The following is a 288,358-nucleotide window of genomic DNA, read 5'->3' on the forward strand; positions in this document are numbered from 1 at the left end:
ATACCGTTGGGTATTGAAGGAGGTCCTACTAAATTTGACCCAGGTCCTTTGCAGGATCTATACACTGAACAATGGCAAGACTCTTACCAAACCGTTCCCTTAACCCCCGACCAGGTAGCCAACATACCTCCATATAGACCGTGGAGATATGAATGGTGAAAATCTTTTATTTTATATAGACAGTAAAATAATGCCAAGACACCACGGACAAACGATAAGGAAGAATCACCTTCAACATAAGAAACTAGTAATTAAAGTCATTAATACAAAACCAATTAAAAAGTGCAAAAGATTAAAAATAAAAAGTATTACACTAAACACTTGTCTTCACCAAGTGATGTAAGAGACTTAGGCAAACATGGCCTTTGATTGTCAAGAACTCTTACGATCAATCTTGGATCCCGAGACGACTCACACACTCTATGATGGACAATGGATGATGGTGGTGGATGATGGTGTTGTGATGGTGGTGGGTGAAGTGTGAGAGAGGTGGTGTGCCAAGGGATGAGTTGCAAGAGCTCCAAGCACTCCTATTTATAGGCTGAACAGAAGCTTGCTCACGGCCCCGTGTCCACTGGCAGGCCCCGTGTCCATCCGATTCTCTCTCTTCATTAATTGCAATTCGCAATTTCGTTAAATGCATCTGCAACAGTTGACCACGCCCCCGTGTCCGCTGAGCACGGCCCCGTGGTGGGCAGTAGAAGCTTCTATCACTTTGTCTTTTCTGCTGACACTTGGGCACGCCCCCGTGCTCACTGAGCACGGGGCGTGTTCAGTCTTCAGTCTTCTGTCTTCTTGTTTTGCTTTGGGAAGATGCTGTCGGGAGGTCGGGCATGCCACGTTTGTTCCTTTTCTTGTATTTATGTTAGATTTAGCTGTATTTTTGCTTCTTTTGTTCATTTGAGCTCATTTAATTCTGTAAATACAAAAGGAAGACAAAAGCACACTTTTTCCAACATTAGTACTAAAAAAGGGTGAGTTTTATGCCACAATTGATGTAATTTATATGTTGCATTTTGTGCACATCATAGACTTTGACCTGACTTTCGCCGTCGAAGTGTCGGTGGCCAGTTCCAGGTCCCGGCGATATACTTCCGACCACCACCTCCATCACGTCGAACGGTCGGCAATTTCTCTCTGTCTTGCTCGAAACAGGGGCTGACCCCATCGTTTCTCCGGGCCACTGTTTTGACGGTGGTGGTGGGTTTTAACGGCGACGTTGCCGGTGAGGATTGACGGCGACGGTGAGGGGGGTGGGTTTTGATCTTTGATTTTGGCTGGTTTGATCTTTGATTTGACGGTGACGGTGAGGGGGGTGGTAAGCTGTTTGAAAAAGTGAGTTTTAATGATTTATTTTGGCTGGTTTTTGTTCCTTCTGTTTAAATATTTGATCCCCCTGTTTTGTATATTAGATATTTTGGGTTTAAATTAAAGATATAGGGATTTCAAGTTGGCAGTGATAGGGCGAGAACTTTTTTTCCGACAATTTGATGACGATGGCGCGGCAATGACGGTGGAGGGTAGGTTTTTGACCTGCAACCTCACTTTTGCAGCCATGAGTATTAGAAACTTTAAACCAAACCCCGTTTTTTCAAGATCCCACACATGATTTTTTAGTTTGTTTGTTTTTTTTTTGTTGGTTTTTTAGATTTTTTGTTGTTTGGAAAAAAAGTTTTTTGTAAAAAAATGTTTTTTTCTACAACCGTAAAATTTTTTTGCAAAAAATATTTCTTTACAACCGCAAAAACTTTTTGTAAAGAATGTTATTTTACAACCGTAAAAATTTGTTTTTTAAAAAAATGTTTTTTTACAGCCGTAAAAAACTGTTTTTTGTCAAAAAAAAAAAAAAAAACTTTTAACCGTTAAAAAAGTTTAAACCGTAAAAAGTTTTCATAAATGTTTTGTTTTCCATAAAAAAATTTTCCATAATCAAAAGTTCTTTTTTTTGTAAAAAAACTTCATCGTAAAAAAAGTTTTCGTAAAAAAAGTTTTCGTAAAAAAAGTCTTTTGTAAAAAAGTTTTCGAAAAAAAAAGTTTTTCGTAAAAAAACCTTTTCAAAAAAAAGTTTGTCCGTAAAATTTGTTTTTCGTAAAAAATGGGGTGTAAAAAAACACGGCGCGTAAAAAACAGCGAGTAAAAACAGGGCGTAAAAAACGCCGCGTAAGAAAAAACGGCACGTAAAAAAGGCACATTAAAAACGGGGCATAAAAACAGGGTGTAAAAAACGAGGCGTAAAAAACGGCACGTAAAAAGCGGGGCGTAAAAAAACGGTGCGTAAATACGGATCTTAAAAAAAGGGGCGTAAAAAACGACGTGTAAAATACGGGGTGTAAAGGGGCGTAAATACGGCACGTAAAAAAACCGAGCGTAAAAACGGCGCGTAAAAACGAGGCGTAAAAAACTGGGCGAAAAAACGACGCGTAAAAAACGGAGCGTAAAAAACCGCTCGTAAAAACGTTTTTTTGTAAAAAAAAAATTGTGTTTTTTTGTAAAAAAAATCAGATTTTAAAATGTTTTTGATTAAAAAAATCTGATTTTATTAAAAAAAAGTAATTTAATAAGACAAAAAAGTAATAAAAACCATAAATACAATAAAGACAAAACAAGCAAATTTACTAAACTAACCTTTTAACATTAAAATATTAAAAACATAATAAGGCAAAAAGAAGTTAATATTGTTTTTATTACTTTTAATCTCATCTATCCATCTCCCAAGATCAATGGTTGGAAAGTGGTTCTCGTGGTTCCCTTAATTGTGGGTGGTTTTCATTTTAGCGGCCCCCATATACATATATATATATATATATCTGTGTGTGTGTGTAGTTTACATATGTGTAATTATAAAATTACATATAAAAAATGATAAAATTACTCTTAACATGTATGTAATCGTAAAAATACACATAATAAATGATAAAATTATCCTAAACATAAAAGTATATAAATAAAAAGATTGTTTATTAGGAGTTCTGCGAGTTCTGTAAATATTTATGGTTCTGAAATGATCCTGGCCATATATATATATATATATATATATATATATATATATATAGTGGAGAGTTCAAATGAGAAGAAATTTTTTGTAAGAAAAAAAGAAGAAATTTCAACCAATAAGAATGATTTATTTAACTTCATTTAATATAAGTATTTAATGTTACTATAAGGGTACATTGGTAAATCTAAATAGGTCATTAATTTGTAGTCTTCCTCTTTAATAGCTAACTACATTAAACTTTTTGTAACTTATCTTCAAAAAATATATTTTTTCAAAAAAATAAAATAATTTAAAGTGTAAGATAAATTACGAGTTGTGTAGGATAAATTACGAGTTGTGTAGGATAAATTTCAATGTGTAGGATGAATTTCGAAATATGTAGGATAAGTTTTGATGTGTGTAGGCAAAAAAAGTTAGCGTGAAGGATAATAGTCTTTATGACTAATTAATTAGTCAAAAATGATAATAAATGAGATAAGTAAAAAAACTATTTAATGTTTTACAAAATTACCCTTTGTTCTTTTTCTTCTCAATTAAATATATATATATATATATATATATATATATATATATATATATATATATATATAGGGTCGGGATTTAGAGAAAACGGTAGAAAGTGTGAGAACGGTGATAACACTTATCGATCGTCCGATCAAAACAATCTATGGACTAGACTGGTGCGGTGGCGTTTTCGTGAATAACATAAATTTTCTTACGTGGACGCGCTTCATTAAGGGTAAAAGGGTCTTTTGACTTCTCCACACAAAACACCATCTCATGAAATAAAACGCCAAAAACAAAAATCACAGACCATTCCCAGTAAAAACGCCATTATATATAAAACGCCAAACTTAATTAGAGTAAAATCCCGCCTAAAAAAACCGCCAAAAAAATCCTATATATACAACATCTCAGACCTTCAATTAAAAACACACACAAAAACCCAAACGCCGTATTTCATATATCCCATTCGCCTTAGAAACGCCAAAAAACCCAAACATCAAATCCCTTCTAACCCTAAACGATTTTTTGAAATTCAGTTTGGTTGTCTATAAGATTTCGCTCAATGAAATGGACAAATTCCTTAAGTGAGGATGATGTCCATTTCATTGAGTAAAATCTTATTGACTAATCCTCAACTTCCATCCAATTTATAACGCCAAAACATACAAAAACATTATTGAGCTTTGTTGTCAATAAAGTTTAGCTATATGGGGTGGACAACATTGTCAGTTATCTTTCTTAACAAAGGATTAACAATGTTGTCCATCTCATACAGCAAAACATTATTGATTTTAGCATGATCAAATTTTGAGTTTTAAGGTGCTCTTATTTCGTGGCGTTCTTTTTATCGATAAAACGTCAAAAAAGTTAACAAATCAACATCGTTCATTGTGAAATTCAAGATTGTTGGCTGAAGGGTCTAAACTCAATAACATTTTGCTGAGATGGACAAATCTTCAAGAAAAAGATGCTGATGTCAGACTGTGTGCTTCCAAACAGCCACACATAAAACTACTTGAAAAACAAAAAAACAAAATGAATCATACGAAAGTCGAACCAGCCAGTTAACATGATTCAGAAAAGAAGAAAGAGACTGGTGACAGTGAAGATTTGTAAGATCAATTGTTTATGTATTCTTTTTTTTATTTTCCTTTTCAGTTGATTGTTGTATAATAAAAACGCCATATATAACAAAAACGCCAAAACAGCCAAAATGCTTGTTTAAATGATATCATCCCGTTAAACGCCACCAAAAACTCCCAAACTATAATAAAATTACTTTGAAAAAGTATTATAAAAAAACCCAAAAAAACTATAAAATAAAAAATAAAAAGCAAACTTGAAAATGTAATTAGAAACAAAAAATACAAATCAGTAATACTGAAGATAGGGAAAAATTATTATATTAGAATCTAAAACGCCAAACTTGAAAGATGGGACGTGTTACAGACTTCAGAGATAAAGCTTATCAAAAAAAATAATTACAAACAGTAACTGAAAGATGAATACTTTATTATAATAATGCACCGCCTAACTTAGGCGCCAAAAAGACATCCTATAAAATGATACGTTTCAGCAACTTCCATTTGATCAAACAAAAAAACAAACGCCAATACTACTAATTACCTCTCACTGAAAAACGCCAAAAAAAATCAAAGATGGCTAATATGCTTTCTTGGATATTCATAATAGTTCTTCGTGAAGTTTCACTGCATGAATTATTATCAGAAGGGAGTAACTCAGAAAGATTTTGCTGCATGAGATGGACAAAAATTCAAGAAAAAGATACTGATGCCAGTCATATGGCATTTTGTATTTTTTGTTCTTGAAGAAAAGTTTGGATTACGAGAAGAGATCAATGACAATGAAGAGTGGGTTGATTATAAAGATGAAGATCAAGATAAAGAAAAAGTGAAAAACCCACTCACACGACATAGATCTATGTCCCCAAACATTCACAAAAAAGCTAGATCAAAAGACGAGCAGGCAAAAAAATCAAACCAATGGGTTTGTTAAGTTTTACATAAAACGCCATATATTTGGTGACAGTTCTAATACTATTAAAGAAAAGAGAGACTGATGAAAGTGAAGATTGGGAAGAGATATCCGATTAGGATTTTTAATTTATTTTCTTCGCTTATATTTTTTTTCCTGTGATTGAAATATAATATAACAATAGTAAAACGCCAAGATAACACAAACGCCAAAAGTTTATAAAAAAATAGAACAATGGGCCATCTTGCTTAAAACGCCTTGGAAAACGCCATTCAAATAGATAATGGCATACGATTTGAATAAACGCCATAAACGCCAAAATGTTAATACAATGAAACCATTAAACGCCATTAAATATTGAATTTGGTTAACGCCAAAAATCTTAAAAACCAACAATATTGGGAAAAGCGGAACTGGAAAAGCAAAAGATGAAAGGACAAAAAAGCCACTCCGCCCTTTTCTAAGCGGTGGGACACGTGTTGGGTCAGGAAGCGTTCTCACACTTTTGAGCGTTTTCTCCTGATCCCGTTTCTCTCTCTCTCTCTCTCTCTCTATATATATATATATATATATATATATATATATATATATATTGGCAAGATTGAGAGAAAATGCCAATAAATGTGAAAACGTTGAGAACGCACCTCATCCGTTAGATTAAAACAATCTATGGATTAAATTGGCACGGTGGCGTTTTCATAAATAACATCAACTTTATTACATGGGCGTGCTTCATTAAGGGCAAAAAGGTAAATGTGCATCTACAAAACCCATCAAAACGTGACTGAAACATATATACTTTTCAGAGAAACCTCCCCAATTCCAACAAACAACGCCAAAACCCTAGAAAACGCGAAACCACAATATTATGGCATCTAAAGATCAAACAAGATACAGAGGCAAAAAAACAGAGTAAGCTAACTTCGATTTACATTATGCTAGTTTTATGATGTTTTTGGCATTTTAATTTTATCAATAAATGTGTAGTTTCTAGGGTGTGGAATCTGGAGAGTCACCTGCTCCAAATCTGTTAGTGCACATGTGTGTCGACTTCGTCTTGTATCGAGTCTTGTACTAGATTAGAAAGATCAGGGCACGTTATTCGAGAAGTTGTATAGGTTAGAGGTATTTCGCACGAAATAAGAATCAGGTATTTCGTATGAAATCAATTGTTCATTTCGCACGAAATGACTATTTCGTGTAAAATTGATTTCGTTTCAACTGTTTCGTGCGAAATAGGCCGGCCTATAAATACTAGCCTTGTGATTTCATTTGTAATTTTCCGGTTTCAGTATCGAACTGCTGCCGAAGTGTCTACTCGTTCTGTAAATCGTTGTTATATCAATCAAATAGATAATTAAAGTATATATCAAGCTGTTTCTACTCCGATACGTCTGTTTCCGCCTTTCGTATTGGACAAAAACTCTTCTGAACGACTCATTTGGTCGTGCAAACGTTCCTACATGTGGTATCAGAGCTTAGGAGGAAGTGTTCTTATCGAATTCAGCTTGATTTCATCATTTTTCTGACTTCTACACCTTCTTTTCAAAATTTAAGATTTGACGGTAAAAATGATTTGAATTTTACACATTATACGCGCAACATTGTTTTAACAAAGCCTTGAAAGAATTGGACCTAAAATCAACCTAAAACCTGATTAATTTGACAAAAACTTGGCCGGTATGATGACATCAGCAGTATTTCGCACGAAATGAATCTTACATTTTGCTTGGAATAGCATTTACAGGTTCATTTCGCACGAAATCGTCTCAGTTTGGTTCATTTCGCACAAATTGGAAGGTTTTTACCCATTTCGTACGAAATCACTTCATTTCGCTTGAAAGTTCAGCTATTTCGTACGAAATCATCTATTTCGTACGAACCCAGTTATTTTGCACGAATCAGTCATTTCGTTTCAAAAGGCTTTTCGTTTGAGTTGTCATTTCGTTTGAAAATTGTGTTTGTGAATTTTTATGAACCGAATCATGGAAGAAGAATTTTACAACGCATTTTCTACTGCTCCGAGTACTCCTGTTACCATTGCTCAGAGCGTAAACATGGAAAATAAAACAGGAACCTTACAAAAACCCCCTAAACTGATGGGTATTGAAGAGTACTATAGTTGGAAAGATCAGTTTGAAAACTGGGTTCAAGCAAATCATTTGAGATCTTGGGAATGTATTGAGAAGAAGTATGTTAAGCCTCGTACATATTTGGGTGTTAACAAAACGATTTCTGAGTTGTCAGTCAAAGAACGAGACATGTACAAAGCAGAAAAGATGATGATCAGTCTGTTACAGCAAGCTGTGAAAGAAGACATCTTCGTATTACTTCAACATGATAACACTTCACGTTCAATTTGGGAAGCACTTCGAGTTAAGTTTGAGGGAAGTGAGAAGATGATCAGGAGCAAGAAATCACTATTAAAGAAAGAATTTGACTTGTTTACAAGCTTACCGAGTGAAACAACAAACATGCTGATTGAAAGATATTGTCATTTAGTGCGATCTATGTCACTGTTAGATATTAACAAAGATCGTGAAGAATGGGTTGACAAATTAGCTGATGCTCTACCTCAAAAAGAATGGGGTACCTATCTGATGATCTTAAAGAACACTGGAGAATATGATAAATTGACAATCTCCCAGTTTATTGAAAAGATTGAAGGACAAGATCTTGAACAACAAAAGATTGCGAGAATGAATAATCCTAGTGGTCAACAGGATGTTAAGATGTACTTCAAAGGTGGTGTTCAGAATGTTGAAGCAAGTCTGAAAGTCCAAACTGCTTTTAGCGCAGAAAATTCATCTGGATCAGTTAATCAAAGCCCGAACAGTAGCAGTGGATTTTCTCCATACTCGAATGTTAGTCCGAAGGTTTCAACCTCAAGTTATCAGTCTCAGGGTTCAAACAACGGAAATGGTTATGTGATACAGTGCAACATCGCATTGCAACTTTAGAATGGTCAAAGTTTTTCTGAAGAAGTTGCTAAAAGTCATATGGCTTTACTTGCCACAGTGTTAGAATCATATTAGGGGTTGGTTGCAGGAAGGATCGGGAATCCTATGTTGACAAAGGAGGATTACGATCGAATTGATGCTGAAGAGATGGAGTTAATGGATATAAAGTGATGTTTGGCAAGTGTGTTGAGGAGAGCTGAGAAATTTAAGATAATCATAGGCAGAGATGATTTTTGTGATGCAAATGTTTCTACTTTAGGTTTTGATAAATCTAAAGTTACTTGTTTTCGATGCAGGGAAAAAGGACATTTCAAGAGGGAATGCACAAATAGAGAAGCTGGTGGAGCACATAATCCGTTCGGGAATAATGATTATTATCGAAAAGCAATATATCAACAAGTTGCTCAACAACCATCATCATCAAATGTTATTGAAGATGGAAAGAAGAAAGCAATCGAAGAGTCAAATAAGAAAGCTTATTATGGTATAATAGGTCAAGATGATGAGAAAGTGGCAGAAGGTTTTAGTTGGGACTGTTGGTGCATACATCTGTCGACCTCGTCTTGTATCGAGTCTTACACTAGATATGTTAGATCAGGGCACGTTGTACAAGAAAATAGCAGATTTATGTGTTAATTAGGCTGATTCCGCTTGAACATGTTGATTCCGCTTGAAATGACAAGTGATTGTTTCAAGCGAAATCACAAGTAATTCATTCCGCTTGAAATGTTTCCTGTCACTTTCAAGCGGAACCCTTTGTCTATATAAAGCCACTCGAGCGGAATCATATGTAACGATTCTGAATTTGGAAACCGAGGTGCTGCCGGTTTATCCCGTGATTGTAATTGCTGTTATATCAATCAGAAAGCTGTTTAAAATGATTTGCAAGCAATTTCGAAATCTATTTCTTAGTTTCCGCCTCTGAAATAGATAAAAACTCCTCTGAACGACTCGTTCGGGTCTGAAATCGATCCTACAAGTGGTATCAGAGCTCAGGAGGAGGAGTTCTTTCCGATTCAGCTCAAAATTTTTGTTTTCAACACCTTCTTTGCAAAATTAACAAGTTTTTATAGTTAAAATCGGCTATTTTTTCCACATATTGTGTAAAACTGCATTTTAACAAATCCTTGAGAGTTTCAGAACAAAATTCGGCTTAAAAATGACTAAAATGGACTGAATAGGTGATTCCGCTTGTACGAGTACCTTCTGATTCCGCTCCAAAATTGTTATTTCGCTTGAGATTTTCAAGTGAAATCAGAGATTCCGCTTGAAATAGCCTGATTCCACTCCAAAATTGCTATTCCGCTTGAAATTTCAAGCGAAATCTGATATTCCGCTCCAAATTGCCTGATTCTGCTCCAAAGTTGATATTCCGCTTGAAACTATTAGTTGGGTATTCCACTTGAAAACATTATTTCAGGGTATTCCGCTTGAGAGTGTATTCCGCTTGAACTTGATTTCGCTTGAAAAGTGTTGTTTTTAGAAAAACGTGTTGCCGAATCATGGAAGAAGAGTTGTATAACGCGTTTGCTACATCTTCGACTACTCCGGCTGCCATTGCTCAAGACATGAATGTAACACCTCGAAAATTCCTGTCCTTTAAAATAAAGACACGTGTCATAAGAGACAGACGTGTCAGGAAAACCGGGTTAAATAAAAAGATGTATGGTAGGATTTTTAATAAAAACGGCGTCATGTTATGAAAATACCTCTGAACGACCCAAAGGGCGACATGTTATTAAAACACCTCTGAGCGACCCGAATTCATAAATCCCAAGACCCTTAAATTGTTTGATAAACATCTTATATGCCAACCGGTTGTTCCAAATAAATAAAATTCCATCTTTATTATGGACTTCAGATTAGTAGGTTTGTTACTACTGAAAAATGCTAAATAAAGTCCTTGTAAATAGGGAATCAAGAATAGTTATGTAGCTTATTAAACTATTATGAGAATCCAAGACATGTTCTTCGTATTTCCGTCATCTTGCAAGTCCCTTAAGAAGTCAAATAAAGGAGGGGACATGTAAGAACCATCCAAGCATGCAATGGCTGAGCAGATGGCCCCACAACTGAAAAAGATGGACTGAATTCGGAATTGTTTTGGTTGCATGATCATGACTTAAAAGTTTTAAAAGTTTTGTCCTCTGATCACCGGTTACGGACCGCAAGGCCCCAGTCTTAAGGTCCGTAAGGAGGGTACCTGGGCGATTTCAGCAAGGGTCGGCTACAGACCGTAACAGTTTCAGCATACGGTCCGCAAGAGGAGCTTACGGACCGCAAGGCCTTAAGCTTACGGTCCGTAAGGTAGTCGCTGGCAGCAGAAAATGGACAGCTGCCTGTTCAGCCTGTTTCACCGACTTAAATGAATGGTTTTCGAAACCAGGGACTTGCTAGGCAGTACATAGCATCATAGAGACACCTGGGATGATCTTGTAACCACTCTAGACTATCTTGGCATCATCTTGGACCTCAAGGTTCACTACATAAGAGCTTGAAGTTGTGAACACTTTACATGCTCACTTGCAACTTTGGTTCAAGACTTCTCTGGAATTTCCTTGGACAACAACAAGCTCTCATTAAATCCCTAATCCTTCTTAGGACTCTTGTAAGTGTCCTTAACCTCTTTTAAGTTGTTTTAGCTTAGTTATTTAGCTAAAAGTCAAACCATCGTAATTAAGGTTTGACTTTGGGATTAGTCTATAATTACTCACTAATATCCCGAATTAAAAATACCTATAAGTAGGTAATTATGTGGGTAATAAACCCTTAAAAGGGTATTTCCAGATTCCCACTATAACTATGCTAATTGTCGAGTCAAAGCTTATTATAAAAAGTCAACAGAAAGGTTATTTGCGAATTAATGCATAATTAGCAATGTAGGTTACATGCAATCTGGTTGATCATTAAAATAACTTGGTAATTAATGTAAGAACATGTTCCGACATGTTCAACTCGACAATTTTCAGTTTAGGCTCGGTTTGGAACCCAAAGTCGCGAAGTTTGACTTCTGCTTTGACTTTCAGTTCTGACCCGTTTAAGCCAAGATTAGGATTGCCTTAGAGCTTCTTTTGAACCTATTTACATGATAGTATAACTCTCTGAGATTATACAACTTGGTTCATTAGGTATCATATTCACATGCATGTTTCCGTTAATCGCTTATATGTTGACCATTATGCCCATTTGACCTTAAAACGTGATTTTTGGAAATGTAAAAGGGTAGGCACATTAGCTACTGATTTATAAACTTGCACCCAAAATTTGAAGTCAGTTTGAGGTCTAGATTAAGGGTTATGCTTGATAGCGTAATTAAGAGCTTCTTTACTAATTAAATGGCATAAATTACGTATAGCCTATCAGAACCCAGATTTTTATACCAAACTTTTTACCCACTGTTATAAAATAATATTTTGGGATTCTTGGTGATTTTTATTTATTTTTAGGCTGAGCATAACTTAGAGTTCTAAGGTTTATTCGGTTATGCCGGCCAGTTTTACCCTTTTTAGCCATAAAATGAGTTTTACAAATCCTTTTGACCTCAAACCAATTTCTACTGATTTGTTATGATAAATAAATTATTTTGAGCCTTCTGGAATATTAAAAATATCATCTTTTTACAGAAAACCCGGAAATGGCTCCAAATCGCCTTTTAGGCATTTTTAGCGCATAAGTGTGCACTAGAACCTTATTAAGCTTAAGGGTTTGAACCTACTGATGTAATCAGTGAATTTTTATATTTTAAACAGTAGGCAAATGTTTTGAACTCAGAATTTCCGAAATTGACCTTTTAGGCACATGTGAAATTACCAAAATGCCCTTACGGTGCATAGTAAGGTTAAAGATAATAAATTTCACATAAATTTGATACCCTACTGTTATAACTTAGTAAATTAAGTATATTTACTAATATATTCAGACCTGTAACTCAGGTTATCATTTTAACCCTTTTTCACCTTATAAAATGACCAAAACGCCCTTATGAGGCATAGTTTTGGTTTAAAATCATTTAGGGCATAATGGAAGGTATCATTCTGATATCACAACATATTTTGAGCATATTGACTTCAGAAACTTGTATTTGACTCTTATGGTTACTCGTTACGCATTATACGCATTCGGATCGGCTTATGTGACTAGTTTGGCCATATTAGCCGAAACGGGTCAAACCATGACTTTTTGGTCTCAAAATCCAGAATGTGATTATGTTACCCATATAAAACAAGTGTGCAAGCTTGTTGGGACAAAACCACATTCTAAAACGGTCTTCCCTTATTGTGCGTTTAAAACCGTAATCTTTATATAAAGCTAACCGGTCTAAGCTTAAGACCCGTTAGGATTCTAATAGGTTATTAAAACCTTAATTTCTAGATCTAGGAGCCCAGTAAAAGCTACGTGCACTCGTTATATTTGGTTTATACTTTGCTCAGGTAAATACGTTTAACTTATTTTCCCTATACGGGCTTGGGATACGGTATATAAAATACCGCTTGGTCGGGGAATTGACCTTAACCGGTCTTGGTTATGTGCAGTCAAATTAACCCGTTTGAAAATGCTGTTTTGTTTGTTTAATGCCTTTGGGGGCTTAATGACCATGTCCCAGATATCCTTGGCATCATTCAAAGAATGGCCACGACCTTAGCACTCGGGTGTAGGCGTACACCCATAGTGTTGTACAACATGTATAATCGTCGGTACGAGAGAAGTCTCGCGGCGGAATTATATTAAGTGGTGTGTCTATTGATCTTTAACCCGGCACGACCCGGGCTACCGAACGCAGAACGAACATGTAATTCTTTTACAAGATTATTAAGCAAATAATTATCCCAAGTTATAAAAAGTTTTATGCCACGAGCATTTAAATCAATTTTAAACATTTTCAAAATGAGTCAGTTAAATTGTATTTTCCAGTGTAAACTGACGTATTTTCCAAAAAGACTAAGTGCAGGTACTACGCGTAATAGGCTGGTCACTCCTTAAGCATCCATAGAAGTCTCGCAAGCTTAGGATGCATGAAGTCTCTTGAAATGAAGTTTCCTTTTTATTTGATTCTGCCTGTGGATTCTATTTCGACATTTTGTGATACTCGAATATTACAATAATTTAAGTTGAAATGAATCTATCTTTGCTTCCGCTGTGCATTATAATTTGTTTTGTTTGACTAAGACGATATCAACTACGTCACGTTAATCCCCCACCGGGCCCACCGGTGACACGTGGAAATTAGGGGTGTGACAGGTTGGTATCAGAGCCAACACTGAGTGAATTAAACACTAGCCTTTTGTGTTTAGTCTCAGTGCATGAATTGCACATTCTTCGAGTTCCGAGTCTAGACAAAGAACATAGGACAAACTCTGTTTTGTTTTATTTTTGGGTCTTATTATTGTGTTGTTGTTGTTATCTAAAACTTGTATGCAGGTCAACATGCCACCAAGATTTCTTCGCGGTCGAGGCAAAGCACCAGTCACGGGTCACGATCACGAAGCCGGGCCTTCGCACCGGCGTACCCCATCCATCACCATGAGCACTAGTCCACAAGAGCCGTGGAGGCTCTATGTTGAACCCGGGAGACGGTCAGTTTCCCTCAGCTCTTCACCTTCTTACCAGCACTCCTTTGGGCCCCAATCGGAAAATGAGCCCAACGAACAACCACCCTCTTTCATACCGTTACAGAGATCCAACTCGCACCATTCCTTTGGTGACCCAACCCCAGTTTTCCAAAGCCGATTCAACCCGGCCAACGTTTTTCCAGAACCCGGGGGTTTTAACCCACTCGGACCGGAAGACCACTTCTCTGGGGAAAATGACATGGACGAGGATACTGATCCAATGGAGCCTGCTACAGGAACGCCGAACCACCCCATCGAAATCTCGGATGGGTCATCTTTCCACGGATCACCATACCGCGGTCCGGATAGTTATCAAGAGAGGTTCAAGCAGTGGGACTGGTACTTCACGCCTTCTGAGCACTCGTCCCCGTATCAGCAACAGCAGCAGCAGGATCCTTCTGAGGATCAACGTTTCGTGGCAGTCACTCCGCCACCACCACCACCAGTGGAGCAGCAGCCGCCTCCGGAGCCACTGAGGCGGAGGAGGTCGAACGCACAGATCTCCGTGCGAGGGGGTGTCTGTATCAGCACACCCCAACCATCAAGTGGCAGTCATTACCCGCCACTTCAGGAGGAAGAAGAAGAACCACAGATGGGGGTTCCATCAAACCCCATTCCAGATGTCAACTCAGTGCCTGGGGCGCCTCCGTTGGGTTTTGACAACCCAATTCCTGCTTATTCTGCGGCATACAACCCGTTTGAAATGTCGGGCCACAACAGCTTTAACTATGCCAACGTGGACCCATATCAGGAGGCTTGGGATTACAACGCTCGACACCCTGAAGGGCCCTATGGTGGTCCTTGGACTACCGGGTACCCTCCGTATGTGTTCCAGTAGCCACCACCTCCTCAGCCGTTGTACCAGCCGCCGCAGCCACAGCTTATCCCGCCGGAGCGTCAGCAGGAGGTTCTTGATAGGTTGAACCAGGTCGAACAAGAAGTTCGAGAAGACCGCAGAGAGCGGCAAGGCTTCTTCAAGGGTCTGTCAGACTTGCTAAAGGGGAAGTCCAAGAGGAGGGGTCACTGAAGACCTTGTTGTTTGTTGCTTAGTTGTAATCAGTCCCTGCGTGGACTTGTTGCTTCTGTATTCAGCTCCTGCGCGAGCTTGTCTTTTTGTATACTGCCCCTGCGTGGGCTTGTCTTTCAGTTAACCCCTGCATGGGTTTGTTTGTTATTTTGTTTATTGCTAGTTGTATTTCGCCCCTGCGTGGGCATGTTGTTTGTAGAAGTCCCGTTTAGGGCAAGTATTGTATTGTTGAATCTTTATTTAGTGAAATGTTGCATTTAAATTTTCATGATTTTTGTTATAAATAAGTATATGAATAAACTTAAAATAAAAAGGTAAAAGAATGAAAATAACATTTCATAAATTAAAGAAGACCTACCATTAATATAAATGGCAAAATCTAAAAAGGGACAAGACCTAGCCACATGTCATTTTAAGACAAGGCCAAGATGGTATCTCCATAATTAGATTCAGGTCCATAATTAACGTCTCAACTTAGGATTGATCTGCGTTATAAAGAGAATCTAAGGGGTAAGGCCTAGCCACGTGTCGTCGCAGACATGGCCAAGATGGTAGAACCTGTCTAGAAGATTCCAAATTCTGTTAACATCTGTAAGTATGTTAACATACTGGGCAAATTGTGACACAGTAAAAGTCACATAAGCCATCATTGAAAATTGGGTTAATTTAAAATTCCCTGTAAGTAAATGTCCATTCCTTGAGAATGAAGTGCCTACGGGTAATAATTAATGTCCTAGGGACTAAGAGACAGTTTGAGTCTGCAACTCACTGTCTAGAATAGGGTAATGAACTGTGATTCAGACCCTAATACCTTGATTCTGTAAGAATCCGGGTTATAAACTAACACTGTCCTTGTGACTAAGTTATATGTTAATTCTTAACTATAATATAGGATTACAATACAGATCCTGAATTAATATTTGATTAATAAATTAACCTGCAATGGCTATTTAAAACCATGGTTAATAAAATGCATAAAATACTGTATTACCTGTTAAATAAAACCTTGCCCATTATTGTTATATGTAGCATTTGAAGCTACATGGCGGGGTCGGATGAAGTGAATAGTCGTCCGGTGGAAAACCACGATAATGCAAAGATACAGTTAACTGGTGCGGAGTTGAAAGCACTGGTAGATGATGCGGTTACAAAGGCATTAGAAAGACAGTACAGTGAGTACAGTAGAACCCTGTCTACACCGCATAATAAGTCTAAGACTCATTCGGAGGCTCACAGCAAGCCACCTTCTGTCCAACCCAAGTCTAAAAAGGAGGAATCTAAGAAGGAGGATGATAGACATTCTTCGAATGAAAATGATAATCAGTCCAAGAAGATTGTGCTTTATGATGCCCCACGTGCCAAGGGTTGCACGTATAAATACTTTGTGTCTTGTAAACCCCGGGATTTCACTAGGGAGAAGGGGGCAGTGAACTGGATGACTTGGCTTGATGAAATGGAGACAGTAGTAGACATAAGTGGCTGTGCTGAAAGAGATATTGTGAAGTTTGTGACACAATCTTTCAAAGGTGATGCACTTCAATGGTGGAAGTCACTAATTCAAACCACCGGGAAGTTACCTCTTTACAACATGTCTTGGGAACAATTTGTTGCCCTAATCAAGGAGAATTACTGTCCCCAACACGAGGTGGAAAGGATAGAATCTGATTTTCTGTCCTTAGTCATGAAGAACCTGGACTGCCAGGCGTACCTCACAACCTTCAACACCTTGTCAAGGCTGGTTCCCTATCTTGTAACACCTGAACCAAAAAGAATAGCCCGTTTCATTGGGGGTCTGGCCCCAGAAATTAAAGCGAGTGTCAAGGCCTCTCGGCCCACTACGTTTCGATCAGTAGCTGACATATCTCTGTCCCTTACGCAAGACGCAGTTAGACAGAGATCCCTGAGAGCTGCAGATGCCGAAAAACGAAAACGCGAAGATGATGGTTCGCGACGCTCAGATAAGAAGCGAAAGGGCAATGACGACCACAAGAAAGGGTCGGGATCCAGGAAGGGGGATCAACAGTCGAGTGAAAAGCCTAGGTGCAAAGTTTGTAAGAAGCACCATTTCGGGAAATGCAGGCAGGAGTCTAGATCCCAATCTCAGCAGAAACTACGTGGGATTTGCAAGTCCCCGGATCATAAGGCATTAGATTGCAAGAAACTTAAGGATGCCACCTGCTACGATTGTAATGAGAAGGGACATATTAGACCCAATTGCCCGAAGCTTGCCAAGAAAACGGAGGAAGGAAAGAAGACTAATGCAAGAGTCTTCCGCATGGATGCAAAGGAAGCTATTCAGGACGATAATGTCATAACAGGTACTTTTCTCATTAATGATGTCTACGCAAGGGTATTGTTTGACTCTGGGGCGGATAGATCCTTTGTAGATAATAAGTTCTGTGAACTGTTGAAATTACCTGTTAAAGTTTTAAGTATGAAATATGAAGTGGAATTAGCTGATGGAGCGATAGAAACAGTTTCGACTGTGTCAGATGGATGTGTCCTATCCATTAGGAACCACTCTTTTCCTTTGTCCTTGTTACCCTTTAAGCTAGCAGGCTTTGATGTAGTAATAGGAATGGATTGGTTATCGCGTAACCAAGCCCAGATAGTGTGCAACAAGAAGCAGGTAGTAATCAAGACCCCATCTGATGAGCCGCTCACTATTCAGGGAGATACTCAACACGGAATACCAGAGCATGTGGCCATGCTTAAGGCATCAGGATGCACGAGTAAGGGTTGCGTCATTTATATGGCACAAGTAACCATTGACGAGAAGAAGCCCAGGATCGAAGACATACCAGTCATTTCTGACTATCCAGAGGTTTTTCCGGAGGAACTACCTGGTTTGCCACCAGATAGGCAGGTGGAATTCAAGATTGACAACATCCCCGGAGCTGCACCAGTAGCTAGAGCACCATATAGATTAGCACCAACAGAGATGAAGGAATTAAGGACACAGCTAGATGATTTACTAGCTAAAGGTTTTATTAGACCTAGTTCATCTCCATGGGGAGCGCCAATTCTGTTTGTTAAAAAGAAGGATGGATCAATGCGTCTATGCATTGATTACCGTGAGCTAAACAAGGTTACTATCAAGAACAGATATCCTTTGCCTAGGATCGATGATCTATTCGACCAGCTGCAGGGAGCGAGTTACTTTTCTAAGATAGATCTCAGGTCAGGCTATCATCAATTGAAAGTTAAGGAGGAGGATGTACATAAGACCGCGTTTAGGACTCGTTATGGTCACTACGAGTTCCTAGTGATGCCTTTTGGACTCACTAACGCACCTGCCGCATTCATGGATCTCATGAATTGCGTATGCAAGCCTTATCTGGATAAATTTGTCATCGTCTTCATTGACGACATCCTCATCTATTCAAAGAACCAAGCTGACCATGAGAGGCACCTTCGGTGCATTCTTAAGCTACTCCATCAATAGAAGCTCTATGCCAAGTTTTCAAAGTGTGAATTTTGGCTTCGCGAAGTCCAGTTCCTTGGACACGTTGTGAGTGAGCGTGGAATTCAAGTGGATCCAGCAAAGATAGAAGCTATCATGAACTGGCAGGAGCCCAAGACACCCTCAGAAATTCGTAGCTTCCTAGGTTTGGCTGGATATTATAGGCGTTTTATTGAAAACTTCTCAAGGATTGCTGCACCCTTAACTTCGTTAACGCGTAAGAACATTAAGTTTAATTGGGGGCCTAAGCAGCAAGAATCTTTTGATATCTTGAAGCAGAAGTTAAGTAACGCACCAGTGCTGACTCTACCTGAAGGCATTGAAGAATTTGTGGTGTATTGTGATGCATCACACACCGGAATGGGTTGTGTGTTAATGCAAAAGGGCAAGGTCATAGCCTACGCTTCACGTCAATTAAAGGTGCACGAGAAGAATTACACCACCCATGACTTGGAGTTGGGTGCCGTTGTATTTGCACTAAAGCTTTGGAGGCATTATTTGTATGGGACGAAGTGTGTAATCTATTCCGACCATAAGAGCCTTCAACACCTGTTCAATCAGAAGGATTTGAACATGAGGCAGCGACGATGGATGGAAACCTTGAACGATTATGATTGTGAAATAAGGTACCACCCAGGCAAGGCCAATGTAGTCGCAGATGCTTTGAGCAGGAAGGAAAGGGTGAAGCCGATAAGGATCAATGCCAAGAGCATTGAAATCAAGAGTAGTTTGAATGAAAGGTTGTTAGCCGCACAAAAGGAAGCTGTGTTGGAAGCTAACTATCCTGAGGAGAAATTAGGAGTAACTGAAGAACAGTTGTCCTACGACAAAGACAGGATGTTGAGATTAAATGGACGAATATGGGTTCCTGTATATGGAGGACTTCGAGATGTTATCCTCAAGGAAGCCCACAGTTCCAAGTATTCTATCCATCCTGGGGCTGATAAGATGTACCAAGATTTAAAGGCGAATTATTGGTGGATAGGCTTGAAAAAGTCTATAGCTGCTTATGTAGCTAAATGCTTGATGTGTGCTAAAGTCAAAGCTGAACATTAGAAGCCATCAGGTTTACTACAACAGCCTGAAATTCCCACTTGGAAATGGGAAATGGTGACGATGGACTTCATCACCAAATTGCCTAAGACGCCGAAGGGAAATGATACTATATGGGTCATAGTTGATAGACTGACTAAGTCAGCACATTTCCTGCCCATTAGATAGACCTTCAGCTCTGACATGCTAGCCCAATTGTACGTAGATAAGATTGTGGCCTTGCATGGCGTACCAGTATCTATTATCTCAGATCGGGATACTAGATACACATCTCATTTCTGGAAGAGTTTCCAATAGTCTCTGGGCACTCAATTGAATTTCAGTACGGCTTACCATCCTCAAACTGATGGGCAGAGTGAGCGTACCATTCAAACGTTGGAAGATATGCTGCGTGCATGTGTAATTGATCTAGGAGTAAGTTAGGACAGGCATTTGCCGTTGGTTGAGTTCTCCTACAATAATAGCTACCATACTAGCATTAAGGCTGCGCCTTTTGAGGCACTATATGGTAGAAAGTGCAGAACGCCCATTTGCTGGGCAGAAGTGGGAGATACGCAATTATCAGGTCCTGACTTAGTCTTCGAGACATCGGACAAGATTGTCCAAATTCACGACCGTCTGAAAGCTGCTCGAGACAGGCAGAAGAGCTATGCGGATGAAAGGCGAAAGCCTCTCAAGTTTGAGGTTGGCGATAAGGTTTTGCTCAAAGTATCACCTTGGAAAGGGGTGATGCGATTTGGTAAGAAAGGTAAGTTAAGCCCAAGGTATATAGGACCATTCGAGATCATCGAATGTGTAGGATCAGTGGCTTATAAGTTAAACTTACCTGAGGAGCTCGATGGTATTCATAATGTATTCCACGTCTGCAATCTGAAGAAATGTCTAGCTGACGAGTCACTAGTCATACCACACACGGATGTGCATATAGACGAGAGCTTAAAATTTGCGGAAAAACCTGTGTCGATTGAAGATCGACAGGTGAAAAAGCTTCGAAGAAAGCTTGTACCTATTGTCAAGGTAAAGTGGGACGCCCGCAGAGGTCCTGAATATACGTGGGAGTTAGAGTCCACGATGAAAGAAAAATACCCTCAATTATTTCCATAAATCTCGAGGTCGAGATTTCTTTTAAGGGGGTGAGGATGTAACACCTCGAAAATTCTTGTCCTTTAAAATAAAGACACGTGTCATAAGAGACAGACGTGTCAGGAAAACCGGGTCAAATAAAAAGATGTATGGTAGGATTTTTAATAAAAAGGGCGTCATGTTATTAAAATACCTCTGAACGACCCAAAGGGCGACATGTTATTAAAACACCTCTGAGCGACCCGAATTCATAAATCCCAAGACCCTTAAATTGTTTAATAAACATCTTATATGCCAACCGGTTGTTCCAAATAAATAAAATTCCATCTTTATTATGGACTTCGGATTAGTAGGTTTGTTACTACTGAAAAATGCTAAATAAAGTCCTTGTAAATAGGGAATCAAGAATAGTTATGTAGCTTATTAAACTATTATGAGAATCCAAGACATGTTCTTGGTATTTCCGTCATCTTGCAAGTCCCTTAAGAAGTCAAATAAAGGAGGGGACATGTAAGAACCATCCAAGCATGCAATGGCTGAGCAGATGGCCCCACAACTGAAAAAGATGGACTGAATTCGGAATTGTTTTGGTTGCATGGTCATGACTTAAAAGTTTTAAAAGTTTTGTCCTCTGATCACCGGTTACGGACCGCAAGGCCCCAGTCTTACGGTCCGTAAGGAGGGTACTTGGGCGATTTCAGCAAGGGTCGGTTACGGACCGTAACAGTTTCAGCATACGGTCCGCAAGAGGATCTTACGGACCGCAAGGCCTTAAGCTTACGGTCCGTAAGGCAGTCGCTGGCAGCAGAAAATGGACAGCTGCCTGTTCAGCCTGTTTCACCGACTTAAATGAATGGTTTTCGAAACCCGGGACTTGCTACGCAGTATATAGCATCATAGAGACACCTGGGATGATCTTGTAACCACTCTAGACTATCTTGGCATCATCTTGGACCTCAAGGTTCACTATATAAGAGCTTGAAGTTATGAACACTTTACATGCTCACTTGCAACTTTGGTTCAAGACTTCTCTGGAATTTCCTTGGACAGCAACAAGCTCTCATTAAATCCCTAATCCTTCTTAGGACTCTTGTAAGTGTCCTTAACCTCTTTTAAGTTGTTTTAGCTTAGTTATTTAGCTAAAAGTCAAACCATCGTAATTAAGGTTTGACTTTGGGATTAGTCTATAATTACTCATTAATATCCCGAATTAAAAATACCTATAAGTAGGTAATTATGTGGGTAATAAACCCTTAAAAGGGTATTTCCAGATTCCCACTATAACTATGCTAATTGTCGAGTCAAAGCTTATTATAAAAAGTCAACAGAAAGGTTATTTGCGAATTAATGCATAATTAGCAATGTAGGTTACATGCAATCTGGTTGATCATTAAAATAACTTGGTAATTAATGTAAGAACATGTTCCGACATGTTCAACTCGACAATTTTCAGTTTAGGCTCGGTTTGGAACCGAAAGTCGCGAAGTTTGACTTCTGCTTTGACTTTCAGTTCTGACCCGTTTAAGCCAAGATTAGGATTGCCTTAGAGCTTCTTTTGAACCTATTTACATGATAGTATAACTCTCTGAGATTATACAACTTGGTTCATTAGGTATCATATTCACATGCATGTTTCCGTTAATCGCTTATATGTTGACCATTATGCCCATTTGACCTTAAAACGTGATTTTTGGAAATGTAAAAGGGTAGGCACATTAGCTACTGATTTATAAACTTGCACCCAAAATTTGAAGTCAGTTTGAGGTCTAGATTAAGGGTTATGCTTGATAGCGTAATTAAGAGCTTCTTTACTAATTAAATGGCATAAATTACGTATAGCCTATCAGAACCCAGATTTTTATACCAAACTTTTTACCCACTGTTATAAAATAATATTTTGGGATTCTTGGTGATTTTTATTTATTTTTAGGCTGAGCATAACTTAGAGTTCTAAGGTTTATTCGGTTTTGCCGGTTTTACCCTTTTTAGCCATAAAATGAGTTTTACAAATCCTTTGGACCTCAAACCAATTTCTACTGATTTGATATGATAAATAAATTATTTTGAGCCTTCTGGAATATTAAAAATATCAGCTTTTTATAGAAAACCCGGAAATGGCTCCAAATCGCCTTTTAGGCATTTTTAGCGCATAAGTGTGCACTAGAACCTTATTAAGCTTAAGGGTTTGAACCTACTGATGTAATCAGTGAATTTTTATATTTTAAACAGTAGGCAAATGTTTTGAACTCAGAATTTCCGAAATTGACCTTTTAGGCACATGTGAAATTACCAAAATGCCCTTACGGTGCATAGTAAGGTTAAAGATAATAAATTTCACATAAATTTGATACCCTACTGTTATAACTTAGTAAATTAAGTATATTTACTAATATATTCAGACCTGTAACTCAGGTTATCATTTTAACCCTTTTTCACCTTACAAAATGACCAAAACGCCCTTATGAGGCAATAGTTTTGGTTTAAAATCATTTGGGGCATAATGGAAGGTATCATTCTGATATCACAACATATTTTGAGCATATTGACTTCAGAAACTTGTATTTGACTCTTATGGTTACTCGTTACGCATTATACACGTTCGGATCGGCTTATGTGACTAGTTTGGCCATATTAGGCGAAACGGGTCAAACCATGACTTTTTGGTCTCAAAATCCAGAATGTGATTATGTTACCCATATAAAACAAGTGTTCAAGCTTGTTGGGACAAAACCACATTCTAAAACGGTCTTCGCCTTATTGTGCGTTTAAAACCGTAATCTTTATATAAAGCTAACCGGTCTAAGCTTAAGACCCGTTAGGATTCTAATAGGTTATTAAAACCTTAATTTCCAGATCTAGGAGCCCAGTAAAAGCTATGTGCACTCGTTATATTTGGTTTATACTTTGCTCAGGTAAATACGTTTAACTTGTTTTCCTTATACGGGCTTGGGGTACGGTATATAAAATACCGCTTGGTCGGGGAATTGACGTTAACCGGTCTTGGTTATGTGCAGTCAAATTAACCCGTTTGAAAATGCTGTTTTGTTTGTTTAACGCCTTTGGGGGCTTAATGACCATGTCCCGGATATCCTTGGCATCATTCAAAGAATGGCCACGACCTTAGCACTCGGGTGTAGGCGTACACCCGTAGTGTTGTACAACATGTATAATCGTCGGTACGAGAGAAGTCTCGCGGCGGAATTATATTAAATGGTGTGTCTATTGATCTTTAACCCGGCACGACCCGGGCTACCGAACGCAGAACGAACATGTAATTCTTTTACAAGATTATTAAGCAAATAATTATCCCAAGTTATAAAAAGTTTTATGCCACGAGCATTTAAATCAATTTTAAACATTTTCAAAATGAGTCAGTTAAATTGTATTTACCAGTGTAAACTGACGTATTTTCCAAAAAGACTAAGTGCAGGTACTACGCGTAATAGGCTGGTCACTCCTTAAGCATCCATAGAAGTCTCGCAAGCTTAGGATGCATGAAGTCTGTTGAAATGAAGTTTCCTTTTTATTTGATTCTGCCTGTGGATTCTATTTCGACATTTTGTGATACTCGAATATTACAATAATTTAAGTTGAAATGAATCTATATTTGCTTCCGCTGTGCATTATAATTTGTGTTGTTTGACTAAGACGATATCAACTACGTCACGTTAATCCCCCACCGGGCCCACCGGTGACACGTGGAAATTAGGGGTGTGACAATGAACTTGGAAAACGAAACCGGAACTTTACAAAAACCCCCGAAACTTATGGGAATTGAAGAGTATCATGGATGGAAAAATCGTTTTGAGAACTGGCTTCAGGCAAACCATCTGAGAGCTTGGGAAAGTATTGAAACCAAGTATGTTAGACCACAGTCTGTGTGGGAAGTTGATAAAATCATTTCAGAATTCACAGAACAAGAGAGAGACAGTTATAAAGGAGAGAAAATGATGATTAGTCTCCTACAACAAGCTGTCAAAGAAGACATTTTTATTTTGCTTCAGCATGATGGGAGTGCGTTTTCGATCTGGGAAGCACTTAAGAAGAAATTTGAAGGAAGTACAGAAATGCTCAAGAGTAAAGCATCTTTGCTGAAAAAGGAGTTTGAGTTGTTTACTAGTATGCATGGAGAAACTACAAAGACTCTCATTGAGAGATATTGTCATCTTGTGCGTACCATGTCTCAGTTGAAAATTACTAAAACTCCAGCAGACTGGGTTGAAAAGCTAGCTGACGCTTTACCGCAAATTGTCGATTGGTCAGTTTATTGAATGGGGTACTTATCTCATGATCTTAAAGAATTCTGGAGAGTTTAGCAGATTGTCGATTGGTCAGTTTATTGAAAAGCTTGAGGCACAGGATCTTGAACAACAGAAGATTGCCAGAATGAACAGCTCAAGTCATCAACAAGATATCAAACTGTACTACAAAGGAAATGTTCAAACTGTTGAAGCTAGTCCAAATATTCAAACCGCGTTTAGTGCAGGAAATTCATCTGGAACAGGCAGTCAAAGTTCAGTCAACACTAGTGGATTTTTAAATGTTAATCCTCCAAGTGTTCAAAGTGCAAATGTTGGTAATGGGCATATGATTCAGTGCAATGTGGCATTGCATCTGCAAAATGGACAAAATTTTTCTAAGGAAGTTGTTAAAAATTATATGGCATTACTGGTCACTGCTTTGGAATCTTATGAGGATTGATTGCCGGAAAAATTGGTAATCCGATGCTAACAAAGGAAGATTATGATCAAATTGATGCAGAGGAATTGGAGCTTATGGACATCAAATGGTGTCTAGCAAGTGTTCTGAGAAGAGCTGAAAAGTTCAAAATGATTACAGGAAGAAATGACTTTTTGGATGCTCATCTTTCAGCTTTGGGTTTTGATAAATCTAAAGTTACTTGTTTTAAATGCAGGGAGAAAGGTCACTTCAAAAGAGAGTGCAAAAATCAGAAGACTAGTGGAGCAAAGAGTCCTTTTGGAAAAGATGATTACTATCGAAAGGCTATCTATCAACAAATCACCAATCAACCGCATCAACAAAAGGATTCACAAACGGCACATGGAAAAATGATCGAAGATGCAAATAAGAAAGCTTATTATGGCATTATTAATCAAGATGATGAGAAAGTGGCTCCAGGTTTTAGCTGGGACAAGTACATTCCAGCTGATACAAATCTTAAAGCTTTCATTGCTCCGATGTTCAAAAGCCAGAGTTGATGAGGGAATGGATAGCTGTGTTATCTGATGAAGTGAAAAGTCAAGATGAAGAATCTGGTTCTTCAGAAAACAGTTCAACAGAAGGCAGTGATGATGATGAAGAAATTGAACAGATAAATGTTAGAAAAACTCATTTATCTTCTAACAGTTTTGAATTTTATTTTGAAGATAAACTGAAGAAACTCAAAGAGAGAAAAGCTGCAAAAGAAATGAAAGAAACCAAGATTGTTGAGAAGATAGTTGAAGTGGAGAAGATAGTTGAAGTAGAGAAGATTGTGGAGATTGAAAAGATTGTTGAAGTCACAAAACCATGTCTTACATGTTTGGAATCCTGCAAACAATGTGAAGAAAAAGACGAGAGGTTTAGTGAATCAGAAAAGTTAAAAGAAAAGTTGCTGTTTGATGTCAAGAATTTGAAAGAGTCGTATGATGTATTGAACAGAACTGTAAATAGTTTGCAGAAAACAAATTCGGAGAGAGAAGATGCTTTGAAAATGATGAATGCAACAATGATGTCAAAGCAGAAAGAGATAAATTTTTACATCGAAGAATGTGCGAAATGGAAGCAAGAGTTGGAAACTCAGAAAGCTGAAAATGAAAGAATCAGACGATTACTAAGAAGTTATTCGAGTTCTGATTACTTAATTGACCGAATTTATCCAACAGTTGCAGGTTTTGAAGCTTTTGAAGACGAACAGCCGAAGAAGAAAAAGGATACTAGTAAGAAACAGAGTGTCTGTTATAATAAGTGTCTGCCTCCAATTTGGGAAGGGTATTCACCTAGAAAACTGAATGAGGAACAAGTAAAAAAAGGCAGTCAATATAAAGTTAGAATCCGAGTTAACTGATGTATTACCAGACAACATTAACATCACATTCACAGCGTCCGACACAGATCATGAGTCCGAATTAATAAAAAGAGTGGTCGATCAGGTGTTGGATAAGGACGAGGAGTCAGGGTCAAAGTCCGAGCCCGAAAGTTCGTGTTTGTCAGTCGGGAGTTCGAGTTTGTCTGGAAAAAGTTCAAAGTCGTCGGGAAAACGGGTGTATAGTAAAGAATTTTTGTTGTCAAAATCTAATTTGAATGATGAAACATTTGAAGTAGCATATACTTTGAATGATTCTGACAAATTATATTTTGATAAAGAATTTCCAATAAGAAGTGTTAGATTTGAAATGATCAAAAAGGTTTTTAAAATGACAGAAATTAATATTTCTGAAATAAAAGATTTAAATCTTACTGAAAAACCTAAAAAATACACTTCAAGAGTTCAACAAAGGATAAACAAGAAAATGGGTTACAATTATGGTTCGGAATTTCGAAAGAAACCAAACCATAATGGTAATTTCAAAAAGAAAGGTCTTGGTTTTATTCCACCTGAAAATTATAAAAATGAGAAAATTTCTAAAAATACAAAATTTGTTTCAGGTCCGTCAGGTCCGTCTGCTGAAGAAGAAAAGAAGAGCTCATTTTGGAGACAATCAAATCAAGAATTTCTTGCTGAGAAGAAGAAAAGTGAAGCTCATCAGAGAAGAGAGACTAGAACCTGTTATAGATGTTAGGAAGTTGGACACATCGCATGGAAATGTCCCAAAGCAACTAACACAAAACAGGGAGTCTCAGAAAAACTCAAAGAAGTAGTTGTTGATAAAACCGAACCACTAACTGAGAAATTTAAAGTGTTTAAAAATTCAACATATGAAGTTGGTGAATGTTCGAAAAGGTTTTACAGGAGAAGTGTGAAGCTTGACAACCAAAAGTGAGTTGTTAAGAAATCTGAGGCAAAATCTGGTGATGAATCTGATTCCACAAAATCAGAGGAGCCACATGTTGTTAAAAAGAGTGAAAACTCAGTTCCTCCAATGGACGATGAGAACTTTCCACCATTGAGGACTGAGAATTTTAAACAAAAAATTGGGAAAGTTGAGATCTCTAATCTATTTTATTCTGAAAAAATGAATTTGATGTTGAGAAAGCGTTTAATGGGAATGTAAAGAAAATTTTTGGAAAAATGATCGATGGGAAGGCTAAAGGGGTAAAAGACTTTTATGCTACAAAGAAAGCAACCTACACCCCGACTAAAGAAGACTTGATATCACCCAAGGCTGGTCAAGTTTGGGTGGACATTTTCTTTCATTGAAAAACCTGACTTGCCGGAGATCCCAAGTTTGTAATCGCGGATCAGGAATCGGCATCTTTCTTAAATTGATTTTGTGAATTGAATCTTAAAATTTTTAAATTTTATAGGTTAAGTGTGACTTGTTGGAGCTTCCAGGTTGGTAAGTGTGAAGCAGGAATCGGCATCTTTATGGTTAAATGAATTTGTGTAGATGTTTTATTCCTACATGTGGTTAAATGATTTGGATAAACTTACAAGTGGTAAGAGATTGGATCTTATTAATGATTCGTCAAGGTCAATAAGTTGAACTTGATGTAATCTTCATGCATGTGATATTTCTGAAAAAGCAAGATGATGAACCCCGAACCTACAAGTGGTTAAAACAAAACTTATTTTCCGGAAAAACCATTTTGATTAAAACAAACTTAAGTGTTTTGAAATCTAAATCAGAAAATGTTTTGTTGAAAGGGGGAGTTCTGATTGTTTATGCCAAGTGGATGGTGATTTGAAGCAATTCGATATCTGTTGTCAATTTTCTTGTACAGTTTATTTTCAATTTTTCTTTAAATGTGTTTGAATTTTAGGGGGAGTAAGAATTTCAGAAAGTCCAAAAACATTAGAAAATTTGAAAAAGCCAAAAACATGGTAAATGCAAAAATGAGTTTTGTGAAAAGAGAAAATGATAGTACGTCAGTGGACTATCACAACATGCTAAAGAAATGGAAAGTTAAAAATGTGATAAACAATCTCACTGTGGATGTGCCAGTGGGGTTTTACACATTCAGTAGACTATATTCGAGATATAAACATAAATTTCAAACTTGCTTATATCGTGGGTAACATTTCTTGGATATATGGGTAACCCCCGAAATCTTGTTTGAAAGGTCCCTCTTTCTGAGATACTATGTCTTTATGCTTAGTGATATCTGGGGTATTATTCCGGGACTTCTGCTGAATGGAAATTCTGACCTAGTCCCCGTATATTACTTTGCAAATTGCTTGAAATATAGCGCCGCCCTCAGCATAAAAAAATGATGAAACATTGAAAAATGCTACGTGATCGAATTCGTTGCTTAAAAATTACAACGTGGCAAAGTGCGGAAGCATGTAACTGTATCGTGTTCGGTTCTTCGTTGAGCTTGATCGTCTTCCGGCATCCGTGGTGTACCTACATTTCATAAACATGAAATGCTTTAGTCATACGAGGTTTAAAATGTGTCTAAACGAGTTCGAGAAACAATCGATCACCAAAACAAAATTTTCAATCCTGGCCTCCACCGTAACTTATGGTGGAACCGTAAGTTACGGTGGCCTCTGGTTTAATCTGTTTCTACCGTACAACAGTAGAAACCCACCGTATCATTTTCATCTCCACCGTAACTTACGGTGGCACCGTAAGTTACGGTGGACTCTGTAACAGCCCAGTTTCCTTTTTGCCGTAATTGACACGAAATCTTTCGTATCTTTCAAACCGCTTGTCCGTTTAACCTACCGTTTCTTCCTACGTGATTGTAATTTGATTCTCCATCACATGGAGTTAAAATTCGACGTCCGGCTTAAAAAAATTTAAGACTTTTAAGTCTTCGTCTTATTACCCTTTTTACCAAATTTTTACCCATTCGCGGTTTTACCAAACAAACGTATTTGTTTGATTCCTATGTCACATAAATCTGTAATTTCAATGTTGTCTATCTTATTAGGTTCAATTCACGAGTTCATGTATATTCTTAAACCCGTTTGTACTCAAGTGCTTATTTTGACCCGTTAAGGGTATTTAAGCACTTCTCCGCATAATTCATAATTATTTATTTCTAGCTTCTTAATTTCGCAATATTTGTTAAATGATCTTCCACCACAACTATATTTATGGTGTGTTACTAAGGTAATCTATGCAAACCGAGTTTTACCCCTCTACTCACTATTTTACGGCAAGGACTCAAATAGAGCCGTTTGACTAACGTATTACATCTTTCAACTTCTATACTTGTCCTATGTATTTATTTAATCGTAAAAATCATTTCCAAACAACTTTTAAAGGTTGTTTGTTCAATTTAGCCTCCAAGGGCGTTTTGGTCCATTTTAGTCTTTTATTAACAATGAAGGACCTTTGAAAGTATATTTGACCCATAATTCCTCTTTTAACCTATGATTTTGTTTGAAAAGTCATTAAGCTTTCCAAACGCTATGTTCATTACTTAAAACATTTGGTTTACTCATCAAGTAACCAAATGTCCATTTGACCTCTTTTAACACTCTTGAACCACATGTTCTAAATGAGTGTTACCCTATTTCACATACCTGGCGCAGATCAATCTATTGACCCGTTTTTAATACCTTGCTTTTATAACCGCTAATTCATAGCGTTGCTAATACCCATTTGACATTTACACCTGAAATAATATAGCTCGACAATAATCATTAGTCGTTATTGTCAAAGGGTGATATATTTTTTTTTCACCTTTTGACCCATTTGGTCTAAGTGACCGATTAAGTTGGCGAGATGATATTTATGACCATCTCATCTATATGACTCGCTTCGGTTTACACCGTGTGGTCATTTCACGTACTAATCGTTTTCTTAACGCTTTTTAGCCTATCATGGCTTACGCCTTACAGTGACTTTCAAAACAAATAGTTATGGTCAACGCATGACCAATTTACCGTTTTAATTTCTTTTAAACCATCAACACGGTTTCTTGTCATGCTCGACTACCTTGTTCCGTACGTTTACACGTCGGAACATCATACTTAAATTATGTATTTATCTTATTCGTAACTAATACGATAAGAGAATATTCTAACATATAAGACTAGTGTAAGCTATACTTACCTTGCATCCGAATTATGCTTTTTCCTTCATTCTTGATTCGTTTGACCCGCTTCCTTCCCCAAGCCTTTCACCTAGCTCGTTGAGCGTCAAACTATTTTCAAGATTTACAAGGTGGTTAGATTAGTCATTAACAATCATGACTATTCCACCGTACTTATTTTCTTTGTCGAAACTAATATTCGACTTCATCACTAGTTAGTTTGACTTTCTAAAGTCAACTACCTTTAATCATATAATATGCACGATCAAGGCAATTCAACATTATGATTGGAACCCGTTTTATCCCATGTCTCATGTAATTAGTCAAACTTGCCAATTACACGTTTTAATTGAATTTCAACACTTTACTTCTCATTTAGGCATTTTATCAAACACCTAATAGGCATACTTCTACACATTTGCTAACTAGTTCACAACTAGTTATTTTTAACCAAGATTAACATCAAAATTCAAACTTTCATGTCTAGTGTTCATGAACTACACTTAGTACTAGTATCATAACATCAATATTCATCAATTTAACACTCTAATTCAAGTGTTCATCTTCTTGTCATAAAACCCACTTAGCACACATAGGGGTAATCATCAAATTTTTATTTTTCAACACTAGTTTATCAAATTATTAACTAGGGTTGTTCCTAAACATGGATTTCATCACAATAACACTCATAGATTCAACATTCATTCCAGAATTTTGATTATGATTGCTCATCATAATTTCAAAGTATCACTAAATCATAAGATTCAACATACCTTGTGATCCCCATGACTTGGTGATCATTAATATGTGTTCATGCATCCGATTTGGACCAGATTTGACCTTCAATTTGATGGATTTGTTGAAGTTAGGGTTTGAGCTCCCTAAAGCTCTTCCTGGTCGATCCTCACACACGCACACATACTCTTGTGTGTGTGTTTGTGTTTTATTTTTAAGTTTGTAATTCATTTTCAAGTTACCCGGCTTTGGTCCCTCGTGTTTGGTTAGTTATTAATTAGGTTACAACCTAAATTACTTTCAATAATATTCCCACTTATTAACTAGGTTTTACATTTCTAGTTAACTTAGCGGGTTCGGGAATATTTATGACTAAGTTTATTTTAGGTCCCGCTAACTCGGGCCTTTTATCCATTTTGTTTCCTTAAAAGCTTTTATTCACCTTTTAGTTAATATTAGGATTATTTATTTAAGTCCTAATATTCACCAGGTTAAATTTTACCACTAACGGTATTTTACCAAGTCATTAATATTAACGTGGTTTGATTACCAAACCCGTTTTTGGGGTGTTACAAGAATCAAGGTATTCGGGCTGAATCACAGTTCATTACCCTTCTTTAGACAGTGAGTTACGGACTTCTACTGTCTTTTAGTCCCAGAGGACGTTAGTTATTACCCGAAGGCACTTCATCCTCAAAGGATGGTTATATAACTACAGGGAATTTAAATTAACCCAATTTTAAAGATGGCCTGTGTGATTTTTACTGCATCACAATTTGCCCAGCATGTTAACATACTTATAGAGATTAACAAAATTTTGGAATCTTTTGGACAGGTTCTACCATTTTGGCCATGTCTACAATGACACGTGGCTAGGTTTTACCCCTAAGATTCTCTTTTAATATCAAATGCAGAACAATCCTAAGTTGAGATGTTAATTATAGATCTGAATCTAATTATGGAGATACCATCTTGGCCTTGTCTTAGAATGACACATGGCTAGGTCTTGTCCTTTTTAGATTTTTGCCACTTTAATATAATGGTAGATCTTTTATAGGAATGTTATTTTCATTTTACTTTATGTTTTAAGTTTATGCATATACTTAATAATAAACAAATATGAAAATTTAAATTCAACCGTTCCATTACCAAAATGTAACAAGTACAACAATTGCCCTAAACGGGACTTCTACAAAAATAACATGCCCACGCAGGGGCGAAAACAAACAACAAACAAACCCACGCAGGGGTTAACTATAAGACATGCCCACGCAGGGGCAGAGTACAAAAAGACAAGCCCACGCAGGAGCTGAGTACTGAAACAAAAAGTCCACGCAGGGACTGATTACAACTAAACAAATAAACAACAAAGGTCTTCAATGACCCCTTCTTTTGGACTTCCCTTTGAGCAAGTCTGACAGACCCTTGAAGAAGCCTCGGTTGTTTACGCGCACCGTTCGGATTTCCTTTTCACATTGGCCCAATCTATCGAGGACCTCTTGTTGACGTTCCGGCGGGATTAGCTGCGGCTGCGGCGGCTGGTACAGAGGTTGAGGAGGTGGTGGACGCTGGTACCCATAAGTTGGGTAACCAGTGGTCCAAAGACCACCATAGGGTCCCTCTGGGTGATGAGCATTATAGTCCCATGCCTCCTGGTATGGGTCCACATTGGCATAGTCGTAATGGGTATGAGCCGGCTGCTCAAAAGGGTTATATGCCGCTGAACCGGCATAAGCAGGGATTGGGTTATCAAAACCCAATGGTGGCACCACAGGTGCAGAGTTCGCCTCCGTGACGGGGTTTGATGGTCCCCCCATTTGCGGGTCTTCTTCTTCCTTGAGTGGCGGATAATGACTGCCATTCGAGGGCTGAGGAGTGCTGATGCGGACTCCCCCTCGCACGGACATCCGCGCGTTTGACCTTCTCCACCTCGGTGGCTCCAGAAGCGGTTGCTCCACTGGTGGTGGTGGCGGAGTGACTGCCACAAATCAGGGATCCTCGGAAGGATCCTGCTGCTGTTGCTGCTGCTGGTATGGGGATGAGTGTTCAGAGGGTGTGAAATACCAGTCCCACTGGTTAAACCTCGCCTGGTAGCTGTCAGGACCGCGGTAAGGTGATCCGTGAAACGATGACCCATCGGAGATTTCGATGGGATGGTTCGGGGTCCCGGTTGCAGGCTCCACGGGATCCGTATCTTCATCCATGTCATTTTCACCCGAGAAGTGATCCTCGGGTCCTAGTGGGTTAAAACCCACGGGTTCTTGAATGAAATTAGGGTTGAACCGGCTTTGGAAAGCAGGGGTGGGGTCACCAAAAGAATGGTGCGAGTTTGACCGCTGCAACGGTATGAAGGAAGGCGGAGGGTTGTCGGGCTCGTTTTCGGATTGCGGCCCGAAAGAATGCAAATAGGACGGTGAGGAACTTAAGGAGACTGATCGTCTCCCGGGTTCGACGTAAACCCTCCACGGCTCCTGAGGGCTAGTGCTCATTGTAATCGATGGGGTACGCCAGTGCGAAGGCCCGGCCTCATGATCATGGCCCGTAACTGGGCCCTTGCCTCTTCCTTTAAAAAATCTTGGCGGCATTCTTAACCTGCAAACATGATTAAGATAACAACAACAAATATATAAAATAAAGACCGAATAAAACAAAACAAAACAGAGTTTGTCCTATGTTCTTTGTCTAGACTCGGAACTCGATGAATGTGCATTTATTAAACTGAGATTAAACACAAAAGGCTAGTGTTTAATTCACTCAGCATTGGCTCTGATACCAACCTGTCACACCCCTATTTTCCACGTGTCACCGGTGGGCCCGGTGGGGGGTTACGTGACGTAGTTGATATCGTCATAGTCAAACAATACAAAATATAAATGCACAGCGGAAGCAAAAGAAAGATTTATTTCAACCAAACAAAATTGTAATATCCAGTATCACAAACAGTTGAAATAGATCCACAGGCGGATCAAAACAAAGAGGAGACTTTTATTCATTAGACTTCATGCATCCTAAGCTTGCAAGACTTATACTGATGCTAAGGAGTGGCCAGCCTATTACGCGTAGTACCTGCACTTAGCCTTTTTGGAAAATACGTCAGTTTACACTGGTAAATACAATTTAACTGACTCATTTTGAAAAGGTTTAAAATTGATTTGAATGCCCGCAGCACAAAACTTTTTATAACTTCAGATCATTATTTGCTTATAATCTTGTAAAAGAATTACATGTTTGTTATGCGTTCAGTTGTCCGGGTCGTACCAGGTTAAAGATTAATAGACACACCACATAGTATAGTTCCGCCGCGAGATTTCTTCTCGTACCGACTGTTATACTTTATTGATTTTAATGCACTACGGGTGTACGCCTACACCCGTGTGCTAAGGTCGTGGCCATTCTTTGAATGATGCCAAGGATATCCGGGACATGGTCATTAAACCCCCAAAGGCGTTAAACAAACAAAACAACATTTTCAAACGGGTTATTTTGACAACACTTAACCACCGACCGGTTAAGGTCAACTACCTGTCCAAGCGGTATTTTATATACCGTACCCCAAGCCCGTATAGGGAAAATAAGTTAAACGTATTTACCTGAGCTAAATATAAATTTAATCCCAGCCGTATCAAATCAGTAAGTACAGATAGCTTTTACTGGGCTCCTATATCTGGAATGAAGGTTTTTAATAACCTATTAGAATCCTAACGGGTCTTTTAATTTAGCCTTAGCTTAGACCTGTTAGTTTTAAACGAAGATTACCTGTTTAAACGCACGATAAGGCGAAGACCGTTTTAGAATGTGGTTTTGACCCGACAAGCTTGCATACTTGTTTAATATGGGTAACTTAATCACATTCTGGATTTTGAGACAGAAAAGATATGGTTTCACCCGTTTCGGCTAAAATGGGTAAACTAGTTACATAAGCCGATCCGAACGCGTAAAGTGCGTAACGAGTAACCATAAGAGTCATATACAAGTTTCCTAAGTTAATATGCCTTAAACATGTTGTAATATCAGTAAGATACCTTCCATTATGCCCCAAATGGTTTTAAACCAAAACTATGCCTCATAAGGGCATTTTGGTCATTTTAAAGGGTGTAAAAGAGTTTAAATAATAACCTGAGTTACAGGTCTGATTAAATCAGCAAATATACTTAATTTACTAAGTTATAACAGTAGGGTATCATATATATGTGAAATTTATTACTTATAACCATACTATGCTCCGCAGGGGCATTTCGGTAATTTCAAATAGGCCTAAAAGGTCAGAACCGGAAATTCTGAGTTTAAAATATTTGCCTACTGTTAGAATATAAAAATTTACTGAATACATCAGTAGGTTTCAACCCCATATGCTTAAAAAGTTCTAGTACATACTTATGTGCTAAAAACGCTTAAAAAGGCGATTTAGAGCCATTTCCGAGTTTGGTATAGAAAGCTGATATTTTTAAAATTCCAGAAGGCTCAAAATACTTTATTTAACATATTAGATCAGTAGAAAAAGGTTTGGGGTCAATAGGATTTATAAAACTCATTTTATAGCCCAAAAGGGCAAAACCGGCCGAATTAAGCTTAGAACACTAAGTTATGCTCAGCCTAAAATTAAACAAAAATTTCTAAAAATCCCAAAATATTATTTTATAATAGTAGGTATAAAGTTTTGTATAAAAAATTGGGTTTAGATAGGCTATATGCAATTTACGCCATTTAATTACTAAAGAAGCTTCTAATTACGCTAATGAGCATAACTCTTAATCTATACCTCAAACTAATCTCAAATTTTAGGTGCAAGTTTATAAATCAGCAGCTAAGGTGTCTACCCTTTTACATTTCCAAAAATCATATTTTAAGGTCATTTGGTCATAATGGTCAACATATAAGCATTTAACGGAAACATGCATGTGAATAGGATATCTAATGGACCAAGTTGTATAATCACAGGGGTTATACTAACATGTAAATAGGTCCAAAAGAAGCTCTAAGGCAATCCTAACTTGGCTTAAACGGGTCAGAACTGAAAGTCAAAGCAGAAGTCAAACTATGTGACTTTCGGTTCCAAACCGAGCCTATACTGAAAATTGTCGAGTTGAACATGTTGGGACATGTTCTTAAAATGTTTACCAAGTTATATTAATGATCAAACAGGTTGCATGTATCCTACATTGCTAATTATGCATTAATTTAAAAATGAACATTCTGTTGACTTTTTAAGGTAAGCTTTGACTCGACAATTAACATAGTTAGAGTGGGAATCTAAAAGTACCCTTTTAAGGGTTTGTTACCCACATAATTACCTACTTATAGGTATTTTTAATTCGAGATTTGACTGAGTAATTATTGACTAATCTCGAAGTCAAACCTTAATTACCATCGTTTGACTTTTAACTGATTAACTAAGCTAAAATGGATTAGAAAGGATTAAGGACACTTACAAGAGTCCTAAATAGGATTAGGGACCTAAGAGAAGCTTGTTGAAGTCCAGAGAAGTTCCAGAGTAATGCTCCAAGTGAGTTTCAATATGAATGAACAAATGTTGAAACCTTCACTTCTTTATATAGTAACCAAGATGCCACAAGATGATGCCAAATTAGTCTACTAAGGTTGCAAGATGATCCCAGGTGCCCCTGTGTGGCTATATACTGCCTATCATGCTCCTGATTTCGAAAACCACATTACTAAGGCGGTGCAACAGGCTGAACAGGCAGATGTCCATTTTCTGCTGCCAGCGACAGGCTTATGGACCGTAAGCCCAAGCTCTTGCGGTCCGTATGCAACTCTTACAGACCGTATGCTTGTACGGTTGCGGTCCATAACCAACCCTTGCTCAAATCGCCCAGGTATGCTCCTTGCGGACCGTAAGCTTAAAGCCATACGGTCCGTAACCGATGGCCAGAAAACAAAAATCTTGCAAACTTCCACAATTTGACCATGCAATTGTGTGGTGACCAATTCCCATGTATGTTCTGTAGTAGGGGACCATATGGGTAGGCCTTTGCATGCCTTGCATGCCTTTACACTCCTTTGGCAATTAGTGGCAAGTTTAAAGTGACGGATATATCAAGAATTCATGTTTGGACAAGAATAATATTTCAAGTGTAGTTCTTTAAATCCAGAATTTATTTACCGAGGGTTGTAGTAACAATTCATAGAATCCAAATTTCCATATAAAGATGGAATTTTATTTATTTAGAACAACCAGCTAATATATCAGATGTTTATCAGAATGATTTAAGGATCTTGGGATTTATAATTTGGGTCGCTCAGAGGTGTTTTAATAACATGTCGCCCTTTTTAAATCCTACCATACATCTTTATTTGATCCGGGTTCCTGACACGTTTGTCTCACATGACACGTGTCTTCATTTTATTGGACATGAATTTTCGAGGTGTTACATCACATCGCCATCGCATCGCAATTCGAATCGCAAGTTATTGGTTTTGTTCTATGTGTGTGTGTTATTATGTGCTTTACTTGTGCATGTTTATATTTGTTTGAGGTGTTATTCGCAAACGCAACTGCAACTCTATCGCAACGCAATCTCATCGCAAACTCGAAACGCAAATTTACTTACTGGTATGCTTTTATGTGTTAGTTATGTTATTTGTGCAGCTATTGTTTAATACTATCGCATCGCTTCCTCGTAACTCGCTTGAACGCAACACAACGCTCAACGCATGAAACGAAAGTTGGAAAACTAACCCGCACGAGCCAACCGATCGAACGACCATTCGATCGAATGGACATCCGACCGGATGACCATCCAATCAGATGGCCATCCGATCGAACGGACGTCCGACCCATTAACCCTACATCGCCTCTCACCCCTTCACCTATAAATACCCCTCCTGTCACATCAACTGTTCATTGATGTGACATCTCCGTTCGACCCACGCACTCCGAAGCACTTTTCACTCGATTCCTCGCGATTCTTGTAAGTTTTCTTCCTAAATCTTGTACTTCCATCTTCATTACACACTTTCTCATCATCTTCTCCAACAAATCTTACATTTTCACCATGAAATCATCTGATTTGGGGCTGTTCTAGAGTGACGTCACCATGGGTTCTTATGAACACTGAAGTGTAACCTCATCTCATCAAGAACGGTTCGGATCTAAAGGATTTCCACATGTTTTTACACTGATTTCGACTAAATCTAAACATTTTCAACTAGATTCAAACTTTTCTTCAACATTCATCACTTTTTACTCGAAAACAGTTGGAGTTCAAACTCGTTCAAGTTCTCTACTCATTCTCTAGTGGAGAACCGATCTGAGAATGGATTTCTACCAAAGAGACGACCGATTCACGGGTTGAATATGAAACTCCGTCAAGGACAGTTGGGTCTGATCGAACGGGGTGATTCCCGTCCGATCGGACGAGTTTGACTTGATGTGAATTCTGTTGTTTAACACGCCATCATGCCGTCTCCGTCAAACCGCAAACTTTTCAACTTAACTGGTTTCACAAAGTTTTCAAACAGAAGGTTGCTCAATCGAATAGTCGTCCGATCGGACGACCATCCGATCGAACGACTATCCGACCAGGTAACTTAACTTGATAAGCTCAACACTTTAACTTCTTGCAAAACTTCAAAGAATATCAGCTTTCAATCGAACGGCCATCCGTCCGAATGACCATCCGATCGAATGCCTTTATTCATACTACAACGAAAACTTCAAAAGTTCAAACATTTCACAAATACACTCCTTCAGTCGAATGACCAACCGATCGAATGGTCATCCATTCGGATGACCATCTGTCCGGATAACCATCCGTCCGGTCGGTCATCCGATCGAACCACCATCCGATCGACACGTTGTTTCACGCACTGTTCAACGCTTACACTATCGTTCTCTGATTAGGCTAATCTCTCAAGCACTCCCTTCAATCCAAGACTATGTTTATTTACTAAACACGCTTTGTGAGTATACTCAATCCCTTTTTGCTTAACGCAATTTTGGGTGTTACATACATTACCTATATCAAAATCACATCAACACACAACGCAACCACTTTTATACGCTAACCGCTCTGCATGTTATACGTGTTTTCGATGAATGCTTGTATGTTATGTTTACACAGTGATTGTTGCCTGACACCTTAGCATCGATAGTACTATAGTTTGACTCAGCACCTGTCGTGGACAGGGGTTGTTAACGGTTTTACTTCACATGGTCGTAGTGGTGATAATGTGTTGCGCATTCTACAACTCGCAGTCATGTCTGTGCATATTTCATTGTCGATAGCCTACTTGCTTCACATTTCTACGTGTTACATGATGGTTATGCGTAAATCGCTTTTCGCTACTATATGCTATTAAACTTGTGTACTCACCTTTACACTATGTGTATTGACTTTATTTTAATGTATGTGACAGGTGTTTAGGATGCTCGCTTGCTATGGTGAAACGAATAGGTGGTCTAGAAACGTTATTTAATAAAATTTGAGTTGTCGGAACAATTATTTGTCTTTGAGAACAATGTCTGTAATAACTATTTATGCTTTATATGTTTATGGTATGGGACATGAACGCTAAATATATTGTCACTTATAATGTTATGAATTCTCTTGGACAATCTGTTTTGCTTAGTGACTCACCCCGATGTTTCCGCCATCGGTTGGAGTGTGACACACAAAATGCCCCTACCACCCTTAACTGATCTACAATCTGTAGTTGTAGCTACACATTCTTCATTTTAAAAGACTAGATGTCCATGCATGCAAACTAAACATTTGTGATCCACTTAACTAGGTGTCATGTTTGAGTATCCGATCACTTATATTTTGTACAATATGGGGTCACAATTTTATTAAAATTATATTATCAAAATAATAAAAGATAATCTCTTTATACATTTAGGAAATTATAGTACTGAACCGTGTACAAATCCAAACGAAAAATAAACATAGATGCAATTTTATATAAATATAGTGATTCAGACCGTTATATTCAATAAGAACTTAAGCCGCGTCTTCTTGTACAATTTCTGCTTCGTCTTTGTACTATCCTTCTTGGGTGCAAGAATGAACAAACTAATGTTGACGGTTGTGGCTGAGGATTGGTGTTCAACACGGGTCCCTTAAAACAGATTTCACGCCTTACTTAGACCACGCGTCCGTCTCCTGTAGTACAACAATAGAAGCAGTATGTATTGTCGGAGAAGGGCATACGCCTGATGTTACATCAGATAAATTAGTGTATTAGAAGTTTGAAAAAATGGAGTTGAACCTATAGAGAGTGACCCTCTCTAGTTTCGTGTGGAACGAAGAAATATACTAAGGTTTCTTAGTTGGTGTAATTTTTAGTAAAATCCATAGATTTTTTTCTCTGTACATAAAATGAACCTTTATATTCATTATAAAATTACACGAACCAAAACTTCTATGCCCACTAATCAAGAGTTGAATGAAATACTGAATTGTAATAAATTACTTTTGAGATTTATGAAACATCTTTAAGACTTAAGAGCTTATATTGACCATCCAATTTATTGAAAATAAGTTATTAACCATACAATTTATTGTAAAATAAGTTAAAATATGTCATGACATGTTTAGTGACACAACTAATCGATTTCCCATTCATCATTGCATCAGTAAAACCACATTTTACTAAATTTTCCAACAGATTTTTTAGTCGATCAAAAACTTAGAATTAGTATTCAACACTTTCCCTTATACATTAAATTGCATAACTAGCCATTTGAAATTCCAAATTATATAATTTAATTCTTGTAGCTATTGAACACCCAATACCATATTGTAATTTTTTAGCGATATTATTAGTTCATCAGTTGTAAACTAAGTACTTTGCGTCACCCATTGAAATTCGTTACATATTTTAGCACACGGAAGATCACTATCATTAGCAATTATTATTTTCATGAATTTACTTCTCCAGATGGACATTTTAGTTTGGTAGCAAGTAGTTTGTCTAAAAAGTTTGGGGAAACTCGAATTTGTTATGATTTGAAGCTCTTTGTTCCCATTACTACTAGGGGTGTTCATCGAATCGAATATCAAATTTTCGAATTATTCGAATCGAATTGTTCGAATAATTTTTATTTTTCCTTGAATTCGTATTCGATTCGAATTCGATTAAAACCTACCGAATTCGATTCGAATTCGAATTCGTATTCGAATAAAAAACCCAATTCGTATTCGATTAAAAATTTGAATTCGAATCGAATTCGAATAGATTCGATTTAATTCAGATTCTTTAAAGACATGTAAAAAGCTTTCAAAATGAAACATAAATTTTAAAGCAGCCATAAAGCACGATATCACATTAAAAAGTTCCAAATAAAGTACCACAAGTCTAAAATTCAAAACGAGAAGTTGAGAATAACCACTCCACATTATAAGTTAATATTTTTATGGTTAGAAATCTATTGATAGATTTGTTACTTAGGTTTTAGTTATGGGTCATGTAGTGGGCTTGGTAATGGGTAATTTAAATACTTGGAAAAAAATTTGGAAATAATTTATAGTATAGCTTAATAAAAGTTATATATGTATTATATATAAAATATTAAATAAATATGTATAATTTTTATTCGAATTTCGAATCGAATCAAATTTGAAATTATAAATTCGTATTCGATTCGTATTTGATTTACTTGACTCGAATTGAATCGAATTCGAATTCTTATAATCGAAACGAATACTTGATAATCGAATCGAATTTAAACGAATTTCGAATTTTTCAAATTCGAAACGAATTCTGCACACCTCTAATTGCTACCCATAACTTTCATAATGGAGTACGAGGGTATACCTATTATTGCATATAAATTAGAAGGTATGGGGAGGGTCATCTCTATGGGGATGGACCGCCACGTAGGACGCCACATCCCCATCTTTCATAGGATGACCATCCAAGCAATAACAAGGGGGTGGAGGATGGGGCTACCCCACACCAATTATTTATAATTGTATAACTTTTTTATTTGGTTAACTTTATAAAAACAATTCAAAAATTAAATAAAAATAAGACATAAAACAAGATAATTAAATCCAACATAACATAAATAAAAATTACATAACCTAAAAAATAAAATTACGAATCTTAAAAAAAGAAAACATTATTAACCTACGAGATCCATTTTTTCTTAACTTCCTCTTTCATCCTCCTGTAAACCTCGGATGGTTCGGGTTGGGATTGTTTGGGTTGAAGGGATTCATGATTTTTTTTATAAAAAGATGGAGTTTTTTTAAAAAATGGATGAGAGAAGTGGGTAGATTTTGGTTGAATGTGGGTATTATTTAAAAAAAAAGGAAGAGGGAGGTGAGTATTTAAAATAAGAAAAAAAACTTTTTTTAATAATATAGCCGTTGTAAACGGCTAGATTTTAAAAAGGGGGGCCGTCGAGAGCGGAAACGGGGAGACGACAAGGACGTCGACGGGCCAATGGGGCAGTGTTCCGCCTCGACGCTGGGCCTGGACGTGGCCAAACTGTCCCCCATACCGTCTGGTCTAAGAAGATTAATGATTCTTGCACGGGCGGGTTAAGTTAAAGTAACTTCCACTTTCCAACTTATTCTTCCTCGACACATACTTCTAGCATGAAACCATCATGTTTATGCATCAATGGTTAGGAACAAAAAGCTCATTACATCAAAAATATTCACCACAAAGCTCGTTTGTATTCCAATTCTTTGCTTGAGAATCTTCTTGAACCCTTACTCTTTTGTGTGTTAGTTGAAGTTCTAGGTGGTGGTTATAGGGTTAGTTTAGACGCATTGATGGGCACTAACACTTTAGCTGATGTACCACTCCTTGTAGTGTTTCGTTGGTAACCCAAACTTGTTCTAATCCCCCTATTCCCTTGTGATGTAGCTACCGTGATATATAAATCATCCAGCAGTTTGGCTAAACGATGAGTGACGTGATGGTGTATATACTTATTTTTTAATAAAGATTTTCATGCAATTAAGGTTTAAATTTTTATGAGTGGTTTTCACCTTATAACTAAACCACACACAAATAGGCAATCGTATCTATCGTATATGTATTGCAGAGTTCCATTGTTGCCTCAGTCTAGACTTGTTATGAACCCTTGGTTCACCTACGGTGTAACTAGTGTGAGATTGGAATCATCTTATAGTAAGTGGCGAAGCTTGAGATTTCTGACCGGGGTCGAAAACGTATATACCTAATAAAATTATAAATCCGGGGGGTCGAAAACGTATATAACCTAAAAAATACTACCTACACATTGACATGAGAGATCCAGATACTAAACCTTTATCATTATTTAGTCAACGATATATATGATTTGGTATTTTTGTAAGTTTAAACTAAAATAAACATAAACAGAAACGGGAAATGTAGTTAAGCAAAGGAAGTGTTGACTTAGACTTCGAATCCACCTAGCAAAACAATGACAACATACACAAGTTCATGATGAGATCATTCTCTACACATATAACACAGTAGTTAAAATATGGAACGATATGTATAATTAACATGTAGTAATATTCATATACTAGTAAGCATCTTTGAAATTGGTGGGTTTAAGCATCCGTACTAGACATCTGACTTCTGAATTTAGACCCTTTACGGATATGTTTATTGCATATTCGTCACACATAGTGACTTTATGTAATAGGGAGTCAAAAGCCATACAATAATTAGTCGGTTGATATTCGCTAATTTACACATATTTTAGTCCCCCATTTTATCCCCATTTTATGCGTTTTCGGCCGTAAAACCGTCATGCGGATACTTAATCATGTATACTTTTGTTTACAGGCCTAAAACAACATACCAGACAAGATGATAGTGAAAACGAGGATTTTCCGGGCGAAACGAATGAACTGCGAACATTCTGTGGAAAATTCTGACCTGGGCAAGTTGCACCCCCGTGCAACTGGTGGCACCCCCGTGCGGATGCGACAACAAGGCTCAGATCGGCGTTGCACACCCAGTGCGATCAGGAGTGCAATGAAATCCCGGCAACGCACCCCCGTGCGACTGGTTGCACCCCCGTGCGAAAGGTTGCACCCCCATGCGGATTCGATGACCAGCCCCGATCCCGGATATGCACGCCCGTGCACCCCATGGCACGCCCGTGCGAGACCGAAGACCAGTCAACTCTGCTGATGTCACACGGTATGGTGGACCACCACCAATAATTGCTTAAAGTGCACGGCCGTGCCAAACCAAGAACGACCGTGCAACTTCGAAAAAGCATAAAAACAGAACAGAACCATTCTATTAGTAACTCTGGACATTTTGGGAGCTCTGCAGGCGATTTTGAGGCTCCGAAGGCTTCTGCTTTCACTCGGATTCAAGCCACATTGCCCGGTTTTGCTCATTTACTATCCAGATTCTCATTCTTATGCTTGTTTATGGTTTGGTTTCTCAAATCTTTCCATAATTTTGTTATGTTTCAAGCATTTAGACTGATTATTATGTATTAATGTAAGCCTTTGGGCAAAAACACAACAATCCCTTGCTTGATTATAACCATTAGTATGTTGATCTATGTTTGTAATGAAAGTTGGAAGTGTTTTCTATGATTATCTTTGATGATTAGTTTGCAACCTTGTTATTGATATTGATTTCTTGATTATAAGTAATTGTGTTGGATGATTGGTGCTTGGTTAGGTAAGATAGTTGCAAAATGAAGCTTATTTAATCATGTATTAGTAAACTTTTAATTTGGTTAACTAGTTTAACTTGGTTAAAATGTAGGCACCATGATACTCTAACGGGTTAGTGGTTTAATAAAATGTAATTATTATTAATCAAGAGAGCTTGCCCTCACGGAAGGACTCTAACGGGTTAGATGGTGTTGTTACGAATTCTTGCCATGATTTGTTAGCTTAGTTAGTAGTTTCGGCCAAAATTGCTATCTTGGTGAATTTATGCGCAAGATTTGTAAAATGAACTCGGTTGTGATTTAATCTAGTTTATGCTTGTCTCGGTGGTTGCATTGTGTTTATCGGTGTTGCTTTCCTTGATTAAGTGAGGTTAGAAAACTCCTAACGGATGACTAACTTATTTTTAGGAGATTTTTGTAGACATTAATCAATCGCACGTTAAAGAACAATTTTAGGTGGTTAAAGTGTGTTTATCGTTTTAACTTTCCGAATGATTGTCATGTTAGGATTCCCGAAAGGGATACTAATTGTCTCAAAATGGAAAATTGACCGAATGCTTCTAGTGCCAAAACTGACTTAGTTGACATGCTTTGGTTGTGTATTAAGGAAGGCTATTTATATATAATTTACTATGTTTTATATGTATTTATTTATGCTTACTTTAGTTTAATTAAAACCAAAACAACGTATGTTTTTACCGGTAATTTAGTGGCAAAGGTCTAGTATTATTTCTCCGCCCATTTCCGTGGATCGATACTTGGTTCTTACCGATACTTTACTACATATATGACGGGGTACACTTGCCCTTTCGTGTGTGTTTTGATGTAAAAGTAATAATCACTTTTATAAATTTAAAACCAATTCGTGTGTAATTTCATTGTAAAAATATGTATAGTCACGCACGTACCAAGTTTTTGGCGCCGCTGCCGGGGAAGTGGCGAGTTTTAGGAACGACCCGAGTCATTGTGTTATCGGTGTATATACTTGTTAATATTTGTGTATACTTTCGTGATTATTTATTCGTTGATTTATCTGTTAATATTTCTTGTTTTTAATTTAATTTATTCGTTTTCATGATTCTTTTGTACACTTGTAAATTTTTATTCTATTTATTTGTTCTAATCCGGATTTATTTATTCATATATTCGTTGAATTTTCGGCTCTTAAAAATCGTTTTTGCACTAGCCGATTCGATTATTTTCTTTGCTTTAATTTTTATAAAAATTTCGGCCCATTTTCGGATTTTTATAAATTTTTCAGCCCATTTAAAATAATATTCTGTTTCTTTGCAGCAAAAAAAAAAAAAGAAAAAAAACAGCCTTATTATAATAATATAATATTCTTGTCGAGCAATTTTTCGTGTCCTCAACCCCTGCTCCTGACGCTGCTGAGCCTTCAGACGAACCCGAGCGTGATCTGAGGAGACGTCTTCATTAGAGATCCCGTGCGGTTACGCTGCAACTCGCAGCAGCTGTGGACGAGCAGGTGGTATCCGCTGAGACAGAGGGCCCAGCCGACGAAGGACACATCATCATGGCTAACGACAAGAAGCGTGTTTACGAAAAAGCTTCATTCACGTTGGACAGGACCATACACAGTAAAAGAGGTATTTCCTTATGGGACTGTTGCAATAGAGAACGCGGACGGCGTTATTTTCAAGGTAAATGGGCATCGGTTAAAGGTTTACATTGGAGGGCCGATCGAGTCGGCGGTGGAGGTTATCGAGCTCCACACCCCGCATACAGCTTAAGTGTGGGGACATGAGTCTTGCTATCGACTCGCCGACAAAAATTTAGCATGAGTCTTGCTATCGACTCGCCGACAAAAATTTAGCATGAGTCTTGCTATCGACTCGCCGACAAAAATTTAGCATGAGTCTTGCTATCGACTCGCCGACAAAAATTTAGCATGAGTCTACGCTACTGACTCGCGGATTAAAAATGTAGCAAGAGCGTCAAAAGCGCTTTAGGGGTAGTATCGTCTTTTTATGTGTTTTTCTAGTTTTAGCGTAATTTAGGAGTGTTTGGTAGTTTCCGTTTGTTTGTACAGTTTTTATACGTGCCGAGTGAAGGGTCTACGTGGGAATATTGTTAAAACATGTTGCGGATGGTAAAAATGGCGAAAAATGGCCAAAAAGAGTGCTGAAACTGGTTTCTGCAGCAAACAGACACATCTGCAGATTTGGCATGACCGTGCCATGGGGCGCACGCCCGTGCGATTTCGGGCTGGCCTGCACCTCGAGTCGCACCCCCGTGCATTACCGAGGTCAACGTGCAAGAATGGGTCAACATCGGATCCGCACCCCCGTGCGAAAATCTGCACCCCCGTGCGAAAATCCGCACCCCCGTGCGAAAATCCGCACGACCATGCGCATGGTCAGGGGCATTTTGTCATTGTTCCATATAAAAGCCCTCATCTGCATCCACTTCTCACATTCGCGAAACCCTACTGCACTCTCGTTCCTGGTCGATATTTCCCCAAAATCGCACCATTTTTCGCACGGTTTCTCAGATCTTCTCGCACGGTTTGTTTTTTTTTTCTTGTCGATTTCCTGTTTTTATCGCTTTCTAGGGTTAGATTCTCCGATTTCTTCAAGGCTTTTTAGGGTTCCCTTCATAAACAAATCGAAACCCTAGCCCTTGCAAGAACTTCACAAATCATGAACACCCGGCTGATTTCCTAAACCCCTGTCACTAGAAACTTGAAAAATTTCAAAAAGATTTGACTGTTCTGATTCGGGGTTAAGAATCTGCAGAAAACGGGATCACACAGTCGTTCTGTACATGGAACGGTCGTGCGTATGCGGGTCGTCCATGATTTTTAACTGTGGTGTTGGATGTGCACGGTGATGTGACCAGTCGCATGTCCGTGCAATCCCGTCATGTTTCGATAATCAAGACCGCACCACCACTGATCTCGGTGACGCATGACCATGCGTCCATTCGCACGCCCGTGCGAAACACCCAGATCAGTTTGACAGAATCTTCATAACTGTGTGTTCGGCTGAGCATGAAGCACGAGCAGCACCAACCACACACACCACCACATTCACCACAGCACCATGATTACCACCAGCATCAGGAGTGGCCAGAGTTTTACCAGCAGTTCCAACAAATGCGAGTTACGCAGGAGCAGCGTGGGACTTATATCGACCAGATTAGGACTAGTCAGGATCAGCTCAGGGCCACTCAGGATCAGCTTAGGCATAACCAGGAGAGTTTGTACCAGGGAGTGAGTGCTGGATTTTCATACTTATTCGGGGAGATGCATCATGCATATCCCGACTACTTTCAGCACCCCCCACAGTTCCCACCGTGGAACCCACCTGGTTAAGGTGATGCGGGCCCGTCCTTCACAAGAGATGATGATGGTGATGACGAGTAGGAGATGGTGGTGTTGTTCGTTGATGGTTTTTATTATTTCAGTACTTTATATTTCGGGTGTTCATTTTGCGTAGTATTTCAAACAACCCCGGATTGTATTTTATTTTCAAACACTTTACTTTATCTCTTGTCTTTGTTGGGATTTCTAGTATTTCTATTTATGTACATTATGGTTTTTATGTTTATTCTGTTACTGCTCTGTTTTGGTGTACATGTGACATACTTGCAGATCCGACATATCTTGGACCGGAGCATATGACAGACACAGCTTTGGAAGTCTTGTTTCATCAGATATCATCTTGAGGGGAGTACTATTATCCTTTTTCTCTATATTTCGGTTTCGCATTGGGGACAATGCGAAGTTCAAGTGTGGGGAGGGGGTTAACTTTGTTAACTTTGTTTGTCCTCTAAAAAAAATCAGAAAATCAGAAAAATCATTCAAAAATACCTGTATTTTGTATATATTTTAGTAAATAAACCGGTTGATTGTGTTTTAGAAAGCATCGGACTTGATAAAAACCCGACAAGCAAAATAAATTTTGAAAAAGAAAACCGGAAAGCGTGACAAACAAAAAAAAGACTTGCATGATAGTTTTCACACTTTTACCCATTCCTTCCGTTACGTGAGCATATTTGAGCCTTGATATTGTCATGTATTTGTTCATTTCGGAGTAGGAGTGAGCCGGATGTCATGTGTAATTTAGAACTTGTCACTAGAATGCTTGTTAAGACCATGAACTTGCGGAATTGTGTAGAAGTGATAGAGGCACTTAGATTACCCCTTTGTTGTTAACCTTGTTCTTTGTGTTATGTTTCCCGTAAACCGTACATTACCCTTTAGGATTAACCATGTCGAGCCTTCCCGTTTACCTTTGTTTACCCAACATAATCGCCCACTTAGCCAAATTTAGCCTTTTTATGTTTTAAACCTTTTAGTGTTGAAACTCGGTCAAAATAATCGTTTAACTAGCGCTTGTTATAGTTTATTATTCATTGTATAAATCCATTAGTTTGCAAAAAAAAAAAAAAAAAAACCAAAAAAAAAAACAAAACAAAACAAAACAAAAAACAAAAAAAAAAACAGAAAATAAAACACCCTAAAATAGGGTGAAGTAGACAAAATTCGAGCAATTTTGATTGATAAAATGATGAAATCTTGTTTATGAGCTCGTTGTCGCATAAGTCGCCTTTTTAAGGCATTTGTATGTATAGTTTTGTTGTATTGCGCTTGTTAAACGTAACTACCGAGTTTTAACCGTTTCACCACTTTAAATATCCCTTTCCATACCCTTCGCCCAAGCCTAACGTTACACCCCGTAAAGACCTCTTGATTTACACTTTTTCACATGTTAGTTGGTGGAGACGAGATCTTATGACAAGCTTATGATATTGCACATTTCATTGACAAGGCATTGAGTGTTTACACGTACACATTTTATGTATGTTTCACAAAGAAAACCGAGTGTGTGTGAACATTGTGAGTTGTGTGAAGATTAGCATGTTAAGTCAATTGAAAGTGAGTCACGGCTTTTTGGTTATCACCATATATTTGCATATGCTTGTTTGGGTTTGATTCATTTGATGTTGTCTTTCGAAAAACCGGCTAACCGTTTGTAGTTCTTTTAATAAATAGTGTGTAAATTATCGTTCTTGTTTGATTCTATCTTTTATTGCATTTTAGTTTAGCTTGCTTGAGGACAAGCAAGGTTCAAGTGTGGGGAGATTTGATATTCGCTAATTTACACATATTTTAGTCCCCCATTTTATCCCCATTTTATGCGTTTTCGGCCGTAAAACCGTCATGCGGATACTTAATCATGTATACTTTTGTTTACAGGCCTAAAACAACATACCAGACAAGATGATAGTGAAAACGAGGATTTTCCGGGCGAAACGAATGAACTGCGAACATTCTGTGGAAAATTCTGACCTGGGCAAGTTGCACCCCCGTGCAACTGGTGGCACCCCCGTGCGGATGCGACAACAAGGCTCAGATCGGCGTTGCACACCCAGTGCGATCAGGAGTGCAACGAAATCCCGGCAACGCACCCCCGTGCGACTGGTTGCACCCCCGTGCGAAAGGTTGCACCCCCATGCGGATTCGATGACCAGCCCCGATCCCGGATATGCACGCCCGTGCACCCCATGGCACGCCCGTGCGAGACCGAAGACCAGTCAACTCTGCTGATGTCACACGGTATGGTGGACCACCACCAATAATTGCTTAAAGTGCACGGCCGTGCCAAACCAAGAACGACCGTGCAACTTCGAAAAAGCATAAAAACAGAACAGAACCATTCTATTAGTAACTCTGGACATTTTGGGAGCTCTGCAGACGATTTTGAGGCTCCGAAGGCTTCTGCTTTCACTCGGATTCAAGCCACATTGCCCGGTTTTGCTCATTTACTATCCAGATTCTCATTCTTATGCTTGTTTATGGTTTGGTTTCTCAAATCTTTCCATAATTTTGTTATGTTTCAAGCATTTAGACTGATTATTATGTATTAATGTAAGCCTTTGGGCAAAAACACAACAATCCCTTGCTTGATTATAACCATTAGTATGTTGATCTATGTTTGTAATGAAAGTTGGAAGTGTTTTCTATGATTATCTTTGATGATTAGTTTGCAACCTTGTTATTGATATTGATTTCTTGATTATAAGTAATTGTGTTGGATGATTGGTGCTTGGTTAGGTAAGATAGTTGCAAAATGAAGCTTATTTAATCATGTATTAGTAAACTTTTAATTTGGTTAACTAGTTTAACTTGGTTAAAATGTAGGCACCATGATACTCTAACGGGTTAGTGGTTTAATAAAATGTAATTATTATTAATCAAGAGAGCTTGCCCTCACGGAAGGACTCTAACGGGTTAGATGGTGTTGTTACGAATTCTTGCCATGATTTGTTAGCTTAGTTAGTAGTTTCGGCCAAAATTGCTATCTTGGTGAATTTATGCGCAAGATTTGTAAAATGAACTCGGTTGTGATTTAATCTAGTTTATGCTTGTCTCGGTGGTTGCATTGTGTTTATCGGTGTTGCTTTCCTTGATTAAGTGAGGTTAGAAAACTCCTAACGGATGACTAACTTATTTTTAGGAGATTTTTGTAGACATTAATCAATCGCACGTTAAAGAACAATTTTAGGTGGTTAAAGTGTGTTTATCGTTTTAACTTTCCGAATGATTGTCATGTTAGGATTCCCGAAAGGGATACTAATTGTCTCAAAATGGAAAATTGACCGAATGCTTCTAGTGCCAAAACTGACTTAGTTGACATGCTTTGGTTGTGTATTAAGGAAGGCTATTTATATATAATTTACTATGTTTTATATGTATTTATTTATGCTTACTTTAGTTTAATTAAAACCAAAACAACGTATGTTTTTACCGGTAATTTAGTGGCAAAGGTCTAGTATTATTTCTCCGCCCATTTCCGTGGATCGATACTTGGTTCTTACCGATACTTTACTACATATATGACGGGGTACACTTGCCCTTTCGTGTGTGTTTTGATGTAAAAGTAATAATCACTTTTATAAATTTAAAACCAATTCGTGTGTAATTTCATTGTAAAAATATGTATAGTCACGCACGTACCATCGGTGTACCTGACTGTACAAATGATGTTTGCTTACCCATAGCATCTTCCAATAATAAATCCAAAAACTTTTGTCAATGATCGTATGTTATTATTCCATGCCAAGTGTGACCCACTAGTTCACATGTATGAATGGTTCTATTGTAAACCAGTCCAATCTAGATAAATAGTCGTGTATGATAATTCTAAAATGCTCACGCCTTATCAGTTATAAAGAACTAGTCACAATGATTTAACCAACCCTTCATATCCTTACCATTGAACTCTGAAAATTTGGGTTTTACAAAATTGATTGATGGTTTAATCTGATCTTACCTTGTCTATTTTTGGGCTATTTCCACAAACTTATATGGTTATTACCAAGATTTTGATTGCCATTGTAGCTAAAAAATGAAAATTACGAACTACTTCTTTTAATTGTCGCATTTTTGCCATCTCCACATTTTACTAAATTTTCCAACATATTTTTTAGTCGAACAAAAACTTAGAATTAGTATTCAACACTTTCCCTTATACATTAAATTGCATAACTAGCCATTTGAAATTCCAAATTATATAATTTAATTCTTGTAGCTATTGAACACCCAATACCATATTGTAATTTTTGAGCGATATTATTAGTTCCTCAGTTGTAAACTAAGTACTTTGCGTCACCCATTGAAATTCGTTACATATTTTAGCACACGGAAGAAAACTATCATTAGCAATTATTATTTTCATGTATTTACTTCTCTAGATGGACAGTTTGGTAGCAAGTAGTTTGTCTAAAAAGTTTGGGGTAAATTCAAATCTATTATGATTTGAAGCTCTTTGTTCCCATTGGTACCCATAACTTTCATAATGGAGTATGAGGGAATACCTATTATTGCATATAAGGAGATTAATGATTCTTACACGGGTTAAGTTAAAGTAACTTCCACTATCCAACTTATTCTTCCTCGACACATACTTCTAACATGAAATCATCATGTTTATGCATCAATGGTTAGGCACAAGAAGCTCATTGCATCAATAACATTCACCACAAGTTCGTTTGTATTCCAATTCTTTGCTTGAGAATCTTCTTGAACCCTTACTCTTTTGTGTGTTAGTTGAAGTTCCAGGTGGTGGTTATAGGGTTCGTTTAGACGCATTGATGGGCACTAAGAGGGTGTTTGGGATTACGTTTTGAAGTGATTATTTGATTATTGTGTTTGTAAAACATAAATAATCTAAATAAGTGTTTGGATGAAAAAGTGATTATCTGCCTCCAAAACGCAGTTTTGGAGAAGCATGTACCTACATGCTTTTTCAAAACGCAGTTTTGAAAATGCAAAATCTATTTTGAAAACGCAACACCAAACACCCCCTAACACTTTAGCTGATGTACCACTCCTTGTAGTGTTTCGTTGTTAACCAAAACTTGTTCTAATCCCCCTATTCCCTTGTGATGTAGCTACCGTGAGATATAAATCATCCAATAGTTTGGCTAAACTATAAGTGATGTGTTGGTGTATATATTTATTTTTTAATAGATATTTTCATGCAATTTAGGTTTAAATTTTTATGAGTGGTTTTCACCTTATAACTACACCACATACAAATAGGCAATCGTATCTATCGTATATGTATTGCAAAGTTCCATTGTTGCTTCATACAAGACTTGACACACAAATAGACAAGTATACTCATCGTATATGTAGTACAATATCGGTAAGAATCAAATGTCCATCCATTGACATGAGAGATCCAGATACTAAACCTTTATCATTATTTAGTCAACGATATATATGATTTGGTATTTTCGTAAGTTTAAACTAAAATAAACATAAACAAATAAAAATAGACAGAAACGGGAAATGTAGTTAAGCAAATGAAGTGTTTACTTAGACTTCGAATCCACCTAGCAAAACAATGACAACATACACAAATTCATGATGAGATCATTCCCTACACATATAACACAGTAGTTAAAATATGGAACAATATGTATAATTAACATGTAGTAATATTCATATACTAGTAAGAATCTTTGAAATTGGTGGGTTTAAGCATCCGTACTAGACATCTGACTTCTGAATTTAGACCCTTTACAGATATGTTTATTGCATATTCGTCACACATAGTGACTTTATGTAATAGGGAGTCAAAAGCCATACAATAATTAATCGGTGTACCTGACTATACAATTGATGTTAGCTTACCCATAACATCTTCCAATAATAAGTCTAAAAACCTTTGTCAATGATCGTATGTTATTATTCCATGCCAAGTGTGACCCACTGGTTCACATGTATGAATGGTTCTATTGTAAACCAGTCCAATCTAGATAAATAGTCGTGTACGATAATTCTAAAATGCTCGACCCTTATCAGTTATAAAGAGCTAGTCACAATGATTTAACTAACCCTCCATATCCTTACCATTGAACTCTGAAAATTCGGGTTTTACAAAATCGATTGATGGTTTAATCTGATCTTACCTTATCTATTTTTATGCTATTTCCACAAACTTATATGGTTATTACCAAGATTTTGATTGCCATTGTAGCTAAAAAATGAAAATTACAAACTACATCTTTTAATTGTCGCATTTTTGCCATCTCCAAAGAAAAAAAATTATGTTTCTTGTAAATCTTCGAATGATTTCTCTGTTTTCTTTGCAGAGTATTCGTTCATACATGCTCCATGAGCGGCTTCTCTAATTCCTAGTTGCGAGTATTTGTTTCCATGATTCGTCTTGGGTGTCTTGATTAGGTTGCCACCGGTGATAAGCAGTCCAAAAGGGTAGAACTGCTCTCATACGACTATTAGGTAGAGAGAGGATGCTAGTGAGAGGGAGTACATTCTATTTATGAATGAGTGTTACATAGTCGTTTCTCGTATATGCACCTGAGCTAACGATTAACTACCAATTCAAACGGTAGTTGAAAACTTGAAATTGTTATCACATCAATAATATTAGCCCCTTGACTATTATACTATGATATAGGGAGTGTTTGGGATTCCTTTTCAACTTCTCCTTCTCAAAAGCAATAAGTAAGAAATCCTGACTTCTTCTTTTCTCTTTTTTGAAGACATAATTAGCTCCAAAAGTCCTTCTTTCATAGTGTTTGGGATTTCTTTTGACTTTAAAAGTACTTCTCAGATGGTGTTTGTGATTCCTTTCCTTCTCAAAAGTCCTTCTTAGCTCCAAAAGTCATTTTCAAAACGAATCCCAAACACCCACATAACTAGCTAACTTTTTATTAACGCCTATACCGGATAAGTTAAGGAATAGGATCAAATACAAAGGCTCCTAATTGTAAGAAGTGTACAAAAGCTTCTAAAAAACCCACTATATAAAAAAAAACCCCTAAACACCCACCACCACCCAAAAACCTAACCCCCTGGGCAAAAAAAAATTGGTTTAGGGTTTTGGGTGGTGGTGGATGTTTAGGATTTTTTTAGGTTTTTTTTTTTTTTTTTTTTTTTTTTTTTTTTTGGGGGGGGGGGTGAGGGGGTTAGTTTTTTTTTTTTTTTTTAGGTTTTTTGGCGTAGGGGGGGGGGGGGGGAGATTAGGTTTTTTTTTGTGAGGTGTAGTTTTTTTTATTTTTATTTTATTTTTGCGGGGGGGGGGGGGGGGGGGGTTTAGGTTTTTGGGTGGGGGTGGGGGGTTTAGGTTTTTGGGTGGTGGTGGAGTGATGGTGGGTGTTTAGGTTTTGGGTGGTGATGTAGTGTATTTAGGTTTTAGGTTATTGGATATTTATCACTCTATAAATCCTTTTTATACTTCTTATAATTAGAAGTTTTTGTAGAATAATTTAATAGGAACAAAAGCGTAGTAATATATATGTTAAGGGTGTGTATTGTAACATAATAAGATATTAGATGAAAAGCAAAGAGTTCCAACTAATTTCCCCTCCATTTCTATGATTTCCAATTTTGTTTTCCAAGAAAAGAAAGCTTACATCTTTCTCCTCCAACGAGCCAGCAAATCAAAGGGGGCTCTGATCTGTTTCTTTCCTTTAAAGGGTGTCTCCCAAATGCCGTTTCTTTCTTCTTCTTCTTCATAACAAAGATTTTTGTCAAGAAACCTTCGTTTTATCTTGAAAACATTTTAGGGTTTTCAAAATGCCGGGTCACAGATCGAAATCGGAGAAGAATAAGGGAGAAAATCAATTAAGGAGAGACCCATATGAGGTTCTTGGTGTTTCTGTTAGCTCCACAGATCAAGAAATCAAAACCGCTTACCGTAAATTGGCTTTGAAGTATCTTCTTTTCCCTATTATATATTCTGAATATTCTTCTTGTGTTGTTGTTGTGATTGAGCTATTTACAAGATTCAGTTTTAAGATGTTGGTTGCAAAATCTGTCTGTAATAAATGGGTTGCCAATTTATAATTGCTGCTGCCTATAAATACTTGTTGTTCCCTTTTCATGTAAATTTATAATCTGCCTTTTTTTAATCTTTGATTTGGACTTTTGAGTCTCAAAAATATGTTTGTTGATGTTTTATCTTAGGTACCATCCTGACAAGAATGCAAATGACCCTAAAGCTGCTGATATGTTTAAGGAGATCACATATTCATATAATATATTATCTGATCCCGATAAACGGAACCAGTATGACAGTGCTGGTTTTGAGGTAACATTCCACTGTTGAATTTGAATTTGAATTTTAATATGTAATAATTCGTGCTGACAGTATAATCTTGTACTCAGGCGATTGAAGCTGAAACCCAGGATTTGGAGCTTGATCTTTCAAGTTTGGGAGCTATGAGTACCATGGTTGCTGCATTTTTTAGGTTTTTTCTTGATTCATTTCATTTTATTCATGCCGAGTTTGTTGGTTCAGGCCCAGTTTTCCTGAACCATATATGTATACGACCCAGTTCAGATCGGACCCGCTGACCCGAACTGAAACATGTAACCTGCAACCTGTGTGACCCGTGAACAAACTCGATTAACCCAACAGAGTTACTATAAAAACTCCTAATTTAAGTTTCTTCTTTTTGGAAATGTGACAGCAAACTTGGAGTTCCAATAAAAACTCTTGTATCAGCAACCGTGTTAGAGGAGGCTATAAATGGTACAGTCCCGACCCATCCCCTTGCTTTGGGGAAGCCTGTTTCTAGAAAGGTTTGTTTCTGCTTCCATTATTATATTTTATTTCATTTGTGTGTGTTCATATGGCATCTCACATTTGTTAACAGGTCGAAAAGCAATCTGCCCATTTCTTTTCTGTTAGGATAACCGAGAAGGAAGCACAGGCTGGAATAGTTTGCCGAGTGCAATCAGCAGAAAAGAGCAAGTTCAAGGTTCGTAATTATATGAGTTAATGATTTCTCTATGCATTTACATTAGTGTCCATGGTTTGACACGTTGACTAATAAGATATCTGTTTTGCAGCTTTTATACTTTGAGCGGGACGAAAACGGTGGACTGAATCTTGCTCTGCAGGTGTGCAGTAAACTTGTTTATATCTTGTGTTTTAGTACTTTAATAATGTGATTATATTATTAAAGTTATATATAAAACTGAAGTTTATGATTTTTCCCATTTCAGGAAGATAGTGCAAAAAAAGGAAAGGTGACTATTGCTGGAATGTATTTCCTTGGTTTTCCTGTCTATAAATTGGATCAACAGTCTAGCTTAGTGAGTACCAACACACACTCAGTTATCTTACTCTTACAGCTTGTATGTAGCTCATTTCAACTTATATATTCGTCTGATGAGTGGCTCCAGATGGCTAAGAAGGATCCGGATACTGCTTTCTTTAGGAGGCTGGAAGGATTTCAGCCCTGTGAAATTACCGAATTAAAAGCTGGCGTTCATACATTCGCTGTTTATGGTTAGATTTATGATTTTTCTTTTTTTTTTTAAATAAAAAAAACGTCTTATGTTTGCATATCTGACAAAGGTCTTTTTGTTTACAGGCGATAATTTCTTTAAAAGTGCTAGCTACACAATTGAGATTCTTTCTACAGCTTCTTTTGTTAACGAAAAGGAGAATCTGCGTGCTGTGGAAGCACATATTTCTACGAAACGAACGGAAATCTCCAAATTTGAAACGGAATATAGACAGGTTTGGTTTAGACGTTGAAGAATACTACATCTGTATTTTCTTTTAATTTCGTTATAAAATTTGCTGATGCATTCTCTCTCAGGTTCTTGCACAATTCACGGATATGACAAGCAGATACACAAAAGAAATGCAAACGGTATTGAATTCAGACATGCTTTTGCAAACTGTTTAAAGTTACTTATTTCAAATTGCGTCTTAATTATTACATACTAAGATTTGTGGTTGATAAAGGGTATCTATCATTCTATCTTGTAGATCGACGAGCTTCTTAAACAAAGACACGAGATACAAGCTTCATACACAACCGCCCCACAAATAAATAGCAGTAGCAGTAGTAGTAAAAAACGGGTTATTTTGAAAGACGACAAAAAGGCAAAGAAAAAGTGGTATAATCTTCATGTAAAGGTGGACAAGAGAAAGCCTTGAACGAGTTAAGAGTCTACAGAAAGATAAAACTCACCGGTCTAAATATGAGCAGGTGTGTACAACTGCACAAGACCATGACCATGTTTCCGAATAACGAATATGGTCGGGCCGTGCCGGGCCGGCCGGGTGTATAGCTGCTAAAATCTATATACTTGTTTTCCTTTTGTGTTGTGCTTTTTGTTTCTGGTATTTTAAAACAATATATGCAGTTGTAAATTAGCTAGGCCAACTTACTTATTCCAGTCAACACCTTTCTTACGACACATAGCAAAAAGTCAACACCTTTCTTTCTTTCTTTCCTTTTTTTTTTTTTTTTTTTTTTTTTTGACAAAAGGCGAAAATTTCAAAATACCTTTCTTGGTAACCTTTGTTTTTTTAAGACATATTTAATATACATGTTATAATTTTTAATTTTAGGAAATGGAAAAGAATAATAAAAAATTTCAAAATGATAGAAATAGGAACAGGAAGGATGTCTGGTATAACAACGACAACCATCAACTGTCCATGTGAAGGCTTCAATTCTTTTTAGGTGAGATCGTCTATCCAAATTCATAACAAGATAATACATTATATTGTGTCACCAAAAAATTTTTCTCACTTCATTCAAAGGGTAAAGTAATAAATGTAAACTATATTTATTTAAGTTTTAAACATCTACCTAGACCATTATTAGAACATAGTTATTTTATAACGGCTTAAATTTTTGTTACTAATGAGATTTGAACTCTCACTATATGGAAAGGCTAAATCTTATTCAAGACTTTGATACCATGGCATTAGGACAAAAACCCTTTGGTTATTAGAACATAAGTTACTTTCTTTATCAATTGTACTATGTTATAAATTGTACTAGGTTATAGACATGTGTATTTGTAAAATTGGTATAAAGAGTTTTATGCAAAGCAATCAACAACAATAACACCAGAAATAGCGATAAAACGGTGACATAAAACTTTTATTATTTACCAACCCAGAAAAACACCCAACCACCCTTGATCTTACAAAATGTAAGATCGAAGAACAATACAAGAACAATAGATCAACTGATGATAAATCAGTTGATCATATGAAACGATACAACCAAACAGACGAAGATCCACAGGATCTAACTATACAACAAACAACTAAAAGAAGATCAACATCAGATCTTCAACAAGCTCCAGACCTTCAACACGAATCCAGAGAAATAAACGAACAGGAAAGTGAGATGTGAGAGAGTGAACAGAATGATCTGGAAACCCTAGATCAACAACAACCAGCCTTTTATATAAAATATCTAGCAATGTTACACATAAGTCCCTGAAATCTTCCACATTCACCCCTGAACAATGTACAAAATACAAACTTGGAACATGATTAGTTGCAACAACTTTTGAGCCCAAAACCAACAACCGACATAGCCAGTTGAACAACAGCCCACAACACAAGCCCAACAATACATCAATGAGCCCAATAACTTAAACATAAACTGTATGAATTAACAAGAGAAAATAATAAATGTAAACATGTTACATTTTAACATCCCCCCTTCATTCATACAGTTTAACCAGCAAACAAGTCCAACATTCCCAACTTACTACACAAACTATCATGCTGCAAACTGTTTAACCCTTTGGTAAACAGATCAGCCAACTGATCTTCAGACATAACCTTTTCAGGAACAATAACACCATTTGCAATTTTTTCTCTCAAAAAATGCAAATCAATCTCAAAATGTTTTGTCCGTTCATGAAATACAGGGTTAAAAGCAATAGAGATGGCAGATTGACTATCACAAAATAACTGAACAGGCAATTTACAATCAACACCTAACTCTTTTAACACATTTAAAACCCATATCACTTCACAAGATGCAGAACACATAGCCCTATATTCTGCTTCTGCAGTTGATCTAGCAACAACACTTTGTTTTTTCGATTTCCAAGATATAAGTGAACTACCTAAGAAAATCCCATAACCAGTAACAGACTTTCGAGTGGCCAAACATTTGGCCCAGTCAGAATCCACAAACCCCTTTAAAACCAAATCATTTTCCCTTCTAAACAAAATTCCTTTACCTGGAGACATCTTCAAGTATTTTAATAGTCTAAGTGCAATTTGCAAATGACACTCTTGAGGGGAATGCATAAACTGACTAAGAAATTGAACGGCATAACTTATATCCGGTCTGGTTATGGACAGATATATAAGCTTACCAATCAATTTCTGAAAATTCGTGACATCTTTAACAACACTTTGATTTAGACTCAATTTATTAGCAATAATATGACTTTGTTCTATGGGTGTGTTAACTGGTTTAACACCAAGATATCCAAATTCACTAAGTAACTCAAGGCAATATTTACGCTGATTCAAACATACACCATCATCAACATACATCACCTCAATACCTAGGAAATACTTTAACACACCTAAATCTTTAATTTGAAAACTGTCACTTAATTGCTTTTTAATTTTAACAATCTCAACATCAGAATTTCCAGTGACAATTATGTCATCAACATATACTAACAGCACAACAAACACAGACTTAGCAGACAGAATGTACATAGAATGATCACACAAACTCTGCACAAAACCCATTTTAAACAAGGTTTCATTCAATTTTTCATTCCACTTCCGAGGGGCTTGTTTCAGCCCATACAAAGATTTAACCAACTTGCAAACCCTAGTTTCATTTTCAGGAAAATATCCAGGAGGTAACTTCATATACACATCTTCTGTAATCGAACCATAGAGAAATGCATTATTAATGTCCAATTGATACATTTGCCAATTATTCTTAACAGCCATACTTAATACACATCTAATAGTGACCATTTTTACCACAGGAGAGAAAGTTTCTCCGAAATCAATCCCTTCACGTTGACTATAACCTTTGGCCACTAATCTGGCCTTAAACCTCTCAACCTCACCATTAGATTTGTATTTAATTTTGTAAATCCACTTGCAACCTATGGCTTTTCTGTCCTTTGGCAAATCTACCAAAACCCAAGTACCATTTCTATATAATGCCTCCATTTCCTTATTCATTGCATCTACCCACCTAGGATCTTTTATTGCATCAGTAAAACATGCAGGTTCACAAGTTTTATTCAAGTTTGACACAAAACAAAAATTATCAATCGACAAACTAGAATAATTCACAGACTTTTCTATACCATACTTCACTTTGCCCTCTACAACATACTCATCAAATCTTTTAGGCAAATTAACACTTCTAGAAGAACGTCTAACATACGGTGTGCCCTCAGATTGGACAGTGTCACCATGCGATCCTGAAGTGTCCTCTACCCTACCACTGTTACCAACACCACTACTGCCAGCCTGTTCTGTGTGTTGTCCAGGCTCAACTCCAGAAACAGGGGCTGATGTAGAGGGTGACAGTGGTTGCTGATCATCACTAACAGGATCATGTGCACCACTTGTACCCTCTTCATCATTGGGCATGTTAGGAACTTCAGATGTTATAATATCAAAAAAATTTAAATGATTCAAATTCAATTCAAATACTTTTTCTTGATTATCAATTGTTTTAAGTTTAAAAGGGTATATATTTTCATAAAATTTCACATCTCTAGAAAAATAAATTTTCTTATTATCTAAACTCCACACTTTATACCCTTTTTTTATGTTAGAATAACCAAGAAAAACACACTTGTCTGCATGAAATGCAAACTTATCAGGTTCATTTAAAACAGTACTGAAACACAAACATCCAAAGTTCCTTAGATGAGACAAAGAGGGTATAAAGCCAAACATAACCTCAAAAGGACTCCTACTATTCAACACAGAAGAGGGTAACCTGTTAATCAGGTATACAGCAGTTAGAACACAATCTGGCCAAAACTTTAAAGGAACACCACTCTGAAACATCAACGCCCTAGCTGTGTTTAAGAGATGCCTATGTTTCCTTTCCACCACACCATTTTGCTGTGGTGTATAGGAACATGTGGTTTGATGTAAAATACCATTATTTTTACAAAACATATTTATGTTATTATTTACAAACTCAGTCCCATTATCACTTCGGAACACTTTAATTCTTTTTTTAAACTGAGTTAAAATCAATTCATAAAACCCTTTTAAATTCTCAAAAACTTCAGTTTTACTTGCCATAAAATAGCACCATACTGACCTGGAAAAATCATCAACAATTGTCAAAAAATACTTAAAACCTTCATAACTTGTGACTTTGTATAGACCCCACAAGTCCAGATGTACTAAGTCACCTACACATTTGGTTTTATGCTCACTTAAAGGAAATGGGACCCTAACTTGTTTTGCCCTATGACAAATATCACAAGGACTATGATCACTTGAATTCAATTTAAGATGTTGTTTTAACACAGCCAAGACTTGATCAGAGGGGTGCCCTAACCTAGAATGCCATGTGACAGACTTCACAGAACTATTGAAACAAGCATGAGAAAAATTACCATTATTTCCTACAACATACAGACCACTATCTTGTCTACCACTCATCAGGACTTTCTTTGACTTGGAATCCTGAAGTAAACAACACTCCTCATTAAACACAACAGATACACAATTATCCTTAGCTAACTTGTAGACAGACAACAAATTCACACAATAGTCTGGAACATAGAACACATCTTGTAAAACAACACCTTCAGTTAGTTTAAGGTTACCAATTTTCAACACTTTAACCTTTGTACCATTAGGATGACTAACAGTAATGTTAAATTCAGAAACATCAACACTATTTATCAAATGTTTATCAGAATTAACCATATGTTGACTCGCCCCTGAGTCAACAATCCATTCATAACTATTGTTAAACACATTAGAACTTGAACAACTCACAAAATTAGACACATTAAAGCACTCACCTCCTATATTAGAATTCTGTGACTCTGACTGAGAACTTTCACCAACAAGATTTAACAGCTTGGTAATCTGCTCAGAAGTAAATGGCAATCCAGACACAGAAGAAGCAGCAGATTTACCAACAGAAGAATTAGACTTATTATTATTATTAACACTAGTGGAATTAACTCTATTAGAAGAGTTATTATTAGTATTATTGTTATTTCTTCTTCTAAACCCTGATGGATAACCAATAATCTCAAAACATCTGTCTATGGTATGACCTAACATATTGCAGTGAGAACATTTAAGATTGTTAGGTCCTCTAGTTGATCTTTTCTTATTCTCAAAACTTTGGCTAGCCTTAGAGACAAATGACACATTCTGACTTTTAGATCCATTACTAGAAAGCCTGTGTGACTCTTCTCTAGATACAATAGAGAAGGCCACTTTTACTGAGGGAAATGATTCTCTTGTCAAAATATTAGTTCTCACAGGCTGATACACATCATCAAGCCCCATGAGAAACTGCATTAACTTTATAAGAGCTGAAAAATCATTGTAATCCTTAGCAGCTTGACAAGAACATGAAGGCAGTTGAAGCATTGCATCAAACTGCTTCCACATTGTTGTCAACCTGTTATAATATTCTGCAACTGTACTACCATTTTGTGAAATACAGTTTATTTTTGTATACAAATCATAGACAACTGACCCATCAATCTTATCAAAGGATTCTTTTAAATCAGTCCAAACTTCAGAAGCTAGTTTAGAAAAAACTTGACCAAGAAACAATTCTTCTGAAATAGAATTTAATAACCAAGTAAGCACTACAGAATTGCATCTATCCCATTGGGCTGCCAAAATTTCATCATCTTTAGATTTTTCAACCTTACCATCTATAAATCCATACTTGTTTTTAGCTTCTAAAGCCAATTTCATGGCACTAGACCACACAGCATAATTCTCAATTCCTTTGAGTTTAATACTAACAATAGTTAAACTACTGGAATCACTAGGATGTAAGTACAACGGATCTCCTATATCCAATTTACTAATCAACGTCTGAGAAGTACTAGGAGCAGTTTCAGCAGGCATAATGACAAGCAACAATAGACACCAAATATACAAACAGACAACAACAGGTTATCAACAAAAACACACACAAAGAATCAAACAACCAAGACACAGGCGAAGCTGAGTCAGGGACCAGATTCCAGGTTCATCACTCAAGGTGCCTGGACAAGCCTTTACTCAGGAGCCGAACCCTAATAGTAAACCAACAGCTAACAATAATCAACCAAAAAACAAACCAAACAATACAAATATGTGCCGGTCCTCACTACCCCGACTTCAACTATCCAACAACAGAAAAAAAAGGATAGAACGATCTTACAGAGGGTGCAAATCCTTGAAAATATATCAGATTCGTAGTTTTCAAGAACTACTAAACCTGATGTCCAGAAGACCAAGTGTCACACAGGTCAGTTTGCCCTAAAACCTTCAAGAGTTTTAGAGACCAACGCAGTATGAACACCAGCAGCAAACGAACCCTCACACAAGACAAGAAACCCTAAGATAGGGTTTCAGTAAACAGATCTGAACTAATATGCCCAAGATCAAGCCGATCCAAACCCTAGAACACTAGGGAATAACCTAAACACAAACACCAAACAAAAAATCAGAATCGAACAGCGGAAATAACAGATCAGGAGCGATGAAGCTCTGATACCATGTAAAATTGGTATAAACAGTTTTATGCAAAGCAATCAACAACAATAACACCAGAAATAGCGATAAAACGGTGACATAAAACTTTTATTATTTACCAACCCAGAAAAACACCCAACCACCCTTGATCTTACAAAATGTAAGATCGAAGAACAATACAAGAACAATAGATCAACTGATGATAAATCAGTTGATCATATGAAACGATACAACCAAACAGACGAAGATCCACAGGATCTAACTATACAACAAACAACTAAAAGAAGATCAACATCAGATCTTCAACAAGCTCCAGATCTTCAACACGAATCCAGAGAAATAAACGAACAGGAAAGTGAGATGTGAGAGAGTGAACAGAATGATCTGGAAACCCTAGATCAACAACAACCAGCCTTTTATATAAAATATCTAGCAATGTTACACATAAGTCCCTGAAATCTTCCACATTCACCCCTGAACAATGTACAAAATACAAACTTGGAACATGATTAGTTGCAACAACTTTTGAGCCCAAAACCAACAACCGACATAGCCAGTTGAACAACAGCCCACAACACAAGCCCAACAATACATCAATGAGCCCAATAACTTAAACATAAACTGTATGAATTAACAAGAGAAAATAATAAATGTAAACATGTTACATTTTAACAGTATTACACGTATTACACAGATTATACAATAGAAACTATATAATTATATAATCTATAAAAAATTCACATAAGTGATGTATTTTTATTAGCTTATGACAATTTACACAACTAATTTTATTTATCACAAAACCAGTATATGTTAATTAGTAACACTGAAATACCATGACAGCTTGTGTATTACATGAGTTGAATACTGAAAAATTTGTAATACATACAAACATACATATAGGGGAAGGTTAACGTATAATATTCATTAACGTGCAATGCGTACGATATTAAATCACGCATGCTATAAAAAAAAATCAAACCCTAATCACACATGAACAAAAACAAATAATCATGAACGAACAAAATTAGAAATCACGCATGAACAAAATCAAAAATCACGCATGTTATAAAATTATTATGCACGTTATAATTTTCATGCGTACGCATCGCACGTTAATAAATATTGTATTTTACACTTTCACTACATATATATTCTTCAATAAAATTACGTATTACATTACATATAATAGTGTATGCAAATAATAATTTTTATTGTTTTGTATCTTTTAAATATAACTCCTAATTAAAATGAATGAAAATAAATTTATTGGTATGTCATAAATTAGATTTGTTATTTTTGCTAATAAATGTTTTGCAAATTTAATTAATAATTAGTTATTATAAAATTATTATCTAAACAAGCTTTTCTAGGTTATGCGTTGAGAGATTCCAACTTTGTATGGTCCGCCACAGTTGATGAATGGAATCATGCTGAAAGAGTTTGCAATCTACTTGTAGTTTATGCATTAACATTTGTATTTTGTTTTTGCATTAACATTTGTATTTTGTTTTTTTAATGTTTAGCAAGCTACAAGAGATGAAGAAAAATTGGAAATTGATGTGTTGACTCCAGACGGATCTAATAATAAATGAAAGGTATTTTTATAATTAACAAACCATAAAAGTTGTTATGTAATGTGTAGAACTTAATGGTTTTGTTTAATGCTTGTGTTTGTAGGTTATATATGTTGATTTGAAGTTGAATTTTGTGGATGGAGATGATCAAGCATAAAGAAGAAGTTTATGGCTTTTGAGCTAAATGACAATTTGTATTTCGCACTTTATTTTGTGCTTCTTGATATTGCTAAGAACATTTTTAGGATCATGATTTTAGTTATGTATTGCTTTTGTTAGTAAGGTGTTGGACATGTTTTAATTATGTTAGGATTTGTTTTTGTTGAATGCAACCTTGTAATAGTCTTGATTTCAGTTTTTTTTGTTGCTGCACATGTTTTAATTTAGGTGCTGAGAAAAACCGAGCAAATATGATCCGCTCGATTAAAATTCGAACCGAGCACGAGTATCACTTTTGTACTCGGTTTTGCAAATTCGATCCGATCTGATCGGCTTGGTTGTAATTCAATCCGAGCACGAGCAGACCCTCGCTCGGATCTGATCGGCTCATGAACACCCCTAGTTAGTGGTTTATATTTGACGAATAAAATATTTTCAAAATTAATGGTTAACTTACTATGTCATAGATGGGTAAAAAAGAATTGATAATATTAAAATATGATTAGTTACTTTTTCCTGCTTTGCAATACATTTCTTTATTTAGGTTTACAGATTGATTTGGGCTAAAAAAATGATGGTTAGGCCTGTAAACGAATCGAACGTTCATGAATTTTCGTAAACTGGTTTGGCGAAAAGTTCATTTATGTTCATTTATTAATAAACGAACGAACATGAACACGGTTTTTTGTTCATTTAATTAAAACGAACATGAACATATGTTTTGTTCGTTCATTTTATGTTCATGAATGTTCGTTTATGTTCATTTATTTACATTTGTTTATGTTTATTAGTTATTTATATTTATATAAATACTAAACATAAAAGGATCTTTCTAACTATTTATATAAATATAACTGATTGGTAATTGAGTATTCTAGTAATAAAAATAGGTTTTCTAATGGAATATATCGAAATTAGTCATCAATTTTGTATAAATATTACTTTATATTCGTTTAGGTTTAGTCAATTATGTTCATTTGTGTTGTTTATTATTTGTTAAATTATGTTCGTCTAAGTTTGTTTATTTTCGTGAACTGCTCATTTAGGTTCTAAGTGAATGAACATAAACTAACACGAACATGCCCATTTTCTTAATAAACGAACATGAACAATAAAAATGTGTTTGATTATATGTTCGTGTTCGTGTTTGGTTTAAAGTTAAATGAACGAACATGAACATGCCTATGTTGGTGTTCGTTCAGTTCATTTACTTGCCTAATGGTAGTAACACGTGTCTAACATTTCCCCTACATTAATCCTCAAATTTGGTTTTTGAGGAAAAATACTGTTCAATTTTTACCAACATTAAAGCTAGCTTTACAAGTACATAATGCATTAGTGTTTCTTTTTCTTCCTACCTAACTATCAAATCTTATCTTATCTCAATATATTTACATACCTTCACTCATAAAAAGAAACCAAAATAATTTAACTATTGTATTTGATAAAATACTACAACCCCTTTAGTTTTCATTTTTCATATTTAACTCCAACACTTTTCCATTTTCAACTTTAGTCCTCTATTCTTTTCATCGTTTACCAATTTGTCATTTTACGTTTCGGTCTAAATCTTGCGAGTAAACACAATGCAACGCACATGTGTGATTCAACATTAATATGTCTATTTTTTTACGATTTGCGAGTCATAAGCCGACTCATTTATTACTTTCTATATTTTACGTTTCGGACTAATTTTTGGAAGGCTGCATCGCATGTGCGTAGTTCAACGAACCCGCCGCAAAGCGCGGGTCCTAAATTCTAGTTATATTTATTTATCAGGTAATAGATTAAATAAGATAAACAAATTCAAAAAATATCTTGAATTTGAAATTTAAATAGAGTAAGGTCTATGCTGTAAAATATCGGATATCGGTCAAGGACCAATATTGAGATATAGGTTATGTCGGTGATTTTTATATAACGCAGAATCTATATATATATATATATATGTATATATATAGGTACGGGATCAGGAGAAAACACCCAAAAGTGTGAGAACGGTGAGAACGCATCCTGGCCCAACACGTGGCGTGAGATATGATCAGCGTGTGAGGGGTTTTTTTGTCTTTTCAATCTTCTTTTATTTTCCCAATTTATGCTGCTTTATTTTTTGCGTCTAAGATTATTTTGGCGTTAAATGCATTCATTAACTAATTGGCGTTGAATTAATTGTTTTTGTGTCACATAGATAATTTTTTTGGCGTTATAGCTTTTCTCTGGTCAATTTTTTTGGCGTTTTGTGGCATTGTATAATAATTCACTACGAGTCATTAATATTTTCATAAGATTACAATAAGACCAAATGTTTTTTATGGCGTTAGGTCAATATTTTTGGCGTTTAATACATTGAAAAGGTGCTTTGCCAGCACCCGTTCTCACTGTTTTCTCACTGTTTTCATACTACTAGCGTTTTGTTGTTTGTAGTGTTTGGCATTTTATATAATAATGTATTTTATTTGTAGAGAATTAGATAACAAACAACAAATAATTTGATTACAAAACAATATAAAATGAAAAAGAAAAAAAAATTAAAAATGGTAATCTAATCTCTCATCCGAATCTTCACTGTCATCACCCTCTTCTTCTTGAATTTCTTTTGGCGTTTTGAACCTTTGAATACCTTATCTAGATGGCAAATTTCCTACATAAACCCCGTCTTTTTTAGACGAAGCTTTCTTAGTGGCATCTTGTTTTTTGGTGTGATATTCTTGTTTGATGGCATGTCATTGAAGATCAACTCTTGCTTGAATGCTATTTATAATAATGGAGTCCAAAATAGCATTTTACACTTGTGTTGATCCCTTTATGCCATGCATATAGTCATCAAGAACAAAGCTCACATGATGACATATCACTGTCATCAGTATTTTTTTCTTGAATATTTGTCCATCTCATTCAGCAAAAGATTATAGAGATAACCCCCTCAAAGAAGAATGCATTCATTGAAAGCTTTGCCATCTGTGGTATTTTTAACTAACTTTTTGGCGTTTTAAAGTGAGTGATTTCTAGGGAACATGGCGTTTGTTTTGCTGGGTGTGATCAATTCATTGTGTAGAGACCCCTCTCTTATAGGAGTTTTTTGGCGCGTAGTTTAGGGTGATTTTTTATTATAATAAATGATAGTAATAAAGTAACCGTCTTTTTAGTTACTGTGTGTATTTACTGTTTTGTTCAGCTTTATCAGTTTCTAGGGTGATAGACGTCCCATCTTCCAAATTTGGCTTTTTTTTAAATGGCGTTATGCAGACCAAGATGACAAAATACAATAACGGAGAAAATATTAAGCAGGAAAAATATTTTTTTATTATTTTTGGTGTTTTGTAAGCAATAACTTTTTGTAGTATTTTTTGGCGTTTTGCAAATAAATAGAGAAATATATCATTTAATTATCTTAATAAAAAAATTACATAGAAGAAAACTAACAAAAAAAAAAAATTAAAACTCTTTGTCAGAAGGTACTTTATCCGAGAAGTATCCATCAGTTGCGTCATCTTCTACCTCGGAGTCTTCATCTAGACCTTCATCCATGTCATCACCTTCACTTTCATCGGCTTCTTGTTCCTGAAGATTCTCAAGCCTCCATTTGAACATGTCTTGCATTAACACCATTTTTGAGTCCATGTCTGTGTTCAAACAAGTGGCATTATGCAATTCTTCCATGAACCCAAGCCCTTGCTTTGTCATGATTATTAGTGCATGCATCTGTCGACTTCGTCTTGTATCGTGTCTTAGTCTTAGAATGTTAGATTAGGGCTCATTGTACGAGATTTCCCGACATGTCTGTATGTGGGAAACTATTAGTTCCGCTTATGTGTACATGTCCGTATGTGGGAAACTATTAGTTCCGCTTATGTGTACATGTCCGTATGTGGGAAACTATTAGTTCCGCTTATGTGTACATGTCCGTATGTGGGAAACTATTAGTGCCGCTTATGTGTACATGTCCATATGTGGGAAACTATTAGTTTCGCTTATACGTACAATAGGGGGTTTCGCTTTTGTGTACATGTCCATATAAGCGAAACCTAGTCCCTATATATACCACATGAGTGAAATCATTTGTAACGTTCTTGTTTTCCATACCGAGGTGCTGCCGGTGTGAGATTTGGTTGTAAACGCTGTTATATCAATCAATAAAGTGATTTAAGTGAAGATCTAGCTATTTCTACTTCAGGTGATACAGGTGTATTACGAGGTGAACCAGTTAGAAACATGGATTCTGAATTCTACAATGCGTTTGCTACAACTCCGACTAGTCCATCCGACATTACTAAGACCATGACAATGGAGATTGAAACCGGAACAATGCAAAAACCTCCGAAACTTATGGGAATTGAGGATTATCACGGATGGAAGAAACGGTTTGAGAATTGGGTTCAGGTGAATCATCTAAAAGCTTGGGAGAGCATCGAAACTGAATATGAGAGGCCAAAGAATTCAATGGGAGTCGGTAAAATCATTTCAGAATTCACGGAGGAAGAAAGATAGAGTTATAAAGCAGAAAAGATGATGATCAATTTGTTACAACAAGCTGTTAAAGAGGATATTTTTGTGTTGCTTCAACATGATGAAAATGCTTATTCTATCTGGGAAGCTCTTAGAAAGAAAGTTGAGGGAAGTACTGAAATGTTACAGAGTAAAGCAGCTTTATTGAAAAGGGAGTTTGAACTGTTTACGTGCATGCCTGGTGAAACAACAAAGACTCTTATTGAAAGATACTGTCATCTTGTACGCACCATGTCACAGTTGAAGACTACTAAAACTCCAGTAGAATGGGTTGAAAAACTTGCTGATGCGTTACCGCAACAGGAATGGGGTACATATCTGATGATATTGAAGAATTCCGGACAGTTTAGCAGGTTATCAATTGCACAATTTATAGAGAAGTTGGAGGCACAGATCTGGAGCAGCAGAAAATTGCTAGAATGAACAGTTCTACTCATCAACAAGATATTAAATTGTACTATAAAGGAAATGTTCAAACTGCTGAAGCAAGTCCAAAGATACAAACTGCATTTAGTGCTGGAAATCAATCTACACCAAGCAGTCAAGGATCAGTCAACACTAGTGGGTTCTCAACGGTGAATCCTCCAAGTGTTCAAAGTTCATCTGCTGGAAATGGTCATCTAATTCAGTGCAATGTGGCTTTACATCTTCAAAATGGACAAAATTATTCTGAAGAGATTGTAAAGAATCATATGGGATTATTGGTTACTACATTGGAGTCTTATGAAGGGTTGATTGCCGGAAGAATTGGCAATCCGATGCTCACAAAGGAAGATTATGACCAAATCGATGCAGAGGAGCTGGAACTGATGGATATTAAATGGGCATTAGCTAGTGTTTTGAGGAGAGCAGAAAAGTTTAGATTGATTACAGGAAGAAATGACTTCTTGGATGCAAATCTTTCTAATCTAGGATTTGATAAATCTAAAGTTGTCTGTTTTCGTTGCAGGGAGAAAGGCCACTTTAAAAGAGAGTGCAAGAATCAGGAGCCAAGAGGAGCAAAGGAGTCGTCTGGGAAAGATGATTATTATAGAAAAACCATTTATCAGCAAATCACTCATCAACCGCATCAACAAAAGGAAGCTCAAATGGCACATGGAAGAATGATCGAGGATGCAAACAGGAAAGCTTATTATGGCATCATTGATCAAGATGATGAGAAAATGGCTGAAGGTTTTAGCTGGGACAAGTTTATTCCAGCTGATTCAAATGTTCAAGCGTTTATTGCACATATTGTTCGAAAGCCAGAAATGCTGAAGGAATGGATGGAGGTGTTATCTGATGAAGAGAAAAGTGAAGATGAAAGATCTGTTTCATCTGAAAACAGTTCATCAGATCAAGTGATGATGAAGAGATGGAAAAGATAAATCTTGGAAAAACACATTTATCTTCTGACACTTTTGAATTTTATTTTGCAGAAAAATTGAAGAAATTGAAAGAGAAGAAAGCTGCAAAGGAAATGAAAGAAGTCAAAGTGATTGAGAAGATTGTGGAAGCTGAAAAGACAGTTGAAGTCGAGAAGATCATTGAAATCACAAAACCTTGTCTTACATGTTTAGTGTCTTGTAAACAATGTATCGAAAAAGATGAGAGGTTTAGTGAGTTAGAAAAGTTGAAAGAACAATTGTTGTTTGATGTAAAGAATTTGAAAAAGTCGTATGATGTATTGAACAGATATGTGAGTAGTCTGGAGAAGACTAACTCAGAAAGGGAGAAAGCTTTGAAGATGATGAATGCTACCATGATGACAGAGCAGAAAGAGATCAACTTGTACATAGAAGAATGTGCAAAGTGGAAGAAAGAGTTGGATAGTGAAGCAGCTGAGAATGAAAGAATCAGAAGATTGCTGCAAAGTTACAAAGGTTGTGACTACATAATCGATAGAATTTATCCGACAGTTGAAGGTTTTGAAGCGTTTAAAGATGAAAAAACAAAGCCGAAGAAGAAAAAGGATACTGGTAAGAAACAGGGTGTCTGTTATAATAAGTGTCCGCCTCCGATTTGGGAAGGGTACTCACCTAGAAAACCTAATGAAGAAGAACTAAACAGGCGGTCAATATTAAGCTAGAATCTGAGATAACCGATGTTTTACCAGACAATATTGACGTCACGTTCACAGCATCCGACACAGATCATGAGTCCGAACTGATAAAACGAGTGGTCGATCAGGTGTTGGATAAGGATGAGGAGTCAAAGTCAAAGTCCGAGTCCGAAAGTTCGTGTCAGTCAGTTGGGAGTTCGAGTTCGTCCGAAAAGAGTTCAAAATCGTCGGGAAAACGGGTTTATAGCAAAGAATTTTTGTGGTCAAAATCTAATTTGAATGATGAAACATTTGAAGTTGTGTATACTTTGAATGATTCTGACAAATTATATTTTGATAAAGAGTTTCCAATAAGAGGTGTTAAAAATGAATTGATCAAAAAGGTTTTCAAACTTACAGAAATTAATATTTCTGAAATAAAAGATGAAAATCTTAAAGTAAAACCTAAACCTTACACCTCAAGAGTACAACAACGTTTAAACAAGAAAAAGAGTTACAATTTTGGTTCTGGTTTTCAAAAGAAACCAAACCAAAATCGTAGCTACAAAAAGAAAGGACTTGGTTTTATTCCACCTGAAAACTATAAAAATGAAAAATTTTCTAAAAATACAAAATTTGTTTCAGGACCATCTGCTGAAGAGGAAAAGAAGAGCTCATTCTGGAGACAATCAAATCAAGAATTCCTTGCTGAGAAAAAGAAGAATGAAGTTCAGAGAAAAGAAACTAGAACCTGTTTTAGATGCAATGAAGTTGGACACATTGCATGGAATTGTCCTAAATCAACCAAGACAAAACAGGGAGTTTCTGGAAAACTGAAAGAAGTTTTTGTTGATAAATCCGAACCACCAACTGAAAAATTTAAAGTTTTCAAAAATTCAAAATTTGAAGTTGGTGAGTGTTCGAAGAGATTTTACAGGTGAAGTGTAAAACTTGACAACCAAAAATGGGTTGTTAAGAAATCTGAAGTAAAATCTAGCGATGAATCTGATTCCGCAAAATCAGGGGAGCCACAGTTTGATGAGAGTGATGAAAACTCAGTTCCTTCAATGGATGACGAGAACTTTCCACCATTGAGGACTGAGAATTTTAAAAGAAAAGTTGGAAAGACTGAAATCTCAAGTCAGGGTTATTCTGAAAAGGATAATTTTGATGTTGAGAAAGCATTTAATGGGAAAGTTAAGAAGATTTTCGGAAAAATGGTTGATGGAAAGGTGAAAGTGGTAAAAGACTTTTACGCTACAAAGAAAGCAACTTACCCTCCAACAAAATCTGAATTGAAATCACCCAAGGCTGGTCAGGCTTGGGTGGACATTTTCTTTGCTTGAAAAACCTGACTTGCCGGAGATCCCAAGTTTGTAATCGTGGATCAGGAATCGGCATCTTTCATGTTTAATAAGGTTGTTTTTTAAAATACTTGAAATTGTTAAAATTTTACAGGTTGAATGACTACGCCGGAGCTTCCAGGTTGGTAAGTGCGAAGCAGGAATCGGCACTTTGATGGATAAAATGTAGATGACTCATTCCTACAATTGGTATTGATTGGTTATACCTACAAGTGGTTATTCTTACAAGTGGTTTAGAGGTTGCTTGACTGCAAACAGTGAATCAAGGACATTAAGTTGTACTTGATTTACTACATTTGATAAAACTGACATGATGATGAACCATATCCCCGTACTTAAACAAGTGATAAACTTACAAGTGGTAAAAACAAACTCATTTTCCGGAAAAATCATTTTGATTAAAACAAACTTAAGTGTTTTGAAATCTAAATGAGAAAATGGTTTGTGAAAGGGGGAGTTCAGATTGTTTATGCCTAGTGAATGGCGAATTGAGGCAATTTGATATCGGTTGTCATGTTTCTGTATAGTTTGTTTTGAATTTTCTTCAAGTGGGTCAAAAGCTTAGATAGTTTTCAATTTTTTTTAATGTGTTTGCATTTTAGGGGGAGTAGAAAATTTCAAAAAATCCAAAAATATTAGAAAATTTGAAAAAGCCAAAAACATGATAAAATTCAAAATTGAGTTTCGTTGTGAAAAGAGGAAATGATAGTACATCAGTGGACTGTCACAACATGCTAAAGAATTGGAAAGTTAAAATGTGATAAACAATCTCACTGCGGATGTGCCAGTAGGTTTTTGCACATTTAGTAGATTGTGACGAGATATAAACCTAAAAATTCAAACTTGCTTATTCTGTGGGGAACAACATCTTGGATATATAGGTAACCCCTGAAATCTTGTTTGAAAGGTCCCTTATTCTGAGATACTAGGTCTTTATGCTCAGTGATATCTGGGGTATTACCCCGGGACTTCTGCTGTATGGAAATACTGACCTAGTCCCCGGATAATGCTTTCTACAAATGCTTGAAACATAGCATCGCCCTCAGCAAGCTGATGAAACAATAAAATTGATACTCGCTGCTGTTGAAATCAAAAGATCCTCTAAAGGGGACACACCGAAAAGTCGAAGCCGTCATCTCTCTGCGTATACGGAAGTATCGACCTGAGCTCTCACGGCCCTCGCATCTAACCCCTTTACAGATATCATCTGTGGTATACTCACCTGTAAGACTGAATATTGGGATCTGGATACGGGAGTATATTCAAGAAGTGGGACACACAGATAAGTTCAAGTCATTAAAACATTAACATTGTATCTCGGATCAATTGAAATTTGTGTGGAAATTTAAGTGGACAAATATACTGACAATCTAGGTGAATTGTTTAGAACTTAAAATGAAATGAAGCTTAACGGTGTTGGTGACCCATCTCAAAAACTGATATGATCCTCTTACACGAACTCACAAAAATATTGTTTGTAAATATTTCTTTACTGCATTTCATGTTTTTTTATTACAAAATCCAAAAAGATTTTCAGTGTGTTTTAGCATAAAGTTTCAAAAACTCAAAAAGATTTTTGACAACTGATATTGGAAAGCTGATTTTCAAAATTCTGAGTGCTAAACATGATGAGTATAATTTGAGGGGGAGTTAGTTTTAACACTGATTATTTTTATCAAACCTTCAAATGGTTCATCAGATTGAAAAATCATTTTGTTTGGATTTTGAGAGTAAGTCTGAGTTATTGCATTTGTTTATTTTGAAATATGTATGTAAGAGAAATTTACTTTGAGGTAGAGTTTTTGCAGGATAAGATGAGCCAGGTTATTCATTCCTGAGATCCGAGCTAGATGAGAGCCAGGTTCCAATACCTGAGGACTCTGATTGGAGATAGCCAGGCAATGATCTTGAGACATGAAGAGCCAAGCTGATTGATATTGAGAAGCTGTTAGATGGAAAGCCAGACAACGATCCTAAAGCTGATGATGCTGATGAACTAAAGAAATGCCAGCATATCGCAAGGGGGAGTTTGAAGACCTGCAAGAAAAGATTGAGAGAGTAAAGCCAAGAGACAGATCAAGTCTGAAGATGCGAAGACTCGACACTTAAGACTCGTCAACATCTGAGGGGGAGTCTGTTAGTGCATGCATCTGTCGACTTCGTCTTGTATCGTGTCTTAGTCTTAGAATGTTAGATTAGGGCTGATTGTACGAGATTTCCCGACATGTCCGTATGTGGGAAACTATTAGTTCCGCTTATGTGTACATGTCCGTATGTGGGAAACTATTAGTTCCGCTTATGTGTACATGTCCAAATGTGGGAAACTATTAGTTTCGCTTATACGTACAATAAGGGGGTTTCGCTTTTGTGTACATGTCCATATAAGCGAAACCTAGTCCCTATATATACCACATGAGCGAAATCATTTGTAACGTTCTTGTTTTCCATACCGAGGTGCTGCCGGTGTGAGATTTGGTTGTAAACGTTGTTATATCAATCAATAAAGTGATTTAAGTGAAGATCTAGCTATTTCTACGTCAGGTACTTGTTTTCCGCACCTGTATCTGATCAAAACTCCTCTGATAGACTCGTTCGGGTCAGAATTCGATCCTACAATGATGTTTTCAAGCAGGTAGTCTTCCTGCTCTCCGCTGTCGTATATAACGGTCACCATGTCTATTTCATCATCAAAACGCATGATGTCATGATAGGGTCCAGCTTTCCATCTGCTTTGATTGGTCCAAATTTCCTTGTTAATGCTTTCATAAGCATATGTGTTACATAGCATTCGTTATCCAGAGCGATGCCAAGAGATTGGATACCCCTCTGTACCTCTTATTCCATCTTCAAAATTGCCTTGATCGTCCTAACATACACCCTCCTTCTGTTGTCAAAACGCAGGACGAATCGCCTGATTGCCAGAGTGTATCTCCACCAAAAGATGGTTGCCATTTTTGGCGTTTTGGATAAATTGGCGTTTTTGGTAAAAGGTGTTTTTGTAGAAATGATAGATTGAAGTGATTATGGATGCGACGTTTTACGTCGTTTATATAATGATGTTTTTGGCGCGTAATTTAGGAGGGAATTTCTTCTAATAAATGTTAATAACTGAATTTCAGTTACTGTGTTGTTTCCTCTTCCTGTAATCTCTAACGCGTTTTATCACTAATTTTTGGCTCTTTTTATTTAATGGCGTTTTATTTTTTTTAATGGCGTGTTATCATTTTTGTTGGCGTTTTGAATTTGAGCGGTAAATGACCCTTTTACCCTTAATTAAGCGCGTCCACATAATAAAATTGATGTTATTTATGAAAACGCCACCGCGCAATCTAGTCCACGGATTGTTTTGATCTGACGATCCATAACCGTTCTCACACTTTCCCCCGTTTTCTCTAAATCCTACCCCTATATATATAGGGGGTCGCTAAAATGAAAACAACCCCCAGTTGTAAGAACCGAGAGAACCACTTTCCAACCATTAGATCTTCAAGATGGATGGACGAGATTAAAAGTAATTAAAACTAATATTAAATACTTTTTTGTCTTATTATGTTTTTAATATTTTAATGCAAAAGGGCAGTTTAGTAAATTTACTCTTTTTTGTCTTTTTGTCTTTATTTTTTATTACTTTTTTTGTATTATTATATTACTTGTTCTTTTTAAAACAGAATTTTTTATTAAAAACAATTTTAGATCTAGATTTTTAAAGAAAAACAATTTTTTGCACGTTGTGTCTTCACGCCGTTTTTAAGCCCCGGCGTTTTCACACGCCATTTTTAAGCCTGGCATTTTCACACACCGTTTTTTTACGGGAGGTTTTACGTGTCGTTTTTTAATGCGCCGTTTTTACGCCCCGCTTTTACGCGCCGTTTTTTACACCCCATTTTTACGCGCCGTTTTTTATGCCCTGTTTTTACGCGCCGTTTTTTATGCCCGGTTTTATGCGCCGTTTTTTACCACGTCGTTTTTTACTTCACGTTTTTTCGCGCCGTTTTTACGCCCCGTATTCACGCCCTTATTTATGCGCCGTTTTATCACCCGGTTTTTTTACGAGCCATTTTTTACGCCCCGTTGTTACACACTGTTTTTTACGCGCCGTTTTTTTACGTTTAACGTTGTACGTTTTACAATTTACATAATTATTTTTTTACGTCTATGTTAAAAAGTTTTTACATAAAAGTTTACGTTTTACGTTTTACGTTATACGTTATACGTTAAAAAGTTTATGTTTTACGTTAAAAAGTTTATGTTATAAGTTTTACGTTAAAAAGTTTTTACATTTTACGTTGTACGTTTTACAATTTACATAAAAAAGTTTTACGTATTACGTTTTTACACGAAAATGTTTTACGTTTTACAGTTTTACGTTTTTTACATAATACAATGTTTTACGTTTTGCGTTTTGCATAAAAATGTTTTACGTTAAATTTTTAAAGTTTCACGTTTTACGATTTACTTTTTTTTACAAAATCTTTTTTACACAAAACGAACTCACCCAAGAATCGCGACTCAGTAGGTGTCTCAGATAGATTGAACTTATCATTATCGACTGAAAAAAATATAAAAAACCAACAACAAAAATCCAAACAATGTGTGGAACTTGAAAAAAACGGGGTTTGGCTCAGAGTTTCCAATAATCAAGGCTGCAAAGTGGGGTTGCAGGTTCAAAAAACCTACCCTTCACCATCCTTGTCGCGCCATCGTCATCAAAATATTCTTTTTTTTTTGCATCATCACTGTCCCAATCCAACAGATCAAACCCACATAATTGCAGTTAGTACAAAATACCAACAGAATCAAGAATACAAATCAACAGAATCAAGAACACAAATCAACCCCTAACATACCAAAATACCAACAGAATCAAGAACACAAATCAACGTCCAACGTCAAAACGAATCAACACATAATCAAAAATTGTTTCAAAGAACTCATCAGAAAATCACTGTATGGAAAACCAACTTCTGAAAACCAAGAGAGAGAAACAAACCCACCATTTCTAGAGAGAGAAACCCACAGTATCCTGTTCATCATCTTCATCTTCTTCTGATCGCGGCGGCAGACGGAAGACGGGGGTCCGGCCACCACTATTACGGTGGCGCGACGGCAGAAGGCAGACGGTAAGGCCCCCTATTTTCGAGCAAGAGAGAGAGAACGTGATGACCGTGTTCCCCACCAACCACCTCCTCCACCACCGACTGCGGCGGCCACCACCCGTTCACACACCCCTATTTTGCCGGAGAAACGATGGGGTCGCCGGAGAAACAATTGGTCGCCAAGGTGTCACCGTAGAAACGATGGGGTCACCATCAACAGTGGCGGCGACACTAGTGTCGCCGGAGAAACGATGGGGTCAGCCCCTGTTTCGAGCAAGACAGAGAGAAAGTGCCGATCATCTCCAACCACCGTCTTCCATCCAAACCACCTCCCACCACCGTCTTCCCCACCGACCACCTCCCCACCACGTTCTTGAAAATGATTTTTGTGGTTTCTTTGAAGATAAGAGATGAGTGGTTTCAATAGAGAGAGATGATCTGTGGTTGCAAGTTTGATTTTTCAAAAGAGAGACATGAAAGAAGGAGGAGCAAAAGTCTTTTAAAGAGACAGAGAAAATGACAGACGATTAGACAATAGGAGTAAAATACCAAAATACCCTTTAAGATGATTGGTGGAGAGTGGTTCTTCCGGTTCTCACAACTGGGGATGGTTTTCATTTTAGCGGTCCCCTATATATATATATATATATATATATATATATATATATATATATATATATATATATATATATATATATATATATATATATATATATATATATATATATATATATATATATATATATATATATATATATATATATACAGAGTGAAAGTGTAAAATACAATATCCCTTAACATACAATACGTACGATATAGTGAAATTGCATGTTATAAAAAAGAATGTTGGAAATCGCAAGTTGGTATATAAAGCAATTTCGCATGTTTGTTTTTCAGCATAAATCGCATGTTCAAAATTGAATTCGCACCAGATCGAACGGCTCGGACGGCTGAGGTGAGTGCGTACATATTGTACGATAAGGGCTATTGTATGTTAACCTGACCCTATATATATATATAGTGGAGAGTTCAAATGAGAAGAAATTTTTTGTAAGAAGAAAAAAGAAGAAGTTTCAACCAATGAGAATGGTTTATTTTACTTCATTTAATATAAGTATTTAATGTTACTATAAGGGTACATTGGTAAATCTACATTGGTCATTAATTTGTAGTCTTCCGCTTTAATAGCTAACTACATTAAATCTTTTGTAACTTATCTTCAAAATATATACTTTTTCAAAAAAAATAAAATAAAATAATTTAAAGTGTAGGATAAATTACAAGTTGTGTAGAATAAATTACGAGTTGTGTAGGATAAATTTCAACGTGTAGGATGAATTTCGAAATATATAAGATAACTTTTGACGTGTGTAGGCAAAAAAAGTTAGTGTGGAGGATACTAGTCTTTATGACTAATTAATTAGTCAAAAATGATAATAAATGAGATAAGTGAAAAAACTATTTAATGTTTTACAAAATTACCCTTTGTTCTTTTTCTTCTCAATTAAATTTTCTTCTCAAATGAACCTTCCTCTATATATATATATATAATGTAAGTATCTATAGAAAACCCACTTTAATTTAGAAAACCCGGGAAACTCAAAGCTCCCGATGTTTTTTTTTTTTTTGGAAAATTTACACATGTTATATACATGTTTTTAATGGTTTTGGGCAAAAAAATCAAAAAAGCGCCGAGTAGATATTTAAAAAAAAAATAAACAAGTTTTGGTGTAACACATGTTACAAATATGTCAGATGAATGTAACATGTGTTACACCAAAACTTGTTTATTTTTTTTAAAAATATCTACTCGGTGCTTTTTTGATTTTTTTGGCCAAAACCCTTAAAAACATGTATATAACATGTGTAAATTTTTTCAAAAAAAAAAAAACATCGGGAGCTTTGAGTTTCCCGGGTTTTCTAAATTAAAGTGGGTTTTCTAGACATCCTTCCCCTATATATATATATATATATGTATATACAGGGGGAGGTTCATTTGAGAAAAATCTTCTTAGAAGAAGAAAAAATGAATTAATCTAGATCATATATTTTTTTGATCAATGGTTGTGAATCAAGATATTATTTTATCAACTTTTAATTAATGTTTTAATTACTAAGGGTAGTATAGACATTTTTATGTAGAATATTAATAAATATTTTAAAGAGTTACTCGATTCTTATTAATGCAACCATAAATTTCTCCTTCACCATCATTAATGTATTGGCTCCTACACAAATTTTATTAGAAGTGATAAAATTATTTAAATTTTTGTTTCCTACACATATTCTATTATGAGTCCCAAAATTATTTAAAAGTGTCCGAGTCCTACACATTCTGTATCCTACACCAATATATTGTTTTAATGGTGTAGGAAACGTTGAAAATGTAAGATCATGTGCATGATTGTTTTTATGTGTAAGGTGCACAACTATTTTATAAGATAGGCCCATTTGATTAGAGTTCATTAATTTGAATAATAAAAATAAATAATAAATTCATTAAATGATTTGTTCAAATTACCTTTGTATCATTTATTCTTTTTATTCTTAATTTTTAATTCTTCTCATCTGAACTCTCCACTATATATATATAGGGTCAGGATTTATCGAAAACGATAGAAAGTGTGAGAACGCTTAACGATCGTCCGATCAAAACAATCTATGGATTAGATTGGCGCGGTGGCGTTTTCGTAAATAACATCAATTTTATTACGTGGACGCGCTTCATTAAGGGTAAAAGTGTTTTTTGACTACTCCACATAAAACACCAAATCATGAAATAAAGCGCCAAAAACAAAAATCACAGACTATTCTAAGTAAAACGCCATTAAATATAAAACGCCAAACTTAATTATAGTAAAATCCTGCCTTAAAAAACCGCCAAAAAAATCCTATATATACAACATCTCAGACCTTCAGTTAAAAACACACACAAAAACCCAAACGCCATATTTCATATAACCCATTCGCCTTAGAAACGCCAAAAAACCCAAACATCAAATATCTTCAACCCCAAAAACGTTTTTTTTTTTTTTTTGGAAATTCAGTTTGGCTGTCAGTAAGATTTCGCTCAATGAAATAGACAAAATCCTAAAGTGAGTATATAGTCCATTTCATTTAGTAAAATCTCATTGACTTATCCTAAACTTCCATCAAATTTATAACGCCAAAACATACAAAAATATTATTGAGGCTTGTTGTCAATAAAGTTTAGCTGTATGGGGTGGACAACATTGTCAGTTATCTTTCTTAACCGAGGATTAACAATGTTGTCCATCTCATACAGTAAAACATTATTGATTTTAGCATGATCAAAATTTGAGGTTTAAGGTGATCTTATTTCGTGGCGTTCTTTTTATCGGTAAAACGCCCGAAAAGTTAAAAAATCAAACATCGTTGATTGTAAAAATTCAAGATTGTTGGTATAACAACCCTCGGTAAAACCGACATCCTCATAATAATTCTGATACCCTAATATATCTTTAAATGTATCTATGTGTCTTTATATGTACCCGTAGGTGAAAACCGAGCCCTCGAACTAGATTATATTATATAAAACAAATAAAAACAATAAAAGTTAAGTTGAGGCGGGCCGCATAGACCTCACCTCAACCTAATGCGGGCCGCGCGAGTAGTAACCAGGATTTGCCAAAACCCTAAGCCCAAGCGGGCCGCGTACATGGTGGATTAAGTCCATGCGGGCCGCGAGTGTTCGAAATTGTGGCATGACCCGGAGCGGCCACGTGTCCAACTCGTGTCGAACCTATAAGATGACCCGGATCAGCTAAGCCTAGGCCCTAGGCCATGCGGGCCGCGTAGAACCAGGCCCAAACTCCACGCGGGCCGCGTGGGGACGCGATTTCACAACTATAAATAGAGGGCATCGGGCCTTCAGTCTGCTCGCTCAAATCTTTTCTTTCTTTCTTAATTTCTGAGTAGTGTACACTATACCCGGGTATTATACCCCCTAAAATAGCGAGGTTCTGCTACGATGTAAGTATTATAACCCCTGGAGACGTACTAGATACGCAGCCCGATTGATCTAGGGTTCCGTAACGGCTGTCGTGGTTCTGCCCGACGTAGTCGTTGGAATGCCGTCTCGGGGAGGGTATTACTAATGTTAAATTGGGTTATTATACTAACACACGTGCATTTGTGTAAATTATAGATATTCACCAGGAAATCATAAAGGAAAACCCTAAAATAGCAATGTGAGTAATCTCCTTTTTGTTAACAGTTTTTACAAAACCTTAACCTTTTTACAATGCAATTTAGCAGTGATTGAGTCTTTGTAATTCTACAATTACTGCCGGTAAGTTGGGGTTTTGTATACAAAATTTGAGTAACGTTACCATTGGACGAAGAGTCAGCCAATGCGTAATATGACCCTCTAGTCAGACTTGACACTACTGAATGAGTAATTGGGTAGATATAAACATTGTAATCGCCCTCAATACTGTTTAAATTGAATTCATTAAATTGAGATTATTCACCAGTATTTTCCACTGACAAAATGTTTTTAAAACGCGTTTCAGGTAACGAAATATGAAAGCCAAATAGAAGCCAGCTGGACAGCACTGGAGGCTTGGAAAAGTGGCAATAAAAGTTACCTAAATAAAAGAAAGCGTTTTATTTCAATAAAGTGGGATTTATCCCTGTAATTCAGTTTGTAATAAAAACTTGGGTTTTACCCATGTGTTTAATATTATAAAATATGGTGGTTTACTCTGATTTAAATATTTCCTAACTACGATCCTGATGAAAATTTCCGCTGCCAAAATTGAATAAAATAATAACGTGATACCACCGCAACTGGCTCACGGCCGCCCGTTCCTGGAAACTAAGGATCGGGGGTTGTGACAGGAGGTGGTATCAGAGCTATGCCACTGATTCAGCCACAGAAATGTTCTGCTGACATCAAAATTTAAAGTGTTAGGAAATAAATTATGGAAATACGTGTATAATTGTATTTCTTGCTATGTGTTATCTGACTATTTGTTAGTTTACAGTATGAGCGACCAAGGACCTTCTGACGCCTATCGTCAACTGTCTGGTTCGCCTAGGAGCGAAGGCATCTCCTCTTCTCAGCCTGCCCTCTCAGGGTATTCTGCTGACACAGAAGAAGGAATCTTTGTGTTTAAGGCTCAGTCTGAAGAGCCATTTCCTCAGAAAAAGAGGGGATGGTTCAGTAGGGGAGCGCACGAGCGTAGGAAAAGAATGAAAAAGTTGCAGGAACAGCGAGTGTTAGCTGCAGCAAAAAGAGAAACTGATGCTTATAATCAGGATATGCTCAATAGGGGTATCGCTAATATTCATATTTTAGCAACCACTGCTGCTGACCCAAACCTGGAACAAATGCTAGCACCCCAACCACAAAATCCTGATCAACCCATGGAAATAGAAAACCAGATAGAAATGCCTGATTTCAACCCGGAGGAGATACCTAGGGTACCTGCACCTGATCCTCTAGACCCAAACAATTACGACCCCTGGTGGGACGATGTTAGAGACTATGTGCAACAAAACCCAATACAGGAAAATGTGCCAATGCCCAACTTAGGAGCTTATCCAGGGTTAGATCCTCAAGATCCCTACAACATTAGTGATGCATATGTTAGGGAAATTTTAGAGAATCCATACCCATACCAGGCCCCTATGCCTCCGTATCAGGAACCCATACCTCAGTTTCCAAACCCAGTCCTAGAACCTGCACCCCCAATGAGTGCAGAAAATGTCCAGGAACTTAGGACTTTTGGGGAGGAAATTTTAGAAAACAGTGAGAGAATGCGACAGGTGGGAGAGCGTCTCGTCTGGAAGTATGACGAGCGCAATATGGATTTCTGGATGAATCCATATCAGTGAATGTGATGGTAAAACGGTAGTAGTAATAATAATAATAATATAATAATATATGTGTGTATGTGTTAGAAAAAAAAAAAAAAACTACGGATACATACTATTAGTATTGTAACTTTACATTTCAGTCGGTACTGTAATTTTAAATTCTGTACTGGTGTGTATTGATGCATAGTATATAAAAAGAGTAAAGTCGCAATGTTCGACGCTTTTGGTTAAAAAAAAATGCGTGTCATGTGATTGGCTATATATAAATATTATTTGTGTTATTAATATTTGGATAAATGTCTAAAATTCAGATGGCCGACGCGGGAAATCAAGAAAATCTGAATAACGATAACCAGAGTAACAATAACGTGGTTAACGAGAATCTGAACAACGATAACAACGGAAACCAAATGGATAATAGTGCCGTTCAGCATATTGTGGCACAAGGAATTATAGATGCAATGCCCTTTATTATTCAAACTGTTCAAGAAGCGAATAATAAAAGTAAGCATAGCAGTAAGCGACCAACTGAACCAGAAAACAGCGTGAACAATGAACTTGTACTTCAAGCGCCCATTCCTAAAAGAAGAAGAACCATTCCACATGGTTGTTCTTACAAAGAATTCTGGTCCTGCAAACCAATAGAATTCTCGGGCAATGAAGGACCCATTGCAGCTTTACGCTGGATAGAGAAAACTGAGGCAGTTCTGAAAATAAGCAAGTGTGCTGAAGAAGATAAAATAATGTTTGCCTCAAATTTGTTTAAGAATGCAGCCCTAGAATGGTGGAACACTATTCTCCAAACCAGAGGAAGTGATAGGGTTTATAACATGGAGTGGGAGGAATTTAAGAACATGGTAGAAAGGAAATTCTGCCCTCCCAATGAAAAAGAACAAATAGCAAATAAGTTTCTAAATCTTAGAATGACTGGGGTAGACAGTAAAGGTTACACTACCACATTCTTTGAATATGCTAGGATAGTACCAAGCCTTGCATCACCTGAACCGGTATTAATTTCCCGTTACATCTGGGGATTAATTGGAGAAATTAGGCATGTAGTCAAGGCAGCTAGGCCTCAAACCATAGAAGAAGCTGTAGAACTAGCTAATACTTTGACAGATGAACTAATCCGTACTAGGGAAGAAGATCAGAGGAGAAATTTATCCCAACGGCTTACCCAAGAATTCCGTTCTAGGAATTTCAACCGTAAGAATGTAGGTTCTACATCTGCACCTTATTGCAAGTATTGCAAAAGGAAGCATTCTGGAAAATGCCCCATATACTGCAATTTCTGCAAATTCTCAGGTCACAAGGAAGAAGATTGCAGGAGGAAAGCTAATAGCAGGGTCTGCTTCAATTGTGGAGAACCAGGTCATATCAAAACAAACTGCCCAAAATTGACCCCAGCTGCAAACAACAAGAACCCTAGAAATGCTAGAGCATTTGTTTTAACTGCAAACGAAGCCAAGCTAATTCCAGACGTCATTGCTGGTACGTTTTTAGTTAATGATATTTTTGCTAAAGTATTATTTGACTCTGGTGCAAACCAAAGTTTTATTAATACTTCATTTTGCAAACTCCTAAATAAATCATTAACTAAACTACCACAAGAATGTCTAGTAGAAACCGCAAATGGAGAAACTGTTAGGATTTCTGAAATCTTGCAGGGGGCAAGAATAGAAATTTTAAATCAAAAATTTATGGCAAACCTTTACCCAATGAATCTGGCTGGATTTGATGTTGTGCTAGGAATGGATTGGTTAATAGCCAATAAAGCCAGTATTTTATGTGATCAAAAGACAATTCAATTAAAATCACCAAGAGGTGAAAAGATTTCAATTAAAGGAGATAAACCATTTAGATCCACTAAATTTATCTCTGTGATGAAAACTGCAAGTTGTATAAGGAAAGGATCTATAGTGTATTTGATTTCTATAATCACTAACACTAAAGGAAAAGAGTTAAAAGATATCCCAGTAGTATCCCAATTTTCAGATGTCTTTCCAGAAGAATTGCCAGGACTACCGCCAGACAGGGAAGTTGAATTCAGAATTCATCTGTTACCTGGAACAGCACCGATTGCCAAAGCCCCTTATCGTTTGGCACCCGCAGAAATGCAAGAACTGAAGAAACAACTAGACGAGTTGTTGGAAAAAGGATTCATACAGCCAAGCTCATCGCCATGGGGAGCGCCGATTTTATTTGTTAAAAAGAAGGACGGATCAATGCGTATGTGCATTGACTACCGTGAATTGAACAAAGTCACAATTAAGAATCGGTACCCATTACCGAGGATCGATGATTTGTTTGATCAACTTCAAGGAGCTCGATTTTTCTCTAAAATCGATTTAAGATCAGGATATCATCAATTAAAGGTACAGGAAGAGGATATTCCTAAAACCGCATTCAGAACAAGGTACGGTCATTATGAATTTACTGTCATGCCATTTGGTTTAACCAATGCCCCAGCCGCATTTATGGACATGATGAACCGAATATGTAAGCCATATTTGGATAAATTCATAATTGTCTTCATAGATGATATTCTAATTTACTCTAAAAGTAAAGAAGAGCATGCTAAGCACTTGCACTTACTTTTAAGCTTGTTAAGAAAGGAAAAACTTTATGCTAAGTTTTCAAAGTGTGAGTTTTGGTTAGAACAAGTGCAATTTCTCGGACATTTAGTGAATCATGAAGGAATTCATGTAGATCCAACAAAGATTGAGGCAATCACCAAATGGAAAACCCCAGAGTCACCAACCGAGGTTAGAAGTTTCTTAGGATTGGCCGGTTATTATAGAAGATTTATTCGAGATTTTTCTAGAATAGCCATTCCTTTAACTAAGTTAACTTGTAAATCTGTTAAGTTTGAATGGGGACCAAAACAAGAAGAAGCCTTTAGAATCCTTAAGCAAAGATTAACCCATGCACCAATACTAGCATTACCAGAAGGAACTGAAGACTTTGTAATCTTTTGTGACGCTTCTAAATTAGGTTATGGATGCGTATTAATGCAACGTCAAAAGGTTATAGCTTATGCATCCAGACAGCTTAAGAGTCATGAAGGAAATTATTCGACTCATGATTTGGAATTAGGAGCTATAATTTTTGCCCTTAAGATTTGGAGACATTATCTTTATGGTAGTAAGTTTACCATATTCACTGATCATAAAAGTCTAAGATATGTTTTCGGGCAAAAAGAGCTGAATATGAGACAAAGACGCTGGATGGAATTACTTAGTGATTATGATTGTGATATCCAGTATCATGCAGGAAAAGCAAATGTGGTGGCTGATGCTTTAAGTCGGAAATATCACGAAAAGCCAAAAAGGGTACGTTCTTTTAAATTAAATCTACAAGTAGATTTAAACAATCAAATTAGAAAAACACAAGAATCAGTAATCAAGGAAGATACTGAAAAATTAAAAGGAATGATTAAGGAATTAGAACAAGGAACGGATGGAATTTGGAGATTCCATAAGAAGAGAGTCTGGATACCTAAATTAGGAAATTTACGTCACCGTATATTAGAAGAAGCCCATAAGTCTAAATATACGATGCACCCAGGAAGTGATAAAATGTACCAGGATTTAAGGAAAAATTTCTGGTGGATAGGAATGAAAAAGGATGTAGCAGCTTATGTTTCTAAATGTTTAACTTGCTCACAAGTTAAAGCTGAACATCAGAAACCCTCAGGATTGTTACAACAATTAGAAATGCCAGTGTGGAAATGGGAATTGATAACAATGGATTTTGTTACTAAATTACCCAAAACAAGAAAAGGTAATGATACAATCTGGGTGATTGTAGATAGGTTAACCAAATCAGCTCATTTCTTACCAATGAAGGAAACCTTTAGCATGGAACAATTAGCCAAATTATATGTAAACGAAATCGTTTCTTTACATGGCATTCCTTTATCAATTGTTTCTGATAGAGATAGTCGTTTTACTTCTCATTTTTGGTCAAGTTTTCAAAGAGCAATGGGAACCAGGCTAAACCTAAGCACCGCTTATCATCCTCAAACAGACGGACAAAGTGAAAGAACAATTCAGACGATGGAAGATATGCTTAGAGCTTGTGTAATTGACTTCGGAGGTAATTGGGACGAACACTTACCTTTGATAGAAATTTCTTATAATAACAGTTATCACACAAGTATCAATGCTGCACCATTCGAAGCACTTTATGGACGAAAGTGCAGAACCCCAGTCTGTTGGGCAGAAATTGGAGAAAAACAATTATCTGGACCCGAGATAGTACAAGAAACAACCGACAAAATTATCCAAGTCAAAGAACGACTGAAAGCCGCACGTGATCGCCAAAAGAGCTATGCTGACAATAGACGCAAACCGTTAGAATTTCAAGTGGGAGATAAAGTACTATTAAAAGTTTCACCCTGGAAAGGAGTGGTAAGATTCATCAAAAGAGGAAAGCTAAGCCCCAGGTATATTGGACCTTTTGAAATTATTAGAAGAATAGGACCTGTAACCTATCAGCTACGACTACCAGAGGAAATGGCAGGAATACATGATGTGTTTCATGTATCTAATCTTAAAAAGTGTCTAGCTGACGAATCACTCATAGTACCTCTTAAGGATATAGAGGTTAATAAACAACTCAAGTTTGTAGAAAAGCCACTGCAAATTGAAGATAGGAAAATTAAGAATCTCAAGCATAAAAGACTAGTTTTGGTCAAAGTGAAGTGGGACTCCAAAAGAGGACCCGAGTATACGTGGGAGCTTGAGTCAGAAATGAAAAAGAAATATCCACACTTGTTCAGTAGATCTCGAGGACGAGCTCTAAAACAAGGTGGGGAGGATATAACAACCTTCGGTAAAACCGACATCCTCATAATAATTCTGATACCCTAATATATCTTTAAATGTATCTATGTGTCTTTATATGTACCCGTAGGTGAAAACCGAGCCCTCGAACTAGATTATATTATATAAAACAAATAAAAACAATAAAAGTTAAGTTGAGGCGGGCCGCATAGACCTCACCTCAACCTAATGCGGGCCGCGCGAGTAGTAACCAGGATTTGCCAAAACCCTAAGCCCAAGCGGGCCGCGTACATGGTGGATTAAGTCCATGCGGGCCGCGAGTGTTCGAAATTGTGGCGTGACCCGGAGCGGCCACGTGTCCAACTCGTGTCGAACCTATAAGATGACCCGGATCAGCTAAGCCTAGGCCCTAGGCCATGCGGGCCGCGTAGAACCAGGCCCAAACTCCACGCGGGCCGCGTGGGGACGCGATTTCACAACTATAAATAGAGGGCATCGGGCCTTCAGTCTGCTCGCTCAAATCTTTTCTTTCTTTCTTAATTTCTGAGTAGTGTACACTATACCCGGGTATTATACCCCCTAAAATAGCGAGGTTCTGCTACGATGTAAGTATTATAACCCCTGGAGACGTATTAGATACGCTGCCCGATTGATCTAGGGTTCCGTAACGGCTGTCGTGGTTCTGCCCGACGTAGTCGTTGGAATGCCGTCTCGGGGAGGGTATTACTAATGTTAAATTGGGTTATTATACTAACACACGTGCATTTGTGTAAATTATAGATATTCACCAGGAAATCATAAAGGAAAACCCTAAAATAGCAATGTGAGTAATCTCCTTTTTGTTAACAGTTTTTACAAAACCTTAACCTTTTTACAATGCAATTTAGCAGTGATTGAGTCTTTGTAATTCTACAATTACTGCCGGTAAGTTGGGGTTTTGTATACAAAATTTGAGTAACGTTACCATTGGACGAAGAGTCAGCCAATGCGTAATATGACCCTCTAGTCAGACTTGACACTACTGAATGAGTAATTGGGTAGATATAAACATTGTAATCGCCCTCAATACTGTTTAAATTGAATTCATTAAATTGAGATTATTCACCAGTATTTTCCACTGACAAAATGTTTTTAAAACGCGTTTCAGGTAACGAAATATGAAAGCCAAATAGAAGCCAGCTGGACAGCACTGGAGGCTTGGAAAAGTGGCAATAAAAGTTACCTAAATAAAAGAAAGCGTTTTATTTCAATAAAGTGGGATTTATCCCTGTAATTCAGTTTGTAATAAAAACTTGGGTTTTACCCATGTGTTTAATATTATAAAATATGGTGGTTTACTCTGATTTAAATATTTCCTAACTACGATCCTGATGAAAATTTCCGCTGCCAAAATTGAATAAAATAATAACGTGATACCACCGCAACTGGCTCACGGCCGCCCGTTCCTGGAAACTAAGGATCGGGGGTTGTGACAGGAGGCTGAAGGATATAAACTCAATAACATTTTGCTGCATGAAATGGACAAATATTCAAGAAAAAAATATGCTGATGTCAGACTGTTTGCTTCCAAACAGCAACACAAAAAACTACTTGAAAAACAAAAAAACAAAATGAATCATACGAAAGTCGAACCAGCGAGTTAACATGATTCAAAAAAGAGAAAGAAAGAGATTGGAGACAGAGAAGATTTGGAAGATCAATTGTTTATGTATTCTTTTTTTTATTTTCCTTTTCAGTTAATTGTTATATAATAAAAACGCCATATATAATAAAAACGCCAAAACAACCAAAATGCTTGTTTAAAACGATATCATCCAGTTAAACGCCACCAAAAAACTGCCAAACTATAATAAAATTACTTTGAAAAATTATTATAAAAAACCCAAATAAAAAAATAAAAATAAGAAAAAAAATAAAAAGCAAAATTGAAAATGTAATCAGAAACAGTAAATACAAAATCATTAAATACTAAAGAATCTAAAACGCCAAACTTGAAAGATGGGACGTGTTACAGACTTCAGAGATAAAAGCTTATCAAAAACATTAATTACAAAACAGTAACTGAAAAGACTAAATACTTTATTATAATAATGCACCGCCTAATTTAGGCGCCAAAAAGACATCCTATAAAATGATACATCTCAACAACTTCCATTTGATCAAACCAAAAAAAAACAAACGCCAAATACTACTAAATACCACCCACTGTAAAACGCCAACAAATAAACTGAATGAATTATTATCAGAGGGAAGTACCTCAAAAAAGATTTTGCTGCATGAGATGGATAAAATTTCAGGAAAAAGATACTGATGCCAGTCATATGGCATTTTGTATTTTTTGTTCTTGAAGAAGGTTTGGATAAGGAGAGGAGGTCAATGACACTGAAGAGTGGGTTCACTATAAAGCTGAAGATCCAGATAAAGAAAAAGCGAAAAACCCACTCACACGCCATAGATCTATGTCCCCAAACATCCACACAAAAATACAGTTCAACAGACGAGCAGGCAAAAAAAATCAAACCCATGGGTTTGTTAAGTTTTACATAAAACGCTTGTACTATTAAAGAAGAGAGAGACTGATGACACTAAAGATTGGGAAAAGAGATCCAATTAGGATTTTTAATTTATTTCCTTCCCTTGTATTTTTTTTCCTGTGGTTGAAATATAATTTAACAATAGTAAAACGCTAAGATACCACAAACGCCAAAATGTTTATAAAAAATAACAGATCATTAGGCCAACTTGTTTAAACGCCATGGAAAACGCCATTCAAATAGATTTCCTGCCCCCTGGGTTCCATTGGCATACGATGTGAATAACGCCATAAACGCCAAAATGTTGATACAATGGAACCATTAAAACGCCATTAATTATTAAATTTGGTTAACGCCAAAAATCTCAAAAACCAAAAATTAAAACAACATTGGGAAAAAGCGGAACAGGAAAAGCAGAAGATGAAAGGACAAAAAAGCCTCTCCGCCCTTTTCTAAGCGGTGTGACACGTGTTGGGCTAGGAAGCGTTCTCACCGTTCTCACACTTTTGGTCGTTTTCTCCCGATCCCGTTTCTATATATATATATATATATATATATATATATATATATATTATATATATATATGTATATAGGTAAGGTTCATGCGAGAACCACCTTTATTGCGAGAACCGCGAGAACCAATGTGAACATAACCAAAAATACCTAAAATAACCTAACCCCCCCCCCCAAGCTAAATGCTAAAAACTAAACCCTCCAAAAAACCTTAAACCCCACCCCCCTCACAAAAAAAACCTAACCCCCCCCCCAAGCTAAAACGCTAAAAACTAAACCCCCAAAAAACCTAAAAAAAATCAAAACACATAATTTTTTTGTTACTATTTTTTACATTAAAATCGCTACTTTTAGTAGCAAAAAAAAAAAAAAACTTTTTTTTGTAACGAAATCCAGCGATTTTTTTTATAGAAAATATTAAAAAATTTGTGTGTTTTTCAGCTATTTTTATGTATTTTTGGTTGTGTTCACATTGGTTCTCGCGGTTCTCGCAATAAAGGGTGGTTCCTAACGGATCCTTCTCCTATATATATAGGTTTAGGATTTAGAGAAAATGGTAGAAAGTGTGAGAACGGTGAGAACGCTTATGGATCGTCCGATCAAAACAATCTATGGAGTATGTACTAGATTGGCGCGATGGCGTTTTCGTAAATACACGAATTCTATTAAGTGGACGCACTTCATTAAGGGTAAAAGGGTCTTTTACATTTCTTAACCAAAACGCCAAACTAAAGAATAAAACGCCATTACGGGCCAAAACACATCCTTATATAAACAAAACATCTCAGATATAAAAACACCCCCCCCCCAAACCTGAAACGCAATATTTTCTACTATATACCATTCATCTTACAAACGCCAAAAACCCCAAAACTTCAAACATACCTACTCAAAAACGCCATATTTTACTATATACCAATTATCTTAGAAAACGCCAAAACACTCAAACATCATGATCAAAGATTACAAAAAATCAACGATTCCTTCAGATACACTATTTCCTCTGTAAAAGGCCAAAAATGGCAAACATCGTTTCTTGTATATTCAATATTGTTCTACGCGAAGTTTGGCAGAACGCATTCTTCCCTAAGGTGCTGTGACTCAATAACATTTTGCTGCATGAGATGGACAAATCATAAACAAAAAACTGCTGGTGTCAGACTTATGTAATTTTTTGTGTTTTGTTATTGATGAATATTATAATGGCATGAAGAGACGAATGACACTGATGAGTGATTTAAAAATACATATTCAAACAAAAAACTCACGTCATTATGTCTTTCCAAACGGCCACAAAAACACAAGCATGACAAAGTCAAACCGCCAGTGAACATGTTTCGAAGAAGAAAAAGACTGATGACAGTGAAGATTTGGAAGATGAATTGTTTCTCTTTTTATGTTTTTAATTTTCTTTTTCTGTTGTTTGTTATGTATTTTTCAGCTAAGAACAATAAAATACATTATATTAATAAAATGCCAAACAGTCATAATGAATGTGAAACGCCATAACGCAGTAAAACGCCAAAAACTCCCAAACTATAATAAAAGTAATTTGGAGAAGTTTTATTAAAAGCTAAAAATGAAAAAAACACCAAAAACTACTTAAAGCCGTTAAAAACGCCAAACTTGGAAGATGGAACGTCTGTCAGCCTAAAAACTCATAAAAACAGAATAAAAACAGTAAAAAGTACACACAGTAACTGAAAAGACGGCTACTTTATTAATATCATTTATTATAAATAAAATCCCGCCTAATCTACGCGCCAAAAACATCCAATAAGAGAGACATCTCTGCACAATCAACTGATCACACACCAAAAACGACGCCATGTTTCCTAGAAACCATTCACTTTAAAAACGCCAAAAAATAGTTAAGAAAGCCACAGATGGGGAACCTCGTTTCTTCTATATTGAGTATTGTTCTGAATGAAGTTTCACTAAATGGATTCTTCTCTGAGATGGGTATCTCTATAAGCTTTTGCTGAATGAGATGGACAAATATTCATATAAAAGAGACTGATGACACTAATATGTCATCATGTCACTTTGTTCTTGATGGATATATGGATGGCATGAAGGGATCAATACATTCGAGCAGGCGTTGATCTTCAACATGTCACTAAACAAGTATATATCAAACCACAATAAAGGACGCCACAAAAAAAGCATCTTGTAAAGACGGGCGTTATGTAGGAAAATAAGGATCTACATAAGGTATTCAAAACAGGTTCAAAACGCCAAAAAGGTTAAAGTAGAAGAGGCTGATGACAGTGAAGATTTGGATGAGAAATTAGATTAGAATTTTTAATCTTTTTTTTTCATTTTCTATTGTTTGTTATCTAATTCTCTGCTGTTTATTATCTAATTCTCTACTAATAAAAAAATTGAGTATAAAACTCCAAAAACTACAAACACCAAAACGCCTGATATTGTGAAAAATGTGAGAACGGATGCTAGAAAAGCACGTTGTTGCTATATAAAACGCCAAATCCAAACAAAGTATTACTGGAAAAAATAACACTAATTGACAGATGAAATTGAACGAAACAATAATTGCAAAACAGTAAAATGAAGAGACGGTAACATTATTGCCAAACATTTATTATATTAAAAGCCACTACATAGAAAATTGAATTTGTTTATCTTTTCAAAACGCCATAATTTCCTGTCACATTATAGGCATGCATCCTACATGGCAAACACTTGATAGAAAAAAAATCAAGAAAATTACTGATGTTTTTTACATTATAGGCCCGCATCCTACTTGGCACAACAATCAAAGCCATACTTAGTTAAAACGCCAAAACGTTTACTATGATCCTGATCTAAAAACAATAAAAACACAACGTATTTGTTAAACGCCAAAAAATGGAAAGCTGATGTGACACGCGTTTAAAAAAGAATTTAAAAGGACAAAAAAGCCCCTATGCCCTTCTCTATGTCGCGTGACACGTGTTGGGCCAGGATGCGTTCTCACCGTTCTCACACTTTTGGGCGTTTTCTCCTGATCCCGTTCCTATATATATATATATATATATATATATATATATATATATATATATATATATATATATATATATATATAGGGTAGGGATCCTAAGAGAAGTCCACCCTATATGAGAAACTTGAGAAGCATTCTGGATCACACATTTTTCTAAGCCTTTTGTAATATACACATATGTATAGTTTAAAATTGACTATATACATATGTGTATAACTCAATATACATATATGTATATAGTCAATTTTAAACTATACATATGTGTATATTACGAAAGGCTTAGAAAAATGTGTGGTCCAGAATGCTTCTCAAGTTTCTCAACTAGCCTATCACTTCTCACATGATCCTTATCCTATATATATATATATATATGGTCAAGATTAAGGGAGAACCCTTCCGAGTTGTGAGAACTTAGAGAACTCGGCCTTCCCGTGCGGGGTTTGCCCCCTTTTTTCTCACACCCCTAAATTAAATGTTAATTAAGACTGTCGTAAAAAAATTTAAAAAAAAATTCGAAGTGGTGTTTTTCGGCTCCTTACAACAGCTGTATAAAGCTGATAACATACGCATGACATTACTTTTTACAGTATTTACGTCTACCGTAAATGAAAAAAAACCAGTTTTTATTATTTTTTAACTTTTTTGGAAAAGTTGATTTTTTTTAGAATTTCAGGTAAAAAAATTTGAAAAAACCTTTCGTAAGACCGAGTTCTCTAAATTCTCACAACTCGTATAAGTTTTCATTTTACCCTAATCCTATATATATATATATATATATATATATATATATATATATATATATATATAACATGAAAAATCTATAATCTATAAATTAAATTATGTTGTCAAATCCTACAATCTGGTCTGTTTATGCGGCCATTTTTCGATATAAACCATAAGTGTCACAACCCGACCATGTAAAACAACAAATCGTGGCGGAAACGTCGGGGAGTGTTGTAACAGAATCATTGTTTCATAACATATGGAAATTTAAAATGTTGATTTATTGATTAAAAGAGTTACAATGTCTTAACAACAAGGAAGCATAACATAATTAACTACTCTTGCATCTTTTATTGTCACTAAGGCCCGAGTCTGCCTATGTGTAACTTGATCAATCCTATGCATCATTTCTTGAAAACACATGTGAAAATAGGTACGTCAGCATAAAAATGCCTGTGAGATACATAGGTTTTATTGATTTAGGATTCATGACTTATAAGTTTAGAAAAAGATGTTTAACAAAAGTCAGTCATGATCCTTGTAAAATGTTTTCTTTTATAATTATAGAAAAGTGATAAGAAATCAGATAATATAAAAGAACAATGCATAATGAAATGAATAACCAAGTAAAATGAGTTTGTATAAAATATGTTGTTTGAAAAACATTGTTTCATGAAGATATGCTATGAGTGTAAAAATGTATTATGTCTATCTTGAAATGGTTTAAATAACGCTACGATATGTAATACCATAAAAGCACTTATATATAGGAAGTACCAACGGCGTATCCACTATGCATTTATCATATTACACACGCCTCGTTATTTAAATCACTTACCAAAACAAACCACCAATGTTAAAATGTTCATGTATTAAACAAATGTAATGTATAGTGAATAAAAGCATTTATTGATTAAAAGCATTTACTCAACCCTATAAGAATGAAATGTACAAAACAATGTATTTGATAAATTATAATCAAAAGTTATGTTTTGCAAAACAATGCATGCTTTACTGATACAAACATCTATGCGGTCTTGTGAAAATGCATACATTCAAGCCTTGAGACTGTGGCGATAAACCCTTAAACGAATTAAAGGTTTATCTGAGTTATGTGTATCGAATTCGGTCATTCCTTCCATCCAAACATACCTAGGATGTTTGGAAGGGGAGTTGTTAATTCCTATGGTACCACTACCTACTAACGAACGGCGTAGCTAATGTTAATGAATGTATTTTTGAGCCATTTAAAAATACCAAATGTCATACCAAAATGTAAGCATGTTTTATGAAAATAATGTACTAAGTATGCAACAAATGAACATATATAGCATGAAATGTAATGTAAAACAATGTACTAAGTATGCACTAAATGGGGCATAAAATGAAATGTAAAACAATGTACTAAGTATGCGCTAAATGGACATACATAGCATAAAATGTAATGAAAAACGATGTACTAAGTATGCACTAAGTGGACATACATAGCATAAAATGTAATGAAAAAAGATGTACTAAGTATGCACTAAATGGACATACATAGCATAAAATGAAATGTAAAATGATGTACTAAGTATACACTAAATGGACATACATAGCAAAAACATAATGAAATCATGTACTATAAGTGTACTAATGAACATAGCAAGTATATAATACGAAAACATGGAAAACACGAAAGTAACAAGTACGCACATGTTTTTCACCCCAAAACGTTTGAAAAACAGTAAAAAAAAGGGACTATGTACTCACTTGAGGGTGCTTAGAAGTCTTGAACAACAACCAAGCAAAGCTAGATGGATCACGGAATCAAATGGCACATAATATAGGTAACTATGTAAATAAATGGACCTAAATCGGAAGATTGGATAAAATGAGGTTTTGTAAACCAAATGAGTATAGGAACTCATGTAATATGGTTTAACAAAGCCTACATTCTAAAACGAAACCTATCCTAAGTGCTTATGACCCATTACGACCCGTTTAGGTAGCTTATGCCACTTTAACGCGTCGTTCGCGTAAAACGCGTTCGGCTGCCTAACTAGTCCTGTGACAAGTAATATATGCCTTAACATGTCTAATAATGTTGACTAATCAGTTTAGATGTCAAAATTTAGGTTACATATGCTTAAAATGAATTTATGCGCAAAAAAAGGCATTTTGGTAATTTTCTTAAGGCATATAAACTACCTATCATACAACTAGCTAAACGTAGTGACCATAAGGTATAACCTCGGAAGGTTATTCCCTATACAACTATGGTCACCTGATGTGTCTGGTCGGATCCTAATGATCGACCAAACCGGGTCGGGTTCGAAAGTATAAGCAATTGATTAGAACGCTTACCTTACGACCCTATATAAGCAAAAATCTAAAAGTGACGAGCTAAACATGTTAAAACATGTTTAACGAGGTTTAAAAACAGGTTTGGTATCAAAACAAAGGGTCTTGATACATGAAAGTAGTTTGGTTACAAAATACGCAAGAATACACATTTTGGCCGAAACTACGACTCGTCACTATGCCTAGATAACGTGGTAATCAGTAGGTATAGTCACAAGAGACTAAAACCATCGTGATTATGCTCACGTTATGAAGTTCAAACGAACTTCGTGTTGACCATAAACTGGTCAATGCAGAAAGTCAAACAAAGTTTGACTTTCACGCTAAAAACGCGTAAAAGAACGAAAGAATACTTACAAAAGGTCCAAGAATGGAAGTTTGATCCGATTATTCTCAGGTATGAAGTGTAATCACTTCAACTTAGAGAGCAATCAGATCAAGTGTGGGTTTGATGGCAAATGGGTGGGGGTATTTATAGGAAAACCAAGACCGTTAGGATCATTTATTGAAAAACGTGCTTCGATCTAGGCCGTCCAAGTGTGCCCCCTGATTTGTGAAACCATGGGAGCCCCTAAAAGAGCCCATAGAAACCATAAAACCATTTGCACAAGCCCAAAACAGCTGGAACAGCTGGGAAAAATGATTCTGCAGATCTGGGCACTTTTAGCGCCCCGCGTAAAAGCCAATACAGGCTTACGCGGCCCGCCTGGGCCATCTTTGGCAGAAATGCAGTTTTAGTCCCTGCATGTAGTTCAGTCCATTTTCGATGCGTTTAAGGCCCGTTAAGCCATTTTCAAGGGCCAACAATGATGCCTAATCATAGTGGACATGAAAGATGCTCAAAAATATGTCGGATGTCGGTTCGTTTGGCCGCACGATCACGTTATTCGCTTAATTACGACGAAATACGCACGAATGCGAAAAATGATCCAAATTACGCGACGAATGGATTTTTATCATGCCAATCACTAAAATAAAATATTTTAAAGGTTACATAAATTTTTGGATGTCCGGATGTATTCGGAACGTAAGATATGCGCGAAAATGCAAACTTATGCACTTTTTGACGCTTTTAGTCCCTGAATGACAAAAAAGTTTTTTTTAGCACACCGAACCCTCCAAAGCCTATTTCTAAGCTATGTAAAGGATATTTAGGGTATGTTTAACTTATGATCAACTTCTGGAATGTTCGTTACAGTACGAATCGGCATACTTTCGCAGTTTGTCGAAATTAGTCCCTGTAAGCGAATAAACTTGATTTTGCCATACCAAATCCTTCAAAACTTATTTCTAATTTATGTAAAGGTTATTTAAGGTATTTTAGGCATATGTTGATGTTCCGGGGTGTTTGTCGCATTAAACTGATTATGTTTACGCATCAGTGCGCGTATACCTTTCTAGAAAGCGATTTAGAGCTCGAAATCGAACAAGAATTGATATGTGGAAATGATACACATATTTATACAAATCCCAAGTATGAAATACAATATTTCCTTGGTTTGGTATTTGTTTGATGGCCGTGGAGGCACAGGTGTCACAGTCTCCCCTACTTTAGGAAATTTCGTCCTGAAATTTATTTAGAGGAAACTTGTGAGAGCTTGAAACATGAAGTTGAAAAGATAAAACAATATTGGTTAGGGTCCTAAACTTCTAGTAATTTTAAATAACATCCTGCTTGCAATATGAGAGGGACACTTATATACAAGTATATAAAGCGTTATTGGTGCGTCCACCGTACCTCCATTACATTGTTTACGTTTTGTTATTGTTGTTACTATCAGTTCTAACACATGACAAATCTTACTGGGTTCCTGTGCACTGAATTTCATAATTATGTACGCGTCCATAATTACAAAATTCCTTGCATAGTTCACACAGTGTATTTTATTATGTGTAGGGGAAGAAAATAATGAACAAACTGGTGATGATTGCGTCTAGACCACCATAGGGTCCTTTTAATTAAATCAATGAATGATCTAAATAGACTACCAAGGAGTCTGTTCAGCCATATCACCATATGTCATTCCTAACCAGATTCTGAATCAATCTTTTGACTTAGACCACTCAAGGGGTCTCTTTGAAATCATGGAATGGTACTATATAATCCAAGGGTCTTAACTATTACGTAGAAGCCCATTAAGGATTTAAGGTAGTACCTTTGGATATCCTACTGTGAATCACTCATATGAAGATATGGAAGATTCTACGAGGATTTGGATAACGAAAATAAAACCATCAAAAGGAAACACATAACACATAATCACATAACCACAAAATTGTTTGTCTTGATCTTTAATTTGTTATCATTTTGTTAATTTGTTTTGTTAATTGTGCACATGCATTTAAAGCACACCAGGTATCCAATCCGTGGATTTCGATTGGTACTTTAAACATTATCAAGAATCTAATTATGAAGATAGCAAGATTTTAAAAAGAAAAATTCAACTTCGATTACAAGGAATTGCAGTATTCGAATTAAGGTATACAAAGAATCCAATTAAGGACTCTGATTTGAATGATGATCATCCACAAGGATCTAATTGTAAAGATAAAAAGATCCCATATAGGTTTTGGGATTTGAAAAGCGGGAGACGTTTCAAAACCTTGCATTAGACGTGCTTAAGTCAAAACATGAGGTAAAGTGCTTCGACATATGAAGCAGATTTTGAAGGTTAAGTCAATGTATGAGAAAATGTTTTTGAAAACTATGCATGGGGTTCTTTTAGAAATGTGTTTAATGTTTTTGAAACCTTACATAATACTTTTGAAATCATAAAATAGGTGTATAAGTATATTTATAAAATGCTTTAAAATCATGCGAGATAAATTTTGAAATTAGGTATAAGGTTTTTGAAAACATGAATAATGCTTTTGAAATCATGCACTTGATATGTTAAGTAAATATACTACGTTAAAAATGTTTTCAAACTACATGGAATATTTTGAAATCATGAAGGTTGTTTTGAAAACTTATACTATGCATGTTGTTATGAAAACCAAAATGTAATGGGTATGAGGTCGAAGGATTACCCCTAGTTATCTAACCAAGGATTTAAAGATACAGATGTGCGAAAAACACGACCACTCATGATATCTCTTTATTTCCTGTACTTTATTTATTAGAATGAAACGAGTACTTTTAAAATTTTCGAGGAAATTATGAGCGATCACTTGAATGGGAGAATCACAAGAGTAGTTTGTAAGAACACAGTTCCTTGTTGTAGGTATTATAGAGGAATGCCATACACACATGTAACTACACTTGTACATCAGAATTGTGAACAACAATTTATTTATAAACAAAACAGATTATTTCAGGGTTCAACAAAAGATACAAAAGCATAAGATTCAAATTATTCAAAGCAGCAGCATCTTTTAATCAACCAAATGCTTATCCGTGGGTCAGATTTGCATTAGCAAGCTTTGGGCATTTATTCATGAAATGACCCATCTCACCACAGTTGTAGCACGATCCAGGTGGAAAGCGAGCTTGAGCATGGTTGGCTCGGAGCTGAGCAGCAGCAAGATTTGCAACAACTTTGTTTTGGATAGCAAAGCGGCATATGTCAACCAAACGTCCCCATCGTCCACAATAGGTACATTTGAAACACGGTGTTTGATCTGGATGATGACAGTTGCATTGATTGCATAAGGGAGCAGTTCCCTTGTACCGCTTCTTGGCTGGTGGTGCTACCACTTGGCTAGATCCTACCTGTTTTAGTGCATCTGCTGCGGGTTTCTTTGAAGCTTTACGTTTCTTCGGTTTTGGTGAAGGCTTGGCTTCTGTTTCTTTCGATGCTTCTTGGTGGCTTCATTACTGAGACGAGACATGGCGACACCTAAATCCACTGACTTTAGGATTACTTCGCCTATTCGCTAGGCAAATTTGGCAGTTTGCTCGGACATTTGAGTGTTGCTGAGATGAAGAGACATTCTAGAAGAAATGAAAGGCATAGGAAGAAACAAGTGAAATGCTATCGGATAATCAAAACAGAATGGCAATGCATAAAAATTTGTGATCATTTGTTTGTTTCCTAAGGCAAACAAATGAGACAGTGACTAATCAAAGTAATCGGGTCATATTAATGTATCGCGAAGACATGCTTTAGCCTATAAGTGGACACTCACCCCAAGAGTTCCCAGGTAAGAGTGACTGGTCCGATTATGTGGATTTGTACGAACACTCTAGCCTTAGACAGAAAACTCAGAGTACAGGCATCCACCCTTCCAGATTGCACGTGTTCACATTATAAGACCCAACTTTGACGAGATTTTGAAAACTTAGAGGGTTCAAAACCATATAATAAATCATCCTAGAATAGATGATTACTTTTCAAAGCAGATTCAAAATTTGTGTTCTTGTTGTGGTTGTCGCCTAAGGATAGATGACGGTATTGTTTTAAGATCTAAACGCAAGTAAACTTGCGTTAGGGTCCTAGGAGGGTTATAGACTAGGTCAAAGCATTACTAATAACCTAATTCCGTATAACCATGAGCTCTGATACCAACTCTTCTGTCACACCCCGACCACGTAAAACAACAAATCGTGGCGGAAACGTCGGGGAGTGTTGTAACAGAATCATTGTTTCATAACACATGGAAATTTGAATTGTTCTTTTATTGATTAAAAGAGTTACAATGTCTTAACAACAAGAAGCATAACATAATTAACTAGACTTGCATCTTTTATTGTCACTAAGGCCCGAGTCTGCCTATGTGTAACTTGATCAATCCTATGCATCATTTCCTGAAAACACATGTGAAAATAGGTACGTCAGCATAAAAATGCTTGTGAGATACATAGGTTTTATTGATTTAGGATTCATGACTTATAAGTTTAGAAAAAGATGTTTAACAAAAGTCAGTCATGATCCTTGTAAAATGTTTTCTTTTATAATCATAGAAAAGTGATATGAAATCAGATAATATAAAAGAACAATGCATAATGAAATGAATAACCAAGTAAAATGAGTTTGTATAAAATATGTTGTTTGTAAAACAATGTTTCATGAAGATATGATATGAGTGTAAAAATGTATTATGTCTATCTTGAAATGGTTTAAATAACGCTACGATATATAATACCATAAAAGAACTTATATATAGGAAGTACCAGTGGCGTATCCACCATGCTTTTATCATATTACACACGCCTCGTTATTTAAATCACTTACCAAAACAAACCACCAATGTTAAAATGTTCATGTATTAAACAAATGTAATGTAATGTATAGTGAATAAAAGCATTTATTGATTAAAAGCATTTACTCAACCCTATAAGAATGAAATGTACAAAACAATGTATTTAATAAATTATAATCAAAAGTTATGTTTTGCAAAACAATGCATGCTTTACTGATACAAACATCTATGTGGTATTGTGAAAATGGATACATTCAAGCCTTGAGACTGTGGCGATAAACCCTTAAACGAATTAAAGGTTTATCTGAGTTATGTGTATCGAATTCGGTCATTCCTTTCATCCAAACATACCTAGGATGTCAGGAAGGGGAGTTGTCAATTCCTATGGTACCACTACCTACTAACGAACGGCGTAGCTAATGTTAATGAATGTATTTTTGAGCCATTTAAACAAAACCAAATGTCATACCAAAATGTAAGCATGTTTTATGAAAATAATGTACTAAGTATGCAACAAATGAACATACATAGCATGAAATGTAATGTAAAACAATGTACTAAGTATGCACTAAATGGACATACATAGCATAAACTGAAATGTAAAACAATGTACAAAGTATGCGCTAAATGGACATACATAGCATAAAATGTAATGAAAAACGATGTACTAAGTATGCACTAAATGGACATACATAGCATAAAATGTAATGAAAAACGATGTAATAAGTATGCACTAAATGGACATACATAGCATAAAATGAAATGTAAAACGATGTACTAAGTATGCACTAAATGGACATACATAGCAAAAACATAATGAAATCATGTACTATAAGTGTACTAATGAACATAGCAAGTATATAATATGAAAACATGGAAAGCACGAAAGTAACAAGTAGGCACATGTGTTTCACCCCAAAACGTTTGAAAAACAGTAAAAGAGGGGACTATGTACTCACTTGAGGGTGCTTAGAAGTCTTGAACAACAACCAAGCAAAGCCAGAGGGATCACGGAATCAAACGGCACCTAATATAGGTAACTATGTAAATAAACAGACCTAAATCGGAAGATTGGATAAAATGAGGTTTCGTAAACCAAATGAGTATAGGAACTCATGTAATATGGTTTAACAAAGCCTACATTCTAAGACGAAACCTATCCTAAGTGCTTATGACCCATTACGACCCGTTTAGGTAGCTTATGCCACTTTAACGCGTCGTTCGTGTAAAACGCGTTCGGACAGCCTAACTAGTCCTATGACAAGTAATATATGCCTTAACATGTCTAATAATGTTGCCTAAACAGTTTAGATGTCAAAATTTATGTTACATATGCTTAAAATGAATTTATGAGCAAAAAGGGCATTTTGGTAATTTTCCTAAGGCATATAAACTACCTATCATACAACTAGCTAAACGTAGTGACCATAAGGTATAACCTCGGAAGGTTATTCCCTATACAACAATGGTCACCTAATGTGTTTGGTCGGATCCAAATGATCGATCAAACCGGGTCGGGTTCGAAAGTATAAGCGATTGATTAGATCGCTTACCTTACGACCCTATATAAGCACAAATCTAAAAGTGACGAGGTAAACATGTTAAAACATGTTTAACGAGGTTTGAAAATAGGTTTGGTATCAAAACAAAGGGTCTTGATACATACAAGTAGTTTGGTTACAAAATACGCAAGAATACGCATTTCGGCCGAAACTACGACTCGTCACTATGCCTAGATAACGTGGTAATCAGTAGGCATAGTCACAAGAGACTAAAACCATCGTGATTACGCTCACGTTATGAAGTTCAAACTAACTTCATGTTGACCATAAACTGGTCAATTCAGAAAGTCAAACAAAGTTTGACTTTCACGCTAAAAACGCGTAAAAGAACGAAAGAATACTTACAAAAGGTCCAAGAATGGAAGTTTGATCCGATTATTCTCAGGTATGAAGTGTAATCACTTCAACTTAGAGAGCAATCAGATCAAGTGTGCGTTTGATGGCAAATGGGTTGGGATATTTATAGGAAAACCAAGACCGTTAGGATCGTTTCTTGAAAAACGTGCTTCGATCTAGGTCGTCCAACTGTGCCCCCTGATTTGTGAGACCATGGGAGCCCCTAAAAGAGCCCATAGAAACCATAAAACCATTTGCACAAGCCCAAGACAGCTGGAACAGCTGGCAACAGCTGGGAAAAATGATTCTGCAGATCTGGGCACTTTTAGGCGCCTCGCGTAAAAGCCAATACAGGCTTACGCGGCCCGCCTGGGCCATCTTTGGCAGAAATGCAGTTTTGGTCCCTGCATGTAGTTCAGTCCATTTTCGATGCGTTTAAGGCCCGTTAAGCCATTTTCAAGGGCCAACAATGATGCCTAATCATAGTGGACATGAAATATGCTCAAAAATATGTCGGATGTCGGTTCGTTTGGCCGTACGATCACGTTATTCGCTTAATTACGACGAAATACGCACGGATGCGAAAAATGATCCAAATTACGCGACGAATGAATTTTTATCATGCCAATCACTAAAATAAAATATTTTAATGGATACATAAATTTTTGGATGTCCGGATGTATTCAAAACGTAAGATATGCGCGAAAATGCAAACTTATGCACTTTTTGACGCTTTTAGTCCCTAAATGACCAAAAAGTTTATTTTAGCACACCGAACCCCTCAAAGCCTATTTCTAAGCTATGTAGAGGATATTTAGGGTATTTTTAACTTATGATCAAGTTCTGGAATGTCCGTTACAGTACAAATCGGCGTACTTTCGCAGTTTGTCGAAATTAGTCACTCTAAGCGAATAAACTTGATTTTGCCATACCAAAGCCTTCAAAACTTATTTCTAAGTTATGTAAAGGTTATTTAAGGTATGTTAGGCATATGTTGATGTTCCTGAGTGTTTGTCGCATTAAACTGATTATGTTTACGTATCAGTGCACGTATAACTTTCCAGAAAGCGATTTAGAGCTCGAAATCGAACAAAAATTGATATGTGCAAATGATACACATATTTATACAAATCCCAAGTATTAAATACAATATTTCATTGGTTTGATATTTGTTTGATGGCCGTGGAGGCACAGGTGTCACAATAAGAGCCTAACAGTTTCACTAGTCACCGTGCATATACACATAAGGGTGTGTGTGATGTGTATACCGAAGAATTGTTTGCGCTTAAGTGTGATGGTTCTGGTAAGTGAAAAATCAACAACAACAATTATTAACGATACCTAGTACTTTTAAAAATTACAAGTATTTTTGCATTTGTTTAACATTCAAAATTATAAAGTTGGATGAATTGTTTTGATTGGTATACATATCAATTGTTGGTACTGGAAAAGGGCTTGTAGCAAAGATAAAGTAGAGACATGTGTTGTTAATTGTGATTGGCAACAGAAGATTAGTATAGAGAAATAAGTAAGGCTGTAAATGAATCAAACATAAATGAATTGTTCGTAAACTTGTTTGGCAAGAAGTTCGCTTATTAATAAGCAAACGAACATGAACACGATATTTTGTTCATTTAAACGGACAACATTGACACACATTTTGTTCTTTTATTTATGTTCGTGAACGTTCGTTTATGTTCATTCGTTTACATTTGAATATGTTCATTCGTTTATGTTCGTTTTAATTTATTTACATAAGTAGTTATATTTATATAAATATTAGACACAGAAGGATCTTTTTAACTACTTATATAAATATAACTTATTGGTAATCGAGTTTTCTAGTAATTAAAATAGGTTTTCCAATGGAATTTATCAAAATTAGTCACTAATTTATATAAAAATTACTTTATATTCATTTATGTTTAGTCAATTATGTTCATTTATGTTGTTTATTGTTTGTTAAATTATATTTGTTTTAACTTTGTTTCTTTATGTTCGTGAACTGTCCATTTAGGTTCTAAATAAACGAAGATAAACGAACACGAACATGCCTCTGTTCGTGTTTGTTTAGTTCATTTACAGACCTATGAAATAAGAACAAAGATTCTTCAAACATAACTTTTTTATTAATGGAGAACAATTGTACACACACAACCCTAGAGAAATCTAAGGGGTGTTGTCACTCAATGCTCTACTGGGGTTTTTACAACTAAGGACACGATACCTTCAAAGCGGAGGCATGTAAAAATAGAGAAGAATTTCCTTATTATTAGAAATTTTCCAATAATGAGGAAAGTACTAATTGGACAAACATATTTTTTGTATTAAGTGAGGACTGGTACGGTGATATATCTCTTGGTCCCCACACAAGATTTCTTCATTGAAGTCTTAAGAGTGTGTGACGGAATTTCCATAAATTTTTTTGATGTGTCTTTGGAGATGTTCGTCTCTTGGTCCCCACGCAAGATTTCTTCATTAAAGTCTTAACAACGTGTGACGGAATTTCCATAACTTTTTTTTTTTGATGTGTCTTTGGAGATGTTCGTCTCTTGGTCCCTAAGCAAGAGTGTGTGGCAAAATTTCCATAACTTTTTTTTTGACGTGTCTTCGGAGATGTTCGTCATAAGTATTCATGAGAAGAGTGTAGAATTTCATGAATGGTTATAGCTGGTCTCCAAACGTGTATAAATCTTTATAGTGTTTTGCTTTCATTGTGAAGCCTCAGTTTCTGGTTTCTTGAGTAGTTAGGATTAGAGTGCGTAAGCATTCAGAGATTAGTTGATCTCTAGAGGCAACTTTAAGTGAATAAACATCTGGAAGACACATGCTTTGTTGATCATAAACATTCGAATCATGTTTGTTTACTTTATAAATTCTTGTACCTAAAACAGGCTCGACGGGAATGGTTCATCGCATGTCACAGGCTCTTCATTTTTCGAGCCAGTCGAATATTAACAGCTTCTTGGAGTTCTTCAATATATCACACTGTCTAAACCAAACCTTACAATTGCTATCAACAAAGCGTGTCAGCACATGCGTGCACTGTTCAAAAATCAATGGTCTGTTAAACAACTTCTCTGGTATTTGAAAGGCACCATCAATCATGGCCTACTCATTCGCCATAATTATGGTTCTACGGTCCACCGGGGGGGGGGGTTGCTATCTACATTGGATCTAACATCATTTTCTGGACCGGTCCATTTTTCAAAAATAGCCAACTGAAATGACTCCACGTGCCGTTACATGCCACTGAAATGGCTTAACGACCCACCAATCCATGTATGCCACGTATCCGACAACTCATGAAACGGCTCAAAGCCGTTTTATGCGTCGTCATTCATATTGAAAGTTCTTTGCCGAGCCGTTTTAGTTGGCTTGTCCCTTGAGCCGATACAGTGGATGGCGAACCGGTTGAAAGTTCTCAACCGAGTACTTTCCACACGGCTCAAGCCGTTTTAAAATCTCAAGCCGGCTTGAAAAGTCAAGCCGGTTCCACTGAAGTTGAGCTGTTTCCGTACACTTCTAAGCCTTTTTAATAAATTTCTAAGCCATTTCCGTACACTCCTAAGCCTAAGCCGTTTCAATAAATTTCTAAGCTGTTTCCGTACATTTCTAAGCCGTTTCAAAGTGATCGAGTTTGTAGGGCATGTTTTAACTATTTCTTTGAATTATGTGAAAGTGCAAAGTGATCAAATCTAAATTTAAAAGTTTCTTTGTCACACTCAGTAAAATCACGTTTTGAAGTAGTTAATTTAAAATAGAGTAAATTGCTAAAATCGTCCCTGACGTTTGTTCACATTTGCTAGATCCATCCAAAAAAGGTTTTTTTCTCATAGGAACCACTGAGGTTTCAAAAAAGTTGCTACATCCATCCAAAATGACTAACACTCTAACAAAACTAACTTGAAAGAGGGGTAATTTAGTCATTCTTTTACTTTATTTAATTTACCTTTTTAACAGGTCATTCTTTTAATTTATTTATAGCTACGGTTTATATTAAGGTTACGTTATAATATTTGATTATTTTCTTTGGTTTGTTTTTATAACTGCAGGGATAACACGATGCTAACTGATGACCTGCCTGATTTGCTTCCTGAGCTTAGACCATATCAAAGGAGTGCAGCTTTCTGGATGGTTCAACAAGAGAAACGAACATTGGAATACCTTGTTGGAAGTCAACCTAGTCAACAATCTGTTTCACCCCTATGCACGCCAGTGGATTAGTTGATTCCTTCTCTAAAATATATTACAATTCATTTAGGTACAAAATCTTATGTTAATATTCTTTATCTTTAATGTAGATCAGTACAAGTTAATCCACAAAAACATTTTCGTCATTTGACATTCTTTTTTCGTTTCACAGGGCAGTGTTTCAATGAATCCTGAGAACGATTCATCTTACTTTGCTGGTGGGATTCTTGCAGAGTTGCAGGTTAGTCCTGCTTTATGTTATCAGCTTTTAAGTGTTTTTTTTTTTAATAGTTATAATCTTTAACGTTATGTCGATTTGTATTTGTGACAACAGATGAGATGGGCTTGGGAAAAACTGTTAGAACTTCTTGCTTGTATATTTGCTCACAGAAATCCCGACTCCAAAGGTGTTAAAAAAGGGTAAATTAAATAAATTAAAAGAATGACTAAATTACCCCAGTATCAAGTTAGTTTTGTTAGAGTGTTAGTTATTTTGGATGGATTTAGCAACTTTTTTGAAACCTCAGTGGTTCCTATGAGAAAAAAAACCTTTTTTGGATGAATCTAGCAAATGTGAACAAACGTCAGGGACGATTTTAGCAATTTACTCTTTAAAATATGAGGGTTAAGTTTGTTGTATATAGCGGGGGAAAGTGGCAGGTTGTTAACGGGAACATCGAGTATGTTGCTAATGCCAGTACAAGTAGACGTGGTTTAGAAATTGAAACCAATCATTCATACGTCAGTTTTTTAAGTTATGTTTCTAAGTTTTGTGATATTCCAAACATTACACGGTTGTCCTACCGGATGTGTATGTTTACTGATCCGATCGATATAATTAATGATCATGATCTTACATTTTTATTTAATTTGGCGATGCAGAATCATTTTGAATTATGTAAATTATACGTTATTGAAGAGTCTGGTGTTGGTTCATCTAGTTTTGCATCTTTAAACCATTTCAAAGTTCCTGATTTAAATATTTCTGTTAATGAGCGAAACGTGAATCTATTTCGTCCATAGTACGATTGGTCTGACCAACTTGAGCATGAAAGTCACGTAATATCCTGTTCCAAAAATTAGTACGTCGAGTCAAAGATGTTGATTTTTCCTGGATTACGACATAACACAAAGCCAAGGCTGTGTCTTCTTCTTCTTCGGTCCATGGGCTTGCCATTTTTGGAGGGAACAAAAGGTAAAGAATATTGTGAAGATGTTGAATGAGAAGAATGAGGTAAAGGATATTGTGAATTAAAAAGATAGGAGATGTTATTGAATGAGAAGAATGAGTTGTTTAAATAGGGGAAGAAGGTTGAGATAACATAAACATTTATATTATTTTTTACTGATTATTATACTTTTAAACTTGTTTTTTATTATGTATTTTTCTAAAATACATTGTTATGGAACACCAAAATTTATTCTTTGACATTCAAAAAATACTAACTTATACAAAAAATACAAACCTATACAACAGGTATAAATTGTGATACAAAATTTGTGATAAATTTTGTATTATTATCTATAAAAAAAGTTAAAAAATTTAAACAATCTTCATATCCATCTTTGTCAAAAAAGAACCAAAAGAGAACCCTTATATTCTCCATCTCTCGTCCCGTATAGCCTCGTTTAACGATACCTGAAGTTACATAATAATAACAAAATTAATTATAGATATGGGATCCGATTTTAGATATTATAACATAATAAAGACGAAATTAACTTTAACTTGAAACTTAGTGTTACTTCTTTATTATAACATAATAAAGACGAAATTAACTTTAACTTGAAACTTATTATTACTTCTTTGTCAATGAGAGATAAGAGGTAACGCTCTGAAGGATCACGTTAATCCAAGAACAAATATTAAAAAAATATTGACAAACACATCAATTTTTCTTTGATCTGAACTGACTAGAAAAAAAGTGAACATCGAAATTTAAAGCTCAAGAACACGTCATTAACATTAAGAGTATGTGCAGATACTTTTTTCTCGGAAAAAAATATATTTTAGATGAATATAAATATCAATGAAAAACAAATACTTGAATGTGCATAACATTTTCGTGATTGTATGGAGCAGATGGGTAGATGGGCATTTATATTGACAAATATTTATAATGGCCTGAGAACTTTCCCGAAACGTCTTAGAACTGCGTGTAACGGCTTTGATGTGTATGGAAACGGCTCAGGTTCAGTTCAACCGGCACAAGTTATGTTGAAACGGCTTAACTTTGTACGGAAACGGCTTAGCTTTGTACGGAACCGGCTCAAGTTATGTCGAAATGGCTTGGGGTTTGTACCAAATGAAACAGCTTGAGCAGTGTGGAAAGTTCTCGGCTGAGGTCTTTCAACCGGCTCCAGAGGACAAGCCATCCACTTACCGGCTCAAGGGACAAGCCGTGTGGAAAGTTCTCAGCTTCTCAGTTGAGAACTTTCAAACGAATGACAACGTTTGAAACGGCTCATAGCCATTTCAGGTTTTGTCGGACACGTGGCAATCAGTGGTTGGGGGGACTTGAAAGGATTTTGTTAAGCCGTTTTAGTGGTTTGTAACGGCTCGTGGAGCCGTTTCATTTGGATACTTTTGAAAAGTCGACTCGTCAATGACTACTCTTTTGTTGTTTTCCTTTCAATATATCTCACTGTCTAAACCAAACATTACAATTGCTATCAACAAAGTGTGTCAACACATGCGTGGACTTTTCGAACATCAATGGTCTATTAAGCAAATTCTCTAGTATTTGAAGGGCACCATCGATCATGGCCTACTCATTTGCCACAATTATGGTTCTACGCTTCAGGCTTTCACTGATGTTCAATTGCAAGACACCTCCTCTCTTCAGGCCTTTTCCAAGGGTGATTTAGGCTAGGTGCTTGGATGACCCTCGGTCCAACCGGGGGGGGGGGGGGGTTGCTCTCTACATTGGATCTAACATCATTTTCTAGACCACATGAAAAAAAAAGTTTCTCAATCATTGTAAAATTATATGAATCAAAGCACAAACACAGAATAACAGAAGAAATAGCGACAAAACAGGTGACAAAATCTTATTAACCAACCCAAAATATTTGCCCCCCAAAATACCCAGAAGATCTTACAAATGTAAGATCAAAACAATACAAACAGTACAATGATGATCATCAACAGATGATCATCTACAATAGAAGAAATACAAAAGAACCACAGAATAATCTCTCAGATACAGTTGAGAGATTATTCGTATACAATCTCTGAGCCAAACCCTAGCAGAGAACAATAACAAGAGAGAGCGAGTTACAAACTGAACTACTTGAATGATTGAAGATCAAAGCCTTTATATAATATGAAACATGTAAAGTTTCACTTCAGCCCAAAAGCTTAAACTAACAGCAACCGTAGTCCTCCATTTTACACAAACACCCCTCTAGATATTTTCATCAGTAGTTAAGCCTGTTACAACAGCCCAACAACTTAAAATCATATTAGCCCAGTTGGAACAGATAAGCCCAACAATAATAACAACCCAATAACAAATAAACCGATTGAATGACCAGTTGACTAGAATTGTAATCAGTTGACCTGATTACAAAACCAATAATTTTAACATCCCCCCTTCATTCAATTGGTTTAAACCAATCTACTAAACCCAGTTTATTACAAAAATCTTCATGTTGAACAACATTAAGACCTTTTGTAAAAACATCTGCAAGTTGACTTTCTGAGTCAACTTTAGTAGGATTAATAACACCATTAGCAACTTTTTCTCTCAAGAAATGTAAATCCAACTCAAAATGCTTAGTTCTCTCATGAAACACAGGATTAGCTGCTATTGACATAGCAGCTTGACTATCACAATGTAACATCATAGGTAATGAACAATTAACATTCAACTCAGACAAAAAATTCTTTAACCACATTAGTTCACAAGTAGCAGAACACATAGCACGATATTCAGCCTCTGCAGTGGACCGTGAAACAGTGCTTTGTTTCTTGCTTTTCCAAGAAACAAGACATTCTCCCAGAAAAATACAAAAACCAGTAACATACTTTCGTGTAGACAAACATTTTGCCCAATCAGAATCAGCAAAACCAACTAAATCCAAATTGACACTTTTCTTAAAGATCAGTCCTTTACCAGGACTTTTCTTTAAATATCTTAACAACCTCAATGCTAAACTCAAATGAACTTCTTTTGGACTATGCATAAATTGACTCAAAAACTGAACAGTGTAACTTATATCAGGTCTTGTTAAAGACAAATATATAAGCTTACCTATAAGTTTTTGGAAACCAGTTATGTTTTCAAGCATTTTTTGATTTTTGTCAATCTTAGAAGAAATCAAGAAGTTTTGTTCAATTGGTGTGCTAACAGGTTTGCATCCTAAGTAGCCAAATTCATTCAAAAGTTCTAAACAATATTTTCTTTGATTTAGGCAAATAGATTTTTGATCATACAAAACTTCAATACCAAGAAAATATTTTAAAATTCCTAAATCTTTAATTCTAAAAGTATCATGTAAAACATGTTTTATTTTCTCAATTTCATCAACAGAATTTCCTGTAACAACTATATCATCAACATAAACAAGCAAAAACACAGTTACATTAGTTTTAGACATAACAAACAAAGAGTGATCACATTTGCTTTGAACAAAGCCACTTTTAAGCAACACATCAGTTAGTCTTTCATTCCATTTCCTAGGGGCTTGTTTAAGTCCATATAAAGACTTAACAAGTTTACACACTTTAGACTCATTTTTAGAATAGTACCCTTGTGGTAATTTCATATAAACATCTTCAGAAATTGTTCCATGCAAAAAAACATTATCAACATCAAGTTGATACAAAGACCAATCAAAAAACACTGCTAAAGCAATAATAGTTCTAACAGTAACCATCTTAACAACAGGAGAAAAAGTCTCTCCAAAATCCAAACCTTCCCTTTGATTAAAGCCTTTAGCAACTAATCTAGCCTTGAACCTTTCTATTTCACCATTCGATTTATATTTTACTCTATATACCCATTTACACCCAATTGCTTTTCGACCATGAGGAAGATCAGCCAAAATCCAAGTGTTATTTCTGAACAAAGCATCCATTTCTTTGTTCATAGCCTCTATCCATCTTGGATCTTTGGCTGCTTCTTCATAACAAGAGGGTTCTATAGTTTTGTTTAAAGAAGTAGTAAAACAGAAATTATCACTAGACAAACAGGAATAGTTAACAACTTTATCAATACTGTATTTGACTTTAGCATTCAACACAAAATCTTCAAAACGTTTTGGCACAACAACTCTCCTATTAGATTTTCTAACAGTATTAATTCCCTCAGACAGGCTGATCTCATCATTTGAGGTACTTGTGTCCTCTGCCCTACCATATTCTTCACTACTACTACTACTTTCTACTCCAACTGTTGAATGCTGATGTTCAACAGTAGTTGGAATGGTAGATGTAGAGGGAATAGGTTGCTGATCATCACCAGTAATGTAATATACAAAAAAAAAATGAAAACTCTAATACAATAAATATCAAATTAATATATTCAGTTTATAAAACGAGTTTAGTACATCGCAAAAGTTGATAGAAAGATTATCATCAAATATATAATGTTATATTAAATAATTTGAAATTGTACTGTGCTAAAAAAATACTAATACTATTATAATAGAAATAATAATAGCTTATATTTAGTTGTAATTACTTTTAAATGTTTAGAACCTACATGAGAATATAAATGGTATGCAATTATGAGTTACGTAATCATAGAAACTTTATTTTCATATTAGGTAAGTTGCGTAAAATACTATTTATTTGAATTACGGTTACGATAGTTAATATAATTGTCCTCATTTTCAATATACGAATACTTATATTATCATAGTGAGTTTTATTTTGATATATGAATACTTATTATTTAATTAGTTTTATTTGAATATAGAATGCAATAAATTAAATATTAACCTTTGAGATTATCATCGAAGATCCCATTCCCTATTATTAACTTCCTCTAAAACCAACCAAGAGAGGAAACCCTAAGAAAAATATCACCACCCAATTTAAGCGGCAGGACTAGTCGCTTCAAACATCTCTATTCGTGCCCCACATGTTTGCTGAAATTCTGACTCCTGTGCTTCATATTTTCGTCCGCTGCTCACAAGTTTGCAGCCGCGGGAGACCACCTACGTGCCACCATCTGCAACTATCGACACCACAGCCGTATCCCAACCGCCGTAGCGCCACCGTCTGCCGCCGCAAACCAGATTTCAGCGCCCCCGCCTTGACTCCTTTCCTATTAATCGCAACCCACAAATTCCTTGTCTTCTGATGCAGGTTTTGATTCAGGTTAGCAAACCGAACCGTTTTCCGCTTTGAACATATTTATTCGACTTTGAACCGTTTTGATTTCTGGCGGCTACTACTACAGATCCATCATGGTAACTAAGCTTTGTTACACTAGCCATTATGTTAAATAGGTAAATTAATTCACTACTGCCATGATAAAAGATATAAGTTTAGTTAAATTCATTTTATGAAATTAGTTTCTACAACTATATACATTATTTCTAAACACATTTTGAAATGTGCTGTTGTATACGTAATTACAAGAATGCAAAGTGATTGAATGGTTTATATTTTTGTTCACTAAATTAGTGGAAATCCACTTTCAATGTGTAAGTAACAAATATAAAGTGATCTTCGATGCCTATATAGTGCCATTGTATTAATTAAATCTATGGTTTTTGACATCCTTTGAGATGAATATGTAACTTGTATGACCTATTTATCATTTAAAATGATTAGTCAAAAATCATATAAAACCTCGTCGTCGGAAATCAACTTACAATGAACTAAATAACATAACTAGTCACAAGCAGTATGTTTAATTTGACATAAACCGGAAATATAGGTTGGTGAGCTTTTTGAGGACGACTTGATTTGTGGATTTTTTTTGCTTTGCTTGATAAACTAAGGTACGGATTCTGTTTCGATCACATCGTAGTATTTTTATTTATTAGATTCGTTACTCTTTGGTACGGATTCTTTGGTCTTCTCATCAGAGTATTTTTTTTTGTCATATATGTTACTTTGCAGTACGGATTTTGTCTGTTTCCGTTAGTTGTCTCATTTCACATTTATTATTTGATAAGTTCGTAGTAGCATGCAATAGACTTTAGCAGTGGTAATCATTGTTGCATGTTCTCATTAGCATTATGTTCAGTTGCCTGTAAATGGCTTTAGTTTTTGTGCTCTGTCACCCGAGCATGTTTGGTTTGGTTTGGTTTGGTTTGGTTCGGTTTGGTTTGGTTTGGTTTGGTTTGTGGAGATGGAACAATGGGTGCATACCGCACTCACCGTCTCATAGGTGCATGGACTAGCTAGCTGTGTACCTGTTTGGTTGTTTCTGGCTCTGGGTGCTTCTGTGTTACACGACTTATTTTGTCGATATATCTGTCGTGTAAGTAAGTATATGTTTCAGTATTTGAATATGTTCTATTTCTGATTATGTTATGATAAGTTATATGTGTTTTGACTCAGTATCTGTATCGGTTTCCCATGTCGGTTTTCGAAATTTATAATAAGTATTTTGTTTAGAAATCTAGGTTATTCAACTTACTCTACTTTTAATATATAAGGTTTCCATAGTTAGAAAATTTGCTAATTTTGTGTAATAACGATTTGCTATTAAATATGATAAATTACTATATCTTGATAAAATTCAAATGTTCAAATAAGAAAACAGTTTTGCCAAGTACCGCATATTTAAAATAATAGCATTATAAATGATTAAATGAATACGTTTATACAAGAAAAATGGTTTTAGTCATCGTGGTCAATAATGTATAAGTCTCTACATCGGTTTTGTATTGGGTTCGGAATCGGTTATGTATATGACCGATTTCTGTTTCTGTATCAGTGTCCGTTACCGTTTCAGATCAGTTCGTGTGTCAGTTTTTGTATCAATCTTGTGTCTGCATCTGTTTTTCAGTACCCGTGTCAGTAATCGTTTCAGTTCAGTCTCAGTTATGTTCTGTTGTGTTTTGCTTCCGCTGATATGACTTTACTTGTACTTTTGATTTCTCCGTTACTGGGCAATTTTTGGCTCAGCCGTATTTTTCTTTTTGTGTTTCCCTATTTGTTTTACAGGTAATATGGAATGATTTGGGATTTCAGTGAGGAGCGTTAGGAAGTTGCTAGCCAAGATTCTTTATTTCAGTAATGTAATAAATGTAATTAGGATCTTTCATTTAATGTTATGGATTGGTTTAGTTCTAATATTTGTAAGAGTGACACGTCAGCCCTACTCGGGTCGGGGTGTTACAAGTAACCCCATGAGATTCATGGCTCCTCTCTTCATCATTGGGACTTATAGGATAAGTTGTTAATACTTCAACACTATCAAAGAAATTTAAATGATTTAAACTATGAGTTAAATTTGTATTTTGACTAGTTATCTTAGTTGACTTATAAGGAAATACTGTTTCATAAAATTTGACATCTCTAGAATAAAATTCCCTTTTATTTTCTAAACTCCACAACTTGTATCCTTTTTTAACATTTGAATAACCAATCAAGACACATTTTTCAGCATTAAAAGACAACTTGTCTAAATCATTAAGAATAGTGCTAAAGCATAAACAACCAAATATCCTAAGATGTTTAAGAGAGGGTTTAAAACCAAACATTAACTCATATGGACTTCTACCTAAAAGCACAGATGATGGTAACCTGTTAATAATAAAAACAGCAGTCAAAACACAATCAGACCAAAAACTTAATGGAACACCACTTTGGAATAGCAAGGATCTTGCCAAGTTTAAAAGATGTCTGTGTTTTCGTTCAACAACACCATTTTGTTGTGGTGTGTATGAACATGATGTTTGATGCAGAATACCTTTTGATTTACAAAACAATTCCATTTTACTGTTTATAAACTCAGTTCCATTATCACTTCTAAACACTTTAATCCTTTTTTTAAACTGAGTTAAAACCAGCTCATAAAAACTTTCAATATTTTCAAATACCTCGGTCTTATTTTTCAGCAAATAACACCAAACAGCCCTAGAGTAATCATCAACAACAGTTAAAAAATATTTAAAACCATCTCTACTGGTTACTTTATATGGACCCCAGACATCTAAATGAACAATATCACCTACATTTTTTGTTTTATGTTCACTCAAAGGGAAAGGAACTCTAACTTGTTTGGCCCTATGACAAACCTCACATGGATGTTTGACAACATCAACAACACCTAAATCATCTTTTAATATTGACAAGATCTGATCAGCAGGATGTCCCAGCCTACTATGCCATAAATTGCTATTATTCAAACTATTAAAACAAAGATTGACAGAGTTACCACCTTTTGTAACAAAATATAGCCCATTATCTTGTTTACCAGTTACCAGGATTCTCCCTGATTTCGAATCCTGAAGTAAACAATTATTCTCATTAAAAATAACAGTAATTTGATTTTCTTTTGCTAATTTGTAAACAGACAGAAGATTAACACTGTAAGTTGGAACAAAGAACACATCATTTAAAACAACATTTTCAGCAAGTTTTATACTACCTATTTTAGATACCTTAGCTTTAGTTCCATTAGGATGAGAAACAGTTAAGTCATATTCAGATACATCAAAACAATCAAACATATCTTTATCAGACTTGATCATATGCTGGTTTGCACCAGAATCACAAATCCAATTGTAATCAAAACCAAAATTAATCAAACTAGAACAGCACATAAATTCCCCTAAAGAACTAACACCACATTTAGACTCACCTCCAATATTAGAAGGTTGTGATTCAGAACTTGTTTTCTCATTCACAAGACTCAAAAGTTTAGCCACCTGCTCTGGAGAAAAAAGTGACACAGAAGGAATAGAAGACACATTTGATCTATTATTTGAAAAATTTTTACCACCTTGACCTCCAGATTTCTTTTTTAAACCTGAAGGATACCCAACTAATTCAAAACACCTATCAACAGTATGACCCACTTTATTGCAATGAGTACATTTGAAATTAGGATTAGGTCCTCTAACTTCTTTTCTTTTTTGCTCAAAATTCTGACCAGTTTTAGACACAAAAGAAACATTTTGACTTTTAGTTCCTACACTTGAGTTTCTATGTGATTCTTCTCTGGACACTATTGAAAAGCAACTTTGACTGAAGGTAATGGCTCTCTTGTTAACAAATTTGTTCTAACAGGCTGATATACATCATCTAAGCCCATTAGAAACTGCATAAGTTTGATTAAGGTAGAGAAATCATTATAATCTTTAGCAGCTTGACATGAACAAGAAGGCAGTTGAAGCACTGCATCAAACTGCTTCCACATAGTATTCAGTTTATGATAATACTTAGAAACTGAACTTCCATTTTGAGTAATACAATTTATCTTTTTATACAAATCATATACTATTGAGCCATCAACTTTATCATAAGTTTCTTTCAAATCTGTCCAGACATCAGAGGCTAATTTTGAAAAAAACTTGTCCTAAATACAATTCCTCTGAGACAGAATTTAACAACCAACTTAACACAACCGAATTACATCTGTCCCACTGACTACTTAACACTTCATCATCAGTATTTTTCTTACACTTACCATCAATAAAGCCAAATTTATTTTTGGCTTCAAGAGCCAATTTCATAGCACTAGACCACACCCTATAGTTCTCAGTTCCCTTTAGTTTTATACCAACAATAGTTAAAGAACTTGAATCACTAGGATGTAAAAATAATGGATCACCTATATCCAACTTGCTAATCAAAGTCTGAGAAGACCCAGCATTGTCATCTTTACTAGTCATGATCAGCAATCAATGAAAGAAACAACCACAAACAACAAATATACCAACAACAAGACAAGAATAAAACAAACCCTAAGGCGAAGCTGTATCAGTGTCCAGATTCCAGCTTCGTCACTTATAGTGCCTGGACAGGTCTTAATACAGGAGCCAAACACTAGAAAAAAAATAAAGATCAAACAACAGAAAAACCACAGATCAAATATATCAAACAAACAAGTGCCGGTCCTCACTACCCCGACTTCAACTAAGCCAATCAACAAAATAAAGAGAGGAGATAGAATGATCTCACAGTAGGTGCAAGCTATCCAAAAAACACCAGATCTGAACAGATCTGAAGTTTTACCACAATATTAAGAACAATACAACTGGTCAGTTTGCCCTAAATCTTCTAGGATTTAGAGACCAACACAGCGTGAATAACCACCAAGAGAAGAGGAGGCCTCAACAGCCAAGAAACCCTAGCTAGGGTTTGTAAAGAATGCCCAAGATCAAGTCGATCTAACGACTCCCAAATACCAGATCTGCACCGATAAAGCAGACCTAACACACAAAACACGAAACAAATCAGATTAACAGCGGAAATACCATAGGATCTAGAGCATAAGCTCTAATACCATGTAAAATTATATGAATCAAAGCACAAACACAGAATAAAAGAAGAAATAGCGACAAAACAGGTGACAAAATCTTATTAACCAACCCAAAATATTTGCCCCCCAAAATACCCAGAAGATCTTACAAATGTAAGATCAAAACAATACAAACAGTACAATGATGATCATCAACAGATGATCATCTACAATAGAAGAAATACAAAAGAACCACAGAATAATCTCTCAGATACAGTTGAGAGATTATTCGTATACAATCTCTGAGCCAAACCCTAGCAGAGAACAATAACAAGAGAGAGAGAGAGTTACAAACTGAACTACTTGAATGATTGAAGATCAAAGCCTTTATATAATATGAAACATGTAAAGTTTCACTTCAGCCCAAAGCTTAAACTAACAGCAACCGTAGTCCTCCATTTTACACAAACACCCCTCTAGATATTTTCATCAGTAGTTAAGCCTGTTACAACAGCCCAACAACTTAAAATCATATTAGCCCAGTTGGAACAGATAAGCCCAACAATAATAACAACCCAATAACAAATAAACCGATTGAATGACCAGTTGACTAGAATTGTAATCAGTTGACCTGATTACAAAACCAATAATTTTAACAATCATGTCTACCGAGACAGAATACAAAGCCCTAGCAATACTTTTGTTAAAATGACTTGGTTAGAAGCACTTCTTCAAGAGCTTAGGATATACACAACATTTGCTCCCTCTCTCTGGTGTGATAATCTTAATGCAACATATCATGCGACTAACCATGTGTTTCATGCTAGATTAAACTATGTTGAAGTTGATTTTCACTTTATAAGAGAAAAAATCGCACAAGGAAATTTCATGTGCATTTTTTTGTTGATGCATAATTAGATTGTAGACATCTTCACAAAATGATTGCCAACTCAAAGATTTATGTATTTACGTTACAACTTACAAGTCACTTCTCATATAGAGCTTAATTATAATACAAACATATACCCATTTCCTTGGTTCAACTATAACGCACCAGTACTTGCATTAATTATCCATAAGTTATATGTCATATTCATTCAACATTTGATATTTATCGTTGAAAGTCATACCGTTAGTGTCGGTAATTACGTGTTGTAAAATAGCATACACTCATTACTCCTCACCGCACCCAAGAGTTCCTAATCCTATTTAGATCTTGTCTTGTTGCGTTGCCAAAAAAAAAAAAAAAATCAAACTCTTGACAAAAAAAAATGCATCTCTCTCTCAAAATCTTGATCGTTCTTTCGTTTCTTCTTCTGCCTCCATCATCTTCTTCTTCACAAACCCTTAATCATCAAAGCAGCTTTTTAAACCCTTTTTTGCAACATAAAAATTGTTCACTAAAAGATTATATTCTAAGTATAGCAAATCATGTGGACACAGCAGATTGGATCAAGAACATAAGAAGGGAGATTCATGAATATCCAGAACTGGCTTTCGAAGAAATCAGAACAAGTTCGGTTATCCGGCGAGAACTTGAGAAGATGAGTATCGGGTACAGGTGGCCTGTGGCCAAGACCGGAGTAGTCGCAGTGATTGGCTCTGGTTTACCGCCGTTTGTAGCACTTAGAGCAGACATGGATGCTTTACCCCTTCAGGTTTCTTTTTGCTTCATTAAATTCCTTAAAGTGGTACGTATGTATATATGTGTGTGTATGTATGTACATAAAATTAGTTACATCGTATTTTCTGTATATCTTCATGCAAAACGTGCAAATTTTTTGATCCATCAATAATTCCTTTCTGCTATAAATGACAGGGACCCCAGCTTTGTATCCTTTTTCTAATGCTTCAGGATTTTTTGATATGGTAATATTAATTTAGGGTACAAGACCTTTTTTTTATTGGTGTTATAGTGTGTAGGTTTCTGATATTTTTCAACTCTATTATAGATTTGTCGGGTAACTAAAGTTAAGCTAATGAATTTTATATATATAGATTAAATGACTGGTTGATTCCAAACCGTCAGCAAAACTGTTAAACCGTTAAAACCATTCCTTGGATAGACCCATTAAACTGCCCAATAGGATAAATAATATGGTTTATGAACACCCCCTAATTTTTTTTTTTTTCTAATATTATCATATATCATCACCAATCCTACTGGCAAATATTACTTCACAAACGTTATTGTAGTAAAACAGATCCTAAAACTTGTCACTCCAACCGGTTAAGCAATGCCAAGTTCAATAATAGATAGACCAAGATGTTTCCTTGTTTTCATCGTCAGTTTTAATTAAGTACAAAAAGATAATTTGGATAGATAAGAGTCCAGAAATATACATATAACATCTAACTATTTTACCGTTGTGTGTGAGTAGATCCGCGCATATTTTCATCCTGCTACATGTATAAAAATGTCATCTATATGCATAAGTTTTCATGCATTGCATGCTGCTATTTTGATCTATCAACACCTTATTTCTATTAATGAATCTTGAAGATTAGAAAACTGAGAAAGAAAAAAAACAAGTCTTTTCTAGTTCGTTAAGCTTCTTGAATGTGTTACCAAATTAATTAGGGTTTCTTCTCCATTTTTTACAAACAATTATAAAAGATTAGAAGTTGATTAAATCATAAAGAGTACTGATCGGCAGTGGGTAGGAACTGGTTGAGTGGGAGCATAAAAGCAAAATTGATGGCAAGATGCATGCTTGTGGACATGATGCTCATGTTGCAATGCTTCTCGGTGCTGCTAAGATATTGAAACAACTCGAAAGCGAATTACAGGTAAGGTAACTAAACTAAAGATTAGGGTTTGTTTTTAGTTAATTGTGATAATGTCTTTGATTATTTTAGGGCACAGTGGTTTTGATATTTCAACCAGCTGAAGAAAGAGGTGAAGGAGCAAAAGAGATGATTAAAGAAGGTGTTCTTGAGAATGTAGAGGCCATTTTTGGGCTACATTTAGTCCTGAGCTCTGATTCTGGTGTTGTTGCAACCAAGCCAGGCGAGTTTTTGGCCGGGTGTGGTTGCTTCAAGGCAGTGATCCATGGCAAAGGAGGCGATGCCGCCATCCCACAAGATTCTGTTAATCCCATTTTGGCTGTTTCGGCTTCTATAATTAGCTTACAACATATTGTTTCTCGAGAAGCAGACCCCTTGGACACTCCTGTATGAATTAAACCCTTCATGAATTGATGCATGGGTAGTGTATATAGATATATTACCATGCATGATGCATATTAAATAAATTTTATGACAGGTGGTTTCGGTAGCAATAGTGGAAGGTGGAAGTGAGCTTAATGTGATTCCTGATTCAGTTTCCATGGCTGGTACTTATAGAGCTTTTAGCAAAAAGACCTTCTATGCACTTGGAGAAAGAATAAAAGAGGCAAGTATGTGTGTGTGTATATAAGTTGGGATCTTTAATCTTTAGGTGGTTTTGAGAAGTTTCTATGGTTTCTAGTTAATATCGTTTATGAGGCTAGCTGATGTGAATATAGTGCGAAAAGTAGATACATGTTTGTCAACCTATCATGAACTTAGACAAACGTTGATACTAGCTTAGTTCACCTAGCGAATCCTCATGTAAACTATTCACATGGGTGCAAACAAGCCGAGTGGCTCACGAGCTATTCGAGATCGGCTCGAGCAAAAGCTCGAAACGAGCCGAGCCTTATCGAGCCCGAGCCGAGCCTTATCGAGCCCGAGCCGAGCTTGAGCCTAAAATAAAGTTCATTTGTTTAACGAGCCCGAGCTCGAGCCTCACATGTGAAGCTCGTTAGGCTCGTTGAGCCTTATCGAGCCTTAGTGTAAACTAAGGGTGTTAAACGGGTCGTGTTCGCAGGTTGGCGGGTTCAACCCGACCCGAACTTGAAAATTTTACACGAACCCGAACCCGAAAATCGTATCATACACATGAACCCGAAAACGACCCGAAGTTTTGTGGGTTGACCTAAACACGACTCGTTCAACCCGAATTTTTTTTTTCTAAAATTAATATATTAAAATTAAAATTTACTTAAAAAACATAAATGTATATAACACAATTATATTAAATTATAAAATCTTATGCTAATTTCTCTTTTGAAGTTATAATTATGACATAAAATACACACCCAATTTAATTTATGACATAAAATAAGTTGTAAAAAATAAAATATAGAGTAAATTGCCAAAATCGTCCCTGAGGTTTGAACATATTTGCCAGTTTCATCCAAAACAACTTTTTTGTACCATATTGCTCATCATTTTTAAAAAAATTGTCATTTTCATCCAAACGTCTAACTTTTTTGCCAAAATCGTCTCTGAGATTTGGGAATTTTTGTCATTTTCATCCAAATGTTTGACAAAAAAAATAAAGCAATTTGAAAGTTTGGATGAAAATGCCAAAAAGTCTCAAAAGTGAAGGGCAATATGATATAAAAAAGTTAATTTGGATGAAACTGGCAAACATGCCCAAATCTCAGGGTTGATTTTGACAATTTACTCTAAAATATGATATAAATGTGTTAAACGGGTCAACCCGCCAACCTGATCGGGTTAACCTGAACCCAACCCGTTAACCTAAACGGGTTCGCGGGTTCAACGTGAAACTGGCACGAACCCATCTAGACTAAACCTAAACCCGCGAATTTCATGTTAGGTTCGTGTCGTGTTTTCGAGTCGTGCCCGAAATTCACACCCCTAGTGTAAACGAGGCGAGTCGAGTCGAGATTATTTTAAGTTATTTATAAGCCGATCTCGAACCTAAAAATAAGCTTATTGAGTAAACGAGTCCGAGCCCAAGCTTCACTTATCGAGCTCGCGAGCCTAAAAAGTCTATTACAGTATTTATATTATTTTTATTTAATATATTAATTAATAGATAATAAACGAGCCGAGCCTGAGCCGAGCTCGAGTTTTGAAAAAAAATCTTGAATCGAGCCGAGCTCAAGCCCGAGCTCTCATAAGTTATCGAGCTCGAGCTCGAGCCTGGTCGGGCTCGGACTCGGCTTGGCTCGTTTGCACCCCTTTCACATACTAGCAGATCACTTGAGTCAAAACAAGTTCCAAAACTTTACTAAAAACCATGAAAATTTCTTCAAACCACCTAAAGATTAGAAAAAGATTTATATAAGTAAACCCTGAAACTACCCTAATTGTTAAACGTTTATGATGGATGATGTATAGGTGATAAAAGCGCAAGCGTCTGTATACGGATGCTCCTCTGTGGTTGATTTAGAAGGAAATGATTATCCAAGTGTCCCCCCAACCGTGAACGACAAGAGGATATACGAGCACGCGGTACAAGTATCGAGTATGATTGTGGGTGAACATAACATAGAATTGAGCCCTCCTTTTATGGGAAGTGAAGATCTAGCCTTCTACTTGGAAAAGATTCCGGGAACATTAGCTTTTCTTGGCATGCGAAATGTGAAGGCTGGCTTTGTGCATTCACCACACAGTCCATACTATACAGTTAATGAACAAGTGCTTCCTACAGGATCTGCACTTCATGCTGCTTTCGCCTATACATACCTCTTAAATCAACTCCTAGCTAATTAAGTAAATAATCATATAAAATCATCATGTAAGTATGAATATGCAGATATATATATTGTGTGTCCCATTGAATAACATCTAAGTTTATATCCGGTTGATAATAGAGTACTGTATATGCTAGATCATGTGTGACCCATTGAATATATTATATTATATATTGGTAAAAGAAGCCAAGGACGATGATATATATTTTGTAAGGATATGCTTGGGCCACCGAATAAAGTATAGAATATAGGCACCCATAAATGTCACATTAAATTTATGAATTATTTGTTTTTTTATAAGAATAATCTTTTTACACTTAAATACAGGCATGTAAACGAACCGAATGAACACGAGTATATGTATTTAGTTTTAATCGAACACGAAGATATAATCGAACATATTTTTATGTTCGTGTTCGTTCATTAAGAAATCAGGCATGTACGTGTTTGTTTATATTCGTTCGTTTAAAGCCTAAACGAACAGTTCACGAACATAAATTAACACAAACAAACATAAAAAAAATTAACATATTTGAATAAACATAAACAAACATAAATTAATATAATTGAACAAAAATAAACAAACACAAATGAACGTAATTGAACATATAAACAAACACAATTTAACATTAGTGAACACAAACAAACAAGTCTAATATATTATAGTTCATCCGAAAACACATCTAAACTAAACTTCATAGATACTAAAATTAAGTAGTTATTTTAAATAAATATTAAGTAAGTGATCAGTTACCATATTTTTAAAATTTCATTTTTTATTACTAGAAAACTCAATTACTAATTAGTTGTATATATATAATTAGTTAGAAAACCTAATATTTATATAAAGATAACTATTAATGTATATATACCAAAAATTTAAATGAATATAAATGACCAAACACGAGGTGTGTTCATATTTGTTCATTTAATTAAATGAATATATTTTTTTTGTTCGTATTCGTTCGTTTATTAAATAAACGAACTTCCCGCCGAACAAATTCACAAACAGCATTTCATGAATGTTCAATTTATTTACATACCTACCAAATATAACACATATCTCTATATATTTATAATATTATTATTAAATCATTAAGTCATGAACACGTTTGCAATTTATTAACATGACATTACTTACTACATTATTAAATCATTAAGTCATGAGGACTTTACGATTTATTCACATGATATTAGGTTATAAGGTGTGTTTATGATCCTTAGGACTATTATGACCTTTTACGTTAGTGTAGTGTCATCTACCTCTAATTCACAATTTAAAACCACTATACCCTAAGTCTATGCGGTATGGTGATGGTCCTCTCTTTGAGGATGATCCGCCACGTAGGCACCACATCATAGTACCTTAGAGGATGATCCGCCATGGTACAACACTGGAAATGGGAGGATGATCCTACCCCACCATCTTAATTTTTTTTTAATTTATCTACTTTTTAATTATCCAATTTTGGTTCTTAATCAACATCCACAAAATGCGGTTTATCCGATCACACATTCACTTTCAATTACCAAACAACAACACAAATTAACCTCCAAAACCATTCAAAACAGTAACTAAACTTAAAACCAATATACTTTAACCATAAACATTCAAAACAGTAACTAAACTTAATTACTTGAGCAAAAAACAGCGGATAAGAAGACATGTCACGGGAATCACTGCTCAAACCCCTTTCAGCGGATAAGAAGAAAGTCGCCGGAGCTCATTACCCTAAAGTCAGATAAGGTTCTTCATCTTTCAAATCAGCTGCTCAAACCCCTTTCATGCTGCTAAAGTTCCCATCTTTATCAACACCCACAAACCAAAATCACAGAACTACAACCAAATGGCTACTAAAGGAACCAAATCGGAGAAGGTGAAGAGGATCTTTCAACAGTTCGATTTAAACAATGACGCCGGTCTCAACTGACACGATCGGAGAAGGAACCGGATCGGAGAAGGAGAAGGGTTTGATTTTGGATTTGGGGGTTTATTGAGTGTGTTTTGTCTTGTAGTGGATCGTTCTCAACGTCCACAAGTCGACGAGGAGGACGTTGGAGGTTCGGCGACGAGGGGGCGAAATGGCTGGAGGATCGGCGACGAAAGGGACGATGGGGGATGATCCTCCATACCGTGGAGTCTAAGGGTATGGTCATTACCCAAACCATTATCCCCTTATTTATTTTAATGTATCTTTGTCTAAAGAAAAAGGAAATGATTACTTGAAAAATGGAAATGAGGACCATGGTTGCCATGGTTTAATCCATGCAAACCATGGTGGATTAGGGAAGGGGGTAGTATAGCCTTCCATTCATGTTACTACGTAACGAATCATGTTCCAACAATGACCCCACACCTTTTAGCCTTACTTGTAACATAACATTACCATGTGAATCAACTGTATTGGTCTAATCAATGTACTATAAAAAAAAACCAAATATGAAATCATAACCAAAATATCAATCATTTCTGCCAACTGTATATATAAATATATATGTATATATCACCTTAATTTAACAAACCAATTATTCATTTCCTTTTACTCGTGACGAATAAAATTTGTCGCTTTTCACTTTACAAGTAAAGATCAATCCAATTAGCATCAGAAATACTCCACTACTTTAGTAAGTCTACTTATTACTTGCTAGGTTATGAAAACTAATATTTCATTAGTAAATGGGATAACTGTATATTTTCTCTTAAAAACATCCTTAATTGCATATTTATCCAAATCTAAATAAAAATTACGTATTTTCCTTCTCTATTAACATGACAAAACTACCTTTCTCAAAATTAAAAGATCTTGCTTAGAGAAAAATCAGGTTCATAGTTATCATTCTAGATTCACACACACGACTTTTCAGTTTCTTCTACGGCATTTCTTCAGACGATTCCAGCAGCATCTTCAGTTTCTTCTAAGACGTTTCTTCATGCAGCTCCTTCTCGCAACTGGCGTCTCTCAATATTTAAGGTTAGTTATTCTTGTATTTGTAAAGAAACCTGAAATATTTATTGATTCGGTGTAATATTGAAAGACACGAAACCATTCATATTTAATGGATTCATATTTATTGTTATGAATCGTATTCAAACATCACCATACGAAACCACATACATATTTAGTGGATTCATATTTAATGGATGTATATTAAAATAACAGTACTTTGTCGTGAATGATAAATATTATGGAAGGATATTTAATAGATTCATATTAAAACAATATTAATTTGCATAATGGATGCATATTAAAAGAATAGTAATTTGTCATAGTAAGTTTGTTTTTATTATTGTTTTGTTTAATTTTTTTTTTTTTGGTTAGATTGGATTGATTCAAGATTAAAGATGATAATATAGATGTTGTAGGATCGTTGTTGAACCCGAATGAGTCGATCAGAAGAGTTGTATATCCAATTCAAAGGCGGAAACAATGAATCAGACGCTCAAACTAATTATAATGCTTTCTTTTATTGATCTAACAACTTTTACAACCTGAAAGCAATTTGACAGCACTTCGTTACAATTTCCAGAAGTTACCAAATGAACAACACAATGCACCTATATATAGTGGAGGTAGGTTCGCTTATATGGACATGCCATATGAGCGGACCTATTAGCTTCTGGTTCGCTTTTATGGACAATGTCCATATAAGCGGACCTACTTGCTAATCCACCAACTTTCATTTCTCGAACCTCGTGCACTGGATATTCTATCCTATCCTATTCTATAACATGATACAAGACGAAGTCAATAGACGTAATGCACTAACAGACTCCCCCTCGGATATTGACGAAGTCTTCAGTGACCATTCTCTGTTATGCCACCTCTTCGGTCTTGATCATTTTGCCATCTCAATCAGATTGTAACAATGTAAGCATTCATCACTCACTTGATCAGCTTCTCTCTTTGACTCTTACATCAGAATCTCATTACTGAATTTATCATCAACAGCTTCATCATCAGCAACTTTAACATCAGCAACATCATCATCATCAGCAGGCTCCCCCTCTCATCAAGCTTCCGTGCTTCTAGGGATCGACACCTCTCTTTTCAGCTACAAGCTCATCCTCACTGTCAGCTTGTCTTCAGACTCCCTCTCAGTCTTTGCTTCCGGGATCGTAATCTGGTATCTTTTTTATCCTGCAATCACTCTAACATTATATAAGTAACAACATTTTAAAAGCATCAAACAAATTCTCTAATCCACTCCTCCTATCAACATACATTATAGATATAGCAGTATTAAAGAATCCAACTCCCTCACAGTTTATCATCCAAGTTCAAGTTAATGACCTCGGAGATATCACAAACTGTTTTTGAAAATTTTTTATTTTAAATCAAGTGTCAAATTAATGAACTTGTTTTATTTTCAGAAACACAATCAGCTTATTTAGATTTTGAAACTCAGCATTTCAGATATCGGTTGTCGAAAATAAAGTAGAAATCAAAATCTTTTTGTATTTTCTGAAAATATAAAGCAGTAAGAAATATATACAAACATATTTACAGATAATATTTTTGTTTGAGTATGCGTCAGAGGATCATATCAGTTTTTAACAAGTTACGAGTACCGTTGAGCTTAATTACACATTAAGAATTAAACAATTCACCTCGATTGTCGATATACTGATCCATCTTAAATTTTCATACAAACTTCAACTGATTCAGGATACGAATTAGATGTTTTAAGAATTTAAACTTATTCATGTGTCCCACCTCTTGAATATATTCCCGTATCCAGAATCCCAGATATTCAGTCTTACAGGTGAGTATACCACAGATGATATCTGTAAGGGGTTAAATGCGAGGGTCGTGAGAGCTCAGGTCGATACTTCCGTATACGCAGAGAGATGGCGGCTTTGACTTTCTGGTGTGTCCCCTTTAGAGGATCTTTTAATTACAACAACAGCGACTATCAATTTTATTGTTTCATCAGCTTGCTGAGGGCGATGCTGTATTTCAAGCATTTGCAGAAAGTATTATTCGGGGACTAGGTTAGTACTTCCATACAGCAGAAGTCCCGGAATAATACCCCAGATATCACTGAGTATAAAGACCTAGTATCTCAGAATATGGGACCTTTCAAACGAGATTTCAGGGGTTACCTATATATCCAAGTAGTGTTCCCCACGAAATAAGCAAGTTTGAATTTAGATTTATATCCCGAAATGTTTACTAAATGTATAAAAACCTATCGACATATCATCAGTGAGACTGTTTAATGCTATTTAATCATTACATTTCTTTAGCATACTGTAACTGTCTACTGATGTACTATCATTTCCTCTTTTTATGCAAAAACTCAATTTTTGAATTTTTATCATGTTTTTGGCTTTTTCAAATTTTCTAATGTTTTTGTATTTTCTAACAATTTTTCTCCCCCTAAAATGCAAAACCATTAAAGGAAATTTGACAACACGATGCTGATAGCTTTGTCTCGCCATCCATGTTCTGCTAATCATGCACTGAATTATACTAAAAGCAGTAATTACCTCCATGATTTACAACACATTGATTTTTACAGTTTGAAAACCGTTTTTCAATCTGATGAATGTAATCATGTTTGTTCAGCCGTGAGGGTTTCGGCGTATTCAATCAATATTTATTCAAACAAAACTAAAACAAACATATTTTTGGTTTTTAATTTTTCAAGTTTTTAGGGTTTTGAAAATATTGTTTATTTATGTACAAACAACAATCAAACTAAACTCCCTGTTCAACCAAACCAGGGTCCTGCAACCTCTTCCTGTGCCAGGCTGCTCCAACTATCATTCTCACAATCTTCAGCTTTGTTGAGCTCCTGCACATTTCAACAATTTGATTATTTGAACAATTTGGCCCAGGTCTGTTGGACCTTAGGCATTTTAACACAATAATTTTCATTCAATTTTGGAAATTCTTTGTCATTTAAAACTTTTTCAGCTTTGATTTCAACTGTTTCATCTTTTACTGACGACACTTGTTTCTTAGCACTCCACACTTGACCTCCCGGAGTACCTCTTTTGTAAAAATTTGTTCATTTCTGAACCTTTTGATTTTGAACAACATTTTTAGGTTTCCAAAACTCTTGAGGTTTTGTCATATCAACAGATGTTCTCCAACTCTGTGTTGTTCTCAATCTGGGTGTGTGAGAATTCCAAGTCTGTCTTGAATCGAACCTGTTCGGATTTGATTTCCAATTTTGATTTGAAGCAAACTTGTTTGTATTATACCTCCAAGTTTGTCTCGAATCAAATCTGGTTGACCTTGGTTTCACACTCTCAGATTTCTGTTTTTCAACATCAACAGGCTTTGGATTTGGACACTTTCGTGCAACATGTCCAATTTGATCACACTTAAAACACACTTTCTTTGAAACATCCTTGACCTGTTGTTGTTTCTTTTTCAAAGCATCAAACTCCTCATTAGATTGTTGTCCAAATTTGAGTTTTTCCTCTTCTTTCAAGCTTTTCCCTTGAACAAAATTCATCTTTTGTTGCAAATCTTGTTGTTTTCTTTGATTCCAATTTTGTTTCCTTTTATAACCCAAACCAGCCTTCATGTTTTTCTTCTTAGAACCAGGTTTGTTATAAAAAGATTTATAACCTTTACCAGCAAACTTTGAAATCTCAGACTTTTCAATCTCAACCATTTTGAAAACTTTATCTACCTTTTCTGAAATCACATTCTGAATCGGGAATACAACATGTAAGAATAATTTGTCCGATCCAATCATGGTATAAACCAATCCCTTTGAATCATCATTCAAATTTTTCTCGGATTTTGTGTTTTTCAGATAACCATCATAAAGATTTCCTTCATCTTCATCCTGTGATTCAGACTTACCTTTTGCAGACTCTTCTTTCAAAACACTATCAACCACCTTACTTACCACCTCTGAATCATTAGCATCATCAGATTTGGTGTAAGTCACATCGATACTTTCAGGTAATTGGTCAGCTATGTTCAAACCCTTTGCCACCTTTTCCTCATCATAAAAAGTATAATTGTTTCTCAATGGTGGTGGTACCTGATGAAATTCTGAACCAATACCCTTTTTGCAATTTTCAGTATCTTTGTCATCTGGTGTGATGTTGAAAATGCGTTTGAGAATGTATGAAGAGTTATGATAACTTTGAAGTTTGTAGGTCCCTCGGAGGTTGAGGATAAACCTATTCCTTGTTATGTTCAACACTCTAGCAAGTGCGGAATCCAAGCTAGAGTGCAAACCGTAGTTTAGATGAAAGCAAAGATTACAAAGAGAAAGAGTAGACCAGCAAAGTATCAAAGTTTTCTCTTGTATTTCAGTGGACACGGTTACAGACCTTGACCAAACTGAAATGCTCTCTTACAAGACCTTGGGTTCACTCACAAATGCTCTCAATATCTTTCTAAGTGTCTGCCATGAAATGAACCCCAACATGGATATTTATATCCACAACAGATTACATGCACGAAGGATAAACAGTTCTGGTCGAAGGATCATCTATCGACCAGAATGTCCATCGAAAGATATCGAAGGATCCATATGTACCTCGAAGGATGATATATCCTTCGAGGTCCATAAGTTTCCAACGAAAGATGTCTTTCGAGGTCATCGAAGGATACATAACATCCTTCGATGACATCCTTCGAACCATATTATCTTTCAAACATAATGTTGACTGTTTGGCCAAGTCAAACCAGGAGGATGGTTGACTTGGTCAAACATTACATCTCAACACTTAAACAATACACCAAATGACGTAAACACGACAAACAAAAGACATCGTTTTATACATAACAAAATACAGACACAAGTGCACCAACAAACTCCCCCTTGGCTGTAGCTTTGTCTCGGTCTTCGTGTCTTAAGTCTCGGACGTCCTTTCCACTGTCAGATGATGTGATGACCATGCACTTCCTGCGTTGACCAGCAGATTGAAGCAGTATCGGGCCATCCTTTGAAACTTCATAGCTTGATCTCGATCCTGAACTAAGTAGTTTATCTCATGATCCGTCAGAACAATAATATCCGATCTGGACATGTTAGTAATCCACATCGGATCTATTATCCTGAAGTTCTCCTGACTATCTCTGAAGAGGATCACCGCTTCTCCAGTATCAGCATCGTAAACCCAGCAACGGAAGTTTCCAAGAAAGTCGGTCTTCATCTTTAGCAACGGTATCTTCTTCATCACTTTGGGAGGATCATATACCAGACGATAATGAGCTGTGTTAGTCTCTGGATCAAGTGTAAACCTGATCTGCTCGTATCTCGGAAACTGTGGCTTGTACAGAGGATCCTTCCAACCCAATCTCCTTTCCAACCTGATTTTCTTAGCGAACAGATCCACCATATTTTCTTCGCTCCGATTGATGACATCTAGTTGGGCTAACACTGCAACATCATAATATGGAAGTGTGAGAATACTGAGGAGAGTTCTGAAGTACTGAAGACCCGTTTCTCTTTTCACGACCATGCAGTGAAGATCTTTGACAAACATCCAACTAATAATGCGACCCCGAGCCCGATTCTTCTCCAGCATCATATAGTTAACCTGTTCTAAACTAGCGAGCGGAGGAGGATTCCTAGCAAGGAAATCCGCTCGCCATTCATTCACTGTTTTCTCACGGTTTTCTTGAGCTGATGGCGAATAAGAAGAAAGATTGGCGAACTCTGCAGTCTTTTCAGCCACAAAATCATCATCAAGGGCATTCACCTCCGCATTGTCCTTTCCAACATATACAGGACGATCAGGATCCGAACCGATGAAGATTTCATCAATTGAAGAGAAATCGGTTTGATCCTGAACTAACGGAGTGTTATCAATCATACACACAGCAACTTCATCCAAATCAGTCAAGATCAGAATTTGTTCATCAGACATTTCAGAAATAAACTCTCCCTCTTCTAGCAGTTCACCCGTCACAGGATGATACTTTTGAGCACCTGAGGGTTCAGAGAGATCTGTAAATGTTTCTGGCTCCAGGCTGATCTGTTCAGGGCCTGCAGACGTTTCCAGTGTTTCTGTCTGTTCTGATGGGCCAGTGGTAGCTGTCGGAGGAGCAGAAGGAGTATCCTGAGCTGTACCAGATCCACCTGCAGCACCGGATGCAGTTGCACCGGAGCCTGAGGCAGTTGTTTGATCTGGATTAGCTGCATCATCATCTTGATCATCCTCACGCCTTGAGGGAACTATCCCTAAGGTTTTGCACCTTTCATTCCACAATGTACCAACCATCGAATGAACCTTATTGAAGTTTGTATACATGGGTTTGAAGGCTTCCATCAGTCTATCATCACGACTACTAACCTTTTCCCTTAACGCCTTCGCCTGAGTCTCCAAGTTAGTACTATGCCTCTTCATAATTTCCACCTCCCTATCTCGTGCCCTATTTGCCTCTTTTAACCTTTCGATTTCCTCAGCCTGTTCCTTGATCTTAATATTCTGAGCTTCAACAATTTTACACAGATGATTGTGTGCCATTGCATCCTGTTTACGCTGGACACGATATTCTTCAATAGTTCTTGTGTGTCGACCAACTATAGATCCCAATTCACTGACTTGTTCAATCAGGAATTGTATCTTGTCAGCTTCAGAAAATCCAGACAAGGTTTCTGCCAGAGTTGGCCTTGAAGGCTCAGGTCTTGAAGAACCAGACTGACCAGCCTGACCCGAGGCACCTGTAGGACCAGAAATAACGAGAGTAGGTCGGGCATGTGCACCTGAGGTGGGAGTTGCAGGTGGCTGTTGATCAACAGTCGCCGTGCGTGTCCCGGAAGATCTCTGAGGAGAAGACATTAGCTCCAACGTCTCTTTTTCAGTAAGTTGATCACCAGAGGGAGGAAACTGCTGCTCAGGAGCAGATGAAGGCTGGACAGAGACAGGAACAGAGGTGTCATCAGCAGTTTTCTTCGATGAACGAACACCCTGTCGTTTTGCCTTCCTCTTCTTAAGAAAACCTGGAGAAGTAAGCGTATAATCTTCATCCGTGTCAGAGTCTCCAGTATCACCCGTCTTCTTGATACGCACAAATCGGGGGTTCCCGCGTTTATCAAAGACTTTCATCATCCCTGGAGGAGGAGGAGGATTATCATCCTCAGACGAAGAATCATCGCCATCAGAACCTCCTTCCTCTTCAGAAGATGAACTGCTTTCATCAACTAGCTTCCTCGCCTCATCTATCTTGCCTTTACCCTTGTCAGTCGCAACAGTACCAGACTGACCAGCAACACCACCAGCACCACCTGTACTAACACCTGTTTCAACAACCACAGCACCACCATCACCACCTGCACCAATACTAGCATCAGGCTCTACAAACTCTCCCTGAACTTCTTCAGTGGCAATATTAACATCCACTTCAACACGTGCTGGAGCACTAGAACTCCCAGCAGACTTCCTTGATGCTTTAATTCCATGTTTAGCCGTGAGCTGCGTGTCAGCCAAAGCAATCAACCTTGGTTCTTCATTATCAGAAACACTCCCTTCACGACGCCATCTGTGGTTTTGCGGTGCCTCATAGTTAGGAATATCAAGATGACCAATAAGTTTCCTAATTGGGTCTGATTCCTTATAAGCGGCCATAGATTTGAAGATCAGCAGAGTGCGTTCGTTCATTGGATTCACAGGAAGAACATCTGCCTCGGCTTTAGCAAGATCAGGAATCTGATCATCTATCATCATCTGCAGAAACCTGGGATATAACCAGAACTTGGTGGATGTTCGCTGTGTTGCAGACGGAAGTGGCCTTCGAGCGTTTTCCTTTAGGTTGTCGAAGATATAGCGAGATATGTTAAACGGCTTGTTCAGAATCAACGCCGTAAACAATCCAGTCAAATCGATCGGTGACAAGTCATACCCAGAACGCTTGTTGCTCAGGCAATGAATAAGAATATGCAGCAAGAACTTATACCGAAGTGGCATATACTTCTTGTTGATTTGATTAGCCAGAACATCGTCGCTGTACCGCAGCCTCATCAGTAACCCCCGTTGACATTGTAGATCGATAGAAGTAGGATCTTCCGGTTGATCTCCAAGTCGTAGACGTTCTCTGATAGTGTTTTCAGTAATAACCACAGGTTTTTCAGCAACAGTAGCCCTGATCACTTCCTTATTATCTACCGTTTCAATCCCAGCAGAACTCCAGAATGCCTTGATGTGCGACTGATAGGCAATGTATTGCGTTGTGATAGCATAATTGATGCGCGAGCGGTGAAGGTACTCCATGATGCCAGCAAACTCCGGACTGATACTGCCTTCCGGTTGTAAATATGCAGCCATATTATGTCTAGATTCAGACATAGCCTCAACTTCCGATTTCTCCTTCTTTGTTGGCTTTGCCCGCTCCTTTTTCACTTTCGGTGCCATTTCTGCACATCACATTGACACGTAATAAGGAAAGGTCAAACAGTCAACATTGGAATTCCACACTTAGAAAATTTTCAATTTCTTGAAAAATTCTAAGTGTTGAACTCTTCGAAGGATCCAATTATCCATCGAAGGATTTAATCAAAGCACGAAAGATGGCAATCTGTTTGAAAGATGACAGATGGTTCGAAGGATGTCACTTTCCCCGAAGGATAACAACCATATCGAAAGATCATCTTTCGAAGAATCAAGAAATTTGAAAGATGTCTTGATCCTTCGAAGGTTGATCAAATCGAAGGATGATCCTTCGTGAAATCTAACATCTTTCGAGAATCACCTCGAAGGATGTTGTTCAGCACATCTATCGAGGTGATGAGTCATCATCATCCTTCGCTCCGGAACTGTTCAACGGCGAGTTTTTTCGGTGGGGTTCTAGTGTTTTTCGGTGATGTTTTCATGTGATTTCAAGTTGATTTTAAAGCAGATTTAAATGAGTTTTAGATCAGATAATATTACATCAAATCCATTTAACATATCAACATTCAAAACAAACCAAATCAGTCATTAATCCACCCCGGATGATAAACACAAATCAAAAACCCAAAACATGCTCTGTTTTACCCAAACCAAACATCTAGACACCAAGATTCACAACTTTTCATGTTTCATTTGAACAAACAATGATCAACAAACCTAACACTAATCATTTTCAATATATTTTCATATACAAACTCATTTTATACATGATTTCCCCAACCCAAAGTATGAACAGAAACCATGATCAAATGAGGTTTTTATACTGTGCTTGTTTGTGTTAATGTGTGTTCTGAAAAGCATGAACATCCTACCGTTGTTTGGTAAGAAAATCCTGATATAAACAAGTTATGAAAATTTTGACAGAGGTTCGATAAGATGAGAGGGTTTTGAGAGAAATTTTGAAACTGTGAAGAACAAATGAAGAAGAAAATGCCTTTATATATCCTGACCTCGAAAGTCCAACTGCCTCGAAGGACTCAAAACCATTCGAAAGATGAACAGTTGTCTCGAAGGATGATCTTGATCTCGAAGGATCCCTATTTGGCTCGAAGGATCCAGATATTTGAAAGATCTGGATCGAAGGATACCAGATATTTTGGAATCCTTAGAAAGATATCTTTCGATCTAATCCATCTTTCAAAAGATCTAGTCAACTCGAAAGATCAATTGGTCAAATCTTTCGTTGACCAACACATCTTTCGACTGAGACAGCTGACTTTCATTGACTTTCTTGACCATCTGATCTTTCGAGGGCCATTGCTTCCTCGAAGGATCAGATTTCCCACCAACACTTTGGATTTTTGGGAATTTCAATTTAAACCCTTCAAATTTTGGAGGTTTTTCAGAAATGACCATTTTGAAAAGTTGTTCGTTATGAAGTTCTGCAAAGGTTAGTTTTATGAAGTATCTCGGCTTGTCAGGTATTGGATCAAGCACCAACATCAGTTAATCAAAAATAATGTTAAATTGAAAATCTTTTTGGATTTTGTGGTTTGATAAAATAAAAGGCAACAATTTTAGAATCCTTTGAATGTTATCAAACGACATCACCGCTAATGTCATGCTCATATGCACCAAACGACAAAACTGTTTAAAAATAAAGCAGTAGAAATTAAGCAGTAAGTAAATATGTACAAACACAACAATATTTTTGCGAATTTCTGGTGAAGAGAATCAAATCAGCTGGCGGTCTTCTGTCAAAACACATTTCCTTTTAAAATTCTTTTACAGAAGTTGATAAGTATTCTACCACAATTACCGATATTGTTATCCACTTAAACTCAACAATCAAGTGTAATCATAATACAATGAGATACGTTTAAGGTATGATTTATACTTACCGACCGGTGTTCATCCACTCACGACACATTCCCGTATCAAGGTATGCACGAGAGTTCATCTTACTGGGGAGTATACCATTTATCATCCGTTTTTAACGTATATATATATATACAATGTGAACAAGTCACTTATTAGAGTTGAAAACAAGCCCTATGTGATAGAATCACTTATTGATGAGGAACTTGATTTTCGATGCATGAGGGCACAGGAGCAAGTCCGTGAACAGGTCAGTACTTCCGTACAGCAGAGAGACGAACTTGACTCCCGGATAGATGTGATATTTTATCACTTATTTTGATGGACATGTGATTGTTTATCACTTATTGAGGTCGAATGCAGTATGAAATATGTACACGTATGTATGGTATCATGGAAGAACTTAGACTTTGTCTTTTATAGAAACAACCATCATACCCAGATGATAAACAGCATAAACCCCGAATATCTCAGAACCTCGGCAATCTATCAAACGAAATTTCGGTACCAAGACCATATGCCAATGAACGGTTCCCACGCGGTTTTCAGTCTGTTATGTTTATATCTCCTGCATACTTTAAAATGATCGTGAGTCTACCGGTACATCATTAGTAGAGCTACTTATCATTTTCTTTTTTTTTTTGATTTCTGGAAACATGTTTCAACCGACCTCTGATGTAATATCACTTTCTCTTATATTACCAAGAAACTCATTTTTGTTTTTCTATTGTTTTTGTGTTTTTCTGAATTTTCTCCCCCTTAAATGCAGAAAGTAACTAAATTAAAGACATATTTTTGTATTTTTGTGGTTTTTCAATGTTTTTGTATTTTTCTTGAAACTTTCTCCCCCTAAAATTCAAAAATAAAGTAAAGTAAAAATATTTTTGGATTTTTGGTTTTTAGAAAAATATTTACAAAAACGATTTCCTGATGTCGGTTACTCTTGCTTCACCTTAATGCCGTTTACCAAAAGTAAATAATCAAATCTTGATTTATCGAATGCTTTGGTAAAAAGGTCGGCACGTTGGTGGTCGGTATGAATATGAACCACATCGATAAGTCTCTTTTCAAAACAATCACGTATGAAGTGATATTTAATATCGATGTGCTTCGTTTTCGAGTGCTGTACAGGATTTCTAGTGATCTGTAAGGCAGCCTCATTATCAACATAAATAGGAGTAGTTAGGAATTCAAAACCGTAGTCCCGCATCTGTTGTTGGATCCATAGAACCTGGGAGCAGCAACTAGACGCAGCAATGTATTCTGCTTCACATGTAGACGTTACCACACATGTCTGCTTCTTGCATTGCCAAGTGACTAGGCGATTGCCTAAGAACTGACATCCTGCTGTAGTTGATTTTCCATCTTTCTTGCAGCCGCCGAAATCAGAATCACTGAAAGCTTTGAGATCGAAGTTATCATCCTTAGGGTACCATAACCCGGTGTCAGGGTAACTCTTCAGATAACGAAAGATCCTTTTGACAGCAGCATAGTGAGAGACCTTCGGATTCGCTTGATACCTAGCGAGAAGACAAGTTGGATACATAATGTCGGGTCTTGATGCGGTGAGATACATTAAGGATCCAATCATAGCACGATAAAGTGAAGAATCCACAACATCCCCTTCTTCATCCGGAGTAATCCCGTGATTCTGCGGAAGAGGAGTAGAAATTGGCTTCGTATCGGACATCTGGAACCGGCTCAAGATGTCTCCGACGTACTTGGTTTGATGAATAAAAATTCCAGATTCGGACTGATTAACTTGCAAACCCAAGAAGAACGTCATTTCACCCATCGCACTCATCTCGAATCGATCTTGCATCACCTTTTCAAATTCCTTGCATAACTTATCATCGGTAGAACCAAAGATAATATCATCGACATACACTTGTACCAACAGAAGATCTTCACCTTTTTCTTTGATGAAGAGGGTACAGTCGATCAAACCTCATCGAAAACCATTGCTGAGCAGATAGGTAGACAACGTTTCATACCAAGCCCGAGGTGCTTGATGAAGACCATATAATGCCTTGTTAAGTAGTCAAACCCTGTCAGGATGTAATGGATCTTCAAACCCCGGTGGTTGCTCGACATATACTTCCTCTTCGACTACTCCGTGTAGAAAAGCACTTTTAACATCCATCTGGTACACCTTGAATTTATTAAAGGATGCGTAGGCTAGAAAGATTCTAATAGCCTCCAGACGAGCAACAGGTGCATACACTTCATTGTAGTCAATACCTTCAATCTGACTGAAGCCTTGAACCACTAACCTTTCTTTGTTTCGGACAACAATCCCACGGTCGTCCTTTTTGCACTTAAACACCCAGCGAGTTCCGATCTTTTTGTAGTTGTCGGGCCTATCAACCAATTTCCATACACCCAACTTCTCAAACTGCTGAAGTTCTTCTTGCATGGCTTCCACCCAGGAATCATCTTTCAATGCCTCCTTCCAAGATTTAGGCTCTTCTTGGCTAACATAGCAGGCGAAAGACCAATCATTTTGTTGTCCCGATTCTCGTATCTCAGCATACAAGCCAGCATTTTCGTTATTTCTGATTTGATTCCTTGTCCTTACACCACTGAGAACATCACCTATAATATTCTGCTGAGGATGAATGTTATGAATTCGGGTTTCAGAAACTGGAGGAACTTCAACATTTGACCTCAAGTTATTGATATTTAAATTCCCGATATCATTCTGAAGCTGGTGAGTTGTAGAAGATGATGCATTTTCTTCTTGGATAATTGGCGCAGACACTGGATCCGTTGCTTCTGAAGTACCTTGAACCGGACGCAGTGCTTCACCATCATTTGCATCAACATACTCCTCATCTTCCGACGACAAATTGTAATCGACAGCATCATTAAACACCTCATTTGAAACGAGATTGTTGACAGAAGAAGAAGCTTGTGAGTCAACAATGATTGGACGAGCTAACTGAGAGCCAGTCGCATTCTCGCTTTCAGACAACATTTGAGCAATTGCATTGTCATCATCAAATGTCGGCAAATTAAATGAGTCGAAAAGACCATCATAATCGAACATCCATGGATCTCCAGAAGGCTTCGGAGGATTAGAATATCTTTGAACTCTTACTTCACCCCATTCTTCAATCCTTTTGGTAGTCAGGTTCCATACTCGCAGATTAGGAGTAGCATACCCAAGGAAGTAACCTTCGATAGCTTTGGCACCAAACTTCCCATCAGGTTCAATCATGGTACATGGTGCACCAAAAGGTTCTAGATATTCCAAGTCAGGAGTCTTCTTGTGTAGGAGTTCGAAGCACGTTTTTCCATGTCTTTTCACTGTGAGAACCCTGTTTAACGTGTAGCAAGCCGAGGCAACAGCTTCAGTCCAGAATCGAACTGGAAGCTGAGACTCAACCAACATGGTTCTTGCAGTCTCAATTAAGGTTCTGTTCTTTCTTTCAGCGACTCCGTTTTGTTGTGGTGTGTACCGAGAGCTGTATTCATGAAGGATTCCTTTTGCAGTGCAAAACTCATCCATAACCCTGTTTTTGAACTCGGTACCGTTGTCGCTTCGAATTCGCCTCACCTTTAGATTATACAGATTTTCCAACAGGGTGATCAAATTCTTCAGATGTTCAGGAGTCTCACTCTTGTGGACCATGAAGTCAACCCATGAAAATCTTGAATAGTCATCAGTAACTACCAAGCAGAAAACTTCTCCGTGCACACTCTTGTGTTTGACTGGGCCGAAAAGGTCCACATGCAAACGCTCGAGTGGCATGTTGACAGTGTTAACCTTCTTCAATGGATGAGATTTCTTGGTCTGCTTTCCCTTTTGACACGGCACACAGACATCTTGAAGTTGAAAGTTCTTCACATTGACACCTCTCACCAAGTTGTTTTTGACTAGGTGATTCATTTTTCTGAGGTGAATATGACCCATTCGTCTGTGCCAAGAGATCATCTCCTTTTCAGTGGCTTTTGAAATAAAGCAAGTAACTTGTTTTGACTGAGTTATTGCTTGGCTCATATCAAGGACATACAAATCATTAACTCTTGGTGCTGATAAGAGAATCCATTCAGCGGGAATCTTGAAACCTGGCTTCAGCACATAACAACCGGCATCATTAAAATGCACGGTGAACTTCTTGTCGCAGATTTGAGAAACACTCAGGAGATTGTGATCCAACTGTTGCACATAATTGATTTTGTCGAAACTCACAATTCCATTTGAGATCATTCCCTCGCCGGTGATATACCCTCCTTTGTCTCCAGCAAACGCAACATATCCTCCTCTTATACTTCGCACATCGAAAAGAAGACGATAGTCGCCCGTCATGTGCCTGGAAGCCCCACTATCAACGATCCAAAGACTATTGACAGTTCCTCCTGGAGCCGCCTGCACATGCAATTAACACATCAGTTTGAGAGGGGGACCCAAGCCTTTGTTGACTTGGGTCGTCCTTGATCATCAAGGAAAGTGATCTCAATCACTTGATGATTAGGAAATAAAACCTCTGGTGCTCCCCCTGACTGAATTACCTGTTTTTGTTTCCAAGCTTGTTGTCCCTTACCAGTATTTGATTTAATTGTTTTTGCATTTACTGGTTTTACACTTGTAGGTTTAGCTTGTACAGGTTTTTCATCCTTGACCTCTGATTTTAAGGCCTTCTCAATTACCTTTTTGTTCTTTTGTTTTACCTTCTTTTCCCTTTCTTTCAAGACACGTGGGTCTTGTTTCGGGGAAACCGGTTGTTTTTGGTAATTGGTTTCTTGGGGAGCACTTGTTTTTCCTTTCAATTTTTGCAAGTATGGGCAATATCTTACAATGTGCCCAACTGTTCCACATTCAAAACACATTCTCCGCTCTACAAACCTCGGAGAAACGTGTTGATGACCAGACTGAGAACCAGACACTGAACTTTGTGATCTAGATGTGCTAGGACCTAAGTCACATCCATTTGTGTGTTGGGTATAATTGTTCTCATCATTTCGCTTTAAAATCCTAACTTGTTTTACAAAATCAATGTTAGATTTATTTTGAAATGTTTCAAGTTTGTCCGTACCCTTTGATCCAACAAAGTTCACTTTCTGTTCTCTTTCTTGACAGGAGCTCTTTTGTTTTGCACCCTTTGAACCTTAGGTTGCTCAACCTTAGATTGTTGAATTTTAGGTTGTGCAGCCTTAGGTTGAGGAACCTTAGACTGCTCAACTTTAGGTTGTTGAACCCTTGGTTGTTCAGTCTTAGGCTGCTGAACCTTTGGTGCTTGAGCATTCTTGTTTTGAGCCCTCTTTTCTTGTACCTGGCCCTTACCCTTTCCAGAATTCACTTGTTGTTTTCGCTCAACTGGCAGTTTTTGGTTTCCGTATTGTTTTCTAATTAGCTCACACGGAATTGGTTCACATTGAGTGACCGTCACTTTGTTACCTTTGTTTCCCAAAAACTTATCAGTTCGTCCTTCAAAAATTTTCTCAATTAAATCTTGATTTACATTTTTGATTGGAAAATCTCTGTCAGAATAAATTTTGATGTCTCCCTTGAGCGTATACAACAAGTTATTCTTTTCACTGCTAGGTACACTGGGCTTCATTGCCTTTGATGTTTCAGCCTTACTCGGTTTCACTGGTGGATCACACAGGATGTGATTCTCAATTGGAATGTCTGGTGTAACCGAGTTAGACTGTGGTTTCTCATTTTCTTCAGATTCATCGTCCGAAGAATCAGCATCCTCAATAATCGGAGAACTCTGTTCCTTAACAGACGATGAATTTTTCACATTCTCAGATTCAGATTGCCCCGAGGATGATGTACCAGTTGTGAACCCGAGGCCTGCTGCAAAGTCATCTAGACCGAGTGGCACAGTAGGTTCAAAACGGGGCATATCCTCGTCATTAGGCAATTTGGAATAATTGTGATTCATCGGGGGAGGGCATGATTTGTAACCAATACATTTTGCATCCCCCTTTTTCCTTTGGACATCAATAATGTGATCCAAAACATAGCGGGAATTGGAATAGCTTTCCAATTTCTGCTTGATTGTTTCACATTCACATCGAGCTGTAGCTAACTCTACCATTTGTTTTTCAATTGTGTCAATCAAGTTATTATTAGCATGTTGTTTTCTCAAAATAGCCTTTTGAAGTTCAGAAACATCATGTTTTAATGACGCAATTGTTGCTTTAAACTCTTTTTCATTTCTTGTTAAAAACAAGTTAGCCTCAGTTGCTTTAGAAAGATCAACAATCAATTCTTGATTGTGTTTGTGTGTGATTTCAAAAAGACTTTCCTTTTCTGCGTATTCAAGACATTTAGCACATTCAACAGCAGCAGAAATAGAGTCAGATTTAGAATCACATACCTGAGAGGTTTGTCCTTCAACATGAGCCATGAAGGCTGTATGAAAAGAAAAAGATCCATCTTCAGAGAAAAATTGAGAAAGCTTCTCAGAAGTTCCAGCAGCTTTCTGGCAAAGAATAGATCTCCTCTTGCATAAAGCTTCAGCATCAGCCAATAGCTCATCAACCTCCAGATCTAAAGCCTCACTTGATAAATCACCAGCATCAAGTGATTCCCCATCCATACTTCCACTGTAACCCGAGCTATCTTCATCTTCTGAAGATTCACCAACAGACACGGGTTCTTCAACCTTTTCAACCACCTTAGCATAACATGCTGTTCCACCATTTCCTCCTTCACCAAGCTGAAGATTCCAGTTGCAAATCTCATCAGCTTGAACAACTAATCCTCTGTGGGGATTAGAGTTTGTGGTTCCAGATGTATTTCCTCCCACGGGAACTATTTGTCTGTCAGAATTGTTCTGTTGCTGCTGAGGCTGTCTCTGATTCCTGAAAGGATTCTGATTGCCTTGCTTAGGTGGCTTCTGACATTCCCGCTTGAAATGACCCTACCACAGTTGAAGCAGGTGACAGCATTCTTGTCAAAACCATACTTGGTGTTGTTGTTGCTTTCCAAGTTGGTTCTCCCTGTTCTTTCCATAAACTCTTTAGCTCTACGAATAGCACTAGCAAGAGCCCACTTTATATCCATCATCTCAAACTCTTCTTTGTCAACTTGCTGGTAATCTTCGTTGGTTAGATTGATATTTCCAATCTGACCTGCAACCAACCCACAGTAAGCACTAACCAAGGTATTCAACATCTCCATATGCTCCTTGGCTATCTCGACACTGACTTTTGAAAAGTTTGAAGTGTCCAATCTGACAGTGTTCGGATTGGAAGTAGCTTGAAAGCTTGAAGAACTTCCATAAAATCCTTGCTGTTGTGGTTGTTGCTGTTGAGCTCTGTTAGGATCCAAGAAAGGCGGTGGTGTGAATTGTTGAGCTGTCTGTTGTTGTTGTTGTTGAGAAGAAGAATCTGGTCTTGAATACATCATTGTGTATGCTGAAGGATCAAACTGATTAGCTGTTGAAGGTCCGGTGTTGGAGATGAACGCTGTTTGAAGCTTAACATGCTGAGAAGCTGGCTTTTCTCCAGTAATACCACCTGCAATCCCAAAATACATCTCTGGATTCTGAGGAGTGATTGTTCTTTTCGCCTTGAGCTTTTCTTCAACATCTTTGTTTTCCAACTTCTGAATTAGCTCATAAACGGTAATTGTATCCAGAACACCGTTTTCCTTGAGAATCTCAAGATAACTGCTCCACTTTGCTGGTAAGCCATCAGCAAATCTCTTCACCATTTCTTGTGGAGTGGCAGTGACTCTGAAGGCAAACATTTCACTCAACAGATGGTGAAATCTTGTAGACAACTCTGCTAGACCTTCATTCTCCATGCAGGTAAAACCTTCAAACTCTTTCTTTAGCAGCTCCTGCTTGATCTTCCTTGATTGAGCATTTCCTTCACATCTCAATGTAAGCATATCCCACAAGCTTTTAGTTGTTGTACAGCAAACAAACTGGTGGTATATATCTCTGTGAATAGCTTGCGTGAGAATCATGAATGCTTTCTTTTCCAATTCAAACTTCTTCTTATCATCATCAGACAGCGTGCTGTAAGTTTCTGGATTTGATCCTGCAACTTCCAACTCGTTTTCAAATGGAGTAAAGAAACACATCCATAGATCTTGACCTTGCCCCTGAACATAAGTTCTCAGCCTTTCTTTCCACCATCCCCAATCATTGATGTGATTAAGTTTTGGCGGTTTTGTGCTTGTACCAGTTTCACTATCGTTCTGCATCATTGCTTGAATGCTGCTGCTTTGATTAGTGACCAATGCCCATTGATTTGCAGTTATCATTGCAGCTTGAGTTGGGGCAATAGCTTGCATCCATGCAGTTTTGTTGAACTCTGGCGCAGATTGCGTGGTTGATGATTGCGTAGATGATGACTGTGGAGTCAAAGTTGTTGTAGTCCACGCAGATGGATCCCATTGACCGTTTGTTCCCATTTTATATTTAATATATTAGGTGAAAATTAATTTAAAAAAAATTGATTTTCACAAACTATGTTAAAAATTGAAGGATAACAAACTGTCGAAGGATCTAGGATCGAAGGACCTGAAAATCACAAACTGTTAAGTCTAAACAGATAAGACTCGAAAGATGCTCGAAAGATGACACTTGTTCGAAGGATCAACAGTGTTCGAAGGATCACTGTTGAGTTTCGAACAATCACTTCGAAAGATTCTCCTACACGAAGGATCCTTATCTTTCGAAGGGAAACAGTAACTCGAAGGATGTATCTTTCGAAAAGATTCCTTGACTCGAAAGACAACACACTGACTTCGAAAGATGTTCGAAGGATGGTTATCTATCGAATCTCCTTGATCGAAGGATGATCTTTCGAGCTCGAAAGGTATCTTTCGACTGGTCTGACACACTGACAGAAAGGACGACTGGTTGGTGAAAAGGTGATGTGGTTGGTGAACCAACTTTCGGCAGAAGGGATGTTTCTGCACCAACTTTTCACCAAGTCAGATTTGACTTTCAAAAAAAATGCCCAAAAAGGAAGTTTCTTATCCACAACCAAGCAACCGGAGTTAAGCCGGAATTTTGGCCGGAAAATAGCAAACCTCTTTGAACAAGATTTTCAGTTACCAAACCTTCCCGTAACACACCCGGTTAGTTTAGAACACGTTTTTATGGTTAGAAAGGCAAGAAACACACTAAAAACGGGTGCTAAACCAAGAAAGTTTTTGTCCAAACACAACCAAAGTCTTGCACAAACCCGGTTTTAACAAGGAAAAGAGCCACGGCTCTGATACCACTTGTAGGTCCCTCGGAGGTTGAGGATAAACCTATTCCTTGTTATGTTCAACACTCTAGCAAGTGCGGAATCCAAGCTAGAGTGCAAACCGTAGTTTAGATGAAAGCAAAGATTACAAAGAGAAAGAGTAGACCAGCAAAGTATCAAAGTTTTCTCTTGTATTTCAGTGGACACGGTTACAGACCTTGACCAAACTGAAATGCTCTCTTACAAGACCTTGGGTTCACTCACAAATGCTCTCAATATCTTTCTAAGTGTCTGCCATGAAATGAACCCCAACATGGATATTTATATCCACAACAGATTACATGCACGAAGGATAAACAGTTCTGGTCGAAGGATCATCTATCGACCAGAATGTCCATCGAAAGATATCGAAGGATCCATATGTACCTCGAAGGATGATATATCCTTCGAGGTCCATAAGTTTCCAACGAAAGATGTCTTTCGAGGTCATCGAAGGATACATAACATCCTTCGATGACATCCTTCGAACCATATTATCTTTCAAACATAATGTTGACTGTTTGGCCAAGTCAAACCAGGAGGATGGTTGACTTGGTCAAACATTACATCTCAACACTTAAACAATACACCAAATGACGTAAACACGACAAACAAAAGACATCGTTTTATACATAACAAAATACAGACAAAGTACAGACACAAGTGCACCAACAAAGTTTTGTAACAATCTTTTCTTTTTCAGCCAAGACTTGTTTAAGATTAGCAATTTCATCAACACACTTATTCAATTCAATTTGCTTTTCTTTAAACTTTCTTTCATACATTTCTTTAGTGACTAAAGTTTCAGACAATCTTTGATCAAAACTTTTGACTTGGCTTTTCAAAGTATCATAAGCTTCTTCTACTCTCTGACTCGACCATTTTAAAGAAGCATACTGTTTTTGTAAATCCTGAAATTTAGATTCTTTTTCAACACAATCAACACACTTTGCTATACACTTTTCTTTCGAAACCTTATTTTCTTCTTCAAGACCATGACATTTTTGTGTTAACTTTTCAACTTTTATTTTCAAAATTTCTTCTTTGTCAATCATTTCTTTACATTTTATTATGAAAACATTTTCAAGTTTAACAATGTCATTTTCTTTTGTTTTTATGATATCATCTTTTTCAGTACAGACTTTGCACATTTCTATGCAATTCCTGCACTTGTTCTCTTTTTCATTGACAATTTTAGCATTCAATAAGTCAGAAGATTTTCTTACTTCAGTCTCTTCAAGCACCAATTCTTCTGTCTCAGCTTTCTGATCTTCCACTGTCTTCTCCTCTTTTCCTTCTTTAAGTGCTTCCTTGATCTTCTGTTCTTCTTCAGCTTTCTGTCCCTCTTCACCAATCTGTTTCTCTTCAGTTTTCTGTTCTTCTTCAGCAGCAGTCTTCGCAACAGCTTTTACTTCTTCAATCATCTTCTTTAATTCTTCTTCTTTTCTCTTCTTCATTTCTACCATCTTCGGTAGACTTTCTTCACAAACCTCTCTTATCTTCTTCTCTAAATTAGGCAAACACTCTTTATCAGATAATCTTCGTGTGTTGAAAGTAGCTTGTCTTGGAAACATATATGTTATAGCTTTGAAATCCACTTTTGAAGGGTCAACACCCGGATTACTCCGTGGATCCATGTAACATTCCAATTCTTCATTCCATCGTTTGGCTCTCTGGGCTTCTTTGAAAGGTTCATCTAATTTTCCAATTTCCCATCTTGCATAGTCTGCTTTCCACCACCTATCAGGATCAGCATCAGCAACAAATGCATACCCAACAGCATCTTTTTCTGGGCAAACTTCTTAACTCCAGTCGTAACCTTCATCATCATATATAACTGCAAGAGCCCTTGATTTTTCTTCTGTCTGTTTCAATCTTAGTGGCTCAGACTTGTTCTGATGGTAAATCGCTTTCTTGTAGTAATCTTCGTTGAACGGGTTCTCAGAATCATCAGCAGCATACGCATTTCTGCACTCGCGCTTGAAGTGACATTTTTGTTTGCATTTGAAACATGTCACTTTGGATTTATCAAATCTCAGTTTGGTAGATGGTCCACCAATTGACTTCCTCCCCGTGATCTCCATGAACCGTTGTGCTCTACGAACCGCACTGGCCATGCACCATCTTATATCCATTAGTTCCATCTCCTCAGGGTCTATTTGATCATATTCTTCTTTCGTCAAATTGGTATTGCCAATCTTCCCTGCAACGAGACTTTCATACGATTCCAGTACAGATGCCAAGAAAACCATCTGTTGTTTCGCAGATTCTTCGCTGAAATTCTGCCCATTCTTCAAATCAACTGCGATATTACACTGGAATAGTTTCTTTGAAGCAGATTGGTCTGAAGTGTTTGAAGAAGATCCACTGTGAAAACCACTGTAAAGACTTTCATTGTTCACTGAATTTGAACTTTCTGCAGAAAATGCTGTTTTTGGAGACCTAGCCTATGGTATATTTCCTCTGTAGTAAAGCTCCACATTCTGCTGATAAGCTGGACTGTTGACTTTAGATCTTTTTAACTCCAATTCATGGCTTTCAAGTCTTTCAATCAGCAAATCCACTTTTAGATCATCAGGCTTGATTGTATTCTTCAGCATTAGAGCGAAGTATTGCCAATCTTGATCATTGGGCAATGAATCAAACAATTTATCCATCATCTCTTCTTCAGAATATTTGATTTCGTATCTAGCCAGCTCCATTTTCAGATGTCCAAATCTCTCAATCATTTTACAAACAGATTCATTTTTCATACAACTGAATAAATCAAACTCTTTACGCAACAATTTCTTTTTGTTTTTGACAATTTCATTACTACCAACACACTTTTTCCCTAACGCTTCCCACAAACTCTTTGACGTTTTCTCTTGTTCAAGTAACGAGATAATATCCTCTCTCACTGATTGTTTGATTAATGTGATCATTTTATATTCAGCTACAACATTTTTTATATCAATGTCAGTGAAATCTTTTGGATCTATCAACTCTCCTCCCTCTTTAACTGGTTCAATGTATCCATTTGTCAATTTCAACCAGCTTTCCGGAGCGAAAGCTTTTACCCAACCCTCAAATCTGTTTTTCCACCAGTTATAGTCTTCAACTTTCATTAACTTTGGTGGCTTCTGTTGGCTTCCGTACATGTTCTCGAACTTCAAATTCTCCGAAATTTCTCTTGAATATTCTTTCAACTCAGATCTTCTATCTGTCGGTTCGGAGGTGAATGCGTTGTAAAATGTGTTGTAGAACTCTTCACCGTTGTTTGACATCTTTAATCACCTAAAAGCAATCAAACAAACTCAATCAGTTTTACACAATATCAAGTAATTTGAAATACACTGACACTCTATTGTCGTGAAATGATCTTGACACTTGGACGAAATCAGATTGTATTAATAAGCGAAACCCAAATTGAACAAATAAGCGAAACTCTCTTGAACAAATAAGAGCGGAACTAACTTGTTTGTTCAAGCGGACTTAGCTTTTTCGAGCGGAACTACTCAGACTGTGACTTAATAAGCGGACCTCTGAAGCGGATCTACTCAAATATTGTGACACTGAAGCAAACCTAGATGGTCATAAAAGCGGACCTATGTGACTTTCAAGCGAACCTATCTACTGTCCGAAAAAGCGAACCCACATCCGAAGGTTATTTCGACCATTTTTAAGTTGAATTTTGATATGAAATTTTCAAGGGTTTGATATTATCCACTAATACACATTCTGTGAAAAATTTGGCCGATTTTAACCGTGGAAACTTGTCCAGATCGAAAAAGAAGGTGTAGAAGACAGAAAACATATCCAATTGAGCTAAACTCTTCCTCCTGAGCTCTGATACCACTTGTAGGATCGTTGTTGAACCCGAATGAGTCGATCAGAAGAGTTGTATATCCAATTCAAAGGCGGAATCAATGAATCAGACGCTCAAACTAATTATAATGCTTTCTTATATTGATCTAACAACTTTTACAACCTGAAAGCAATTTGGCAGCACTTCGTTACAATTTCCAGAAGTTACCAAATGAACAACACAATGCACCTATATATAGTGGAGGTAGGTTCGCTTATATGGACATGCCATATGAGCGAACCTATTAGCTTATGGTTCGCTTTTATGGACAATGTCCATATAAGCGGACCTACTTGCTAATCCACCAACTTTCATTTCTCGAACCTCGTGCACTGGATATTCTATCCTATCCTATTCTATAACATGATACAAGACGAAGTCAATAGACGTAATGCACTAACAGATGCACCAACATGGGAGAACATGGCTCAATCACCAACACTTGAGCCAAATGTTTTTCAAATAATGTCCAAATATAAGATAAAATTAGAATATGGAGACTACTTTGATTAGCTAAGAACTCGTCTAGGAAACACTGTTGTTTTGGTTATCAAAAATGTATATACATTGGTACATACACGTACAACTTTGATGATTTAGTTGAAGAGGTTACAAATCATTATCCATCAAATAGGGATCTCGTTTTCTCTATTTATTTCATTGACAAGTATGCCATAGATCAATCTTTTATCAAGCTTGATTCTCATGAGAAAAATTTGAGTTGATGCTTAGAATGTATGAAGTGGAAAAAGAACTTGTCGTTTATGTGACAACGAGTAGTAATCATGAGACATATTCACTTAATCCAAGGTAAAAGTTTGTTTTAAAGTGGGTTTAATATCGTGTGCATCAATATCTACTAAATCATTAGAATTGTAAATATTTGTTAGGGGTCAAGATGAAGTGATGAAAGCTATCATAGTTATTATAGTAGTGATGATGAAGTTGAGCAACATAACTCCCAAGAGGAAACTTATACCAAGAAAAGTCCACCCATCAAGTTGAACTCAACATTTGAAAATGTTGCAGCATTTAGACGAACATTAATCCATTATGTACTTGTAAATGAATTTGAATACTTAATTGAGAAAAGTGAACCGACAAGAGTCACAGCAAGGTGTGTAGACATAGAATGTAAATGGAGAATACATCTTTGTCAAGCAAGATGGAATTACATTCCAGGTAGGCTTTATGAATTAATTACTTGTTGTTTTCCATATTGTTAATAAACTATATGTTTATATAATGTCATGAAGGTTAAAAAATTTTAGAAGCACATTCTTGCACTCGAACTAACAAGGGTGGTATAACAAGGTTGCAACTCAAGGATGGATTGCCAGTGTCATTAAAGATAAGCTAATATCTGATGGGGACGTCTCTAATCAAAGTTGAGCAATTTACTTTTTTGGTACCCAAATGGTCAAAACTTTGGCATTTATCTTTTCCATTTTTGGATATTGTTACATGGAATTTTTGTAGTTGTTCGTTTGGGGTGATTTTTTGATACCGTTATGGATTAACGTTTTGGCATGTTGTTTTTTTTATTTAGATGATTGTCAATTGTATTTTTTTTATGATTGTTACTCTAGTTCATCAGGAAAAATAATGAAAAAAAAAACTTAATGAAAAAATGCAATTAGTAGGGCTGTAAACGAACCGAACGTTCAGCGAACAGTTCGTGAACTGTTCGGCGGGAAGTTCGTTTATGTTCGTTCGTTTAACAAACGAACGAACATGAACAAGAAATTTTGTTCGATTAGTTAAATGAACGAACATGAACAAAGGTCTCGTTCGTTCAATTGTGTTCGTGAACGTTCGGTAAGGTGTTCGTGAACATTCGTTCATTTACGTTCGTTTATGTTCGTGTTTTAATTAAAGATTTTTATACTTTCATAAATTTTATCTATACTTTTTATACTATTAAACTTTTATTTATATCATTACCCTAACAATTAAACTAGGAGACCCTTTTTCACCTTGTTTAGGGCATGGGGTATGGGGCGGGGGTTTGGGCGTGGGTTGGGGGAAAACGCCCAAGACACCACCCCGGGTGGGCTTGGGTTGGGGCGTGGCCCTTGGGGCTTGGCTTTCAAGCTGGGCGTGGGGCGGGGGGACATGCTAGCTGGCTTGCTCTTATTGGCTTGCTCTTTTTGTATTATTTTTTTAAACAATCTGCCACACCCAACCCAAGCCCAACCCACGCCCCGCCATACCCCGGGGACACGTAACCAGGCGGTGGGGGGGCTCCCATTCCACGTGTCAACAAATGCCCCAACCCAAGCCCAACCCAAGCCCAACCCAAGCCCCACCATACCCCATGGTCTTATGCACCATTTCCCTTTCCTTTCTCATTAGTTACATCGACGAATATGATCTACCTCCGTTCCACAATAAGGGATTCAAGTTCTAGTGCTACTCTCTGGGCCATCCACCTTTATCCTTCATCGCGTTCGCCAAATTTATTTGTGTTCACTTGTGTTCGTGAACCGTTTGTGAACACGCTCATTTCCTTAATGAACGAACACGAACATAAAATCTCGTTCGGTAAGTGTTCATGAACCGTTCGTGAACACATTTATTTGCTTAACGAACGAACATGAACAATGCCTCGTTCGTGTTCGTTCGGTTCGTTTACAGCCCTAGCAATTAGTGAAAAAAAGACAAAATATAGTAAAAAAGGGTAAATATGCAATTTTCTAAAGTTTAGTAAAATCAAGGGTAAAATAGTCTTTCTATAATTTAATTTTAATAAATTAAAATTAAAATAAAAATAAGTAAATTTGCAATTTTACTAGTTAATAAAAGGGAAATATGCAATTTAATTTTTGGCTCGGGTATATATGCAGTTTCAAAGTTTTTTAAGGGGATATGCAAGGGCTGTTAACGAGCCGAGCCGAACCGAGCGGACCTTTGCTCGTGCTTGGCTCGTTTACAAACCGAACCGAGCTGAGCGGCTCATTTAAAACCGAGCCATAAATCAAGCGAGCATCTTCCGAGCAGTAAATATTTCGAGCGAGTGGCGAGCGAAGTTCGAGCGATTTGGACAACCGTGTCCCCCGATTTAAATTTGCTAAGAGAGATAGTAACAATGTAGGGTCTAAAGTTTTTATGTCTTAATAAACAAGCACATTTCATGGCATAATATTTTTCTTATGAATAACAGCGTTGTGGCCGACGAGACGATGATCATATTGCAGGAACAATGACGTTGAGAGCAAGAGACGATTGACTTAGGGTAATCATGAAACATTGAGACGATGAGCAGACTGTCGTTTATCTGTTTAGGGTTTAACTTTTAGATTTGATATTATTTTTTTTTATAGCCGTGATCGTGTTAATACGTATAAATATAGTTCTAATTTTATATATAGTTGATCAAAATCTAATAGAGTAGTATATATAAAACTATAAATTTAATTTATATTTAAGTATATATGTATGTGTGCATAAATATAGGTGTGTGTATATATATATAATTTATATTTGTGTATGTACATGTTTATATATGTATGTGTATATGTATATATATACTAACTATAATAATTTTCGAGCCGAACCGAGCCGAGCGGATCTTTGCTCATGCTTGGCTCGTTTACAAACCGAACCGAGCAGAACGGCTCGTTTACAACCGAGCGTCAAATCGAACGAGCATTTTCCGAGCAATTTCCGAACGAGCCTCGAGCGAGTGACGAGCGCCGAGTGGTTTGAACGGCCTATATGCAAAAAAAAAACCCTTACTAAATTACTAACGATTTTTATAAATAAATAAAATGCTTCTTTAGTTTCAAGAAATTTATGTATCTTTGCAAAATCTAAAGGAAGACACGAGTTTAGTATTTTTTTTCTTGTTTCTTTATTTTAATCTATTAGTTAATTGTTGTGTTTTTTGATTATTTTGTGGATATCATAATCTAAGTGGTAAGTAACTAAGTATGTTTACTTTAAGATTCTGTGATCTCATTTAGGTAAAAAAAAAACAACTATTAACAATTTAAGATCATTTTTGTGATCTCATTTAGGTAATAATAAAAAAAAAACTATTAACAATATTGCTACTGAGAAAGCATTAGATTATTATGACAACAAATTAAATTAAGAAAGTAAGGTATGGGGGTGTATTCTCTATGTATCATATAAATCATCGTTTGAAAAAAACATCGTTTGCAGTACAAACAGAGAAATTATGCTTGGTTCAGCAAAGATACAGTATTACAAATGGGGAAATCGTGTGGAGTTGGGGCGGCGAGTCTCCGGCTACTCATACAGACACGGCTGAAACATGGGCCGAGTGTGTAAAATTGCTAGAAGGTGTAAAAATAGAAAAGAAATCAGACATCTGGCTTTGGAAACAAGAGGATAAACAAGAAGTATTCAAAGTTAGCGACTTGCGGTCAGAGTTGGATGGAATGGATTTGATCCCGGAGACACAGGTTCTCAAATGGCTTAGCTGGATACCGAAGAAAATAAATTGCTTACTATGGAGAGCGGTGCTGGATCGAGTACCGACTAGAGATGCCTTGGCATTAAGAAACATTCATATTCCTTCGGTCATATGTGCATTATGTTATTCGGCTACTGAATCGATTGATCATTTATTGGTTTCATGTCAATATGCTCATTTAGTCTGGACGGCGATCTCGTTATGGGTCAAAATGCCCCTTCCGAGATATCTTTTGAGCGTCGTGGGATTAATGGAATATATTGAGTCTCATAGTTCGTCACAAGATAAAAAGAAGGCGGTCTACCTGATTATTGCGGCAACATGTTGGAGTCTATGGCGGATCAGAAATAATTTAATTTTTAACGGGAGGACAACACACGTTTCAAGGGCGGTTGGTGACATTAAAGCAATATCGTTCTTATGGGTCAAAGCTAGAGCTGGAAAATCGGAGCTGGAGTGGGAAGAATGGTGTAGATTCAGTTGTTTTAAATAATTTTACTAAGTTCTGTAGGTGTATTTTGTTTGATTTATGCTGTACCTGTACTAATGCCTTAGCATCTTGCTAAGGCTGCTTCTGTTGTTGTTTTTCTATCAATAAATCCGCCTATTTCAAAAAAAAATATACATCTCCACCTCCGACCATTTTCTAAATGCTTAATATAATATTGGTTTGGTAATGTATTTTGCACCAGTTTATCATTGTATGTGCCTATCAAAAACATTAATTGGTTTCTTTTGAAATTGCATCACTAGTTTAATGAGATAGAATTATTTAACGAAAATCGGAGTTTTATTCATAATGATAATGATGATATAAGAATTTGTTCCCTAAGTTCTTATACATACTATATGGTTTTTGAAAACATCTAGATGCAATAATGGTACTTTTGCTGATTCCATTGTTTATATGTTCATAAAGAAAGGTTCACAATCCAAGATTAAATATATTATGATTTAATATTTAATCTAATAGTTATTATAATTATTTACATAATATAGATCAAAATATATAATAACTTATTAAATAATTAATTGGTAATTGTTGATGGACCATATTACCCTTATTAACTAATTAGGTTTCCTCTTGGGTGCTTATATAAGGAAACTTATGTAGAGGTTATAAGGTAAGACACATAACCTAATTCTCATAACATCATAATCGACCCTCTTCTCCTAAACCGATACCCTTTTCGGTTTCATCATCACCATCATCAGTTTGCACTCTAAGGAGGAACCAGATCACCTTGACAAAGATGTCGAACTCTATGGCTTCTTCTCTGACTGGATTCTCCACTGCACTGTCTGCGGTAACATGTATGTTTTCATGTTTTCCATTATGTTTAAAACAGAACTGATTCAACATGTGGTATCAGAGCATATGTTGTTTAGTCGGTTCTGTTTTCGTATCCTTAATTCTGGGATAGAAATCTAGAAAACAGAAGTTTAGAAAAGTCTTATAAAATCATGGTTGTTTTCGAGTCCTTTTGTGCCGGATCACTGTTTTCGGAAAAAGAGTTCTTAATATTTGGCTCGAAATCATAATGGGTTAATTTTATGTCCGAAATCTGTTAATGGAAGTCTTAAAACTTAGATTTCGGATCCTAGAATTATGTTTTATATTTTAGGGTTCATCACATGTTCTTAGGAAAATTCGAAAATTCCTTTATGTTTTGGAATGTAATTAGGATTAATGAGTGTTTTTTTCCTGTTTGATCGAATTTTATTTTTTATGTTTATTCGAAAACTGTTAATTAATAATCAGATAAAATTTTCGAAATATTTTGATAAAATTAGATCATCACTAAAACAGGAAACCATATCTCAAAATCCCTAAGAATTCGAATTTTCAGTTATGCTTTCACAACAACAGTTGTCTACAGAGGTTCGAGGTCATCATTATCGAGTCGAGACCAAGATTTCGACTCGAGACCACATGGTCTCGATTCGAAATCATAAGGGTTTCTTCAATCTTCACAACTCGAGGCCATGGTTGCGACTCGAGACCAAGATTTCGACTCGAGACCACAAGGTGTCGACTCGAAATCCTAAGGGTTTTCAGTCCTTCATGACTCGAGATCATGGTTGCGACTCGAGACCAAAATTTCGACTCGAGACCACAAGGTTTCGACTCGAAATCATAAGGTTTATAAATCTTTACAACTCGAGACCATGATTCTGACTCGAGACCATGATTCCGACTCGAGACCAAGATTGCGACTCGAGATCTCACTCGAGACCTCATAACTGAGTCGAGACCTCAAAACTGAGTCGAGATCTGACTCGAAACCAAAGACTAACTCGATGTCTCAACTTCATTACTTTAGGCTGTTTGATGTAACTAAAGTTCGATCCACGCTAACAGGTGGTTTGCTATAAAATAATTGGTTTTTGTAAATACTTAGTTAATTAATCAGAATCAGATAATGTTTTACAAAACCAAAATAGCTTAACTTGAATGAGCTTCTGATGTATCATTTCTGGCCAAAGCTGATCTAATACATCTATTTATCGTTCAAGTATTACGAAAGCTATGTTAAGTGTGCATTACAAACGTGAATGTCTTAATATCTGGCCAAAGCTGATTTAATTCTTTCATGTATAACATACTTAACAAGTGCATAACTAAAGTGATTGATTCATATCTGGCCAAAGCTGATTTGTCACAACCACTTTGCATACATGCTTAAATGATTACACTTCTGGCCAAAATTGATTTGTCTTCATTTAAGTAGAATTTTAACTAAGTCTATTATTTTGATATTAGTAATAGACAATATCACAGCTTAATAATTAAAATGGTCATTATTTATGCCTGCCTTAGTATAACATGCCCTTAGATCACATTACGACTTCTTTCTTAGTATCATAACTTGCTCATCTTATTTCCACTATCAGCACCCAATTGCGGGATTCCACCTTTGACTGGTGATAACTTTGCTGCATGGAAGGATGCTCTCATGCTTACCCTTGGATTGCTGGACTTTGATTATGCTCTAAGAGAGAATAAGCCAGCGGACCTTACTCCACAAAGTACTGCTGCTGAGCAGTTGACTCATGAAAAGTGGACTAGGTGTAACCGCATGTCTCTCATGTTTATGAAGTAGTCCATCAGCAATGTAATCAGAGGAGCCATTCCTGATTATGAAGATGCTAAAACCTACTTGGCTTCTGTGGAGGCACAATTCAAGGGGACGTCTAAAGCACACGCTAGTACTCTTATTCTCAAGCTGGTGACAAATAAGTATGATGGGAGGAGCGACATTCGAGAGCACATCATGATGATGAATGACATGGCCAATAAGCTGAAGGGGCTGGAAATGGAAATCAGTGATGGTTTCCTTGTTCATTTCATCATTACTTCGCTTCCTTCGTCCTTTGAAGCATTCAAGATCAATTACAACACTCAGAATGAAAAATGGACGATGAGTGAGCTGGTCGCTATGTGCGTATAGGAGGAAGATCGTATGAGGATGGATCGCACTACTGATGTTGCTAACTTCACCACCTCCAACTCTAAGAAGAGGAAGAACAATCATCACAGAAAGGATGCTTCCAAAGTCCAAAGGCCCAATCCTAATACAAGTGCACCTTCCAGCTCTAAGAACTCCTTAGGCAAAATCCACTGCAAGTTCTATAAAAAGGCAGGACATATGCAGAAGGAATGCCCTGACTTTCAGGAGTGGTTGGCTAAGAAAGGTAACGATTATTTTATGATACTTGAGTCCTATAATTTAAATGTTCCTAGTAATTCTTGTTGGTTTGATTCTGGTTCTATGGTTCATGTTACCAATTCAACTTAGGGATTCCTTACAATCCGGAAGCTGGAAAGAAACCAAAGAATGCTTAAGGTTGGGGATGACCGAGAATTAGAAGTGAAGGCCATTGGAACATTACAATTATTTATGAAAACTAGTTTATGTATTAAACTTTATGACACCTTATATGTTCCCGAGGATTTCAAGGTCAGCGGGAGCAGTACCAACCCTTACGAAGAATTGCAAGAAGTACAAGACGCGGGGGGGGGGGGACTCGTCGCTTACCATTACTCCGATTACTCCTCTTGTACCCAATGCAACTACTGTACCTGAAGCTACTGCACCAACTCCAAATTTACCTCCACAATCAAAACCCATTATACCTCGTGACGAAGGCACATCAAACGCTCAAAACCAAGACAACGCTGAACCCGATAATCCACTCCGGAGGTCATCTAGGCAAAGAAGGTGTTGGTGCATCAATGTCTGTTAAACTTCGTCTTGTATCGAGTCATATGTCTAGATAGGATAAACTAGTGTTTAGCATGTTAGAAAACAGGTTTTGTAAGTTTAAGGGTAATTTCGCACGAAATAGCGTATGATATTTCGCACGAAATTAACAAGTGTTATTTCGCACAAAATAGTATATGCCTATTTCGTACGAAATTACAACCCTATAAATACCCAACCTGCTGATTCATTTGTAACGGTCTTGATTTCAGAGCCGAGGTGCTGCCAGTTTGTCAAATGATCAAAATTGCTTTGAAATCATTAATAAAAGGATAATTAAGGAGAATCAAGCTGTTTCACGTCTATATCACTGATTCCGCCTTTGATATGGATCATAAACTCTTCTGATTGACTCGTTCGGGTCACACGACGATCCAACAAGTGGATCGGAGCTCAGGAAGAAGAGTTTATACCAATTCAGCTTGTTTTCATCACTTTTACTCATTCTTTTCAAAATTAAACAAGATTTAACGGACAACATGGATTGAATTTCACATATATCACGTAAAACACTGTTTCAATGAATCCTTGAAAGAATTGGACCAAAATTCGAACAAAAACTGGATCAAGTTGACAAAATGGTGGCTGATTTGCTGATGTCATCACTATTTCGCACGAAATAGTCAGCTAGTATTTCACACGAAATCAACCCTGAGTGTCTTATTTCGTACGAAATCAGAGTATTTCGCACGAAATCAGCATACTGTTTCTTATTTCGTATGAAATCACGCTATTTCGCACGAAATCAGCATATTATTTCGTATTTCGCACGAAATAAGACCGTATTTCGCGCGAAATCATCTTGAAACCTTATTTCGTACGAAATAACCTCAATTTCGTACAAAATAGAGCTATTTCGTACCAAACTTGTTATTTCGCATGAAAAGAGTATTTCGTGTGAAAGCTATTTAGCGTGAAATCTGATTTCGCGGGAACTGATTTCGTTTGAAACTGTTGTTGTTAAAATTCAAAATTTTTCTAAGTGTTTGTTGATTGTTACAGGTACTTGAAGATGGATGAGTTTATGAATCCGTTCGGTGACATTTTTGCTTTCGCGGGAAGTACAGGAAATGATACATCAAACAACACAAATGAAAACGTTTCAAATCCGAGGGCGAAGAAAACTCTTTCTGATGCTTTGAGTGTAGAGAGTGCTTATGGGACGTACAACAAACCTCCCAAACTGATGGCGATTGAAGAATATAACAGATGGGCTAAAAGGTTTGAAGAGTGGCTAAAAGCGTTTGCATATCCAAGCTGGAAGAGCTTGAAGAATGGTTTCAATATGGGAAGATCGGTTTATGAAAATATAACAGATACTGATGATGTAGATAGTTTTGTTGCTGAACAAAAGTGCATTGCATTGCTTCATCAGTCTGTGAGAGACGACATAATATCGTTGATTGAGTACACAAATGCCAAAGGTCTATGGGAGAAATTGAAAGTGAAATGTGTGGGTAGTGCTGTGATAGTCAAAAACAAAAAGAAGTTGTTAAGAAAAGAGTTTGATTTGTTTGGATGTTTGAAAAACGAATCTGTATCTGAGATGATTGAAAGATTCGGGCATTTGAAGATGGAGCTGGCAAGACACGGAATCATATATACTCAAGAAGAATTAGTTGACAAACTGTTTGACTCGCTGCCGGATGAGAAAGACTGGCAATACTTTGCTTTGATGCTGAAGAACATGATAAAGTCGGAGGATCGGACGGTTGATCTGTTAATCGAAAGACTGGAAAGTCATGAGCTAGAGATCAAGAAATCAAATAAAGTCAATCATTCCTCATATCAGCAGAATGTTGAGCTGTATTACCGAGGAAGTATGATTCCGAAGAATGTGTCTCCTAAGACAACTTTCTCAGCTGAAAGTTCTAACACGTCAAACCAAGAAAGTTCAAGCAGTGGTTTTCATAGTGGTTCATCGACAACTACTTCAAGTCAATCAGCTTCAAAGAATCTGTTCCAATGTAATATTGCTGTGGATCTGAAGAATGCACAAAACTTTAGTGAGGAATCCGTAAAACAGCAAATGGTGTTTTTAGCATCTGTTCTTGAATCATACGAGAGCCTTGTTGCGGGCAAGATAGGAAACACTAACCTCACCAAGGAGGACTATGATCAGATCGACCCAGAAGAAATGGAGTTGATAGATATCAGGTGGTGTATGGCTAGTGCGGTCAGACGAGCACAAAGGTTCATGGAGATTACAGGCAGACATTCAATTGGCGGACCTTCCACAAAACTTGGTTTTGATAAATCAAAAGTCACGTGCTTCAGATGTAAACAAAAGGGACATTTTAAACGTGAATGTCAAAACGCACCTGCTCATGATACTGCAAATCCATTCAGAGAAGATTATTACAAAAGAGCAATCTATCATCAGAACAAATCTGAACCGCCTAGAATGAAACAGCTTGAAGATGCCCCCAAAGAAAAATTAAGAGCTCTTGCTGTTATTCATGATGACGAAGGTTTCGATTGGAGTGAACTGCTACCAGAAGATGATGCAGTGGGCTATGCGTTTGTGACAAAAATTGTTCCTTTCAAAGACAACAGAACAGAAGAAGTGAAATACATCAACAGAAAGATGAAAGCCCAAAACATGAAGAGTAGAATCTATCATACATACAAAGAATCTAAAAAAGCGAAGAGATGGGATGCTGATAGAGAATGTTACCTTGATCCCAAAGGAAACATTGTTGTTGATCCAGATTCTGTTAGTGTTGAAACTCTCACCGAGCAAATTGCTGAAGAAGAAGAAGCTAACCAGAGAATGTGGTGGGGAGGAGGAGAAACTGAAGAAAAAGAAATAGAAAAAAAGAAGAAGGCGCAGCCAAAGAAAGTTGATGACGGGATTATTGATACGTCAAAGGAGTTTACTGCTGAAAATTTGAGGAAGATGGCTGACAAAGTACTTGCTGCAAAAGAGCTAGAGGTAGTTTCTGGTTCTGGAACTGAGTCTAAAAGTAAGGTTAGTCAGAATGATGCAATCAACGAGACAGGTAAGAAAGCTAAAACTAAAAGTGACTGCAAAAACTGCATGAAAGACTGCAAGGTTTGTAGTACACTTGCTTATCTCAGCGTTAAAAAAACTGAAGAACTGACAAATAGAGTCAGAGATGTTGAAGATCAAATTCTAAACCGTGATAAAATGTTAAAAGCTTCAAATGAACGATTAAAAGAATTAACTGAGAAAATCGAAAATGATAAAACTGACGTAGAAAGAATTAGGAAAGAAAACGAAAAGTTAATTCATGAGAATCGTCAACTTTCAGAAAATTTTGAAAAGCTAAAACGAACGGTAAAAGATTCTGATGAGAGAAATGGTAAAACAAACAAAGAAAATGTGCAACTGTCAGGAGTTCTTAGGGTAAAAGAAGAACAAATCAATCAACAACTGGATGAAATTGCTAAGTTGAAGCTTCAGTTTCAAGAAGCTAAAATTGAAAATGAACGCATCCAGTTGAAACTGAACAGTTACAACTCCGCAAGTTTTGTTCTTCAACATATCGTTCCTAAACCAATTGGGAAGAACAAAGCAGGCGAAGATGTATACTCTGATGGAACCAGGGTTGGGTATCATCAGGTTCCACCACCAGTTTCAAACAATTTCTCAAAGAAAAAATCAGGGTCGGCTAATGATGAAGAAGAAAATGACGTTAAGTTTCCAGACATAATCGATGTCACATTCACTTCATCTTCCGATGAAGATAGTGTCCAATCTGAAATTGTTAAAAACATGGCTGAGAATGTTTTGAAAACTGAAAGTGACACTACTGAGGATGATGAATGCTTTTTGGACAAATACATTCCGAAATCAAAATCCAAAAACAACTTAAGTGAAGAACCTAATCTTGTGATGTACAAGATGGCGGGATCTGATAAGTTGTATTCGGATCGTGATTTTCCTTTGGAGAATGTGAATGTTGGCAAATTAAGAAATGTGTTCAAGTTGGTCGAAATCGATGTGTCTGAAATTGAAGGTTTGAAACATTCTGAAAGACAATTGAACTTTGAAAAAGATAAAACTTACTATAAAAAACCTGTTTTACCACCGTGTTTTTCTAGTAACAACCAAACAGATGGTCGGGTGGTTATCAGGGTGGTAAGAATTATCAGAAAAAGAATGTTCAAAACAGAAAGATTGTTGAGAAAAAGGTTTTTGTGAAAAGTTCATGTTCAAGTTCACTTTCAGAACAAGAATCTGAAATTTTCTCAAAATCTAATCAAGAATTCTTTGAAAAGAAGGTCACACAGCCTCAGACTGAAGGCACAAGTCGGGTAGTTGATACTCGAACATGCTTTAAGTGCAATCAAGTTGGTTACATTGCAAGAAAGTGTACCAACTCAAAGTCTAAGTCTGAATTTATTGAGAGTCAGAAAAAGAAAGTTGATGCAAAAGGTAAAGCTCCAGTAGTTGTTGAGAAGAAAGTTTTGAAAAATGAAAACATCAAAATCAAAACTGAACCTGTAAAGAATGTGGTAACTAAAAATGATAAGTTTTACAAGCGGGTTGCGTCATCTCAACAAACATGGAAGCCAAAAGTTGTTGAAAAGAAGATAAGTTCTCCAAAACCAAAGGTTTCAGAGTCGGAAAAACAATCATCTTCTACCATACCGGTAAAGATGAATGTTCCTTTGGATTATTATGAGAAACTTGAAAAACAAATGCTCAATTCTGAAAAGAAAGATGTTCAAAAGAAAGACCAACCATCTGGTCAACCTCAGAAAGAGGAGGTTTTCTTATACAAAGAGGTTGAGTTTGGATCTGAAGAGAGCTTAAAGATGAATGACAAAACTTTTCCATCGTTGTTCACCAAAAGAACTGTCCTCAATGTCCAGCTACCTGAGTCAAAAGAGGCTTGGGTGGCATCAAAATCTAACTAAGTGTTTCTGACATGTGCAGGAGCTTCCAAGATCCGTTTCGCGTTGGATTATGGATAGTGGAGCTTCTCGGCACATGACAGGGAAGAAAACCCTGTTGTACGATGTTAGAGGGTTTAATGGAGGATATGTGGGTTTTGCAGGAAATCAAGGAGGTCGAATAGTTGGTGAAGGAACTCTATCTAATGGTATTATCACATTTGAAAGAATGAACTACATCGCCGAGCTGGAGAACAATTTGCTGAGTATTTCTCAAATCTGTGATAGAATGTATACAACGCACTTTACAGACAAAGAATGTTTGATCTTGAAACCAGGATTTGTTGTTCTCGAAGAGTGGGTTATCATGAGAGCACCTAGAGTTAATGATCTGTACATGTTGGATATGAGTGTAGCTACTACTACCATGGGTCAGGCTCATTGCTTCATGTCAAGAGCAACAGAAAAAGAATCGAAATTGTGGCATCGAAAGATGGGCCACATTCACCTGCGAAAAATGAATTACCTGGTGCGCAACGATTTAGTAACTGGTGTTCATTTGAAAAATTTCCATCTGGAAGGGGAGTGCATTAGCTGCATCAAAGGCAAGCAGAAGAAGAAATCACATCCTCAAAAGAAAGTCAACACAGTTTCAAGACCTTTAGAGAGACTTCATATGGATCTTTTTGGTCCAGTGAACGTCAAAAGCATAACTGGTGATCTCTACTGTCTTGTAGTAACTGACGATTACTCCAGATTTTCGTGGGTATCATTTCTGAAAACAAAGGATGAAACATTTGAAAGTTTGATGGCGTTGTTCAGAAAAATTGAGAACTTGTACCAGACACGAATTAGAAGAATCAGAAGTGACAACGGTACTGAGTTTAAGAACAACAAGATGGAAGAGTATTGTGATGAGAGAGGTATACTGCAAGAATTTAGTGCTCCTTATACTCCACAGCAAAATGGAGTAGCTGAATGAAAGAACAGGACGCTAATTGAAACGGCCAGGACGATGCTTGCTGATTCAAAATTACTAGTAAATTTTTGGGCAGAAGCAGGGTCAGCCGCTTTCTATACGCTCAACCGGGTTCTCACTGTGAAGAAATTCAACAAAACATGTTTTGAGCTGATCAACAACCGCAAACCGAACCTGAAGTATTTAGAACCGTTTGGGTCTCCCTGCACTGTTCTAGAGCCTTTTGGAAAGTTTGGTCCAAAGAGCATCGAAGGAATATTCGTGGGTTACTCAAGTCCATTGAGACGAGTCTTTGTTCCAAGCATGAAGCAGATTATTGAAGCTCATAATGTTGAATGTCAAGGTTACACAATGCCACCGCAGAATCCAGACGACTCATGGCGATTCAATTATGATACTTTGTGGGATTCATTTGGCATGGAAGAAGAAACAGAGGAAGAAACGGAGTTCTTTGATGAGTTGGATATTCTAAGAGAGTATGAGTCATCTCAAGAAAGGTTCCCAGCTGAGTCTTTTAGGCGTCAACAGCAAACTTCAAATGATGATGAAGCCGATCCAAGTAATGCTGGTGAACATGATGATATTCCGCAATCTTTAGAACAAGAACATGCTCCTTATAATCAGACGGCAGTCGATGAGAATTTAGAATTTGATAATATGCCAGTATTTGATCGTGGTGATTCAGATTCTGAGGGGGAGCATATCCAGATTTCAAGGTAAACAAATCCAGTTGGTGAACACGTTGTAAACCAGAATGTCACTAATTTGGAAGGCGAGGTAGATGTTCCAGGCGAGGTGATGCCAAGAACTATTTCATATCATCCAGAGGAGTTGATTATCGGAGAATTGCAATCAGGCGTTCGCACTAGATGTTAAATTGACCAAGGGCTTACTTGTTTTTATTCTACAGTTGCTCCTTTACAAACTGAGTTTTCACTAAGTTGTTTTATTTCGCAGATCGAACCACGAACATACAAAGAGGTGCTAACTGAAGATTCTTGGGTCAATGCTATGCAAGAAGAGTTGAGTCAATTCGAGAAGTTAGGAGTGTGGAAATTGGTAGACTTGCCTGATGGTCACAGGAAGATCAACACCAAGTGGGTGTTTAAGTGCAAAAGAGACGATCGAGGGGTTATTATTCGTAACAAAGCTCGACTTGTAGTCCAGGGTTTCAGTCAGCAGGAGGGTATAGATTTCACAGAGGTGTATGCTCCTATTGCTAGACTAGAAGGGATTAGAATCTTCCTAGCGTTTGCGTCGTGGAAAGGATTTAAAGTTTTTCAGTTAGATGTGAAATCGGCTTTTCTCTATGGGAAGGTAAAAGAGGAGGTATATGTTGGACAGCCACCGGGCTTCACCAACCCAATCCACAAAGACAAGGTCTATTTACTGGATAAAGCGTTGTATGGTTTACACCAGGCCCCGAGAGCTTGGTACGAGACATTGTCTCAACACCTGCTAGCCAACAACTTCATCCGTGGAAAAGTGGATGCCACTCTCTTCACCAAAGAGGTCGACGGACATCTTCTGATAGTTCAGATTTACGTAGATGATATCATATTTGGGTCAACAAATGAAGATTTGTGCAAAGACTTTGAAAAAGTTATGAAGCAAAAATTTGAAATGTCATCGATGGGTGAGATGAAATTCTTCTTGGGACTTCAAGTTGATCAACTGCCTGAGGGAATATTCATACATCAGACGAAGTATGTTCATGATATCTTAGAGAAATTTGGGATGTCAGGATCCACTACAGCTTCCACCCCGTTAGCGACGAACTATGGGATAAACCCTGATCTTACCGGAGAGAAGGTAGATGAAACAATGTATCGTTCCATGATCGGATCGCTGATGTACTTGACTGCTTCAAGACCCGATATCATGTATCCTACCTGCCTCGCAGCAAGATTTCAATCTAACCCGAGAGCTTCGCATATGGTGATTGTGAAACGGATATTACGCTACCTGAAAGGAACTCCAACGTTGGGGTTGTGGTATCCAAAAGAAGGCGATTTCACGCTCGAAGGGTATTCCGATTCCGATTTCGGATGCTGCAAAGTTAACACTAAATCAACAACAGCGGGTTGTCAGTTTTTTGGACCACGTTTGGTCACCTGGCAATGTAAGAAGCAGACCTCTGTAGCTCTGTCCACATCTGAAGCTGAGTATGTATCTGCTAGCAGTTGCTGCTCTCAGATCTTGTGGATCCAGCAACAGATGCGCGACTACGGTTTGCAATTTCTTAACACCCCTATCTTTGTTGATAATGAGGCAGCGATAAACATCACAAAAAATCTTGTTCATCACGCAAAAACAAAACACATAGAAATTCGTCATCACTTCATTCGAGATTGTTTCAAGAAGAAGTTGATACGAATTGAGAAAATCAACACTGACAATCAAAAAGCTGATTTACATACCAAAACATTTGATAAAACTCATTTTAAATATCTTTTAAAACTGAACGGTATGAAGCTTTTATCGGTGTCGGATGAGATTCTTGGCGTTGATGAAGGTACCACTGTAGATGATGTTGAAAAGCAATCTGCAATGGTTTGTCGATTTTTTACTTGTTTTGGTATTTAGGGGGAGTAGGTAGTTTATTTAAAAAAAATACAAATAAAATATACAAAAATAGTAAAAAAATTCAAAAATTCAAAAATCCAAAAACATGAAATATGTTAAAATCTAAAAACAATAGAAAATTGAAAAAAAGCTTGTGTAAAAAGGGAAAATGATAGTACATCAGTTAGACAGTTATAGTATGCTAAAGAAATGTAAAGTTTAAAGCATTAAACAGTCTCGCTGATGATGTGCCGGTAGGTTTTTACACATTTAGTAGGTTTGTTCGGGATATAAACCTAAAATCATCACTTGCTTATTTCGTGGGGAACATCTCTCGGATATATAGGTAACCCCTGAAATCTTGTTTGAAAGATCTTATTTCTGACATACTAGGTCTTTGTACGTGATGATATCTGGGGTATTATACCAGGACTTCTGATTTTGCGGGAGCAATAGCCTAGTCCTCGTATAATGCTTTGCATTTTCTTTATTCTTAAAGCTCACCCTCAGCATAAAAAATGATGAAACATTTCAAAATGCTAATCATGTGATGTTGAAATAAAAGATCCCTAAAGGGGACTCACCTAAAGTCGAACCATCATCTCTCTGTACGAACGGAAGTTCTAGCCTGAGCTCTCATGGTTTCGCATTCACCCCATTACATATATCATCAGTGTGCACTCACCTATAAGACTGAATATAATGGTCTGGATACGGGAGTATATTCTGAGATGGTACACACGTATAAGCTAAGTTTTAAAACACTAAAATCATATCCTGAATAGATTGAAAGTTGTGTGAAAATTTAAAATGGATTAGTACATCGACAATCTAAGCGAATTGTTTAATTCTGAGTATGTTATCAAGCTTAACGGTGCTAGTAACTTGTCAATTGCTGATATGATTCCCTAACACGCTCACCAAAAATATGTTTTTAAATATTTTTCATTTACTGCATTTCATTTCTGTTAAATTTCCAAAACTCAAAAAGATTTTATAGCTTTCTAGTTTAGAATCTTTATTAAAGATCCAAAAAGATTTTTCATTTCTGCTTTATTTTTCCGACAAACCAAAGTGGAAAGCTGATCTTCAGATTCACAGTTTGAAGCAGATGCAGGAAGATTCTAGCTGGAAGATGAGTTTGAAGTTTATTGTACTAAAACCTGAAAGATGAAAAGGCAACACAAGTTCATTAATTTGAAACTTGTAATTTTCTGAAAATGTTTTGAAAAAAAATTGAACAAAAATCAGTTTTGTTTTTGTCTCAGGTCAACCAAGGTCATTAAGTTGGACTTGGTAGACAAATTGGGTACCCAGGGTCATTAACTTGGACCTAGAGACTTAAGTGGATTCTTAAAACTGATAAACATCAAAAGGAGTTCAAATGTGAATAAATTGTAATGTCAGATTTTTGAGAAGCAGGTAACAGTTGTGAACAAGTGAAAGCAGTGATGTGAAATCCTCATGGCAAAGTTTGTGTAAAGCTTGAGCCAGAATTCAAGTCCCAGCTTATCGAGAGGGGGAGTTTTTGAAAGGGGGAGTCTAGATTCTGGATCAATATTCAAAGGAGAGTTTGAAGATAGAGGTTGAAGGATGCTTTCAGCGTCAAATCAATTTGAATAGAGAGACAAGACTGAACAAGACCGAAGACTCGATCCCGAAGACTACGTCAACATCCAAGGGGGAGTCTGTTGGTGCATAAATGTCTGTTAAACTTCGTCTTGTATCGAGTCATATGTCTAGATAGGATAAACTAGTGTTCAGCAGGTTAGAAAACAGTTTTTGTAAGTTTAAGGGTAATTTCGCACGAAAGAGCGTATGATATTTCGCACGAAATTAACAAGTGTCATTTCGCACGAAATAGTATATGCCTATTTCGTACGAAATTACAACCCTATAAATACCCAACCTGCTGATTCATTTGTAACGGTCTTGATTTCAGAGCCGAGGTGCTACCAGTTTGTCAAACGATCAGAATTGCTTTGAAATCATTAATAAAAGGATAATTAAGGAGAATCAAGCTGTTTCACGTCTATATCACTGATTCCGCCTTTGATATGGATCATAAACTCTTCTGATTGACTCATTCGGGTCACACGGCGATCCAACAGAAGGCCTACTAATTGGGATGATTATGTTACTTACCTGACTGAAATGGATCCCAGAAAGCTCAATGATCCTATCTCTTACAATGAAGCCATTAGCAGTGATCAGTCTTCTGAATGGAATAAAGCAATGATTGATGAGCTTGAATCCTTGTAGAAAAATGACGTTTGGGATTTGGTAGAATTACCCAACAGAGTCAAACCCGTAGGATGTAAATGGGTGTTCAAAACAAAACTTGATCCGAATGGGAATATTGAACGCTACAAAGCGAGATTGGTTGCAAAGGGCTACACTCAGAAAGATGGAATTGATTATCAAGAGACGTTTTCACTTGTCTGTTGTAAAGATTCATTAAGGATCGTCGTGGCCCTAGTAGCTCACTTTGATTTAGAGTTGCATTAGATGAACGTTAAAACCGCTTTCCTTAACGGAGACTTAGACGAAGATGTGTACATGAAACAACCTGAAGGTCAGGAGCATCTAGTCTGTAAGTTGAAGAAATTCATTTATGGGTTAAAACAAGCATCGCGTCAATGGTACCTCAAGTTTGATGAAGTCATGAAGAAACAAGGTTTTATGAAGAATCAAGTGGATCAATGCACCTACCTCAAGTTGAGTGGGAACAACTTTACTATACTTGTCCTTTACGTAGATGATATTCTATTGGTAAGTAATAGTTTAGACATGTTGCATGAGTCGAAGCGGTTACTCTCGCATAACTTCGACATGAAGGATCTCGGAGATGCTTCTTACGTCAATGGCATCGAAATTCACCGAGATAGACACATAGGGATCTTAGGATTGTCTCTAAAGGCTTACATAGATCGTGTCCTTACACGTTATAACATGCAACAGTGCAAACCCTCCGTCGCTCCAGTAGTTAAAGGAGATGTTTTTGGTTCATTCCAGTGTCTGACAATAGAGGTTGAGAAGGAGCAAATGAGTTAGATACCTTACGCATCAGTGGTTGGGATCTTGATGTATGCTCAAGTCTGTACTCGCCCAGATATCGCTTATATTGTTGGAATGCTAGGTCGTTATCAGACTAATCCTAGCCTAGATCACTGGAAAGCAGCTAAGAAGGTAATTTGATATCTGCAAGGGACAAAAGACTATAAATTGGCTTATAGAAGAAGTGATCATTTTGAAGTGGTAGGCTATTCTGATTCTGACTTTGCCAAATGCAAAGATGACAAGTGTGACATCTGTGCCTCTACGACCATCATACAAGTACGAATCCAATGAAATATTGTGTTTCAATATTGGAATTTGTATAAATACATGTGACCTTTGCACATATCAATTCTCGCTCAATTTCAAGCTTTAAATCGCTTTCTAGAAAGTTATACGCGAACTGATGCGTAAACGCAATCAGTTTAACACGACAAACACTCCAGAATAGTGACATAGGCTTAACATACCTTAAATAACCTTTACATAACTTAGAAATAAGTTTTGGAGGGTTTGGTGTGTCGAAAACAAGTTTATTCGATCGAAGGGACTATTTACGACAAACTGCGAAAGTCTGCCGATTCGTATAGTAACGAACATTCCAGAACATGATCATAAGCTAAACATACCCTAAATATCCTTTACATAGTTTAGAAATAGGCTTTGAGAGGTTCGGTATGTGAAAATACGCTTATTTGATCAATAGGGACTAAAAGCGTCAAAAAGTGCATAAGTTTGCATTTACGATCATATCTTACGTTCTGAACATATCCGGACATCCAAAAATTTTTGTAATCATTAAAATATTTTATTTATTTGGATCGTTTTCGCATCCGTTCGAGTTTTCGTCGTAATTAACCGAATAACGCAACCGTACGACCAAACGAACCGACATCCGAGAAAGATTATTGTAGAGCCTTGAAATGGGGTTAACGGGGCTTAAAAACACCAAAAACTGAGTTTTATACATGCAGGGGCCAAATCTGCCAATTTCTGAAACTTCTTAGGCGGGCCGCGAAAGATCATGTGTGGGTCTACGTGGGGCGCAACCGACCTGCAGGCCAGAAACATTGAATCTGGCTTCAGCAGCTGATTTCAGTGATTTTGTTGGTGCACTACGTCTTATATCGAGTCTAGAGTTGTATAGGTTAGATATGGCACGAAATCCTAGAAACATGTGGTTGAATAGGTTTCGCTTATGCGTTAGTGTCTAGGTTTCGCTTATGTGTCAACTGTCATAGTTTCGCTTATATGTCATCAGAATAGTTCCGCTTATGTGGTAAATGAGGTAGTTCCGCTTATACGTACATGTACGTATAAGCGAAACCTGCTCATCTATATATAGGGGGCTGTTCAAGCGAAACTAGACACATAGTTAGAGGTGTTTTCTTCCGGTGAGCCACGAAGTGCTGCCGAAGTGCTGTCAGAACGTGTACTCGTGTTATTGATCAATACAACAGCAAATTTAAGTGAATTCGACTGAAATAGCACCAAATCATTAGTTTCCGCCTCTTGATTTGGATAGGAATTCTTCTGATCGACTCAAACAGGGCCGAACGCGATCCTACAAGTGGTATCAGAGCTCAGGAGGGAGAGTTCTTGCCATTTCAGCTGCATTTCATCTGTTTTTTCTACACTTTCTTTAATATTTCAAAATTTTTCACGGTAAAATCAGCTCAATTTCACACATTGCACTCGGAATCATGTATTAGTAAACCCTTGAAAGTTTCAGATTTAAAATCGATCTAGAAAGTAAGATTTTTGGGGTTTCGCTTGTACGAACACGTTCAAAAAGTGACATCAGCAGATAGTTTCGCTTCAAAGTTCAGTTAGTTTCGCTTATTTGATCACTTAGTTCCTCTTATTTGGACAATTTCTGATAGTTCCGCTTCAAAGGGTCCGCTTCAAAGACACTCTGTTGTAGTTCCGCTCAAGAGTTCCGCTTGAACAGACAGTTCCGCACTTCTGTACAAGATAGTTCCGCTTCAAGGACCATTGAAGTTTCGCTTATCTGAACAAAGAGTAGTTTCGCTTCAAGTGACAGTGTAGTTCCGCTTCTGTGTCACATAAATCAATAGTTCCGCTTGTACTGACAACTCAGGTTTCGCTTGAAGTTACAATCAACGTTCCGCTTTTCTGGACAGTTAGTGTTTCGCTTGAGAGAACATTTTGCCTAAACTTTGAAATTTGTGAACCAGTGAACTTTGAACAATGGACAACGAATTTTATAACGCCTTTGCTAGCCCGATCTCTATTACTCAGAATGCTTTGATTGATAATGAAACCGGAACGTCTCAGAAACCACCTAAACTCATGGATATTGATGAATATAATGTGTGGTCTGAACGGTTTGGAAACTGGGTCGAAGCTTATCACCTAGATGCGTGGGAGCACACTGAAGAACCATATGTTAGACCAATTACGAATGGTGTGCAGCAAACAATTCGAGAAATGAGTACGGAAAATAAAAAGAAATATCGAGATGAGAAACTCATGGTGAGTCTGCTTCAGCAAGCTATAAAAGAAGATATCTTGATATTACTTCAACATGATGGAACTGCTTATTCAATCTGGACAGGATTGGAAGCAAAATTTGTTGGAAGTGATGATATGCTCAAAAATAAGATGTCTCTCATGAAGAAAGAATTCGATTTATTCCGTGGTTTGAAAACTGAAAACACCAAGCAGATAATAGATAGATATTGTAACTTGGTGAGAAATATGACAAAACTTGGAATTAAGAAAGATACTGATCAATAGATTGAAAAACTTGCAGATGCGCTACCACATGAAACATGGGGAACGTTTCTGATGATGCTGAGATCCAACAGAAAAGATTACAAGAATATGACACTGGGAGATTTGATCAAACACCTGGAAGCTCAAGAAATGGAGCAGAGGAAGATTGCCGGGATGAAGAATTATGATGGAGAACAGGATATCAGTTTGTACTACAAGAGTGGTGCTACTGGATCAAGAAATCATTTTCCGAAAATCGAAACTGCTTTTAGTGTTAAAGATTCTTCTGAAAAGAAATCTTCCCAGGGATCTAGCAGCTCAAGATTTTCATCATTCGATCCAAACATTTCTGTAACAAAGAATGGAAGAAAACTTCAGTGCAATATTGTTCTTAGTATTGAAAATGATCAAGATTACACTGAAGAGATTGCTAAAAATCAAATGTCTTTGTTAGGAATGATTCTTGAGTCTTATAGTAGTTTTGTGGCTGGAAAGATCGGTAATCCAATGCTAACGAAAGAGGATTACGATCAAATTGATGCTGAGGAAATGGTATTAATGGACATAAAATGGTGCATGGCTAGTGTGATGAGACGTGCTGAAAAGTTTAAGCAAATTACGGGAAGAGATGATTTCCGTGATGCAAATGTTTCAACTTTAGGCTTTGATAAATCTAAAGTTACGTGTTTTCGTTGAAGGGAAAAGGGGCATTTCAAGAGGGAGTGCAAAAACCGTGAAGCTACTGGAGCCCAGAATCCTTTTGGAAACAACGATTATCACAAAAAGGCGATTTATCATCAAGTCACACCACCAGCACAGCATCAGGCACAAACTGCTCACGGAAGAGATGTGATTGACGGGTCAAAAAGAGCATGTCTAAGCAAATATGAAAACTTTTCATGGGATAAATATATTCCAACAAACAGCAAAGTGTGTTTGGCAGAACAAGATGATGAGAAGTTGGCTGAAGGTTTTTGTTGGGATGATTTTTGCCCAGATCAAGATCTCATGGCCAAAGAGATGTCCAAAAACACTTCAAATGTTAATGCTTTCTTTGCTAATGCCTATGATTTGAAATGTTCAGAAAGAAGCAGGAAAGTCATGGAAGCTGCTGAAGCAAGACGGAGAAAGCTTGAAGAAGAGGAAGAAGAGGAAGAGAGATTAAAAGCTGAAGCTGAAGCTGAGAAAAAGAGAAGAGCTGAATTTTTACGTTCAAACAGAACAGTCAAAGAGGTTCCTGAATTTGAAGTAAAAATTGATGCTGAACCTGTCAACGTTCCTGAAAAGTGCATGAATTGTGATTCTTTAATCAAGCAGAACAATGAGTTGCTGCATAACATAAACAGATTGAAAGAATCATATGATACAATGAACAGAGAAATCAACAAGTATACTGATTCGAGTGGTGAACAAGCTGTGGCAATGAATACACTGAAGATAGCGTATCTGAGACAGCTTGATGATGCCAATTTTCATATAAAGAAATTTGCTGATCTGGAGTTGGAGTTAGCAACACAAAAGATAGAAACCGAGAAAGTTAAAAAATTATTAGAAAGTTACTCATGTTCTACTTTTGTTGTTGACAGGATTTATTCGGTTGTGGAGAATTTGAAGACGTTTGAAGAAGTGAAGACGTCCGATGAAAAGAAATCTGTGACAAAAGACGAAGAAAAAGTGAAGACTTCTGGTAAGAAATCAAGTGTGGTCTACAATAGATGTCCACCCCCGGTCGAAAATGGATATTCACCTCGAAATCCAAATTCCGAGAGAGTCGAAAAAGCGATAAACTTAGAATGGGAGTCTGGGCCATCGGATAACTTGCCAGAAAATATTGATGTCACGTACACGTCATCCGACACTGATCATGAGTCAAAGTTGATAAAAAGTATGGTCGATCAGGTGTTAGATAAAGATGACAGTGAGGAGTCCAAACCCGAGTCAAAGTCTGGGTCCAATGCGTCAAAGCCGACATTCAAAAAGGACAAACGGGTTTATGATAAAGATTTTTTGATGTCAAAATCTAATTTGAATGATGAATCATTCAAAGTGGCTTATACTTTGAAAGATTCTGACAAATTATATTCTGATGATGCTTTTTCCAATAAGAAGTGTCAGATTTGAAATGATTCAAAAGGTTTTCAAAATAATAGAAATTAATATTTCTGAAATAAAAGATTTAAATCTTATCGGAAAACCTAAACAATACACTTCAAGAGATCAATAAAGAATCAACAAGAAAATGGGTTACAATTGTGGTTATAGTTTCCAAAAGAAACCAAACCATAATCGTAATTTCAAAAAGAAAGGTCTTGGTTTTGTTCCACCGAAAAACTATAAAAATGAAAAAGTTTATAAACCAAAAACTGTGTTTGTTTCAGGGAAAACGTCAGAAGCTGAAAAAGAACAATCATTCAGAAAGCAGACAAATCAGGAATTCCTTGCCAAGAAGCAAGAAGAACTGAAGATGAATGAAGTTCCAAAGAAGATTGAAAAGAGAACCTGTTTTCAGTGTAAAACTGTTGGTCATGTTGCGGAGGATTGTCCGAAGACATTCAAGCAAAAACAGGAAGTCTCTGGTAAAATGAAAGAAAAGGTTGTCGAGAAGACTGAACTGTCAACCCGGAAGTTTACTGGTTTTGAAAATTCAACTTTTGAAAAAGGAGAATGTTCAAAGAGTGCTTCAAAAAGAAAAGATAATGTGCCAAATCAAAAATGAGTTGTAAAAGGTTCAGGTAATAATTCTGGTGAGGAATTTGATTCCACAAAATCAGAGGAGCCACGTGTTGAGAAGAAGGTTGAAAGAAAAGTTCCAACTATGAATGATGAAAATTTTCCACCGTTCCGTGCTGAAAATTTTATGAAGAAAGTTGGTAAAGTTGAAATTTCAAATCAATTTTATTCTGACAAGAAGAAATTTGATGTTGAAAAAACTTTCAACGGAAATGTGAAACACATTTTTGGCAAAATGGTCAATGGTAAGGCTAAAGGTGTTAAAGAATTTTATGCTGCCAAAAGAGGGGTTCACAAGTCCGTTAAAAGTAAAGATGATGAGATTGTTACACCCAAGGAAGGTCAAGCTTGGGTGGATATATTTTTCAAAGAGTAAAAACCTGACTTGCCGGAGATCCCAAGTTGGTAATCGTGGATCAGGAATCGGCATCATTCTTTATCATGTTTGTATAATGTGTTTGAGAAATTTTTGCAGGACTTGCTAGAACTCCCAGGTTTGTAAGCGAGGAGTAGGAATCGGCACCTTGAGAATTCAACCAGCAGATGGTAATTGGTTGAAAAACAGGTTTGAAATGCTACATTGTTAATTCTACAAATGGTTCTGACATTGATTTTACAAGTGGTTAATCAAGGTCATTAAATTGAACTTGAATTAACTGTCATTCATAATATTGGCAAACAATGTGATGATTTGATCCCCATAACCTACAAGTGGTTGATAAACGAACTTATTTTCCGGAAAAACCATTCTGATTAAAACAAACTTAAGTGTTTTGAAATCTTAATGGGAAAATAGTTTGTTGTGAGGGGGAGTTCTGATTGTTTAAGCCAAACGGATGGAGATTTGAAGCGTTTCAATATTGGCTGTCATGTTCTGTATAGTTTGTTTTCAATTTTCTTTAGATGTATTTGAATTTTAGGGGGAGTAAGAAATTTTAAAAAATCCAAAAACATCAGAAAATTTGAAAAAAGACAAAAACATGATAAAACTGAAAATGAGTTTTTGTTGCATATTAGAGGAAATGATAGTACATCAGTGGACTATCATGACACGTTAAAGAAATGAAAAGTCAAAATGTGATAAACAATCTTACTGTGGATATGTCAGTAGGTTTTCGCACATTTAGTAAACTGTAAAGAGATATAAACCTAAATTTCAAACTTGCTTATTCTGTGGGTTAACAAAACTGCTTGGATATATAGGTAACCCCTGAAATCTTGTTTGAAATTATTCTGAGATACTAGGTCTTTATACTCAGTGATATCTGGGGTATTATCCCGGGACTTCTGCTGTATGGAAATACTGACCTAGTCCCCGGATAATGCTTTCTGCAAACGCTTTGAAATATAAGCTCGCCCTCAGCATGCTGATGAAACAATAAAATTGATAGTCGCTGCTGTTGTAATTAAAAGATCCTCTAAAGGGGACACACCGAAAGTCGAAGCCGTCATCTCTCTGCGTATACGGAAGTATCGACCTGAGCTCTCACGGCCCTCGCACATAACCCCTTTACAGATATCATCTGTGGTATACTCACCTGTAAGACTGAATATTGGGATCTGGATACGGGAGTATATTCAAGTAGTGGGACACACGGATAAGTTTAAGTATCTAAGACACTAATTGCGCATCTCGAAACAGTTGAAATTTGTGTGAAAATTTAAGAGGACAAATATACTGACAATCTAGGTAAATTGTTTAGAGCTTAAAATGAAATCTAGCTTAACGGTGTTGGTGATATGTCTCAGAAACTGATATGATCCTCTTGCACGATCTCACAAAAATATTGTCTGTAAATATTTCATTTCTGCATTGTTTCGTGTTTTTATAAGTAGTGTTAGTTACTTTCTTTCAGAAAATCCAAAAAGATTTTCGACAACTGGTGTTGATAAGCTGATTTTCGAAGTTCAAAGTGCTAAACATGAAGAACAGGTTTGGGAGAGTGTATTTGATGTTGTTAAGTTTGTTTGAAAATAGCCAGTAAAAGATCTTGGATGTAAAATCATTTTTGGAAATTCTTGTAAAAGTTTCTAAATTGATTGAAAAGATTTAATTTTTGAAGAAACTTATGTTTGGGTAGAGAGTGTGCAGGTAAATATTTGCCAGGTGATGATCCTGAGATAGTATAGAGTCAGGTAACGATCTTGAACCTGATGGAAGCCTGTCTACGATCTTAGAATGAAGCTGTGAATTCCAGACTACGATCCCAGCAGTTTGAGAGGGGGAGTCTGAAGACACCGTGTCAACATCTGAGAGAGGAGTTTGTTGATGATGAAGATAGAGTTTGCGGATTCTTGAAATGACAAATTCTTCAGAGGAAGATTGAAGACCGATAAAGACTGTAGGTTGACAATCGAAGACTCGAAGACTCCGTCAACATCCGAGGGGGAGTCTGTTGGTGCACTACGTCTGTCGACTACGTCTTATATCGAGTCTAGAGTTGTATAGGTTAGATATGGCACGAAATCCTAGAAACATGTGGTTGAATAGGTTTCGCTTATGCGTCAGTGTCTAGGTTTCGCTTATGTGTCAACTGTCATAGTTTCGTTTATATGTCATCAGAATAGTTCCGCTTATGTGGTAAATGAGGTAGTTCCGCTTATACGTACATGTACGCATAAGCGAAACTTGCTCATCTATATATAGGGGGCTGTTCAAGCGAAACTAGACACATAGTTAGAGGTGTTTTCTTCCGGTGAGCCACGAAGTGCTGCCGAAGTGCTGTCAGAACGTGTACTCGTGTTATTGATCAATACAACAGCAAATTTAAGTGAATTCGACTGAAATAGCACCAAATCATTAGTTTCCGCCTCTTGATTTGGATAGGAATTCTTCTGATCGACTCAAACAGGGCCGAACGCGTTCCTACAGATTTTTACCATGGTTTTGGGATACCATTAGCTTGTTTTTGAGTTCCCCTTGTATTGTAATCTATGGGTAACATGTGTATGGTTGAGATCAAGCTTTGATTCATGCAAAAACACTTGTAATCATCCTAAGAACTCAAGACTTCCTATAAATACCCACCAAGTTTGCATTTGTTCCTTGCTCAAATTGATTTAATCTGCTCTAAGACGAAGCTAAGGCTTCATACCTGAGTATTTTAGATCAATTCTTCCTAGCTTGGGCCCTTTGTAAGCTTCCTTCATGTTTGTTTATTCTTTTCAAGCATGAAAGTCAAACAGTGTTTGACTTTCTGCTTTGACCATGAATTGGTCAAGTCAAAGTTCAATTGAACTTTGCAACGTGAGCATAATCACGATGGTTATAGTCCCTTGTGACTATACCTACTGATTACCACGTCGATTAGTCGAAGTGACGAGTCAAAGTTTCGGTCAAAATACGTATTTATGCGTATTTTGCGACGAAGCTATTTTCGGGTATCAAAACACTTTGTTTTGATATCAAGCTTGTTTTCTAACTTAGTTAAACATGTTTTAACATGTTTAACTTGTCACTTTTAGTCTAGTGCTTGTTTAGGGTCGTAAGATAAGCGGTCTTAACAACCGCTTAGACTTTCGAACCCGACCCGTTTGGTCGATCATTAGGATCTGACCAAGCATATTTTGTGAGCATAGTTGTATAGGGAATAACCTTCCGAGGTTATACCTTATGGTCACTTAGTTTAATTAGTTGTATGATAAGTAGTTTATATGCCTTAGGTAAATGACCAAAATGCCCTTTTTCACGCATAATTTGATTTTAAACATATGTAACCTAGCTTTTGTCACTTAAACTAATTATGCAACATATTTAAACATGTTAGGGCATATAATACTTGTCATAGGACTAGTTAGGCGTCTCGAACGCGTATTTGCGCGAACGACGCGTTAAAGTAGCATAAGCTACCTTAATGGATCGTAACGGGTCGTAAACACTTAGGATAGGTTCCGTTTCAGAATGTAGGCTTTGTTAAGCCATATCACATGAGTTCCAATACTCATTTGGTTTACAAGACCTCATTCTACCCGATCTTCCGATTTAGGTGTCGATTTATTAACTTAGCGATCCGATTACTAGGTACCACTTGATTTCCTTGGTTTTCCCAAGCATTGTTAGTTCATTAGATCAAGGATACTTTGCAATTCAATGTGAGTACATAGTTCCCCTATTTTACTGTTTTCGATTGTTTTGGGGTGATTCATATATGTTAAACGATTTCGATGCTTTCAACGATTATTTCAAAAATGAATACTATGGTTTATATTAAACATAAAGATTTCGATAATGTGAACGAACTTGTTGGGACGTAATTACATAACGAATAACATTCATGAACAATGATCAAGCCGACCAGTACTAGGTTATGGTACCATAGGATCTGACAAATCCCGTTATCGGACTGCCACCATGGTTATGTATGGGGGTTATGTGGGTAACGACTGAACCTGATAATTGTTAACTTACCCTTTGGTGGTTTGTTAATACGAGTTGAACGATGGATGAGTTACGAAGGTTTGAATGTATTCAGCGAGACGACCAAAAGTTATTTTTCACAATTAAAATAAGAACGAATTGAACGATTAGAACACTTGTGATCATCTTAGAACATATGCCAACACTCGGCAACATCCTATAATCACAATTAAAGTATAAATACCCTTCCATTTCAACTTTCCAAATTGCTCATTCACTTCTTTCTCTCTAATCTACTCTTGGAGTTGTTTCCTAATCCAAGGAAGCCTCCTACTGAGTTCTGAAAGTGTTCTTCAACACAAGTAAGTGCTCTCTCTAGTTCTTTTCATTATTTTGGCTAATTATGAGACAAAAGTCAAATAGTTTGACTTTCTGTTTGACTTTCGGTTCTGACCATTTTGGTCAAGTCGAAGTTCAAATTGAACTTTGCAACGTGATCGTAATCACGAAGGTATTAATCCCGTGCGATTGCACCTTTCGATTACCACGTTTAGTAGGCGAAATGACGAGTCAAACTTTTACGAAATAAAAGTAAAAAATGCATAAAAATGCATTTTACAACGAAACTGTATATGGGTATTAAAACTTAAAGTTTTGACACCAAATCAGTTTTATAACATTATTAGATATGTTCCAACATGTCTTGCTCGTCATTTCTAGTTTAGTGTTATTTCCTTAGTTGAAAGTCGAGCGGTTTGACTACCGCTTTGACTTTTGAATCTGAACCGTTTGGTCAACTTTAGGATCCGACAAAGCCCATTTATATTACCATAGTATTATAGGGAATTACCCTCTGATGTTATACCTTATGGTCATGTCGTTTGGTCAGTCAAATGACAGTCAACTTTAGATATTTTAAATTGTCGAAAATGCCCTTTTGGCGCAAAAGTAGTTTTAAACATAGAAGATCATTGTTTTTGAAATCTAAACTGATCATACAACATATATAAACTTTTTTTTTGACATATTAGACTCGTCATATGACTTATTTAACCATCAGAACCCGTAGTTACGCATACGACCCGTTAAAGTGGCATAAACCATTTTAACAGGTCGTAACAAGTCAAAACACCTTTTGATACTTCCAAATCAGAATGTATGGCTTTATTAACCATATTACATGAGATCCCTCACTCTTTTGGTTTATAAACCTCATTCTATCCAATCTTCCAATTAAAGTCTCTTTATACACTAACACATAGTTATCCGAAACATTAGGAAACACTTGAACATTGAGCTTTGCTTATTCGATTGAACAAGACATATACGCAAACCTGTGAGTACATAGTTCCCCTATTTTACGTTTTCCAAATATTTTGGGGTGATTCATATGTGTTATCCGATTTCTTAAATGTATGGCATATGTGTTTACTAAGTGCTTTTGTGTATAATACTTATGAAACAAAACAAGAAGACATAAGACAAATCCTTATAGGTTCTTTCTATCTTAATAGTTAGATTCTTAAAGGATATTTAAAGTACTATTTTAAATCAATGGTTGGATTTCTAAGAGTACTTGTTGATTGGATTTCTAAGAGTACTTTTCAACGTATGGAACAAGACGATGAACGAGTATTTATGTGTAGAGTTGCGTAGGTGATTTAGATAACGAAACGAGTGTAATACAATAAGAACATGGTAGATACGCCACTGGTACTTCCTATATATAAGTGTTCTTATTGTATTACCCTTTGTGGCATTATCCAAATCACTTTAGGATTTTAGGTTTTGATGAGACAAGACAATGACACACGCCAAATCCTTATAGGATCTTTCTATCTTAATAGTTAGATTCTTATAGGATATTTAAAGTACTAATTCAAGTCCTTGAATGGATTTCTATGAGTACCTTACGATGTACAAGATAATGACATAAGCCAAATCCTTATAGGATATTTCTATCTTAATAGTTAGATTCTTATAGGATATTAAAGTACTATTTTAAATCCTTGATTGGATTTCTAAAAGTACTTTTCAATGTATGAGACAGGTCAATGAATGTGTGTTTATGTGTTGAGTAGTGTAGGTGATTTAGATAACAAAACAAGTGTAACACAATAAGAGCATGGTGGACAAGCCGCTGATACTTCCTATATATAAGTGCTCTTATTGTATTACCCTTCGTAGTGTTATCCAAATCACTTTAGGATTTTGTGTTTTGATGAGACGATGTACAAATGCCAACCTTGTAGAACCTTCCAATTTTAAATAGTTAGATTCTTAAAAAGGATACCTAAAGTACTATTATAAATCCTTGATTGGATTTCTAAAAGTACTCCCACAAGTCCTTGACCAAATTCTATGTTATAACGAAACAAGTACAAGAGAAACAAAGACAATGTACACTTTTTCAACAACATAAAAACTACTTGGTATTAATCACATTGCCATTTACAAAACACTTTTGTCACAAGTTTTATTATCAAGACAATGTATTGCAATACTAAACTTTTTGCCATTTATTAGTTTCGAAGATTTAATTTTCAATTGACAACTCACGTAGTTGTCAAAGCATTGCAATAAAACCTATGTACTCACCAGCATTCATTGTTGATGATATTTTCACATATGGTTCAGGTATTGACAATTCAAGCATGCTACACATAGGAACGCATTCGGGCCTTAGATTGCCTCTAAATTTAAAAACAATTATTTGTACTCTTTGTGTTGTAAAACGATATTAAGATAATGAAACTTTTAGTACCATGTGTTGTGAACAATTTGTAACGTGACTCCCCGACGATTCTGCCATGAGTTGTTTTATACACGGTCGGGGTGTTACATCTAACCCTAGACGATTTGGGATAATCTTGGACAAAAATTTGGAAGCTTTTGGAGTGTTTTCAAAGGAGAAGAAGCATCGGTTGAAGGTTGGAAGTTCTAGGAACATTTAACTCGTGATTTTATCATCCAGGTTTACTTGTTCTTCAACTTTTGATTCTTAATCATGTTTTGTTACCTCGTTAAACCTCTTGTTTTTGAATTAATCATGATGTTTAGCTAAAACTTACGTACTACTTAGGCTAATGATGAACGGATGTTAAAGTTATTATTTTTATTTAGATATTTATCATTTATGGATTTTTATGTTAAAGTGACGAACTTGATTATTGATTTGGTGTGTTTGAAAATCTTGGTTAATCATTGTTTGTTGCCTCTCATGATCTTAGTTAAATGTCTTTTAAATAATCGGATTGTGCTAGATCATTGACTTTGCGTGTGTGGTTTGTTTGGTTAATAGGCCGATATACCATAGAGGTGATATTAAATAATTGAGTAGGTCTAGGTATTCTACTAATCTTAACAACCGAAAGGTGCAAGGTTATCGGTATGTCTAGGTTGGTAAATTGCTAGGTAGGTCCCGTAAGAAGCCCGTCTTAGTTTCCTAATCAATCCTTGTCTATTGCGTCGAATCAAGAACCCAAGTTACCTTAGACTTTCATACCGTAAGGGAGTTGGTCACATTTAAGGTACTTTTCAAAAAATAGTTAGATAACCGAAAGGGAGTCTAGATAAAACCAGTGTTCCTAACAGCCTTTAGAGTTCCATAGGTGCCATCCCTAGAAGGGTCGGGGGTCCTGTTCGGTTTCTCTCTAGGTTTTGAAACTTATGATCCCGGTTCCATAATAATTAGTATCCAATAAAAATATAACTGATATCATCCGAGATTCCAGCTTAGGTATTCTTTCATCAACATCTGAATTAAATCCAAGCCGTACTCGCGTCTTAGTTGTTCTCATTAATTAGTTTTAGTTAATTGCATTCTTAGGATATTAGAAATTCCCTCCTTCAAAACATATAAACAGTAGTTTCTTCAATTAAAGGTATACTAGGATCGGTTATGACTTTTAGCTTTTGTAGAATAATTTTCTTTCCAAGCATGGACTGGTTGTTAAAGACTTGTTCAAACTTATTCAATTCGACATCACAATTCACAAGTAATGTTTTCATTTTCCTCGTCTTTTAATGGTATCTTATCATTGTGCAAACCGGTTTGGCGTTATCATTCATTTATTGAGCAAAAGGGTTCGAGCATTTGCTTCCCGCTTTGGAAAAGCCATGAATACTTTCAAGATCATCGAGTAGTTACTATCGCACACGTGCATGGTAACCATTTTGTCATGGTGCGATTAGAAGGTGAGTATGAAATGCCGCCTACTATAGGACTATGTAATCAATATAAACATCCGTCTGTAATTTCATGGAAGTCGAAGTATAAGTGGCATCTAGATTTGTTTACTAATTCTGTTTCTCGTTCTTCAAAGTTCGTGATAGACGAGTAGAGAATTTATTATCACTATAAGACTATTGACATGGATCTTTAACTTTTTTATATATACACTATTCATTTTCATTCGTTATATTAGTATTTGTTTATGGTATAATTGTGCTATTATTTGTGTGAAATTACTAAAGGGTAGTTTAATATAAATATTAGAATTGGTGAATTAAACGAATTTATATTTTTTTTCGTTGTAAAAATCATTTAAATAAAGACTCACGAAAGAATTTAATAAAAGTGAAATTGGTATTTATGATCAAGTAATGAATTTCTTTTAAATTTAATAAAAAACAACCGGTGGTTAACGAATTGATATTAAGAATTTCTTTTAAATTTGATAAAAAAAAAATTATAACCAACTATGTTTGTATGAACAAAAGAAATAAATATATGTCAAAGCAATTAAAATCACGTTATTTATAATTATATGTTTAAAATCAAATAAACAAACATGAGATTTATAAGGGGGAGTTTGACAAATTTTAAAGTGGTTTTTCAAAAGGGGGGGGGGTGTATGACAGGTAACAAGGGGGTATGTTTAGCCCATCCCTTTTATATTAGTAATTTATATTGTTTTACTTTATTGCGGAATAAATTATTGGCTTTAACTTAATATCAACTTTTTTCATTTATTAAATTATTAAATGTTATAATTCAAACAAACAATTTCATACGTATTATTTGAGAAACATTAGATGAGATTATAAGACTATCGGTTTGGTGTTTACACTAACTATAGAAATCATGAGCCACAAAACGCCTATAATTCATAGTAGTATGCAGTGGTGGAGCTTGACCTATTGAATAGCTTGTAAGAATCGTTCGTGTGTAAATAAAATAAAACAATTTTATTGAATGATTACAATACAAAAATTAAAGAAAGCAAGAAATTGCTACACTATTACAAATGAAATAAATTAAAATACAAGAACAAAAGATGAAGCAGAAAATATTCGAGGCTGAGGGTTGCGTTTAATATAGGGCCCTTAAAATAAATTCCGAGTCTCCCAAGAGAACTCGTTTTGTTTCCCAGGGTACAACAACTGGAGCAGTAGTACTGCCGGAGTTGGCTCGAGGACCCAAAGAATACCTTGAAACAAGAAAGAAAAAGATCATAATTTTGCAGTGAATTTGTTGCATTAGCTGTCGGTGTTTCTGGTGTCTTCTGTTCTGGTGTCTTCTGCAATAAATGTGATGCTTTATTTATACAGCGTCTGAGATGAAATAGCAAAATTGAATTAAATGAGGGAATTAAATTGTATTAAACGTCTTCAATGCACTTTAATTCGTTATTTAATTGCAGCCCATGTGTTTCACCATGTGCGCGTGGTCAAAAATACAAAGGCATACAAAGGCGGTTCTCAAGTGCAAAGTGCGCCATCGCCCACGCCACGCACGCGAGTGACTTCGCGAGTACACTAGTGTATGCTTCCATGAAACAAAAAGGAAGGAGTGTTCCCACTTAAGTACTACTTTAAGATTCATCCCTCCTCCTCTGTGGGAGAAGGTGCCACTTTCCCATTATTCCAGCATTCAATATTTCAAATACCAAATTTAAGCATCGATATCTCATTCATTTTAGCTCCGTTTTGAACGCGGTTTAGCTCGTTGTGAATCTCTTCCAACATAGAATACAAACCCACAAATAAATATATAAAATCTCCTCATTTTCTTATATTTATTTCTAGTCCAAAATTAGGAAAAACGCATTTCCTATATTTCTAAAAATTGTTATTTTCACAAAATTTCCAACATAGCGCGTGTGCGTGTGTGTGTGTGGGGGGGGAGGGGGTAATCAATACATATAAAATTTTCGGAGTCTCTTCGGTAAAATTTACACCATGAAGCGTAAAAACCGGGAGGCCCATGACACCTGTGGCCCACGCTAAGCTCCGCCAAGGTAGTGTGTGTTGAATCAGTTCTGTTTTAAACATAATGGAAAACATGAAAACATACATGTTACCGCAGCCAGTGCAGTGGAGAATCCAGTCAGAGAAGAAGCCATAAAGTTCGACATCTTTGTCAAGGTGATCTGGTTCCTCCTTAGGGTGCAAACTGATGATGGTGATGATGAAACCGAAAAGGGTATCGGTTTAGGAGAAGAGGGTCGATTATGATGTTATGAGAATTAGGTTATGTGTCTAACCTTAGAACCTCTACATAAGTCTCCTTATATAAGCACCCACGAGGAAACCTAATTAGTTAATAAGGGTAATATGGTCAATCAACAATTACCAACTAATTATTTAATAGGTTGTTGTATATTTTGATCTATATTATGTAAATGATTATAATGGCTACTAGATTAAATATTAAATCATAATATATTTAATCTTACATTCTCCCACTTAGCCGAGTAATCATTTACTATGAGTATTAGATAAGCCTGATCAGGAGTTAATACTTATTTTATCCTTAAACAAGAACTATAGCAGAGAAATACAGCCGTTGAATCATTATGCGACCTAGGACCCCCATTAGTCATACTATAGCCTTAATTTAAAACCTAATCGTCATGATCAAAATAAGCATAAACCCTTTATTTGATTTGTAACTTTATTTGTCTATATGCCATTATACCGGTTGAACATATTCTAAGAGACATACAAGATCAAACTGAGGAAATTTCATTAATCATAAAACATAAGCTTGTACAATATGCTAAACAAGGTCTTTACTAAATCCCATATTCCGAATATGTTCTTCATAAACTTTAGGAGGGAGACCTTTAGTCATCGGATCCACAAGCATATCTTTAGTACTAATATACTAAATACAAAGATTATTTTCCTCAACTCGTTCACGTACGAACAGATATTTTGTATCGAGATATAAACCAGCTCCAGTTGAACTGTTATTGTTCGAGAAACTAACAGCAGTTGAGTTATCGTAATAAAGCTTCAATGGTCTAGAAATGGAATTAACAATTTTGAGTCCAGTGATCAGATTTCTAAGCAACATTCCATGACAGGTTGCGTTATAAACTGCAATATACTCTGCCATCATTGTGGAAGTTGTGGTCAACTGTTGTTTATGACTCTTCCATGAGATAGGTCAGCCTGCTAACATAAAGATATAGCCCGAAGTGGATTTCTTGTTGTCACACACCGACCGCGTAAAACAACAAATCGCGACAGAAACGTCGGGGAGTGGAGCGACAGAATTATTGTTTCACAACACATGGATTAAAAGTTCCGTTTTATTTAAATATTAACCATTTACATTGTCCTGAAATTAAAGTTAAAACACAACCACATCGTTTATCATTGTTATTAAGTCACTAAGGCCTCATCAGATCCTAAGTGAGCATGCATCCTAGTCACAATCAACATCATCAATCACCACCTGAAACATATGCGAAAATAAAGTCAACAAATAAATGTCGGCGAGCACATAGGTTTTGTGAGAGTGTCGGGTTCATGGCTCGTTTACATGTTGCAATACCTCGTTTGACGACAAGAGTCGATAATTGAAAACCTTGTTTTGAAAAGAGTTTGATATTGCAATATGAATAACCAGCTCAAAATAAGTTGGTTATAGTTTATAAAATCTCGTTGCCATGAATCTTAACCCAAAACATTTGTTTAAGTAAACCAAATTGTAAATCATTCTCGTAATAAAACTCGTATGGTTTATATCGTACAGTAAACATCGTTGGGTAACATTGTTTAAAAATCGTTCATCCAGGTGAACTAAATAATGCCACAGTATGTAATATGATAAAAGCACTTATATATAAGAAGTACCAACGGCGTATCTACCATGCTTTTATCACATTACACCCATCTCGTTATCTAATCACATACTAAAAACCAATCGTTTAAATCGTCAATTCGTTCGTGTTATAGTCCATCGTTCATTTGTTTAAATCGTTTACTGAGGTGTTAGAACTAGAATAAAGGTGGCAATAATGTGCTAGGTGTCAATGAATGAGCATGGTTGGCAGAACTTGGAGGCCAAAGCAATTTTCTGCAACTAGGAGGTCCTTACGGACCATATGGGTATGGACCTTATGGTCCGAAAGCACCTCTGGCGGGCAGACTTTTGCAATTTGACAATTTTGGCCCTTAGACTTGTAATATCGTGTTTCTGTCATTTCTAACCCCTGAAAACTTATATTTTAGTTATATAAAAGTTATTTAGGATATGTGTAACTTATATCCTTGTCTCGGAATGTACGTTGCATTAAAATGATTATGTTTAAATATTGGTTAATGAAATTCTTCCAAAAGAAAAGTTTTTGAAAGTTTGAAATTTCCACAAGGATTACATTAGATTTCTTTAATAATGTTATGTATTTATATGTTTCTATGAGACTAACCCAACAGAACTACGAATTTAACTGTGAAAAATGCCTCCTCGCGTCCCGCGGGGAGGATATGGTAAGCTGGTCGCGGGTCACCATGTGCTTTATAACTGTCGGACCAATACAATCTATCCGTGTCCCGCGAGGAGACCTTTCTATCCTACTTGCGGGGTTTGAGCAGGTGTTTTTCCTCAAAAAAATGTGCAGTTCAGAACCCTCAACCACCGAACTCGTTCCGGATCTCTGTTTATGCAATTGATAGGCTGCGTTTTAAGCTCTTTTCGGCTACTTTAAGTCCCGAGACCTGGAAAATGCAAAGAGTTCAGTAGTAAACACATTCTACCTAAAGACGAAATAAAACTTTACGAAAACGGAACAAACTTCACAATGAAAATAGATGTATTTCAAAATACTTCAAAAGCGGATACACAATACATGGTTATGTAGAGAAATATAGTTTGATACGTAAGTAAACGTAAATTCACGATTGTAAATCCATGTATCTCATGACTATATTTATTTCTAACATTGATATCAGGGTATTGGTTATAAAAAGCAAGAAGCGCATGATGCGACATGGTTTAAAACCAAAGAGAAAGCTCAAAAGCGCATTGCTTTGTGTATGTGAGGTGCAAGGTTCTTATATAAACTTTCTTTTACATTTTTCCATAAGTTTTAGTATCCCTGCCCAAAATTTAGCCATCAGTAAGTTTTTTTTCTATAAATTACACAAATTATCTGCATAAAACACCAAGGGGCGGACCTAGTGTATGGTGTGGGTGGACAGGCGCACCCATTGAAATTAAAATGTTTAGTGTTATATACACGTTAAAATCCCGGTCGCACCCTATAAAATTTTGCAGTTTCCCCCCTTAAACTTTGACCCCTATATAAAGAAGATGTGAAATAAGAGAAAAAAAAGTCACCCAATAAAAAATTGCAGAGCCGGAAGTCGGAAGGAGAACAGTTTTGGTGAAGATGAAGGTATTTAACTTTTTATTAATAAAAGTAGGGTATTGGAGTACAAAAGTTGCTACAGTGTTTTGGTTGGTGGATTTTAAATTTAGGATTTTGTGCATTATTTTGTCTTCCCATCCAGATATTACAATTGATACAATTAAATTCCCTTTTGCTTTATATAGGATCATGATATTCACACACGCATCCTTATTTCCACACCCCTTGAAGCGCCGTGCTTTGGCCAAAGCGCGGCGTTTAGGGTTCTTTTCAAGACAAAAGGTGATGTGAGTTGATGTGACTTTGATACGAGGTTTGATTCGGTACGATGTTGTCAGCCGGGTCACGAAGAACCATAAAAGCTGCGCTTTAACCAAAGCACGACACATCGGTCCCAAATTCTGGTCCTTGTAAGAAGGCAGACCATGCATTCGACAATTCATTCAAATTCCAAATTGCAAAAGTGTTTCAAACAAATGTGTGTTTTGTTGTTTTAGTGGCGTTTCTTCAAAATACGAACTCGTGGTTTAGCAACTACCTTTTGTTGAATACTCTAACGAGTCCGTTGTTCTAGATTCTTACGAGGGAACCGCTATTTCTGACTCGTACAAGAAACTGATCCCGTCCAACATGATGGAGGAGGAGGTTGTCTCTGGCATTCGTTATCGTGACAATACGGTGCAGGTTGACTTGAATATCTCTGTGGAAGACTCGTACGCACAACACGACGATTCGAATTACTAATACGGAGGTGAACCACATCCTCAGGTTGAATATCCGTACGGTCAGCCAAACTATCCCGACCACGATTATGATGGTGAGCAGAGCTATGTACAACAAGACTATCTCGACCACGGTTACAGTGGTGAGCAGAGCTATGTATAGCAAGACTATCCGGACCAGGGAGACGGTGGCGAGTAGGACGATCTGTTAGTCGATGAGGAAGGCTCTTACCCAATTATATTTTCATTTGATACAAACTGGACCTTTTTGTCACGTTATGAGGTGATGAGTTGGTGGATTGGGTACAGAAGAGAGGAAAGGACAATGGTTACATCATTGTCATTAAAAGATCGAATAAAAGAGGAAATAATTTCAAGGTTTGGTTTCAATGCACTCTTGGTGGGGAGTATAAGAGTGTAGCTACAGTGAGGAAAACATGTAGCAAGAAAATAGGTTACTCGAGGCACAACCACATTCCTATTGAAAAGTTAGAGGGTCACGCGTTGCGAGAAGGCTTTCTTCGGAGGATACAAGACTGATTGAGCAGCTGGCAGAGCAAAATATTCCAAACCGTAGCATCTGACGAATGTTGTCGAAAAAGAACCTGGATAAAAAGATTATTCTAAAAGATATACACAATGTTGTTTAGAAGATCAATGCCGGAAAGAGGGTCGCTGAATCTCCAATGCAACAACTCGAAAACCTTCTTGTCAAAAAAGATTTCACTTATTACATAAGTGAAAATGAGACCACGAACGCTGTTGAAGATATCTTCTTTGTCCACAAACTTTCATTTACTATGTGGTGTTCATTCCGGCATGTGCTAATGATTGACGCCACCAACAAAACAAACTTGTATAATCTTTCGTTTGTGCAGGTTGTAGGTATGACATCGACAAACCAGTCATTTTAGTTGCTCATACGTTAATTTCTACAGAGAAGGTAGAAAACTACATATGGGTGTTGGAGAGAATCAAGGTCTATGTTGGTGGAATGTATGGAGTCGTGTGTCATTTTAACAGACAGGGACTTAGCGCTAATGAACGCGTGTGATCAAGTTTTCTCAAAAGCGTACAAGTATCTTTGTCGATTCCATATTCATCAAAATTTTAATAATAACAACAAGGAGAAATTTACTAAGAAGGAGTGGAAAGAATTTCTTCGTTCGTTTTCAACATTGTGTGAGTCTTCGACAGAGGAAATATACAAGTATAATTTGGCAAAAATTGAAGCACAGCTGAAAGAATTTGGTCGTGGACCTGAGTATTTCTTACATGATTATTTAAATACTTTTTTACATACATACATACCTGACAAGTTATAATTATATTTTTAGAGGTTTTTGAGTATATAAAGAAATCCTGGTTTGATCTGTACCATGAAAAATTTGTAGCTGCCTGGACTTACAAAACACTTAATTTTCACCAAACTACCACCAACAGAGTTGAGGCATGCATGCATTACTAAAAAGTCACCTTGCAAGTCATTGCAAAAGGCCATCGCCATCAAAGACCCCCTGTACCGATACCTTCACCGCATTATTGGGTCATCGATCGTGCCTGGGTTTCACAGCCGGGACAAGGTCAACCTGGGTGACCTTTTCTTTCTTTACTGCCTATTCCGGCACCAGCCGTGTGCGTTCACGGCGTACCTGGCGAAGTACTTTACTGGCGCATATCATAGGCAGTAGCGCGGGAGGCTCCACAGCGGGTCCTACAATACCGCTATTGCACGCTCACTAGGGATCGTGCATGAGAGTGACCTGCTGCTGTCCACTGCCATTCCATTGACTACATTAGGTCAGGAGTTAGTATCGAGCATGTGTTTAACGCACACGTTTGACGGGATTGGATTGCGGTGTCAAACAAGCTAACCACCTTGTGGATATTATATGATAGTTTAACGCTTGACAAGCTAGGTGGAAGCTTGGAAAAGAAGCGGGTCAAACGGATCAAATATGCGGGAAAAGCATAATCAGATGCAAGGTAAGTAAAGCTTACACCCTTTTTGTAAGATAGGTATTTATTTATAGGTTATAAATATGACAAAGGTTATATTCGAAATATGGTTCCGACACGAAATGATACGGGTCAGAACATATCAAAAGATGAAAAACCATGTATAATGGTAAAAGGGGCGAAATGGTAATTTGGTCATGAGATGCCATAAATAAAAATGAGTTTTCGAATGACTACTTTATAAGTAATCCTAAACGAATAAAAACGGAAAACGGTGATTTAGTCACGTATAAATGGATAAAAGTTGAAGTTTAAAACGACACCAAGTAGCATAAGCCATGTTGGGTTAAACACGTAAGAAAAGTATTTAAGAGACATAACTAAATGGTGAGAAATCCGAAATGAGTTACTTAACGGAATGGTAAATAAGTACCATTCAAATATAAGCGCAAAATGTTTGGTCGTTTAGACCAAACGGGTCAAATGATAATGTGGATACCATTTGACAAGTAACGACTAATAAGTGTTTGTCGAGTCTTATGCTCACAGGATAAAAAGGCTTATGAATTAGCGGTGCTGTGAATTAGCAAATTATTGTGGAAAGGTATTAAAACGGGTCAATATGTTGACCCGAGCCAGGTATACATAAATAAGATTATAGTTAAACGTGCAATTTTGGTTAAATATTTAGTGAATGTCCATCGTAAAATGAGGGACTTAAGTTGACCAAAACGCCCTTGATGGGTAAATCGGGCAAACATCCCTTATGGGTTGTTTAGGAACATGTATTATGATCACGTAATCCTTAGATAAGTATAAAAGTTATAGGCATAAACCTTTGTGGGTCAAATGCCAAATAATGGGTCTTTTCCGTAAAATGACTAACCAAAGGGTAATATTCGGGATAATTGGTTATTTATATCAAATCTACCACAATAATAGTTGCGGTGGAATATAAGCGGATATTTTAAATGTGGAATTGTGAAGTGTGAAATGAAAAGAGCGAGATTTAGACTTAATTGTTTAAATCCCCTAAATGGGCCAAAATGGATTATGCGCATAGTTTGTGTACTAGACGTATAATTCATAAAAGCTATGTTCACAAGCTAAAGATTTTGAGATAGCAAATCATCCATGGCTTTAAAATGGTTTAAACACAAGTTATTTAAGAAATCATGAGGTCAAAAATTTTATAATTAAATTTCAAGCCGAGGGCTTGAAATCTAAAATTTTGTGCATTGGGGTGTCGGGTTATAACTTCATATGATGGAGAATCAAACGGATCGTAAAACGGGTATGTAAATTGAAAGTTATGCGTGTTTTTTGTGCATAATAAGGTTAAGTGTATAGAGCTGGGCAGAGGCTACTCAAAATAGTGAACATTCTGTCGAAATAGGCCTGTAGCTCTACGCGACCACAAACCAGGAACAATGTCGCACCACGCGACACCTGTCGCGGCCCGCGACAGAAAGAGTTAAGTCTCTCGCGGCCCACGAGAGACCTCTTAACTGGCAAAGTTTTGTTTTCTTGTCCGTTTTAGCAACCAGACTTGAATAAACACTTATAAACTGCGAATGACTAACTCATTTCATGGTTTATGAGATGTAGGTAAATTTTGAAGTGCCCGTGACGATCAAGCTCAAGTAAGAACCGAACACGATCAAGATACAAGCTTCCGCATTATGTTTTGTCATCATTTTTAAACGACGAACCATTACTTATTATGTTGTATTGTTTTAAATCCGAAAATGTTTTAATAAACATGTATTTTCAAATGTATATGTATTCGTAAATACACATTTATACCCGAAACCAATATAAAATCAGTAAATAGAAGTAAGGGTCTTACAAGTTGGTAATCAGAGCTAAAGGTTAAGGAGTAAAGTGTTCGGTTCGAGACCTGATCGCATAATCTAGTAAGTTTTATTTATATTAATAGTTTAGCATGTTAAAGTGTTGTAAACAACACATAGGGTTATCGTGTTATGCATGTTACCCTAATTAAATCGATGAAGGATCAATATAGTTAACGAAATTACGTGTATTGACATGTATAGTGGAAAGCCTTGTATTATAGTACGGGCGTTTATTGATGTGGACATTACTAATCCTTGTAAGTGTTTTAGTTCAAGGACACTCGCATCTGAAGATGGCGAGACTTTAACAAATTGCGGATATGACAAAGGAACGACCCGAAGTATAACAAGTAGAGTATGCTCGCCAAGGACATAAATCGCGTAATGATCGCGAACAAGGTTAATGGCAAGGAAAGCCTGTTAGGGCAAGCATTTACAAGGTGCACGTTTTAAATTTAAATTGCACAAATAGTAATATGCAACAAATGCGTAGAGAATGACTGTTGCATATGTAAGATAAAACTTGGAAAAACCTTAATAGGATACCTATCCATGACACTACGTGAAAAAGGGGCTACGGCCACACTTTTGGCAAAACCGCCCTGCCACACATTTATAAAAATGTGTGGCTAAAGGTTATTCATAATATTTTAAAACACTCTTAGCCACACATTTTATTATTAATGTGACCATTTATACCAGTTCAGAACCTTTAACCACACTTTTAGAAAATAGTACGACATTATTAGCCACAAATCGAAATGTGTGGCCAAATGTGATCTATGGCCACATATTTTTGTTTCATGTGACGAAAAAACATGTCTTTAACACCTTTAGCCACACTTTAAGAAAAAAATTGTGACATATATTTGCTACACTAGCAAAGTGTGGCTAAATGACATCTACAGTCAGATTATATATTTTTCTGTGACCAATAACATATGTATTCAAAACCTGTAGCCACACTTTAAGAAAAAATTAGTTTTATTCACGAAGAGAAAATAAGTAGAAATAAGTATTATTCACGATTGTGAATAACAAGACGATAACAAAATTAGTATATATAGAAACTTGGACCGAAGTAATCATCCAAGCAAGTATTCTTAATATAAATACTATCGAGAAAAGTAACGATCACATCAACGAGTGTGATTGTAAAATAGTTTGATAAAAGGAAAACATTTTATATGTTCAAGAACAAAACGAGTAAAACTAATGATCGTTATATATCGATTAAATAAAGTTTTACCAAATGAAATCGGTGTGTGTGAAGCATGATATGTTTTTTATTGATATTTTAAGCCCATTTTACACATTAGTCAAGTTTTAAATTTATAAAACACAATATTCTACTAACACTAAACACACACTTGGGCAAGTGCACCCATCGTGAGCGTAGTATAACATTGGTAAGATACCGAGGTCATCCAAGGACACAAGAGCTTTTAGTACCGGTTTATCCTCAACGTCTAATCAAACAAAAAATTTTTAGAAAAGGTTTTAAACATGAAAAATAAAACAAAAAATGCAGAAATAAAAATAAAATAATAACAGATAGACAAGATGAATCACTTGGATCCGACTCTCCTTTAATGTATCCTTCAATGATTTTCCCACTTTTACACTTTTTAAGAGATTATCTTAGTTATAGTAGTAGCCCCTCTTTTTAAGGTGACGTTACTCTCAACCCAGTGGTTTGAGTCAGCAAGGATACAATCCCAAAGGGTCGGAATAATGAAAGATAATTAATTAAGTTATTAATGCGAAAGGTCGTAGGCCCCTCTTTTGAAGGTGACGTTACCCTCGGCTAAGTGGTTTGAGTCAGCTGGGATACATTCCCAAGTAGCCGATTTAATGTATTAATAGTAGTCTACATATGAGGGGATCAAGCCATTCGCACCCCCGTCATCCAATACTAATGGGTATTGAAGGAGGTCCTAGTAAGCTTGACCCAGGTCCTTGCAGGATCTATACACAGAACAAGGCAAGAACCTTACTAAACCATTCCCTTAACCCCCGACCAGGTAGCCAACATATCTCTATATAGACCGTAGAGATATGAATGGTGTAAATCTTTTACTTTATATAGACAGTAAAGTAATGCCAAGACACCACAGACAAATGATAAAGAAGTTTCACCTTCAACATAAGAAACTAGTTGTCACACCCTGTCTTTTGCGGAAGCGTATGATGTGTGACTAGCTTGTTATCAGTGCATTCAATCATAATAAACAACTACATGATTTAAAACGATGTTCATCCATTCGAAAAAATTTTGAGTATTACAAACACTTGTTATTTAAGTTTTAAAACACAACCTTCGTTTAGGTTACAATTCAACAAAAGTGGATGACATCTAAGCTTGTAATCTACTTCTAGTTACGACACTTGCGCCCAAGATCCATCCTGTCACCTGAAATACATGTAATTTTGGAAAACATCAACATAAAGTTGAGCGAGTTCATGCGTTTTGCATACCATGTATGAAAACATGGTATGTATCTTGTTTAAATAAAGTATTCTTATATAAATCAAGTTTTCTTGTGTACACCACGTACTAATTGAATGTTTGTACAAAGACATTAAGGCATGTGAGGACATATGGAGCATTAGTGTTGGCTCCTTTAAGACATGTGAGAACATATGGAGCATTACTGTTGGCTCCTTTACTGTGTCGATTACCCTCGACTTTGTCGATTAACCTCGACTGTGTCGATTTCCCTCGACTGTGTCGATTAACCTCGACTGTGTCGATTAACCTCGACTGTGTCGATTACCCTCGACTGGGACTCCGAAGCACTACTAGGTACTAGTTTTGACCATGAGTGGGGTTCGGCCGTACCCGTTAGATCTAACCCTCGTCCCTAATTAATGAATGTTTTTAATGGCTTGGTACTAGTTTTCATCAAGACTTTATGGCATTTTTAATATTAAGTCTATGCTCACATAATCTAGTATTTTCTAGGCATTTCTTAAAGCACATCATACTCGGTTCTCGTTCTCACCAAGTGTGCTTCTCGTATTTTTGTATTCTCAATTCGTATTGCACTCGGTACTCGTTCTCAACAAGAGTGCTTCTTGTATTTTTACCACTTGTAAAAATTGTAATATTTGTAACATGTATTTCACCCCCGAGAGTTATAAAACCAAAAACAGTTAGAGAAAAGGGGGAGCATGAACTCACAACTTTGCGTTCCTTGCGTCGTAAACTTCACCGGATTTGCTTAGCTACCGTCGTGACCTAAACGTGTTTTATTAACGTTAGTCACTAGACTTGTATTGCACAAGTACAGTTACTATCTTTTGTATATGTGTTCTTGTGTTAAAAATATTTTATATTTTTAACTATGTGTCTTACTTATATTATTTTCCCGAAAAGTAAATATAAGTATTTTGTATTTTGCACTTTGCACCCGAATTATGTATTTTGTCTGAATATGTTGTATGTGTATTTGCAAGTCCAAATATACTAGCACGTATTATACATACCACATACGTCTAGCACAAATTTTAGTAATCAACAAATATATATATTTTTCCTCAAATAACATACTCGACATTTAGACACGCAAATTACAACTTATGTCATTTCAACTTAAATATCCAAAACTGGACTGTTTTCGTGCATTTTAATAAAATAGTTAACTTATTCCAAAAATTTCCAAATTTTTACAGAATATCTCAAACGATCCCATTATTATTGTGTAAAAATACCGGGTCCAGTTCATTGCCAATATTTTATAAAAAAATCATTTTCCGGACTGCAATCAGATTCATTATTTTCTGACTGCAGTCCACGGAATAATTCACTAAAAATTCATTGAAATAAGTCGGATTGACGAAATTCCAGTGGGACAGTTACTACGACATTAGTATCTATCTACAGTACCAGTTTCATGATCTAACTCTACCCAGAACTCAAGTTATGACAGAAAACAGAACATATATTTTCAGCAGCAAAAATGCAGCTCTAGCTGCTGTTACGAAAAGACACTTTAAAGATAGTAAACGGAGTCCAAAAATTATGATTCCGGCGCCATTAGAACCGTATTTCATAATACATGAATCTAGACTTTAGAAAATACGTTTTTCGTTTTGTTAAAGTCCTGTTACAGCCAGTTAAAGTCGGCTGAAAATACAACTCAGCATGCTGTTTTTAGTTTAAAGGTTACTAAAACGCACGCATACGATCACCATTTGTCCTAATAACGATTTATACCGTAACATATATTATTTACAGCAGATTAGTGTTTGTATTACTCAGATTTATCATGTTTTACACATATATCTTCTCTTTATCCACCTTTTAACACATCATGTTCAACATTTTTTCATGGTCTTTAAAGTTTCTTAACTTTTATCATTCTCATCATCTATTAACTACCAAAGACAAGAACAAGATGAAGATTTAGAACACTTACTACTAGCACAAGGCTAGGGGAGTTCGAGTGTAGAAAAGTGGTGGATAAAAGAAAACGAGAGCGGTCCTTCAACTTCCGAACGCACTGAGCTTCGTTGTTCACCTTCTTGCACCTTTGTATGGATGGAAAATGGCTAGAAGGTGACTTGAAGGAGGCTGTATGGTGGTGGCTGCCGATTTCAAAGAAAGAGAAGGGGAGAGAGAGCTAAATTTGGTGATGGGTTTTTGTGAATGCAATGTCCTTGTGGTTATATTTATAAACCACCTTTAGAGTTTTGTCCAACATACAACATGTTTACTAGATATTAGGCACTTGGAATATAATATTCAAAAAGGTAAGGGGTATGTCCCCTTGGGGTAACCGATCGGTTAGGGGGGGGGGATATTTAGTTTGTTTGAACTAGATAGTTAGGTGTTAGTTTGTTTAATTAGGAATTAAAATTAATTATTAGTGTGTAGTGTTTTGTAACGGGTGTTAGGGTGTTCGGGGGCCCTAACTAGCTCAGAAAAGGAAAAACAATGTTATTGACAATATTTTTATGTTCCAGGTAAAGTCCGGTTGTTCGGTTGGATACTGATCCGTTAAAGTGCTAAATTGCACCGTTTAGTGTCTTTCAAGTATCTTTTGTGACACTTTCAATTCCCGACACTTAGGGAAGCATTCTGGATGATAAATCATCATTTCTGCAAAATATTTCATTGTCATAATGCTGATTATAGCTGAATTTAAATAAATTCTGCACTTAAAGTGCATTTCGGGTGCTTTTTAGTGCGTATTTTAGCTTCCGGAATGCCTATATTAAAACCCTTGTATGTACTCTTGGGTTTTAGTGCATTCTTGACGTTGGACCTACACCTAGGCTCCAATTCTAATGTCTGACTGCTTTCTGCAGTTCTGTTGATACAGTGTGTCTCTTACGGTGAGTTTACTAATTTATGATGCAACGCTCTCGTTTATGCATAAAGCAATATTTGTGTAGTATAAAACGAGCATGAATTCACTTGTATGGAATTCAGAAACTTATTTGTCTTGTAAACTAGATCGTGTACGTTCATTAAAGCACAGATCACTGTTATTAAAGTCATTAATACAAAACCAAATAAAAAGTGTGAAAAGATTAAAAATTAAAAGTAATACATTAAAGACTTGTCTTCACCAAGTGATGTAAGAGGCTTAGCCAAACATGGCCTTTGATTGACAAGAACTCTTACTATCAATCTTGGATCCCGAGACTACTACACACTCTAAAGGTGGATGGTGGATGATGGTGGTGGGTGTTGGTGGTGTAGTGGTGGTGGAGTGGTGGCAAAGTGGGAGAGTAGTGTTTTGCCAAGGGATGCGTTTGAAGTGAGCCAAACACCCCTATTTATAGCCTGAACAGAAGCCCGGCCACGGCCCCGTGTCCAGCGGACACGCCTTCGTGGCCATCTCTTTCTCTTCCTTCATTAATTGCATTTGTGAGCATTGGGCTCCACATGGCCCGTATTCGCTGGGCACGGCCCCGTGGGCAGAAGCGTATCTGTACTACCAAGATTTTGCAAGATTCTGCGTATTTTAGCGTTGACCACGCCTCGTGCTGAGCTGGGCATGCCCCCTTGGTGGGCGTAGAAGCTTCCACAGCTTTGTCCTTTCTACAGACACCTGACCACGTCCCCGTATCCAGCGGACACGGCCCGTGGTCAGTCTTTTGTTTCTTGTTTTTGCTCTTGGGGATGCTGCTGAGGGTCGGTCATGTCAAAGTTTATTCCTTTTCTTTGTATTTAAGTTGGTTTTTGTTGTATATTTGTTCCTTTTGCTCCTTTAAGCTCAATTGGTCCTGTAAATTCACAAGGAAGACAAAAACACACTTTTTCCAACATTATTACTAAAAAGGGTTAGTTTTATGCCTCATTTGATGTAATTTATATGTTGCATTTTGCACACATCAAATACCCCTACACTTGAATATTTGCTTGTACTCAAGCAAAACTCTTTAATATGTGGCTTACACACCTAAATGGAATAGGTAGGAGAGACGTTTTGGGCTTGTCTTGAGTGTCGGGAATCCAAGATCTTTATTTGGGTTTTATTTTTATACTATTTACAATCCTATCCGTTATGATTTATTTAGAACGTTTCATAAGAGAAATTACTTATTTGGGCATAACATGCCTCTTTAAAGTTCCATTTATATACAAGTTCACATACCTCACGGGAGATCACTCAACACTCGGCTAAAGATGTATTTTTGTGTAACACTCAAGACCGACATGGAACTTACTTCTACCATATGCTTGCCAAGCAATCAATCCTCCTCCTTTTTAACTATAAACCTTCGTAAATATAAAGAGGACTTGGGAAAGGGTTAGGCTTGGGCTAAGGGTAGGTGGTTTCGGTTCAATGTTAGTAAAAAGGGCTAAAAGCGTAAAAAGCGTCGGTCGTCGTAAAACTTTTTGTTTTTGTGACTTTTATTCAAACTAAGCATTTTCAAACAAAGTTTCTTTGAGGACTTTGTTTGTTTGTTGCTAGACTTTCATTTTTTTTTTGATAAAGAATCGTCACAACCGAGCTTTTTACTAAAATAAAGGGGTTGAAAAAAAAGTTTTGGTGGGTAAAGGGTGTTTGTTTTGTGGGTTTAGAAATGAAAAGGTTTAGGCTCAAAAGGGTTAACTTGGGGGATTTTGGGTAGGTGATAAAGAAAATGAAAAATAAAGGTGTTGAAAGGAAAATGGATTAGTCCTAATGCCTCCATCATTTACTTACTTGTGTTTAAGTTGGTAAGGACCGGGAATGTATGGTCGTGGCAAGTTCTAGAGTCGTAAGAACCAACCGGCTATTCACACAAGAAACGAAAAATGAGCATTTTAAGGATGTATGCTTGTATGGTCAGTAAAGACTCAAAACTCACTTGTTTTCAAAATTTGTCGAAAATCTTTTTGATTTTTTTCAAAATTTTATGCTAAAAGACACTTACACTCTTTTTGGATTTTTGATTTTAAAGAAATGCAATAAAGAAATATTTACAGACAATATTTTTGTGAGTTTGTGTAAGAGGATCATATCAGTATTTGATACAAATCACTAACACCGTTACGCTTTAAACATTTTAAGTTCTAAAAGATTCACGTAGATTGTCAGTATACTAATCCACTTAAATTTTCACACAAAGTTCAACTGTTTCGAGATACGAGTTTAGTGTTTTAATGGACTTAAACTTATTCGCATGTCCCACCTCAGAATATACTCCCGTATCCAGACTTCTGTATTCAGTCTTACAGGTGAATGTACACTAATGATATCTGTAAACGGGTAATGCGAGACCATGAGAGCTCAGGTTAGAACTTCCGTTCAGACAAAGAGATGATGGCTCGTCTTTCGGTGTGTCCCGTTTGGGGATCTTTTCTTCAACAACACATGATTAGCATTTTTCAATGTTTCATCATTTTTATGTTGAGGGTAGGCTTTATAATTAAAGCTGTGTAAAGTATTATACGAGGACTAGGCTATTGCTCCCGCAAAATCAGAAGTCCAGGTATAATACCCCAGATATCATCACGCACAAAGACCTACTATGTCAGAAATAGAGTCTTTCAAACAAGATTTTGGGGGTTACCCATATATCCGAGAGATGTTCCCCACGAGATAAGCAAGTTTTGATATTTAAGTTTATATCTCGAAAACAATCTACTGAATGTATAAAAACCTACTGGCACATCATCAATGAGATCGTTTATTACATTTGACTTTCCAAATCTTTAGCGTGCTGTGATAGTCCACTGATGTACTATCATTTCCTCTTTTTCACAACAAAACTCGATTTTTAAATTTTTCAATGTTTTTGACTTGTTCTGGTTTTATCATGTTTTTTGGTTTTTCAAATTTTTGAAATTTCTAAAATTTTTACTCCCCCTAAAATCAAAATTATGTTTCAAATTTTGATTTTCAAGGAAAATTTGAAAACAAATTGTACACATAAAATGACAACTGTTGTGAATTGCTTCCATTCTCTATCCACTTGGCATAAACAATCAGAACTCCCCCTTACAACAAACTATTTTCCCATTTTGATTTCAAAACACTTAAGTTTGTTTTAATCAAAATAATTTTTCCGGAAAATTAGTTTTGTTGATTTTACCACTTGTAGGTTTGGGGTTATGATCATCACTTTGTTTTCCAATTACTTAAATGAAAGTTAAATCAAGTTCAACTTAATGAACTTGATTAACCATTTGTAGGTGAAAACCTCTTTTTCAACTACTTGTAGGTTCAACCATATCATTTAAAAATTGAAATATGACAAAATTTAAGAACAACTACCACTGGTAGGTTGAAATACCACTTGTAGAAAGATGCCGAATCCTACTCCACACTTACCAACCTGGGAGTTCCGGCAAGTCCTCACTTGTCAAATTTTTTAAAAAAATTAAAAAAAAAACAACTTTTCAAGAATGATGCCGATTCATGCTCCACGATTGCCCACTTGGGAGCTCCGGCAAGTCAGGATTTTAAGTAGAAAATGCTGTCACCGAAGCCTGACCAGCCTTGGGTGATTGTGATTCAACTCTATCCCACCATCCTTTTGATTTGTAAAAATCTTTCACACCCTTTACCTTCCCGTCAACCATCTTTCCAAAGATATGTTTTACTTTTCCATTAAAAGCTTTTTCAGCATCAAATTCTTTTTACCAACGAAGAATTAATCTAAAATTTCAACCTTACCAACTTTCAACTTCAAGTTTTCTTTTGACAATGGCGGAAAGTTTTCATCGTTCATTTCTGGAACGGAATTCTCATATTTCTTCACAACAAATGACCCCTCTGACTTTGATGAGTCAGAATCATTGTTACAGCTATCTGAACTTTTAACAACCCATTTTTGTTTGTTCAAATCGACTTTTCTTTTGTAAAAAACGTTTTCAACTTTCACCCATTTCGAAAGTCGACTCTTTGAACTTTTTAAAACTTTCTGTTGGTTGTTTCTTTTCATCAACACATTTCTTTTTCAAATTTGAGTTAGAATGTCACACCCCAACCAATGGCGGAAACATCGGGATGAGACGAAGTGTGAAGATTGCTCGAGACATCATAACGCTAATAATTGTGACAAGTATTTAAATAATCATTTCATTTCATTTCTAAAGAATCAAGTACAAGGTTTTGAAACAAAGTACAACAACATGAATAATAAAATGATACAATACGAATACAATTCTTTCTAAGTGGGTATCTAAGCATCCTACTAGATTCCATGCATCGTCAACATCCACCTGTAACATGTTAAAATAAAGTTCAATGCAAAAGCAAAGGCGAGTATACAAGTTTGATACGTACATAGCAAAAGATAAGTTTTGAACAATTCCTCATAGCAAGCATGTGATTCAAGATAAGCCTTTAAATATGGTATGTGTCTAACATATCAAACCAAGGAAACGCAATATGCTCATGATATAACCGAGATAAAGGGGCGGGTCGTTAATCCTATAGCGCTACATATGTCACGGTTTGGCTCGTACGAAGTTAATGATAAATTCAACACATATGATAAATCCAAGTTTAAAGCATCAAGCCATCACGTATACAAGCATGTTATAGGAATGTTCATATGTTTAAGCAAAATGTTCATGTGTAAGTTTGTTGATAGATAAACATGTTACACCCCAAAAGTGGTAAAAGTAAAAAGGGGAATACGAGTATACTCACAAAGTTTGCATATGTTTTCCGACTATCCAATGTGACAAAGTTGACGAGGTTGGAAGGTTGAATGCGTAAAGGTTTAAGTTCAAGCATGTTTAGAGTCGAGATTCGGAATGAAAGTGACATGAAAATATTATATCAAAATATTCATCTTCACACATAACACTTGTATGACACTTGGTAACCACAAGGGTTATAATGATTTCATGAGTTGAACACCCATAAGAATCATAACAAGGTTTAGGTCCTTAGATGATAACCTACTACTTTGACAAATGAATATGATTTCAACATCAATGATTCGAGTGTACATAGATAGTATTTAGGTTGTATAATATACACATATTATTTAGTTCAAATGTTCAAGTATTCAAGTAAGAGGTAGAAGATTACATCTTCATTTAGGTACCTCAAGTTGAGTCATGGGTGTCATGGATGGGGTAGGAAGACAAGGCTTCCATTTAGGCACCCCTTTGATGTTCACCACTACACTTGATGTAAAAACAACCAAGGAGGGTCATGAACTAAGGTCTTTACATGTATGTAAAGTAAACTAACTAATAGAAATCATCAAATCATGTGAGGATTGTATGTTTGGACAACCCAAGTTGTTCCATAATCACTCATATATCAAAGACTATGTTTGACATGATTTGTGGGTTGAAACCCTAGACAAAACACCAAGTTTATGAGGTTTAATCCTCTGATTTCAAATGTCTCAACCTTGTTTTTAAGCTTAATCAACCATGGGATAAGTTGTAAGCATTAGGACATAGGCGTGAGATGTGTTAGACACAAGTTGCATAGGTTTAAACAAGTTTTGAAGAACATAAAAATCAAACAGAAAGTTTATGGACTATTTCGGGGCATTTCCAGGTCTGATTTCTCCAAGGAGAAGTCTAGGAATCGAACCCCATGATTATCCAAGCAAGTAGAAAAAAAAATCAAGTGAATCGGATAAGAATTGAGTGAGTTATGCTCATTTTCGTGAAGGGGTGTCAATCTGCTCGAACCTTTGCTTTCAGCTACGGTTTGGAGGATGTTTTGAGAGTTTTTAGTGTTGCAAAAGTGGTAGGGAGGCTGGTTATAAGTGGTATTTATAGGGGGAAGGATTAGGGTTTCAATGGGTTGGGCTTTGGAAGTGTTTAGAAGGGGTTACACCTTAAAACTAGCCCACAAAACCCAACTATATTGGGCTGAATTTTGCTGAATTGGGGCTGCCATATTTCTTTATTTTTTTTTTATTTTTTAAAACCTTATAATGAGTAATTTTGTTAATTAAGTTGTGTAATAATATGCAACAATGTTTCCCCTAACTTGTAACAAGGTGAAATATGAAATGAAACATGATTTAACTAGGTAAAAAGTGTAATGTACAAGTATGTAACATGTTTGTGAGTGACAAGTATATGTCACATATTAGCTGATTAACCGTTGTATAAATAAGCATATTATTAGGGGTTTTTAGGTATCAACAATTTAAGGACAAGCATGGACATGCATCGTGAATAAGTATCGTATAAGTATGAATTACAAATAAGGATTCGATGTACAATGAATTCGAACGTATGAACATGTATGAATATGTAGATGGTGAATTTAAAGAAATACGAATTTTATTTATGATCCAAGTCTCGGATTTTACAACGAGAAGACGACTATAATAATACAAGATTTCCAAAAATAGCATTACAAGGCGAGCTTTCTAATTATGGAAAGTACGTAGAAGCAGGGCGTTACAGTCTCCCCTCCTTTAGGAAATTTCGTCCCGAAATTTATTCAAGAGGAAGACTTGAAAGAGTTTTGGCAAAAGGTGACTATTAAGAATTGAGACTTGAAAATTTTGAAACGTAAAAAGTATGAAATTTTGAAGGATGACAAGATAGGTTTGCAAAGGAGTTCGTTTGTCTAAAATGATTTGAGGTACCAAACATAATTGGAAAAGTATAGTTGCGTATATGGAATTGAACGATTGACTCTTAATAAACGAATGCAAGCATAAGAATGGCATATGTATTGGATAGACGAAAGTAGCGTGCTAAGAATGAAGTCTCGTCATGGATAATCGGATATAATGCATTTGTGAGTTGTTTAAAGTTTGAATTAGGTCTAAAAGGTCTGCAAAACACTGATTTTCTCATGGCACGTCTTACGAAAGTTTGGTAACATGATGAAAACACTTATGTATTGGAAGTACCAGCGGCGTATCCACCATGTTTTGACCACATTACGTCCGTTTCGTGTTCGGTGTCATGTTACCTTCCGTGTCTTACCATACACAGTAGTACACTCTATGGTTTTTCATGAGCCAATTACTATAATCCCGTGTGCACCCGTGATTATCTTGATCGTCGCATGATCCGCATAGCTTGTACTAGTTGTGTATGAATCGGGGTATACATAAAAAGTTTAGAATGTGTACGTACAAGAATATGGTATATAAGCAAGGCCATGTTTAAGTATATGTGGGACCCACGCAAGCGAATCCCTCAGGTTACGCTCGCGTATAGGTACGAATATATGAATCATGAGTATAAGCAAAATTATGAGCATAAGTATAAGTTTAAGTATGAATATACACGTAAGTATGGGTATCAAACGTACGCGTAGTATGAGTATACGTGTAAGCATGAAACGTATAAATATAATTAAAATCATAAAACGCATGAGTACAAGTATGAATACGATTACAAGTATAAGCATAAAATGTGTTGTTATGAATATGAGTGAGAGGGTGAGTACAAATACTATTGATTACGTATATAGTATTAATTGAAACATAACAAAGTTACGTATGTAAGAGTGCTCAAAAGGTTGAGTATGTAGATACGAACGATATAAGTGAAATTGTTGCGATGAAGCGACAAAACGTGTATCATGACATGCATGTATAGTTGTTTAAACGAAACGTTGAGATTATTGAATCAAATTTAGATTGGGCTTGGTTTAAAAAGGTAGAATATAGTTTGCATATGTAAGAGGATATAAAGTACTTATTGGTCATGCATATCGTATTTTGTAATGAATGGAAATGCTACCTTTGTTTTAAAAGAGTTTACGAAATCCGAAGATGGTCGGTCCCCATGGAGTCTTCTTGCCCACGTGTTTTGAAAAATAGGTGTAGTAAAAGGTAAGTTCGTTTCATCAAAACAAGAAATTTTAGAGTTTTTGTGAATACTTGGAAAAGGGATTTATCAAAGGTCTTAGTGTTCATTTTAAAGGGTTTTGACAAATGGTTCGTTGATGTTGGAAATATTCTTTGGTAAAACGATCTCATAATATCTATAAGATCCTATAGGTAATTGAGAAAGGTTGGTTTGGTTTCAATTAAGAATGGAAGTCTCTAGTATGACGATATAATGTGAGCAAGTTTTAGTGATTAAGTCGAATACGAAGTTCATGGGCAAGAGTTTCATTGGGCCGATTAAATTGATAGGTAGCATTTCGTAAGGTTTTGAAGTTTGCGTAATAAAATGTTTAAGACATGATTAAGAATCTCGTGTATATGAGTTGAGTACGTTTTGACAAATCAATGTATTTTGAAATCGGTATGAGTGGGTATTTTGAATAATGATAAACAATTTGGGTATAAAATATGATCGAGTTTGCATAATAAGATATCTTGAAGAGACGTTCTGGTAACGATCACCTAGGTAAGGGAATCACCCCTAACTCGTTGGTGAGGTCGTTTTTAAGAAAGGGGAGTGGAGTTAATCGTTAAGGTAAGGAAATCACTCCAATCTCGATGATACCTCTCCACTAGTTGTTACAAGGAATATGAATTTAAATTATATGAAAATCATGCATATATAAATGTATCGAAAAGGTTCGATATGTTGTGCGTGTGAAAAGAGAAATCAAGGTAAACTCGAGGTTGAAAGATTGCATCGTATAAAATGAACAATAGAAACACATGTTTGACCAAGGTTTGGAGTGTTCCAAACGGAACTTTGACTAACCAAAGTGGTCGAAAAGTCTTTTGAATTTGAGGAGCATGCTTTGGCCTAATAGGTAAAATACTCTCGCCGACAAGTCGGTTAACGGTATTTACCCTTCCGGTTACTACATGTCCCAAATCAATCGAAATTTCGAGACTTGGCGGGATTTAACAAAAATATCAAGGAGTGGAACTAGTCGCCAAGGTGCGGGTTTCACCCCTAACTTGACGATTTCGTATCCTAAGTGTGGTTGGTACTCGTCGGGTCAAAATTTAATTTCAACACTTGGACGAGGGTCCACTAGAGTTTGAAATTCGAATTTCTCCATCAAGGTGAGGATTTCACTCCTAACTTGGTGGTGAATTCCGTGTAAAAAGAAAAGTAGAAGGATTGAGAGTCATTCACCAAATTGTGGGTTTCACGCCTATTTTGGGTGAACTCGTCTCGTTTGTGTAATATGTGTGTTGTCGGATTTAGAATAGTTGAGTAAAACGTGTGAGGAAAAGTGTATATTAAAGATTAAACAAACAAGTATAACATGTCAAGAATATCACAATAAAAGTGAAATGATGAAACGAATATTAATGCATAAAAAGTATGTCAAGAACACACATAAAGGATAAGACGATGAAACAGGTATTAACACATAATAAAAATAAGTATAGCATGTTAAGTGTTAACGCATAAGTGACACATATGCTTACAAGATCAAGAGAATAAATAAAAGCAAATAAGATAGCATGCAAGTAGTTTTAAGTAAAAGGTACGAATAAGGCTCTAGAACTATAGACTAGGTTAAAGCATTCCTACTTTTCCTAATTCCCTATAGTTATGGCTCTGATACCAATCTGTCACACCCCAACCAATGGCGGAAACATCGGGATGAGACGAAGTGTGAAGATTGCTCGAGACATCATAACGCTAATAATTGTGACAAGTATTTAAATAATCATTTCATTTCATTTCTAAAGAATCAAGTACAAGGTTTTGAAACAAAGTACAACAACATGAATAATAAAATGATACAATACGAATACAATTCTTTCTAAGTGGGTATCTAAGCATCCTACTAGATTCCATGCATCGTCAACATCCACCTGTAACATGTTAAAATAAAGTTCAATGCAAAAGCAAAGGCGAGTATACAAGTTTGATACGTACATAGCAAAAGATAAGTTTTGAACAATTCCTCATAGCAAGCATGTGATTCAAGATAAGCCTTTAAATACGGTATATGTCTAACATATCAAACCAAGGAAACGCAATATGCTCATGACATAACCGAGATAAAGGGGCGGGTCGTTAATCCTATAGCACTACATATGTCACGGTTTGGCTCGTACGAAGTTAATGATAAATTCAACACATAAGATAAATCCAAGTTTAAAGCATCAAGCCATCACGTATACAAGCATGTTATAGGAATGTTCATGTGTTTAAGCAAAATGTTCATGTGTAAGTTTGTTGATAGATAAACATGTTACACCCCAAAAGTGGTAAAAGTAAAAAGGGGAATACGAGTATACTCACAAAGTTTGCATATGTTTTCCGACTATCCAATGTGACAAAGTTGACGAGGTTGGAAGGTTGAATGCGTAAAGGTTTAAGTTCAAGCATGTTTAGAGTCGAGATTCGGAATGAAAGTGACATGAAAATATTATATCAAAATATTCATCTTCACACATAACACTTGTATGACACTTGGTAACCACAAGGGTTATAATGATTTCATGAGTTGAACACCCATAAGAATCATAACAAGGTTTAGGTCCTTAGATGATAACCTACTACTTTGACAAATGAATATGATTTCAACATCAATGATTCGAGTGTACATAGATAGTATTTAGGTTGTATAATATACACATATTATTAAGTTCAAATGTTCAAGTATTCAAGTAAGAGGTAGAAGATTACATCTTCATTTAGGTACCTCAAGTTGAGTCATGGGTGTCATGGATGGGGTAGGAAGACAAGGCTTCCATTTAGGCACCCCTTTGATGTTCACCACTACACTTGATGTAAAAACAACCAAGGAGGGTCATAAACTAAGGTCTTTACATGTATGTAAAGTAAACTAACTAATAGAAATCATCAAATCATGTGAGGATTGTATGTTTGGACAACCCAAGTTGTTCCATAATCACTCATGTATCAAAGACTATGTTTGACATGATTTGTGGGTTGAAACCCTAGACAAAACACCAAGTTTATGAGGTTTAATCCTCTGATTTCAAATGTCTCAACCTTGTTTTAAGCTTAACCAACCATGGGATAAGTTGTAAGCATTAGGACATAGGCATGAGATGTGTTAGACACAAGTTGCATAGGTTTAAACAAGTTTTGAAGAACATAAAAATCAAACAGAAAGTTTATGGACTATTTCGGGGCATTTCCAGGTCTGATTTCTCCAAGGAGAAGTCTAGGAATCGAACCCCATGATTATCCAAGCAAGTAGGAAAAAAAATCAAGTGAATCGGATAAGAATTGAGTGAGTTATGCTCATTTTCGTGAAGGGGTGTCAATCTGCTCGAACCTTTGCTTTCAGCTACGGTTTGGAGGATGTTTTGAGAGTTTTTAGTGTTGCAAAAGTGGTAGGGAGGCTGGTTATAAGTGGTATTTATAGGGGGAAGGATTAGGGTTTCAATGGGTTGGGCTTTGGAAGTGTTTAGAAGGGGTTACACCTTGAAACTAGCCCACAAAACCCAACTATATGGGGCTGAATTTTGCTGAATTGGGGCTGCCATATTTCTTTATTTTTTTTATTTTTTAAAACATTATAATGAGTAATTTTGTTAATTAAGTTGTGTAATAATATGCAACAATGTTTCCCCTAACTTGTAACAAGGTGAAATATGAAATAAAACATGATTTAACTAGGTAAAAAGTGTAATGTACAAGTGTGTAACATGTTTGTAAGTGACAAGTATATGTCACATATTAGATGATTAACCGTTGTATAAATAAGCATATTATTAGGGGTTTTTAGGTATCAACAATTTAAGGACAAGCATGGACATGCATCGTGAATAAGTATCGTATAAGTATGAATTACAAATAAGGATTCGATGTACAATGAATTCGAACGTATGAACATGTATGAATATGTAGATGGTGAATTTAAAGAAATACGAATTTTATTTATGATCCAAGTCTCGGATTTTACAACGAGAAGACGACTATAATAGTACCAGATTTCCAAAAATAGCATTACAAGGCGAGCTTTCTAATTATGGAAAGTACGTAGAAGCAGGGCGTTACATAGAAGTAACTCCCTGTTTTGTATAAGTGGACTTAGGGCAATTCCAAGCAATGTGTCCAACTTCTTGACTTTTGAAATAGGTTCTTTTGTCAACTCTTGGTGCAGATGTCTTCAACATATTCTTCTTTCTTTCAACAAGAAACTCTTTGTTTGACTGTCTCCAAAATGATTTCTTCTCTTCTTCTTGTGAACTTGTTCCTGAAACAAATTTAGTTTTTGGTTTATAAGTTTTCTCATTTTTATGATTTTTTGGGGGAATGAAACCTAATCCATTCTTTTTGAAATTACTGTTATGGTTTGATTTCTTTTGAAAACCAGAACCAGAACTGTAACCTTTTTCTTGTTCAATCTCTGTTGAACTCTTGAAGTGTATCTTTTAGGTTTTTCATGAAGATTTAAATCTTTTATTTCAGAAATATTAATTTCTGTTAATTTGAAAACCTGCTTGATCTGTTCAGTTTTGACACTTCTTATTAGAAATTCTTCATCAGAAAATAATTTGTCAGAATCTTTCAAAGTATAAGCTACTTTGAATATTTCATCATTCAAATTATTTTTCGATAAAAGAAATTCTTTATTGTAAACCCATTTGATCGGTAAGGGCACGGACTCACCTTTGCTTTTCATGATACTTACGACTTAAAGCATCTGGAACTCAGACTCTTTTCTGATGAACTTGAACTTTCCGATCTAGACTCCGACTTTGACTCTTCATCCATATCCAACACCTGATCGGCCACTTTCTTTAATAACTCAGACTCATGATCAGTGTCAGACGCTGTGAATGTGACGTCAATGTTGTCTGGTAACTCATCAATGGTTTCAGACTTTAATTTTATATTGACTGCCTTTTTCAATCGTTCCTCATTTGGTTTTCTGGGAGAATAACTTTCATAGATTGGAGGCGGACACTTGTTATACTTGACACTTTGTTTCTTACCAGTATCTGTTTCTTCCGTCTTTTGTTCTTGAAAAGCTTCAAGACCTGCAACAGTAGGATAAACTCTGTCAATAAAATAATCACAAGTTGTATAACTCAACAGCAATCATTTGATTCTCTCATTTTCAATCTTTTCGAGTTCCAAATCCTGCATCAGCTTAGCACAATCTTCAATATACTCATTGATGACCTTCTGCTTTGTCATTAATGTTGAACTCATCATCGTCATAGCAGCATCTACTTCTAAGTTTGACTTGTTCAGACTATCAACTGATCTGTTTAGCACATCATACGATTCTTTTACATATTTCACATCAAACAACAATTTTTCTTTCAACTCTTCAAGTTCGCGAATCTTTTTGTCTTTCTCTTCACAATGTTTGCAAGATTCCAAACATTTTAGACAAGGTTTCGTGACTTCAACAATCTTCTCAACTTCAACAATCTTCTCAACATCGACGAATTTTTCAACTTCGACGATCTTTTCAACTATTTTCTCAATTACCTTATCAGTCTTCATTGGTTCTTCATCGAATTCTATTTCTGCTTCCCACCCTTCAACTTCGACCTTTTCCGTCGAATTTTCTTCAACTTCTGCTTTCTCAGCTTCCATTTTTGCTTTTTCTTCAGCAATCTTTCTTGCTTCCAACTCTTCCAATTCTCTGTTCAGACGAGCAGCTCTTTTCTCTTTCAACATCTCAATTTTATCTGCAAAAAACAAATTAAAACTGAATGAGTCTAAGTTTTTTCTAGCATTATTAATGTACTCTTCCTCATCATCAGTATCTTCATCACTTTCTGATGATCTGAAAATATTCGTTCTTTTTGGCTTAAATTTGATTTCATCTTCTTCCAAGATTCTAGCAACAAGTCCTGAATCAGCCGGAATGTATTTGTCCCAGCTAAATCCCTCTGCCACTTTTTCATCATCTTGATTAATAAGATAAGCTTTCTTCTTTCCGTCTTCAATAGCATGGGATGATGATGGTTGTTGAGTAATCTGATGAAAAATTGATTTTTGATAATAATCGTTCTTTCCAAACGGATCTTGTCTTCCGGTTGCTTCTTTAATTTTACATTCTCGTTTAAAATGCCCCTTTTCTTTGCAACGAAAACAAGTAACCTTTGATTTGTCAAACCCTAACGGAGAAGCAGCAATATCACGAAAATCAACTCTTCCGGTGATTTGTGTAAATTTTTCTGCTCTTCTTACAGCACTGGCTAAACACCACTTGATGTCCATCAACTCAAGTTCTTCAGCATCAATCTGGTCATAATCCTCTTTGGTGAGCATCGGATTTCCAATTCTTCCAGCAACTAAACTTTCATAAGACTCTAACATAGTAACAAGTGATGCCATGTGTTGCTTAGCCATTTCTGGAGAAAGATTTTGACCATTTTGAATATTCAATGTAACATTGCATTGCAGATTTGTTGAATTCTGTTGTTGAGGACTTGGTGTTGTGAAATTCGGATCAAAACTTGGATACGATGACGAATATCCACCACTCTGAGTTACAGTACTAACATTTGTTCCAGAAGAACTATCGGCACTGAAAGCAGTCTTAATCTTTGGACTCAGAGTAGTCTCAAATTTGCTTCCTCTGTAGTATAAACTAACATCTTGTTCAACATTTGGATTATTCATGATAGCAGTTTTCTGAATATCCAATTCATGTTCTTCAATCTTCTGAATGAACTTCGCCAAATTCATATTTTCAGATTTTCTCATATGTTTCAAAATCAACAAATGTGTTCCCCATTTATTCTGTGATAGTGCATCCGCAAGCTTATCAACCAATTCATCGTCGTCTTTCTTGATTTCCAATCTTCTCATTTCCAGAACAAGATGACAATATCTATCGATAGTCATTTTTGTTGTTTCACTTTCAAAAGCTGTAAACATATCAAATGATTTCTTTAGTAAAGCTTGTTTGTTCTTTGTCATATCAGCACTTCCCTTAAACTTATTAATCAATGCCAACCAAATTGATCTAGCAGTTTCCTCATGTTGAAGCAACACAAAAATATCTTCTTTTACAGCTTGTTGGAGAAGACTAATCATCATTTTTTCACTTGTGTATTTCAATTTCTCAGCGACTGAATAGTCACTTAAAGCTTTTTCAATCCCACGTTCATTTTTCGGCTTAACGTAATCTACATCTAACGAACACCATGCATCAAACTTATATGCTTGCACCTAGTTTTCAAAGCGATTTTTCCATCCTTTAAAATCCTCGATGTATATAAGCTTTGGAGGCTTTTGAGACGTTCCCGTTTCATTTTCGATTTCAATTGTTTCTGCAGCTGTGACTGGGGCAGCTGGAGTAGTCGCAAACGCATTATAAAATTCCTCTTCCATGTTTCGGTAACAACTTTCACAAATTCTCAAAGTTCACACGAAATGCAACTTCAAACGGAATGAATCCAATCAAGCGAAATGACTTTGATGCGAAATGGAATCACTTTCAAACGAAATGACACTTTCAAACGAAATGGCCCAATGCTTTCCAATTCGTGCGAAATGAAAGTTCCTCTCAAGCGAAATGGAGATCTGGTGCGAAATGGAGTCCCTCTTCGTGCGAAATGGAGGTGCTTTAAAACGAAATGAGCTGTTTCGTACGGAATGAAGTCTCAATAGTTCATTTCGTGCGAAATGGTATCAAACCTGTCCAAACCGTGCGAAATGGAACAACTAATTCAAACGAAATGGATCCTTTCGTACGGAATGCTGCTGACGTCACAATCAATCGAACATATTTTTGTCAAATTGATAAAGTTTTAGGTTGATTTTAGGTCTGATTCTTTCAAGGATTGTTCAAAACAGTGTTTCGCTTGTTATATGTGAAATTCAATCCATTTTATCCGTAAAATCTTGTTAATTTTGAAAAAGAAGGTGTAGAAGTCAGAAATTTTGGTGAAATCAGGCTGATTTGGCAAGAACTCTTCCCCCTAAGCTCTGATACCACTTGTAGGATCGTTTGCACGACCAAAACGAGTCGTTCAGAAGAGTTCTAATCAATATGAAAGGCGGAAACATACATATTGATGTAGAATCGGCTTGATTTACACACCGAATCACTTTTAATGTCTTGTATATTGATTTGACAACGATTTACAGTCAGAAGACACGTCGGCAGCACTTCGGTACCGGAATCAGAACTGTTATAAATGAATTGGCAGCTCAGGGATATATATAGAGGAGGCATTTCATACGAAATGGTTAAGTGCCATTTCGTGCGAAATGGAAAATGTCCATTTCGTGCGAAATGGACTCTTCCATTTCGTGCAGAATGGTCCAGTACATCCAATTCCCTCTAAACTAACTTACCGAGCTCCATTCTATCCACTCTAGACACAAGACTCGATACAAGACTAAGTCAACAGACATATGCACCAACACACCCATCGTGAGCGTAGTATAGCGTTGGTAAGATACCGAGGTCGTCCAAGGACACAGGAGCTTTTAGTACCGGTTTATCCTCAACGTCTAATCAAACTAAATTTTTTTAGAAAAGGTTTTAAACATGAAAAATAAAACAAAAAATGCAAAAATAAAAATAAAATAAAAACAGATAAACAAGATGAATCACTTGGATCCGACTCGCCTTTAATGTATCCTTTGATGATTTCCGCACTTTTACACTTTTTAAGAGATTATCTTAGTTATAGTAGTAGGCCCCTCTTTTGAAGGTGACGTTACTCTCAACCCAGTGGTTTGAGTCAGCAACGATACAATCCCAAACGGTTGGAGTATCGAAAGATAATTAATTAAGTTATTAATGCGAAAAGTGGTAGGCCCCTCTTTTGAAGGTGACATTACCCTCGGCTAAGTGGTTTGAGTCAGCAGGGATACAATCCCAGGTAGCCGGTTTAATGTATTAATAGTAGTTTACATATGAGGGGATCAAGCCATTCGCACCCCCGCCATCCAATACCAATGGGTATTGAAGGAGTTCCTAGTAAGCTTGACCCAGGTCCTTGCAGGATCTATACATTGAACAAAGCAAGAACCTTACTAAACCATTCCCTTAACCCCCGACCAGGTAGCCAACATATCTCTATATAGAACGTAGAGATATGAATGGTGTAAATCTTTTACTTTATATGGACAATAAAGTAATGCCAAGACACCACAGACAAATGATAAAGAAGTTTCACCTTCAAAATAAGAAACTAGTTATTAAAGTCATTAATACAAAACCAAATAAAAAGTGCGAAAAGATTAAAAATCCAAAGTAATACATTAAAGACTTGTCTTCACCAAGTGATGTAAGAGGCTTAGCCAAACATGGCCTTTGATTGACAAGAACTCTTACTATCAATCTTGGATCCCGAGACAACTAGACACTCTAAAGGTGGATGGTGGATGATGGTGGTGGGTGTTGGTGGTGTAGTGGTGTTGGAGTGGTGGCACAGTGGGAGAGTAGTGGTTTGCCAAGGGATGCCTTTGAAGTGAGCCAAGCACCCCTATTTATAGCATGAACAGAAGCCCGGCCATGGCCCTGTGTCCAGCGAACACGCCTCTGTGGCCATCTCTTTCTCTTCCTTCATTAAATGCATTTGTCATCATTGGACTCCACACGGCCCGTGTTCGCTGGGCACGGCCCCATGGGCAGAAGCGTATCTGTACTACCAAGAATTTGCAAGATTCTGCATATCCTAGCGTTGACTACGCCCTATGCTGAGCAGGGCACGCCCCCGTGGTGGGCGTAGAAGCTTCCACAGTTTTGTCCTTTCTGCAGACACCTGACCACGCCCCCGTTTCCAGCGGACACGGCCCGTGGTCTGTCTTCTGTTTCTTGTTTTTGCTCTTGGGGATGCTACCGAGGGGTCGGGCATGTCACGTTTATTCCTTTTCTTTGTATTTATGTTGGTTTTTGCTGTATATTTGTTACTTTTACTCGTTTAAGCTCAGTTGGTCCTGTAAATTCAAAAGGAAGACAAAAACACACTTTTTCCAACATTAGTACTAAAAACAGGTTAGTTTTATGCCTCATTTGATGTAATTTATATGTTGCATTTTGCACACATCAAAATCAAGAATATGGAAAATGAATAGAGGCATTACTTACATGGGGCGTGATCAGAAAATTATAAAAAGGCTATGTGTACCATTTGTTGATCGTTTACTCTGGCCAAGTAAGTAGTGAACACATGATACCATGAACTTCTTATAATGAACGCATTTACGTCCGATGTAGTAAGGATTGCGTGAATGGGACGAATTAAAAAGGTACCCAAAACGGATCAAATAAGTAAATTATTTTATAATAAATGTAAACGCAAGCCGGGTAATGGAAGCATGTTACATTAGAATAACGAGCCCAAGGGAAGGGACAAAAATCAAAGTAAATGAAAATACAAACCGACTAAGGGGAATTATCGCTGCCCCCGAACCCCTACCCCGGGAGTGGAAACCGCGAACCAGTTAAGTGGTATCGGTGTTTATTAATTTGGCAGCGGAATTTAAATATCAGGACCGTAGTTAGGAAATAGTTTCAGAGTTTTAAAACACCAAACTTTTGTAATAAATAAATGGGATAAAACCCAAGTTTCATTCACAATACATTTATAAGGATAAACCCTAATTATTGAAAACATAATCTTCTTTTATTTAGGTAACTTTTTATAGCCATTTCTTTAAGCCTTCAGTGCTCTCCAGCTAGCTTCTATTGCTTCACATTAAGTTACCTGAAATGCGTTTTAAAAAGATTTTATCAGCAAGAAATACTGGCGAGTGCATGCCAGTTTAATCAAAACAAGCTTTTATAACTTTACAGTATTGAGAGCGATTACAATGTTTATATCTACCAATATACTCATTCAGTATTTGTCATGTTCACAGTTCCATGACTGTGGTCATGTTACTCATTGGCTAACTCGTCGTCCAATAGTAACGGATTACAAGTAATGTATACAAAACGCCACATACCGGCAGCAATTGTAGAATACATAGACTCAATCGCTGTATGTATAACTTAAAACATTTAAGGTTTTGTAAAAATAGTTTGGTAGAAAAAGAGAATGACTCACATTGTGTCACACCCGCTCGTAGCGGAAGCGCGAGGTGTGATCTGATCGGTTCTCATTGCATAACAATATATGTGAACATACTAAATGAATAAAACAAGCTCCAATGCTATTTCCATAATCGTTTGAAAAATATGTGCCACATACGTTAAGTGTATTGATTACAAACCATCAAATGAAAATAAGTTATCATAGTTTCATACATCAAAATGCAAGTTCTAAAATGTTAAGGTTTTGACCACTATATTGCCGCAAAGAGGCGGTATATAACAGGTAAACCCTTCAAAAGGTGGCATGGAGTCTGGATACTTGTTTTCTTGTCTGAAATCCCCGACATGGTCCACTAATACCCTGAAATACATGTTAAGTTGAAAACATCAACAAAAGTTGGCGAGTTCATTCAGTTTAGTTGTATAAGATGTATCTTGTAAAATGTGAGTTGTATAAAACGTATCTATAAAATGTGAGTTATATAAGATGAAAACCAGTACGTAAAGATGTAGTATGTAAAGCGTCAATGAAATCGTTGATCATTAATGTTTTGCAAGGACATTAATATGTGTGACGAAATAGGAAGCAATCCAAACCTAGACGATTTTGTGTCGACTGTCCTCGACTTAGACACAAACGCACTCTTCTGTATGGGACCACGACCAAAAGTGGGGCTCACCAAAACCCATTAGATCTAACCCTTTGTTCCTAGGTCCAAACTGAATTAATGGTGCTTAGTTGTATAACCCTATTCGCACATGATCTATGGTGTTTCATTCCTTGACTTATCATACTATGAACATGTATTTTCCCCGATAGTTGTAAAGTTGTAAAACATTTAAAATGAAGAGGGGACAAGAACTCACGAAATTGCTTTCCGTGAACTGTATATAATTGTAACCTCACTTGCAGTTGTCTTGAATCGTATCACGACCTACAAAGGTCCTTGATTTGTTAGACACTTCGGTCTTTGTATTGACTCATGTACAAGTCTTTTTTCTTGAATATGTATTAAGACTTGTATGGAATTGTTATTCATTGAATTGTGTATTAAATGTATGAATTGATAAACTGTTCAATATATATTTCGCTAAATATATATATATATATTCTTGTATCTTGTGAGTTGTATTATCGGATCAAGTCTTCTTGACTTCGTGTTTTGTATGAATAAATTGTATATGTATACTTCTTGACTTCGTGTCTCGCACGAATAAACTGTATGTGTATGAATGTGTCTCGTATGAGTAAACTGTATGTGTATGAATGTGTCTCGTATGAGTAAACTGTATGTGTATGAATGTGTCTAGTATGAGTAAAATGTATGTGTATGAATAATTCTCATGTATGGGCATACTTGTATAATTGTTTTTCCACCAAGTGTTGGTGATGTGAGTGAGTATATAGTTGTACGTATAGGAATACGTATATCTTTGCATTAAGTATACGTGATCTTGTATTCTTAGAATATATATAATTATATATTCTAAGATTTTTTTCATATGAAATCATCTTAAAAATAATCTATTTTTAAGACTAGTTCTAGAAATATATAATTTTATTCTTTCACCAAAATAGTACATTTTAGATGTTAGGAAATATATATATATATATATATATATACACTTCAACAATAATACCTTTTTAAGATAAACCATGTGTAATATATTTTGTATACTTGTAAAATATATATGGTCACTTGTTCGGTTTTGAAAATGTAGTTTACCAAGTTTTGATATATTATATATTGTATTCCGAAATACTTATGTAGTCTGTTTGTTTGTCTGTATGTCTGATTTGTCCATAAGTTGTATTTGAGTGTCTGAATAGTCCGTAATTTGCTTTTAAGGTGTGTTTATATGTATTCTTGTAAGTCTTTAGTTGTAATGTGTCTTGTGTTTATTTTTATTATTGTATTCAAGTTCCTAACTTTCATATATATAACTAATACAATCAAATAACATATAGCACATAAGTTGTTAAGATCACTAAATATATATTTTCTCAAAAATATATATTTATATCTATTTTTGCTTTTACAAAAACCATTCTTTCAAATCTTGTATTCTTGTAAAGACTTTGTAAAAAATGATAGCTTTTCGAACATATGATTTCTAAGAAAAATTGGCCATAGTTCCTTTGAAATATGAACTTTGCCATGTTTATTAACATATCGTTTTCTTTTCAAATCATCAACAATTTACTCATATCATTTCTTAACAAAAATATATGAGATTTATAACATACTTTTAACAAGATGAACTCATAAACATGTAGGGTTTTAGTATGATCTTTACATATGTTTACTTGTTCAAAACTCATACTTTACTTCTAGTTTTGTCAAACTTTTATACAAAACCTATCTTGTATGTTACTTTTTTAAATCATTCAAAAAGCATTATTTTTAGTGAAAAACTTTATATACTTTAACAACATCAAATATTATGATCATCAATTAAACATCATGTTTAACATAACCCTTTTAACACTTTCATGTACACTTCTTAGATCATGTTTTAAACATCATCTAATAAGTTTTCATATGATATTCATCATAACTAGATCGAATAAGCAAGTAACAAGCTTTAAATCACAACATAAACAATCTTATATTATGATTTTTAGTTTGCTTTAAGGTGTTCATCTTATTCTTGCATGAATCTTTTAGTTATAACTTGTTCATAAGATATATATACATAAACAAGTATGGAAAAAAAAGATTAGAATGCTCACTTCTAGCTCTTGTGGCTAGGGATGATCTTGCTGAAAATAAAAAGCAAAGAAGAGGATGATCTTGATGGTTGAAAGTTCCAAAGTGTGTGAAAAAGCTTGCTTCAACTTGTGTATGCCTTAGATCTTCTTAGGTTCCATGGAAATGCATCTTGATCATCAAAAAGTGGCTTGAAAATGAAGTTGGTTTTGGGGTGTTCTTGGTCGAAAATGGTGAAGATGATGGAAGCTTTTGTGTGTGAAAATTATGGTGTAAAAGTATGATGAAATGGTCTAGTAAAACTAAGTTCTCATGTTGTTAATCATTCAACACATTACCACTTGCAATACTTGGTGAAATATCTAGATATTTAACCAAGTGGCCAAGTTGTGTGGGTCCCATAAGGGGGAGGCCCACATAAGGGGGGGGGGTCTTGTTTTGCTTCTTGATTCAAGTTGTTTCAAGTATTAGAATTTTGTAGAAAAAGGTTTAGAAAGTTTAGATGTTTTGGGATTTCCAAATGTTTTCAAGGTGTTAGGTGATCATAACTAGCCTTAAAATGACCAAAATTATGTTAGCTAGTTACTAAAAAAAATTTAGATAATGTTTAGATATTAGTTTGGCGTTGGTTCCGTTAGTTGATAGTTGAATGTTTAGCTTGTGTAAGATGTAGGGATTGATATGGTTATCGGTTTAAATGATACCCCAATGTATTCTCATATGAATTTTGAGTTAAACAACACTTTTACACATTGCATAAAAATTACAATGCTGATTTTCTGCAGAAAAGTGCTGAATTTATGACTTATAGTGCTTTTCGGGCAGTTTTTAGTGTTTGTCGGACTTCGGGAAGGTATTAAACCGAACCCTTGCATTCCCAATTAGGGTTTAATGTATATTTGATGTTGGACTCTCGTCTAAGTCCTAAATATGTCATTAAGCTGGTTTCTGCGGATCCAGCGTTTCTATCAGCACAATAGTCTACTAGGTACTATACTAGTTGTTTCGATGCATTTTTAAACTGTTTCGGATGTAACCAGTAAAAATGAATAATGTGCATCATAAATATGTATTCCATAAGTATTCTAAGTGTATGTCATGAAATCATGTAGTTCGGATTTAAAACACATAACTGTATAGCTAAAATGAGTAATTTAAGTGTACAAAAGTTATCGGAAAGTGGCAGTTGTCACACATTGTTGACTTAGATAATCCTATAGCTTCCTGTTGCTTTTCCTGGTTATAGTCTATTAAAAATAAACAATGCACACGTGTTAGTAAGATAACCCAAATCACATTAGCCATACAACACGAGACAGAACTCCAACGAACTTAGTCAGGCAGAGCCTTGACATGCGTTATAGAGCCCTAGATCAATCGGGTAGGGTAACGAATTAGTGATTGGGGGTTAAAATACTTACAACGAGGCAGAGCTTCGTGTTTTAAGGGTATTATACTCGATTGTTTTCGCACTATAAGGGACCGAGAGAAAGAAAATTTGAGCAATTTGAAATTGAGGCAAACGACCTCCTTTTATAGGCTAATCTTGGGGTCTCTCGCGCCCCGCGAGTCCTTCTCTTGTTCCTTCGCGGCCCGCGAGCTAGTAGACCAAGGCGTAGCTTTGGTTAGTCACAAGTGTCGGTCTCACATATAACCGGACACGTGGCAGCCTGAGGTTTTGCCAGATAACACTCGGTCGCGCCCCACGACTCGCAAGACCATGGGGGTCGCTGCCCGCGAGCACCCTATTTTTCTTATTTTGTTTGAATTTTTATTAAAATTAAAATTAGACGAGTCCGTTTACGAGTATTCGGGGTATTTTAGGAGCGTTTAGAGGGGTTTTTAAGGGTTGTTATATCCTCCCCACCTTGTTTTAAATCTCGTCGACGTGATTCACTGGAATAGATGTGGATATTTCCATTGCATTTCTTGTAGGATCGTTGTACGACCTAAATGAGTCGATCAGAAGAGTTTTAATCCAAACCAAAGGCGGAATTCAATGATTCGGACTTGATTACAGCTTGTTTAACACATAGATTCTCTTTAATTGTCTTGTATATTGATTTCAAAGCTTTACAGATCACTTGACACTTTGACAGCACCTTTGCTCTGAAATCAGCAACGTTACAAATGAAATGGCAAGCTCAGCTGTATATAGTGTTCCCAGTTCGCATGAAACAAGTCTCACACGACCTGGTCAGTTCGTACGAACTGGCCTAGCCAGTTCTTGCGAACTGGACTGTCAACACCAAATTCTTGTTTTCTAATCTACCGAGCTTAGTTCTATCCAATCTAATTACAAGACTCGATACAAGACGAAGTTGACAGACATATGCACCAACAGACTCCCCCTTGGGTGTTGACGAAGTCTGCGGCGTCGAGTCTTCAGTATGACAAGACTTCAGTCATGATCAGTCTTCTCACTCTTTCCAAAGTATCTGACACTGTAAGCACCCTCAATCTCTTTTTCTTCTCTCCTATTTCTCCCTTACTCTTCCAGAATCATAATCTGACTCTTCTAATTCTCTTGATCACATCTCTTGATTCCTTAAGTTTAACAGCATCAGCAGCTAGCATGGACCACCGGATTCGAACCTAGCTTTTACAGTCTTCAAACTCTCCCTTGAATGTTGATCCAGAATCTGTATCTGGCTCTTACTTATTCAGACTCCCCCTTTCGATAAGCTGGGATCGCAGTCTTGAATAGCTCTTGTTCTAGAATCGTAACCTGATTCAAACTTTGCTCAGGCTTAGCCACGGGGATCTCGCTTTGCAGCTTTCACAGGTTCAGAACTGTTGCCTGTCTCTCAGAAACCTGACATTATGACCTATTGACTTTTTGACATCTTTTGTTGTTTTTATCAGTTTTTAATAATCCACTTAAGTATCTAGATCCAAGTTAATGACCCTGGGTACTTAATTTGCCTACCAAGTCCAACTTAATGACCTTGGTTGACCCGAGACAAAGCAAAACTGACTTTTGTTCAACATTTTTCAAAACATTATTCTGAAAATTACAAGTTTCAAATTAATGAACTTGTGTTGACATTTCATTTTTCAGATTTTATCATAATGAGCTCCCAACCCATCTTCCAGTTCAGAAACTTCCTGCATTTGCCACAAACTGCGAATCTAAAGATCAGCTTTCCACTTTGGTTTGTCGATAAAACAAAGCAGAAATGTAAAATCTTTTGGATTTTGAATAAAGTTTTTAGACTAGAATGCTAAACAGAAATGAAATGCAGTAAATGTAAACTATTTACAAACATATTTTTGGTGAGCGTGTTAGGGAATCATATCAGCTACCGACAAGTTACTAGCATCGTTAAGCTTGATAACATACTAAGTATTAAACAATTCACATTGATTGTCGATGTACTAATCCATTTTAAGTTTTCATACAAATTTCAATCTGTTCAGGATACGAATTAGTGAATTAAAGACTTAGCTTATACGCGTGTACCACCTCAGAATATACTCCCGTATCCAGACTACTATATTCAGTCTTACAGGTGAGTGCACACTAATGATATCTGTAAGGGGTAAATGCGAGGCCATGAGAGCTCAGGCTAGAACTTTCGTTCAATCAGAGAGATGATGGCTTGACTTTAGGTGGGTCCCCCTTGGGGATCTTCTTTTCAACAGCACATGATTAGCATTTTTCAATGTTTCATCATTTTTTATGCTAAGGGTGGGCTTTAAGAATAAAGCAGTGCAGAGTATTATACGAGGACTAGGCTATTGCTTCCGCAAAATCAGAAGTCCTGGTATAATACCCCAGACATCATCACGTACAAAGACCTAGTATGTCAGAAATAGAGCCTTTCAAACAGGATTTCAGGGGTTACCTATATATCTGAGAGATGTTCCCCACGTAAAAGTAAGTTGTGATTTAGATTTATATCCCGAACAAACTTACTAAATGTGTAAAAACCTATCGGCATATCATCAGCGAGACTGTTTAACACTTTAATCATTACAAATCTTTAGTGTACCGTAACTGTCTAGCTGATGTACTATCATTTTCCCTTTTTACACAAGCTATTTTTCAGTTTTCTATTTTTTTTTGTGTTTTTGAATTTTTTATTGTTTTTGCGTTTTTGAATTTTTTTTATTGTTTTTGTATTTTCTGAAAACATAACCTATCTCCCCCTAAATACCAAAACAAGTAAAAAATCGACAAACCATTGCAGATTGCTTTTCAACATCATCTACAGTGGTACCTTCATCTACGCCAAGAATCCCCTCCGACACCGATAAAAGCTTCATACCATTCAGTTTTAAAAGATATTGAAAACGAGTTTTATCAAACGCTTTGGTATGTAAATCAGCTTTTTGTTCGTCAGTGTGGATTTTCTCAATTCGTATCAACTTCTTTTCGAAACAATCTCGAATGAAGTGATGACGAATTTCAATGTGTTTCGTTTTAGCGTGATGAACAGGATTTTTTGTTATGTTTATAGCTGCCTCATTATCAACAAAGATAGGAGAAGTAAGAAATTGCAAACCATAGTCGCGCATCTGTTGCTGAATCCACAAGATCTGGGAGCAGTCGCTGCTGGCAGATACATACTCAGCCTCAAATGTGGATAAAGCGACAGAGGTCTACTTCTTACATTGCCAGGTGACCAATCCTGGTCCGAAAAACTGGCATCCCGCAGTTGTTGACTTAGCGTTAACTTTGCAGCATCCGAAGTTGGAATCAGAAAACCCTTCGAGCGTAAAGTCGCCTTCGTTTGGATACCACAACCCCAAGCTTGGAGTTCCTTTCAGGTAGCGCAATATCGGTTTCACAATCACCATATGCGAAGATCTAGGGCTTGACTGAAACCGTGCTGCGAGGCAGGTTGGATACATGATATCGGGTCTTGAAGCTGTCAAATACATCAGCGATCCGATCATGGAACGATACATCGTTTCATCCACCTTTTCTCCGGTGAGATCAGGATTTATCCCATGGTTCGTCGGTAACGGGGTGGAAGCTGGAACAGTCCCGGACATCCCAAATTTCTCTAAGATATCATGAACATACTTCGTCTGATGTATGAATATTCCCTTGAGCAGTTGATCAACCTGAAGCCCCAAGAAGAACTTCATCTCACCCATTGATGACATTTCAAATTTTTGCTTCATAACTCTTTCAAAATCTTTGCACAGATCTTCATTTATTGACCCAAATATGATGTCATCCACATATATCTGAACTATTAGAAGATGTCCGTCGACTTCTTTGGTGAAGAGAGTGGCGTCCATCTTTCCTCGGATGAAGCTATTGGCAAGCAGATGTTGAGACAGTGTCTCGTACCAGGCTCTCGGGGCCTGGTGTAAACCATACAGCGCTTTATCCAGTAAATAGACCTTGTCTTTGTGGATTGGGTCGGTGAAGCTCGGTGGCTGTCCGACATATACCTCCTCTTTTACCTTCCCGTAGAGAAACGCCGATTTAACATCTAGCTGATAAACTTTAAATCTTTTCCAATATGCAAATGCTAGGAAGATTCTAATCGCTTCAAGTCTAGCAACGGGAGCATATACTTCGGTGAAATCTATACCCTCCTGCTGACTAAAGCCCTGGACTACAAGTCGAGCTTTGTTGCGAATAATAACCCCTCGGTCCTCTCTTTTGCACTTAAACACCCACTTGGTGTTTATCTTCCTGTGACCATCCGGCAAGTCTACCAATTTCCACACTCCCAACTTCTCAAACTGACTCAGCTCCTGCTGCATCGCGTTGACCCAAGAATCTTCGATTAGTGCTTCCTTATATGTTCTCGGCTCAATCTGTGAAATAAAACAACTAAGTGAAAACTTTGTTTGTAAAGGAGCAACTGTAGAATAAAAACAAGTAAGGCCTTGGTCAATTTGTCATCTGGTGCGGACGCCTGATTACAACTCTCCAATAATCAGCTCCTCTGGATTGTACGAAAGAGTTCTCGGCATCACCTCGCCTGGAACATCTACCTCGCCTTCCAAATTGGTGACATTCTGATTTGCACCTTGTTCGCTAACTGGAATTGTTTGATCTGAAAACCGGATCTGCTCCCCCTCAGACTCTGAATCACCACGATCAAATGTTGGCCCGTTATCAGGTATTGATTCATCATTTGTTGTCGTCTGATTGTTAGGAGCTTGTTCATGTTCAGAAGATGTCGGAGATTGATGAACTTCGTCATTTTCTCTAGTATTACTTGGACCAGCTTCATCATCGTTTGATGTTTGCCATTCACGCCTAGAAGATTCTGCCGGGAATCTTTCTTGTGCTGCTTCATACTCTCTTAGAATATCCAACTCGTCAAAGAACTATGGTTCTTCCTCAATATTGAATGAGTCCCACAGAGTATCATAGTTGAAGCGCCATGAGTCGCCAGGATTCTGAGGTGGCATTGTATAACCTTGGCACTCAACATGATGTGCTTCGATAATCCGCTTAAAGCTTGGAACAAAGATTCGTTTCATTGGACTTGCATAACCCACGAAAATTTCTTCGATGCTCTTTGGACCAAATTTACCAGAAGGGTCCAGAACTGTGCAGGGAGACCCAAATGGTTCCAAATACTTGAGGTTCGGTTTGCGGTTATTTATCAGCTCGAAACACGTCTTGTTGAATTTCTTCACTGTAAGAACCTGGTTGAGTGTATAGCAAGCGGCTGACACTGCTTCTGCCCAAAAGTTGACTGGTAATTTCGAATCAGTAAGCATCATCCTGGTCGTTTCAATTAGCGTCCCGTTCTTTCTTTCTGCTACTCCATTTTGTTGTGGAGTATAAGGAGCACTAAATTCATGCAATATACCTCTCTCATCACAATACTCTTCCATTTTGTTGTTCTTAAACTCTGTACCATTGTCACTTCTGATTTTTCTGATTCGAGTTCGGTACAAGTTTTCAATTTTTCTAAACAACGTCATCAAACTTTCGAATGTCTCATCTTTTGTCTTCAGAAATGTTACCCACGAAAATCTCGAGTAATCGTCTATTACCACTAGATAGTAGAGATCACTAGTTATGCTTTTGACGTTCACCGGACCAAAAAGATCCATATGAAGTCTCTCTAACGGTCTTGATATTGAGTTCTCCTTCTTTCCAGGGTGAGATTTCTTCTTTTGCTTGCCTTTGATGCAACTAATGCACTCCCCTTCCAGATGGAAACCTTTCAAATGAACACCGTTTACTAAGTCATTGTGTACCAAGTAGTTCATCTTGTGCAGGTGAATATGGCCCATCTTTCGATGCCATAATTGTGACTCCTTTTCGGTGGCTCGTGACATGAAGTAGTGAGTCTGACCCGTGGTAGTAGTGGCTACGCTCATGTTCAACATGTACAGATCATTGACTCTTGGTGCTCTCATGATAACCCACTCTTCAGGTACAACAAACCCCGGTTTCAGAATCAAACATTCCTTATCCGTAAAATGCGTTGAATACATACGATCACAGATCTGAGAGATGCTCAAAAGATTGTTTTCAAGTTCAGCGATGTACTTTACTCTTTCAAATGTGACAATACCATTAGATAGAGTTCCTTCACCAACTATACGACCACCTTGATTGCCTGCAAATCCCACATATCCTCCATTAAATCCTCGAACATCGTACAGTAGGGTTTTCTTCCCGTCATGTGCCGAGAAGCTCCACTATCTATAATCCAGCGTGAGATGGATCTCGGAAGCTCCTACACATATTACAAACATTTTAGTGAGATTTTGAAGCAACCCAGGCCTCTTTCGACTCAGGTAGCTTGACGTTTAGAATTTTGGTTTTGGTGTACAATGGCGGGAATTTTTGTCATTCATCTTTAAACTTTCTTCAGTCCCAACCTCAACCTCTTTATACAAGAAAAATTCGTCTTTCTGAGGTTGACCAGTTGATTGGTCTTTCTTTACCACATACTCCTTTCCAGAAGTAGACATTTGTTTTTCAAGTTTCTCATAGTAATCCAAAGGAACATTCATCTTTATCGATGTGGTAGAAGATGATTGTTTTGTAGACTCTGAAACCTTTGGTTTTGGAGAACTTGTTTTCTTTTCAATAGATTTTGGCTTCCATGTTTGTTGAGATGACGCTACCCGCTTGTAAAAATTGTCATTTTTAGTTACCAACTTCTTTACGGGTTTAGTTTTGATTTTGGTGTTTTCATTTTTCAAAACTTTCTTCTCAACAACCATTGGAGCTTTGCCTTTTGCATCAACTTTCCTTTTCTGATTCTCAACAGCTTCAGACTTAGGTTTTAAGTTGGTGCACTTTCGTGCAATGTGTCCAACTTTGTTGCACTTGAAGCATGTACGGGTATCAACTTCTTGACTTTTGCCTTCAGTCTGAGGCTGTGAGGCCTTCTTTTCAAAAAAACTCTTCATTTGATTTTGAAAAAATTTCAGATTCTTGCTCGGAAAGTGAGCTTGAACTTGAACTTTTCACAAACACCTTTTTCTCAACAAACTTTTTGTTTTGAAAGTTCCTTCTTTGATAATTCTTACCACCCTGATATCCGCCCGACCATCTGTTTTGATTGTTGTTAGAAAATCGTGGTAGAACAGTAGGTTTTTTCTAGTAAGCTCTATCTTTTTCAAAGTTTAATTGTCTTTTGGAACGTTTCAAACCTTCGATTTCAGACACATCAATCTCAACCAACTTGAACACATTTTTCAATTTGTCAACATTCACATTTTCCAGAGGAAATTCAATATCCGAATACAACTTATCTGATCCCGACATCTTGTACATCACAAGAGTACGTTCTTCACTTAAGTTGTTTTTGGATGTTGATTTCAGAATGTAATTGTTCAAAAAGCATTCTTCGTCCTCAGTTGAATCACTTTCAGATTTCAAAACATTTTCAACCATACTTTTAACAACTTCGGACTGAACACTATCTTCATCGGATGATGAAGTGAATGTGACGTCGATTGTTTCTAGAAGTTTAACCTCATTTGTTTCATTATCGTTAACCAACCCGGACTTTTTCTTTGAAAAATTATTTAATACTGGCAGTGGAACCTGATGATACCCAACCCTAGTTCCGTCCGAATATATATCTTCGCCAGCTTTGTTCTTCCCAATTGGTTTAGGAACGATATGTTGAAGAACAAAACTTGCGGAGTTGTAACTGTTGAGTTTCAGATTGATTCGTTCATTTTCAATCTTAGCTTCCTGAGACTGAAGCTTCAGCTTTGCAATCTCAACCAATTGTTGTTTGATTTGCTTTTCTATTAACTAAAGAACCCCTAACAGTTGAAGATTTTCTTTGGTTGTTTTATCGTTTCTTTCATCAGAATCTTTTATCGTTCTTTTTAGCTTCTCGTGATTTTCAGAAAGTTGACGGTTTTCATGAATTAACTTTTCATTTTCTTTCCTGATTAGTTCTACATCAATTTTATCTTTTTCAAGTTTATGAGTTAATTCTTTTATTCGATCATTTGAAGCTTTTACCAATTTGTCACGACTTAAGATTTGATTTTCAACTTCTTTGACTCTTTCTGTCAGTTCGTCAGTCTTTTTACCACTGAGGTAAGCATGTGTGCTACAAACCTTGCAGTCTTTCATGCAATTTTTGCAGTCACTTTCAATTTTAGCTTTATCAGTCTTACCTGACTCATTTGTTGAATCATTAGAACTGACCTTGCTCTTTGACTCAGTTCCGGACTTAGAATCTACCTCTAACTCTTTCGCTGCAAGAACTTTATCAGCCATTTTCTTCAGGTTATCTGTTGTGAACGCTTTCGTCGTGTCGATTATCCCATCATCGACCTTTTTTGACTTCAACTTTTCTTCAGCTTCTCTTTCTTCAGCCTCTCTTGCCCACATTCTCTGTCTTGCTTCTTCTTCTTCTGCTATTTGCTCTATGAGAGTTTCAACACTGATTGATGAAGGTTAAACAACTATGTTTCCTTTAGGATCCAAATAGCATTCCCAATCAGCATCCCATCTTTTTGCGCTTTTTGTGCTTTTTGCCTCTTTCCATGTTCGATAGATTTTATCTTTCATGTTTTGGGCTAACATCTTCCTGTTGACATATTTTACTTCTTCTGTTCGAGTATCTTTGAAAGGAACGATTTTTGCCATGAAGGAATAACCCATTGCATCTTCTTCTGGTAACAAATCACTCCAATCAAATCCCTCATCATCATGGATAACGGCTAATGCTCTCGACTTTTCTTTGGGATTTGCCTCAATTTCCTTCACTCTTGGCGGTTCTTCTTTGTTTCGGTGATAAGTGGCCCTTTTGTAATAACCGTTATAAAATGGATTTTCTGTTTTATCAGCGGCTGCATTTCGGCATTCTCGTTTAAAGTGCCCCTTTTGCTTGCACTTAAAGCATGTAATCTTCGATTTATCAAAACCTAGCTTTGTTGAAGGTCCACCAATGGAATGTCTACCTGTTATTTCCATGAACCTTTGTGCCCTCCGAACAACACTCGCCATACACCATCTAATGGCAATCAACTCCATCTCTTCGGGGTCGATTTGATCATAATCTTCTTTGGTGAGGTTGGTGTTTCCGATCTTTCCAGCAACAAGGCTCTCATGTGATTCCAAGATGGATGCCAGAAACACCATTTGCTGCTTGGCTGCTTCTTTGCTGAAGTTTTGTGCATTGTTGAGGTTTACAGCAATATTGCACTGGAACATGTTTTTCGGAACAGATTGTTGTTGTTGACTTGGAGCAGTTGAAAATGATCCTCCATGATATCCACTGCTTGGAGTAGAACTGTTGTTTTGACTTTTTTGATTTGCCATGTTTGAGTTTTCTGCTGAGAATGCAGTCTTCGGTGACACAGTTTTTGGAATCATGCTTCCCCGATAATATAAATCAACATTTTGTTGATACGAGGAGTTGTTGACTTTGTTCGTCTTCCTAATTTCCAATTCGTGAGTCTCCAACCTTTCGATTAGCAAATCAACTGTCAATTCAGTCGAACTTACTGTGTTCTTCAACATTAGCGCAAAATGCTGCCAATCTTTCTCATCGCGCAGTGAGTCAAACAACTTATCAACCAATTCTTCCTATGTAAACGTAATCCCATATCTTACAAGCTCCATCTTTAAGTGACAAAATCTTTCTATCATCTTTAACACAGGCTCATTTTTCATACACCCAAACAGATCAAATTCCTTTTTCAACAATTTTTTTCTTATTTTTAACAATTTCTGCACCACCCACACACTTCATCTTTAATTTCTCCCATAAATCTCTGGAATCTTTGTAGTCAATTAATGATATAATATCATCCCTCAATGATTGATGTAATAAAGCGATGGATTTCTGTTATGCAATGAAAGATTCTTGTGCAGTATCAGTTAAATTTTCATAGTCAGTTCTTCCGATGTCAAAACCATTTCTCAAACTCTTCCAACTTAGGTATGCGAATGCCTTCAGCCATTCCTCAAACCTACTTGCCCATCTGTTGTATTCTTCTATAGCCATTAGCTTGGGCGGTTTGTTGTAGGTGCCATAGGCGTTATCAACACTCAGAGAATCCGCAATGGTTTTCCTATGGTTCGGGTCTGGTGCTGAGGTGTTCGTGTTGTCTGATGTGTTCTCTCCTGTGCTGCTAGTGTAAGCAAATATATCACTAAACGGGTTCAAAAAATCATCCCCCATTTTAGAGTACTAGATGTTTCAAACGATTTGACTTGATGCGAACTCGTAATGACTCAAACGAACTGATTTGATACGAACTGGCCCAAACCTCAATCCGTGCGAACTGATGAATCTAAGCCACTTCGTGTGACCTCGTGCGAACTGGTTTATCTTTAAACGAATTAACACCCTTTAAAACGATCTAGAGATCAATCCGTACGACCTGGGAATTAAATTGAATCAATCCATACGAACTGAACTATGTTCCAAGCGAACTGAATGAACTTCAAGCGAATTGAATGAATTTCAAGCGAACTGGATCAACAAACCATGCGAACTGATACAACAATGTCCAATTCGTGCGAACTGGGTGAATATCTCAAACGAACTGACAACTTCTCGAACGAACTGGCATGATTTCGGTTGATTTTTGTCAAAATTGATCACGTTTTAGGTTGAATTAAGGTCTAATTCTCTCAAGGATTGTTTAACACGGTGTTTCGCTTGTTATATCACAAAATCAGTCCATTTTATCCGTGAAAACTCAGTTAATTTTGAAAAAAATGTGAAGAAAGTGAGTAGAAATCAGATTTTTTGATGAAATCAAGCTGAAATGGTAAGAACTCTTCCTCCTGAGCTCTGATACCACTTGTAGGATCGTTGTACGACCTAAACGAGTCGATCAGAATAGTTTTAATCCAAACCAAAGGCGGAATTCAATGATTTGGACTTGATTACAGCTTGTTTAACACATAGATTCTCTTTAATTGTCTTGTATATTGATTTCAAAGCTTTACAGATCACTTGACACTTTGACAGCACCTCTGCTCTGAAATCAGCAATGTTACAAATGAAATGGCAAGCTCAGCTATATATAGTGTTCCCAGTTTACATGAAACAAGTCTCACACGACCTGGTCAGTTCCTACGAACTGGCCTAGCCAGTTCATGTGAACGGGACTGTCAACACCAAATTCCTGTTTTCTAATCTACCGAGCTTAGTTCTATCCAATCTAATTACAAGACTCGATACAAGACGAAGTTGATAGACATATGCACCAACATTTCTGATTCGAGTTGCCAAGTATATTCTGGTCCTCTCTTGGAATCCCATTTCACTTTGACCAGAACTAATCTCTTTTGTTTGAGATTCTTGGTCTTTCTATCTTCAATCTGAAGTGGTTTCTCTACAAACTTAAGCTTTTCATTTACCTCTATGTCCTGAAGAGGTATCACGCTAAACATTTCTTGAGGTTACATACAAGAAATACATCATGTATTCTTGCCATTTCCTCTGGCAGTTGTAGCTGGTAGGCTACTGGTCCTATTCTTTTGATAATCTCAAAAGGTCCAACATACCTGGGGCTTAGCTTTCCTCTTTTAACGAATCTGACCACTCCTTTCCATGGAGAAACTTTTAACAATACCTTATCACCAACTTGAAATTCCAGTGGTTTTCGTCTGTTATCTGCATAACCCTTTTGACGATCCCGGTGCTGCTTTTAGTCTTTCCTTGACTTGAATAATCTTGTCCGTTGTTTCCTGCACTATCTCTAGTCCAGATAGTTGTTTTTCTCCAATCTCTGCCCAGCAGACTGGAGTTTGGCACTTTCGTCCATAAAGTGCTTCAAACGGTGCAGCATTAATGCTGGTATGATAGTTGTTATTGTAGGAAAATTCTATTAATGGTAAATGATCGTCTCAATTTCCTCCGAAATCAATTACACAGGCTCTAAGCATATCCTCCATTGTCTGAATTTTCCTTTCGCTTTGTCTGTCGTTTGAGGATGATAAGCTGTGCTCTAATTTAACCTGGTTCCCATTGCTTTTTGGAAAATTGTCCAAAAATGAGATGTAAAATGGCTATCTCTATCAGACACAATGGATAAAGGGATTCCATGTAAGGAAACTATTTCATTTACATATAACTTGGCTAACTGTTCCATACTGAAAGTTTCCTTCATCGGTAAGAAATGAGCAGATTTGGTTAATCTGTCTACAGTCACCCAGATTGTATCAATAACTTTTCGTGTCTTGGGTAATTTGGTAACAAAGTCCATTGTTATCAATTCTCATTTCCAGATTGGCATTTCTAATTGTTGCAATAATCCTAAGGGTTTCTGATGTTCAGGGTTAACCTGTGAACAGGTTAGAAATTTAGCAACATAGTTTGCTATATCCCTTTTCATTCCTATCCACCAGAAATTTTGTCTTAAGTCTTGATACATCTTATCACTATCAGGATGTATCGTATATTTAGACTTATGGGCTTCTTCTAAAATTTGGTTTCTTAGGCTTCCTTGAATAGGTATCCAGATCCTTTTCTTATGGAATTTCCAAATTCCATCTGCTCCTGTTTCTAATTCCTTAATCATTCCTTTTAAACTTTCAGCATCGTCCTTGATTATTGTTTCCTATATCTCTCTAATTTGCTCATTTAAATCTATCTGCAAATTTAATCTGAGAGAGCGTACTTGTTTTGGCTTTTCATGATACTTTCGACTTAAAGCATCTGCTACTACATTAGTTTTTCCTGCATGATATTGAATATCACAATCATAATCACTAAGAATTTCCATCCAACGTCTCTGTCTCATATTTAATTCCTTTTGCCCAAAAACATATCTTAAACTCTTATGATCTGTGAAGACAACAAACTTGCTATCGTAAATATAGTGTCTCAAATCTTAAGGAAAACAATTATGGCTCCTAACTCTAGATCATGGGTTGTATAATTCTCTTCATGTTTCTTAAGCTGTCTAGAAGCATAAGCTATAACCTTTTGACGTTGCATTAACACACATCCATATCCTAACTTAGACGCATCAAAATAGACTATAAAGTCTTCAGTTCCTTCTAGTAACGCGAGTATGGGTGTGTTGGTTAACCTTTGCTTTAAAATCTTAAAGGCTTCCACCTGTTGTAAGGACCTTCAAAAATGTCTCTAACTGACCTATAAATGTAAACCGGACCCCTAAAACCTTACTGTACATGAAAAACCAAGAAAAACAAGAAAAATTGGGTTTTAGGCGGGCCACGTAAAGGATAGCTTAACCTTACGCGGGCCGCTTCAGCTTGATGATCAAACCGGATAAATTTAGGGTCTCAGACGGGCCGCGTAAGCTGTCAAGGGAAACTTACGTGGGCCGCATCAACCCAGGTTTGACCGGATAAGTATTCCGGGACCACGTGTTGACTATTTGAGAGCCTACTAGTGACCAACCAGATCTACGCCTAGACTAGGCGGCCTCGCGGGCCGCGTAAAGTGTATGTGTGGGTTTACGCGGGCCACGTAAAACCCATTTTCAGGCTATAAATAGCCTAGCTCAGGGGCTTTCATTCTGTGTCGACGAATCATTCCAAAAACGACTTCTTACTGTCAAAAATTATAATTTCCTATAGTAAGGTACTGCCATAATACCGGTTATTAACTCGATCGCTATTACGATTCAACGTCCGATAGATTGAAACTATCCAACAAATGTTTAAGTGCTGCTCAAATTGGGTTTATACTTTGTCATTCCTCGTTAATTCGATGGATGTTTAAGTATCGCACTTTGCCATTTGCTGTGAGGGTTTTAATCTCGTGAATTGTCGTAAATGTTGTATTAGTTACTAACTCAGTTCGTGTGCATTGTTACTTAAATTAGGTTAAACAGGCTAATCAGAAGATTAAACTCCGCCCGCATAAATCTGCAATGTGAGTCATTCTTTTTTTTATCAACTGTTTTACAATACTCCAAATTATTTTCAAAGTTATAATTACAGGGATTAAGTCTTTGTTAATCTTAAGTTACTGGCAGTAAGTGGGGTATTGTGCACATTACTGCTATTTTATCACTTTAGGTGAGCGAGCCTAATTAGTGATATACGTCACTTTTGGGTGACAGGACCCAATAGTGATATGACCACCGTCATAGATCCGCTCGAGTGATAACTGGACCAGATAACTATAAGAAAGGGACAATTGTAATCGCTCTTAATATTGTAAATTATAACAAATGTGTCGTTTTCAGTAAACTGAATGATTCACTCAGTATTTCCCTGCTGACAAAAACTTTTTCAAACATGTTTCAGGTGATCTGTTGTGATCCAAGAAAAGTTCCGTGAAGCACTACAATGTTGGGATTGAACCCTACCAGAGGAACAGATGATGTAAAGCCAAAACTGGTTCAGAACAGTGGATTCATCATAAGCAACGGTTTACTCTAAATTTTCCCCTTGACAGTGGCTCAAACATCTGATGCAACTCAAAGTACTGATATTCTACAAATGTTGACCTACAACAATTGCTGATTCCTAATGACTGATGGAGACAAAGCACTGATGTCCAATCTACTGATGTCTCAAAATACTGCTGAAGTCCAAAGCCCTGTTGAAGACAAGCACTGTTGAACCAAAGGCCTGATCAACCAAAGGTGAACCACTGCCCAACTACAACAGTGGCTTAGTATCAACAGCAGATTCAACAGCAGCAGTTTAACTTATATCTTGTAATCAGTTGTTTAGTAAGCAGGGCTCGTACTAGTCAATAGTTACAGGTTGTTAGGTTGTTAGATGTAACTTTCATGGTGACGTCAGCTTTGATTCTCAGTGGTTTGATGTGCACTATAAATAGAGCAGTACCTGTGCTGTTCTATTTGAGCTTGGAGCTTTTTGCTCATCTCCTTTCATCTTGTACGATCAACCAGGGAGTATCAGGCTGAGGGGGAGTTTAGTTATGTAAACATGCTGTAATCATTTGCTTTGTATTGTTTAATCATTCGACTCAATGAGAAGCAATTGTTTACAAAACTATTTTCTCTATATTGATTGTGTTTACAAAGTTTGTTTTCATTTCCGCTGCACTTAATCTTGTTGTGTCATCATTGATTTGTCAAAATTAAACAAACAAGCACAATCATGAGAGCCTCGGATCCTAACAATTGGTATCAGAGCAGGGACAGTCAAATTCGATCTAACAATCAATTTGACATAACAGTTCAGCTCACAATTCATTGATACTAAGGTTGTCGCAGTTAGTTGAAAAACAGAGCAATAAGAAATCATGTTCAAAATGACTATTCACGTGCTCTGTAAAACAACCAAGATGTCATAAGACACACAAACTTCACAATAAACAAGTGAAATCATGCATAAGACACCTGTAGTGCTCAGATCTGAAAATATGTCTGATAACTATGGTATAATCTCTTTATTTTACAAAATTGATTTCAATTGTTGTTATGAAGGTTGTGATGTTTCCATCATGACTGCAGCTAAGGTGTTTACCTCATGGTTGACAAAAGCCTATGTGCGAATAAAAGCACTAGTGTCTTTGTTAACATAAAAAGAGGGAAATCAAAACTTTAGTAATTTGAATCTTATGTATTGAAAAACAGGTTGAGAGTCCTCTAAAAGGACCAAAATCAATTGTGTTAAGAATACATTAAGAAAATCAGCAGTCAAAATATCCAGATCATGAGTAATGTAGAATTTGGCATAAGAAAGTGCAAAAATGTCCAAATCTCTCTAAACATTGCTGAAAATGATTTTGGATTGAGTATTCTTTCCTTGAAAACGTTCCAGTAAAAGTTTCAATACTCTTCTATGGAAAGGGTAAAAAGGGAAAGAAGAAAAATTACAAAAACTCAAAAGTGTGTTTATCTCAAAAATTTTGAATTCAAAAGAAAAGAGTATAAACCCAAAACACTTAAGAGTCCACAGGTTAATCCTACAAAAGGAAAACCAAAAATAGATCTGCATTTTCGGTCAAACAAAATGTCATCAATCAACCATGCTCAATCACTGTATCAGGGAAGTTTCAGGTAACAAAAGTATCTCCTAATATTTTTCAATAAAGAGGAATAGGCCAAATTTCTCAGAAATTATTCACATGGTAATAAGGTTCACAAAGAACATTCAAAACCTTTGTGAACAGGCTCCTCATGGTAACAATAAACTGACAAGGAAATGGTACCAAACAGTGGTTACAGGACTTTGGTTCAAACCACTGACCATTGTCCTAAGCTTGAGAATGAAGTGATCTTGACCTTATTCGAAGTTATTTTAACTCTTGAGACACACCAGATCTAATTGATTTTATTATCAGAAAACTTTTATTTTTTTTTAAAAAAGTTTTCTCAAAATAAAACAGGATATATTATTCTTTATTTTTTTAGAATGATATATTTTGTACTTTTACTTGTTTTTTATAGCAAAAGTTCAAACACCTGTCAGGATGTAGAACCCTTATTTTTTAGTGATACTATCCTTGAAAATAGATCAAAAGGAAATGGTGCAAGTGTCAAGGTCATGTCAAACTCAAGTTTGTTTTAATCACTGATCAAAGATTGTTTGCTAACAGACCTTAAAATACTTGGATGCTCATGTCGTAATTCAAATATTATGACACAAAATGAGTAAGCCATATTAAAAAGGTATCCATCATCTGGGGTACTAAACCACTGTCAGGAATCTACAGAAGTGTTCAAAACTTGAAATAGATAAGTGGTAAAACCTGAATGCAAGGGCCAGAAAATTTTCTACATTAAAAATCCCTGTAAACCCTGTTGATACAATTAATTCTGATAAATTAGCATCTAAAATGTGTTTGTCAAGAATTTGATTCTGCAGGTGACCCACATTCATCATCAACAGATCTTGGACATGATACTAAAATCATTTCCATCATCAGAGCAGCAGATGTACAAAATAGCTGTTAAAGCTCATCCACTGATGTACAAACAGTGTTTGATCAAATTGCTTTCTAATTCTCTACCACTACTTCACTAAACCACTGTTAATAAATATCCATAAAAAAATGAATAAGAATTATCAGTGGACCAAATCCATCTTTTAAAACCCCTCCACCTTCATCTCAAACAGCTGTTGGATCATTAAAGTCACCAACAGTTGTTAGCTCAGATGACTCACATCTGCAGCCTCACCTGTTGGACACCAATGCCATCTTAAAATTCATTCATGTTTCCATTCTCTTGACAACATCAATTGGAAGGGATTCTTATAAAAAGTTTATCCCAAAACCTTTATCTTCTTCTTGACTTTCTACCAATCCATCAACAAGTTATGTGCCTTATAGCACTGAAAGACAGAAAGTTGGGTAGCTGTCATTTAAGAGGAGCTTCAACAGTTCAGTGACAACAAATTTGAAAATCTTGTGCCACAGCTAAAGGATGAGAATCTTTTTGGCAAAAAGTGGGGCCTCAAAGAACATTGTATATGTTGAAGCATGGTTGTCAAGTTTTATCAAAATCAAAACAAGTACAAACATCAAGGTGTTGACCGTGCACATGCAGCAGATATTTCAAACCACTGATTAAAGAGTATTATGATGCTGCTGCTGTTGCTGAAAAGTCCAACTGTTTGTAACTTCAAAATATGTTGTTGAATTTTGGTATAGTTGCTCAAAAGATTGTTTTTATGCAGGGCAGTCAAGTAGCTGAAATATATCATCAAAAGTTCAATATCTCATTGATTCACCATCATTCATTATCAGACATCACTTTGTGAGGGATTGCTATAAAAGGTTTGATTTCATCTTTAACATGTCCATCCTAAAGATCAGCTGGTAGATGTACAAACTTAAAAATTGGATCCATCTACTGCTAAAAACTTGATCCCTATGGTTGGAGTGCTAAACATGTATTAAAGCAAGATTTCTTATGTTCCATGTGTAAATAGCATAAAAATGTTTTTTTTAAATAAAAAAAAAACAAAAAAATCAAAAATAACCTTAAAAATAGCTTAAAATTGAAGTTTTCAATGAATCCTCAAAGTCTGTTCAAAGCACTGATTGCATTAAAACTCTGTTAAATAGTAAAATCTATCCACTGCCAAAGTGTATCCTCTGCTTGTGTGAAACACTGATTTACAACAGAGGTTACACGTGGACAGATGTTGTTCAACAGTTGTGTGCATAAGATGCCATCACCATTTTTTCAAATAAATGGCCTTACACTTGAAAACATTTACAAGGCTATCAAAAATTCTCAAAACAAAAGCAGAGGTGCCTAAGCAGATTTCAGCAGCTACCACTGCTCCTCAGGTATCTGCTGTGAGCCCACTGCTCAAGGTGATCACAGCAGTAACACAACTGCTGTGAAACCCACACCTAAATCCACCAAAAGACCAAAACTAAATAAAATTCAAAAGCCCCCCCCCCCCCAAACTTACAATAAAGGCAACTCTGGAAGATGAGATCCCATAGTAACTGCCAGTGACAACACAAAAGTCACTATAAACCACTGCTGCTACTTCCTCACCGCAAATGGTAGAAAGGTCTCAACCCATGCCTCAAACTCCTCCTGCTTCTTCTCAAAAAGAACAGGTTGTAAGAACAGGGACACCAAATTATGATGATCTGGAATCACTTGATTTCATCATCCACAGTCCACTGCCCGGGGCAAATTCACTTTCAACTCCCATCATCATTTCACAAATACCACCATCAATAATGACCTTGTTGCATGCTTTGGATATAGCTCAGACATAAATCAGTTCCTCTCAACCACCTATCACTGAGAGTATACTCCAACAAGTGACTGAGTCTGATGCTTATACCTCTGCTATCCCAGCAACAACTGAGGAGGTTACACCCCTTGAGTTATAAGTAACTCTTGGTGGTAATTCAAGTGAAGCAGCTACTACAAGTGCTGAACCCACTGGTTTGCATTTGGACAGTAGTTTCATCAATAAGACTTCCTTGAAGGCAATTTCTTCACTGGGAACTCGTGTGTATCCAGTCTTCACTGGTTCACTAAAAGGTGTTTCTCATTATGAAGAAAGAAGTCCCCAGTACCAAGAAAAAGGGGCATCGGTGGTTAATGTTTGGAGTACACTCCCTACCTCAACCACTGATAAAACCACGGCTAGTGGGAAATCAGATGATCTCATTAATTTGGGTGATGGTTTAAGGTACCTAGAATTGACGGAACATGTCGAAAAACTGGATACTTCGGTTACAGAGATCAAAGAAATGCTGCAACAGTTGTTAACAGTACAAATAGTGCAACCCACTGCTGTTCCAACTCAAGCACTTGCTCCACCACAAGCACCTGCGGCAAATGAGTTATGGAATTTATTTCAACCCCTGCTGTAACACCCCCAAAATACCACCTGCGGAAGCCCCGCGAGGCGTGTTACACATCAGAGTCTGACCCACCAATCACATTGAACCAATAGTAAATACTTAAATAAAACATGACATTAATAGCCAAGATTAAATGCCAAACACAATATTTATTCCCAAGAGTTATGTAGCGGAAGCATATGATACGTCGTTTAGTAATTGTTTCAAAATAAACTTAAAACCAATGTATTAATTATAATTATTCCAGTAGCTTCGATCCATGACCACTCCAGCACGCCCAGATAGCAAGTCCATGTTCCAAAGTTAATGACCTACAAGCATGCAAACAAGTGTGTCAGACTACGCTGGTGAGTTCAAGGTTTCGTTAACGTGTTGAGTTACCAGATGTATGTTAATACGATTCCATGTTGCGTTACAATGTTGCTCATGTTAGATACCCTAGGGAGTGTGCCCATGTGTATCCGGGGAGTGGTTACCCCTTGTTTGCTATGTTGCCATCGTTAGATACCCTAGGGAGTGTGCCCATATGTATCCGAGGAGTGTGCCTCTAACAACCATAGCCCTATCCAGATAATTAGTTCACGCCCGTCCTTACGGCCCGGTGTGAGGTTTCCCACCTAATAGCGCTATCAACTAATTACCCCCATTGCCCTCCAGGCAATAACCAAAACCGATTTAGTTGTTTACCCAATGTTTCCCTTCCAAATGTTTACCCGTTGTCCCAAACCACCGGGACGCATGCTTGAGAAAATGCAATGAACTCACCTTGGTTTGCTCGGCAGATTATACCAAGGTTACTTGAATTAAAAGTGATCAAACACGTCCTAACAGGATTACCATACAAGTCAGGTTTGGTTCAAGTATTGTACGTATGTTTCACATAAATTAACACGTTATGAGCACGTAGATCATGGCAACACTTAGCAGTCAAGTCATTCAAGTTGTGCGATTTAACAATTGGGCTCAATAACATAAGTCATTCCAATAACGTCCTCGGCCCAATCAGATAACACACAAGTACTTTTGTGCGATCCGATTTGGGTTGTGCGGTTGGGGTCTTTGGGCTTTAAGGCCCAACAGCTTAATAACATGTGCACGTGAGGGTGTGGCCCAACATCTTGTGCGATCAGCTGCACCTTGTGCGATCCACAAGATGTTGTGCGATCAGGCATAATCAGACATAATGTGCGACCGGTCTTGTGCGTCCGACTTGTACGAATGGACCTCTTGTGCGACAGGAGGCCTTGTGCGAGTGGGATTTTGGGCGGTCCGGCCCAGTAACAACAGTCCAACATGGGCTATGAACACGGGCCCAATTAGGCAAGCCTTGTGCGACCGGGAGCCTTGTACGAGTGGCTCCCTTGTGCGATCCGAATCAGATTTGCGTGATTGTTTTAGTTACCAACTATTATGCAAGTCAGTTACAAGTTTCCTTCATTCACGAAATTAGTTATATTGTTTCCAAGTTTACCAAACTAATTAACAAATCAATCAACACCATCCTAACAAATCAGATAACACAAAATCGATCAAATATGCGTAATTCAAATGCTTTCTCAAGAATCTTAACTGAACCATTCATGAACATCTCTTATAAACATAACGATTTACATGAACACGTGCCACACATACAATCCGAATATAAGATTTGTGCACTTTCAAACATCAAGATTAATCCATCAATCAAAACCCTAGTAGCCGACTAACATTCAGCAGTTTCTATTTCATCATGTAAGCAATTCGTGAACAAGCTAAGCTAGCCGATTATCAACACTATCTTTCAATCTATATGCGAGCCGATTAACAAGAACATCACATACGATTCCTTATCATGTCTACCATTCTAATCATAATATCAAAACACGAATCATAACACCTTGTAACGAAACATAATTCACTAACCGATTGAGAGGGAATGAAATCAAGAAGAACTTCGAGGGATGGGGAGGTCGCCGGCTTCTAGAGGGGAGTGTTAGGGTTTTTGTGTGTTGTGCTTTGGCAACAATTGTGAGGTGGTTACAATATCCTAGTGCTAATTAACAACATGATGGGCCGAACCCAACATGGCTGCCCATTCGGTTCATGTGGAGTCCATAAGGGCTTGTGCGACCGGCCCACATGGACTTGTGCAATCGGGTAATTCAATTGATATACATTCCATATAACAAAATCATGCATTTATTCAATTAAAATAATTCATTTAAACACGTAACGTTACACAAAAGTAGGTTCGAGTTACGAGTTGTCACACCTGCACCTATCTTCGAAAGAGTTGATGATGCCAAAAAGGGGGAGAAGATGACTCTGAGGAAAATCTCTCAGTAACTTCTGCTGAAACATCTGTCAAAGAAAAGGAAAAGGGAGGTGATGAAACCCTGAAAATTCAAGCAGATGATGAAGATACACAAATGAAGATCGTTCAAGTCAATTCAATTCAGCTGGTCTCAAAACCACTGCTGATATTAAAAGGGTAAGGGATGAGAGCAGAGCTTTGGTTGAGAAAAAGATAGTTCTGCAAAAAGAAAAAGAAGAGGTTGGTACTTCATTAAAGAAGAGTCCTGTTAGAAAAACAAGGCAATCAACCACCACAGCTTCTAAAACTAAGCCAGTTACTACTTCAACCACAAATTTTGTTCCCACAAAATCACTTACACCTCCACCATTAACAACATCTGTCACCCAAACAACTGCCACCAATACCACATCAACACACACCACAACCTCTGTCATCCCCACTAAATCAACCACTGCCATCCTTTATCAAAGAAGGAAACAAAGCAGATGGACGCAAAAATACCAAAAGAAGACCAAGCTTCAGAGAAATAAATCATAAAGATGGTTCTTCAGACACTTTGAGTAGAACAACAAGAAACATCAAAATCTCAAGACACTGCTCAAAGTTGTCATTACCAGGCCACAATCTCCAAACTCATCTTTTCAAATAAACCTCTCCCAAGAAACCCATTGGATTCAAAAATACTAAAGTGGATGTCTGATCAAAAGACCCACGTACTGACTTTGCTCAGATCCAATGGTGAGGTGAAGCATATATCAAGGGAAAATGCACTTGGCCTGGGTGTAGAAGATTTACAAGATCTCCTTGAGCTTACACTGTGCAGGGATGAGGGTGATAAGGATTCCATGAACTTTGAATTACGATTCAAAGGTCAAGTAAGGGAACTCCTAATGAGTCAATAAAGATCCTGAATAATGAAGTGTTTTGGCATCATCTGTTCCAGGGGGAGATTGTTGGGATTGAACCCTACCAGAGGAACAGATGATGTAAAGCCAAAACTGGTTCAGAGCAGTGGATTCATTATAAGCAGCGGTTTACTCTAAATTTTCCCCTTGACAGTGGCTCAAACATCTGATGCAACTCAAAGTACTGATATTCTATAAATGTTGACCTACAACAATTGCTGATTCCTAATGACTGATGGAGACAAAGCACTGATGTCCAATCTACTGATGTCTCAAAATACTGCTGGAAGTCCAAAGCCCTGTTGAAGACAAGCACTGTTGAACCAAAGGCCTGATCAACCAAAGGTGAACCACTGCCCAACTACAACAGCGGCTTAGTATCAACAGCAGATTCAACAGCAGCAGTTTAACTTATATCTTGTAATCAGTTGTTTAGTAAGCAGGGCTCGTACTAGTCAGTAGTTACAGGTTGTTAGGTTGTTAGATGTCACTTTCATGGTGACGTCAGCTTTGATTCTCAGTGGTTTGATCTGCACTATAAATAGAGCAGTACGTGTGCTGTTCTATTTGAGCTTGGAGCTTTTTGCTCATCTCCTTTCATCTTGTACGATCAACCACGGAGTATCAGGCTGAGGGGGAGTTTAGTTATGTAAACATGCTGTAATCATTTGCTTTGTATTGTTTAATCATTCGACTCAATGAGAAGCAATTGTTTACAAAACTATTTTCTCTATATTGATTGTGTTTACAAAGTTTGTTTTCATTTCCGCTGCACTTAATCTTGTTGTGTCATCATTGATTTGTCAAAACTAAACAAACAAGCACAATCATGAGAGCCTCGGATCCTAACATACAACCTTAAGGAAGTGGCTCAATATAAATAAATAAAGAAACATGTTTTGTGAAATAAGGATTTCCTAGTGAAATCACGTTATTGTAAATTACAGGGTTTATCCCTAAATTATGTAATAAAGTAAACGGGCATTTTTAGTGTTAAAAGATCCTGTATTAAAGACTTCCGCTGTCACCTAAATTAAATACCACGGGGTTTCCTGTCCGCGGCTCTTCACCGGGTCAAACCGGGGCTAGGGCCGTGACAGGAAAAAGTTGGTATCAGAGCCATTGATTTAAGCCATTTAAGTATTCAACAAAATACTTAATTTTACTGATTGCCATTCTGTGATTATGTGTTTTATTAACTGACTAATTGTTAGTTACAGTATGGGTAAACAAAGACTTTCGGCTATCTATCATAAATTAGATACTTCACCTAAGGAAAAAGGAACTTCCTCAAAATACCCAGCAGATATGGATGAAGGAATATTTGTCCGTAAAGCCCAGTTTGAAAAGCCACTTTCTCCCAATAAAAGAAGTTTGATTATTAGAAAAAGTCAGGAGAAAGAAAAGAAATCCCAACCAAAGAAAGTGAGGTTTAATCCGGAAACCCAGGAAATAGGCAATGATCCACCTTTGTCACACCCCGATTTCCACGTGTCTCATCGGTGGGCCCGGTGGGGGATTTCCGTGACGTAGTTGGCAACAATGTAGTCAAACCACACAATATATATGAATGCACAGCGGAAGCAAAAGATAAATATATTATATTCCGAATAACAGTAATATCCAAGTATTACAACGGAAAGTAAGGGATCCACAGGCAGATCTATAAACATTGTTCTACAGACTTTAGACGCCTAGAACTTGCAAGATTCCTTATTAATGTCCTGAGCAGCTTCCAGCCTATTACGTACTTGTACCTGTCACTTAGACTTTTGAAAATACGTCAGTTTTCACTGGTAAATACACTCAGCTGACTCATTTGAAAAGAGTTTAGGAAAATTGATTTAGATGCACCAGGCACAAATTATTTTGACACTTCGATTAAAAGGCACAGAGGCAAAATTAATCTTTTATAACTTGAGACAATCATAATTATGATCTTGTATACAGATTTACATGTTCGTTGTACGTTCAGGGCCCGATGTAGAAACCGAGTCAAGATTAAAAGACACGTCACAAGTATAGGCCCACTGAGCGTGAGATACCGTTTCCCTTATGCAACTGTCAGGTGTATGCCTACACCCCGTGCATAAGACGTGACCATTTTATAATACAATGATGTCAAGGATATCCGGGACATGGTCATTAACCCCTAAAGGCTTTTATTTCAAACAATACATATCAAACCGGGTTACCTCAATAACTTAATCACAATCCGATTAAATATTCAATACCCGACCAAGCGGTATTATTATACCGTATCCCAAGCCCGTATAGGGAAAATAAGTTAAGAGTATTTACCTGAGCTAGCTCCTATCTTAAAATAGCAAGAATAATAACTCAGCCGTATTCACTTAAGTAAGCGTAGGTACAATTTACCGGAAAGCTCTAGTCTGGAACGATGGTATAAATAACCAATTAGAATGCTAACGGGTCTTTAATTAAGCCTAAGCTTAGACCGGTTAGTCTTAAAGAATTGTTACGGTTTAATCGCGTGAAAGGCGAAAACCGTGAATGGAGTGTGATTTTGACCCAACAAGTTTGAAGACTTGTTTCATATGGGTATAACAATCATACTCTGGATTTTGTGGTTAAAACAATATAGTTTGACCCATTTCGGCTAAATTATGTAAACTAGTTACATAAGCCGAACCGTGCGTGCAAAAGACGCAACGGGTATCCGTTAGAGTCCTACACTGCTTTCCTAAGTCAATACACTTTAAAGAGGTTGTGGTATCAGTAGGATACCTTCCATAATGCCCGTAACGAGTTTAAGTTAATAATATGCCCCGTAGGGGTATTTTGGTCTTTTTAAAGATTATTAAAGAGGTTTTAGAGTTCTACAGGGAATCTGAGTTTCCTGATCCGTTTATAAAGTCTAAAATACTTTATTTATTATTTAAAATCAGTAGCAACTGGAATCGGGTCAAAAGACCTTATAGAACTCGATTTATGGCCGAAAATGACATATTCGGTATTTACCGAACCGTAGCCATAACCGCAGGTTATGAGCAAGGAAAAAATAATTAAAAATCTTTAAAATCCCAAAATATTATTTTACATTAGTGAGTAAAAGGTTTGGTGTCGAAATCCGGGTTTAGATAGGCATTATGCTAATTGCGCTATTTAATTACTAAAGTTTCGCAATTTGCGCTAATTGGCATAACTCTTATTCTGGACCTCAGATTGACATGAAATTTTAGGGACATGCTTAGAATTCAGTAACCAAGGTCATGATCCATTCACATGTCCGAAAACCTCGTTTAAATTTATAAAGGGCGTTACGGTCAACTTTTAAGTAATTAACGGAAATATGTAAAAGACTCGGACAAACGACGAACCGGTCACAGAGGGTGATACCATCACGTGACCTGGTCCTAAGAGAGTCCTAAGGCATATCTACATTGTACTAAAACGGGTCAGAACTGAAGTCAAAGCAAAAGTCAAACTTTTGCGACATTCGGCTCCGAACCGGGTCAATATAGCAAATGGCCGAATCAAACGAGCGTAGACAAGTTTATATACTTAATATCATGTTTTATGATCATCAAAACAGGTTTCATAGCATATACATTACAGATTATGCACAAATCGCAAAAAATAGCTTTCTGTTGACTTTTTAAGCATTCGTTTGACTCGACTTTTGAACTAGTTAGAGTGGTGATCATGGGGAACCCTTTCAGAGGTTTATTACCCACATAAACACCAACAAATAACTACCTTTGATTCGACATAAGACTGAGCCATTAAGGATTTATCTTGAAGTCAAACCGTAGTTACGACGGTTTGATTTCTAGCTATATTACTAAGTAAAACTAAACCACAAAGCATCTAATGACTTACAGAAGCTTGAACACGCAATGGAATGCTAGAAGAAGACTTAGGAGCTTAAGAATTGATCAGAGAAGTGTGTTTGAGTTGTGATTGAGTTGTGAACAATGTAAGCCTATTTATAGTGTTCAACATGCCCTTAGATCATTACAACACATGCTACAACTGAGTATGGATGATGGGCAGGTGGCCTAGAGTGTTATGGGTCGAGTAGGGGGTGCCCATGCCTCACTTATTGCCCATTTGATCCTTCACAAGCTCAAAAGGCATGAAATTCCAAAGTTTCTGCATCTGGGCGTCCCACGCGGCCCGCCTGGGGAATTAGGCACACTTTAACGCGGGCCGCCTGAGTTCAATATCAGACGCGTATAATTTAGGAGGCTCGTGGCCCGCCTCAACTTAACCAAAAATGTAATGCGGCCCGCGAGAGGGTTGTTTTTCAAAGATTTTAAATCTTTTGTAATGATTACGAAATCCTGGTAATTAATAACGAAATCTTTCGTAATTATTAACCTGACCTTTCGGGTTTGAAGGGGTAACTTTGCGGTTTGGCCCTCGATTATTTACAACTAAGGGCCTCATGTTATTTACCCGCATTGTTAGGTCCCCGGTTAGTTTATTAATTATTTGGAAAGCCTTAACTTTCAGTGTTGACGCTTTTAACCCTTCTCGTACGAATTTGATCATAACTTTCTCGTTTTAAAACGGAACTTCGCGGAATTTATACAGTATATTCTAGTGAGCGTATTTTTACTGTTACAAAGCCTCGGGTACGTCAAAGGGTCACTCAGAGGTATAATTAAACATGTTGACACAGTTAACCCCTGTAGCTTGTAATTTCCCACTTTCTTCCGCGTTTCGCTTCCGTACGATCCATGATTTATTCGTTTGAAGGTACGAGCACCATTTAGGGTTACTATACAGTATACTTACCCTTGTTTGACATTTATAACCCTCGAATTTATATACTTTCAAGGTTTGTCAACTTTAGTCCTTTATTGAATATCTAATGCCACGTGTAAACTAATGACACGTGTTGACACATTATTGGACACAAAATTTCGAGGTGTTACAACCTTGGGAAGACAAATTAGATGAAAAATGGACAGATCTTTATATGTTAGCAACGGTAGCAGTAAATACCAACCTTTAAAAAGTATCAGGACCCTGAATCAGTATTAGCACCTATGCTACCTACAAGCCAGAAGCTTTAAAGAAAAGTTATCCTGTAAATAAATAAGTTACGATAAATCCTAGTGTGTTTCAAGTCTCAGTGTCTTTTGTATTAAATTAATCACACGGTATGCAATAATACTTAAATGTTTATTTGTGAAATTTTGTTATAAAATTTTAACTTAGCATTTTTGTGCATTTTGCATATATGCTGAACAACATGAATGAGTTATCTGAAGCCCTTCAGAATTTCAATCTCTATCCTGTGCCAATTGAAGTTTCCAACGACTTCACTGGTTACTTTGCCGATGTGGAGGAACCTATGGAATTTCAAGCTCCACCTCCAGAGAAAGTAAAACTTAAGAAAAGAAGAAGATATGTAGGCTGGAGAAAAGTACGTAGGAGGAAACCAGTAACTAGGAGAATTCCAAAAATAGAAAATCCTCTGGATAAAGGAAAAGGAAAAGAAATCAGGGAAAGTTCTAGGCCAGCAGGAATAGAAATTGAGGAAGAGAATAGGCAAGCAGGAAAGGAAATCGGGGAAAGTTCTAGGCAAATCGAGGAATTGCCACTGCAGGAAGAATAAGATCGTATACTGGCAAGCTGTGACATCATCAGACCTATTAACAATAACCTCTACTCTTATTCTGCTAAAACCCAACTTCCAATAAATTTGGAACCAGCTATTCCAGACCCTCTAACCCACGCCCAACCTTTAGGAGGAATGGACGAGTGGTGGACTAACGACTGGCAGTTTCAAAACCTACTAAATAGCCCTTATACCTTTCTCCCTCAGTTCGACCCAGAACCTATGCCAAACCCACCGATGAGCAACGAAAACTTAGCCGAACTCTGCCAGTTTGGCGAAGACCTGATAGGTACAGGGAATAGGATCCGGGAAATGGGAGAACAAATTTCCTGGAAATACGACGAAAGGGAACGTCACTACTAAAATGCCAGCTGATAAAAGAATGGTAGGGTTGGGAGGTTGTATGTGTATAATAACCGTAGTAACAAAAATATAACTCTGTAAAATAGAAATAAAACATTGTAAGATAAACAGTGTGTACGGATGCCTAATATAATCTATAAAAATGGAAGTCGAAAAATCGACAATTTTGACTATACGTGTGTTGAAAGATTTATGTGATCATGTGCAATTGTTTTGTTATATTATCAATTATTTGACGCTAATAGTTTACATCTATAATAATTATCAGATGGAAAACGCTGGCAATGAACCAATTAATGAAGTGAATCAATCTGAGCAAAATCAGGAAAATCAATTTATGACTAGACAAGATATCGAGAATATCGTTGCTCAAGGGATAGCCAATGCTATTCCAGCAATTCTGGCAGCTGCCCAGAAACCTGCTGAACCTCAACAAATCATCCCCAGTAAACGTACTCAGGAAGATAATTTCAGTAATAGCGTAAATGGAGGCGGTAATCATGATAATCACGACAATGATCCACGGCAGGCCCCCCTTCTTAAGAAAATGAAAGCTGCAACGCCTGGTTGCACTTATAAAGAATTTCTTGCTTGTAAGCCAGCAGAATTTGCAGGCAATGAAGGGGAAACTGCGGCACTGCGCTGGTTAGAGAAAACCGAAGCAGTAATTGCGATAAGTAAATGCGTCGAAGAAGATAAGGTTATGTATGTGTCGCCCCTTTTCAAAGAAAGGGGCGCTAGAATGGTGGAATACGGTACTTCAAGCCAAAGGAAGAAATGTGGCTTATGCCATGAATTGGGAAGAATTTAAGCAGTTAATGGAAAGAAAATTCTGTCCCGAATATGAAAAGGAACAAATGGTAAATAAGTTCCTGAGCCATCGTATGGTGGGTGTAGACTGTCGGGGGTATACTTCGACATTCTTCGAGTATGCGAGAGTGGTAGCAACCCTGGCATCGCCAGAACCGGTACTTATTTCTCGCTATGTTTGGGGACTAATTAGCGAAATCCGTAATATCGTTAAAGCTGCAAGACCACGCACCATTGACGACGCTGTGGAATTAGCTAATACCCTAACTGATGAACTGGTGCGCACAAGAGAAGAAGATCGAAAGAAGGAGTTGGTTTAAAGGATTACCCAAGGATTTCGTGTGGGTAATACTAAGAAAAGAGGAACGGGGCAATCCTCAAATCCTCCTTTCTACAGAAATTGTAGGAAGAAACACTTTGGAAGGTGCAGTGTGACCTGCAACTTTTGCAAAGCTATAGGACATCGGGAAGAAGAATGTAGAAGGAAAACAATAATCTGTTACAACTGTGGAGAAACTGGACATTTTCAAACAAAATGCCCTAAGCTAGTTAAACCAGCAGACAACAAAGCCAAACCGACCGACGGAACTATCAAGAAGAATGCACGAGCATTCCAGTTGACTACTCAGGAGGCGGAACTTATTCTGGATGTGATAGCTGGTACGTTCTTAGTTCATAACGTATATGCCAAAGTATTATTTGACTCTGATGCAAACCAAAGTTTTATAAATATTTCATTCTGCCAAGCTCTTAAGTTACCCTTAACCAATCTTAGGCTGATTTTTACAGTCGAAACGGCAGATGGAAATTCTGCTAACATAGATAAGGTTTTGCAAGAGGGGAAGATAGAACTCTTAGGTTATAAATTTTCTGCAAAACTATTACCTATGAAATTAGCCGAATTCGATGTAGTATTAGGAATGGATTGGTTAGTAGCCAACCATGCTCGCATCCTTTGTGATAAGAATTCCGTAGAAATTCATACCCCTACAGGAGAAGTAATTTTAATTACAGGAGATAAGCCACGAAAACCATTGAAATTTATTTCAACAATAAAGTTGGCTAGTTATTCAAGAAAACAAGCAATGGTGTATATGATTTCAGTAATCATTACCACAAAAGGAAAGGAACTCAAGGAAATTCCTGTAGTCTTAGAATACTCTGATGTATTTCCAGAAGAATTACCCAGGTTACCACCCGACAGGGAAGTAGAATTTAGGATTCATCTAATTCCGGGAACTTTACCAATAGCCAAAGCACCTTATCGGTTAGCACCCACAGAAATGCTAGAATTGAAAAAGCAATTAGATGAATTACTAAGCAAAGGTTTCATACAACCTAGTTCATCCTCGTGGGGAGCACCTGTGTTGTTTGTGAAAAAGAAAGATGGATCGATGAGAATGTGTATCGATTATAGGGAACTGAATAAGGTTACAATTAAGAATCGATACCCATTACCTAGGATCGATGATCTTTTTGATCAACTTCAAGGAGATAAATATTTATCTAAGATAGACTTGCGCTCCGGATATCACCAATTGAAAGTACAAGAAGAAGACATACCTAAAACTGCTTTCAGAACTAGGTATGGTCATTATGAGTTTACAGTCATGCCCTTCGGACTAACAAATGCACCTGCAGCATTCATGGACATGATGAATAGAATCTGACCATACTTGGATAAATTCGTAATTGTCTTTATTGACGATATACTTATTTATTCCAAAAGTCAGGACGAGCACTGTCAGCATCTGCATGCACTCTTAACATTGTTAAGAAAAGAGAAGCTTTATGCCAAATTCTCAAAGTGTGAATTCTGGCTGCAAGAAGTGCAATTTTTAGGACATGTAGTGAATCACGAAGGTATTCATGTAGATCCTGCTAAAATAGAAGCAATTACCAAATGGAAGGTTCCGCAATCAGCTATGGAAATTAGAAGCTTTCTAGGATTAGCTGGATACTATAGGCGTTTTATTAAGGATTTTTCTAAAATAGTTGTGCCACTGACTAAGTTAACCTGTAAAGCAGTAAAGTTTGAATGGGGACCCAGGCAAGAAGAGGCTTTTAAGATTTTAAAGCAAAGGTTGACAAACGCTCCAATTCTGACCTTGCCAGAAGGAACGGAAGATTTTGAAGTATACTGCGATGCTTCTAAGTTAGGATTAGGATGTGTATTAATGCAACGTAAAAAGGTAATTGCATATGCATCAAGGCAATTGAAAAAGCATGAAGAAAATTATACAACTCATGACTTAGAATTAGGATCTATAATTTTTGCCCTTAAAATTTGGAGGCATTATCTGTATGGAAGTAAGTTTACTATATATACGGATCACAAAAGCTTAAGTTACATATTTGGGCAAAAAGAATTGAACATGAGGCAAAGAAGATGGATGGAAATCCTAAGTGATTACGACTGTGATATTCAGTATCATGAAGGAAAAGCGAACGTAGTTGCAGATGCCTTAAGTCGTAAGTATCATGAGAAGCAACGACGAGTTCGTATGCTTAGATTAAATCTGCAATTAGATTTAATGGAACCATTGAAGAAAATTCAGGAAACAGCAATCAAGGACGATGCTGAAGGAATGAAAGGATATACAAAGGAACTGGAGTAAGGAAATGATGGAATTTGGAAATTCCATAAGAAAAGAATTTGGGTACCTAAGCAAGGAGAATTAAGAGATAAAATTTTAGAAGACGTACATAAATCTAGGTATACCATGCATCCCGGTAACAATAAAATGTATCAAGATCTAAGAAATAATTTCTGGTGGATAGGTATGAAGAAGGACATAGCTAGATATGTATCTAAGTGTCTAACTCGTTCGCAAGTAAAAGCAGAACATCAAAAAACCTTCGGGACTGCAACAACAATTAGAAATGCCTGTATGGAAATGGGAACTCATAACAATGGATTTTGTTACTAAGTTACCCAAAACCAGAAAAGGTAATGATGCGATTTGGGTAATTGTGGATCGATTAACCAAATCAGCTCATTTTCTACCCATAAAAGAAACCTTTAGTATGGAGAAATTAGCAAAGTTGTACGTAGACGAAGTAGTATCCTTACATGGAGTTCCGCTCTCCATTGTATCGGATCGAGATAGTCGTTTCACTTCCCATTTCTGGACTAGTTTTCAGAAAGCAATGGGAACCCGACTAAATTTAAGTACTGCATATCATCCACAAACAGACAGACAAAGTGAAAGAACGATACAAACTTTGGAAGACATGCTTCGGGCATGTGTGATTAATTTCGGTGGAAATTGGGATGATCACCTACCTTTAATTGAATTCTCCTATAACAATAGTTATCATTCAAGTATCGAAGCTGCCCCATTCGAAGCACTGTGTGGACGCAAGTGCCGAACTCCAGTTTGTTGGGCAGAAATAGGAGAAAGTCAATTATCAGGACCTGAAATTGTGCAAGAAACCACTGACAAGATAACTCAAATCAAAGAAAGACTGAAAACGGCTCGAGATCGTCAGAAAAGTTATGCAGACAATCGCCACAAGCCGCTCGAGTTCCAAGTCGGAGACAAGGTACTTTTAAAAGTTTCTCCTTGGAAAGGAATTGTACGATTCGGTAAGAAAGGAAAACTGAGTCCAAGGTACGTAGGACCGTTTCCAGTAATCCAACGAATAGGACCAGTTGTTTATCGTTTACAACTACCAGAAGAACTAGCCGGAGTACATGATGTGTTTCATGTATCCAATCTCAAGAAATGTTTATCAGACGAATCCCTGGTAGTACCTCTTCCAGAGATAGAGGTAAATGAAAAAATAAAATTTGTGGAGAAACCTCTGCAGATAGAAGATAGAAAGATCAAGTTTCTTAAACGTAAACGGCTGGTGTTGGTCAAAGTCAAGTGGGATTCGAAAACAGGACCCGAATACACCTGGGAGCTGGAATCAAAGATGAAGCGCAAATATCCACACTTATTTCAATAAATCTCGAGGACGAGATTTTAATTAAGGTGGGGATGATGTAAGGACCTTCAAAAATGTCTCTAACTAACCTATAGATGTAAACTGGACCCCTAAAACCTTACTGTACATGAAAAACCAAGAAAAACAAGAAAAATTGGGTTTTAGGCGGGCCGCGTAAAGGATAGCTTAACCTTACGCAGGCCGCTACAGCTTGATGATCAAACTGGATAAATTTAGGGTCTCAGACGGGCCGCGTAAGCTGTCAAGGGAAACTTACGCGGGCCGCGTCAACTCAGGTTTGACCGGATAAGTATTCCGGGACCACGTGTTGACTATCTGAGGGCCTACTAGTGACCAACCAGATCTACGCCTAGACTAGGCGGCCTCGCGGGCCGCGTAAAGTGTATGTGTGGGTTTACGCAGGCCGCGTAAAACCCATTTTCAGGCTATAAATAGCCTAGCTCAGGGGCTTTCATTCTGTGTCGACGAATCGTTCCAAAAACGACTTCTTGTTGTCCAAAATTATAATTTCCTATAGTAAGGTACTGCCACAGTACCGGGTATTAACTCAATCGCTATTACGATTCAACGCCCGATCGATTGAAACTATCCAACAAATGTTTAAGTGCTGCTCAAATTGGGTTTATACTTTGTCATTCGTCGTTAATTCGATGGATGTTTAAGTATCGCACTTTGCCATTTGTTGTGAGGGTTTTAATCTCGTGAATTGTCGTAAATGTTGTATTAGTTACTAACCCAGTTCGTGTGCATTGTTATTTAAATTAGGTTAAACAGGCTAATCAGTAGATTAAACTCCGCCCGCATAAATCTGCAATGTGAGTCATTCTTTTTTTTATCAACTGTTTTACAATACTCCAAATTATTTTCAAAGTTATAATTACAGGGATTAAGTCTTTGTTAATCTTAAGTTACTGGCAGTAAGTGGAGTATTGTGCACATTACTGCTGTTTTATCACTTTAGGTGAGCGAGCCTAATTAGTGATATACGTCACTTTTGGGTGACAGGACCCAATAGTGATATGACCACAGTCATAGATCCGGTCGAGTGATAACTGGACCAGATAACTATAAGAAAGGGACAATTGTAATCGCTCTTAATACTGTAAATTATAACAAATGTGTCGTTTTCAGTAAACTGAATGATTCACTCAGTATTTCCCCGCTGACAAAAACTTTTTCAAACATGTTTCAGGTGATCTGTTGTGATCCAAGAAAAGTGTCGTGAAGCACTACAAGCTTAAGGAAGTGGCTCAATATAAATAAATAAAGAAACATGTTTTGTGAAATAAGGATTTCCCAGTGAAATCACGTTATTGTAAATTACAGGGTTTATCCCTAAATTCTGTAATAAAGTAAACGGGCATTTTTAGTATTAAAAGATCCTGTATTAAAGACTTCCGCTGTCGCCTAAATTAAATACCACGGGGTTTCCTGTCCCGCGGCTCTTGACCGGGTCAAACCAGGGCTAGGGCCGTGACACCTGTTTTGGTCCCCATTCAAAATTAACTAATTTGCAGGTCAGTTTGGTTAATGGAATGGTTATTCTAGAGAAATCTTAAATAAAATGTCTATAATATCCAGCCAGTCCAAGAAAATTTCCTACTTCCGTTGGTGACTCATGGACTTTCCATTTGGTAATCGCCTCGATCTTTGTGGGATCCACATGAATTCCTTCATGATTAACCAGATGTCCAAGGAATTGCAATTCTTGCAACCAAAATTCGCATTTTGAGAATTTGGCATAAAGCTTTTCTTTTCTCAATAATGTCAGAAGTGTATGCAGATGTTCTGCATGATCCTCTTTTCTCTTAGAGTATATTAGAATATCATCTATAAAGACAATTATGAATTTATCCAGGTATGGTTTACATATCCTGTTTATTATGTCCGTAAATGCGGCTGGGGCATTGATTAAACCAAATGGCATGACTGTAAATTCATAATGACCATACCTTGTTCTGAAAGCAGTTTTAGGAATGTCCTCTTCCTGAACTTTCAATTGATGATATCCGGAGTGTAAGTCGGTCTTAGAAAAGAATCAAGCTACTTGAAGTTGATCAAATAGATCATCAATTCTCGGTAGTGGGTACCGATTTTTAATCGTAACCTTGTTTAATTCTCGGTAATCAATGCACATATGCATCGATCCATCTTTCTTCTTGACAAATAACACCGGTGATCCCCATGGCGATGAACTAGGTTGTATGAATCCTTTTTCAAGTAGTTCGTCCAACTGTTTCTTCAGTTCCTGCATTTCCTTTGGTGCTAGTCGGTATGGCGCTTTGGCAATCGGTGCCATTCCTTGTATTAGGTGAATTCTGAATTCAACCTCTCGATCTGGCGGTAATCCAGGTAACTCTTCTGGAAAAACGTCTGAGAATTTAGATACTACAGGAATATCTTTTAATTCTTTTCCTTTAGTGTTAATGATTATAGAAATCATATACACCATTGCTTCTTTCCTTAGCTTGCAGCTTTCATCACTGAAATGAATTTTGTTGACCTGGTTAGCTTATCTCTTCTAATCGTGATCTTTTCACCTTTTGGTGTACTTACTTGCACAGACTTTTGATCACATAAAATACTAGCATGATTGGCGACCAACTAATCCATTCTTAATACAACAACGAATCCAGCTAGTTTCATTGGAAAAAGGTTAGCAGTAAAGTTATGGTTTAGAATTCTATCCTTGCTCCCTGCAGGATTTCGCTTATCTTAATAGAATCTCCATTTTCCGTCTCCACCAGGCAGTCTTGTTGAAGTCTAGTTAATGGTTGGTTGAGAAGTTTTTAGAAAGAAGTATTGATAAAACTTTGGTTTGCACCAGAGTCAAATAATACTCTAGGAAAAACATCATTAACTAAAAACTTACCGGCAACCACATCCGGAATCATCTTAGCTTCTTCAGCTGTCAGAACGAATGCGCTGGCATTCTTCTTGGGTTCTTCGGTTGCCTTAGCTTTGCCGGTTGTCGCTAGAGCTAGTTTCGGACAGTTTGGTTTGATATGACCAGCTTCTCTACAATTGAAGCATAGCCTATTGCTAGCTTTCTTCCGGCAGTCTTCTTCCTTATGCCCAGACATCTTGCAAAAGTTGCATTATATTGAGCACCTTCCTGAGTGGTTCCTTTTGCAATACTTGCAGTTGGGTGAAGAGGAAGAACCCGTTCCTTTCCCACGGTAGGAATTACCATAATGAAATTCTTGGGTAAGCTTTTGAGCTAGGTTCTTTCTCTAGTTTTCCTCTTGTGTACGTACCAATTCATTAGTCAGGGTGTTGGCCATTTCTACCTTCTATGGTTTGTGGCCTAGCTCCTTGACTACGTGTCTGATCTCACTAATTAATCCCCAGATGTAACAGGAGATTAATACTGGCTCTGGTGAGGCCAAGGTTGGTACTATCCTAACATATTCAAAGAATATGGTAGTGTACTCCCTGCAGTCTATTCCAATCATTTTATGATTTAGGATCTTATTGGCGATTTGTTCCTTTTCATGAGGAGGACAGAATTTTCTTTCAACTATTTCCTTAAAGTTGGTCCATTCCATATTATAAACCCTGTCACTTCCTCTGGATTGGAGAATTGTATTCCACCACTCTAAGGTTGCATTCTTAAAAATATTAGAAGCAAACATGATTTTATCTTCATCTGCACATTAACTTATTTTTATGACTGCTTCTGTCTTTTCTATCCAGCGCAAGGCTGAAATGGCTCCTTAATTGCCTGAGAATTCTATTGGTTTACAGGCCAAATTCTTTATAAGCACAACCATATGAGATGGTTATTCTTCTTTTTTGGAATTGGAGCTTGGATCAGGGGTCCGTAATTTCCATTAACGATGTGACTTGGTTCAGTGGTTTGACGTTTACTTCCAATTACAGAATTATTATTTTCTGCTTCTTTAATAGTCTTGATAATATATGACATAGCATCTATGATTCCTTGTGCAACTATATGTTGAATGGCACTTTTATTCACTTGGTTCCCGTTATTATCATTATTCTGGTTTTCTTGATTTACTTCGTTGCCCATCTGAATTGTAAACATATATCAGGTATCAATATTACAGAATAAGATTTAATATAAAAAATCACGCAAGCAAATTGATCAATAACGTCGAGCATTGCGACTTACTCTTATACATATATATATATATATATATATATATATATATATATATATATATATATATATATAGGGTAGGGTTCCAGCGTGAACAACCTCCCAAGAGTGAACTGCGTGAACAGATCTGGACCCTTGATTTCCTTTTTAGTTGTTAAGGGTAGGATTGTAATTATATAAAAAATTAGATTTAAATCATTATTTTAATAATTGAATTAAGTTACATCTTTCCTATTTTAAATTTATTATCCACATTATGTTTTATTTATTAATAAGATAATTATCAAAACAAACAACAAATCACCATATTTCAATTTTAATTTTTATTTCATATTTCATCAATAGAATTCAAATTTTGATTTTTAAAGATCCACGTAACCTTCATATTTCAACGGTATACACATGTGTACTTGGATATACATAGAACAGTACACATGTGTACTCAGCATCGTACATATGTGTAATTAGCTACATAATACATAATACATACATAGAAACAATACCTGTAAAACTATTTTATATTTAACAAATCACAAATTCCATAATGTTTTCCAAACCAAACAAAAAAACATATAATTACAAGTTCCAGTTTCATAGAAACAATAAACCCAACATAATCGAAAAAACAAAAAAAACATAATCTTTTACAACTATTCGCCACGTTGTATGTTGAATCATCCTTATCGACCAAGCAAACAAACATATGTGAATCATCCTTATCGACCTCATACGTGAATCACCCTTATCGAACTTCCATCACTACTTTTCTCGTTAACGACATCTCCTATAATAGCACAAAAAAAACTCAGTAACTAATACTTTGTATAATTCACAAGTGTACATCAACAACCTTACACATTCAATACACACAAAATTCTGAGATATCACAAAAACAGACGCTATACACATGTGTACATCGCGTTAAAATCAGAATACACATATGTACATCGCATTAAAAACAGAGAAAAATCATAATACACATGTGTACATCGCGTTAAAACCATAGCAAAATCAGAATACACATGTGTACATCGCATTAAAAACAGAGCAAAATCAAAATACACATGTGTACAAGCCTCTATGCGTACGAATCACTCAAATAATTCAAAATTTTCATCTCTACGACTCAAATAATTCAAAATATTATTATAAAGTGAACCTCTACGGTGCGAATCACTCGAATCAAGCCATCGATTTGCCCGTTCCATATCATCAACTTAGAGATTTCCAGGATTCATCATCAAACAAATTCAACTTCCTAATTTAGCATTCATACCATCATGACATATTTACATAAAAACCCTAAGTCAAATAAGTCGATCAAACTAGTGTGCAGGTCTAAACAAACAGTTTGTCACCAAGCATTTATACACACACTTTTATCTCACAAAATCAATTATTACAAGGAATGCAAGATAAACACTAAAACAAATCTCAGATTATATGTATAACAGACCTTATTTATCCTTTCTATGGTATAATAACAAGTTTTTAGTCATTAATTCATAACCAAATTTTCTTAACACCCAACTCAGTTAACAACTAGACACTAGACCAATAATCACCAGGATGAACATCACCATTATAACTCAACCCTTAATCAGTTTATAGGAGTTTTATAATAATATAATCATCATGAGTATGAGTAAAAAAAACATCAACAAACATATGTTGAATGTGTAGGTATACCTCCACTTCATACATATTCCTATCATCAGATTCATAAAATTTAAACATATGTCATACATGTACAGTTACCACATTCACAAAACACATTCCTACAATTCTCATATACACCAAACCATTTACAACTACCTGAGTCAATCCAATGTATTCTAAGAACAAACAGCAACTATCAGACTAAATACAAGACAACCAAAATGAAAGCATAGGACTAGATAATACAATCTGCACCGTGTACAAAACAACTAACCAAAAATTACAAGATTGCAAGACAAATCGATGGACATATACTAACCAGGGACTCATGAGGTGAATGGGTGTAGGTGGCCTCCGAAAATCACGCCGGACCCAAATCACACCCGAACTAAATCTGAGATGACGGGGGTTGTCCGAATCGAACCAAAACAGAATATGCATACGAACCGACCAAACATAACCACTTCCACTTTCGCCACTTGCCGTCGCCTGCCGTTCGCCGTCGAGACCCGCCGCCGCTGCCGACATCGCTACTCCTTCTTCGTTTTCTTCCCTCTCACTCTCCGATTCTCTCTCCACGGATTCTTCCTCTCTCTCTGTTTGTTCGATTCGGATCTGAGAAACGATCCAGCGAACTTCACCTGTTGATCATAAAAACTAGGAGACGAGGAACAAATTTTTCCGGTGATAAAACGATCCGACGAACAATTTTTTCTTCGATTCTGGTGAAGGTGAGAGAGAAAATTGGATCTTGAAGAAAGTTTGAATATTGATTTGTGAGAGAGAACGAGAATTATGCTATCAATTTAAAATGCAAATTACAAATATACCCTTTTTCATTTAATTAAATGAAAAAAATTAACCACATATTTACTATCATGCCACTCACTTTGATCTCAAGATCATAAAAATCAATGGCCCAGATCAGTTCACGCAGTTCACTCTTGAGATTTTGTTCACGTTTGAACCTAATCCTATATATATATATATATATATATATATATATATATATATATATATATCACGTGTTGGCTTGTCTAAAACTGCATCTCACGCCCGTCATACTTCCAGACGAGTTTCTCTCCAATTCCGACGGATCCTATTTCCTTCTTCAACTAACTCTTCGCCATATGAGTGAAGTTCCTCCACATTTTCTTGACTCATGGGTGGTAATGGTGCTGGTACTAGGTCAGGGTAACGTGGTATGGATTTCTCCATAAGGGTATAGGTTGTTTAATATATCCTGAATTGCCCTGTCGTCATTCCACCATGGGTCCAAAGGGTTCAGGTTGGTATACTATGCTATAGGGTTTGGTGCGGGAATTCTAGGGATCTCATTGGGGTCAATGCTGGGATTAGGAATTGGTTCTCCTGATTCGGTTCTAGTTCCATTGGTTGGTTAGGGAATAAGGGTAGAAGTTCTGGTTCAGCTATTTGGTTGAGATTAAGGTCTGATGCTGTATTTGCTAACATGTGGAAATCAGCTAATTGTCTATCAAGCTCCTCCTCCCATAATGGTCTATTAGTTTCCTGGGTTTGGGTATTCATTTCTCTATTTGCTCTTGCTATCACTCGCTGTTGTTGGAGTTTTTCATTCTTTTTCTCCTTTCATGTGCTCCTCTATTAACCAGCCCCTCTTTTTAGGGGGGAATGGTTCCTCAGATTGTGCCTTAAAGATAAAGATTCCTTCCTCAGAATCAGCAGAGTATCCAGAGGTTGGTTGTGATGAGGTTCCCTCATTCTTTGGGGAATTAGGCAATTGACGGTAAGCGTCGGAAATACCTTGCTCACTCATACTATAAACTAACAAATTGTCAAATAACATAAAATAATAAGATACATATTTACATAGAATCACATAAGTTTTTTCCTAACACAATTGGTTAAAATTTAGGTATTAACAAAACACCTAAATGGCTTAAACCAGTGGCTTTGGCTCTGATACCACCTTCTGTCGCAACCCCGACCCCTACCCCGGGGGCAGAAGCCGCAACCCAGTCAAGTGGTATCGGTGTTTATTAATTTGGCAGCGCTGCTTTAAACATCAGGACCGTAGTTAGGAAATAGTTTCAGATTTTAAAAACACGAAACTTTTATAATAAATAAATGGGATAAAACCCAAGTTTCGTTCACAATACATTTATAGGGATAAACCCTAATTATTGAAAACATCATCTTCTTTTATTTAGGTAACTTTTTATAGCCACTTCTTTAAGCCTTCAGTGCTCTCTAGTTGGCTTCTATTAGCTTCACATTAACTTACCTGAAACGCGCTTTAAAAAGATTTTCTCAACAAGAAATACTGGCGAGTGCATCCCAGTTTAATCAAAACAAGCTTTTATAACTTTACAGCTTTGAGAGCGATTACAATGTTTATATCTACCAATATACTCATTCAGTATTTGTCATGTTCACAATTCCATGACTGTGGTCATGTTACTCATTGGCTAACTTGTCGTCCGATAGTAACGGATTACAAGTAATGTATACAAAATCCCACATACCGGCAGCAATTGTAGAATACATAGACTCAATCACTGTAAGTATAACTTAAAACATTTGAGGTTTTGTAAAAACAGTTTGGTAGAAAAAGAGAATGACTCACATTGTTGACTTAGATAATACTATAGCTTTCTGTTGCTTTTCCTGGTTATAGTCTATTAAGAATAAACAATGCACACATGTTAGAAAGATAACCCAAATAACATTAGCCATACAACACGAGATAGAACTCCAACGAACTTAGTCAGGCAGAGCCTTGACATGCGTTATGGAGCCCTAGATCAATCGGGTAGGGTAACGAATTAGTGATCAGGGGTTAAAATTCTTACAACGAGGCAGAGCTTCTTGTTTTAGGGGTATTTTACTCGATTATTTTCGCACTATAAGGGACAGAAAGAGAAAATTTGAGCGATTTGAAACTGAGGCCAACGGCCTCCTTTTATAGGCTGATCTTGAGGTCTCTCGCGCCCCGCGAGTCCCCTCTTTTGTTCCTTCGTAGCCCGCGAGCCAGTAGACTAGGGCTTAGCTTTAGTTAGTCACAAGTGTAGGTCTCACACATAACCGGACACGTGGCAGCCTGAGGTTTCGCCAGATGATACTCGGCCGCGCCCCGCGACTCGCAAGACCATGGGGGTCGCGGCCTGCGAGCACCCTATTTTTCTTATTTTGTTTAATTGTTTATTAAAATTAAAGTTAGACGAGTCCGTTTACGAGTATTCGATGTATTTTAGGAGCATTTAGGGGTGTTTTGAGGGTTGTTATAGGAATGCTAAGGCATGGGGATAAAGTTTGATTGTCATAAGTGATGAAATTCACACGGACAAGTCAAAAAGATTGAATAAATAATAAAGGACTTGGTTGAATAAAAGCGATGGATTTCGCTAAGACAACCAAATAAATCAAAACGAAGTCTAAATGCATACCAAAATGGTTGCTTTGATAGTGACTTTTGTAAAATACCCGATAGATGGGTAGGATTTGGAGTATATGCGTAAACCAAGAGACGAGAACGCGAATTAGACAGTCAAAATACTCGAATTATGAGTTATAACTAAAAGACGATAAGATTTTGCAAACAGAAATTTTGATAATCACGTTCAACTATTTCGAAGTTGAACGGGTTGAATAAAGAATGAAGTTTGACATTTATAAGTGATGAAATTTCACACGAACAAGTCAAACGAGTTAAATAAAGATAACACTTGATAATATAAAAAGGGAAAACACAAACCGGGCAACGGGAGCGTTAAAAACATTAAGATAAAATAAATTGGGTAACAGGTTGAAGGGAAATAGAGGCGTAAAACGAATAACGATAAGAATGAGACAAACCGACGCGTAAATGGCGTAAGAAGTCATAGAGTCGGAAGGATAATCCGAAAGAAAACGAATGTAGCCTTAGACTACGGTCAAGGTCAAATGAAGTTCAAAAGCGAAAATGAATGATTCTAAACATAAAAAGGGATGCCTTGACGCCATATATATATATATATATACATTTGAATAAAGACACGAGTAAAAGATGATCTACGGGATCATCATAACCTTCGGGATTATAAGTAGTGTTAAGGTCTACGAGACCCAATATGACCCTCGGGTCACAAAAAGAAAGAAACGAACTATAGGGGTCTTACCTTAAAAATGTGAAAGCCTAAGGAAATAGCCTACGAGGCTAACTGAAAGAACCTATGGGTAACTTAGGTAAAGCATGGGAACTAGTTATGATTCCTCGCATAAAACGATAACGGAAAAGAATAACTCTTGTCGTCAATTTCTCGACATGAGTAATTGATATGCATTAAAGAGAAAAAACATTAAACAAAAATTCAGTTTTAGTAAGAAACAACGTTTTAACAAATATGAATATTATGAGAGAAATTACAAAATGGTTAATACTAAAGGATATAGGTCTCAACACCGATAGGTGTAAGACGATACATTCAAAAGAAAGATTTTCGATAATGAAAAGTTGACATAAACTTAAACATGACATGATGTGATCACGGTCACAAAAAGTGAATTATTAAAAGTGAGCAATGCTCAAATGAAAATGAAACTAAGTTCGTTAGGTCTAAACCGATGAACTACGTAAGAAAGGTTTCGGGGATGAAACCTCTTTAAGGGGGGTAGACTTGTAACACCCCGAAAAAAGGTTAGGTAATCAAGCTATGTTAATATTAAAAGACGGGTAAAGTACCATTGATGGTAAAAGTTAACTCGTAAACAAAAATAACTAGGAATAAAACTAACCGGGTTAGTAACTTGGAAATAATATTGAAACAATGAGTTATAACCCTTTATAAATAATGTTACAAACTCGAGGGACTAAAAGTGGGAAAAATCTAAAGTTTAGGTTTATTATGATCAAAACTCAAAACACACACACTAAGTATGTGTGTGTAGCGACCAGGAGAAGAAAAGAACAAGAGCAGACCCTAGTTCTTCCATGAATCATCAAATTGGAAGGGAAATTGAAGCTCAAATTCGGGTTTGAAAGTATATTAATGATCACCAAATCATGGGGATCATGAGGTATGTCGAAAATTTATGTTTTGGTGATGATAAGTTTATGGATGAACTTGAAGGTGATGACCTTAAGTTCAACATTATGCTAGTATAGTGAAATTTATGATAAAATTATGTGTGTGATCATCATACTTGCAAGTATACGTGAAATACTTGAACAATTTTGTGATTCGAATATGTGTTCATACATGACTCGAAATGGGTTTTGATAATGTGCCTAATTGAGTCTTGTGAACTTGTTAGTACATTCATATGTGTCAATTGGTGGTTTGACTTTTAAAAAGTCAATCCGACTTATGATAGAGTTCAATAAGAATAGTTATAAAAAGGTTCATAAGGTGTGAAGGTCATGATCTAGAATGACTAATCTAACCACCTTGTGGATATCATATGATAGTTTGATGCTTGACAAGCTAGGTGGAAGCTTGGAAAAGAAGCGGGTCAAACGGATCAAATACGCGGGAAAAGCATAATCGGATGCAAGGTAAGTAAAGCTTACACCCTTTTTGTAAGATATGTATTTATTTATAGGTTATAAATACGACAAAGGTTATATTCGAAATATGGTTCCGACATGAAATGATACGGGTCGGAACATAACAAAAGATGAAAAAGCATGTTTAATGGTAAAAGGGAGCGAAATGGTAATTTGGTCATGAGATGACATAAATAAAAATGAGTTTTTGAATGGCTACTTTATAAGTAAGCCTAAACTAATAAAAAGGGAAAATGGTGACTTAGTCACGTATAAATGGATAAAATTTGAAGTTTAAAACGACACCAAGTGGCATAGGCCATGTTGGGTTAAGCGCGTAAGAAAAGGATTTAAGAGACATAACTAAATGGTCAGAAATCCGAAATGAGTTGCTTAACGGAATGGTAAATAAATACCATTCAAATATAAGCGCAAAATGTTTGGTCGTTTAGACCATACGGGTCAAATGGTAATGTAGATACCATTTGACAAGTAACGACTAATAAGTGCTTGTCGAGTCTTATGCTCACAGGATAAAACAGCTTACGAATTAGCGATGCTATGAAGTAGCAAATTATTGAGGCAAGGTATTAAAACTGGTCAATATGTTGACCCGAGCCAGGTACGCATATATAATATTATAGTTAATCGTGCGATTTTGGTCAAATATTTAGTGAAAGTCCTTCATCGTAAAATGAGGGACTAAAGTTGACCAAAACGCCCTTGATGGGTAAATCGGGCAAACGACCCTTATGGGTTGTTTAGGAAAATGTATTATGATCATGTAATCCTTATATAAGTACAAAAGTTATAGGCATAAACCTTTGTGGGTCAAATGTCTAAGAATGGGTCTTTTCCGTGAAATGACTAATCGAAGGGTAATATTCGGGATAATTGGTTATTTATATCAAATCTACCACAATAATAGTTGTGGTGGAATATAAGCGGATATTTTAAATGTGGAATTGTGAAGTGTGAAATGAAAAGAGCGAGATTTAGACTTAATTGTTTAAATCCCCTAAATGGGTCAAAATGGATTACGCGCATAGCTGGTGTACTAGACGTATAATTCATAAAAGCTATGTTCACGAGCTAAAGATTTTGAGATAACAAATAATCCAGGGCTTTAAAATGGTTTAAACACAAGTTATCTAAGAAATCATGAAACAGGTCAAAAATTTTATAATTATATTTCAAGCCGAGGGCTTGAAATCTAAAAATTTGTGCATTCAGGTGTCGGGTTATAACTTCATATGATGGATAATCAAATTACAATCACGTAGGAAGAAACGGATCGTAAAACGGGTATGTGAATTGAAAGTTATGCGCGTTTTTGTGCATAAGAAGGTTAAGTGTATAAAGCTGGGCAGATGCAGCTCAAAATAGTGAACATTCTGTCGAAATAGGCCTGTCGCGCTACATGACCATAAACCAGGAACAATTTCGCGCCACGCGACACCTGTCGCGGCCCGCGACAGAAAGAGTTAAGTCTATCGCGGCCCGCGAGAGACCTCGTAACTGGCAAAGTTTTGTTTTCTTGTCCGTTTTAGCATCCGGACTTGAATAAACACTTATAAACTGCGAATGACTAACTTATTTCATGGTTTATGAAATGTAGGTTAATTATAAAGTGCCGGATGACGATCAAGCTCAAGGAAGAACCGAACACGATCAAGATACAAGCTTCCGCATTATGTTTCGTCGTCATTTTTAAAAGACGAACTATTACATATTATGTTGTATTGTTTTAAATCCACAAATGTTTTAATAAACCCATATTTTCAAATGTATGTGTATTCGTAAATACACATTTATACCCGAAACCAATATAAATTCAGTAAATAGAAGTAAGGGTCTTACATTATTGAGCTTAGGAACGGAGTACTAGCGCCACCGGCTGTTCAGGTTGTGGCTCGCCAGGCTCAGCTTGAGGCTCTAGGTCTGGCTCAGGCTCAGCCTTCGCCTCCGTATTCGCCTCCGACTGATCACATCAATGACGACGAGATCCCGTCACCGCCGCCGCCACCACCTCCACACCCGCCGCAGTACCCACAGCACGTCTATGCAGACCTGCCTCCTGCTGTGCAGGCGGTGCTAGGGACTTTGATCGGCGCCTCTGACATTCTGAGTGATACCAGATATGGATTATTGAGACGCTCATGGAATTCCGGTCTCACGCAGGATTACCGCCCCATCTATTGTCACCGTCCCCACCGCCAGAGGATCAGTAGCTTTAGTTTGTATTGTTTTTATTTTGTATTAGACTTTCAGTTGTACTTTTATTTTGTATGTAAAAACTGATTTTATATATATTTATGCAGTTGATCTTTTATTTACACGATGTTTGTTTGGATTGTTTGCGCTTATTTCATACGTCTCTTTCGCAACTTATTGTATGGTGTTTTAATTAAACATGTTTGTGTAATTTAACAAAATAAAATCGGTTAACATTTATAAAAACAATGGCATAAAGAAACATATCTTATAAACGACCGTTATAAATCAATTATAACCGGTACACTTACGTTAAACGACCGTTATAAATCAACTTTAAATTATATATGTTTTATAAAAATATAACACAAATCTATAACTTTTCAACAAAAAAATACAACCCAATACAACCTAACAACAAACCAACATCCCACTTTTTTCACCAAAACCCCATTTTTTTCCACCCAAAAACACACAGACACGGCTATGTGTTTCGCTTTGACCAAAGCGCAACGCTTAGGTACAAGGTTAACAGACAAGGGCTGGCCCTGTCAGTCCTTGTCTGTTGACTTTTGTCACACCCCTATTTTCCAAGTGTCACCGGTGGGCCCGGTGGGGAGTATCGTGACGTAGTTGATATCATCATAGTCAAACAACACAAATAATAAATGCACAGCGGAAGCAAAAGATAGATATATTTCAACTGAATAAATTGTAATGTTTAAGTATCACAAAACAGTCGAAACAGATCCACATGCGGATCGAATAAAAAGGGAAAATTGTTCAACAGACTTTGACATCTAGAGCTTGCGAGACTTGATTATTGATGCCTGGAGTAGCCAGCCTATTACGTATAGTACCTGCACTTAGCCTTTTTGGAAAATACGTCAGTTTACACTGGTAAATACAATTTAACTGACTCATTTTGAAAAGAGTTTGAAAATTGATTTGAATGCACTTCGGCAAAAATATTTTTATAACTTGGGACAATTATTTAAAAATAAACTTGTATACAGTTTTACTTATTTGTCGTCCATCAGGGCCGGTTTGTAGGGCCGGTCTAGATTAACTGACACGCCACAGGTATAATACCCACAAGGCTGATTCCTCTAAGTGGGCTACCAGTTTTTACATAATGCATCTGTCAGGTGTACGCCTACACCCCGTGCTTAGGTCGTGGCCATTTCTTTGAATGATGCCAAGGATATCCGGGACATGGTCATTTAACCCCCAAAGGCCATACACCAAATAATACTTATTAAACGGGTCATGCAAATACATTAATCACAATCCGATATAAATGACTACACACACCCGACCAAGCGGTACTTTTATAGTACCGTATCCCAAGCCCGTATAGGGAAAATAAGTTAAGAGTATTTACCTGAGCAAAGTATAAATCAAATACAGCAAGTGCACGTATCTTTTACTGGGCTCCTAATCTGGAACAAAGGTTTTTAATAACCTATTAGAATCCTAACGGGTCTTTAATTAAGCTTAGACTTAGACCGGTTAGTTTTCAAAAAGGGAGACACGGTTCAAACGCATGATAAAGCGAAGATCGGTTTAGAATGTGGTTTTGACCCGAAAAGTTTGTATACTTGTTTAATATGAGTAACTTAATCACATTCTGGATTTTGAGACAAAAATGATATGGTTTGACCCGTTTCAGCTATTATATGCAAACTAGTTACACAAACCGATCCGAACCCGAAACATGTGTAACGGGTAACCATAAGAGTCATGAACATGTTACACAAGTTAATATGCCTTTTATATGTTGTGATATCAGTAGGATATCTTCCATTATGCCCAAAACGAGTTTAAAACAAATTTATGCCCCGTAGGGGTATTTTGGTCATTTTTAAAGGTTATAAAAGAGGTTAAATAGTAATCTGAGTTATGGGTCTGATGAAATCAGTAATTATACTTAATTTAATAAGTCATAACAGTAGGGTATCATATATATGTGAAATTTTTTAATTATAACCATACTATGCACCGTAGGGGCATTTTGGTAATTTCACATAAGCCTAAAAGGTCAAAACTGGAAATCTGAGTTTAAAACTTTGGCTTACTGTTAAAATATAAAATTTTACTGAAAATATCGGTAGGCATCAACCCTTATATATTTAAACTAGTTTTGATACATACTATGCGTTAAAAACGCTTAAAAAGGCGATTGGGAGTCATTTCCGGGTTTTTAAAGGAAAGCTGATATTTTTATAATTCCAGAAGGCTCAAAATAATATATTTATCTTATTAAACCAGTAGAAAAAGTTTTGGTATCAAAAGGATTTGTAAAACTCATTTTATAGCCTAAAAGGGCAAAACCGGCAATAATCGAATTAAGCTTAGAACTCTAAGTTATGCTCAGCCTAAAAATAACTAAAAATCTTCATAAATTCCAAAATATTATATTACATCAGTGGGTAAAAGTTTGATATCAAAAATTGGGTTTAGATAGGCTATATGCTAATTATGTTATTTATTTACCAAAAAGCTTCTTATTTACGCTAATGAGCATAACTCCTAATCTAAACCTCAAACAGATGTGAAATTTTATGGACATGTTTATAAATCAGTAATAAAGATTTTAGTAGTTTCACATTTTCAAAAATATTGTTTTAATATCAAAAGGGCATTATGGTCAACATTTAGGCATTATGGAGACATGCAATGAACTCTAATTCTAAAGGACCAAGTAGTATAACTTTAGGAGGTTATACTAACATATAACATGGTCACATAGGAACCCTAAGGCATAAATAAACTAAGCTAATTCGGGTCAGAACTGAAAGTCAAAGCAAAGGTCAAACTTTGCGACTTTCGGTTGTGAATCGAGCCTATACTTAGAATTGTCGGGTTGAACATGCTTAGACATGTTCAACTAATATTTACCAAGTTATTAAAGTGACAAAACTGATTTTATAGTTTCTTTATTATTAGTTATGAATTTTATTTAAAAACTAACCCGTTTGACTTTTATTTTAATTACTTTGACCCAACAATTAACTATGTAAACGTGGTAATTAGGAGGTGCCCTTTTGAGGGTTTAACACCTACCTAATTACGGTCACGTAGCCATGTTCGTTGTGAACCATGGCTCAACCATTTAAAAGTCAAAGCGTTTATCGAATACGCTTGACTTTTCGGTTTAAAACGCTAAATAATTAAACTAAGCATGAAGGGATACTTACAAAAGGTTTAAGGGCAGAAGATCACTCAAAAGGAGGTTCCCTTGATCAGGCTCCTCAGATTTGAGTGTTAGAGAGCAAGAATGAAAGTGAATGAGCAAGGAAGGCCATGAACAAGGGGGTATTTATAGATTTTTGAGAGCCGTTAGGATCGTTCCTCGATAAACGGGATTCGATCTCAGCCCTACAAGTATGCCCCTTGTTTTAGAAAACTATGGGTGCTCCAAAACCAACCCCTAGAATCAAGTGTGAGAGACAAGAAGCAAAACCAGAGCTGGTTTTCAAATTCTGTTGCTGGGCATTGGCATACGGACCGTAAGGGTCTGTATACGGTCCGTAAGGACCATGCCAGCATACAACATCTTTCACAAATTGTCAATTTTGGCCCCTGCACTTCCAAATGCCATTTCTGACACATCTAAGGCCCGTTAAACCATTTTAAGGCTCTACAATGATGCCTAAGCATGGGGAACATGAAACATGCCCAAAACATGTCGGATTTCGGTTCGTTTGGTCGTACGGTCACGTTGTTCGACTAATTACGACGAAACACGGACGGACGCGAAAAACGATCCAAATTACGCGACGAATGGAATTTTATCAAGCCAAACACTAAAATAAAATATTTTAGTGGTTACATAAATTTTTGGGTGTCCGGATATATTCAGAATGTAAGATATGCGCGAAAATGCAAACTTGTGTACTTTTTGACACTTTTAGTCCCTGCATGACGTAAAAGTTTATTTTTGCGCACCAAACACCTCTAAGCCTATATCTAAGCTATATAAAGGTTAAATAGAGTATGTTTAACTCATGGTCATATTCCGGAAGGTCCGATACCCTACGAATTGACATACTTTTGCAGTTTGACGCTTTTAACCCCTCGTATACGAATACTGTCATAACTTTCTCATACTTAATCGAAATCTTGTGAAATTTTTATCACACATTCTAGTGAGCATAATTAATCATTACAAAGCTTTGGGTTTGCTAGAAGGTCACTTAGAGGTATACTTTAAACATGTTGACACTTTTAACCCCTGTAGTTTGTAATCTCTCACTTTCTTTCACAATTAGCTTCGTATGATCCATGATTTATTCGTTTAAGGGTATAAACATCATGTAGGGTTATTGAAAGATATATATTTTCATTGTTGACACTTTGAATCCTTTCACACACGTAGATTCCTTGTTTGTCAACTTTAATCCCTCTAAATCAACCCTTTACACGTTTTAGGTCCATGACACGTGTTGATATATTATTGGACATAAATTTTCGAGGTGTTACATCCTCACCCCCTTAAAAAAAATCTCGACCTCGAGATTTACTGAAACAAATGAGGGTACTTTTCTTTCATTGTGGACTCTACCTCCCACGTGTACTCGGGACCTCTGCGGGCATCCCATTTGACCTTTACAATAGGCACATGCTTCCTTCGAAGCTTCTTAACCTGTCGATCCTCAATCGACAAAGGTTTTTCCACAAATTTTAAGCTCTCATCTATATGCACATCTGTATGTGGCATGACTAGCGATTCATCAGCTAGACATTTCTTCAGATTGCATATGTGGAATACATTGTGAATACCACTGAGCTCTTCAGGTAAGTTTAACTTATAAGCCACTATTCCTACACATTCGATGATCTCGAATGGTCCTATATACCTTGGGCTTAACTTACCCTTCTTTCCAAATCGCATTACTCCCTTCCAGGGCGACACTTTAAGCAAGACTTTATCTCCAACTTCAAACTTTAGAGGTTTCCGCCTTTTATCAGCATAACTTTTCTGCCTATCTCTGGCAGCTTTCAGGCGGTCACGAATCTAGACAATCTTGTCCGTCGTTTCTGTAACACCCCGTGTTTTCAAATGTCAAAGTCAAAGTCAAAGACCAAGTCAACTTTGACTTCTTTGACTATAATTAGTCTATTTTATGTTTTATTTGTATTATGTAGAGTAAGTGTTGTTAATCAGAATGAATCGAAGTAATCGAATGTTTAATCGGCGCGAACCGATTTACGACTGTGAATAATAGGAAGTAACAATGCGATAAAGTTAACTAATCAGTAATCCAACCGATCTAACCATCATCGAACTCGAATATCGAATTACACGAACTTTGGTTGTTGTTATACGTGTGTGTGTGCCTTATGTGTTGCCTGTGCGTGTTTACTTTATGTTTTGTGTGGTGATCAATCGAATCAATCGAAACTCGAATCGAAACTCGAAACTCAAATCGAATGCAATCGAAATCGAATTATGACGAATGGTAATGTAAGGATAGTGTGAATATAGATGATTGTATGTTAGATATAGTGATTGGGACTGAAAGTAATTTGAATAGGAAACTCTATCGTACTCGTATCGTCTTCAATCGAAATCGAAATATCGAAAATCGTCGCACCGGACCCTCGAACCAGGCTGTGGATCGATCAGGCTGTCAGCCGATCGAACAGCCCAGCCGATCGGACGGACTGTCCGATCGAGCAGGTTGTCCGATCGGGAAGCCTGGCCGATCGGCCAGCCCTTTCCTCTTTTGGAGCCTATAAATAGGGCTGTCATTGTCATTCTTTCCATTTTTGGAAACTCTCTGACCGACCAGCTCGAGCTCCTCACCTTTTCTCAGATTTCTTCCAATCTCGGTAAGTTTTCATCATAAATCTTGTACTTTCTTGATCAATACACACTCCTACACCTTTCTATCTTTCGAAACTTGATTTCTAACCGTGAAATCATCAAGATCTAAGCATTCTAGGATGATGTCATCATGGTGTTCTTCAAGAACATCATGTTTTGGCCTCAATCCACCATGAATAGCTCGGATCTAACCGATTTCCACATAAACAAGCTAAGATCTATCACAGATCTGAACAATCACATGGTGTGAAGGATTGAAAGAAGGATTTCCAACTTTCTTTCAACTCTTTTACACTCAATGCCTTCAAACCGGTAGAAAACGGAGCTTGAACCAACTCACTGAACATTCTAATGGTTGGGTGGTTCAAGATTCGGATTCTATCTACGAGGTTCACCGATTCCGGGTTAAACATCAAACTACCGTTCGGAACAGTTCACCGGCCGGACTTGGGTGATTCCTGTCCGAGCAGGGGAAACAAGTAAGGACGAAAGTTCCATGGTTTAGCTCGTTGTCAAACTACCTCGAAATAACATCAAGTAACCAGAACAGCCAAGTGTTAGACGAACAGGCCGACCAGGTCAGGATGTTGACCGAACGGTTAGGCTGTCCGAACGAACAGCCCAACCGATCGGACATGTCAGCCGATCGACCAGGCCAGCCGATCGGCTAGCATATGGCCCCACACCTTGACAAATTCAGGAAGTATAGTATTGAACGAGGTGATGTTCGATCGAACGAACCGTTTGGTAAACATTACTCATCGGATCATGAGATACTATGCTTCAACCCTTAATCGATTTACAACTCGCAGTAGTATAGAGTGCCACCCGATCGAATATGTTGTTCGATCGATCAGGTGACATCCAGCTGAGGACCCACTTTTAAAGTGTCTAACCGATCGGTTAAGCCAGCCGATCGAACAGACCGTTCGATCGATCGACCTGAAAGGTAAGAACACTTCAGCGTTCCCAAATACTACAACGAAAACTTCAAAAGGTCAAACCATCATACACAAACACATTGTCACACCCCAACCAATGGCGGAAACATCGGGATGAGACGAAGTGTGAAGATTGCTCATCACTCATAACGCTAATTGTGACAATAGAATTAAAGATAAATTGATTTCATTTATGAATAAATGTTACAATACATTAAAAATACAAGAGAACAATACAACAACAAAAATGAAATTTATACAGCGTATTTGACCTAAGACGTCTAAGTGAGTATCTAGGCATTTTTGCTAGTCCGTTTTCATAGTATCATCAAACCTCAACCTGCAACATGTTTAAAATACAATTCAATGCAGAAGCAAAGGCGAGTATACAAGTTTAAGCATAAGTATAAGTATAAAAGTTTAAAAGTCTAAAACGAATCCACATGGCAACTTAGTCTATACGAGATCAACCTAGCGTGGCATGCAATATTTCTAGCCAACCTCTGTTTACGCAAGAAAGTTTAATTAATTCAACATGACCCAAGTTTAAGGGGGGCGGTGCGTTACTCCTATAGCGCTATCCATGTCGAAGGGAGGCTCGTGAGAGCTAATGACTAAAACATATCACATAAGTATGGTCCACGTAAGCATCAAGTATCATAGCATAGTATTCATGTATAAGGATTGTTTTGTGCATTGCATAAAGAATAAGTTTAAGTGTAGTTTAATAGTAAAACATGTTACACCCCAAAAAGTGGTAAACATAAAAAGGGGGTTGCGAGTATACTCACATTGGTTGCGTATAAGAATTTCTTGTGATTAAGCGCACGAGTAAAGATTGAGAAAATCCAAGTGAACGAACGAGGGAGATCATCCTAGAGAGTTGAAATGGCACATAACGAACTCGTTAAATAGAATTTCTAATACACAAGGTTTTTAAGTTGATTATAATAAGTTTTCTCATTAATAAATTTAATGTTATGAAAGGATTATAAAAATGTGCTAATTAATTGTGTTTTAGATTTAATGGTCTAAATTATAAAAGAGAAAAAAAAATAGAAACAAAACCAATAATTATAAAATTTTTATGGTTTTATTATAAAATTTTACTAGTTCTATATAATTATATGAATCGGTTAAAAAATTGTAACAACATATTTAATCATCCTAAGAAATCAATAACATTTAACAAAATTAGTCAAAAAAAAGAAATGTGACAATTCTTTTCTTGACTACTTCTCCTCATAAAACTAGAGTCTTGGACTCGTCGTCAGTGGCTTTGCGTCAAAGTTAGCCAACAATATACTTAACTTGCTAATTAAAAAGTAAAGTATATCATTATACATCAATAACAAAAAATATACATACTATTTTTGAATTTTGGTTTTTTCCTTTATAGTTATGATGTATGATATTTAACTTGCTAATTAATAAAAAAATAAAGCATCTTATTATAGATATATATGAACAGAACATATATACTATCTTAAGAATTGTGGTTTTATTACCTACAATACTTGTAGTTTAATACGAGGATATATAGTAGATATTAGAGAACAAAGAAGTTTGTCTTGAGCCCATGACCTTAGTATTAGAGAACAAATGAACAACCACCAGACTCTAGAATTATTATTGTGATGCATTTTAGATTATAATTGTTTTGGAACATGATAGCATGTTATTATTATTCTTTAAAAAAAACCTCAACAACTCACTGGCTATAACATCGAACATGCTTAGTTTTATTTTTTATTAGAACATAACACATCTTCTTCATGAGATTCCCCATTACAGAACCCTACCCATACCATCCTACTGTTGATGTTTTAAGCTTGTAAATCAATGACAACAGTTCATAAAGAAAAAGAATTAGGACGATGGGAAGATAAATACCGAAATGTTTGGAGGCGGTTTTCTGTCGTGAGCTCCGGGCGTCTACGGCGGTGTTCCGACGACGTCCTCGCTTTCCAACGACAGTGCAGGTGAGGTACGGGTCTTTCTCGATAGCACGGGTGGAGGAGGGCGGCTCGACATTGTTCGGCAGAGGAGTGAGGGAGAGATGGGTTGTCGGGTGTGTCCGGAGAAGAAGAGTTGCTTGAGCATGGCCGGAGATCGGCGCCGCAGTTCAGTCCGGTCACCGGACTTTGAGAGGGAGGCAAAGGTCTTGGTGAAGGGAAATAGAGGATGTGTCGGCTGCCAAAATGGAGATCATAGGGTTTTCCTTTTATTTGTAGCTAGGTTTTTCATTAGTGGGCTTGGGCCCAGGGCCCATAAGCCCACTAACCGTGTTTTTAGTGGCCCAAAACATACTTACGAACCCGTTTTCAAACCCGAACATTATCTAAGATTGTAAAATAAAATTTTAGATTTAAAAATATGTGAAATAGTGTCGGTATTCGTCATTTCGTGTTTGATCATCGGTTGCGTAAAAAGCGCTTAAAATGCGTCGTTCGCCGTTTTAAATCTGTTTTTCGATCCGGTTTTGACTGCGAATATTAAAAATAGAAAAACGAACACATATTTCTAAAAACATGGAAATACGGCAATACGGGGCGTTACACACATCCTACTCAAGGAAGAAACAATCCACTCGAACAGTCCAGTCGATCGAACAGACTGTCCGAACGGACCTTCCAACCGAATGAACAACCCGTTCGATCGAACCTGCTGTTCGATCGCCTAGGCTGTTCGACCCACTTACACTTGTTTCCATTTTACGTGTATTCATCGTTATGCTATCGAACTGTTCAGGCTAACCCTACTCTCAAGCGCTCCCTTCAATCCATCAACCAATCGCTGTGAGTATACTCGATCCCTTTTTGCTTTTAGCACTTTTGGGTGTTACATACGTTACTTATATCAAAACACAATCAATCACACTACTCAAGTTACTTGAACGCTAACCAATATGCATGTATTTCGTGACTAAAGGAATGCTTGTTGATTGTGTTTACACGTGGAATGTTGTATACCTGCCTTAACGACGTAGTACTATAGTTTGGACTCAGCACCCGTTCACACGGGGGTTGTTAAGGACAATTACTTGCATGGATTACGGTGGTAATCATGTATTGCGAAATGTCTCGGACAGTCAACCCGCAGTCATTGGTATCGATAGATCCATGTCGATAATTAACATGCTTCATTTTCCTCTGTGTACGTGCTGGTTATACGTAAACTATTCGAACTCTATTATGCTATTATCAAACTTGTATGCTCACCTTTACATTTATATATTGACTGTATTTTAACGTATGTGACAGGTGTTTAAGATGTTTGCTTGCTAGGAAAGCGAAGCTAGAATAAAGCTCTAGAGGCCCCCAACAAATAGTTGTCTGTCAGGAACAAGCGTCTAAAGCATAGTTGTCTGTAGATCTTGTCCGGCTGGGTCTTTAGGAGCATTTGAACAATATTTATTCGTTTTTAATTAAATCTGAGTTGTCGAAACAGAATTTCTTGACTAGTTGTTATCTGTAATAATATATTGTATTATTTGGGATACGGTATGGGACGTATCATTTAACTGAATAGTATTAATAGTTGTTGTGGAAACTTCTGGACAATCTGTTTCGCTCAGTGCCATGCCCTGATGATTCCGCCATCGGTTGGGGTGTGACAGATTGGTATCAGAGTCATAACTATAGGGAGTTAGGCTAGACATGACCTAGTCCGAGTCGCTGTCTTAGAGACCTAGACTATAGTTAGGAATCAACAGACCAAGCTTATGCGCTATATCCTAATATTCTTCGCTATCACTGCACTCGAATTTTCAAATAGAGTCAAGCGAATTAGTCGAGATTAGGTGTGAAAGCCGCAAACTCTCGACTAAATTGTTTGATCAATGCTGATTTTATCAATTTATCAATGATTTCCTCATCATTTTCGATAACGAACGAGGAGAATTATACCAAATCAGGAGTGAAATCCATATTTTGATGAATAATCTCCTCAAATTTTACTAAAACAAGGAAGAAGTTGCTAAGCTAGGGGTGAAACCCTAACCTTGACAACTTGTTCCGGATTTTATTTATCCCACCAAAGCCTCGACGGACTCCAACGACCTGAACTCACAAGTATGACCTAAGGAATACACGTTGAATGCCCAAGAATCGAGGCAGAAACGCGATCCCGAAAGTCGAAAAGTGACGACAAGTCTACTGCGAATAGTCGAATCGCTTTGGGTAGTCGATGTCTAGTAGCCGCAGACAATCTATTTCCCGATTTTTATGTGTTTCGATTCTGAGCCCATGACTGCCAACTCTGATGACTCGTCGATTTTATGTGTTTTATGTGTGTTTACCTGCTTATGTGTTTAATTTTCACTCGATTTTTGCTATCACTTCGATCAACACACACGACTCGCATTGCTCTTCTACCTCAAAACGGTAACAAGTCGTTACAAATCTAGACGATACTATGCTTCGATATACGCTATATTATACTATACTCGACATGCTATACGATTATACGATACTATTCGATATACTATACGCGATCGCTATATATGAACGACGCGCGAGCTTTGAATGATAGGTTTCTGTATTCTGACCGCATCTGTGATTAAATGTGTATGTGCTTCTGTGCTTAGGTGTCTCTGTGCTCTAGGTGCCTACGTGCTTATGAGCTTCTGTGATTATGTGAATCTGTGACTTTATGCTTATGTGATTTTGTGATGCGTGTTTCGACGTATTTCTAAGCTTTAGTAAGTAGTAGATGTGTGAGGTGAGATTCGATTGTTGTGTCTGAGACCTAGACAATGTCTGTTGCAGACCATGTCGTCATCTGGACACCGAACCCCACTTACTCGCCAAGAGAAGAGAGACAGTCGTCTCGCTGCTATCATTGCCAAGAGTGTGGCAAAAGCTGTGAGCGATGTGTATGAAAACGCCAGCAAATCGTCTGAGGAGTCGCGAATCGATGCTCCTAAAGATGCCAACAAAACTGGCTTCAGCTTTAAACAGTTCAAGGCATGCGGACCAAAGGAATTCACCGGAGAAGATGGCCCAACAGCTATGTTTCAATGGTTCGATTCTATCGAAGTCACTATGCGCCAATGCGGCTGTCCAGAAAATCTCCGCACCCTCAATGCTACAGGCGTCTTCCAGTCCCGAGATCTAGACTGGTGGACAGCCGAACAAAACAAATGCGGGAATGATGCAGCTTATGAGCTGACATGGAAGGAGCTGAAAGCCATCATGATGGACGAATTCTGCCCTCCCCATGAACGCCAAAAGCTGGAGGACGAGTTTTGGAACATTAAGCAGAAGGATGGAGATAACGCTGCCTTGACTGCACACTTTAAACAGCTCAGCATCATTTGTCCCGATCAAGTCAAGACGCCAGACATGGTCATCAAGAAGTATATTCGAGCTCTACCCGACTGTGTTGCCGATTTTGTTCATGCTTGACCTACCTGCTTTCCGCTGAGATCAATGATAAGCGGGTAAAGTCTGGTTTTTGGGATAAGCATACCAAGTCTCTGCACCAAGCCACCACCTCATCGACCGTCGACACCACCACTGCTCAACCCTCCAAGTCAACAAGAAGAAAGAAGAAGTACAACAACAGCTCCAACAACAAGAACTGTGCTATGACAACGACTGTTGCTCCTCTGCAAGCTGTACAGGCTCAGCAGCAGTCTCACCATCGACAAGCTCCAGTGATCAATGCGCCGCCAGCCAAGCGCGCTTACGCAGGTCCCCACCCGCTCTGCCCGACATGTTCATACCATCATCCGGTGGGAATCGCCTGTCGTTTCTGCGCCCACTGCAACCTCTACGGGCATTTCACTGCGAATTGTCGCTATGGTCCCCGTCAAGCCCCAGTTCAAGCCGCCGCTCATCAGGGTCTACTTCCAGCCCCTCAAGGCCAACCTGCAGCTCAAGCACCGGTGTTCAATGCTCGAGTCTGCTTTGCATGTGGTGATCCTAACCACTTTGCAAACATGTGCCCAAACCGGGTTGTGAAACAAGAACCCCAGCAGCAACAGCCACAGCAGCAGCCTCAGCAGCAACAGCAAGCAGCCCGTGCGAGAACCTTTAACATCAATGCCCGTCAAGCCCAGGCTGACAACAACGTGGTTAATGGTACGTTCCTTGTGAATGGTATTTATGCATCATGTTTGTTTGATACTGGAGCCGATAACTGCTTTGTGTCATTTGAATTCGAGAAGCTCCTTAGTCGTAAGCGTTCTTATCTCCCCTCGTCATTCGAAGTCGAAGCTGCTACTGGAAGAACCGTCGCGGTTAACTCTGTTCTTCGTGATTGTACCCTTGAGCTCAACACTCACCTCTTCCTAATTGATCTCATTCCAATGAAACTCGAAAGTTTTGACATCATAGTAGGCCTGGACTTTCTTCGCGAAAACCATGCTGAAGTTGTGTGTTTTGAAAAGATGATTCGATTCTCGCTCACAAATGGTGATCTCTTATGTGTATACGATGAAACAGCTTCGAAAGGTCTCAAGCTCATGTCATGTATCCAAGCTAGCAAGTATCTCCGCAAGGAATACAGAGCTTTCTTGGCCAACATTGTAGTAGCGGAGAAGGAAAAGAAAAAGAACGTTGAAGTCAAAGACGTCCCAGTGGTTCGTGAATTTCCTCAGGTGTTCCCTGATGACCTTCCCGGACTGCCGCCAAGTCGTGATATCGACTTTCGTATCAACCTCATTCCTGGAGCTAACCCTGTTGCTAAAGCCCCTTATCGACTCGCGCCATCCGAAATGAGGGAACTCTCAAACCAACTCCAGGAGTTACTTGAAAAAGGCTTTATTCGCCCGAGCACCTCTCCTTGGGGCGCACCAGTCCTTTTCGTCAAAAAGAAGGATGGGTCGTTCAGGATGTGCATCGACTAGCGAGAATTGAATAAGCTGACCATCAAGAACCGTTATCCCCTACCTCAAATCGACGATTTGTTTGATCAACTACAAGGTGCATCGTGTTTCTCGAAGATCGATCTACGTTCAGGTTATCATCAGTTACGCATACAAGAGGAAGATATACCCAAAACCGCCTTTCGCACCCGCTACGGCCACTATGAGTTCGTTATTATGCCTTTTGGTCTAACCAACGTGCCCGCGGTTTTTATGGATCTGATGAATTGCGTGTGTAAGCCTTATCTTGACCGTTTCGTCATCGTATTCATCGTCGATGTCTTGATTTATTCCAAATCGAAAACCGAACACGCGCAACATCTACGTTTGGTTCTCAAGTTACTCCAGGGGAACCAACTCTATGCCAAGTTCTCCAAGTGCGAATTCTGGTTGGAGGAGGTTCAGTTTCTGGGTCACATCGTGAATAGTCAGGGTATTCATGTCAATCCCGCGAAGATTGAAGCAGTTAAGAGCTGGATTACGCCTAGAAACCCGTCTGAAGTCCGATCTTTTCTTGGATTAGCGGGCTACTATCGACGATTTATCGAAGGATTCTCTAAGATCGTTGTGCCGCTTACCGCTCTTACTCATAAAGATAGGTCTTTTGTTTAGGGAACTGAACAAGAATCCGCTTTTCAAACCCTTAAGCACAAGCTCTGCAATGCTCCTGTTCTCGCGTTGCCAGACGGAAACAATGATTTCATTGTCTATTGTGATGCTTCCAACCTTTGGTCTTGGCTGTGTCCTCATGCAACGAGACAAGGTTATAGCTTACGCATCTCGTCAGCTCAAAATCCATGAGAAGAACTATACAACCCACGATCTCGAGCTAGGCGCAGTTGTTTTTGCTTTGAAGATTTGGCGACACTACCTGTATGGTTCCAAGTGTACGATCTTCAACGATCACAGGAGTTTACAACACATCTTTAATCAGAAAGAACTTAACATGCATCAACGCCGATGGGTAGAACTTCTTAGCGATTATGACTGTGAGATTCGCTATCACCCAGGCAAGGCAAATGTTGTAGCCGACGCACTCAGCAGACGGAGTTATTTGCTCAGTATTCGCAATACCCAAGCCCAGCACAATCTCGAAGCTCTTATCCGCGAAGCCCAGCATGCTTGCTTTAACGAACGCACTTTGAAGAGAGAGAGAGAGGATTTATCACGATGGAGCTCAGCTAGTAAGCAAGGCAGATGGGATTTTCTATTATCTAGACCGAATTTGGATCCCTAAGCGGACCGATTTGCGAAAGATTATAACGAACGAAGCCCACAAATCCCGCTATTCTATTCATCCCGGTGCCGACAAAATGTACCAGGGTCTTCGTTACAAGTACTGGTGGCCGGGTATGAAACGGGATATCGCCCTCTATGTTGGAAGTTACCTGACTTGTGCGAGAGTTAAGGCTGAACACCAACGACCTTCTGGCTTACTCGAACAACCTCCAATTCCCATATGGAAGTGGGAGAGTATAGCTATGGATTTCATAACCAA

At 36.9% G+C, this 288,358-nt stretch overlaps 2 protein-coding genes across 2 annotated transcripts; both read left to right on the plus strand.

Annotated features, from left to right (window-relative positions):
- The first annotated feature begins 56,001 nt into the window (after positions 1-56,001).
- On the plus strand, positions 56,002-58,899 carry LOC110895022 (chaperone protein dnaJ 16). Its single transcript, XM_022142280.1, has 11 exons — positions 56,002-56,393; positions 56,647-56,770; positions 56,848-56,930; positions 57,153-57,264; positions 57,339-57,443; positions 57,535-57,585; positions 57,691-57,780; positions 57,871-57,976; positions 58,062-58,210; positions 58,293-58,346; positions 58,466-58,899. Exons 1-11 carry the CDS (start codon positions 56,257-56,259, stop codon positions 58,634-58,636), a joined length of 1,182 nt encoding a protein of 393 aa, XP_021997972.1. The 5' UTR covers positions 56,002-56,256; the 3' UTR covers positions 58,637-58,899.
- Positions 58,900-123,489: 64,590 nt separating this feature from the next.
- On the plus strand, positions 123,490-127,922 carry LOC110892924 (IAA-amino acid hydrolase ILR1-like 4). The gene is made up of 5 exons (XM_022140058.2): positions 123,490-123,913; positions 124,920-125,045; positions 125,115-125,429; positions 125,521-125,649; positions 127,431-127,922. Exons 1-5 carry the CDS (start codon positions 123,527-123,529, stop codon positions 127,803-127,805), a joined length of 1,332 nt encoding a protein of 443 aa, XP_021995750.2. The 5' UTR covers positions 123,490-123,526; the 3' UTR covers positions 127,806-127,922.
- The last annotated feature ends 160,436 nt before the right edge of the window (positions 127,923-288,358 follow it).

This window comes from Helianthus annuus, chromosome 12 (assembly GCF_002127325.2).
Source record: "Helianthus annuus cultivar XRQ/B chromosome 12, HanXRQr2.0-SUNRISE, whole genome shotgun sequence".
In the NCBI taxonomy this organism is placed as follows: domain Eukaryota; kingdom Viridiplantae; phylum Streptophyta; class Magnoliopsida; order Asterales; family Asteraceae; genus Helianthus; species Helianthus annuus.

Bases quoted from the DNA above. Each gene is read 5' to 3' on its own strand.
- LOC110895022 (XM_022142280.1), top strand. From the start codon at position 56,257: ATGCCGGGTCACAGATCGAAATCGGAGAAGAATAAGGGAGAAAATCAA. The intron at 57,781-57,870 runs GTGAGTACCAAC...GAGTGGCTCCAG, and splicing joins TGGATCAACAGTCTAGCTTA to ATGGCTAAGAAGGATCCGGA. The intron at 57,977-58,061 runs GTTAGATTTATG...TTTTGTTTACAG, and splicing joins TCATACATTCGCTGTTTATG to GCGATAATTTCTTTAAAAGT.
- LOC110892924 (XM_022140058.2), top strand. From the start codon at position 123,527: ATGCATCTCTCTCTCAAAATCTTGATCGTTCTTTCGTTTCTTCTTCTG. The intron at 125,430-125,520 runs GTATGAATTAAA...ATTTTATGACAG, and splicing joins CAGACCCCTTGGACACTCCT to GTGGTTTCGGTAGCAATAGT. The intron at 125,650-127,430 runs GCAAGTATGTGT...GATGATGTATAG, and splicing joins TTGGAGAAAGAATAAAAGAG to GTGATAAAAGCGCAAGCGTC.